At 43.7% G+C, this 288,358-nt stretch overlaps 2 protein-coding genes across 3 annotated transcripts; one reads left to right on the top strand and one right to left on the bottom strand.

Moving 5' to 3' along the window:
* Positions 1–95,532: 95,532 nt before the first annotated feature.
* MCFD2 (multiple coagulation factor deficiency 2, ER cargo receptor complex subunit) lies at positions 95,533–97,907 on the bottom strand. Its single transcript, XM_009954456.2, has 3 exons — positions 97,765–97,907; positions 96,887–97,046; positions 95,533–95,704 (listed from the first exon to the last, which is right to left on the bottom strand). Exons 1-3 carry the CDS (start codon positions 97,905–97,907, stop codon positions 95,573–95,575), a joined length of 435 nt encoding a protein of 144 aa, XP_009952758.2. The 3' UTR covers positions 95,533–95,572.
* A 1,817-nt stretch (positions 97,908–99,724) lies between these two features.
* TTC7A (tetratricopeptide repeat domain 7A) lies at positions 99,725–271,582 on the top strand. Of its 2 annotated transcripts, XM_086460562.1 has the most exons (21): positions 99,755–99,911; positions 102,687–102,850; positions 104,518–104,686; positions 120,674–120,804; positions 122,480–122,601; positions 129,761–129,839; positions 133,176–133,336; positions 133,777–133,840; positions 143,841–143,978; positions 144,453–144,536; positions 156,307–156,411; positions 167,126–167,243; positions 169,899–169,931; positions 172,482–172,539; positions 175,881–175,953; positions 182,487–182,647; positions 214,257–214,373; positions 218,271–218,368; positions 225,358–225,492; positions 236,883–237,085; positions 271,361–271,582. In XM_086460562.1, the coding sequence occupies exons 1-21, from the start codon at positions 99,755–99,757 to the stop codon at positions 271,580–271,582; spliced, it is 2,592 nt and encodes an 863-aa protein (XP_086316688.1). The 2 variants fall into 2 exon arrangements, with proteins under 2 accessions (XP_086316689.1, XP_086316688.1); XM_086460563.1 differs by lacking the exon at positions 169,899–169,931 and having other exon boundaries at positions 99,725–99,911.
* Positions 271,583–288,358: the final 16,776 nt, after the last annotated feature.

The following is a 288,358-nucleotide window of genomic DNA, read 5'->3' as shown; positions in this document are numbered from 1 at the left end:
CTAGAGATTCTCATATAAAAGGTTGTCTGGATTTATTTAATGTGTGCCAAGCAGTATATTTTTCCCTTAATAATATTCCTGGAAATGGCTGAACTGTTTTGGCTAAAGCAGATGCAAAACTCCTTGGAATCAAACCCTTTGTGCTAAAATTTGGCAAAGTTGAGTAACGTGCCATTTTCTGTTGTGGACACTGGGGAACGCTGAGCACGGTGGCACTAGGGAGGGGAGGTGGCACTGCCGGTTGGCAAACCAACTGCAGCCAGCAAGTGCTGCTTTTAAGAAACCGTCAGCTTGAAGCCAGCAAGGAACATCCCGGTGGCTGGGCGCCCAGTGCACTGTGTGGTTTATACCTTCATCTTTAGCAGTGAACACGGCAACCCAGAAGCATCAGTGCTGCTTCCAACTACCTTGAACTGCTTAAATCTGCCCTTTAAACCACTCCTCAGGCTCCCTCCTCCCCACCTTTATCATTCCTGAGCTTAAGGCTAGAGCTATATGTGGAATCTATAGGTATGTGTTGGAGTTTGGCCCGAAGTCATTTGTATTTTCACCTTGATGCTTGTTTCCCACCTTGGAAGTCCATCTGCAGAACCCCTCTGTGCCAAACAAGAGTGTCCCCCATGGATGTCTCACTGTATAGTTGGATCTTTTGGCTTAAAGCCTTACAGGGCTGTGATGGGAACTAGGACAAGGTTCCTTCCCTCTTCTCTCCTCTATGCCTTGGCTCCTTTCTCTCATTTTAGGACCTGAGGCACAGTGTCATAAAGCTCCTCTTCTCCTTCCTGGATATATATAATGCTTTGGTACATAACCAGACTGTGAAGTGCTCTGGCACCCCTTACCAGGTTGGCTTTGTCACAGACAATACTATTATTTTGGAGGTAGAGACAAAGTTCCCGTCTCTAGAATTACTTGGTATTTTAAAATGAAAATGAATTAATGAAAGACTGGACAAACAAAACCTGTTACACTCTCAAAAAATGGTGTGCTGGCGGACCTCAGCACCCCAAGCTGGATCTTCGTGCCCTTTCCAAGTTTGTGCTGTGCAAGTCCTTTCCATAACTTCACTTGCTACTCAGCAGTTTTCCCAAACGATACTGGTACCAGAGTGTGGGCCCAGCACTTTTATTCGCTGCAGAGCTGGGACTATCTCTTTTTATGGTTACAGCGTTCACATGCTGTGGCTTTGGGCGCAGGGTACGTCAGCGTTAGTGAGGGGCTAATAATAGCCTCTAAAGACAATTTCAGAAGTTGCTTACCTTTTCCCAGGGAACAGGACATGTCTCTGTATTTCCTACCTTCAGACATACAGCCTGCTCGTGGGCTTGACTGCCTAACAAATGCAGTGTGAGAGTCATCTTTGCTTATAGATAGTTTGGTTTTTTTTTTCCTCCTTTATGTTCTGCTTTGCCTACTCAGTTGTTTTCTGCCTGTTTCCTCCAAGGCTAGTGATTTCATGGCAAGTTATTGCTCATAACTGAAGTAAGGTAATGGGCAAGCAGCAACCGCTGTGCCAGCAGCCCAAACTGACCCTGCCACCGCTTTGGCAAGGCAAAGAAGCTGTTTCAGAAGAGCTCAGCTGTCCTGAGCGTGCCTCTGGGCTTTGTGCACACAAGGGCTGCTCAGAGGAGCCCCTTGACCCTGCGCCATCTCTGCGACCTCTGCCACTCTGACTGATAACAGTGAGTGCAGTTTGTGTTGGGCCTTTGTTCTCCACTCTACAGAGAGAAACATTAAACTGCAGAATGACTAAGTGCCTTTTCAGAGGCCACATAATGAATCAGTGAATGAACAACAACCCCCAGCAGCTCCAGGTCCCCTTCTCTCTGCAGAATAATGCCTCTTTCCCCGTATCAAGATGTGCACGTAGTATACATTGCATACAGGATTATGTATTTAAAAAGAAATTTGGATAATAATATCTATACTGTAGTGATGCCACTGTCCTCTGGGCTCTGCAAATAGCACCACAACAATGGGAATTATTCCTTTTATGCAAATCCCTGGCCAGTGAAATAGCTTGTCAATGCAAAATAAAATTGCTGCACAAAAAGTTTGACAGCTACATTCATTATATATGCCAATCAAAGGATCCTAAAGGCTTTATTGTCACTGTACAATGTCTGAACAATCTGCTAGTCCAATATGCTGCAAAGTTATTTTCTCACTACTCCTTTCATTTAAAAAATAGCCACCAATAACTTTTGTCGAACAGTCTGAGAAAACTGCAGGAACAGCAAAGAAATCTTAGATTTTCTTGGGTGCCTGTGGGCTGGAGGCATTCCAGGCTTAACCCGCTGCTCTGTGCTAACATATCACGGCGCTTGCATTAGATGAGATCTGATCAGAAACACGGGACACACCAATTGAATTACTGCACAAACCCCAGAGCAGGCTGAGGCGATGAGGGTGGAAAAGTTAGGATGAAGAGAAGTGAATTCAACCACTTCACCTGCTTTGTATCTGCTTTTGCCAGGTATCCGATATTCAGGCTCCTCTGCCCCAAATCTCCCCCAAGGTTCGGATTGGCCTTTTTGAATTGTCCCGAGTTCCGAAACACGGGGTTTGATAAGGTCTTGCTCTCAATAGACTAGCCTGCAACTTGGGGGGGGGAGTTTTCTGTTTGATTTTCTTTTACCAACATGCTCTGCTCGCTGAAAGGATCAAACCCCAGCCATCCCTTACCACTTAATTCCTTGTGACGATGGGCAGGGGGACGGACGAGAGCGGGGCTATTGCCCCGGGCGGCAGCACCAGCACCAGCACCAGCGGCGGGAGCTCCCGCAGCAGCGATGCTGCACCCCGGGCTGCCCCGCTGCCCTGCCAGAGGGAAACCCCGGGGCCGGGACTCTTGGGTTTGCCCAGTTTGGAGGGCACAAGATGCCAGCTCTGCGAGTCCCCTGCGCCTTGCCAGCAGAAGGGAGAGCAGCCGCCAGAGGGAGCTTGCACCGCTCCGGGAGTGAATCCCGGCTCCAGCTCCCGGCTCCCTCCCTCTCTGCTGGGGAATGCCCCAGCCAAGGGGCTCGGTGGGACAGTCCTGCTGCAGAGGGCGGGAGGAAAGTTGTCGTGGGGGTTCACCTGCCAGCGTCCTCCTGGCAGCTGAAGAGCAGCGTTCGTGGTCTTTGTGGCACGACAAGCCACATCAAATCCGATTTACGAGGGTGTTGTACCTTGACCAACTTTAATTTGCCCTGGGCTGGAGCCTAAATTGAGTTTCTCAATTCGAAATATTTTGGAGGGTGGTTGTTTCTTCCGAGCATTCAGCTCGGTTCTTTGTGTGGTGGTGCGGGGCTTTGCTTTCAGACCCTGGTCCTGCGACGGCAGCGGCAGCAAAACCTCAGGGGAGTGCTCCCTGCGCCGCTCGTGCCTCTGGCTGCACCCGTCTGGTGGCTGCTTTTGGGATGAGGGGCTGCTTTTGGCCTGGGCTAAATGACACTCTTCAGTTGCTGACTGAGAAGTGTTAGAAGTAGTCCTACCCTTACATTTGGGAGTGAACCGCGGGGATGCTCCGTGGGGACGCACGCAAAGGCGATGTTGCGACAGGAATGCTGGTCGTGACAGCTAGTGTTTTTTACTGAAAAAGCATGGTGAAGAAATGGAAAAGTGGAAACTTTTAAAGAATCATGGTGATAATCCGTATGCTGAGAGCTGTGCTGCCCACCCACCACCCCAAAAACGGTGTGACATTTCCCTGGGGTGCGCCGCTTGCTGCTGCATCACGGGCACGTGTTTGATCGCAGGCAAAATTAAACATGTTTTTGTAATCAACAGGCTCCACAAGTAACTTCACAGTACATGGGAGTAAAATACACAGACCAACACTCTGCCGTGTTGAAGTTTGTGGGTTTTGGTGTGTTCTTTCCCTTATACAGCCTTGCCGCCTTTTTGAGGTCCTGCGCAGAGCCCTTTTATTAATGTTTTAAATAATTACCACCGGTGTGCTGCAATTACTTTGTGGTGAGCAGTAAATGTCGTGTGGCAGAGTGTCTGTTACCTGTGACAGAGCTGATAACCAAAACAACAACTATCCTTCATTTCAGCTTTGCACGACTGAAATCAACTGAGCGTAATCAGGTGACACTGACAGGACGCAAAAGGCTTTCGGTGAGCAGAGTGGGCTGTGCTTTTCTCACTAGTCTACCTCTGGCCAAGGACAGGCTTTGTAGTGTGTGGGCACGATGATAAAGACATTGCAAATGCATCTCCTACTGTGGTAGGGCTGGGAGCTCCAGTTGCTAAGCTTGGAGCTGTACGCAGGAAAAAACCCTACCCAAGCCCGAAGCCTCAGCCTCGAGCATCGCTGCTTCAGTTTGTCCGTTCTGGCCCTGAAGGAAACCCCCCTGAAGGACCTGGGGGATGCATCAAAATGAGCAGTGAAGGCGTGGGGTACCCAGCCCCTCTGCTTCGCGGAGGTAGCAATGACATCCCGGGGGGATAAACCTGCCTGCGCACAGTGCTTGGCTTTCTTGCTTCGCCGCCTTGCGGGAAAACGTTACGACTCCCTCTGCTTGGGTGACTGCTCACACTTCTGCACCCCCAGACTCTGTCCGTAAACTCTTAGCAGAAAATACACAACGATGCTGGGACAGCTTTTGCCAGCTAGGAGCTGTTTTCCAGTGACACTCACTTTCAGTCGGCATGTGGAACCGCTGTGGTGTTTTCTCAATGTTTAATGTGACCTAATTGTGCACTTCCACTGTCTGGGAGGATCAGCTCTTCTGGTGTGACAGTTGCCATAAAATTGGTGGGGTTCAGGAGCCTCTCTGGCATTTGCAGTTGTGTGCAAGGCATAAGTTCCTTGATTTTGCTGTATCAGCCCAGAAAAGAGTGCATGGCTGTGTGTGCAGCCAAGTGCTTTACAGTATACCTGGTAATGGCTTGTCAGTGTAACCTCCAGCTGTCTAATTTGCTCTAGGGGAAAAAAAAAGTTCTCTAATAATCTTCATATTTACTTGGCACGTTTAGCTTGAAGCAGATGGAGGCGATGGATTGATCTACAGGACAAATGACAAAGCGAAAGGAGAAAAAGCATGTGAGTGGCTGCACCGTTAGAGGAGGATTTGGCATTTTTGACACTGGAGTCTCACTATTGGCCCTTTCTAGGGTTTTTTTTTGGTAAGTCAGCTTGCTGAAACTGCTGCCCATCAGCTTGCTCCTTTGTTTCCCTTGGGTACCCATCCTTACCTCTCCTATCACCTCCAGGGGAGGCGAAGGTGCAGAGCCCTAACTAATGAGGGAGGTGGGGGTGGCTGAGGCGATCAGCATCTCCAGCTCAGCCACGCTGTGCCTTCCTCACCCACCCCAATCTTGGGGAGCAAGAGCCTCCTCATTGCACTACCCACCTCCTCCCGCTGGCCACACCGGCGGGTCCCTGCGTCCTTTTGGCTGAGCTGGGAGATGGTTCTTCCAGAGCCGCTGCTGCAGGCACCGGCACTGAGCAGACCTGGGTCCTCCAGGCAGGCTGGCGCTGAGGCTTTGCCCTCCCTGCCAGGACCACGCGAGCCATTGCCCTGGCAGGCAGCTGGCAAGTTACAAAATATGGATCAGCATAATTTTTTTTTTGTTTATATATTAACTTGTGCAGCTGTCCTGGAAAGGGTTAGAAATCAGTTCTGGAAAAGGCTGCGGTTGTTTTTAGCGAAGAGTTCTGCTGTGTCCTTAATTATTTATAAGCATCAGGGTATAAGGACACTGCGTTCACCCTTCAGCAGTGAGGAAGACTGCAAATAATGTAATGTTACACGTGCAAACTTACACCTCGAGTAGGTTTGCTTGCAAGTTAGGAGACCTAAAAGTTACGAAATAGCAGAAATAAGGCTGCTGCTTAATATTTTATATGTTGGGCAGTTTCTTTGGTCAGACAGTTGGACTAGATGATCATGGTAAGGTCCCTTCAAATGAAATATTCTGTTCTATGTTCCTGATGGCGCAGCCTTCTCCTACAGGGTCACAGGTTAGCTTCCCACCTCCGCCCCAGTTGGTTCCCACTGCATTTTGCTGCTGCAGGTGTTGCTCAGAGCGTGAGTCAGAGGCAGGCTGCTGCCTGTGGGGCCCCTGCCTGATGGCCTCGGGGCCAGGCAGGGCTGCAGAAGCACAGCGGAGGGGGCACTGGGCTTTGGCAGCTGGATGGGGTCAGAAAAAGCAGGCTTCTCTCCCTGCCACGGGTTTCCAGAGGGCTGCCAAATAAGTCAGGGAAGCCAAATCAGGACTCCTTGGGCTCAGAAACCTCTATTGTACGAGATGTGCTAGAAGCAGCAGCCCTTGCCCAGGAGGGATTCGGAAGACACTCGCAGAAAATGTCATTTGCCACGTCCTCAGGGCAACGGGCCTTGTGGCAGTGCGCTGCACGCACACGGGTGGGGTGTTGTCAGACCACTGGCATGCGTCAGAGCACAGTGCACTGAATCACTGACACGTCCTTGGGACTCTTATGTCCTCCACAACTTAATCTACTGGCTTGCAGGAAAGCTTAGAGGCTTCAACAGATTTTTGACGTCCCATTGTGTCCTGCATCATATAAAAAAGGGTCTAATCCCCATTGCAGACTGACTCAAGCTAAACAAGCTGCTATTATGCTGTATCAAAGGATACTTAAATATGTTCCATCAGTCTCAAACTGAATTATGGAGTGCCAGCATGCATACAGAATGCAGTATTTGCGACGGTGAACATTGGTGATGCCCATGGTTTGACCTGGAGGTCTTGCAGTACTCAAAACACTGCTTCCACTTTAGCAAAAACGGGTTTGGAGCACTTCTCGCTGCGCTGAAACATCTCAGAAGAGGACTCTGGAGGTCACAGCTGGAGAGAGGGAGATCCCAGGGCGACATCAGCCCTGATGGACAGAGATCTCTGCTCTCCACCAGCTGCCAGCACTGCTGATGCACATGGGCTGGGCAGGGCAATGCCTCATTCTTCACGCAAGTCAGAAGAGCGGGGAGTGCTAATTGCCAAGTAAGGTCATTAAGTGTTTCATACTTAACTGAACCAAGAGGTATCAGCTCCAGACTTAGAGTGATAAAGTCAGAAGCTTCAAAGCCGAAAACTTGTGTTTTGTAATACCCGTCAGAAGAGAAGGGAGGATTAAAATAGAGATTAGTCCACGTCGTATCTTTGAAGCTGGATGCGTGCCCGTGGCTGTGATTCGGAATTGCTTCTCAAGCTGGAAGGCATGTGGATGGGAAATCTTGCAAAATATCAGATCTCATAGGATTTCTGCCACTTGAAATTAGTCACGTTGCAAGATTTGGGCGCCGTCAAGACCTAGTCCTGTTTTAAAGTGAAGGCTTACTTTTAAAGTGAGCTTAACTGTTAATTTGAATTGGGTCTTTAGCACCTCTTCCAGCTGCTGCAATAACACCTGGTGGTGCAGCTATAAGTAAGTAGCACCGAGTATTATTTAAAATGTGCAAAAGCAATGTGTATCCCCAGTACTGAGCCACAGCATTGTGTCTCCTGGCACTGCTTGTGCTTACGGGACCTGTGGAAGAATCTCTGATGTGGAGCAAGTGCCCGTTATGCAAACGTGAACTGTGGTCAGCATGGGCTGTCCCCACCTGTAGCTCCTTTGGCTGTTAAGGAAAAGAAAAAGGAAACTAATTTTTCTCTTTGTGGACTATTTATTACACTTATTTTATATTGCTTTTGGTTAAAATGCAAATATTTAGAGGAGCATTTCGGTGTCGTGGTGATTTTTTTTTTTTTTTTTTAAAAAAAAAGAAAAAACAACCCCAAACTTTTGGGTGAAGGCTTTGTAGGTGGCTTGATATCCTTCATGCCATGTCCTAATATAATCTAAAGAACTTGAAGATCAAGGAATTAAGCACCCAAGCCCTAGAGAATATCAGAATGAAAAGACTCAGGTTAAATCATGAGCTGTGTAAATTCAGTCCCTTGTGTTGTGCATGACAACAGAGCCTGTGGCTGTGCCGTATGCAGAGAAGAGCTGTGCAATGTGCCAGCGTGCAGCTGGATGTCAGAAGATTTAGCCCTGCGCCTTGAGACAATGGGCTCTTGGACCTGTGTGACCTGTGATTGCTTTTCACCAGCCTCATGGCCTGATCAGGTTTGAGGTAATGATTGTGCCAAAAAGAGCATTCCTCACCGTGGTAGTCTGTGCCAAACCCCGGTCCCAGACATCAATATTTTGGAAGCAATGGGACTTTTCAACACAATGAGTAAATCTGTGGAAAACTTCTGCCTGGGGAAAACAGTACATTTCAGAATCTTGTTTTGGTGATGACTGAGAGGCCTTCGTTGGTTGCGTCAGGCGTGGTATAAAAAAATTTGACTATATTTTGACAAAGTTATAAAGAGCTGAAAATAGGAGAATGTGATGGGGCTCACCAGGCAGCTTGTGATAACAGGTGGCCCTTCCACCACCTCAATAATTCTTCGATACAGTCAACTGGCTGAATGCTTAGCATCTCACCTCTCAATCTCTGTGAATATTTCAGTTGTTTAGTACTCAGAAGGTCACATACTAAGTGCATTTAGGGGTGCAGATTTGGTGGCTACAGCTTGCTCCCATCAGTTTTATAAGCTTTGCAGATCTTCAGCTTTGCATACCTTTGACTAAAATTAATTGGTCCTCTTCAAGAAATCTCTTAAACATAGACTGAAACTCTCCCGGATGTCTTTGGGAGTTACCCAGTTAAGTCTCTAAGTTAAACCTGTGTTTCCTTGCATTTGTCAATATATTTTAGCATGTACTTCCTAACTTTTCACAAGCGATAATATTAGAATGAAATGTGGAGTTCTACTGAATATGGACACTAGTTTGGCTGTTTTCTTATTTTAGGTATTACAGCTTCTTGGGCCATTTTGAAGTAGGTGTTGTACACAAAATGATGGTGTTCTGTACAATCTATTTCTGTAGGAAAAGGAACATATTTTCCTACCTATTATGGAGTGCTCTGATGCAGAGGACAGTTTATTTCTAGATGTGTTTTTTCTAGCCCTTTTTTTAGTGCTGTCAGTCTTGTCCTGTGTTATTAGGACAGTAGTTTTCAACACCGCCCACTCTTAGTTGTAGAGCAATGAGATCATTTAATTTTTCATTTTGTGGGGAGGTTTGAGATTTTGAATTTTTTCGTGATACAGGATGGAAAAAAACGCAGGAAACTTCATAAATTTTGTTAATCAAACAATGCATAGTGGATTTTACTGTATTTCATAGAACTAAAAAAGTGTTTTCAAAATTGAAAATGGATCATTCCGTTCCAGAAAGGTTGAAATAGTGCATTTAAAGTTTACTAAGCTCTCTGTTATCAACTTATAAACTGATTTTTTTCCCCAAAGCTTCCACGTTTCTCTTTCAGCTGCTCAGCATTTTCCAGCAACTTGCAACAACCGTATTTAGGTGCCATACAAGGTTTCCATGCAAATAAGCAAACCTGCAGGACTTCACAGACAACAAACTGCAACTGCTCTGCCTTAATCAGTCATTTCCATCTCGGTATGAGTGTTTTAGCTGATCTGTCTGTGTCCAAAACACGCTTCCTCACCGTGTCCTGGAGCAGGTGAACTCTTTTCCTATCCTTCCCACTTAAGGGGCCTGGCATGAAATCTTGCTCACGCTTATGTTGTGCCAGATGTGTAGAACACATCTGCCTCTCAACAAGCAGTTGTTTAGGGAAATAATGCCTTCTGGAAGTGAAAATTTAGGATTACAGATCCAGGAGTTTTCACCAGGTAATACATAGTTCGACAGAGCACAGGTCTTGTAAGCGCAGCACCCAAACAGCTGCAACTTTGAGGCTGCTCAGGAATGACGCACAGTATGGACACTGTAACTACTGATTCCCATGGGTGATCAAACTGGATTTCTTCTGTGCTCTGATCTTATCTTTGAATGATTTTATATAAATTCTTTACCATACCCTGTTATGCGTGCACATATTTTCAGAGTGAGATAGAAAGCCCAGAAATCATTGAAATAAAGAAGTGCCGTTAAAACCAGTCAAGACTGAGCATGTCCCTAGCAGCAGAGTTTTGTTTTACCACCCGTGCCTCCTTTCCAAGCATGTCTATCTTTTCCAGCCTTTGCACACTGAAGTCAAAGAGGACTTGGCATCATCAGAAGTGTGTTTGCATCTAGTTCGAGGATGTTCCTGTAAAATTGGAGATCTAGGTCTTCTAGGAATGTTTGTGTTTGACGGGGCCTTACTGCAACACCCCAACACAATGTTCTCACTACAGAGGAACCCAAAAATTGTATCTCAGATGCACACTCGTTGGCTTTACTAAGTGTCGTACCAACCAAGAGTGTTTTTCAGAGACCTTGGGTCTAACTCTAACCTGCATTCGTAGGATCCACGAGACACAGCGTTCACAAATCCTCTCAAGGGAGCCACTCAGATAGGGGAAAACAGTCTTTCTAGCTCTGTAACCTTAACAAAGATTGCAGTATTCCTTCAGAGCAAAATATGCGTGACATCTGGAAGCAATTATTCCTTTAAAAATCACTCTGTGAGTCAACATCGAAAACACACTCAGCACTGAAAATGAAAACTAATGAGCACCGAAGTTTCCAGTTATCCCACAGTTCGAGTGGCCTGCACTGGAACAAAGTCATTTCTAGAAAGCCTGAGCAAGGCGGACACAAAGCTGGTCTTGGGTCCCAAAGCCAGCCAAGCTGCACTGAGACAAAGAAGTAATGTTTGTATGAAATCAGATGGCCAGGAAGGTTTTCTTTCCGTTATGTTACGGGAATAGGAGGGAAGTACAAAGGACCAGGTCACAGTAGCTGACCTTGCCCATCAAAGAACTGGACGCAGCGTTTATGGATTTAGAGCCAAATTGTACTTTTTGGTGATATAACTCAGAGTTATCCAGTCCTTTTAAAACAATCCAATGTAGGATTGTCACAGGGCTGGAAAGCCTACAGTGAAAAACCAGTGTGACTGGGGTCTACTGGGCTAGTGAGGGATAACAGATGCTCTGCTGCACTTCGCTGGCAGAGTGAGTCTCGGGACATTTCTGGAAAGGGCGGATGCTGAAGCAGATCCTTATTGGTTTAGATCTCACCAGATGTTGCCTTTAACCTTTCCATAGTACTGTGGAGGATGGCTGGGAACTGGTTTCTCTTCCCTCAACAACATTAAGGTGTTCTCCAATATGTCAATTCCTAGATTAATTATTTTATTCAAAAGCCAGGGAAGACTATGGGTCCTCACCAGGCTGTTACCAGCACAGTTTCCCAAGGAAACATAGGTTTGGTTATGCCATGTCAGTCTCTCTTTTGGGCACTCTTAAGACAAAAGAAAAATACTCAGTTCCTTGAATTTTGTGAAAACAGGTGGCTGTGTGGAGGGGAGAGACCCAAGAGCTGGGGGAGTTCAGCAGCGCTCTTGAGCAGCAGAGGACTTGCCCCAGAAAAGGGGCTCTGGGGAGCCCCTGGACAAACCAGGGAGGCCCAGAGGCACAGGCAGAGCTGCAGAACATGCAGAGCCAGCAGCTCCCGGTAGCATTGCCTTGTTTTTAATGCAGCATTGCCCTCTGAACACCTCTCAGAAGTGAGACCTCCCCTCTCCTCCTCCTCCTCCTCCTGTGCGCAGAAGAGCAGTTTCAGCAGGGCACAGGCTGCCATGTCTGTGTGAAATCTCTCTGTCCCGGGGCCTTTCTGTCCCTTCCAATTCCCTCCAGCCTTTTGCACCCGCATAGTGCCCACTCAGTGCAGGCTTGCATTGCCATGAACACACTGGTCTGGGGAGGTCCCTTTCTCAACACAACTCGCTGCTGCAGCACGTCCCCAGTAACGTGCAGAGCTTGCTTAGGCAGAGGGGGGATGTCAGAGAGCGTGCACCGTACCTTTGTAATGATGCCCTGTTGCTATGTCTTCCAATAATGTCCATTTTGCTGCCTTTCTTCTACCCAGCACCAGGGGCTCAATGAAGTCCCAAACTGTTGCAAAGTTTGATGAAATACCAGTTGAAGTCAAAGGCTTTCAGTGCCTCACTTCCCATCTCGGATGGCGTCAAGGCAAAAAGCCCTGATGTTGCTCTGTCAAACAGTGTGATAGATGATTAAACACCCTTTCCTGTTTTACTTGAGAGGAATAATATTTATTATTGGGGCTGCAGGAAACTCAACTGCTTAATGGTCATGAAGATCCCAGAGTACCTACTGTTCTCCAGAAGGACTAGGTGGTAGTGCTGATGAACATATTTGTGCTGATAAACATTGTGCCCGATTTGCATGCCAGCTGGATCAGCTACTTACTTGCTATTCTTTTTGCAACCCTAATTTTTATCATAAATATTTTCCAGACGTACATCAGTAGCTCATACCGCTTGGCTGGCAAGTCTAAGACAAGTCTGTTTTGTACAAACAGTCTGGCTTACTAAAACAAGCTGACTCTGTACCCCAGAAAGTGGTCATTTCCTGATTCTTTTGAGTCTCTAAGCTCTTTCTCAATACCTATGGTACATCTGCAGGCAGATTATGGCAAGAATGTTGTAACTCCACAGGCATTAATGGAGGAAATGGCGTTTTGCTAGCTTGCATTATACCTCTTTCCAGTGAAATGCTATTTGTAAAATAACTTCAGGTTTGATTGGTGTTGGAGGAAGCTGTTAAGACCCCGGTTCTTAATCTTGGAACTGTAGTTTGCAGCTGCAGTAAAACGTGTCAGTGAAATGAAGTTGTCACCCCCTGTTGCACTTCCATGTGGAGAGGATCCAGCAGCGAGGGGTGATTCCTGTGACTACAGAACTGTGGCCTGTGCAGGCAAAGAGGGCAAAAAGCAAGATGGAGTATGGGAAGGGAGATAAAGGACAGACGGAGCTGCAAGGTGAGGAAGGCATGGTGGGGAGGGATGGAACTGATGTGCAGGAAAAGGAGAGGGAGCAGAGGAGTGGAAGGATGTTAAACCAGCAGAAGTAGTACAGGTTTGCATTGCAGCCCTCCAAGAGGCCAGCGCCAGGGCCCTGCTTGATAGAATCCAGGGACAGTCCAGGGCTGAAACTCGTGCTACAGCTGGTGAGGCACAGGGATGGCAAGGGGCAATGCTGCTCTCCCCTTCAGGGGAAGGCTGGGGATGAGACTGCACAGGGAAGGGCAGGGGAGGTGTCTTGCCGTCCTGTGGGATTGTCATGCTCCAAGTGACATCGGTAATCGGATCAGGATGCGACTTCCTCCTCACACCAGGGAGGCAGGCAGGGGTTTTTGTTGTTCTCAGCACCCTGGAGCAAGACTAGCTTCTGAGGGTCATCGAAGAATTTTCCCCTGGGATTTGTTATGAGCTCTTAAAGAGTGTGTGGTGGCTTGTGGTGACAGCAGGAGGCATAGGGTGGTTTTTGTTTTGGTTTGGTTGTGGGGTTTTTTGGTGCGTGGTGGTGGTGTTTTGTTTTGTCTTTCTTTTAATTCTCCTGCATTTTCTGTTTGATGGTTACCTGCAGTGGTCCCTGTGCAGAGGGTAGTGTGGGGCACCCTGAAGGACTGTGGTGGGTGAGTCTGGAGCAGTCCCTGGGCTGTGGTGGCTGACTGATGAATAATCAGGTAGTTTCATTTCAGCCTTACTAAGCAGTTGGTTCACTGGCATATCTGAGACACAAACTCCTAACCTGGGTTTTTTTCTTCCTTTAAGACTAAAAAAGTAGAAGAGTGGAAAAGTAGGAAGCATCCTGAAGTCCTTGCAGACTCCTGTCTGGTGGTCACTGGTCCAGACTTCATTGTGTTTCAGTATTTTGTTACTACTCTTAGAGGACTTCTCAGCATGTCTTTATAAGGGACAGACAGTCTGCTGACATGAGTGCAGAGGGTGGTCCTTCCTCTCACTGCCTTACTATCAATAGCGTGCAAGTCTAGAAGGCTCTTGGTCTCTAGATTTTTTTACTGCAGGTCTCAAATCCAAGCTCCACAGCTACTAGCGAAGGGATGAAGAATCAATCACAGAATGACAGGGATGGGAAGGTACCTCTGGAGATCATCTAGTCCAACCCCCCTGCAGGTTAGCCTAGAGCAGGTTGCACAGGACGGCGTCCAGGTGGGTTTTGAGTATCTGCAGGAAAGCAGACTCCACAACCTCCCTGGGCAGCCTGTTCCAGTGCTCTGAAGAAGATAATACTGTGTCAAGTACCTGCATTTTACCTTGACATTTGGAGGGAGCTCGGTGAACCGAGCTGCAGCAGACACGCTGTAGTCCCTGCAGGCAGCGCGGGGGCTGCAGACGTCTTTGGTGATCGTAGCGCCAGCATCTTCTCTTCCTGCTGCGGCCCACAGCTGCAGCTGGTGACGCGAGGGGTATGGCAGCCGGGTGAGACCGATGGGGTGACATTTCTGGTATCTTTGACTCAGAGGGCTGGAAGATGCTGGACAGGAATGCCTTCATCATTGAATTCCTTTCTTACACAGATGTCTGGTTAAGAAGAAAGAAAAGTGCTTGCAATCAAATGCTGTAACAGCCGTTTGTTTCTGGTGGGTAAATCCACTTTTTTTGGTATTTTCAGCCAAGAAGTGGGGCACGGGATGACTTTCCTTACTGCCCTAGCTAGAACTGGACAACCTGCAGTCATCTCTGCAGATGCTGCAGACCCTTTACGCTGCCAAAACCCACTGAGGCTCCCATTTTCGCATCTGCTCCATTTGTATTTCAACAGCTAAACAAAAGTCTGATTTTAAGCAGAGACTGGTCTCCACCCAGTTGTTCTCACCTTCGCATTGTGCTAAGGACAGCTAGTTTGGAGGCAAGATCTTTCCAAAAATCGTTCTGGTTTGGGGTCTGTGCTCTTCTGAAAATGATGGCAGCCTGCTGCACTGCTGCATGGTGGTGTGGCTGGGAGGTGGTATCTTAAAGAAGCTCTTCCTTCTTTCTGGCTCATGCTCTGTCTCAGTGCAGCAGGAAAAATTTGCTCCTCTGTTTATTGTCAGTCACTCCGAAATTCATCACTTACATCACTTTCACATACACTTTACTCTGGGTGGATAAGCAGTGATAAAAGAGCTTGTTTTATTTTGGTGCCTTGACCTGAGTGATTCACTCAAATAATCTGATGGCGCCTAGAAGGCACGATTGAATAGCTATGATTGATTAAACAGCAATGATGGCTCCAGCTCTGCATTGCGTGGACACTTCTTTGCACTTTTTAAATCCTGGCCCTGTTGATAGCTGGTGTATTATCTAAAGCCTCTTTCACAGGAGTTTGCCAAAGTGCATAAGAGTCCATCTGAGAAATGCTGTGCTTGGGTCATTTTTCTAGATCAGGGGTGCAGTGAAGAAACAGCTTGTCCAGGTCTAAATATACCGTCCTTGACAGACGTGAAATAAGCCCACTGATTAAAATAGCTGCCTAGTTCCCAGTTCAAGATCTTACTGTATAACATCAGCGTTTGGCTGCCCTTCTGATAAACTTGGAGAAGGACTGATTTCCATTTTCCTCCTTTCGAAAGGGAAGAGGTTGGAGGGTTGTCATGCAGCAGGAATGCACTGATTCTAAGAATTTCTAAACAAGACCCACTGCATCGCAAATGGCAGCGGGAGCCAGGATTTATGGGGAGATTACTTGGTTAAATGTAGCCTGAAGGAATGAGAAGTGAGCAGCCCGAAAAAGAAATTTGTTGAATATCTTGGCAGTGAAATGGAATGGCCTGGTCTGTGAGCAACACAGAATTATCCTTCTGCAAAGAGATTTCTGAGAGTGATTTTTCAACCTGTGGTCTTTGGAAGGGCAGCTCTTGGTGAGATGTATGGTTGTACCTGTTGCTTCTGAAACGTGGTGGGACAGGCTCTCTTTCTTTATACGGCTAGGTGGAGTGCTTGGTGGACCATCAGCCACTGTAACAGGGGTGCTCGTGCTTTCTTGCATTTGGGTCTTCCTCAGTGGGTGGCTGTAGAAGGTGGGAAGGAGGGCTGGCTGCAGGGGTGCAGAGGATCACATAGCATGTGTGTTATGTCATGCAGTGTCAGAGGGACAGTCTACCCCTCCGTGGCTGGTGGGGTGGCTCCCCCTCTAGGTGCCACCCCCAGTCACACACACATGGCTGGTGTAGCCTGGGACAGGTGACATGAGACCGCAGGGGTTACAGGTGGTGAGTCCCAGCCAACGTGTGTAAAGGTTCTGGATGAAACTACAGCTTCACTGGAGTCTCTAAGGCTTCTGCTATCGCCTTCAGTGGAAGTGCTGGTTTCTCCATGTGTCTGTGCACCGGCACACATGTATACGTGAATCCAAGATCCACACAGAGCTGCTTTCCATTGGCAAAACATCCCGTAGGTGCCAGTTCCTCTGAAATTTTCCATTCAGCTATCTGCACAAATTTGATACTGCTTGTGTCTCCAGGAGTCTTGTTTTTGCCCATGTGGAGTTAACTGTCTATAATGAAGTCATGAGTTATTTGACTAAAATAAGAACTGAGGCTTCAAAATAAGAAACCCAAAACCAAACCCACAGCTATTTTTTCAAGTTCTAAAAAAAATCGTATTTCCTCTTTATATGAATCTCTCACCACTTAGTATGAACTTGCAGTTCTGCAAGACACAGCGAGCTTTTTTTCAGCAGATGTTAAACCTGAAGTCAGTGAAAGTTCTAAGCAAGTGGTTAAAGGTGAGCGTGTGCTCAGGTGCTTACTGAATTGGGACAGAGCATTCAGTGTTTTCCTGAGTTGTATCTTGGGTTTCAAAGGAAGGACCTTTGTTTTGCCAAAGGGTTCTTTTCTATTTTGCTATGCGCTGAGAGCTCAGGATAATCCCATTTGGAGAGAAGCAGAGAGGAGGGAAGGTTACACTTGGGAAAAGCTATTTTCAGTAGCTCTGTTTTCTCTAACCCCATTTTCCTGACTCTGATCAGCTAATGCTGACAGACTGGTTCACAGAAATTAAACCCCATTATATGGTACAAACAAGTCAATGAGGCCTGGAGTCGGACCCTACTTTAACTTAAGTAAAATAAAGATCCCCTGTGGCTTTTAATTCCTTTTTATTTAGTTACTTAATTGAACCTGCACTGTTCTTCCTTTGTAATTGATTACCATGCAGAAAAGGTAATGAAACAGAAAACTTTATTTTCTCTGCAGTGATTTTTATGGTTATCATGGAAATGTTTTTACTGCTTCCTTTTGGGACATAAAAATTCTCAATATAGGCAAAGGGAAATCAATGTGAGTTAATTGAAGGCATTTACATGGTTGGAAGATTAAAAATTGTGGGGGTTTTGTTGTTGTTGTTGTTGTTTTTTAATTTTCCCTGTTGTGTTGTTTTTTTTTTTTTCCCTCTGGTAAATCAGCTCAGATTTTTCAGAATGAGAATTAATCTGGCATTTTATTGACCCTTACTTTTTTCAATGCTGAATCTACAGTTTGGGGACTTGGTCCAAAACCCACTGAAGCCAAATGGGAAACATTCCATCTAATTCAGTGGCTTTGGATCATGCTTTGGAAGCACATATTCAGGATGTATTTATATATGTATACACGCACAGAGATGCCTACCTGCTCTACATGCCATTTGTCGTAACGGGGATTAATCTCTGAGCAAGATAAGGAAGGAAAAATTTATATTTTTTTTTCTGGTTTTAAAGAAAAGCTGATGTTAATTCCCTTATTATTTCCTTTAAATCTCATTCCTCTCACTCTTACCTCTGTTTCTTTAATTTGTGAAGTCTGGCTTTCTTCATTCTGTACACGTTCCCCCTTCTCCTCTTCTCTCTTTTTATTTGCGTGTCTCAGCTACCTTTGGCAGGGCAAGGGTCTCGTGGACGTGGTTCACCCAGGACCCAGCACTGCACCCAGCTTCCCTACCCTTCGCGAAGCTACGGGTATTTCTTCGTGGTGCACAGAGCTGGCTGAGAGTTAAAGACCTCAAGTCTGAAAAGTCTAAAGGAGTTGCCAACTTTCCCCACCCCTTGCCTTTGTGCATACAGCTTTTTGCCTTGAAGCAATTTTAATAAAGACTGTGTAACAATGTGCTGTTGGCATAGCATGAGCAACATTATTCCATCTGTTTCTAGGGAAAATGTAAAAACATGTGTTAGTATAACATTAAGGTTCCAATTTTCAACAGTTAAAAATCAGGCAAGACTGAAGTTACAGACTGCTTTTCAAAGCTATGTGGTGATTTTTCGTTGCCTTTTGTTTTTTTGGAACTTGAGTTCAGACGCCTTTAAAAAATGCCTCTTGCTCAAAGAACTGTGAGCACCCATCCTTGGAAACTAAGGCTCTGATAGCTGTTTCAGTTTGGGCAGCCAAAATTATTTCTTTCTGTTGATAGTGCTGCAGAGCTGATATTTTAAAGAGCATTTACTCTCTCGCTGTAGAGATGAATGAGGGTTGTAAAATCGTATTTGCAAACATTCATCCTAACTTCTATGAGAACTAACCTTAAATTAGGCAGAGGGCTTGAGTACGCTAACTTTAATATTTTGCTGAACTCAGATTGGTATGAAAAAGAGCTTTAAAGGGAATGTTCAGTAATTTTCTGAATCTGGACCTTAGCACCTATTTTTTTATTTGATTTTCCGAGGGAATAATTATAAAGATGCATGAGGCAGGGTTTTTACTAAACATCACATTTTAAACAGTGATGATAGAATATCCTGTTAGTGCAACTGTGGTTATTTGTGCTAAAAGTCTCATTTTAAAAGTTATGCTGGTACAGTTAGGAAACAAAGCGATGCAACATGTGGCTTCCTGGCATTCGTACCTCGTGAGAACAGCTTTCATTGCCGACGCTGCAAACTCAAAACAGTGTTCACAGGGAGATACCCATCAACACAGAACAGCATTGAGCAAAGGTATGATCCTGTACAAACGGGTGATCAAGGAGTGAACAAGAAAAGGTGCTTTGCTGGACCTAATGTTATGAATAAGGAAGAACTGAGTGGAAGCATGAAAGTCTGAGGCAGCCTTGGCTGCAGTGACCATGACGTTGTGGAGTTGAAGACCCTAACAGGAGGAAGCAGGGCAAAAGGCAGGACCACAGCCCTGGTTTTCAGGAGAATAAAATGCAAACTCTTCAGAGATCTGCTTGGAAGAATCCTGTGGAAGACAGCCCCAGAGACAAGAGGGGTCCAGGAGAGATGGGTGCATAGGAAAGGACCATCCCAAAAAGTTAGGCAGTCAAGCAAAAGTGGCAGGAGGCCTGTACGGATGAGCAGGGAGTGCCAAACTGAATTCAGACATGCAAAGGAAGTGTATGACGTTGTAGGAGGCTATTAGGTTGATCAACATTTTCCCTTTGTGAATCCATGCTAACTGTTCCCAATCACATTCTTATCCTTCATGCATTTGGGAATGCTTTCCAGGGCAATTTTTTCCATCACCTTCCTAGGGACTAAGGTGAGGTTGACCAGCCTGTAGTTCCCCAGATTTTCCTTCTTGCCATACTTGAAGATGGAGGGATATTTGCTTTTCTCTAGTCATCAGCATAAGCTGTTTGTTTTCAAGAGGCTGACTCCCATACTTGAGGTTTTCTGTAATAGTTCAATACTTCAAGGCCTCTTTCACATTCGTCCTTGGAGTGTTGCTGTATTAAGTCCCTCCTAAACAAACAAACAAAAAATAATCTTTTCAATAGATATTACACAAAAGTAGTGGAGAAACAAATTTCTTTTGGAAATTATATTTATACTAGTTATGGATAACCCACTCAGCTTAGAGCAACTGCAAGTAAATGTTATCACGTCATTTGACGCGTGCAATACATTCAATACAGATTGTACTGCTTATCCAAAAGCTTCAGGTAGCACGAGGTTCTGACGTGGTTTTGATGGTGGTAGCAGCAGCCTGAGGGGATTGTTGTTTTTTTACATTTTTTATTTTCTTCTGGCTGTTAGATTAATTTACCGTGGATGCCATAGTAAACTGTAGTAAGAGAGAGAAAAATCATAATTTTACGATGGTTGCTGTGATGTCTGATGTGGTCACTTGTAAACAAGCCCAAGCACGTGCTGAGAAGCAGCCTCTCTGTTCCACCTCCCCTTTTTACAAACGTGGCTTCACTTGTGCTCCCTGACACAGAGTGCAGGTGAGCCAGCAACCTCCCCAGCAGCTCTGGACTGGTCTTCTGAGGTCAGGGTGGACCTGCTCCCCAGCCCTTGGCAGCGCTGCTCTGCGAGGGAGGCCCCTGGGGACCGTTCACATCCCCCTGACTGCTGGAACTGGCTGCTCTCAAGTCTGCTTTTTTTTAATTTTTTTTTTTTTTAATGAGGTGTGACTCATCAGAGTCATCAAGCTGCGACCTCGTAAAAGTGGCTTTTCTAGAGGCATAGAAACCACAAGATCCCATTACAAGCCATTTCATTTTCAGTAACTAAGAGCAGTAATCAGACAAGAGGAAATTCTTAACTCTTTCTCAGATTCCTTTTTCCTCTTTAGTAAAAACAAACCTCACCAGTGAATGAAATTCAGCTCAGATGGGTATTCTTTGTATGTGCTTTGCCAGTGCCCAGTTATTTGAGAGAGGACTGGCAAATGTCTGTTCAAGTTTCTCAATTTTTCTTCCTGCAAAAACTGTTTGCTTCTTGAAAGATATACTTCAGCTACTTCAAAGGTCTCAAAACAGCTTTTTTTTTCCCCTTTTCATTCCCATTTGTGATTTTATAGATCATATAAGTGAAAGTGGTAAGCAGCAAAGCACCAAGGTTGCAGACTGTATCCCTGAGCAGATAAGCAGACCTTCATGGCCAGGCAATAGAGCAAGCCAGCAAAGCCAGTGTAGCCCAGTCCTGCAGTCAAAATTGCAGAGCTGGGACTCAGGAGGTCTCAGTCATTAATTTTATTGTAGCAAATAAAGAAATTAAGAAGGCAAGAGAGCAAACAGACCCAGAAACACACTTTTGAGCCTGCAAAAAAAATTGAGCTGCTTGTGGTGTTGGCCCTATTAATGTAAGTGATTCAACATAGACCAACTTTCAGACCTATGCAGAGATCTTGTAAAATTAATGTGAGCAGCACGCTGAAAAATGTAGAGGCATGGGAATCATAAGCAAGGGCTGGGAACTAAGCTTATGGTTGGCAGGATGGGCAGTGCATGACTGGGAGGTGGTGGGCTGTGGAACATCATATGCACTTTAATTACCAAGTGCTTTTTAATGTCTGTTGGGGGTCTATTCGAGTCAGGACAATTATATACCTGTGCAAGAGTCTGTCGTGTAATGGGCTCTGCATTGTGCTTAATATTAAAGGAGGATGATTGGTAGGGTCAGAGACCTACCCAGCCAAAGCTTCGCTAAGTGACCCTGCAGTCAGCGTGAGCGTGTGTAATATTACACAAAGGATTGTGTGTCATATTTTTCTGCCTCTTTTCTCATATTGCTTTCTCCATATTGTTATATCTGTTTCAGCTCAGTGCAGGTGTGAGGGATAACGGCAGATGAGTCATGGACTGGACACCAGTGGCAACATTTATCCCATGTCTGTTTGCTACTGACGGAAATCAGTGGCTCTGCCTCAATTTGCAGCAGCAAAGCGTGTGGTCTTGCTTAGATCTACTTGAGAAATGGCACGAGGTCTTCTCCACTTTCTCACCTTGTGAAATCTCCAAGGGTGTGCCGAACCCACCCATGGCTTACCTTGCCCCCAGGGTGAACAGATTTAGGGAAGCTCTAAAAGCCCGGTTAAGTGGGGTGATTTTATTTTCTGAGTTCTTCATTTGCCTTTTCTATAGAAAACTTCTAAAAATGGCTTGTAATTGCAGGTGAGGGGATAACTGTTAGGGACAAATGAGCACCTGTGCAGTTCCTCCCAGACACAGTCTGGGGGAATTCAGGAAGCTGTGTAGCCACAGGGATGTTTCTTTCCTACCTCAAGTAGCTGGTGCCATTATAGGATTAATTTTCTGGAATTTGGCCAAAAATTCTTCTAAAAATTTTCTATACGGCAAAAGCAGCAAGGGTTTTAATTCCAACCTCTGAACCTTACAGGGTCTGAGGTGGGAGAGCCCCATAATTCAGAAAGAGACATGGTCTCCCCATTTGCCACTCTCTGGTCACCCGGAGAGGTCCTCACCAGCTAACGCCACATTGTTCCTAGGTCTGAGAACCAGGTCCCCCTTCTGAGCCCAGTGCCACGGCCAGCTGGGGTCATCAAACTGGTGAGGTCTTGTGGATACGGTGGGAAGGCTGTGAGTCACGAGCATCATTTCCTGTAGCATCCCTTTGTATGGATTCCCACCTCGCGCTGCGTAAAAGCAAAGGCTGTGCCATCTCCAAGGACACGTGTGATGAAACTCAGGGGCTACTTCTCAGGTGACTGTGTCCTGAAACAAGCCAATTAAATGAAAAGAGCATTATCAGAAGGCCTGAGTCCTTTGGAGGTCCAGCTCAGTTGTGCTGTTTAGTATCTGTGTACCTGCCACTTTGCTTTAGTTTCGAGTAAGAAAAGGTGATGAAAAACAAGAAAATGAGCTAGTGACTGCGTGCTGGAGAAATTGAACATAGTGCCAGACTAGAGGCAAGGGCAGGCTTCCCTGACTAGAGCAATATACAGCTGATGGATGTGATGATATACACAAATGCTTCTGTCCTATGGATTTTACTGGAGTTAAGATGTTTCCTGTCTGACAAGTGATGAGATTTTTTTTTTCGGGTTTCTTACTGTAAAAATCTTTCATAACGCAAATGCCTTCTGCAGGGTCCTCAGTACCAGCAAAATAGGTGTCTCTTAGAAGCTTTAGAGAGAACCATAAGAACATTTCAACAAAGTGATGACTAACACCATTCTCTTCCCTACTCGTTGTTATTGATCTTCTTAATGGCCCTCATTTATTGACTTGCTTTTTGCAGTACCAGGGGAGCATTGACTGGGTATTCCTTAATATTTTGGGTCTAGAGGTTATTTGGCTAGAGATGAATGTAGTTATACTTTCATTGGCTTGCTTCTGCTTTTTTTTTTTTTTTTTTTTCCACTTTTCACTGGTTGGGAATTTCCTATAAGAATTTCATCAAAGTAAATATTTCTGTCCCACGCTGTGGTGATGAGTCCCAATGAGAAAAGTAGACTGCGTCATTTTTAGTACAGAACAGAAAGACTTAATCTGGGGATGTCTAAAGACATGCCAGCCTGCACTAGAGGTAGAATTCATCCATTCAAACCCAAGAGTTAAAAGAGGCTTCAAGTTTTTGTGAAATGAAGCTTAGATACTGCAGTCAGCATTTTGTCTGGCTTTAGAAGTAGCTGCTGACAAAGTCAATGCAATGTGCTGTGCCATGAACCATGTATCACAGGATCCATTCAAATCCTAGTGCAAATACTGAGTATTTGAAGACTTGAAGTAATTGACATCCCGTCAGGAGCAGAAATGGGGACAGCATCAACACAAAGAATGTGAATTGGATCTTTTCCTGAGATGTTGATTTACAGGCTTCATATTGCAATATCAATAAAAGTAACCTAGAAATGGCCTCACAACGATGGAATATTTTTTGTTGGAACAAAGTTTATGTGTAAATAACACATATAGCAGCTGGTGGGAACATAATCAGATGAAAATATTGGTGTGAAGATCAGGTAAAAATCTAGCTTCTTGCCTAGCCATCTTGCACAAAGGAAACACAATAACTCAGAGGTTATTTGAAACAATGATTTCCTAAAATCCTACCTTTCCTTGGCCTTTTCAAACTTGCCATCAATGTAGAAATGTGGAAAGTTAACTCATTAGGATTCTGAATACCAGATTTTACCTTAGCCTTTCAGGTAGGTCATGCAGGAAAAGTGTACATGGCTTTAAGGACTACTGTAATAAAATATAACACAAGTCCAAAGTGAATATGTCATCTTTTGAGATATAAGATCTCGTGGGCTGCTATACATTGGCAGTCATCAGCTGGTACCTGAAGAGATGGTTTGTCAGGCATTTGCTTAAGATCCTGAGGTTATCCTAGACATAAGCACCAGACACAGGTGAACCAAAGCTGTCCTAGGATATTAAAGAAGCAAACCCATTAAAGACGGCAGGTGTGCTCTGTCCATCTGTGGCTTGGCAGAATGTATAACTCAACACCACCTGAAGCTGACACAGTGTAAGGGCTCGTTGGAAGGACTGGCACATATGAGGTCATTTTGGCTTTCCCTGCAAACACCTGTCATACAACATGCACAATGAACGGGACAGCTTTTTTAATCTTGTGAAGTGCAAAAAGACAACAGAGATAGAGATGTGCATGAGAAAGGTATTTTTCACTCTAAGTGAGAGTGTGTTAGGTAGGAAAGAACTTTAAAGCAATTGTTTATTGCGAAGTTTGCTGTATTTAAGTGGACGCTGAAAATCGTAAAATCACGCTTTCCTCTCCTTTTGAAAAATAATAACAAACAATAGTTTAGCTTCAGAAATTTTAGCAGTGATTTGGTACTGGGTATTGGCAGCATACTTCTGCACTGAATCACATGACCTCTGTGCACTGGACAAACTGGGAGTGTACTTTCTGCAGAGAAGGAGCATAATTTACTCTCCTGCTTTTTCTTGACTGGCCAACAGGTGAATTGAGAGTGAACAGGTCAGTTCAGACATAAGAGGGACCTGAAGAGATGATTTGTCAGGCATTACCAAAATAAAGGTAAGTATCACTGTTCACAAAGGGTTTTTTTTTTTTTTTTGTAAAAAGCAGCCTATGAACATTCCCAGTGCTCCTGGTTACTGAAAGTCCCATTTTGTAACCTGGCTGAAGTGGGCTTTAGGCTGTGCCCTTCCAGCCACAAACAGGTATCTCCTTTGGAAAGAACATACAGTTGTTCATGGGAACAATGTAGAATTTTTTCCTCACTCTTAACTTTATTTAGTGTGCAAAGTTTGGCCCTAAGCATTATGTTTAGAATGCAATTGGTTTAGCAATACATGGGGATTTGAATCCTGATGTAAGTCATTTAAACAGGTGCCACGTCACATTAATTGCAAACAAAAGGCTTGCTGCACCACCCATCTGGTTGCATTAGTCAAAGTTAATGAATTATTTATTTATTAAGACATGTCCTCCAGCATGTGCACATTCTGCTGGAAACTGTTCAGATGGTAGCGCAGGCTCTGCAACTCGGCAGAAGCATAAATCTGGCTGTCGCCAGTGGAGGTGGGAAGCACAGGAGAAGGGTGATGGGACAAGTTTTCTGTGCTGTTGTTTTTGCAGCTCTTCTAACAATTTCCCCCTGTGCTGGACTGCAGCACTATCTGATCAGTTTTCTGCACCCTTACGCTGTCATCTCCCCAGCAGTACATGGGTGTTTGCCTGTCTCTGGTCAACAGCTGGGGGCTTATTACCTTTCAGTCTTACCCACTGCCACCTATACACAACATATAATTTTTCTCTGTCTTACTGTGTGCTTCTCTTGTGTTTCTGCAAAGTTAACAAATTTGCGACCTTAGTTTTAAGCAAATGCTTAAATCTTGTGCTTTAGACTATGCTTGGAGACAGGGAAGAAGGATAGGTTAATGAATATGCCCTAATGCTTTTCTGAATTTGGCCAGCAATACTCTTCAAGCCTGAAGTTTTCTTTTCCAGGGTTTATTTACCATCAATATTAACACAGCAGGTAAATCTGTCCGGTTACATTGTGCTCTATAAAGCCTCTGCCATTTGTTGTTTTTCTTCAGCACGTAGCAGATTCCTGGATACCTTTTGCTATTTTCTGTCTTTTGTTTCTTCTTGCGTTCACCACAGCAGAGCCCTGGTGTCCTAAAGGATTTCTGCACCCTCACTGTGCAGGGGAAGAGAGGGGCTGGGGGAAGTATCTGGTGTGGAAGAAAGCAGGGTGGTGACACACAGAGGAAGAAATTGCATTGAAGGGGAGGCCCACAGGGTACTTGGTGCCCTTACTGCACCCACCTATGCTGTTCCACTCTCTACTCTGCTTTTCCTCATGAAGAATCTGCTACATAAAGACCAAGGTAAGTGGAGAAGAAGAAGAAACTCTTGATTGCATTAGAACAAACAGGGGCTAGCACTGGGCTTTACTGGGAAGACAGGGAAAGTCCGTGGTACAGAGGAGGAGGAGGTAAAGGCAGAGGATGTCCAGCTACTGCCCCACAGGACAGGAGACTCCTAAAGCTGCCAGTCCTACAATAAGGAAAAGTTCAGTGGTAGCAGAAGAGGGCCAAAGGCTTTTTTTTTTAAAAAATATGGATGTTCAGACTAAAATGGCCTTACAGCATATGTCCAGGCCTCTGTGAAGTTGATGACACACAGGGTGTGCAGCGCTAGGCAGGACCAAGCCAGTGCTGTATGCATCCTGGGTGAGAGACACTGTCATCTTCTTCTTGGTACTGGGCAGGGGGTAGTCCAGTCTGGGGTCTGTATCTGTCACAAATTCACTGATGGTACCGGCGTCTGATCAGGGATGCTGTATTTGTCAAAGCCTCCAGCAACGTGGTCTCTGCTTGGAAGAGAGAGCCAGAGATGTTTGCCAGGTGATCTCAGGGAGACTTTCAAGCAGGGTGTCTTGGGCCCTCCCTGAGTTGTCTCTTGCTGTGTTTTATGTCCTGTGTATGAGTGGGAAAGCTGTTGCATTTTATAACGGCTGTCTGTAATTTGGTCTGAGCTTTGGGAGAGAGATTTAGGCTCTGAGAGCTGAGCCGGGGCTCACAGCTCCTTTGCAGTGCTGCCCTGCAGGCTTGACAGAATGAGGAGCACCAAAACCAGCTTTTGTGACCAAAGTGAAAATGCCTCTTGGTGCATGTGTACAACCACGGCTATTCATACATAGTCCCGCATCAGACTGAAGCCGTCACTTTGCAGACTGATGGGTGGGATGGTACCACTGGATTGCTGTCTGTGTGCAGGTGCGAAGCTGTCACCCTGTTGGTGTGATACTGGTTTGCACGCTGTCAGCAGGTTCTTCCTGTCTCGCCATCATTCATTTCCGTGAAAACATGTGTGCGCTTAAAGACATACGTGGGTACAAATGTGTGTGTGCATGCCTGCCATCCACTGCTCATGTGGTGCAGAGCATCCTTTAAAAGGCAGGTCACACTTCAAAATGAATACTGAAAGTCTTTATTAGTAGGAAGTGCTTAGAAGCATTGTTCTGTGTAAATGCACGTTTATTCAGCAATTCACATCCTTAAAAGTGCTTAATTCCTTAAGACTCTGTTCCATTTTGGATTTTGTACTACCAGATACAAATGCAAACTTTCATTTTGCTGCATGGCCATTTACAGTCCTACGGTCTAACTTTTCTAGGCCTGCCCAGACAATTGTTTGTGGTACAAGGCAGTTGGACATGAGTGAACGAAGAAAAAGGGATGGAGGTAATATGCAGGTTAGCAACATTCCCTTGTCCAGGGCTCAGCCCTTGACAGGACTTGGGAGAGGCAAGCAAAGCTCTCCTAAGAGCAGATTGTTCAGTGTGATGACAGATGCTTTCATTTTCCAGCTCCAAACCACACCCTGTGTTGTCGTTTCACGTGGAAGAGGTGAGTCGGGCTGAAATAATACAAAATCACACAGCGTGCTTATCTTTTGTTGGAGCCCTTGGAAGTAGCCAATGTGCCTCATAAGTTGAAACAAATTAATTTTAGATCTTGTCTTTTGAGCTTCCTGACTTCAGAGGCAAGGAGAAGGCTTTTATGGCGTCTTTCACATTGGAGTGCTCTGGGACTTCATTTACTAGTGCTTTTAATAAGGTTTTGATCTTCAAGTGAAGAGCCCAATAGAAGGACATGTGACTGCAATTAGTAAAGCAAAATCATGTCTCATTTTAATGTTCAATTCTTTCATATACACGATCATAACAGCCAAGTTGTTCTCACTTTCCTCTACCGATACTTGGTTTCAGAGAAGGCTGCAGCCTGATGAGCAGTGCAGTGACTGCTTACTATTTGGTTTTTTCACAGAGATTGGATGTGGCAGCATCTTGTTGTCACGATCGTTGCCTGAACCAGCTAGGATGGTTCATAAATCATTATGATGATTTTGATACTTGCTCTGATCTCCTGCAGATTCATAATTGAAGACATCACAAAACAAAACAAACCTCCCCCAAACAATTGTGTGTGTCTAAATCGCCTACATATGTTTCTCGGACCCAGTTATGCATGGGTTTCTTTTTCATATAGCTCTTGGCACGACAGAAACCATGCTGGTGACATTATTGGTATTGTTGGCCTAGAATGTTTTCAATAACACCGAGTTTGTTGGGACAGAGCGTGAATTAGTTGTTAGTTCTTGAGAAGTAAAAATTTAATTGCTGATCAAATGTTTAAAATATGACTCGTATTAGCGATGGGTTTCCATATGAATTCTTTCTTGTGACCATTAGGCAAGAAGCCAAAGGCTGGCAGCACGGCAGCTCTGCTCAGCGGCCACAGTTTGGAAGTCAGCTCCAGGCTTCTATTGTGGACTGAATTCTGAATTTCTCATGTTTTTCAGATTTTTTTTTTTTTTTTTTTTCCATTTTGGCAGGAAAAACTGTAAATAAGTTTAGGCTAACCTGAAAGAAATCTTTCCCCCATTCTATTTTTCCAGGGCGGTTGTCAAGCTCACAAAACAGTTGTTACGCATGTCTATCTATTATACTTCATATAAACCTATAGTTCCTGCCAGACTGTTCTCCATCACTCCACCTTCTTTCATAGCCATCGTAAAATGAGCATGGAATCAAAGTATTTTTTGCAGTTGTCACTGCAAAAACCAGTGGACTTCTCCCTGTGAAATGATAGAAGAAACTAGAGTAAACCAGAGTAGAAATTTTTACTGAGTTCAGCTTCAGACATACTGTATTTTTACAGATGAATCTATCCTTCCTTTCTGTTTGTGTTGAGATTATCAACCCATCAGTACTGTTCTTCGCTTCTTCTGACTTGCACATGCCTCTCTTGAAAATGTGGTGTACAAACCAATTAGTCACACTCCACTAGAGTACTCTTAATCTAATAGATAGGTCACTGTTAGGTCAGGGAAGAGGGAGGAGAAAGAGATTTACTGTGGGAAGAGACAGTGGCGGTATACAGGAGTCCACTGGTGGAGTGGAGGGCAGTGATGCTTTCCACTTCATCAGCACACCAAGGTCAGAACTTTCCTTCTGCAGCTGTGGAGGGAAAAAAAAAAAAGTTAATCCAGGATTAATGATGTCAAATTCCCTTACGAGTTCAGGATAGATGTTCCCAGGATAGCAGAACAATTGAGTCATTTGTCGGTACTAGTATGGCAGTTCAAAGGTTCTTCAACCTCCTTGTCCGGGACCTTTTGCTTACTCTGAAAGAAACCTGCTTGCACCAGTTGTTGGCAAAGGTGCCTGACTTCTGGCCCCTGTAACCTCCCGCTTCTGTTCTCATCTTCTCGGCAGATTCCTAGCAGTGTCTGTTCGAAGGCATGCACCACAGTGGGTTGACCATTCATGGCCAACAGAGTCCTTCTCCAAGGCAAATTCCTATCTCCTTTTGCTGGCTAAATGCTCCTCTGTGCTCATTTCTTTACTTACACTGTCATGGGCTGGAATTTGCCTTCAGGTTAATCTCATCAGTTAATGTTCATACGACGTTTGAAAAGTCTGAAGTACTACTTCATTATTATTTGTTTCGTGTTCTTCCTGATATTGTCTCCAAGTCCAGATCGCACAGCACATGCATCTGCTTCTGTAGCCTCACAGCTGAACAACTGCTCCCTCTTTTCAGCTCCGTCGCTGCCTGTTTAACTCCCATGTTGCTGGAAATATGTTGTGGAACTAGGGAGAGTTAAACACTGTTAATTGTTTTATATTGTAGTCATGGTACTGGTTTAGTGTGCTTGTGCAACTCTTGAATACACACGTAGTGCATCTGTGGGGTGTGTGTGTAGCACAGTGTTGTCTTCTGATAAGCAAAATCTCTCCCTCTCTATTTCCTCCATTTCTACCTAGCTGTCTGTTGGCCACAGACACCCCCTCTCTGTGCTTTTCCATCAGAAAAAGCAGGAACATACCAAACAGGGAAGAAGTTTGAGGACATAAAATTGTGCTAGGAGCTTCCATGGAGCGTGTGTGAACTATTAAAGGAAAGTTTTGGTTTTGCGGTCTCTTCCCCCCGCCCTCAGCCCCAAGGCTCATCGTTAGGGGAATTTTTTCCATGAGTTTTTACTCTTTAGATGTAAAGGCTGTGTCAATGACAAATACCAGGTCCTTGCTACAGAGCATGTTGTTCAGAGTTGCTTGTGCAAGGATCTTATAAGCATAAAATCGCAAACAACAGCTTCTGCTTTGGAAACGGACCAACTAATTTGCTGACAATATTCCAAAAAATATTTCAGGCTGGACAGAGCCATTGGGGTCGATTCGAACCAAGTGGTTACAGCCTGGCAAAAGAAATAAAGTGAAAGCAGGGGCTGAGAGGAGGAAGCGCTGAGTACCAGGCTGAATAATGTTAGAGAAATCGTTTGCGACAGTGCTTATTCTGGAGTGCATGAAAACATCCAACAGTAAGAATCCAGCCAGGGCAAAAAAGCGAAAAGCCCCCACTGCTGTGTGGCAGTTCTGTTTCCTGAGGGACAGAACTATTTCCAGCGGTGATGAGTTCAAGTATACTGCTCTTGTGGTATCAGAGGTAATATTTTTAGTCGGCACAAATGAGCCTTGTGGCTGTGAACATAGCAGCTGCCCAAATGTTCTTTCCTGCGTTCATTGCAGCTGGCATTGGTGATGCTCCGTGTTAAGGGGGAAGACTCAGTGGAACACAGCATGGCATTGCTCGTTTTCTTCATCTTTTAATTTTCCAGGCTGATAAATGTGGTAGAGGAGATGCATGCAACAATTAATACTAAGGTTTGCGTCTGGAGCAGCTCAGCTACAGAATTTCCGTGCAACCATGAGTACCCAATTCAGCCAGAAAATCCCAAGGCAGCCTCTCTATTGGTCTTTGAATTGGCACAGGCCCACTGTGGGGAATGCTTCTCTCTGGTAGCGATGTGTCTTGGGATGATCCACCTCCAAATGCATGGTCACTGGTGTGGCTCTTGGACGTCAGGCCGCCATGCAGCACCTGTGAATCTTGCGAGGGCATGTCTCGGGGTGCTCTTGTTGTGTCCAACAGCCTGTGCTTCTTCTGCCTTCTTTTTTCTTCCACAAGAAAATAAAAGACCTTTCTTTTCTCTGACAATCATATTTCTTGCTTCTCTCTAAGCTATCAAACACCTGCATCTCACATTCCCCTCTTCGTCCCTCTCCATTTTAAATACGATGCTTGGATAGATCTGGAGTGAGGAGTCACATGATGGAGGTCGTTGACTTTATTTCAGGTAGTTTACTTGGCTCTCAGCCATCACTTTTCAAATCCCCGGCCACTCCTACCTCTGACTTCATTCGCAAACTTTCCTATTTTGCCCATGCTGTTTGCTTGCTGGGTTGCTTTGGCTGGGGAGAGGACCTGCTTGCACTAACACCCACTGGACAAGTTTGTTTTTTCTGGGACACTTGCCAGTTGTGGCTGAATTCTCTCAACCCCTGAGTTAAAAACCCATCAAAAACCTTTCGAAGTCAGTAACAACAATGGAATTATCCCACTCCCAGACTCTTTTGCACACATAGCACTTCAGCAAAACCTTCTCTGGTCAGACCAGCAATCCAGCCCGCCCATGTTTCTGTTCTGCAAACACGACCTGGGGCCTTTTTCCACGCTCAGGGTCACAGCCTGTGCGTGCTCCAGACCCTCTCCAGCAGGACCCTCCTGCCCTGCTGAATCTGCTCTCACCCATGGGATGGCAGCTGCTCAGAAATTCAAACTTCTGCTTTAACACAAATTTTGAGTTGTTTTCTGGTGGGGAACAAAAGCTCACCAAAGCTGCTCATTTCGGCTCAGTGACCCCTTTTTCCCCTAAGTGCAATATTGAACCTGAAGCACCTCCAGCAGTTAGAAGAGTGCTAGAAGCAGCAAGAAAATGCAGTGTGCACCCTGAAAGTGGCAGAAAAATGGATCAGACTGTTCTTAAAGTTCAAAGACTGACCAAAACACCCTGATGAGGCATGAAGGCACTAATGAGTCACACCCCAAGATGGGCTAAATAGAAAAAAGCTTCTTGTTTCAGTTCCCTGCTGGGGCCAGAAAGCTGATTCTTCACTAGTGACTGGTTTCTTTTCCATCTTCAGTGAGTTACTAGCTGCAATTTATGATGAAATAATTCCTTTGGGAAATTATTCCTTTTGGATAAGGGATTTTGAAAAGGAAAAGACATCCCCCCCCTCCCCATTCATCAAACCAGTAAGAATAGCATTCAGAAAATTCTGAGAGCATGAGCCAGGCTGGCCTTTGCTTCCAATTTTGTTTGGCTGATTATTGTGAAAATGGATTGAGCAGCACCGTTGAGTCTTTTTCTTCCTTTCCCACTGCACATTAGCAAGAAAGGAAATTTTTTTTTTTTTACTATGAAAAACAGCCTACGTTTCACAGGTGACCTTTTGTCTTTGGCAATAAGATTTTTGCCACATCTTTTTGAGAAGGCAGCTTTGCGTTATTTATGATAAGCAGTTTACCAGGACAACTCTAGTTTAAATCAAATTCAAGCAAAAATGTCCAGCTTCTGTGACCTGAATTCAATGCTGTCATGGATGGATATGCCTCAGCCAGGGCAAAGGATCAGGATTTTGGAGCAAAATGTACCAAAAGTTGAGGTCAGGACAGAGTTCTGGCATCCACAATCATGGTCGTCTACATTTCAAGCAGTGCTGGGAGGAACTTGTTTGTTCCTAACGCTATTGTGACTGTGTTTGTGGTGTAGTAGGCATGTCAAGGGCAGACTTAAAGCTCTGTGGGTGAGCACTTTTACCAAACAGCCTTTAGGAAAAATATACAGCTGCAACTATATAACCCTGCTGGGATTAAGGTTTCTTGGTAGGTAGGAATGTATTTGTGACTGTCATTAATTGGATCAGCAATGAGTTCAGTGTGCCTGCAAGATAAATTAGATGTCCTCCTCCATCATGAGCGTTACGGGAAGCTGTTTTGCTGATGCAATGCAGAGAATGGAAACTTGGCTAACTTTGGGTCCAAGGGCCCAGGCTGAAGAGTCTGATTAGCAGTCCTGCAACCGTCATGCTATAGTATGGTATTAGGGAAGAAGAATGATGGCTGTGTTTGGGCAGATTATTTCCATAACTTAAGAGAGAAGAAATCAGCTCATTGTTGATCCAGATTTTGTCATAAGTAATTTGAAAGTTCTCTGTGCGTTCAGCTGAAAGGCATTTGGAGTGAAGGAGAAAATGCAAGTTGATGTACATTGGGTTTTGCTGAGTATCTTCTTGAGAAAGCAGTGTTTTATGATTATCCTGGCCCCATGGGCTCACCTAATACAATGGTTCACAATTAATTTGCAAGCTTGGGGAGAGTTCAATCGCTCTTTTCTAGCTCATTTAAAAAAACCCAAACTACGATATAATTAAACATGCAGCAATATACTTCAGTCCAAGAGACTCCTTGAATGCCGTTAGGAGACGTATCGTATCCAAATGCTGCCAATGTTAGCTAAAACTTCAGAACCCTGAGCCAAACTGAGACACGCAGTTTTCCCTTCCTTCTTCCTTCTATTTTTCACTCTTTTCCTCATCACTGCAACTAAAAATAATGTACCCTGCTTGCCTCATTTGCAACTAAAACATGTATACCTGCTTGTTAAGCTGTAATTTTAGCTTCACTTTGATTGATAGCTCAAGTAGGAAAGGTTTGAATTTTTGTCTTGTACAGACACATTCAAATTGCTTGGCAAGGCTGTTAGGTGCATTGCCTTTGTAGTCATTATGCAGACTGGAGCTTCCCCAGTGACCGAAAAAAGTTCAAATTAATATAATGAATTTTGGGTTCTTTCTCTCTTTTTTCCCCTGCTTTTTTTTTTTTTTTTTTTTTTTTTAAGTTAGTGCTTTAATAAAGCACTGAATGATGTTTTGGAATGGTGAATGGATGCCTTCTGAGTGAAGTGCAGCCAGAGCTACAGCTGCAGCTCTCTTCCTATACGTGTTGCTCAATAGGCTTGTGGGAACCGATGGAGCAGACTGCTGGGACTGCCAGGTGGGACGGCTCTGCTGTTGTTACTGGCTTGGGCCCAGTTTAGTACCTGGTGTGTAGCTGAATGTAGGAGAGATGTTGAGGAGGTGCTACTAAAAAAATGCTGCTTTAAAATGGGACCCCTAAAACCCATAATTATGTTAATGTTTGTTCTAATTGTACACTCTGGAGCATCATGTTAATATCTGAGGAAGCAGAGACATTTTATTTTTCATGGCTTCATGCCTATTTGCAGCCAGTGGGTCAAGTGCTTTGCCTGTCTACTAGTCCATAAAGGGTCTGGACCCTTTGCCAACCATGTACACCACTGTCTGTTGTGGGCTGGTGTATCAGGCATGGAAAGTACTTGTGTGACTTCTAATGAAGTACTAACAGTGCTGTGACTGATGGCGTTTCTCCTTTGGTAGAAGTGGCAGGGGCTGGTTTTTGGAGCAGAGTTGCCTTGAGTCAAATTCAGCTTGGATAGGTGTGGGGAACTGCTTGGGTATGAATTCTTCCTTTGTAAGAAGACTAGAAAAAAGCAGAGAGAGAGAGAAAAGGAAAAAGCCGAGTGGTCCAGACTAGTCTGAAGCCAGTATTCACTTGCTGGTGCTTCTCAAAAACTAACGCAAAGCAACTCTGGCAGGACGAAAACGGCCCTGCTGGGTCAGGGTAATGCCCTATAGGTGACTGTGGCTAGCAGCAAATGCTTAAAGAAGCAGCATCAATGTACATCTTTTCAGCAGTCAGAGGCTCTGACCTCAGCATCTGGTCGTCATGGTCCAGCAAACAACGGATCTACCCTCCATCAATGTATTTAATCTCTGGAACTCAATGTAAACTTCTTACCACCACAACATTTTGTGGCAATGAGCTCCAGGACTCCTTAGTCAGAAAGAGGAATGAGTTGCACATTTTAATAGTTTATTGTACGAAAAATTGTTTTCTTTGGCTTTTTTTTTTTTTAGAATTGCAGCCAGAGAGTGTTACCAGACACTCAGTGTTTGTTTTACTAGTGGGATAATTTTTGAAAATCAGTTTCTCTATTGGAGGCAGACATCCACTCAGCTCTGCTGATGAGAACTCTCATTCCACTTGGTATAAAATTAGCTGGGAGATTGCAACCTCTTGTTAGTAACGTGGGTAGTAATATCCTCAGATGTTAAAACCAGATTTGGAAGAGAACATCTGCCCAAGCCTCATACCATGAAAACCAGCTTTTAAAATGAAAAAAGCTTTGAATGACTTTTGCTGAACTGGGCCAGTTGAACCAGAGAGAGCATCTCTGGCTAGCAAGACTAATCTGTTGCATCTGTTTTTTGGATTTGGTTGGGTTTTGTCCTCTTTGGGTGTGCTTCTTTTTTCTTTGGGTACACTTTGATCCTCTCTGGGTACACAGCTGATGTCTCCTGGCGTGCGTCTTTAAATGCAACAGTCATTCAAGTAAATAAATCCTGGTAATACGTGGGTGAAATCACAAGTCAGTTCATTTCCCTGCCCCCATTTCTTTGTAATCAGAAGATAAAATCACTCCAGAAAATGCAGAGGAGGCTCTGCTATCCGTGGCATGCCATGCCTACAGTTAGCATGCATTTTAAATCACAGTTCTAGAGCTTATTTATACAGCTAAATGTCATATGTTTAAAAATAATGAGTTTTTTTCAGAAAGAAAAATTCTCCCCAAAGTGATTAATTAATGGAAGGAGACTCATTCCCAGTGTAACAGCCAGCTAGAATTATTCCAGGCCTTCTCTTGAAGTCAATTACCTGTCGGAAAATCTGTTCGCTCCACCAAGTCGGTCCAAGTTCAACAGCTAGAAATAATGAAGCAATGGTATATAGCAAGAAACAGTGAATTTTTCATAATTGCTTGTGCGTCTCACTGTAACGTGTCAATCATATTCTAAGACAACAAGCTGGTTTGGGAGTTTAAACTTAAAAATAATAGTGTTTAGGCAAACAGTGGCTTAGATGTTTTTCATAGTGAAACAGTTTGCTTTTTGCTGATGTGTATAAGCCTTCCTGAAAAAGCAAGTGACAGTGACTTTCTTAAAACCACATGTAGGGCTTAACACTCGGTATCAGAGTTGCTGACTCTTCAGTGTGTTACCTCAGATCGAATTTAACATGAAAGAAAACGGCTGTGCCGTAGCGCACTGTCACAAAATTGCAGTTGCTGCTCTCACCTCAGCTTACAGGCAGGCACACATGGGCGCTCTGGTCTCCCAAGAAACCTTCCTTATCGCTTCTTGTCTGGTCTTTCAGCTGATGCGTCTGCCTAGACCCCAAATGAGCAGGATCAGGTGGACTACAACCACGGCGAACTGCTTTGCTGGACTGTGACTACTGCTTAGTACCCCTCCCGAGTTAGTTTTGCTCTGTGCTCCCAACTTCCAAAGTTTCATAATGCAGTTATAAAAACACATTTCACACTGAAACTTGGCAAAGTGACAGGCACGAAATGATTTTCCCTGGTAATTTAAAATGCATCAATACAGTCACTGTTAAGATATTCTAAGAAACAGAGGATGGGGGAATAACAGTATTTAAAAAGCTTGATGTCTCATGTTGATGCTGATGGGGAGATGTCATTTGTCTTTTGTTCATGAAAAGATCTGAGATCCAATAATTTCAAAATATTAATGGCATGCTACATAAGCATCAAATGAATATATTGACTAGGGCTGGGACTGCTCTTTTCCAGTGGATTCGTAACATGTCTTGTCTAGTAAAAAGAAAAAAACCTATTTGCAGGAATTTATGCACTTGACAGACCAGAAGGACTCTGGTGAAGTTACTCTTGTCTCTGAAGTAAATGAAATGCATCTTGTAAAACTTTTTAATTACAAACTTACCCAAGGAACTGTCAGATCTTCAGGGTAAGTACTACAAGATTTATAGGATATGTGCTGAAAGGGTTTTTTTTGGGCTGTTTGGGGTTGTTTGGTGGGGTTTTTTGTTTGCTTTTTTGTTTACATAAGTCCTGAATTTCTGACACAAGCTACCAACAGTTCAGCCAGGAATTTCAAAGCTACACTTGACTGTGTCTTGTCAGCTCATTGTCATGGTCTGTCTTTCCCCTTAAAAAAAGTAAAAGCCATGTCACACATACAGTAACTTAAAATTGCATGGGAGGGTTTCTTTAGATTGTACCGTCAGGGTATTTGAAAGATGGTTTTGGATATTAATTTTGGGGGCAGGAGCAAATAGACCAATTACATTTTCTAGCTTTCCTTTGGAGGAGAGAGGTCCTGTAGTTACCTAACATCAAGTAACGATCTCTCTAATTGAGAACACGCGTATGGCCAGGGAAAATGAAGTGAAAAATGCCAGAGAAGAGGTGGTAGCTGAGAGGCAGCTGTTTGGGAGAGCACCAAGTGGGAGCCAGTGAGGCCTGGGCTGGTGGTGGGCAATGCAGGGAAGAGATGGATGCCGAGGGAGATTCATACATTTTTAATATCTTCAGAGGACCAAAATCCTCAGTTCTGCTAGGGGATGTACAGAATAATCTCCTCTTCTGTGGAACTATTCCTGCTTCAAACTTTTCCGAAGATCAGACTCCAGCCCTGTGTGACAAAGAAGTTTGGTTTTAGATACTTTTAACTTGTGAAAAAAAATGAGTTAAAAAAAAAAATAAAAAAAATAAAAAAAAATTGATGCCATTTTTTGTTTCCTGGCTGTGCCTGTAAGGTTGGAAGAACCCTACTGATTCACACTGCAGTGATGCACAGCAGCATTTGTATTCTGAGGAGGGGGAAGAAAACAGTTCAGAGGAAAATGTACTTAATGAATCCACATGCATTAATTTGCAACCAATAGAGATCCTTAGTAACAAAATGGATCATTACTCACGCGAAGATGATGACTGAAACCCATAAAATGCATGTTCTCCGCAGTAAGCGTCACGTGAGTCAATGTCATGCAGGTTCCTGTGATTTATGGTGCCCCATTTTATTGTCTTCTAGGCTTGTACCTGATGAGAAAGGGAAGACCCAAGAGATGGCAAATACCTCCTTCTGTTTTATCTGCCCAATTTTTTGGTGTTGTTCGAAAGAAAATTTCTTGGGCAGACGTTATCTGTTTTGCAACCATGTCATTCTTAAAATATACAAGAAATACTCAATGAAGACCAGCAGTGAAAAAAAGAAAATAAAACAAAACAAAACTGCAGAACATGCTTGAATATGCAACTTATTATTTTTAACAGTTTTTCCAAAAGGATTATACTTTTAATAATAGTCTGCTTTTGTAAAGCGTCTCTCAGATGCAGACTTCAAAATGTGGTAGACAAATTGTCTCAACATGTCTGTGGGCTACGTAAGTACTATTAATCCCCTTTTACAGAGGGAGAAACCTGAACATCAGAGAGCCGAGAACACTGTTTTCCAGCTTTGGTGTTACAAAAGGACTGTCAGGGCTGAGAGTATCGTGTTAAATTCCAATCCTTAAGTCCAAATTAGCCTTTTGCCTTTCCAGCAGAAGGTTGGTTATAATTTCATCTTTTCTGGTCACAGAGTATAAAATGGGCAAAGGCAGGGGTGGGTGTGAGAGATGGTCAGTCATTCCCGAGATGTACAACGTGTATCTGAAGTTAATTGTAAGCTCCTAAGTTAAACATTTCATAAATACGTCGGAATGGATGTAGATTTTCTTGAAGTTCCTCAGCCTGAAACTGTTTAACTTACTACCATGTCACTCGTCTAAGTTCACAGAGTATGGGCAAACTCCCCGAGAACGTACTGCCCTGTAATGTTAGTGGGGTCTTTTATATAACACAGGCGTGCTGGGTATCGATTCATGGGTGCGTGTCATCAGCAACCTTACTTCATCTGGTTTCTCCAAAAGATACTTAAAAAAATGCAAGGGGATAATAAGGAAGTTAAGGTCATGATGAAACGAGAAACCTAAAACCACAGAAGTCTGTGAATGCTAAAAGTCCAAAAGCAGTTTTCAGCCCTCAGAATAAATGCTCTTCCTGCTGGAAGAGGATATATATTGAGGTAGACTTGCTTAAGGGGTTGGAAATACACCTTGATTAACGTTTCTTAGATCCTCTTTTGCTCGAAAAAGACAAAAGCTGCTGTTCTGTACACCTCAGGCACCAGTGAGAATGCATGCAGCTGGGTTTACCTCGGAGCGTGGTGTCTGCTGTGGCAGTGAGGGCGTTGTGCCTAAATCCAGCCAGACTGCAAGGCTGCTGCTTCTCTTCTGTCCCAAAGGCACGTTTTGCTCTTGGGTGCTCTGTTAATGCCTGTCAGGATAAAACCAGCCCATTCTTCGCTGTATTTGTGATAGTTTACCCCTGGCTGACTTCAGACCTGCAGACCCACTCACCGGTGGCAGCGGCTGTTGATAATGGGAGCGTGGAGTCTGCCCTGGCACGGAGAGTTGTGCCCTCTTTTTTGGCAGGAACACCTCTCAAACAAGAAGACCTGACAGAGGTGCCCCAACTGCATCAGCGAAGGGCAGGAGCGGGCAGCCACACTTGCAAGGCAGCAGATCACGCTGCCGTTCCCAGCTTGGCGCTGCCTCCAGGGCGCTGCCAGGTGCCCTGGGGCAGGCAGAGCCTGCGGGAAACACCCCCGGCCTTTGCAACAAGAGCATTGTGCCTAGCGGCGGTGATAAAGCTCGCCTGAGCAGAAGGCAAAGCTTTCTCAGGCTTGTCTGGAGCCATGGGAAACAAAAAAAAAATCCCTGTAGGACCTCGGTTCTTTCTTGGGCTGATCTGCAAGTTGTATGCAAGGGCTTGCCTTTGCCCTGCCCATGCTAATGCAAACCACACCACTCAGCAAGGTTATTCATATAATAACTGTCCCACACGCAGCCCGTCCGGGGATAAGGTGCTCACTGTGCTCTGGGATGCTACCAAACACTGCGCGCGGTTGGGGTAAGCTGTAAGGATGCAAGCAGAGCGGGTTCGAATTAATAAATGCCACGTCGTCTAAAGCACAGGGTAAGTTGTGGGCCAAGGAGAAGGGCTGGAAGTGTCACTTCTTGTTTCAGCAGCGTGTGAGACCCAGTCGCAGTGCTGGTAAAAATGGGAAATATCGCACCGTGCCTTGCACTGAGCTTGAGCTCCTAAGTTCAAGGCTTTTAAAGAAGCCAAATAGTGCAGGTGACAGCAGTGCAGTTTTCTGAAGGAATCTGATTTTTGGAAATAGGCCTGTTGAGAGTATTTGAAATCCCATTAGTTGTCTTTTCAGTGTACTTTAGGACACCAGCAATCTCCCACTGAGGATCTTCATGAAGTTTGCATAGCCCATAGGAGCTGGACATAGAGGAGAACGTGGAGTTGGCTACAGGAGAGCTCACACTGGTGTGTGTCCTTCTGCTGGTTGATAGGGTGCGTGGTGGGACCCTCTAATCCTGGCCCGTGAGGACATATGAGCTTTTGCATGCCCCAGCTGAAAGAAAAAGAGAGTAGGGTGAAAAGCATCCATTAAAAACATAAGCATTGGTAAAGGTAGAGAAGGTGGTAAAAATATTGCCTGGTACAGGGCTAGATGAAGGTGAAGAAGAGAGCCATCCTGTGTATTTTATATATCCAAGATTTTTGAGGTAAAAGTAAAAAATAAACTGGAAAAGTGGAAGCAGTCCACAGAGCTGCCAACGGAAAGAAACCAAAGATACCTGTTCACGTGTTGTTTGGGCTGACCTCTCCACTTTCACACCAATACCACAGCCTATATGCAGGTGTGGAAAAGCAAGAATTGAAGAGCATGAGCATGTCTTCAGGCAACTTCTTCAACAGTTACGCTTCAATGAGGGGCACAATTAGGGAAAAAGAGAAGACCCCCTTCTCTCTCCCATCTGTTTTTCTTTTTCCTCATTTAGCATACGCAAACAAAAACCTGGGAATAGTCTCTCTTTGGAGTCAGGTTTTACTTTCACGATAGCTAGTAGCTCTTAGTCCTTGTATAAAATTTGCTATATTAATAATTATTGTCTTTCCCCACACATCACTCTTCATCTCAACAGAAGAGTGAATTGTGGGCAACAGGACATGGTAGTTTTGAGTGTTTGTTCCTCAATACCTGATGTCTGAAAAGGAAACTCAACATGTTGCAAGGTAGTAGGAGGAGTTGCCTTGTCTTCAGGGGTCATCAAAGAAGCTCTTAAGGAGGCAAAGAAGGAATATGTTGATTTCAAGTGTGTAATCTTTTTCATGACTAGTTTAGGTCTCTCTAACACTTTTTAGGAGCTGTGTAGTTCTTTCCAAAGTACACTAATTCGAAAGTGCCAGAAATATGAAGGTGAGCCATTAGCTCATTAATGCTGCCAGGAGAAAATAAAAGAATCAGCAAACTCTGTGATGGGCAGCCACAGCCAAACCAAATGCCACCTCTGTGGAATTAGATGTGCTGCAGGCACCAAGAGCCTATGACCTTTAAAAATCCATACGTTTCATAAATGGAAAAATGAACTAAAGAAGCTGCTGGTGAAGCTTTTGAGAAGCTGGACTGCTAATTTACACATGAACATCGCACAAACTTTGCCAGCTGAGCCAGAAGGCAGAGCTGACAGGGGCTCCACATTTTCCTTTTTATCTAGACCTGCACAAAAGCTGGTAGCCATGGGGAGAGCCCGCTGGAGGACATGATGAATAAATCTTCCTAGTGCTTGTCAAAATTGGTTTTTACAGTATTACATTGCCTTTGGTGCCAGCCCCGACCATCAGAGGTGGGTCTGGTCGCAACACCAGTATTTGCCACCACAGGGTGTGGGAATGGGTGGAAAAGCCCAACCAGGGGAACAGAGCTGTGCCCCTGGAAAACGGGCAGCAGGATGGGAGAGCAGACCACGGGCCTTTGCTGCAGAGAGGGTCATCTTAAGAAGGCACGTCTCACCAAAGCAGGTAAGCAAGAGAATAGAGGCAAAGCACAGGTCGCGGGGTTTGGGGAAGGGGGAAATGAGCAGCGTGGCAACATGCAATAATCAATGTGTGGCTTTGCTGTGCTCGCCTGCGAGTCCAGGGGCTTTTCACGCCGGAGCAGGGGCTGGGAAAGCAGCGGCTGCAATGTCACTCTGACAAGCCGTAATAAATGCCAGCTTTGTTAGTGTGTGTGGCAAGTTACCAGGAGCTCGGTGAATTCCTGCGCTTGGAGAGCCTCACGCTGGGAAGGAAAAATGAACTGTGAAGTAATAATGATAATAACAGGATTCAATGAGGCAGATGTAATCCACATTTCTTCATCTGATCCTGGCTTGCAGCACCAATGCTGCTTGGCAGAATTGTAGGGGATCTTTTGAAAAGTTTGTTTTGACACTCGAGCTATGGTGTGGCTCAGGCTGATCTAGAACTAAAATACAGCATTGTTTTTCTCAAAAGTCATATTTACAGGGTTCTTAAGTGAGGCAAGTACCTCAAAACAATTGTCCACGAGAATTAGTAGTTTGGGGAGAGGTTTCCCATTCATTTATAAAACCTCTGAGTACATTTTTGCTCTTCTGGCTTACTGTCAAGAAACCTTGGTAGTGCTGAGCTTCATGCAAATATGTATTTGTGGCAAGCACATAGGAGCCAGAGAATAGCAAATATTGACCCTCTTGTGTCAACAGAAAAGCAAGTGCAAAACTGGGTGTGGGCAGATCAAATTTCATTTTCAAAATAAACATTCGGTGTATTCTTTCTGCTTTCAGTTCAACTCAATGTGTTGATGCTAAGAGGCTGAAATCCCTCCTGCTGCAGCTTGCCCCTGTGTAAGATGTTGGCATGTCAAATTCTCTGGGATGCTCGGGGACCAGACAGACACCATGTGCATTTCTTCTTCTGACCCCTAATGGCATCTCTCACAGTTTCACGCAACTTCTTCAGGGGACATTCCTGTACCCTTTGGATACTCTGGAAAACACCCTACAATGGCACTTCTGAAGGTGATCTAGAGCTACACTTTGCTACACCTTTTGGACAAGAAGTGCCTCTAAGCTACTGTGAAATCACTGTTATTTCGGTAAGGCTAAAGTGAAATGCAAGCAGGAGTATTTAATTACAGCATACGCAGTAGGCAAAGCAAGCACAGATATTCAAGTAAGACTTAAATGGAAAAAAATGCACGTGTGCTTGGACCTTTGAGACTCAACCTCAATGTGGTGCCTGGCTGTGCTCTCCTGACTCGCCCCTCACTGGGGGCTTTGCCTGCCTTCCCCAGCTGTGGCCACAGCTCTCCAACAAGCATTAGCTGTCACCACAAGGAGCAATCCTACCACTTTCCCTCCCCTACCCACAGAGTCCCACCCTGCCACCTCCTCCATGGTGGCCTTGGACATGCTGGTGGTGTCATGCAGTGGTGGGGGTTAGATCACCCATCCATGCCGAGACTTACCTTTATTTTTTGTCGTTGTAAGGTTGTCTTTCACTGACTCACTTATTTCACCCTGTGGACTGTGAAGCTGGAGGAATACTTGGGACAACACCAACAAAAGGGCAGGTGAGGAGCAGGAACGAGTGGTGGCTGCTGGGCTGGGGAGGAGACCGCTGGCACATCCTGGCTTAAAGTCTCTCTGAAACTGTGGCCTCACTGTGAGTGTTTCTGCCTGAAGCATCTCCTTGTTTCGAGCCAAATATTTGGTCTCTATCTATCAACAGAGATACTTGATGCAGTTGTCTAAATGAGTTAGATGTGTGTAATCCCTGACTGGCTCTTGACTGAGACCAGATGTGACAGTGATTAGCCACTTTGGGACAGCTTCCTGTCCGAGGAAAGATGGATATGATACCGTACATGGAAATCTCAGAGGTGTGGGAGCCAGCTGCAGGGCGAGGTTCAAACTAAACATGCGGCTTGAACTCTCTGCCTACCCCAGAGACATTCCCCTCCAAATAAATGTGAAGGTCATTGGCAGCTGCCACACATAAAGCTCGCAGTGAGTTATACTGCTGTGTACTGAGCAGTACATGTACAAACACAAGTATAAAATCCTTGCAAGATATAAGCAACACTCCACGGCATATAATTTAATTGCCAGCCGCTAACCAGCACATCTTTAAGTGCTCACTTTGTTTTCTCACTGGACAAAAACAATGCATTGTTTTGTGCTATGTAATTATAAAAGGCCAAGCCAGGTTATTTTTCTAGATCATCTTTCCACAGGTAGCTGAAGTTATATGATTTCCTAAATCCTGTTCTTGGGAAAATCTGGTAAATCTGTTTTAGTTCTTGCCATCTAGACGGTACCCACCAACGTCATAGTCAAGATTTGCCCGTGAAGCCTAGGGAACTATGGTGTGGACCGCAATCTTCTTTTCTCCTGTGAAAACATGAGTCCTTTGAACCTAAAAGATGAAAAAAATACTGAGAGTAGTGTGAAGATGATAATTTCATCTAATTACCCATAAAATGATTGACCACAATAAGGTTTGGTCAGAAACAGGGGTGCCTTAGCATTTTGTTTCAAATGTGTTGGATTCACAGAGCCCGGTAGGAAGGACTTGGGGAGGAGTTTTGCAGGAATCGCAGCCCCCAGGAGGCTTGTTCAGGTTCACAGCAAATTAGCAGATGCAAACGTCTGCTTGGTTTCCTCAAGTCAGGCAAGCTAGGCAGCTAGTGGGGTGATGGCTGTGTATACGGCAATGCGAGTCAGAGGTCTAAACTAGCAATAACCTCTCAAACAACACAACTTGCACAGGAAGACAAGTACATCTCGGTGACATATATGTTGTTGGGGCTTTGGCAAATAAATATGACGTGCCTGGAGCATGTGAAATGGAAGAAGATGTTCCAACAGAAACAATTTCCCCTGAAAATGTGTCGCCTGGCAGCTGAAAACCCAAGTCAGTTCAGTGGCATGAGGTTGCTGCTCTATAAAATAAATACGAAAAAATAGGGAAGTCATAGGGAATTAAATCAAAATTCTGGGGAAGCCATAACCCGTGTTGGTATAACAGAGAAAACTGAGACCTGGACGTTTGTTGAAAACCCCCCACTTATTTAATTCGTTCTTTGCAAAGGTTTGGCTAACAAGTGAATCAGCCTTATCTACGAAAAGTCTGGATGGGGCACAATAAATGTGAACCACTACAACAAATTTTCAGTTTTCCCTTGGGACTCTTCCCTACAGGATCTTTGTATTGGGAAAAGGAAAGGGATAGGGAAAGAGTTGCACTAAAATTCACATAACTATAAATATGGATGAGATTATGCAACTGCAACGAAATGTCATGTGTCTCCCTTTGCAAAAACATGTGGTAAGAGCACATATAAGGCAGCCTTCACAGGAGAAGCGAAGTGTAAGACTATGGTAAAAAAAAGACCAGAAATACTATAGACATGAGATTTGTGAAGATATGACGACTAGACAGAGAATTTCATTGCTTCAGCCTTTTGGAAAATGACCGATTCTGCAGTTGTTCAGTGTACGAAGCGCACAGAGATCAGGCATGTTTGGGGATGTTGTTCCCCAGGCGGGCAGACATTTGCTGAGTAACCTTTGCAACTCTGCTGGAACGGCCACCCATGTCTGAAAGCTGGGTAGTAAAAGTAATGCTCCCAACCCAGGCGTATTCAGGATAGATGCTGAATTTATACTGCTTTTGAAGCTTGTTTGGAGGGTGACAACCCTCTTGTTTCTTTTGTTGTAGTGTTCTCTCAGTTTTCCTTTCCCTTCCAGTCCCCACATTTGGGACTTGGAATGTCCCTTTATATTGGAAAATAATCATAAAATGGCTTGGGCCACAGCTGAGGCATTCTCTAAAGCTCATTGCTAAAGCAAAAAATAAAAACAAAAACCCACCCACCAAAAAAACTCAACCAACCAACCAAAAAACCCAACAAGGAAGGGACCTTTAGGGTCTTTCCTGACTGTCCAGCTAACACAAATCTGTTCTCCTTGAATTGGGTGATTCCCATTTAGTTTAACATGAAACATATTTAATGAATAAATAATGTGACTTTTATGCCTCAAAGCTGATGCCGAGTTTTGCTTGTTTTCTACTAAAAAGCAGTCTCCTAGGGCCAAATGGCTGGTGCATTTGTCTTTGCCCACATCACATATTAAGAATGATGGTCTCCTTCTTCCAGGAGAGCTGACTGCGCTCCTACTGAGCACTTCTCAGGATCAGTCCTGCCAGGACTCTGCACGAAACACCTCAAACTAAAATTCCTTGTCAGAAAACAGCTCTGGAAAGGCAATATCAAATCCATACATTATGAAGATAAACACCTGGCAACAAAATTAGGGAGGAGAGGGTAGCAGTCAAATGGGAAGCGCCATTCAGAGGATCCTGGAGCAGACTTCACTCTTGGTTTTCCTTTGTTTGCTAACTCTGAAGAGCAAATGAAAATGTAAAATGAAGTTCCTAGAAAGAAGTTCAAATTCCAGATGGCTGACACCACCCAGGCACCAGCTGTGAAGAGGTAATAAACTGATTTTATGAAGAAATAGGCAGTGCCAAGCTGCTATTGCTGCACTTCAGGGTTTTGTGTCTGCTGAGTTTAGCTGGTTTTAAGGGTCACACACATCCAGGGTCTGCACAGTCCCTGGTGTGAGCATCCTCCTTCTGATTGCCATCAGACTACGTAGCATGCACCAAAAGAAATGCTATTTTGGTAGGAGTGAGTCTTTTGTCAAGCAATACCGAGGAGCGGACAAAAGTCATTTGGGCACTGGAGGTGTTTTCCCTGGAGGAAAGTCTTCAAGAGAATCCACGGCAGTCTCTACAAGGTGAGAGATTGTTTTATCCAAATGTTGCCTCGTTTTAAACAACTGCAATTGTTGCTTTTTTATATTGACAAAATGCGTTGATCATGAGGTATAGGCACATCCTGCACACTGGGTGTTAGTCGATGGGGGCAAGGAGCAGGGACGGAGGGGACTGGGGAGAAGGCAGGAGGTGTTTTTGCAGAAGCATCTGGCCGTGGCCCAAGGAGGTGCACGGGGAGGGAGGGCAGATGGGTACGGTGAACCGCGGTGGCTGTGGTGCAAGGGAGAGGAGGCAGCAGAAGCCGAGAGCTGGACTGGGAATGGCTGCAATTTCAACAGCTGAACTTTTCAAAGGCCTCCTCGCTCAGAAGGAGCACCTCTGGCTGTCAGGTGTCGGGTGAAAGAGCCGGGCGTTCAGGTCCCCCCCAGCTGATAAAAGGGCTTGGATAGCCTTTAGCTCACCGTGGACATAACAGTCTATTTCCGATGCTGCTGAACCGTAAGGATTCTGTGGTTTAGTGTTGGTTGGATCCGTACCTCCAGGTGACTTAGTCTAGAGACTGAGCCCCACAGTCAGTGCCAGCCGCACACCGCTGTGCCAAGGCTCCTACGTCCTGTGGCCGCACTCGGAGCGGGGTGTGCAAGTACCTGGTGACACAACTGGTGATGCAGCACATAAATGCGACAGCTAAGGACGCACACTCCGGCGCAATTGCACACGGATGGGTCTGTCTCTTGCGTCTTTATCAACCACAGCTCAGCTGTGGGAAGCCAGATTTCTCTCAGAGTTCCTAGATTTGCTAATGTTAGGTTGCTATTAGATTATTTCGTGCTGCAAAGGCATCAAAGGCACAGGACAGACTCTGAAAGCAGAGTAGCTGAGGTGAATGAGATTGTGAGGTTCCTTTGCTGCTGCTGCTGTGGCCACAAACAGTACAAACTAGCTACTGCTTGAAAAGACACATTTCTCCCCCCTGACCGGGTCATAATGAGTCTAAAAAAGTGAGGTTTTGAAGAATTACACATCACATAGACTAGAACTTGCCTTGTTGTTCTTTAAAAAAAGTTTTCTTTGTTGTTCCCTAAATGAAATAATTAGTTTCAGTATTTTTGAAACAAAATTTTGCCTTTCCATTTTGACACAGTACTGTTAAGCATGAAGATTCATGTCATGTGTCCCTGCCCCCCATTTGTTGGGCTTTTTTTTTTGGAAGAAAAGTTAGAAGCATTTCTAAGTCTAACCCTTTTCATTTTAATTTGAACTAAATGTTTCAGGCTGAGCCAAAATAATGTCTCATTTTCCTTTTTGCATTGTTTAGAAAAAGTATTTTTTGTTCAGCTCCCCTCTGCCTCTGGTTGGAAACTTAAAGCTAAAAGTAATTGCCAGCTTTAAGTGAAAATGCGTAAATATCCCTTAGTCGTTGGGTGAGATTTCTAGCTGGCTTTGAGCATTATAAACCTACTGAAGTCAAAGGAATCAGACTGATTTATACCAGGCGGTTATCTGGACCTCCAAGGGGAATGAAATCAGTATCATGGATTAAAATTACCATTAATACAAGAAGATCTGTTTGCATTAGCAAGATTACATCTGTGCTTCCTCGTAGACAAATTTTTTCCAAGTCTCCACCACCGATATTGTCGTCTTCATGCTGCAGATTGTGGTTCGAAATAGCAATAGAAGCCCGGGAGGTTTTGCTGGAGCAATAATTCAGCATTTGGGCCCAAGGTTTGCGCTGGTCTTCATGTGACCCTGGATTTTAAGTGGTTTGTTATCATCTGTTCATTTTATGTGTTTGTGCTAGAAATGTGTTTGAAGAACAGAATGAACAAAATGAATGGGAAGATAATTGTCTCAGTTGTTTTTTTTGGGTTTTTTTTTTTTTTGAAGGATGGACACACTAGTGAAAGGAGGGACACACTTGCCAAAGTTTATATAACACAAATACTTTTTATGGCCACCAGAATGACCACTGGTATGAACAAACTGGTGAGGAAAGACTTCCTGAGGTATTGCACTCTCATGAGCAGGGAAACTGTTGCAGCTTGGGGAATGAAACCTGCGATTTATGAGCACAAAGTGCTAGAAGTCAATATCGTTCTCCTTAGTTATTCGGTAATGACTTTGACAGTTCCTCTGGGTTTGAGGAGACACAGATTTTCAGGCTGGCAGGATGTAATGGACTAGCTGATTTCCAAAGCTGTCACTGATCTTTGATTTATATCTGCTATATTTTGCTTTTTTTGGACTAGTTAATACCGTGAAGCTCTTGCCTGCCTTGGCTCAGTATGCAGCAGCCTGTCTCCAGGGTAATTCCAGGATGGCTTGTCCTACCTCATCTAGAAGAGGCTGCAGCCTGGCTGCTGCCATGCCCTGCTATGAATGAGTTTTAAAGCCTAGAAGGACATTAGAGCTGTGTCTGGACTGTGTGCTGGGGCACATGTTGAGCCCCATGCACTCTTCCTAAACTTCTGTTAAATCTGTTTGTAGCAGATGAGGCACTGAATTTGTGTTACTTTGAGTTGGTGGTACTGGTGAGGATAGTTCTTGCCTGTTTGAGTAGCGTGAGCCTTTCTTTCACTGCAGCATCCGTCCCTTTTCTGAATCCATGTCAGTTATTTACGTGCCTTAAATGATTTAAAATGACAAGCACAGTGGAAACTGTCTAGGATGTATAATTTGCTGTGAATTATTTCAAATTAGAGAAGAAAGTGAAGAGTGAGGACTCTTGGCTGTAGTATCAGCATGATCTCCATATGTCTGTGTGAATTTCATGGACAAATCCCTTCAAAAAGACAAAGTCCCATGCTGCACCAAGGTTCCCTTATTGCTTCCCCTCCGAGGAGCACAGTAGAAGTCCTTTTAGTAGGGTCACATGGAAGCAACCTGGTGGTTTAAGGCATCCATGAAACAAGTGTGATCACGTTTGCCTGTCTTCCAGGGAGATCCTCTTGAGAAAACAACCAACTGTAGCATAGTTACAGCATATAGCTTTATAGTTGACAGAGCAACGTGGGTGAATAGTTTTGGGGCAGATTTTATTTGAACATTTTGGAGCTCTGTTTGTTAAAGACAATGACAACTTTGCAGCAAAAGCAAGAAGGATTTGGGGTCTTGTTGTTGCTGTTGCTGGAGTGCTGCTTCTTCCTTATTCCCAAGGAATGACAGGGGTTTTTTCTGTTTTATTTTTTTCCCATTTCCTCATTTTGCTATGCCATCCACCTACATTGTGCAAACTGAGTAATGAGACTTTACCAAGGCAAACGAGAGAGTGAAAGGCAGTTCTGCAGGCTTTGGGATTATTTAGCGTTAAGCTGTTATCAGGGTACATTTTTTTTACAAAGAATATTTTTCTAACAGGCCTGATACATAAAGAATTTCTGGCTGAATCTGTAAATTTCTGCAGGGAGATGTTGATCCTTTGTGTAATGTTTGTTTTATCTGCTCCCTACCAGAGCATATTGCTGGTATGCGAGTAGATTGCTGTCATATGACCCCAGACAGTTGCTTCATAGAGGAGTTCTACAGCTCCTTGAGAAGGAAATCATATTTATTTGTTTCTAATAATATCCATGCTCCTTGGAATTTCTTTGGGGAAGATTATTTTACCTGTAAAGCTACTTACACAGGTACTATTTTTTTCACCTGCCAAATTCTTCAATTATATTAACAGTATGAAGGGAGCCAAACTTTCCCATATTCTCTCACTTCTCCTAGGTAAAGCACTTGCTGAGATAAAGGAAACACTGATGCAAATCTGGAGTAACTGGGGATTTTTTTCATAGTAACGTGAATTTTGAGAAATGGATACTAAGAATGCAATATTACTCTGCCTTCTTCTTCACCTTGTCTAAAAGTCAGCAAGAAGACCATAAGATGAGGGAACACTGCTTCCAGTGGGATGGGGAGCAGAAGTTTTCCTGTGGGGGTGATAACTCTGGGTCTGTAGCACTAGGATAAATATTGGACGAAACTGAATTTTATTCAGCCTTGTAAATACTCTCAGTATTCCTGCAACCCACATGGGGTCCTGACCCTCAATTTAGGAATGGCTGGGCCAGTGCTCGGTACCTGGGGAATGGAAGTGCCTCACGCCATCCTGGGCCAGCCCTTCCAGCGACTTGAAGATGACCTGGCAAAAGTCACTGGGGCTTTTCAATGCGATACAGACAGGGCTAGAAAACTTCTGCTGCTCTCTTCACAGAGCTACAAACCTTAACTGGCCTGAGAAAGCAGACAGCGTGAGTGAAGGTGCTGTTCCTGACGCAGACGGCCCTTTGATTTTAGAAACTGCTGCTCAATGCTACTTGTGGTCAAGAGCATTCTCTGGAGCACGTAGAATAACCAATGCTTTCCTTAACTTCACCATTTTACCAGCTGTGCTTGTGTTACGGTGCCCCCCTGGGAAGGGCAGAGTGTCCCCAGAGGACTGGCATATCTGTACCTCCTAAAGGAGAATTTTGGGCAAGTGATGGTGGCATGCACTCCGGCCTCATGGCCTCTCCTCCTTGAAAAAATCTTCAGGCACTAATTTTCAGGTAAAAGACCTCCCTGTGCGGTTTGTGCTGAACCAGGCTTCAAGTAGGAAACATCAGAATTATACTTCTACAGCGAGAGTGGCAAAAAGACAAAAGACACTCTATAAACAGCCTGTGAAATTGTCTGGTGGGGGCAAGGTGATTCTGGCTTGATATAAATGTAATATTTTGCTAATTTTGCTATGCCACTTCTCTTCCTGCTGCCTCCCTGGGTCCCAGGGGAAGCCACAACCATTACAGGAGTTCCCTCAATGCCTGGACCTGGGGCTGATCCTGCTCCGTGGGGTGAGGGGAGCAGAAGGGTGTTGCAAGGTGGGCTCAGTCCTGCTGAGGTCAGAGGAAATTATGTCCATGGCAGGAAGAATGGATCTTAATGTGTTTCAGAGGGGGTATCTTGTACAATTATTTCCTTACGGAAATTCTGGCCTCGTTCAGGGCTCTGCTGTGTGTGTGCCTGTTAAACTAAGGTTTGCTTTTGATGGAGCATGCTTGCTTGTACAAGTCCCACTACCTTTCTGCTCTAAATGGCTAATTTCACAGAGGAGAGCTTTTTAAGCATTAATAGCATTTTTTAAGATCTTGACAAAGAAAGAGGGGTCCCTTAAATATCTGCCTTCCCAGCATCCTGCAGTAATGAGGACACAACCTTGGGAGTTATTTAAAGTAATATATTTTTAATTGCATCTTCTAGCTAAAAGAGGCACTGGGATCTTCGGTACAATTCCTTTCAAGGTGACCTCTGCACAGTTGTGTTGTCTGGACAAGCCATGGTGTCACTGTTAATAAAGGCACTCACTGGAAAAATAGCATCACCCATGTTAGGTCTGCTGGCATCCTATAAAACTGCAGTGGCTGGGAAGGTGTTAGTATAGCTGTGCAATGGAACTCTGCTCCCATGGAAGGCACTGGTAAAGTTCCTACTGTGCTTAAATTAACCAGGGCTTCCTCCTTTCATCTTTGGTTGAGGAACATGAGATGAACAGCACAAGTGGGGGGCAACAGTTCTTCCCCTGCATCGTGCAATTTAAATACTGTGCTTGTTAATGCCCTGTTGTCTGCGACTGGAAAATCACCTACAAAGTTCTTGGGCATTAAAGTAATATGTTTGTTGCTCCAGAGTCTATCGTGCAAGCTTAGACTGATATGGAGGCAGAGCTGGTCTTCTCTATTGACTGATTTTATGTACTAAAACTACCTCAGTGTACCAGGTGGGGAGCCTGGTTTTCCTCAGCTGCTGTTTTTGGCAAACTGTTTACAGCTAGGAAAGGCCAGAGTCTTTGGAGAGGTAACAAATAGTACCTTCCCATGCTTTGTACTCCCATTGACAGAAAAAAAAGTCAGTATTGGGAAAAGTTTTTGACCCACGGGTTCCTGGCTCTTCTCCCAACGTGATTGCCAGCTGATGGCTGCTTCAGGAGCCACTGCGAAATGAATCGGTGATTATAGTTCGGTTCCTGTTGACAGGCATCTACCTTACAACCTCCGCAGCTGGCAGCCTTGGTGGCAGGCACAGCAGAGAAGTCCAGGGCTGAAGGAGCAGGAAAAATAAACAGTGCTCTCATCACAGGATGTGACTGCCCTGCTTCCATGATTCATACCCTGAACAACATCCCCTGGACCGGTACAGCCCAGCGACCAGGTCCTTGGCCCACTGGTTTCTCTTTGAGGTCCAGGAGACTTTCTGATATTCCTGATATTTACAAGGAAACTGCTTTTGGCCTGGTTTTTTTTCAGGATCTCCTGCTCCTGGCTGTCCTGTGAGATGAAGATTTCTCCCTGGGTGAGGCCTCTCAAAGGGGCTTTGTAGTGCTGCTGGCATTACTGCGGATTTTGATGTAAAAGTCGTTTAAATGCCTCATCTTACAGCATTTCCTGTAGAGCTGGTCTGACATTCATCAAGGAGAAATGTGGTGAGAATTCTGGTGAATGTTTATCCAGTGTCCACTTGAACGTGGTGCAAATACCTCCCTTCCCCTGCGCCAACTTCTCCCTCAGCTTTTCAGTCAGCTTTAGCATTTTCCGTCTGATGAATAATTACGGAGCTTTGTTAGGGTGCTTTTGGGATGGCACACCTCTTGGAGCACCAGGCTGCCCTCTACCCCACTGGCACCTCTTGCTTTCCTTCTCAACATCTGGGTGCCTTCTAGGTAGACTTAGGTTCCTCCTGAACAACCAGAAAGTTTCCAGCTGCTGCTACACAAACTTTCGTGCCATCTCCATGCTCTTCCTGACTATTCACAATCCAGGGAACATGCTGAGAAAGAGAAAGGTGGAAGATACTTACTTGTAATTGATGGCTGTGGAAAATTAGCGTTTATGGTATCCTCACAGTGTCAGAAAAAAGCAACGTTCTCTGGTGCATAACTACTCAAATACAAGCTCTGAAAACATGCCGCTGTCTTCTTCGCAGGTCTCTGCAACCTGGAAAACTGAGGATTCTTTCATTTCCCTGAACATAAATAATATTATGGCTATTATTCTAATTGCTTGCACTTCTCATTTTAGAATGACCAAACCTTTGCAGCTCCCAAGAGGTTCCTCTGCACCTGACAACAGTTTTTATAGCCTGTTTCCTTTTCCATAGCTAAGTTTAGCTCTTGATTTTCCTTCATCTCATCCCCCCAGGCAGATTTCACAAGTAGTTAAGCTGTTTGTGCTTTCTTCTTGCCTGCATCAAGAAGTTTATGGAAATAAAGTGCAAGTTTTTATATCAGATTGGTGGGAAAAATATCACAAGATAAGAGAAAAACAAAAGTCCTTTCTGAAACTATCATGCCATTGAAATACTCACAGCAGAAGGTGGCTTTGCTGAGGTTGAATTTACTCTTCATCACAGAAATCTCTGCAAGAACTTGAATTTCCCACATATCATGTGAACTCTCTTTCCAACCAGTCCCATGTCACTGACTTGGCTGCTGACCTGTATTCATGTCGTTGTAGTGTCTGTGCACGTTGAAGATCTGCAGACAGCCAACAAGAAGACAGGCCTGCCTTCACAATTTCACAGTCCCAATGTACGACAAGGTGTAGCAGTCAATGAAACAAACAGCAGTGGAAAGGCTAAACTGACTATAACAGAGCAAGAATGAGCAAGAGAGGAGAAATTAAAGCTGTTGACTGTCAATCATGGTTGACCTTGACATCTACCCAGACCCCTGGGGAAGGCTAGGGCCCTTGTAAGGTGATTACATCTGCAAAACTGAATAAAGGGACAAATTTTAGGTTCACAAAGAGTTCAAGAGCTCCTCGGTGTGATTGCAGTGCATGAGTTGAAATAAAGCCTGCCTGGAGCAGAGCAGCAGATCAAAAAAGAGTTGAGCTCTCCCAGCAGTATCCTATCTCAGATAATCTTTTTCTATGACATTAATTTCCTTGGGCAGAAGATTAAGCACTTTTAAATGAATTATAGTGATTTTAGTTTCTGCTGTCCTTGCAGATTACTGCAATTCCCAGTGCAATCTCTTAGTTGCCCTACTGCCATCACAGAGACAAAAAGGTTAATAATAGTTCAACTAAAAGTTGCTAGATCTGTGTATGTGTGCGATATGTTAGTATCTCAGAGCACCTTTGATATTTAGATGGAATGAATATCATACCCCTGTCCAAACAAGGTCTGGTCACCACTTAGCAAGGACATTTCAAGGTGAATTTTAGATGGAACTCGTACCGTCTTTTTCTGTTGGGTAAATTCAACTTCACTTGGACAGGTTCCTCTAGTGGGTCATTTAATAGTCAAGGGAGTTTCTTAAAAGTTGTGTCGAATTACTGAAAGAAAATGTATCTCGTCTGTGGTCAAGCTGTTAAAAATCCAAGGCAGCATTCAGAAAGGCATCCTAGCTACTGCCTAGACTGAATGGATAAACCCAGGAACTTTAATCCCAAAAGCAGAGATTGAGCAAAGGAGGATTTGTATTAATTTTTGTGATATTAGCACGTACACCCTTTTTAGACTGTATCCCTTGAAAGCAGGGGTACCAGAGTCTACAGTAGTGCTAGAAACAGCCCTAAGAGCAATATTACTGGAGGGCTTCCTTCAGGTTAGTATTCCTGCAAGTCATTGTATTGTGCTGCATGGATCTTACTCTGCCTGGCTCCAGCACACAAAGGGTGGCCCAACTGAGCTGCCTGGAGGACCTCAGTCACATGAGATGCTCTGACACTTTCTCACCAAGAGTTTCGAAGCCCTACTAACTGACACTCCAAACTGAATGAATTTAATGAGAGTCTTTCCACTGACATCATGGCTTTGATTTATACCCTTAATACATAACGCATTGTTTCACATATGAGTCTTGATATCCTTATCCAGTCTGCAGCTCTTCCAAGTTAAATACGAATAAAGAGAAAGAAGGAATAAAACCCACAAGACAAGTTTAAGAGATTTCTGTGTGTCTGTTAGAGGCAACTCTTGACTAATGCCAAGAAGCAGCGGGAAAGGGTGTCTTTTGCCTAGGAATTCAGAGTCTGTGGGACTCATCGCAGCCAGAATGTTGTGCCACTGAGTTATTTTTCTATCAGAAAATGCAACCGAACCTCTCATGCAATAGTTAGACCAGTAAGAAGGTTAATGGACTAAAACCCTTGTACATTTCTGTTAATTAAATCTGTCAGTCACTGTATTTTTCTTCTATTTTTAGTCTGGTTTTCTAAGGAAATGAGGCTTATACAGTCACAGTGGCTGTCTGTCCATCTGTTGCCCCCCCCCCCCCCCCCCCACTCCTCCCTATAACTTTCAAACTGTCAGCAAGTTTCAGCCAATCTGGAAAGAAAGGGAAGCATCTCAAAGACATTACCATTTTTATGAATTTCATGAAGACTGGTGGAAATTTTCCAAAGGCTTGATTAATGTCCCCTCAAGGTAAAGCTGTGATCCTTCAGCCATTGCCCTTTCTGTTTGTCCCGACGTGCAAAACCCATCTGCCCTGTCGTCGTGTGAATGGCTTTAAACCAGCTACAGCACGGGCTGTTTATTGCTTGCCCCAAAACAATGGAAAAGTAAAGGTTTTGTGGGAGCTAGAGGTGTCACTGGAGTCTTGCAAGGGATTGGAGGGGAACTGAAGGGCGTCAGATGGGAAACAGAAATAAGTGAAACCACCATGGTGAATAGGTGACACAAACAACGGAGGGATGCCTAGAAGGTATCATGCACTGATGGTTTTTCAGGGACGTGACTGTTTTTGAAGGATGAGCAGACATCAGAAAACCTGAGAATATTGTGGCGGGTAGGAGGAAATCCATAGGAAACTGAAATCCATAGGAAACGAAATCAGCTCAGCTACTCACAGAAGAACTTGTTTTATCAGGCACTTTGTTGGCAAGGTTAGACTAGGGAACGACTGAAGTTATTCAGAAAAAATGCTCTCATGACTTCTTTGGGACTTTGCAGTTGTACTGATAGAGATAGCAGCTCTTTTTCACTACAAACTATGGCCAGAAAGCATACCTACCCTCTGCCACCTGCATTCCTCGCAGCACCCACTGGGTTTCTTCGACTCCAGGACTTAGCTTTTCTTAAAAGGATGATTGTTTTGCTCTGCCTACGCCACTAAGATGGAGCTGCACTGATTAAATAAAGCCTTTGTGAGCAGTTCCTTGGACTGTGTGAGGGTCCTTCTTTACAGCACTGTGAAAGCTTATACTTACTTGGATGGCAATCAACATGCCTTGGTAGATGAAGCATTGGCCGCCTGTGTATCATTAAGGAGCTCGAAGAGTCAATTCAGTCCAGACAGTAAACAATGAATTGCTGACACTTTCAGCTCTGCTAGGGCTCAAAAATACCAGCGTACACATCTGAGCTGTATCAGTGGAAACACACAAGGATTAGATTCTTTTGGTGATGGCTGCATTTTTGTTGTGAATAATCTGATGGGAGCCTGATGGTGTCCAACACATCCATTCTTGTCTTGTGATTCTTTTGCCATCTGAAATGTTGTTAGTTTTAATGACATAATTATCCTTTATATATTCAGTTAGATGTGTGGGTTGGTTTTTTCCTTTTTTTTTTTTTTTTTTTTTAGTTATAATTAGTTTCCCTGAGAGGCAGCAGCTTTAATGCTTGGGTAGTTTTCTGAGAAGCTGGGACTGAAAGAAGCTTTTGGGAAATGACAATTATATGTCCATGGTTTTTATTTGGTATGCTTTATTTTAGTCTTTGTCTAGGCTGAAAGCTCTTGTTGACTGGCAGAAGATGGATTGAATCAGTGAAATTAGGCAATTTCAGTCTCCCTCCCCAAACAAAAACATACAAAAAGCTTGTATATTGACTGAAAGTAACGTGCAGTTGTTTCACTGAATTTATACAAGTACTGGTAGGAAAAAATGAATACCCTACACCTCCCCCTCTCAGGGCATTGATTCAATTCACATAAAATTTTTTGCTGAACTTATCTAGGAGTTCATCTCAACAGAAAATTTGTAATAGAGGTTAGAATTACCTTGATACCAACAAGGTGAGACTATCTAGTCAGTGTATCTTGGAAACAACAAAAAATGGCTATTGGCTTTTCAATGACCTTGTAACCTTCTTCCGTATTCCCCTTTCTGCAGTCAGCCCAAGGGGGCCCATGTCTGTCTTGGGGACCTTGTGGTACCCCATGAAATTCCCCCAGGGACTACTACACCTACAGATGCATAAGGACTCTGTAGTGGGTTTAAGCGTTAGTAAAAGAAAACATCTATGGGAACTTGTCAGAAATCATACCTTTTGAAGCTTGATACGTGCAGTTAGTTATTGATTGCGTTATGCCCTGGCTTCACACCATCATTAGGAAATAGAAAAAGAGAACAACTTTCCCAGGGTATGTAAAGCTCTGGTGGGGGTGCATCGAGGTCAGGGCTCCCCCAGCACCAACAGAAATACCTGTGGGTTTGCCTCCAGTTTATGGTGCCATTCTGCAGCCACACACCTGAGGAAGAAGCTTTGAGAGGTCTGAAAAATCTTGTATGTTCTGCCTGAGAGGTAAGTTTCATTATTATACTGAAATGATTACGAAAAGCATTTGCTTTCTCAGACAGGGTGGGGGGCACATCTCCCCCCATCCTCTCGCAGTGCAGGGAGGAGCACTGACTCCTGCCATGCTGGAGTAAGGAAGGTTCCCTCCCTCGACTGGAGCAGGCTTCTCGCTTGCCCACTGTGCTCCTTACAAGAGAAACGAGGGAGATGACGTGCAGCTTTGCTTCTCCCCAGCAGCTGGTGCAGCCACTGCGGGACCCCCATGGGGAGACAAGCACTGCCCTCCCACTCTGCTCCCCTCACTGCCCTCCCCGCCTGGCCCTGGCTGCTGCGAGCAGCAGAGGGGCCCTGCCAGGCAGTTGAGGGAGCATCTTACACGAAACAAGAGGGGAGAGGAATCAGTACTACTTGTAAGTTATTTCACCCATCCAGTTTCTCCCAGCTTCAAGCTATGCCAGGGCAAAGCCAGGGTTTCCATCACTTCTGGGAGACAGCAACTGGTTTCTCTCCAAGAGAGCTCATAGCAGTAGAAATAGAAAAGCTATCGTAGGTTACTTAGTCTCTCACTCTTACTTTCTATCTTTTTTTTTTTTCAGTGTATTTGAGAATGGTGTGTCCGTACTAGTTTTGCTTGTCTTTTGCAAAGGGCTTCCAATCCCTTATTTTAAATGAAATATTATTCCCAGATGGAAAAGCTCATCTACTGGCAAAGCCAGTGACATAATTTGTTTATATAGATTCAGTGCGACTAAAAGGGGAAAAAAGAAAAAAAAAAAAAAAAGGAGGGAGAAGAAAATTCTTTCACCATCTTGTACTTGTTACTTGTCAAGTTGTGTATGCTGTCAGTAAAGCTGTGCTCTTGAACGGTCAGGGATGGTGTGGCCCCAAAAGGCTATTGGTAGGGAAGAGGAGACAGGGTGTCTGTCACTCTGGCTTGGAGGGGGTGTGCTACATAGTTTTCATTTTCTGCATGCATGATTAAAATTAAAGGAAAAAGAAAACGGTCTTGGCTCTAGCAGTGGGAACCACACAGATGTGAACTGAATGGCAAGCTGATTTTAGTTTGCCTGTATGTCACCACTTCCTGTGACCCGAAGGATAGATTTGTCTCAGTGTGTTCTGCAGCACAGGCAAAGACAATTGCCCTTTTCAGAAATAATGGAAGAAAAGTATCATGTTCACTGTCTTATGGTGTGCTTTCTCTGCTTTAATTTAGGTCTTGTCTAGCAGCTTTCCAAAAGCTTCCAAAATCCCTGCTGGAGATTTTCTCCCTTCCTTCCTTTGAAGCTGAGGATCCTAAGCACTTTCCCAAACTGATCTACACAGTCTTTCACAAAACCAGGTAAGGCACACACACAGACCATGAGCATCGTGTGTCACGTGGAGAAAAGAAGCATGTATGAATCACGTGTGCATTTATGTACCCCATTTGGTGATGAGATTCATGCACGCCATCTTCCTCCCCAGTCAGGGGACTCCATACACATATGTGTATAGCCAGAGGTATTTCTGGTTTGTGCTCAACCACACATCAGCTATCCATATACTTCCTGGGGAGGGATCCTCCTAGGGACCCAAAGGCCCTGCAGCCTGTGGTGGGTGCCCCAGGGGGCATACCCTTGCCGCAGAGCACTGCGAGCAGACAGCTACGCCTGCCAGAGGGTGTTTCCATACCTGTCCGTGCCTCCTTAGCTTACAGCCTCCTCTGGGGGGGGGGGGCTCCTACTCTATTCACATTACCTCCATTTTCACCCTCACACACCATACAGGTATCAGCTTGCTGCTAATTGTCTCCTTCAGAGACCTCCCAGGTCCTCCACGTGGGTGCCGTCCATGGTGCAGTTCTCCATCCACAGGCACAGAAAGTCTCAGCCTGAAAAGCCAGGCACTTCACACGCTGCTTGAACGCGAGGTTACCGGGGTGAGTAGACTAGAGTTTCACTTCCAAAGAGCTAAGTTCAAATTTTGGTTTCAGTCGCAGAGGGAATTATGTTTAAAGATCTTTTAATCCCTTGGGAAGCTTTCCAGTCCCTGGGGATATCGGTGCTTAATCATACCCTCAACCCAGTGCCGGGTCATTCTCTTTCAAGATAGGGCTTGTTTAGGGACTTTTATGGATTTTTGTTTGCTTTCTTGCTTTTTAAGTGGGACTACTTTCCAATTTAATTTGGGGTTGTTTGTGCAAAGTGTCTGCTTTCAGAAGGTTACTGAGAGTTTTTTGGTGTAGAAAAAGTTGAACATCCTTCCTTCTGGTTAGAAGGTACACGGCACCAGAAAATGCAACAGGGGGAAGGAATAAGGTGTGCAAAGGAGAATGGGGAGTATATGGGGAGCATGAGCAGGCTAAACCCTGGTCGTCATTAGACATTCAGAGGCATTTCCAGATTGAAATTTTTTTGATTTTGCTTTTTACATGAAGTATCACATTTTTGCTAGTGGACGGAGGGAGGAAAGTATCTGGCAGTGTGGACCAGAGCTGACAGAGCTACCTCTTTTCTTGCTTTTGCGTATCTCCCACACTCAGAAGTATGATTGGGCTTTGAAAGAGGAGTTCAACCAGAAATGTAAGGAATGAGAAATGCATCAGCCCCTGCCTGCACCTTTACATTTCAGTTCTGGACTCAGCAGTCCCCCATTTATGATACAACAGGAACATATTTTGTTCTGCTCCAGCAGCAGCACTCAATGAATGTTAGTGGCTCGTTAGGAAATTAGATGATTTGTCTAAAGCTTTAAGCGAGGGACACAATTTTTAAACAAGTATGGAGTGTTCGAATGATGCCAGTAATAACAATCTGTAAATTACACATGAGATGCACTGAGCAAGCAGTGTGTTATCTCTCTGAATGTTTAAATTATTGCACATTTTGGCAACTTCTTTAAAGAAGGCGAGAGCTGGACTGTCAGCACTGATTTTAGTTTTGCAGTGCTATGGCTTTCTATTTATAATGGACATGAAAGAGGTCCTGAAGGCAGCATTTCTTGTCAGTGAATTAAAAATTCCTTCATATCTGCAGTGTTTGCTTTAATTTAAATATTTGTCATGGTTAGTGAAAGACAGCCTGAGAAAGAGGGAGCAAAGCAAGTTTCCCAGGTCCCATCAGTTTACTTGTGTCTTTTCCCTATTTGTGGTCAAAAATCCAGCCCTCTATGAATGGCTGTGATGCTCTATGGATGGCAAAGTGGCTAGCAGTCCATCACTAAGTGGATTTCACTTTGTGTGGTTATCTAGAAGCCTTGGAAGTTAATGTAGAGCGTCTAGCCTGTCTTGTTCATAGCAACTGATCCAATGTAAAGTGCCTACCTGAATGCTCTGGTTCTGTGCTGAGGCTGTCTCCTGATGCCATCCTTAAGTGGAGGGAGAGACGTGCCCAGCATGCAGAAAGATGCAGGGCAGAGCTCTGGCCGTGCTTCCAGCTGCAGAACTGCCCACTGCTCCCTGGTGCAGGAGCTGTGTTTTTCCAAATAAAAAACAGGCAAGCTCAAATCATGTAATAAGCATTATAGGCTCCTCTTATTTAGTTCACAATGTATACCTTTGGGCAATATTCAGACACTTCAGTGCCTGCTAATTAATTTGTTTTCTTACACTTTACTGAGATTTCGATTGGCACCAAAGCCCAAAAGGGAAGAATCTAGCTGTCAAAAATTGAATGTGTATAATGAGCGTGAGGTGTGGATGGAAACCACATAGTTGTCACACAGCAGCTATGACATAAAAGATGCTATTGCTTCCATACTGTTTCCCATAAGGGATAGAGATATTCTGGGAGGGCATGATGTGATTACGGGAGACAGCTACATGGAAACTGTCATTGAATGCTCCCCGCACTGAAATGGAGTAGTGTGCAGGAACAAGGCTGTTAGAAATATTTTAATAAATATTAAGTTCACGGATGAATAACAAAAATATGTAAGCATGAATTAAACATGGTTGACTAGCTTGTGCAGCATTGTCCAGTTGAGGAACACAGGGTTCAGAATGGGAAGCTGAGGTTTTCCTCCTGGCCCCGAAACTAGTTTTCTCTAAAATCTCAGCAAGTCGTATTTTCTACCGATTTCGCACACTTTGGACCAGCAATATGTGCTGCAGTTGCCTCATCTCTAAAATGCTCTTATTTGCTAACATAATCCCCAAACCGTTGTCAGATATAGATTATAAATTATATCAGGACCCCGGAGTGAATAGCCGTGGAAGTCTGACATATTAATCATCACCGGTTTTAGGCTCCCGGCTCTTCACTGCACGACGGCAGACTTTGTGGTCCTGTAAGAGCCCTGTATAGAGACCGGGCTTCCCTTTCTGTGTCTGAGATTTCTCCTGCCAGCCTCAGACAAACCCTGGTGCTCAGGGCTTGCCTGCCTGCTGCGGTGCCACCCTGGCTGTTATCCCACTGCTCCCAGGCAAGCGCTCCTGCCTGCGCACTCATGACTAGTGCCAGGCTCCCACAGGCAGTATCAGCTGTCGAAACGGCTTGGTGATGAACCCTAGGGCAGCCACACTGTAATAAATTAATCTTCATGCAGTCTGATGACCATAAAGAGTAATCCTAATGTGTAGCATCTCTGCCCTTAACAGCACAGCACCACGGGTGCCTGTATCTCAGGAACCCTTCATGCTCCCTGTGGTCAGCACATATGGTGAGCTCTACCCGGTGGCTCTTGTGACATCCTGTTTTCCCCGTGATGCTTCAGGGAATCTGTGACATCTTCAGGCGTGCCCTTGAAAAGGTTCAAGAGAAGTAAGTAAATCTGTGCTTTAAACAGGTAGCGTTACTGAAAATGACTTGAATGATGAAGCAAAAGACAAGAATGTGCAGGTGACTAGCAGACAACAAAAAACAGGAGGCCGTTCAGCACCTCTGAGTCCTCCAGCTGTGTTGAGCCCTGTGAACCCCAGCGAAGCAGGCGCAGAAACCAACACCTCAAACCTCCTCGCAACCAGTGAAGTCGCAAGGATGTGGTGATGGTCATTTGCGTGACTGATTCTTCCAGAAATAGCAAGCTGTAGTCTCCAGGCCCGCGCTGGAAATACAGAGACAGCCCTTCCCTGGGATGCAGTGGGAGGTGTGGGGGCTGCCTCCTGCTCCTTTTTAGCAAGAGAACATCTCTACAGCTCCCCATACCACCTTCTGCAGAATGACAACCAACATATGAGTTGGGTTTGAAATCCTTGCAGCTGATGGAAAAACAATTAAGATCTCATTAAAATTCTATGTAGAGAGCCAAGAAAAGGAAGATAATGTCAGAGGAAAGGTGATACGTAGGACAGTACAGAGAATTCTCTTAAGTTAAGCCTGTCATTAGGCGGGAGCACAGAAGGTGCTAATTGTACAGTGCATTTCATTCATCCCACAAAGAATAATTAACACTTTCCCTTCTGCCTTCCCCTTCGCTGAAATGAATGGATCCAATACACATGCTCTCTTGTTAAGGCAGGAGTTGTCATATCCTGGATCCTTATGTGCAGAAGAATTTTACTGCTGGGTTTCTTCACCTGCTGACAGTTGAACAGGAATCATTGTTAGTCATGTGAGGGAGTGCTGAGTTCATTAATCTCTTTGTGTGTCTTCATCTGTTGCTGTTACACAAATTATTGAGATGGGAAGCATTGGAACTGGCTTTCAGGTAGGCAAGTGCTTAAATATTGCCCTAAATAGGGAAGGACTGACCAGAGGGGTCTCCTACCTTGAGAGTGTGCATAGATGCACAGTGCAAACAAGCACTACTTGGTCCCCTGTGGGCTGCCAGCAGCCTGGCAGGGTGCTCAGGACTTTTTGTTAAGATTTATTTGCAGGCTGATCCAGCCATTGACAGCGAAACCAAAGCCCTCGCAATGCGTGGACTCTGACCTGCCTTGCTGCCCTGATCACTAGCAGTCCTGAGCAATATCATTGTGACGGAGCGACAGCTGCTTTGCAAAGCAAATCTTAGTGTCGCCAAGTCCAGTTTGAGTGTTTGCACACAGCTTCCTGGCCTCCCACACTCCTCGTGAAATCGAACCAGAGGTGATAGTCTTCATTTCCTTTTAAACTGGAGAAGATAGCATTGCTTGTTGCTACACAGCTGATGCTCTCTACTCCAGTGGTGACCACACTTCAAGGCTGGGGTGGAGTGATATATGTCCATGTGGCGTTTCTATTTCACAGAAATAATTCAGATTAATTAGTTAAAGATTACAAAGCACTCTGACAGCCCTGGCTGAAAATGCTACCTCTAAGAATAACAATAATGATACTTTACACCCACTGATACTTTTGCAGGAGCCTCTGTAAGGGAAGCTATGTGTGAAGTTCATCCCAATTGATGCCAGAGACAGCCCAAAGAACCACTCTTCCCTTCTCCCTCAGTCTAGGCATCTTCAAAGTTTTGGGAAGTTTGCCTTGGGACACCATGCTCTTGATGCCTACCAACAGCATCAGTAGGCAGCTGGCTCTGAGGCTCGCTGCAACTGTGGTGTGAATGAGGGAGCTGCACAGTTACACAGCCGCTCCGCTGCCCTGCTGCCCCGCTGTTTGCATTACACCAGTGTGGCTAAAGAGGGTCCTGTCATCCCCACAGTATATTTGCATCTTGTTGGCGCTTTGGGCACACGAGAGTAGGCGGCCGCAAAGTGCCGGCTTATTTTCATAGCATGCGGGCTCTGAAAGTGCTGAGCCAAATTCTTTCCAAAAGTTTGCATGGGCTCTTGAGACTAAGGTGTAAGATGCCTTTGCGTCTTTGTCCTTTGACACAACCTCAGACAGCAGCATCCTGTCCTCAGTCCCACCATTTCCACCGAGGTGCAAGCGACCTTAGCTGCTGGCAGCCAGGAAACATCTGTACATCCGCACCTCGCCTGGCTTGTCCAGTCCTTGGTTCACCTCTTAGCCCCACAACTAATTTGTGGGGCTTACGTTGTTTCCATATGGTCCCTTCCGACCCACTATTCCATCCAGTCCAGGCTGGCACATGAGTAATCTCTGACTGAAATTGGGCTTGAGGGAGAAATAAAAGAGTTCCGGGGGTTTAAAAAGGGATATGTCAGAAACAAGCTCTCACATTTCTTAAAGCACTGAGACTATTCCCCACCTAAGCACAACGAGCTGTACATGAAATCACTTAGGAAGGGTTTTCTTTGGGCCACCAAAGACTTCTCACCACCCATCTATGAAGTTTATGTTCCTCTGAATAAACCAGAAAGCTAAAAGGTAACCAAATGTGATATTCAGGCAGGGGGAAGTGGGGAAGGAGATTCCTTTGGTGCTTTGCTGAAAGCTAAAATGGATATGATTGCTGATGGTGAGAGTAATTGGTGTACCAGTAGGTCCAGAGGGTTTGTGTGATGTGTGAGCAGGTGGGATGTTCTGGGGTAAAAGCATGCAGGCTGCCACGGTAGGAGACACTCTCTGTCCAGCAACGAAGAAATCCCGTCTTGCTGGAGTCAGGGAGCTGTTGGCTTAGGGGATCAGGAAAGCCTGCAGATATAGATCATCATCTTATAGGTCTCCAGACACTCCGTGAGGCAGAAACAGTTAGAGAAGTTTCTAGGAGCAATTACCCATCCCAATGCCTCCAACTGGCTGAAAAGCCTCTCTTGGTTTCATTCCTTTGTAAATTGACACAGCAGATAAAATCAATGAAACCAAAACCTGCAGGTTAATGATACCAAAACCAGCCATTCCCCTCCCGCTGGAAAGGTAGGTCATAGCATGACGAAAAGCTATTGTGATTTTTTAACACAATTCCTGCGTGGCAACCAAGAGGCGTTTCTGTAAGAGTTGTGAATGCCACTCAGTTGCCAGCTAGGCGACGAAGGATCTCTGTTCATTTAGGGACAGGAGACCACCAGCTTCCAAAGTTTTGGAAGTTTCACTGGTTTATGCATGCCTAACAGAAAAAAATTCTCATACTGGGCACCGGAATCCAGAGGCTGCTTTTCAACCTTGTTTTGTTTTTTCTGGTTGAAGCAGAAAAAAACTTTTCTAACATGCAGTCCATTCTTACAGGCACATTGACTTGAAAGTTAATCATAGTTCTGGCCCCAGATCGTTACAGTGCATCTGCTTCTCCATCTGTGGGAGTCTTAAAGGATACTTGATAGCTGTCCAAGTGCGTGCTTAAAAATTGTATCATACAAAGGCAAAATAACAAGATAGCATCATCCAGAATGATCCCAAAGGAAACAGAGGTGGAATAGGTGTTTCAAGCCCTCAGCTGTGCCCTATAGATTTCGCCTGAAATACAAATTATTGTATGGCATGCGTGAGGTGTTACTCATAGTAGAAGTGCACTGAAGATGTACCTACCTATTTTCATCAGGAAAATGCTGTAGAAATATACTTCCTGCTTACAATTAGGTAACATGTAAACAAAAGTGAGCAAGACATTTTTCAGCCGTATTATATTGTATTATACTGTGTTGAAACTTGGTGTGGCTGTCTGTAAGTAAGCCTGTTTTGCAAATTGGTTTCGAAACAGCCAGCACTCTTTTCCATACCAGAAGCCCTTGATAAGTCAAGAAGAATGGTGCAAACTATTTACAGTCTCCTTCTGTCCTCCTTGTAATCCCAGGCAAGATAAGTATAGAAATCTCTAGGGCTGAGATGTGAGATGCAGTATTGATGAGCAAATGTGGAACAGACCTCACTCAAAACATCATTAGATCAACTGGTGAATTAAGATGGAGATGGAGCTAATTGAAATCCTGTTTGGTGGGGGGGCTGCTGGGTCCCTTGCAGGCTTGTAGAGAGGCCAATAACATTGAGGTCTGAGACCATGGGAAGTTTCAAGTGATATGAAGCTTGATCCAAAGCTCAGTGAAGCTGAAGAAAATCCCCCACGGTGCGTGAATATTGCATGTGTTATGGGACTTTCCTTTTTTTAAAGTACAATTATCTCAAACGCAGGACACAAGAATTCCGCTAAACCTCAGTCTTGTTCTGCATGAGGGTTACGATGGGTAAGAGGGAGGAAGGAGTTGCTTTTCCTCTCAAGGTGAATATGATGATAAGGTTAATTTCTGGATCATTCCCCAGAGTCATATCCAAGGGGACAGAGAAGTTGGTAAGGCTCTGTACATTGAGTTTGGAGAGATGAAGAAGACAGGAAGCCAGCACGCCATACCTGCCATGAGCAAGCAGAGAAAGAATAGAGGGAAACAGGCAGGAAGCCTTGCCTCATCCTCACCACATCTGCTCAGGAGAAGCAAGCCATCTGGAACAAGCTGTGAGCACAAAGTGTTGCGGTGTAAGTAGAACCTTTAATGAAGGTTGAGCTTTGTAACTCCACATATTAACGCACTACAATAATAGTTTACAAACAGAAATCATGTGATTTGCTTTGTTGTAATAATAGTCAGTGGTACCTGGGAGCTGTTCTACCATCACAGAAAGTCACTGCTGCAGCCTGGAAAACCCTTTCTTTCTGACAAGACTCAAAGAAGGGCTGCTAACCGTGTCTGTGATCACTGGGCAAATGATGTGACAGAAGTCCATTGAGCAATAGGCCAAGTAGGTACACGGAAATCGTCGAGTAGTAATATACTACCCTGGTATGCGACAGCACGGGGGATAAATTGTTAGCGCAAAATGTGTATATAATACTGTGAGCAACCCTAAGGGATAAGCATCTGTATTTACAGCACTCCTTGCAATTACTAATGCCACACTCAGCAATTCTGTATTAAAATTGGTATTTGTTGTTTAACACATGGCTGAGGACTGATTTACGATTTGATTCCAACTCCTAAATGAATTGCAATTATTCTGGCAGCTATTAATTGTGTAAATTGATGTGCAGGAGTTTATCTCACACTATCCAATCTGGTTTTTATGGCTGCTATTTTATTGCTCCATGATTGCACTAGGATGGGCTTTGCTTGCCAATACTTACAAGTTAAAAACAAGTTTTAATATCTTTGTTGGCTTGAATGTAAGATTGGGGGCAGGGGTTGTTTCATTTGTGATTTAGGGATTTTTCCTCTTCGTCTTACTGAGTTTTTTCTATGAATTTATAATCCAGCTGCTCCAAGTCTGTGGTATATTGATCTGTTTCATATAAAAGGAATAATAGCAATTTTCCCTGAATAAGCAAAAAAACTTGGGGATGCATCTTCTATTTAGGCAAGAAGGAAGAATCCAAGCAGGAACAGTGCTCGCCAGGGAGAAGGAGAAGCAACAGCAGTGCAACCTCATAGTGCTGCTATGAGTATCTCAGCCTAATGGGGTTGGGGGACTGGAAGACCTCGGCCTTTGCTAACACTGTGTATCCTCCTCCCTCAAATCTTTTTTCCTGGAGGGATGCCTCCACTGGGGATGGCAGCAGCCAGAATCAATATCAGGGATCAAGAAAACCACAAGAAAAGCGGTGTTTCTAGTCCACCTCCAGCAGGGTGAGAAGATAGGGATTAGCTGCCTCAGTCAAGGTCAGACGCTCTCTAAGAGAACATTAGAGGCATAATCTGTGGGGAGGAAAAAGACCTGTTTAAGCAAAGGGCATACAAACCAACGGAATACATTCACAGTAGCAATTAGAAAGTTTCTAATTGTCAAAGCAGTAACAATCTAGAGCCAGTAAGAGAAACAGGAGGATGAAAGCTACATGGTTTTAAAGTGGAGCTGGAGCAGGTATTCTCAAATCTTTCTGGGTGCTCCAATAGAGCGTGGACTCAATAGTTTGCTCACACCGCTAGGTGAAAGCTCCCCTGCAGCATGATGAGGTCCTGGCACTTTTTTCAGTTTTCCACCATCCTGCCTGGTCTTGTGGTGACTCCCAACAAAGAGGAAGTCAGGCAAAAACGCCAGGAGGCCTGCATGGATGAACAGGGAACTCCTGGGCAAACTCAAACACAAAAAGGAAGCCTAGAGAGGGTGGGAGTGAGGAGAGGTAGCCTGAGGGGACTACAGAGAAATTGTCCAAGCAGCCAGGGATCAGGTTAGGAAAGCCAAAGCCCTGACAGAGTTAAATCTGGACAGGGACATCAAGGGCAACAAGAAAAGCTTCTATAGGTATATTGGTGATGAAAGGAAGACTAGGGAAAATGTAGGCCCTCTCTGGAAGGAAACGGGAGACCTGGTTACCCGGGATGTGGAGAAGGCTGAGGTACTCAATGACTTTTTTGCCTCAGTCTTCATGGGCCAGTGCTCCAGCCATACTACCAAGTTGCAAAGGGGAAAGTCAGGGACTGGAAGAATGAAGAACCACCCACTGTAGGAGAATCATAGAATGTATTGGGTTGGAAGGGATCTCTAGAGGTCATCTAGTCCAAGGTGCACAAGTCCACAGGACCTGATGAGATGCATTTGCTGCTCCTGAGGGAACTAGTGGATGAAGTGGCTAAGCTACTACCCATCATATTTGTGAAGTTGTTGCAATCCAGCAAAGTTCCCGCTGACTAGAAAAGGGGAAACATTTTTAAAAAGAGAAAAAAGAGGCCTGGGGAGCTACAGGCCAATCAGTCTGGAAAATAAGGTGATTGATGACAGTGAACATGGCTTCACTAAGGGCAAATCATGCCTGACAAATTTGGTGGCCTTCTGTTGGTGGGCTTACAGCGTTGGTGGATAAGGCAAGAGCAACCGAGGTAATCTACCTGGACTCGTGCAAAGCATTTGACCCTGTTGTGCATTACATCCTTGTCTCTAAATTGTAGAGATATGGATTTGATGGATGCACCACTGTGGATAAGGAATTGGCTGGATGGTTGCACTCAAAGAGTTGTGGTCAACAGCTCGACGCCCAAGTGAAGAGCAGTGACGAGTGGTGTTCCTCAGGAATCAGTGTTGGGACCAGCACCATTTAACATCTTTGGCAACATGGACCATGGGATCGAGTGCACCCTCAGCAAATTTGCCGATGACACCAAGCTGTGTGGTGTGGTCGACATGCTGAAGGGAAGAGATGCCATCCAGAGGAATGTTGACAGGCTGGAGAGATGGTCCTGTGCAAACCTCATGAAGTTCCACAAGGCCAAGTTGTCTTGGTTTGAAAGACAAGTGTCTGCGGAGGAAGGCAGGAGCCTCCCTTGAAATGGAAAGTGCAACCCCCTTCCCTCCAAATTATTATAATTTTGAAATTAACAGGCCTTCAGGCAAAGATATGGGGAATAGGAATACTTATATATATATATATATATATATATATATATATATATATATATATATATATATATAACACAAGGCAGGGAAAAAACAAACAACCCACTGGTTTACACTGACAGAGTCAGAAATACAACCTGACCCCCTGTTAGGGTGGCAGTAGCAGTCCGATAAGATGCTGGCTGCAGTCCTCCTGAAGCGATGGGTGTAGTTCTGTGGAAGCAGCGATCAGGTAAAAGAGTCTGGTCTTCCTCCGAAGGTCCAGTGGTAGGTAGGTAGCTCTTGTCCTCTGGAACTCCAGTGGGGGGAAAAACTCCTCTGGGAATCCAGTGGAAGAAGGCTGCTAGGGTGTTCGAGATCTCATGTTTTATTTGGCATGGACTGCTTGGCTCCTTCCCCCCGGGCGGAGCATCTCACAATGGGATGGGGAGTCGTGAGGCAGTTCCTTGATGGGCCATTAACAGGAGATAGCCCAGGAGCGAGTTATCGATGGGTCAGGCGATAAGGCATTGTTGTGCCCATGAACAGGAGATAGTCCAGAGGGGGGAGGCAGGGAGCACCGCCCCGCCTGGTCTCAACAGCTCCTGAAGATGGTAATAGAATATATTTTTTTTCCTTTGGCACATTTTACACTGTAACCTAGGACACAAGTGCAAGGTCCTGCACCTGGGTTGGGGCCATCCCAAGTACAAATACAGGCTGGTCAATGAGTGGATTGAGAGCAGCCCTGTGGAGAAGGACTTGAGGGTGTTGGCTAACAAGAAGTTCAACATTAACTGGCAATGTGCCCTCACAGCCCAGAAAGCCAACAGTATCCTGGGCTGCATCAAAAGATGTGGCCAGCAGGTCGAGGGGCGTGATTCTCCCCCTCTACTCCATTCTTGTGAGACCCCACTTGGCATACAGCGTTCAGCTCTTGGGCTGCCAGCACAAGAGGGACATGGACTTGTTGCAGTGAGTCCAGAGGAGAGCCGTGAAGATGATCAGGGGTCTGGAGCACATCTCCTATGAGAACAGGCTGAGAGAGTTGGGGTTGTTCAGCCTGGAGAAGGGAAGGCTCTGGGGAGGCCCTCTAGCAGCCTTCCAGTACCTAAAAGGGGCCTACAAGAAATCTGGAGAGGGACTTTCTACAAGGGCATGTAGTGATAGGACAAGGGGTAATGGCTTCAAACTGAAAGACAGTAGATTTGGATTAGATACAACGAGGAAGTTTTTCACCCTGAGGGTGGTGAGACACTGGAAGAGGTTGTCCAGAGAAGCTGTGCGTGCCCCCTCCATGGAAGAAGTGTTCAAGACCAGGTTGGATGGGGCTTTGAGCAACCTGGTGTAGTGGAAAGTGTCTCTGCCCTGGCAGTGAGGTTAGAACTAGATGATCTTTAAGGTCCCTTCCAACCCAAACCATTCTGTGATTCTATGACAATGTCTGCCAGAAAGGGTTACCCAGATCCTAACTTGCAAGGATCTCGGGCCTTTCCAGATGGCTCTGACATGTCCTGGTCAAGAACACATTGAATTTCTCAGCTGAGGCTGAGAAAATCTGGCTGTCACACACTGGAGATCGTCAGCTTCAAAGCACCCTTGGGAGTACTCTAACAGGTAGAACATAGACAGAGCCTGTGATCCCCAAGCCTTTGTGAGCTTTGCAGTGGTTAGTTACAGTGAGCTGATGTTTTGGGTCCTGCTGGTTTCCATGTACTTTCCAGTCTAAAGACTCTGAACTCAGAGTTCAGCAAAGCAGACAAATGCCCTTGGGTTTTGCTGAAGTGTGAAAAACTTCAGATGAGATTTCTGCAATTCTGTATGAGCATTGCTTTACCCCTGTGCCTCCATCTAGCCACCAGCCAAAAATTCAGTGGGAAATGGAATCTTGATGTCAGCCTAGAGTGTTGGGTGATTCCCGTATGATTTGGGGTGACCTCAGGTTTTGATCATGAAACCTCAAAGACTGGGACTATGAGGAGAAAGAAGGAGAACATGCAATGTTCTTTCAAAAGATTGCAAAGCTTCCTTAATACCTGTTACTTGGAGCCATGTGGAAATCTTACTAAACCGCACAAATGCTTTCTAGAGCTTTTGCTGCACAGAAGCTTCCTCAAGGCTATAATGCAGATTTTGGTTTATAGCCAAAACTGTTATTTCCAATAATAATGAGCTGATTGATTACTGCCATCAATTCCTAGCTGCTAGAAATTACGAATAAAAATATTTCAATTGTTTTTCTAATGACAGGATAGGAAATAAATAAGCTCTGCCATTCTGGGACCAAAATAGGTCAGGCTACTCCTGAAAAACAGCAAGTGGAAAATTCAACTTTCAGATACTGAAAAATTATTTTAAAAATATGAAGTTGCTGTGTAAAATTTGATAGAGTAAGTGAACATAATCTTAGTGGCTCAGATACAGAACAAGCCTATGATATAATGACTACTAGCAGCCCTTTGGTTAGGTATTGCTAATCTCACAGTATATTGATGTCTCCACTAGGCCTGAACTTGTTAGACATGACACTTCAATCTCAGAGATAACTGCAGTAGCTTTTTACCTCAGGGCATACAAAGTCCATCCTACTAACTTCACCACAGATGAATTTTGTTGATACATATGAATTCCCTATTGTGTACATCAAAAACTGATCATGACTGGAATCTCAATAAGCAGAATGTGAGAATGTTTTTTAATTCTTTCACCCTGCTGGGCATGCTTTTCTTTCCTCACATTTATATATATTTTTTATAAGGGGAGGAAATAGGTAAGAGTCTCGTATTATGCTGAAAGATAAGAAGACGTGAGAATATTTGTACTTTTTCATCTAATGTGGTGCAGAATAGCCTTTCAGCCTTGAATAGGGCCATACTCTTTTGCCTTGAGCTGAGGCAGACTTGACAAAGGAACGTTGGCATTGCAGAAATTATTCCCACCAGCATGAGCTGCCTAGGAAACACAGGCTGAGGAAGAGTTTACGTAGAAAAGAGTAAATGCCTGGAGGGAAAAGTATCAAGAAAACAATATTCTCTCTTCTGCTAAAGGCTTAATCAAGTTTGGCCTGAGCCTTCCAGCTTGGGGATCTTTGGATCCTGCTACCCAAATGGCTGTTCATGCGCATTTGTTTCAGAAAAGCTTGCCTAGTTGTAGAGCACTGCTGATTGCCTGGCTTCTTTAAAAAAAGAGCGAAGACTCTGTTTCAGCATTGAACTCATTCACTGGTCAAGGTAATGAAGTCAGTGTGGCTCCAATGAGGGATGAAGGAAGACTGCAAATCATGAATGAAGATGGTAGCAAGGAGGAACCTGGTCATCTTCACTGGGTGATTTAGAGAGAGTAGTTTGTCTGCAGACAGAGCATGTGAGAAGACTTGGAGGCAGGAAGAAAAACTAGCCCATGTATAAGTCTGAATCCAGATTCTTCTGAGAAGAACACAGTGACAGGACAAGAGGCACCAAGCTCAGGCTGCAATGTGGGAAACTCTCATTTGTTATCAGGATTTGTTTTCTCACTGGGAGGGTGGTGCAGCACTGGAATTAATGCCCAGAGGGTCTGTAGGTTCTTCAACCTTGGAGATACCTTCATCTTGACTGGATGAGGCCTTGAACAAACATGACCTCAGCAGGCCCTACTCTGGGCAAGTGATTGTCCCAGGTAACTACAGGTCCCTTCCAGCCTGAATTATTCTGTGATTCTGAGTCAGATCCTACAGCTGGCAATGGAAGGACCGTAGCTATCATGCTTGAGGATGGGGCAGCGTGCATCTCTGACTTATGACTAGGCTGGAGTCACTGATTAACTCAGTGTATTTCATGACTGTATGTCAAATTTTATGGGGAGCTTGACAGCTACAAGCCTTTTGACTCTGTAAGGGAAGAAATTATTTGCTGACTCATATAACTAATAAATGTTGGTATTTATCCTGTCCAGCACTGGCAGCTGATCCCTTTGAACTTTTTATGATGCTTTGGACCAGGACAGGAGATTAGTTCCCTTGAAAATGCTTTTTCCATGCATGCTCTGACCCAGAGTTTCAAAGCCCCCAGTTCCCCAGCTGAAAATTTGTCTACAGGGAAAAAGCTTCAAGCAAATGGCAGCTGGATGGATCAAAGCGAAAGCTCTGGGCTACACCCTGCTCTTGAGGGATACTCTGGGGACAAAGCTGTCTGTTGGTTCTTCATCGCAACAGTAATGCTCTAGGTTGCAGTGGATGAGTTGATGGATCGCTGTTTACATCAATATTCTCTGCTGGAAAGCAAAATTCAAGGGACAGCTCTGATATTTTATCTGCTTTATGTGGGAACATGGTCACTGATGCCCATAATTCATACTGTGGTATGACTGGGGCTCTGGTATGCCACACGGTGTTTCAAAATTGAGAGTGACAACTTCAAGTATTAAACTTAGTGGTAGGTGTGTTTTGTTAACCGTATGATGTACCTATAACAGCTTTTTATAACTTAAGAATAAGAAGTGGACTTCTCATTATCCAGCCAGAAAAGCACCACTAACAAAGGGGCAGATGGACTTTAATTTGGACAAAAATTCCTATTTCAGTTATATTCAAAATAGAGAATTTCATAGAGATGTGTTTTCCTCTGCATTTCCATAGAGTAGAAAAGAGGGTGGAGGAACTAACAACAGTACCTCAGATAGCTGCAGCAGCTGCTTGTATGTTTGTGCTCCCAAAACATTTTCTTGTCTTGGCATGAACAAGTGCATGTGTGCGCACTGTGTGCAGACTGTTTGATCACTCCTGTCATGCATAGCCTGGCAGTGACGTGGTGTTTCTTGCACAAACTGCCATCTCTTCCCAGCTCACCAGTGAAAGGCTAAACATTAAGCAGAGACTAACAAGATTCCAGTTCTGCAGCACATTTTAATTTTCAGCAGTTTGTATTCTGCCATATCCCAAACAGTCTCTCCTAAGGGAAAAAAGCAACATAATTAACAAGGGATAGATTTTGCTCAGCGCACTCTGTTTCCTTCCATTATTGTATTCGTCAGAGGAACTATTTAGAGAGAAAGCTTTTTGCAGCATTGTGTATGGTCCAAGTTTTTGTAGCTGGTCAGGGGATTTTTTTTGTTTGGTTTTTATTTGTTTGTAAGAAAGCACTGGTTTAGAGGTTACATTTTCAGAAGCCGTTGCATTTCAGCCATTTCAGATAGATAGTGAGAATGGAGGGCACAATAAGAACTAAAAAATATTATTATTTTTCCCATTACCAGCAGGAACATCCTCATCTGAGTCCCATTAGAGAGGTAACTGCCCACGTTAATAAAATAAACCAATATATAATCACTACCAGTCTTAATGCTGGGGCTGAATGACCTAATTTAGTAACTCATTTATGCTGTGTTTTAGTAGTGTGGCCTCTCTCGTGTTAGCTCAGTAAATAGAACAGATGCAGATACTTGCCAGAGGTTCAGAGTCTCATAAACTTGTCTCTACGGACTAGCTTGAATATGCCTTATAAATTCACTGGTCTTCACTTACTGGACTCAAGCTTCAAAGCAACCATGAAAGCTAGACATGCAATATTTATACTTACAGATCCAGTTGTTGTAACTTAGATCAGTCAAACAGCAAGAATGAGCTAGAGAGAGAAACAAGAGTAGCACATAAAGCACCTCTTTTATTAATAATTTTCCACTGGCTTTGCCGAACCTGTCTTCCTTCAGTGTCTGAGACATGTTGAAGAGAGTTATCTTGCTATCTTTGTAGAGGCATTTTCAATCTCTTACAGATCTAATTACCCAACTGAAGGACAACTAGTTGAGAGAAGAACAGGACTTTTGCTCTGTGGTTTGTGCTTCTTTCTGTAGTTCCTTCTCAGATTTCTGTGTTTTTTTCTGTATGGGGGAATCCATCTCCAGTGAAAGGCGCCTGTGTGCTTTGGAGTGCATTTGCTAAGGATGATAAGCAATAGCTGCTGTGTGTCAATAGTTGTAAATAAAAGCAAATCCAGGAGAGAATCCAGTACCTAATCCAGTTCTTCAAAAACAACTGATGGAAGTAAATAAGGCAAAGCTTGTCACCCTTCAGCCCCTGCACCAGGAGGGTTCTCAGGGTAAGGCAGCTAGCGTTTGTGTCTGGAGCAAGTCCTGGAGCATGCCGATGGCTGGTCCAGTCTCACAGTGAAGCAACTGGGCACAGGCAACCAGCAACTGGAAGGACAGCATAGCACCTGTGTGAAAGGCAGCCGGGATGCTGGGGGAGGCAGAGACACCACAGCATCCTTGTCTGCTCCACAGCAGTCACAAAACTTGCCAGGGGAGTGGGACCCACCAAGGGTGACTGCCATCATCACTGCTCAGCACCAGCTCTTTGCCAGTGGAAGAAATGATGACATCTGTCTCAAGACTTGTCTTTTTAACACCAGCAATGTAAATTCTTCCTCTTCCAGAATGGATTCCTTTGAAGCCCTAACTTTCAGCTGGTTTTCCATGAGCATATTAATTTTTTGAGACTGAACTCAGTTTTTCCAGTTGCCTTCTTCATTAGTCTAATGGATTTTCCTCCTTCTGTTCCCATCATCAAATACACTTTCCCAGATGATGGGGAGGTTCATCTCTGGAGGAAAGGTTCTTCTCTGACACGGAAAAGGTTTTAAATGAAGATTTTAAAAGTGCCTAGTGATTTAGGGGTCCTTGATATTTCTCTATCATTCTATGAAATACTGTGAAGTGACAGCAGATGCTGGGTACCTGCTCTCTGATCCCTTTTGCTATTATTTGAGGTATCCTAAATTGGCATACAAGATCATCGCTCATTGTTGGCCCAAAACATACCTCAGATGTTCAGAAATCCCATTCCCAAACTACTACTTCTGCCCCAGATCAGAGGGTTGGCTGGAAGTTGCAAAGTATGAAGTTTAAAACAAACAAACAAATAAATACTTGGGTCTTCTTAACAGCTTCCTGAATGTTCATGGTATGTGTTTTCAATCTAATTCTTTCTGGCTTTTGGAGATGGAAGATTTCCTTCCTGCCTTGCTTTCTAACTAACTAACTAGCTAGGCTAAGGAGTTAAAAATAATTGCACAGCTGAAGAAACTTTCCTAAATAGGATATATCTGCCTACAGCCCAGGCCTGAGCACAGAGCCTCAATCCTATACTCACCTCGACTCTCTACAGCCAAGCTAACACCAACTAGTCACTGTACAGGCACGTTGGCAGAACTTCATCTATACTTCCTTAATGCAAATCTCCTCCCTGTCTTTCTGCACAGCATCTCCTGTGATCCCGCGTGAGACCCTGGCGTGCCCAGCTGCTGCTTTTTGCCCAGCCATCCTGCAGGGCTCCATCGTCTGTCTTGGCATCCCGTGGTAAAAGGACGGGGGGAGGTAACTGCCATGCTTCACACACCGGGTACCAACCGCGTTACATTTTACCTGTCCCGCTTAACACAATTCACATATTTCCATTTTTTAGAAGTATTATTTATTCTTGCTAGAAACTGAGGATGTCGATGCAGACTTCCTCACTCCCTAGACCTGAACACCCAAAGGTATGGTGAGTTTTTACCAAGTGTTCCTTAAAGAACAACTCAATAGGAGAAATCCTCCTACAAATCCCACATGAATCCATGTAATCAGCCCTGCCAATCCACTGCAGACTGCAAACAGCCATAGACAGGATTCCACACAGTTAATTTCAAATAGCTCATTTTCTCTCATCTCCGCGCAAATTCCTGTCATGTTGCGTTACATGTAAACAACTGAGAAACTTAATGACATGCCTTTCAGTCAAAAACCAGTATGGCTTTTCAGTCTAAGCAGATTAATTACAGTTTGTAACAATATAAAGTGATGCAGTCTGATTATAGTTTCTATTGTTCTCTGGGGTAAAATATTTCATGTGAATGCAAAGCCAAGTTTTCTGCTGGCACAACTTTATTGACTTCTGTGGAAAAATAAAATACTCATGTAAAATCCATAGTACATCACTGTTCATGTGCTGTTATAGCAAATAAATTTTATAAGGTTTTGTAAATTAGATGTGCAAGATCAGAATCCAGACCCTATGGAAATGGCATTGTCAATGAAGTGAGGCAATAGGAATATTTTGCTCTGGAGGAGACACTTATGAATTAATCTTTTAGCACTTTATGATTTTGAAGGTGTTTCCTACTTCAGTTTTTTTCACTACCCCCGTCTTCTTCCTGGTACGTTGTTCTTAAAACCTGCTTGCCATTTTCTTTAGTTTCATTCCTATGTAGTCTAGAGTTGTTTTTCTATTCTTCCTACAGCCATTGCTCTGGCATGTTGTAGCAATCCTGTAGACCCAGGCCCAGAAGCCCTGCAACACAAGTTCTGCTAGCTGCCAACAGGATTAATGTGAGGAACTTCCATGAAACCTCTCCAAATACATCCCTCACTGAGTGATATGTCCCTCAACACTTTAAGATGGGATTTTCCTCTTCCTTATTTTTATCTCCAACTCCTCTCCTCTCATTTTTTAAAGCAAAACATTGCAGAAAAGACATTCAAGTGGATAATTAATGCATGGTTCGCTTGAGGGTTTTTTTGAGGAGGGGTGGGAAATCTCTGTGAGACAGATATACTAATGCATAGCTGCTTGGCTCAGTCTCTTCCTGTGAAACATTTTTGGTTTGTTTGTCAGTTGTTTTGTATAAAACCAGCTTTCTTTAGTTTAGATGTCTTTGTTTTTCCAGTTTGCCGAATGCCATGATTGGGGGTGATCACTGATTAGAGAGGTCAGAAGTTGTTTGTGGTGTTTTGAATCCCATGTAACTGCACCGTGGGGGCTGAAATTTTTTTTGACAAGTATGTGGGCTTGCCAATGCAATTCCACCCTGTCCGTGCTGCTGAACTAAAAATCAAGGTCACAAATACTCCACAGAAACTGGCGATGTCTGATTGTTTTGCCTCCTGTTGAGTTATGAAGATTCCAACAGGGTTTCAATTCTACAGGACTAGCAGGGACATTTTTAATGTAAAATTTGCAATATTACATTTCACTATTACAATACTGCCTGACACTGGGGACCAAAGCAAGAGTACTAGATGAAAAAGTACAAGCTGCTGCACTTTGAACTAAAGCTGTGCATCTTGGCATGGGGGAGCATGTAGTTCACATCACCGGTAGGAAACGTTGTGTATAGATCACATTAAACTGCAAAATTGGAGAGGTTTAAATCAGCATTGTAAAACCCTGAAAAAGTGTAAAAGTGAGGGAAAAAATTTATATTATCAAAATATTGAGTCATTACTTTGATATGTGTAGAAATCCTTTCTATAGAAATAGATTCTTTATCCCTGTCCTCTTCTGTAAGGCATCCTCTTTATTTTATATACCCACTCTGAGTGGGTAGAAGCTTTTAGTTTTTGATGAGAGGGGTTTTGAAAGAAGCTATTTTCACACTGCATGTAACAGCATGGTTGGAAGGACAATTACTGCAAATTCTTCCATTTCTGGGTGTGAAGATCCCCAAAGGCATTAGGAACCGCTATTGCTACCCATGTGGTTTGTCACTTGAGGGTTGGGGTTTTTTATTTTATTTATGCAGCCTATCTGCTGTAAGCCATCACTCCTTAGGCAAGTACATGGAGTTTTGGTCTCAGATTGCACGTTTGCACATAGTTTTTCCTTACTATGAACAACCTCAGATGATATATTACTTAATTGTTTAATAATTGTATGCAATTTTAGGACCAATTAATTCCTCTTTGGGTGACTTTAATTACTTTGATGAATATTGAGGCATGGTACAATGTGTTCCTCTCATAAGAGTGTTTAGCTGTTCTTAAGTCAGAGGCTGCTGGGAAAAAACAAAGCATCTGACAGAATCAGATTTTCAAAAAAAAAAAAAAAACCAAACCCACCCCTCATAAAGACTTTTTTCAAGGGAAAATTCAGTGTCAGTTTAACATTACTGGTAATTTGCACAGCTGGATAAACACCATTCTTTTACAACTGTGGTAGGCAGAGCATGAGGGTACTGGAAAAAATGTGGCTTTCTATTGAATTTTCCTTAACTGAGCTTTCTCAAAGCAACTTGGGTTAACAGGTCATGAGGTGACCACATGGGGCAAAAAAGATATATAGTAGAGAATGACAGAAATCAACTAAGAGGGATGGGTTTTTTCAGACCCACTGTGGTCATCTCCAAACCTTGCTAGTCAAGGGCTGTTCACTGCAGTACAGGCCAGATTTAACCAGGACATTTATCTGTGGCAATCAGTAACTGTAAGCATCAGTAACTCTGAAAACAAGGGATTATATTTTTTTCTTTCTTCAGATTCTGTTTTGTCTGCTGAATGGGGAGTGGATCATTAGCAGAGCACAAATACCTCCACCTCTGGCTTACCCATGGCCTCTACCAGCAGTGACCAAAAGCTGTGGTCACCTAACCACTGTCTGAAGTCCCACATGAAGCACACACGAGTGCACGTCTGCAGTGTTAGAACCCTGATGGTGGGCAGCACTCAGAGCTGTCATCAGCAATCGGTCCTTCAGGACTTCTTCAGGCAAGTGCTGCAAGCACGGTGAGGATGGGCACCCTTTCCCTGCCTGTGCTGTAAAAGTAATGCAGATACGTGGCTGAGTTCAGTTACCCCGCATTTCAGGCCAACACCTTTCACGAGCAATTCAGGATCAGCTGCAAAGGCATGCAATTCAGAATAATGAGAAGATGTGTAGAGGTGGTCAAACTGGAAAAATCAGGCTATTACTTTTTTGGTTTGGTTTCGGTTTTGTTTTTTTCATCAGATATTTTTCTTTAGAATAGACAACAAATTTTTTTGTAAGAAACCTGGGAATTATTGCTTAAAATTAAGCAATAATATCTAATATTTTTAAGCCTCAGTAGAAGTTATCTGTTGGCCATGTTAATATATTTATCTCATTCTAGCACAGTAAAACATGGAGTTGCAATTCCAATGAGCATGAGAAGGGCCTATCTGGAGCAGTTGGGTTTATACCTTCAAGGGAGAAGTTGAAGAAAAGAAAGGGAAAAAAAAGGAAAGAGTACGTGACTGTTTCTGTACTGATTCACAGATCTGTTTGCCATGAAATCTAGCATTGTGGTTGTGACATGGACTTGTTACAGCTACGAGCAAAGAATGCAGAAAGTAAGGGAGTTTGACCCTAAAGCTTGAAATACTCAAAGGTTTAGTGTTTTGAGTAAGGCAATGATCCAAAGCCTAAAAAGGCAGAAGAAAAACAGCCTTTGCATTGCATCAGGCCTTCTGATGACTAGCAATCATCAAACTTCGTTCTGTGTAATTCTGTATGAAAGAAGTGTTAGTTCTCCAGTGTACAGTCAGCTGAGAAGGAATAAGATGCTCTGTGTCTGTGCAACTTACCCTTCTGGTCAGCAGACATCCCCGTCACTGAAGGCAATGGAGATGTTCTTGCACAACTGATGGAAAGGCATCTAGCTGTGCTTTGCAACTGCTGCTTCCCGTTAAGCCATCACCAGAGAGAGAATTAGCAGAGACTCCATTGTCACATGCCCCAGATCTGAACCCTGGGTTATATTTAAACGAGCAAGGAAAGAGTTCAAAGACTGTATGACCCCAGTGAATCGGGGGATTGGTTTTTCTAAACTGGAAGGCAAATGTCGGAAGATCAGTTTACAAGTGTCTACCCGCATGTTTTCACTGTGTGGTGGGTCAGCTGGAGTTCAGGCTCTGCAAATACCAAGGAGATGGTTCCAGAGCAGTAAGCACTTCAGCAATTCCTAGCACCGGTGGTCTCAACTTGGGAAGGATTTCATAACATGTCTGAAAGCCAAAAGCTTCTTTAACTGCTAATTTAATAAAGAAGAGTGAACCACTGGGTAAGTCCCTGGAAGATAGACTAAATCAAGCTAATTTGTTATATAATCCCTTTTTAATGTGGAGAATTAAGGTGACGGCAAGAGGACTACGTGTGTAATTCTCCAAGTAATTACTGGCGGGTATTGACATTAAAGATGGGAGAAAGCAAGTTAATTTCTGCTTGTTGTTTTCAACACGTGCCAAACTCTTACTTCACACCAGTGAGGAAAGGCTGGAAGTTGTGTGTTTCATATGCATGAAGTAACACTTGGCACAAATCGCTGAGGGGAGAAAAATAAAAAACACTAAAGCCCAGCAACCCAAACTGTCACTTGCTGACAATTTTTCAACTCTTTCTGTTGGAAAAAAAAATAGCAAATGAAGGTTTCATGCAGAGAATTCCACCTGAGTAAACCCAGGTGTCTGGTCCTCCTTCAGGCAAATAACGTGCTGAGAAGGCAGCTTGTCTTCCCCCTTGGGAAGCGCTGTCATGTGCAGTCCCAGAGTGGGATGAGAGAGGAGCAAGGGAGGATGACAGCACCTGATTCAAGTTGGTCCTTTCTTCTACTGAGATTCTCGGCCATGAAAAACCTGCTCTTCCCCATTGCTAGGAATGAAGGTGCTGGGGCTCTTCACGTCTAACAGCCTCTGCCCTGCTTGGGGCAATTCCACCGTGTGGATCGGGATAATGGAGTTTACATCCTCCCTTTACCAGCACTGCTGGATTTGCCCTGAAACAGCTGGAGATAGCTACGTCTGCACAACCTGCCTCTACCTAATGCATCTTCACACAGGCCTGGGATATCTTCGGTATTTGGGCCGTGGCTACCAGGGCTCTGGAGGCACTAAGGAGCCCTAATGTCCCTGCTTAGCCTCCTGCTCACCCTGCCCAAGGCCCAGGAGCCCACGCCAGCCCACTGAGCCCATCAGTCCTTGCCCCAGAGATGCTGCAGCAGGGCCAGGCTCCAGCTCTCACAGTCCTGCCTGCCATGGGCCCCACGGAGCCAGGCCCACATCACATCCCATCCCCACATCCCAAGTGGCGCCCTAGCAATAGCCATGGGTTACATGAGTTTTCTCACAGGTTTTCTGTTTGAGATGATGTCCTGTGCTCACAGGACTCAATGACCATCTAAGCCTTCCCTGTTACTTAAGTGAAAATGTGAGTAAATATATTTATTGAGAGTCAAAACATGTGTGATATGTAGGATATAACATACAGAAGTATTATGTATTGTTCCTTTATGATTTCCTCCCACCTCACTGTCCTGTGATCTCCCCTTCTCCTCCTTGTTCTCTCTAGCAGAATGTCTACAGGGAAGAAGAGTTGAGGATGAAGTCATGCAGCCTGGAAAGCAAGGGATGACACTGGGCAAATTCGTATCAAGAGTTAATTTCAGCATGTTTCCTATCCAGTCACTCAGGAATCACACAAATATATACTTTCTTCCTATTTTGTTGATGGCTAGAATATTACTTGTGAGATAAATCTTGCTTGTTTAAATCACTCCCTTAGTTTATTTTTAAGGAAAGAAACTGGTTTTTGCAGTTTGATGTGTTTCTTGTTTTCAGACCGTGTTGATTTTCTATGTGGTTCACTCTAGACTTCCTACAACAGAGAGCTGATTATCTCGCCATATGAAAATCACGCATGGCTTCTGGGAACCGTCTGTCAAGAGGAGAGAACACATTGAGAAGCTGGTACCTTTTCTCTAATTATCCGGGTTGATGGTTGTTCAATGAACCCATTAACTGCCTGAAGTGACCTGAGTCTTTACAGGTACGGTACTGCATGGTCTTTCTCTGCAATGTTTAAAAGGCAGATGCTACCCCTGTGTAGTGTCCCAATCTAACCACCTCTGGTCTGATGGTTCCCAAATGTAGCTGGCTTCACTCATGTTGGACAGTAGACCCCTTCCTGTGCCTTCAGAAGCAGCGGCTGTAGGTGAAGGTTCCCTCCTCCCCTCATCTCCCATCCTCTGACAACCGGCTCAGTTCAAGGTTTATGCCTTTCAGTGAAGCACTTAAGCACACACTTAGCTCTAAGCAATTTATTCTTGTCATTTCATTGAACAGGGTTGGATTTAAGTGCCTACTTGTAGTGCGTGGCTTGCCAGCACTTCAACAGTTTCTTTTGCAGTGGCTGGGTAAGATAAAAGTTAGAAGCCAGCCCTGACAGCCCTGCACCTGGGGCAATGGTTTTTTTTCTGGTAGTGATGGACACCACCATTCAAACCTTCATGATACTCCAAAGCAGAGATTGGTAGGGCCCTAGTCCAGCTGTTCACGGAGGATGGAGGAAAGGTGCTCTCCAGAAGCCTAGGTCTGACCTGCAGGAAAATAGGAGAGGGAAAGATTCCCCCATTTTCTCTGGTTCTGACCCACTAGTAGCACTACACCCCAGCAGCACAGCAGGGAGTCAAGGCTTCATGCTATGGCCGTAATATCTCATTTCCCTAGCACAGATCTGGTAGAGGTAGCTGTGCCCTATCCCTTCCAAATCCTATACCACCATCCCCAGTCACCCACACAGATCTCTTCTCTGCTGTGCATCCTCCCAGGATCATCTCACCCTTCAGAGTCAAGGCTGTGTATGTTTAAGGGAAGCTCAGGAAGTGAGAGAGGAAAAACATCGTTCATGTTGTTTAGGGTCTGACTGAGCTAACAAAGTCTGAGCACGTAGTAATGTACCTCAAACTGAGACTTCTCGGAGAGATTTTGCTGGCATTTGGAAATATGCTTGGAAGCTTCACAATCATCTCATTTTGCTCGAATTGGTGTGCATTAGCATTTTTATCTATGGCAATGAAGAAGTTTGGCTTAGGACTAGTTGTCACTGGCTTCTGAAGGATTAGAAAAGCCAAGCTAACAAATGACCTTGACCAGATGGTAAACCTCATTCTTGCCCCCCTGTGGCTCTGTTCCACAGGGGATGATATCCAGCCAGTTTCCAGCCCAGGCTGTTGCTGGGGAAGAGTGGACCACTCTGTCCACCAAAGCTTGGCAGAGTGGTAACCAGCTTTATTTAAAGGCTTTTTTTGAACGTATGATAGATCATACTCTGCTCTCAGTTATACCAGGTAAAACATGATACGAGTTGCTGGCCCTGTTCTGGTCCTTTTGTGCTGCTGCAGCAACAAAAGGAGTCAGAAAACTGCACTCACCAGTAAAGTGTGGGGAAGTCATTCTGCAAAGGAGTCACTTGGCTTGGACAGCCCTGTACCCCTGCTCTGCTCCCTGTGCTGCCAGCATAGCTGAGTGCCTCTGGCAGTGTGGTCACCCACAACCTCTGGGGTGCCAGCAGGGCTCTGGCAGGTCTGAGTGGCACGGCTCTGCAGAGAAGCCCTGTGGCTGCGCTACCTTGTGCTGGCAGCCATGGACAAGCTGCATTTGTAATTGACACCCTGATTGTAAGTGTGGCCACCAGGGATGGCTAAAACGGAGGGAAAAACTGGGCAACTTTGTTGGCATGGGGCTTTTAAGTTGGGTAGGTAAAGATGGACAGGTTAAATTGGGGAGGAAGGACACTAGTCATCTGCCTTGGGACTCCCTCTTTTTGAATGTGGATGGTCTTTTTGTGGCACTGCTTTGGACAGCCATGTTGCTCAAACTCGTTAGAGATCCAGTGGGCTATCAGACAAAAAATAAACCCCACATTGTATGTCACTCTGGGTAAAGTACTTGCTGTGAATGAATACAAAGACCTATTCATCACTCCTAGTGCTCACATAACTGACAGATTAAATCACTCTGGCCGTGAAGATGACAGTGGCCCAATAGCTAATGCTTTCTAACAGTTTCCATTAGAAGGCCTTGTTTCTGATTGTTGATAATTTTGCCAGGCTTCAGCTGCTTGAGCTGGAATTTCCAATGCTGTATGTCACCAGAAACTGAAGTTTTGTGTGTGGAAGGGCCCAGATGAATAGTCATGGCATTTCCAAGCTCATGCATCACTGAAAAGTCACTTGAACACAAATTTTCAGAGAGTAACTGTACGTTTCTCTGTTCTTGAGGGAGCAGGAAAAACATCTGGAGTTAGATGCTCCCCAGCGGTTGCTCCGGCTGAAGTTGGAGTCGCAGATAAACAGCCTAAGTGCAAGAGGTTCCATGTCCAAGACTCTCAACTTGGTAGACATTCTTGACAGTTTTAACCTTTTCCAAAATGACCAATGTTTTCTGAGTCCGTACTTTGGCCCACTGACATACATAGTCCCATATTGTACCTCATGTTGTTGACAGAAGTTGTTTTAAGCAGACTGAGATTATGCTACCAGGGAGGACAATTTCGGAAGATGGCATGTAATAGCTTCAGTTTGAGCACATCTCAGGCTTGGATATGTATGACAACTTTATAGCTCTCCTCTGCTCACCCTTTACCTTCTGCACTGCTGTCCAGTTGTATTTCTAATTGATATTCCTTGTTAAAAAGGATCAGGACCTGGTTTTCAGATCTCATTGCTAGTCTGATCACCAGGCTGAAGTTGCTAGTTCCTGGAACTGAGAACTGACAGTTCTCAGTTGTTTGGCAGCTTTCAGAATGACTTTAATTTGGTCCACTGAATAATTTTTTTTTCCCCTCTGCATTTCCAAACAATACTGGAGAAGTCAACAGGGAGAGTTTTCAGGCTGAACTGAGTTGCCCCCAGGTGAGGTAGTTGTGTTAGGAGGCCATTTGGTGACCAGAAATAAGTGGCATGGGTGCTGGCTCAGGAGAAGGATGGGGTTTAGTGGACCTAAAGTAACTCTGAGGATGATACGCCGTTTCTGGGAGTAGTATCCACAGATGACAACTCAATTCATGTTGCGTGGAAATGTGCTCTCTGATCTGCAGCCTATATAACCCTTTCCCTACAGATATTTTTATTCAAGTGAGCTTTACAAGGCCCTAGAAAGGACCTCTAACTGCCACAGGAATCCGGGAAGGCTTATGTAAGGTCTCTAGAGGAGTTTTTCCTTAACCATTGTACAACGCAGAAAATTTCCAGCAAAATGTCTGTGTGCGCTATGTTTTCCCAAATTGGGCATCAATGTGAATTGTAGGACCTATTGGCTAGGAACTGTCTAGAGGCAGACTTTATAATCACGCAGAATATTTTCGTTTAACTACCCACACTACTGTACCTTCAGATGATTCAGAGCTCTGACAAACCTGGATTCCCATTCAACCAGATAGCTTGGGTCCAGTTAATAACATTATCCCGGGAAGACAGTGTTCAGGATGGCCTGCAAAAAATATCCACCCATTTACTCTACTCTGCTTTTACAGTGGGTTTTTCAGTTGTGCTGTATTCTGTCATGACATTGCCATGGTGCTAGCAATACCTTAGTTGGCCAATTTAAAGCTAGTTGAGTATGTCAATGCCACGCTGCAATTTTAATAAGGTCTGTGGTAGAGACGCAACTGCAGTCAGAAATTGTCACCATTCTGCACTGCCAACATGGTGTAATACTCCGCACAGATCGTCAAGCCAGACCTTAGCAAATCAATCTGGATCCTATAAATATTTTAGTGGGGGGAAGCAAAAATACTTGCATGACCTGCCAAGTCTTTTTGTCTCACAGGTAGGACTTTATATGGAGGAAGCAGTCTTTTCCCTTGGTGGTAATAAAAGCGCTTTATATTTTTGCTACAATGGAAAGATCATGCATTCTATAGATCACACTGAACAGTATTCAGCAAACTGCAGATGTCCTTGAGTTTCCATTATAAGCTTGATTTTATTCCTGTTCTCACTTTGCCAAAATTAGCCCTATACACCTACAACTTCACAGGCATAATCTTATTCTGGGACATATTTTTTGGAAAAGTTGAAGGAAACCGGTCAAGGTGTTTAAGAGAGATGATGGCTAAAAATAATGAGATCATCTGCTTGGACAGTTTCCTAAAGACTTTTTGGCTTGTCATATCCTGAAAATTCATTTACCTAGAGATTCAAAAAATATTTCAAATCTGTTGGTCTTGGCTAGAAATGGTGCCTTTGAATAGTTTCAGGCTGTCTGGTGACAGAATTATTTGGTTACTCAAAGTGGTTCCTGCCTCAGTGTGTGTATGTATATGTGTTCTGCGTTCTTTGGAGATCTTAACTCAACTAGTCAGTGCCAATGTACTCATAAATTTATGGTGGCATATGCAGGGTTTCTAAAGAACTCTGCATGTATCCTAAACAGACATGTTCTTTCTCAGAGACTAGTCCTATCTGCATGTACCCCTGTCTAAAATCCTCACTGTGTTTCCTGACTCCCACTGCAATCCGTGCTGAAGCTAACAGCATGGCTTTACAGTCCTTTCTGCACAGTCCCTGGAGACCTCTTCCAAAGGCAACAGCATTCAAATCTCATTCTACTCATCCCAGTGTTCTTTCCTGGGTCAAAAAATTCATACCTGCCATGATTTGTGCCAATATGTCAGTCTCTGATGGCTGTGAGCCACACATGATGAGACTTAAGTCAATGTTAGTTTTCAGCGTATATGTTTTGTGGCTTATTTCTGGATTTACGACAAATTAAGTTCTGAGGCATAACGTTCTATTCTTAAAGAGGATTTATTTCAAAATATGTCCTTCAAAATATGCTTCCCATAACTGGGTCATTTTTAAAGACAGGTCTTGAAGTGTGCCCAAAACCAGAGGCAAACCGATTCATTAGACAATTTTCAGCGTCTCATTTTAAGTAAGAAGAAGATGACATCTGGAAACAGTATAGTTGTGCTATACCACTGCATTAATGTGGTCTCCTGGGATCACTACTTACCCACTGCATCATCCCCTTAGCTTGTACTGAAGGTTAGAGCGTAGCAATGTCAACAGTAAAGCCTGCCCAGCATGTACCGTTGACCATGGGACATTGCCCATGTCTCATGAGACCTTGTTTTTAGTTAATAATGTTGCCAGACTGTAACACTTAAACATTCATCTTTCTGAGCTCCTGACTTTAGTTGGTTTTGTTGTTGTTGAAGTCAAGTCCCTGACCTACAAATTACTGGAACCTGCGTGTGTATTTGGGAGAAGTATGACACCATGCTTTCTCTGTTTATTATTCCATCGGCATCTGTTCTCGGCCACTGTTTGCAGCAAGCTCTTGGGCTAGACGGACCTTTGTTTTGACTCGGTGTGGATGCTTTTACACTATATTCTCAGTATCAACAAAAATAGTTGACTATCTCCTGAAAACAAACTCAGGGCTAGGAATTCACTTTGTCATTTTAAAGGCTTCTAACGGTTTTTTTATTGTTGTTCTTTTTTTGTGAAGAAGCTTTGGTATCTCTGTACTCCAGAGCTAGGAACTGAATCCTAAGTGAAGCATTATCTTGGATTCAGGGATATGCTTTTTTCCCTCATTCTGGTTCAAAGCGTTCACTTCTGGCTCTCGACAATCACATTTTGAATGTGCTCAGTAGAAACTTGGTAGGGTTTTGCACTTAGATGCTGTTGACAGTGAGCATACCATGACAGGACTGAGCAGGACACTGCTGGTTGCAGACTGCTCTGCCACGCAGCACAGGAACTGAGTGCAGCAGGACTCTCCAAATGGCCATTGTCTTCTGGGACTGAAGAACTGCCTGACTGGAAGGCAGAAGTGACAAACAAGTTTTCAGGGGCTTTCATTGAAGATTGAAAATGGGTTATGCTGGTAAGAAGATGAGATGCAAAAGTAACATCTAGATGGCTTAGGGGAAGACTGGAATATGGCTAGCTCAGTAAGAGTCTACAGAGATGATAAGGAGAAGAGGAAAGGCTTACAGCAGGGAGAGAGGAGGATGGTCTGTGACCTTGGAGACAACTTCTCAGAGACCTGGAGCTGACCACAGGTTTCCTGTGTTCAGTTCCCATGTTCAGCTCTCGGCTGTGGAACCCACTGTAAGGAACTTCTCCTCCTGATACAAGTCCACACAGATGTTGACAGTCATAGACTCACTGAGAGAGATAGGCTTTCATCGGAGGGGATCTGGAGAAGTTATTAACTCCACCTTTCGATGCCAAGAACAAGTTACGATCATGTCATCCCAAGCTACAGTATCTTATGGTTGATATTGAAGTTTTATACAATGTCTAATCTAAATTTCCCAAGCTGTTTGGTTTATGCCTTTTTATGTTTTGTTTTTCCCAATCTTCCCACCAAGAACGTATTATTTCCCTATTCTTTGCAACAGCTTTTTAGTTGAAGACTATTACCCTTCCTTCTTCTCAGTTGTTACTTCTTTAGGAAAAAACCTCCACATTTCTTGCAATCTCCCTTCACGTTTTCTGGACCTCTGTCCATTTCTGTTGATCTCCTCTGGCCTCTTGCCTACTAGTTCGTATCTATCTTTAAGTGCAGTGCACTAAACAGGGCATGATCTTCCACATGAATCCTTAACAGTGGAGATCAGCCCACGCGGATGCTTTCAGTAGTCTTTAAGACCCTTTAGACATCCCAACGTGAGGGCTTTGCCATTCATGTTCAGCTTGTTCCACTATAGTCTCTGGATTTTTCTCTCGTGAACTGGTACCTAGACAGCTTCTGTGTAAGCACGGCATTTTGCACTATTGCATTCCATCCCTTTAAATGACTTCTCTAAACATATCAAGATAATTTTAAATTCTGATCTTTTAGCATCTATAACATCTGGAGTCCTTCCTTGCTCCATCTGCAGGTTTAATAATCATACTTCATATTCCATCTTCTATGCCTTCAATGAAAACATGAAATAAAAGTCGGTATGGGACCGAGGCCAACAGAATTCCTTGCAAAACACACGTATTTTGATAGGTTACAATGGAATGACCCCGTGGATGCAATTATCCAACCAGACTTGACCTCCTGCCTCCTCCCACAGCAGTTTTATATAAATTGCAGTTCACTAGCCTGTTCATGAGGATATTATAGAAAGTACTGCTAAAGGCCTTGCAAAAAAATAAATTAAATAAATAAATTAAAGCTATATGTCATCTGCAGCCATTACTTCACCATCCCTTGAAGACTCCCAGAGTTAAGTCGATTAAGCTCAGGCAACTGGAAAACATCTAACTTAACTGGTTATGCTCCAAGCAGGTTTTTGCACATATTAGGCTGAAATTTTACCCCTTTTTCCTGGTAGTAATTGCACTGTCTGCTTGCTATTGACCCTTTTTAGTAAAGACTGACGAAAAAGGGAGTAAAAAACCCCTTTTTGTCTTAACGTCCTCTGCTGATAGCACTCCCCATCTTTGAGTAGTGGCCCAAACTTCCCTTTGTTTTTCTCTTACAACCTTACCTGTAAAATTTCTTTTACTTTTGGTAAGTTTTGCTAGTTGCATCTTGTGCATTTTGTCTTTACTAACTGTATATACAGCCCCCCTCCAACCCCCCATGAATATTGTGCTGGGTTCTCAACCAGATGACCTAGTTTCTACTTTACAGATGTATTGCTCTCTTATGCTTGTGGTCAATTAAAAGGTTGCAAATTAGCTGAGTTCTGCTAAATTTCCTTACTTTCCTCTAAAATAGCATAGGTTACACTGGTTTCTTATTAGCATTTCTTGAAGGAACTGACAGCTCTCCATAATTTGTTTTTCCCTTAGATTTGCCTCTTATGAGCTCTTCCCTACCCATTCTCTGAGTTTATTGACATCTGCCTTCTTGAAATCTAATGCTGTCTGTCACTCAGTTGGATCAAGTGGCAGAAGTTGACACTACGTTCGCTGTAGTACTGATTTCTTGTAAAATGTCATATCTGGCAGTAGACTTTGAGTCATATGTTACACTGCCCTCTACCTACGTGTAAAACTGCTGCTCATCTGAGGAAGGTAGTGACAATTACAGTATGTATTAGCCCTTAAGATTTAGGCTGCTGTTCAGAATTTAGCACGAAAAAGGGGAAGAAAAATGTAACTTCAGTGAAACCTTCTGTAAGGCATTAATAACTGCCCTTATAAGGGATCTCATTCCACGTGGGCAGCGGGTCTGTGCTAATGAAACATTTACAAGACAAATTCCTTGCGATATTAAATAATCCAGACTAAGGTATGCAACGATCCTTGCCCTAATTTGTTTACTAAAAACTTAGAATATCATTATGCAGCTATCTCATGGTGCAATGAGCAGACAGTGAGACCATAATGGGAGAGAGGAAGAAAAAAAGCAGTAAGCTTCACCTTAAGCAAAAACGGCTGATCAGACCACACTGGACCTATCCCTTGTGAGAACAGTGACAGACGCTCTTACTGACATCTAATGCAAAACCAGTAAGACTTCAGGTCCTACTAAAACCCTCTAATATTCTGTAATGTTGGTTGAGACCACTGTAGATACCTGATGGATCCTCTTAGGTCAACCAGAGATGGTCAAGGAGTTAGGCCAAGCCTGGTGCTGATATTAGAAAGCCTTCCTATTATAGTTATTTTTACTGATAATATTGCAATGCAAGTTTACTCTCACTTCAAGTCGATTTGGATTCCCTAAACAATGAAAATTAATTACCAGTAACCTGTCCCAGATACGGTCAATTTTTATGACGGGTGTAAACTAATAAAGATGCGGGCATCGTACTGGCAACGTGGTGTTGGACGATAGAGAAGCCTTGCCTATAATCAGAGTAGTGGTGACGGTTTAGAGAAACCCAGGCTGTTGAACCACTCCAAGTTACACACCGCAGGGCATGAATGTGTGGTGTCAATACGCTATCTAGTGGCTGTATCGATGATGACATTATTCCTGAATTGCTGTTCTGCTTGTGAACTGGAGCATTAAAAAAATACTTCAGATGAAATCAGGATTTCTAAGTCTGTAACCATTCCTTAATGAACCTAAGACCTTTAGAGGTTACAGGTGATTAATAATAATAAAAAAAGTAGCAAAGTCTGCATGAATACGCAGACAAAACTGTTGCTGGGAAGTTCTAGGCAGTCATTCTTGTCATTAACGGTATTCTGATGGGAACCGGACAAGCAGTTAAAAGATTTTTCTCCTTCATATACTGACTATGTTCTAGATCAACTAAAGAAAAACCCGCTCAGTTTAGGAGTGCTTTAAGAACAAGTTTAAGGATTTTCTTTAGCTGCCAGGTTATGCAGTATTTTGTGGGGTAAGAGCAGCTAACCTAGATACTTTAAAGCAGGCGCATAGCATACAGAAGCAAGGCCAGATGTGTTCTCCTCTAACTGGGAAAACTAATCCCCATTCCTCAAGATCATAGACTAGGAAGAGATGAAGACCACGCACAAAAACATCCTTCTGATTTTCTGTTTCTGCCAGGGATGTGATTGGCCTTCAGTAAATCATACACCCCTTCTGCTTTATTTCTCTGTGAAACAGAGATAGTACTGTTCTACAGAACTGAAAATAGCTTTATAGTTGATGAGGACTTCTGTTGTAAAGGCCATATTTTACATATATATATATATATACGAAATAGAAAATACTGTATGTATATATGACCTGTGCCAGCGTATTTAGGGTTCCGCATGAGCTACAACTAGCACACAAATTAGTTACGTTATTAAAATCTGACTCACCATTGCTCTCAGCAATTTTGTACTTTTCTACTTAATAACTGAGAAAGCTCTCTAGACAGCTGTTAAACCATTTATCTCTAACTGCACTCAGTTAAGTGCCTGTATTTGTTTTAGGAGGCTGAGTAAAGACGTGATGATACAGGTTTCAGCCGGGGTAGCATTTCTTGAACTGTTCTTTCGAGGAAAGCAGAAATTTTGTCTTGATTTTTCTTCATGCATCACAAAATCAAAGGCACCAATTTTGTTATCCATTTTCAGTAAATAATGTTTCTATTTATACATACTTCTGAGCCCTTAAAAGCAAGTTTAAAATAGTTGGTAAACAATGCTCACATTGCCTGTGTTTATTGTAACTATTTCTGATATAAAGCTTCTCTGGTGCATGTCCTTTGCCACGTACAATAGCAGTTATTAAGTGTGTATGTACATGTGCCACACAGGTGGTTCCTGGCCTAAGTTTACAGACTGTGCTTGATAAGAAAACCATGATTTTTTAAGAGCAGTGCATAAAAGTCAGTTCCTTGGTCTTGCTCTTTCATCCCAAATAAATCCAAACCTCGGAAGCTTATGCAATAAGCATGTAAGAGTTGTCAGGTCTACAGACAACCTGCTTAAGTGCTCAAAGCTGAGGAGCTTAACCTCTTCTTCCCTCCTACCCACAAGCATCTGCTATACTTTCTTCCGATTCAACATTCAATCCAGATGAATTGCCCTCAAAAGAGATATTTTAAAAGTGCTTTAACCGAAAGAAGAAATTTCTTTTGACTGCTAGTAACAGAGGCTGGCTTACAAATGCACCAGAAATTCAGTACATCTTTCACCAGGACTTCCAGCCTTGTCTGTCTAGCTCCAGAGTGCACAAACCCCAACTTTTTTTTACAACCAGCACAACCCTGGCCACAAAGGCATCAAAATAAATAATTACTACAAGAAAAAAGTCCGACACTCAGGATTCATTGCACAAATGTTTAAACAGAGGAAATAATTTCTTTTAGAAATGTGTTTCTCTTGTATAAGAATAATTTTGTACAGAAAATAGCTCTTTATACATTTTACAGAAATACGCTAACATTTAGATTCTCTATTAATGGATAATGATTGAATGCAATTTAAGATTTCAGTTATGTTTTAGAGTCACCAAATATCAATAACACAGCAATACATCACTTCTCTAATATCCTTAAACCGCTTGACTTACCAAGCATTGAGTCAAGACAGTGGAAAGATTCCTAGAACCATGTTAATTTGCAAACACTCAAGTATCTTGCAACTGTTAGTTACGAAATACCTCCTGAAAGTAATACCGTAATTTAAGTGTCAAGGAATATGAACTTAAACCTTAACAAGGCAGCATTACTCGCTCACTTAGATTATCCTGCTGGCTAATACTGTAAAAACCAAATTGAACAGAAGCTTTTATATTAAACTGGTTTACTGCTAATATGACCTTCAAAATGAGATAGCAGAAGCTACTCTAGTAAATGCTATAACAGCATTAATATAACATATAAATGTAATAAAAATACTTTAATTTTCTTAAGAAAACACCACGGAAGGTAGAGAAAAAAAAATCAGTAAATTAAGATATAAAAAGTAAATCTGTGAAGGATGAGAAGAAATTGAAAACACGTGTATATATATTGATATGTAAAATGTACGGGTATGCTAGGAAGTACATATATTTAAAAATACTCAGTTTCTTCAAAGACTGTTAAAAGTCCATACGGTATCACGTGGACCTCAAACACACACCTCATTCAAACGCTTTTCCTCTACAATTGCTGTTTCAAGCACCTGTGCTTACACGTAGGTTTCCTTTGAAATTAGTGGAACTTTATCCTTGAATTACAATTCTATGCAGTAATCTTTTCTTGCTTTCTAGCTGTTTTTTAAGTTTAAATAGAAGATGTAAGGAAACAAGTACTATATAGCCCAATGACAGAAAAACTGAAATTTAGATTGTATATGATCTATTTAGTATTCATACACAGCTTCTTCAGAGCTTGCCAGCTGTACCCTACGTGAGTACTACTGACCCTTCCAAGCTTCAAGATTCAAACATGTAGCTACGTTTAGTCAAACACGGCTCTTCCTCCGAGTTCGCCAGTCTTAACACAAATACCTTTCAAATAATTTCAGCTGGAACTGGTACACCTCTCCTTCTCACAGCACAGAGGTCGGTATGAGACAGTAATGAATCACATTAGACTGGTTCACGTTTCCATGTAGTTAGAAGGAGAAACAAGCCCCCTGCAAAAGCTTATTCCAGTGATTTTGCAAATTCTGCATAGTCAATATATCCGTCATTGTTCTTATCATCATCTCGTAAGACATCATCTATTAGATTAATCAGCTCTTCTTCTTTCATTGCCTGGGTATGCTCCCCACCTTCCTACAAAAACAAAAACACATTGAAGAGTTTAGCAGCGTTTCCCATCTAGTGGCACACGAGACAGATTACCAGCAACTAATTTTTCGTTAAGCTATTCGTGTTTGGTGCCTAATTTGGCACTAAGCTTTATGTAATTGTCTATACCAATACAAGAAACTTTTATCAGGTGCAAGCTATGAAGTCCAAGTTCTCTGGACTTCAGAACAAGCACTCTGTATCCAGCTAATATTCTGAGCCAGAAGTTCTAAGAGCTGAATAGCACAGTGTATGATGTCGGATAATAATCTAACAGATGTATTTTTAATTTGGATCTTGATGTAGTATAGACACTGTAGTTTCTACACAGTACAGGAACATCCTCCTGTGTGTCAGAACTTGCAAAATGCAGAGCTTGGCAGTAACACAGTGAAAAAAATCCAGCACTGTAGCTTAAAGTCAGCAAAATTCTGAGTAACACCCCTTACGAGCAAAGGGGAATACAAAGAGGTGCCTTTGCCCACGGAACAGCAAGTCATTATTCTGCTCTTGGCCAGGTGTTTTTTGCCACAGGTGTAGGCAGGAAGTTGTGCTATTCCGAACTGGAACTTCCAAAAGGTCAGTACGAGATAGTATGTTAGTACTGTCTTCCTAATGATTGTATCTTCCTACTTTGCCCTTAAACGTTCCCAGCTGGAAAGGGAATTTGTGTCCAGAAAAAGGCAGACCATGACTGGTTCTTCTCATACAAATTCTGTGAAAGTTTGGGTATCCACGGCAGTAGCAGCTTGGAGTTGAAAACAGCAGCCTTAGAACCTCGAACAGCATCATATCACATGCTGTTTCTATAAACCCTCATAAACATGATCCCATTTTGGATAATTTCCCTTTCTCCCCATCCCTACCCACCAAAGTATCCCCTCTGTCAAATCATTTTCACTCTACAGTCCTTCCTCGCTCTAACGTTTAACCTACAATAGAGACTTCTTGAAAACTGCAATGTGACATGAAAAGACAGGTGGTAAAGCCAGCACGTTTACAAATCAAACCAAAGCTATCGGGGGCGGGGAGGGGAGAACCAATCTCATTTTCAGGCAAAACTGTAACGGCACTGCAGATCTGTTGTACCTGTTCTGTTCTATTGGAAGCTGCCTCCGTAGTCAGAACTGTTCCCAAACACACGCAGTGTTATGAAATTTCACCTACCTCTTTGTGGACGTGGGATATAGCAGTAGCAAGCTCTAACCCATCTAACAAATTATTGCCATCGTAATCATGCATTTTGAAGTAATGAAGCTGCAACTCTTGTGGAGACATCTCAGATTCCGGTTTCTCAATAACACCCTCCAAATGTTCCATGATGTGGCTAAAAAAAAATTAAATAAACAAAGCCCACGACATTATCTGTCAGCTAATATTTAATGCTTTGTTTACAACAAATGTAGCCTTTGATCAGACAGTCAAGTACACAGGAAATATTGTATCTATAAAAGCAACCAGGACAACCGAAAGCTACAGTTTTATGTGAAGACAAAGGGGACAGAAAGGCTGTTTGTTGCAGGTGCTGTAGTGGCCTCTAACACCTTAGATAGCTATTTCAGTTTTTTCTAGCCTGCTACCAGGTTATCAAAACAACTGAAGCAGCGCTCAAAATCTTTTTGGCTGTCTTCCAAAGCATAGGAAGTGGACAAAGATCTTTCCCAGTCAAACATGAAGTATTCTAGGGAGTTTTATTTGCTGCTACCACTGTTCTGTCTGTATGAAAAAGCAAATGAGAAAAAACCTCTCACTCTACCTGTTTGGAATATGATTTTGTCTAAAGCGTGTTGGTCTAGGTAAGCAGGATTCCTGTATAAAATTCTTTATAGTATGAGTAGGGCTAAAGGCTCCAGAGAGACCTTTCTAGGCCTAGTATCTCTACAAACCTATCAAGCAACGTGTCTCATATCAGACTCTAGCTAGTCGTACAACATGCTGAGAAAAGAGGGTGCCCTAGGCTTAAGCCCAACTCACGTAACACGACTTAAGAGATAAGCAAGTCATTAAGAAGTAAAGTTTACATCTGTAGAACACGGAACACATACTCTTTATCTTGTACCAAGTTCTTATCAAGGCGAATATTTGCATGTTGACTCTCTCCTACGTGTTCCTCAGCTAGGGCAGAGATGAAGAATGCAGCCAGAAAGCTGAACAGCAATCGTATTCTAAAAATCCTTTGGGCCATCATGATCTCCTACAAAAAGGAAAACAGATGGAAAAACACAATCTACTTTCAGCAGATTTACAGAGTGCTCAGAAATGACCCCACTAACTTCTAGAAGAACTTCCTTCATTTCATAGAATCATTAAGGTTGGAAAAGACCTCTAAGATCATCAAGTCCAACCGTCAACCCAACACCACCATGCCCACTCAATCATGTCCCGAAGCACCACATCTACATGTTTGTTGGAACACCTCCAGGAACGGTGACTCCAAGCACTCAGCAAGCACAAAACCAGAGTGCTCCAATTAAGAATTTCTATGAGGGTGCCTATTTCAAGGCAGTATGCTGTAATTTTTGGAGAACGACTCTTTTTTTCATGCGGCAAATGTGCGCTCTTTAGTCTTGGCCTTCGTACCGCTTCCAGACAACCCACCCTGCCAGCGTCACGCGGGCCGGCCCCACGGCCACGGGAGCGAAGGTCGCTCCCGCTATCAAACGCAACGGCCCCCGCAGCGCTCACGGCACCGGGAGGAGAAACGCTGGAGCCCCTCAGCGGGGAGCGCAGGAACCGACCGCTGCGTTCGGCTTCTCTGCTTTCCTCGCAGCGCCCGCTGAAGCCACCCCCGGTCTGCAGCCGGTCCGGCCGGCGGCCCTGACAGCGGGCACCCGCCTCCCACCGCCGGCTACCCCCCGCCCCGGCAGGGCCCCCGGGGAAAGCTCCGCCGCCGCGGGAGGGGGCTGGGCCCGCCGCCCTCCGCCCGGGCCGCAGCACACCCCGCCCCAGCCTCGGCTGCCGGGGCGGGCGGAGAGGCCCCGCCGCTGCCGCGCTACGCACCGTCCGGCGATGGCCGCCGTCCCTCCCGCGGGCTCCGGGTGACGGGCAGGTGGAGCCGAGCTCCGGGCAGGCCGGCCACCATCCCCGGCCTCACCTCTGACCCGGCGCACGCGCCGCTCTCCCGCCCCGCCCCCTCTTCCCGCCCATTGGCTGCACCTTTCCGCCGAGCGGGGTCTGCGTCACCGCTCCTGGAATTCCACGTGGAGCCTTCGCAGGACGGACAGGTGGAGCGCCCCGCCCACCGCGGGGCGGGGCCGTCAGCGCGGCCGTGGAGGTGGGCGTGGGCGTTGCGGCGGCGCCCGCGCCCGTCACCTCCCGGTCCCGCGGCTTCAGCCGGCCCCGCACCTCCCGCCGCCCGGCGAGAGCCCCTCACCGGCCTTCGGTGAGGAGACCCTCCCCCCCCCTTCCAAAGGGCGCGCCGTGAGGATCCAACCGGCGGTGACCCGGCAAGGGGTAGCGCCAGCGCCAGCGCCATCCCGACGCGTGCCCGCGCACAGGGCTCGCCGCAGCCGCCCCCGCTCCGCCCGTTTCTCCGCGGCTTCTTCTACAGACAACGGGCTGCGCCTCCCCCGCCCCGCTGCCCTTGTGGGAAGGCGCAGCGCCCTGTCGCCGTTACCCTCCGTGGTTCATAAACTGTTCGTTCCCTCGCTTCCCCCTCTCGCCAAATGGCGGGGCAGCAAACACAGCGGCGGTGCTAGCGTTCCCCCCAGGCCCCCTACGTCTGGCCGGCCGAGGGCCGTCGGGGTAGGCGCAGTGCCGATGCCAGGACAGCGGCCGCATCGCTCTCTGGCCCGGGCGTCAAGTGAGGGACGGCCGTGAAGGAGCCGCCGTCCCCCGGTCGCAGGCCTGGGGCAGGGAATCGTCCCGCCCGCTCACGCCCCGCCGGGCACCTGGCGGCGGGCGGGGCCGGGGCCGCCCGCCCGGAGCCGGGGCCAAGCACACGCTGTCGGCGCCTCCCGGGCGCTGCTGGCGGGGACTCCCCGCCGGGCGAGCGAGCGGGCGGGCGGGGCAGGGCGGGCCGGGCCCGGCGCTAAGATGGCGGCTAAGGTCTCTCACTCACACGTGAAGCTGGAGGGGGAGATCGAGCGGTGCCGGGCGGAGGGGCAGTGGGGGCAGCTCCGGCACCTGGCCCAGCAGCTGCTGCCGCCGGCACGGCCCCCGCGCAAGGCGGCGGGGGGCGCGCAGGACGCGGGTAAGCAGCGGCGGCGGGGGGCGGGCAGGGTGGGGCAGCGCGGCGGGGCGGCCGCCGTTCCCGCAGCGCCCGGGCGTGGGGCGGTAGCGGCGGTGGCGGGGCCGGCTTGTCGCTCCGTGCCGCCGCCCGGGGCTCGGCAGACGCCCCCCCCCCCCCCCCCCCCCAGCCCCGTGGGCTGACGTGGGCGGGAGCTGCGGGTGTCCCGGGGTTGCGGGAGGCGGCTGTGGAGCGCCGGGGTGCCGGCGGAGGGAGGGAGCGGGGTGCCGCTTGGTGTCCCCGGTAGGCGCCCCTGCCCCGCGACGGCGGGAGCTCGGGAAACGGCGGTGAGGAAGATATCTCGGTGCTTTCTCTTCGTGTCCGCGCTGCCGAGCCCGTGGGGGGCTGCCGGTGGGCGTAAGGGGCAGCAGCGCCTGCTCGGTGGCTTCTCGGCGTTTGGGGTGGTGCTCTCCCCTCGACGGGCCCCTTGGGATGGTGCCTTCCCCTCGACGGGCGTCTGGGCGCAGGCGGCGGGTGCTGCCCTCGGTGCCCGCCTCTGGTCCGACAAGCTCGGCGGGGCTGCGGCCAGGCTACCGGCCACAGTGTTCCGTGTTTGGAAATGTCTCTTCAGCTTCTCGATACGTACGATGCCGATTCCCTCTGGCCCCCACCCCACCCTGTTCTGAATGCCCTTATCTCCCTCCATTTCTGAACAGGACTGCTTCATTTAAAGGCTTGGGCTCACCCAAGCATCCATTCACCTGTAAGACAGGTTTAGCAAATGTATTCTTATTTTTTAATTATTTTTTTTTTTGCTGTTGCAGCACACTGCTTTGCTTCTCTTTAAAGGAAATAGCTTGTAAGAGGTGAGGCAGCCTAAGTTAGAAACATCAAATTTTGTGCCTGCAGCTGACAGCAGTAAGTTGTGGAAAGGACCCGATCCTGGCCACCGCGCTGGTGACAAGAGATGCTGCGGTTGAAGTCAGAGGAGCTATTCCTATGAATAATCCCGCTTCTTTCAAGGGGTGTTTCTAGGATGTGGCCCTCGAGTTAACTGAACCTTGCTGGGATGCAGTAAACTTCACAGTGGGGAAGCTCGGTGGGGGGGTGGGAGATGTTGGGGGCTTAATATGTGTTTGTTTATGAGGCTTTCTGAGTGTATACGTGATGCAGCTCAAACCCTGTGTGGCGAACCCCAGGGCCAACCTTTGAACTTTAGTCAGGTTTCAGCAGCGCTTCCCAGGAGCAGAGATCGTCATGCAGTTTGGGGGCATTAATAGTTGAAGAGTTCATACTAGAATGTTCCCTTGTAATTAAGAGGCATAACAACCGTATGATTGCTGTAAAAACATTAGTTGTTAATTTGCTGTCATGTCATCATAACTTGCGAGTTATGAAAGACTAATGCTTTGTTATTGCTACAGAACTTTTTGTCCAGCAAGAGACTAGCTACAGTTTTGTGTTTCTAAAAATAATAGTGTGTCTGGATGGGATTTTTTAATAGTAGTATTTTCTCTTGAGAGATTGGGTATATTTATTTCTTAATTGTATATGATCTTATGGAATTCCTTGAGTTTGGTTAAGAGGTTGGTGACTACCTGGAAGCTCTTCAATGTTGTGTAGAAATGATTGCATGTGAGGTTGGGAGGGAAAATACACTTGAACATTTACACTTCCCATTTTATGTACCTGTACTTTGTTTATTCAAGTTAGTTGTAGACCTGCAGTTGAGCAGGAAGATCTATGGTTATAATTTGACATGACTTAAGCCACAACAACAAGAAAATCAAAACAACAAAAAACCTACCAATGAACCAACCAAAAACCCCACAAATTGATTATTGATGCTGTATGTAATGTATAGGTAGTAAGTGGGGATCAGTTGCCCCATGGACTGAAAATACACTGTTGTGTTTCCTGCATTCCTGAATTTCAGACTTTGAAATGTGAAGTGTGTATGAAACTTAGGGCTTGGCTCTTTGAGTTACAAAGATTTTCTTAACCGGCTTGACCCACTAGTCAGCTGATTGAGGTACTACTTTATGAATAAATGAGCTGCAGAACCAGCCTCGCCATGCAAGAACTGCAAGAACATTGGCAGATGAAACTTTTTTTTTTTTTTTTTTTGTGCATGATTGCAACATCGCGTAATGCTTCATCCATGTCTGGTGCTACTACCTATGTCAGTGTTTCTCTTCTGTGGAGCTGTGAACAAGAATGGCTTTTAGTGTGGAAATAATTTTATGTGGCATGTTAATGATGTCAATGGATCAAGCCTTGTGTGTCTTTAGTAATGGATGTGTAGAATGTGTCTAAACTATTTTAATTTTTTTGGTGAACTTTCAGGAAAATCTTTACAAGTTTCTGATGTCATTACTGTTCTGCAGTGAAATTCATAGCTTATCTGTAGTCCGAAGCATGCGTTTCATGCTTGTACATTTGTAAATCTGAAGCATGCACTTAAATGTTTGGTTTTATACTTTTGAAAGTGAGTTTTGTGATGAAAATTCTTAACTGTTATATTAATGACAACACAGGAATGAATTGTGCTGTCAAAGGATTCATTAGGAAAAGTCTTCAAGTTAAAAGGAAATGTTGTTTCATTTTTTTCATAAGAAGTGTACTGTTTCCAGTAGCTAGAAGTTAATGGAACTCTTTTTCTGTCTGCTAGCTCTTCCTTACCCCTTGTTTGAGTTACTGTTTGTGTGTCTCAAAGGTGTGCTGTTTTGGTTTTGTAGTGCTGTTTATCAGCAGCGTGGTACTAAGCGATGTTTCTTGTTGGTTGGTGTGTGCTTTCAGAGGACTACGGGAGTATGCTGCTTGCAGAGGCTCTGCTGGAAGAATGTTTGAAGGAGAACTTTGCCAAACTGAAGGACTCCGTTCCACTGACAGAGAAGAACGAGCCAAAACTGATTGAAGCTAAACAGTATCTGACCAATATCTTAAGCAGAGGAAAGCTACGAGTAAGTGTGGTCTGTCGTCGTAATTCCTGCCAACTGGATGCTTCTTTCATGTGATTTTTAGTCTGACACAAGGTGTTGATGTTGCCTGTTCATGTCCCTGTATGTACAGTGCTGTGTTACTGATGGACTGGTAATTCAGTACCCCTTTGCAGTGTCTTCTGTTGGGAGGTTTGCTTTTTCATACAAAGGAATTATGTGCTACAAGTGTATATCCTGTTTAATTTATTTATTAGGAAGAATCAGGGTAGGTACTGAGGCATTCTGTGGGGTGCTGGGGCATGGCCACGTAATGGTACTGTCAGGCTGGCCCAGTTGAGTGACCTGCTGCTGCTCCTGGTCTGAGGGACTTGTGTACATCTCGTCAGCTCCAGATCAGAGGTAAAATGTGCTGCAAGCTGCTGTCAGTCACTTAAGGTTGTGGTGTGAGTCCAGGATTATAGCCTTGTATTGCTTTTGGTTTCTGCCACAGCAGATATGTCGAAGTTTGCTTTTGTTCTGTGGTCTGGGTGTATGGCTGGTAGCTGCCTGTCAACTCAGCTGAAGAGCTTCTGGAGTGTTTTAGGACTTTGCCTTGGTGGCTGCTGCTGTGTTGGTGTCCTTGGACACACAGTTGCATAACTGGCTTTAAAAAGATGATGAACTACAACAGCCTGTTCTAGACTTGTATTGCTTTTTGTGCTGAAACTTCCAGGCTAGTTAGCTTTGAAGTTTATGTTACACTTTTACTACGTTAGTTTCCAGGGAGCAAGTACGCAGCAGCTTTTCTGGGAGAGTTCCTTGTTCTCAGCTTCTTGAAAGTCAGCATGTTTAAAAAGTAAGCAGGGGGTGGCGGGAGGAAGAGGAGTCCATCCAACCCTCTTTCTTTACAGTTTAGCCCAGTGACAGCCAGAACCACTGAATTCTTCCAGGTCTTGCTGTTCAGTTTGGCTGCGTGAATTGCCATTGCTATTTCTTTGTTAGTGGTGACCTGGCTACTCATGCAGCATTGACCCTGTGTTGACTGTGTGTGTTAAAAAAATGAGTATGAAGGCTTAGGAACGTTGTCATGCTTTCCAAAGCATGAAAAGGGTCTGAATGGCTGTGTTTTACTGAGGTTTTGTGTTGGGTTTTTTTGCTTGTTTGTTTTTGTTACACGGGTTTGTAGGTGTGTTTTCAATCCTTAAGGAACCAAACAAATCTTAGAAATAGCAGGCATGCCTCCTGTTTTTCTACTGTTTCATGAAAATTCTTTGATAACTTAAGATAATTTGGGAGCTTTCTTGCTCTTGAAATATACAGAGGAGAGGGGAGCACTTGACTAAAAAGTGGTGCTTTCTGCTTAGTTTAAAAGTTGGAGATTTTCTTGGTGTATATGTAGGTAGTTCTGACCACTCCAGGTTTTTGTGTGCTGTCTGTGGCTGGTGAGTCAATAGAGTAGGTCAGCTGAAACCAAAGAGGTGGCTTGTAAGCTCTGTGTTTCCAAACGGAGCCCCAAAGTAGCTGCCTAACCTTTGTTGCCTGCTGCTCTCATGAGCGTAGCCCTAGACACTTCCTACTATGGCCTGTGGGGCTAGCAGTGTTGAGAGGAAAGCATTAGGTATCTGCTTAATTTGTTCTGAAGGACCTCATTCTTGCTGTCTGGTGTTTTACCGTGTAAACACTGTTTTCCTCTCCCTGCTCCATTTCAGCCTAAGTATATGACAGAAGCTATGCTGATCCTAGGAAAGCTTCATTATGTGGAGGGATCCTACAGAGATGCCATTAGCATGTATGCAAAAGCAGGAATCGATGACCTCTCAACAAAAGATGAACCTCTGTACGTGCTGCGTTTGGTAACTGAAGCCTTCGTTATTAAAGGTAAAGGACCACGTATGCATATGTGGAGTATGCTGTGTTTAGGTTGAAGTTGAAGGTATTTCTCCAAGTGATTTGGTTGGAGCAGAGTTAGGGCAATGTTGTACACTCTAGAAAATCCTACTGAGTATGATCTGTGTAGTTTAAACTTAAAGGCATTATGGAGTCTTAGTCCATGGTTTCTAAACTTGGCTTTCAAAGAAAGGCTTGAAATTGGAAGTCTTGTGGTAACTGTTGGCTGTAAGTCAGCAACACACTTGAGCTTGTGTATCTGTTTTGGGAAAATCTAAATCAAGCACTCAGCTGAATTGGGGCCTATGCTTTCTTTTAGAAAGAGTTCATCTACTTGTAAATTTTAATGATTTCCGTGAATTAAACAAGGACGACGTTTCCAAGTTTTAAACTCTGGACTAACAGAATATGTGCTTTCAAAGCAGATAGTATATTTTTGCAATGCATGTCACACAGTATCAGACCTTATGTACAAAGAGGAATCTCTCCTTCCCCTTGTAATTCTACAGCCATTGCACTGTTTGAGAGATCCTGATAAAAACTGCCTCTACGGGTAGTGAAATTGCATTTCCTTTTTGAGTGGGGGAAAGGAAGACCCTAGTCAGTTTTTGACTTGGGGGGAAAAAAAAAGATCAGTAGTCTTCTCCTTCATTTGCTTTCAGTTCCTTTATAAATGTTGCTCAAGTACTGCTACCTATCTACTGCTTTCTACTCTTTTCAGCATGTCCACCAGCTAATTAGGTGAATGAGAACTCTGATGATCAGATACCTTCAACTGGTATGTAAAAGAGCGAAACCAAATCAACCCAAAATACTGTTTGACTGGGCTGCTAGTATTACTGATAATAATTTGGGTGTTTCATGATCTCACACAGTCATTCAGCTTTTTTGAAAACCTGTTAGTGCTGCTTTGCTTGCTTTGATTTTGTTTTCTGTGGCACTGGTTGAATCTGCTTCATTAATGAGCTTTTGTGGAGCTGGACTAATTTACTTGTAACTCACACTAACACTTGCATGGCATAGAGGAGTGAGTAACTGCCACTGCATTCATAGGAGTGTATTTGAGAGCAACTAACTGGTGCACTCCAGGAGTCTGAAGAAGATGCACTGTCCTCACTGGAAACTGGATGAAGCCCTTGGTGAGGTGTGAGTGTAGTGATAAGGTCTGCATGAACACTGGTGGCCTGTAAGGCTGCTTCTATGGTATTGACTACCTCACTTGCATATTAAGATATTGGGAGTGGAGATTAAGATATTGCCGCAGAGGATCAGGCCGTAATTCTTTTTTCCTGTCTGGTTTAGCGTGTGACAGAAATGTTGTGTTTGTGTATAAACTGTAAGGACCCTCTGCCATTGCAGAGCAAACGCTGTGCTGTTACTGTTCCACAGGTTTTTTTATCCTCCATGATGATTATTTTCAGGTTAGCCAAGGTATCAAGGGCATAGTAAGTCACTCAGTATTCTACCAAAGTTTGTGACAGAGAAAAGTCCAGCAGCTTGTCCAGCTGAGTTTGGAGAGGGCACTCACTGCTAGGATCACTGTTCCTCCATGCCATGTGCTCAACCTCACAGTCTTAGGGAAATAGGCCCTTAAATGTTAGAGACTTATACAGGGTAACTATGGCAATAGCAGTGTGGATTTAGGTTTTCATTTCAAAACCTGTCTGTCCAGGCTGACTCTGCAGGGCAAGTAACAGCATGGAGTTGAAATACTTAAAATTATTTTACACTTTTTGCTAAAGGTTTTTCTTATTCCCCTTTTTCATTTGGTATCTCTGCAGAAATTCTGTTGATCCGTACCGTATTATTGCCTTTGGTTGAACTACTGGTTGCTTATGCAAGCTGAAACCTTCTTTAAAGATGCTCTTGAACATTGCTGGTAGTAAAATTTTTGCAGGGATCATTTAGGCACCAATCCAGAAAAGCCACAGCCCTGTCTTTATTTCAGGGCAGAACTTAGGTTCTCTGCTTAATTTCTTACTCAGATTTTCAGTAATGGGAGAAAGTAGCTGGTTTAATAGAATATCCCTGTTCATCCAGCATTAGCAAAACACCAGAACTTCTTACCACTTCTTAGTATGAACCTTGTTCTGTGTAGCTAATGCTGCTGGTTGTGCCTGTATGCAGATTGGCAATGTAGTTTCTCAAGCACTCGGGATTATGCTGGAAAGGTCATGGAAGAAAGAAAAGTCAAATCAAAGGCACTCACACTTTGCCTTTTGCTGTTAGAAACGAACAAAAATGTAATGAGGAAGATATGGGATACACTGGGAGAAGCTGCAGAGATGAAGTCAGTGGTAGAAATGAAATGTGAACCAGCAAAACTGAATTTGCTTATTTTAGAGCACCTTTTGAGCTCCGCAGCACTGAAGGTTGGACAATGACCTAAATCTCTGGGGTCTTCCTCTGAAGGTCCATAGCATGTAGTAGGTTAATGTTATGGTAAGAAGCAATATGAATTTGCACTGCAAATTTGTACTGCAGAAGTTGAACAGGGAAAAAGTTTCTTGCTTGCCTTGCTCAGTAGACTTCCACCCAAGGTGAGTATCAAGCAGTCAATGTTGAAGTTCTTTATAAATGCAGGGACTTGAGCAGTTGACAAGTCACAGGAGAAATGGCAGAGAGGGCAAGACTCTTCCAGTTTCTCATCTGACTGCTTCTGCTTGTCCTGTTTCTAAATCCCAGCGTTGTAAGGAGAGAAGTACTGTGGGTGCTGTGAGTGGGGCTCTGACAACAGTTTGGTTTTTGACTATGACTAATTTTAACCTCTATGGTTAGTTAATAGGTGGTTGGTCTGGACTTGTCTCCTTCCTCCCCATCCTCGGTGAAGTTAATTCCTCATTAAAACTTCTGCTCAGTTCACAGTGCTGCAGGTCATCTCTGATGCAAGCAGTTCTGTCTGTTGCATAAAACAGGATTGAGTAAGCAAACTTGCTCTCGTTTTGCTTGTAATTCACTTGGGACATTTGTGGTTTCATTACCTGATGTTGTCCATTTGAAACAAGCAAGCAGAAAAGAGTTCAAAACAATGCGTGTAACTGACGGAGCCCGTTGGTTTCCCTGTGTCTGTGGTTTTGCAGAAAACCTGCAAAGATGTCTGCTGCCCGTGGATAAATCTTCCTGTTAGTAGGTTAGGTCACAACCTAACCCTTACAAAGCACAGTATAGCTTTAGCCAGGACTTCAGCATACCGAAATTCCAAGTTTGTAGAAAGGCTCCTGTGTTGCTGCGATGTTTGGTGCGCAGCCTTTCTTGCTGCCCTGTGTGAGAGCACGCCAAGAGCTGCGTTAACTGGAGGAGGCTGTTGCCAGTCGGAGTGATGAAGGCTCAGGTGAGGCTGACGCGGCGGGTGGGTCCTGTCTTTGTACTGACTGAGAGGGTCTTTGGCTTGGGGTCAGGATGCGTAGCATGCTGCTGCAGGGATGAGTCAGACCTGTGCGGAGGGGCTCCCCATGTCCACCAGATCAGCTGTCAGGCCAGGCACTGGACTTCTTCCACCTGGAGTGGGTTAGCCTGGAGACAGGTAGCTGTCTAAATCTGTGCAGCGATGACATAGGTTTGCAAATGGTGTCTAGCTGGTTTTCTAGTGAGCTAAAGTCCCACTGCCTCTTTTTCTCCCAGTCCATCCTGCAGTAATTTTTGTGTTATTATTGGCCATTTTCAGCTCAGGGTGGGTTTGATTTGTGCAGTTCCAGTCTGTGCAGTCAGAAGCTGGCAGTTCTGAGGCGATTCATCACCTCTTCAAATGGTGTCTGACACAGATGAAGTGCATGGTATTGTACAGTACAGCCTCCTCTTTGGCGACTGTGAGGGGAGGCTGTGGACTAACTTGTTTGTGGGTGTGCAAAGATGGGTGAGGTGAATCCCATGTAAATTTGTTTCTAAAGGTGTTTGTTGTTTTTTTTTTTTTTTAAAAAAAAAACTTTAGAAAAGAGATCCATTGTATCAAAACGCTGCAGTGTGAGCTCAGCCTTTTTAGATCTTAGAAAAATCCGTGTGGAAGAGAACAAGGTGATACTGTGTCTGTAAGAAGCCTTGATCATAGTCTGCATTGTGTTATTAAAAGTCCAACCACAAGTTACACGTACAAGGAAGTGAGACTTCGTTAGCTCAGTGGCTCGGAGCAATCTTTATTTTGTTCTTGAACCCATTTAAGTCTTTTAGGATGTTTAAAATCTGTAGTGTGACACTTCTGAAAAACCGTAGTATCACGAGACAGACTCTGCTGGACTGAGCCACTGGTCTTCAGAGCCCTGTTAAGAGCTGTGAATGCTATTGCTGAAAGCAATACCCTTAATCCACCATGTGAGGTTTTTTCCTGAGCTTGGTAATGATAAACAGTATAGAGCTTGCATCCGGCGTTCTGGGTTTAGACCAGCTTGTTGTGGGTTTTTAGGAGGGTTTTTTTGGTTCATTTTTAGGACAAATTGCTGAGCTTACATGTTTTCCTGTTTCTCTTATGGTTGTATCTTTTAAACTTTAAGGAGGTCAGTGTTGCTTAGAAATATATTGTTCTGCTTTCTCCCCATGTGAAATCTTTGTCTTGGGTTTGTAATACTGGAAGTGGTTGTTTGGAGGTTATGGTGGTATCCTGAAAAGAAAATGGTGATATCACACAGAGATAATAAACAGAAAACCTGACCTTTTACTCATCTGGTTTGAAAACTGCCTGCTTGTTTTTAATCACGATTTTAAATGGACCAACTGAAGCCTCAAAATTTGAACAATCTATTTTAAACTTCCTTTCTGCTTGTGCTGCTTAATTAATTTCTTATTTTGTTGGTTTGCGGAACTGTTAAAAACATGGAGGTTTGCATTCAGTAAATATAACTCTGGTATTGAAATTGTTCATTCTAGTTAATCAAAGGACGTATCACCACTTGTTCATACACTTCACTGTAGTCTTTAATTTTGACATTTGCTTATGTGTCATTCATTTTGTAATATGGTTTTCTACAGGATGAATAATTTCCTAGATGAGGTTTGTGTTCAGCTGCATTTGTTTGGAAATTGAAATGAAATTTGCAGTTAAAGATAGCTTTATTGCAAAGCTAAGTTCTGATAAATCTACTTTTTCCTCCTCTCTTCGAAGAATTTGATTAAGAAAATATTTTCAGTTAAACAAACGAGTTTCGCTTGCTGCAGACAGTGTTTTAACTCGGTGTTGTTGGTGTTAAAACTGTTAAATTTCTTGTCATGTGCATTTTTTTATTTTGTAGATGAAAATGGGAAAGATAAGCTTTCCTGTTTCATTTTATTTACTCAAAGTTTTGTTGTTTCATCAGCTTTGAAAAGCTAATCATTGAACTAAATTAGTGGAGAGTACTGAAAGGGAGAAAGAAAGGCAGGGCTTTTTTCTTGGTATGTTTTGGTTTTGGGTGGGTTTTTTTTTGTCCTCCCTGGAAGAGAGCACCTCTATTTTAAAGACTCACTTCAGTACTTGATCAAACTCTTATTTCAGATCCAAAGCCATTAACTTCTCCAGTTCAATTTTTTGTTTTGTTTTGTTTTTACTAAATGCTACTGATCCCATAGTACAAGGATATATTCCATTCAAATAATGTTAATGGGTTATTGTGTGTTATGGGTTTAGCTTAAGCAGCCTTACTTTTAAATAGAGTCCTTCTGAAAGCAGAGTTTCCATTTAGCTTCTCTGGGATGAGATTTTTGTCTGCTTAATTTTTGATAAGTGAGATGGCAATACAGAGCTATTGAGTGTCCCAGAATACAGACTGTGTGGAATGATTGAGTGCCAGTAGTTTGAACAATTTCAAATACAGGTAAACTGAGTTTGGAAACATTATGTAGCTTTGTAGGGTCATAATTTATTTCATAATCTTTAAAAGTGAATTTACATTTCTAACTTCTTTTTGCAGGAAGCATTTTTAATTCAGGTCATGTTTTATAAACCTGCTAACAGGCTATATGTGCACTTTCTGAGCCTGCTTCTCGTTTCAGAGGGCATTACATTTTGCAAGGTGCATTCTCCTTTTTCCAGATGAGTGCTTGGAATACTATTCTGCCTCTTGGATGCCAAAAAAACCCATTCCTTGTGGTCATGCATACTTTTGTGCTTGGGATCTTTTCTACAGGCTGATTTTTAAAAGGTCTTGAAGTTCTCCAAGAAAAGCTTCCGTATAACACCTTAAAAGAAATAGTGTGTGGAGATCTTAGTATGTAACGACATACCTTGTGTTGTCAACTGAGGCAAGTGTAGGAAATGGATTAATGGAAGGTTGATGGCATTTTTTCCATGTTTAAATGACTATCTTTAAGTCCTCTCTGGGCACTAATGGGGGAAAGTAAAAGCATGTTGTAATTGCAGAGGTGAAGATAACCACGATCCATTTCTGTATTATTGTTCAGTAGCCACATGACTGCAAGGAAAATATTCACATCTGCTAGTGGCAAAAAAAAGGGGAACCCAGCGCTTCCTCCCCTCCTTCCAGCACAACCGACACCACCCTGTCCCCCCCAAAAAAGCTGAGTTTTCATCCTGCCTGCATTGCTGCTGCTGACTGACATGGGGGCAACATGCTGTTATGTACCCGTTTAGCAGAAATAGGTAGTAGGTTGTAAGGGGCAGGGAAAATCCGAAGAGCCTGAATCCTCTCCCTACCTCTCCCCGTTAATTTTGGTGTCAGTTATGATGTTGTTTAGGCACTGTGGACATCCTGGCATGCTTACTGTAGGCTTTTACTTGAAAGTCTGAATCTTCTCTACCTTAATCATCCTGTTTAAAGTAACAACCCTCCTGGCTTAAAGTTCTCTCTGGAACCTGCCCACCTTGGAAGTGGCCATGCTGGCTGAGGTGCTTGAATTCCTTGTAGTGTGCAGGAGGACAGCTAAGACTTTTCTTAAAGACAACACCAGTGCTCCTTGTAGTCTTTAGGAAAGCGTTTTGATTGTGAAGAGACAGAATTCGGAATTATACTGGGCATAAAGTTAAGAGAAAGTTATAGGTTTGGGTAAAAGTTGAGGGAACAATTATTTTAAACTTGGTTTTCACTTTTTTTTCATCCAAATACGTGGCTCTTGGGTAATAATGGGCTTCATGAGGATGATGGACACTTGGCAGTATGCAGCTGTGTTAACCCATATGTTGCTTTTGAGATATATATTGGCTTGAAGTAGTGTCCTATTCCTTAACTGCTGTTTCTTCTACTGGCAGCTACTCAGTGAGGTTGCTTTCATCAGTATTTTCAGCTGCTGCTGTGACTAAGTAGAACTGCAATGGAAGAAAAATTTGTTTTCTTTTCTTTTTTTTTTTTTTAGAAAGGGTCTGTCAGGGGCAGGGCACAAATTCCTTTGTTGGAATCCTTCTCTGACTGAAAAGGGATGAGATTCATCTCTCTGAGCATTGAGATTGGTAGGGAGATGAGTTCCTTTAAACAGAGCCTGAATGATAAAACTAGTTTTCTTGCCTGGCCGTTAGAAGAACTGATTCCCAGCCACAAGGGTGTGTGATGCAATACAACATTAAAAACTGAGTAACTGAGGGTAAAGCATTTTGTTGGCAGAACTTGTTTTCACTTTTGCTTGACAAAAGCTACATCTCTTAAATGTTGATCCCCCTCAGAGAGAGAGACTTTGTTCTATAGCTGGTACGCACTTCAAAGTGCTAGTTTTCACAATTCTGACAGCTAGACGGGAAACATGCTGTTTATTCGTGTTGGCATCAGAGTAGCTGTCTGATAGGCAAAAGGCCCCAGTTTGTAGATGCTGATGTCTTGATAAAAGGGCCTAGTATTAGTACATCTTATTTGGGTTTTTAGAATAGAAATTTAAGTTTGGAGTTGCTCTTATGTTGTGACAGTGGTGACTTTGAAGCTGTTGCATGTTGGTGAATTGTGTGCCTCGGTGCCGCTGCTTTCCAGCTGGGATGTTAAAAGGGTTGCCAAGCCCAGCCTTGGTGTTCTTGGTGCACTTAGGCTTTGCTGTTGCAATCCATGAGCTCTTCTCTGCTGTTGGATAGGATAGTTTACTTTTTTTCCTGTTTGCATTTTAGAAGCAGTTTGTTTAGCACAGTCTGCTAGGCACAAATGCAGTGTGGGTGTGACTTTAGACTTCTGAGGAGAGTTAACTGCAGGCCACTAAATTCAAATACCCGAAGTCTGGAAAGCGCAAAAAGAAGATAACTTCTTGTTCCTTTTGTTAATGTGATTTGGTTTCTCTGACGGTAAAGTTTTGTTAGTCAACCAGCACCTGCAATTTTGTGTTGAAAAGGGAGTGGAAGGACACAGACATGAAACCTTCTCCACCGTCTGCACTATGATTTAGTTCTCTAAAGCAGTGGGGTCAGCAGCATTGGGAGATACAAGAATATTTGCACATGCTTTTCTGAGGAAACAGAACAAGGAATGCACAGTGTTTGTGTGGTAACATGAAACAACATGGTACGCTCATTTTCAGTGAAAGAAGACAAATGCAAATGTACCCTCAGATGGCCTGAGATAGAGGTAGCTTTTGGATGGCTGTGGTGCTGTCCCCATGCTGGGGCTGCGTTGTGTGGCGTGGTACGTGTCCAGTGGCTATGGGAAGATTTCCATGTGCTGGTTTACCCTGGAGTAAGCTCCGGATGTCTTTGACCATCGTTTAAGTGACAGGACAACAAGCCTGTTAGTCCTTGCAGGCTATGTCTGTTCTAACAAATTTTAAGCAGAATTGGCTCGAGTGCTTGATATGAATCAGCATAGTAAAATCTGAATTACCCTTCCCTTTTCTCCCTCCTGCTCCCTAAGCAGACAGGAAGGTGGGGCAAGTCTGGTTCAGTGACTCTGACTGCAGCTAGAAGAGAACTTTCTCAGTGGCGATGCTGCTTGGCTGTGATGCAGATGAGCTCAAGCTGAATAAATGCCAATACCTGGTCATCAGCACCATCTCTCTCCCTTGTGCCCCATCCGCTTTTCATTTTTTAAATGCCAATACTTGGTCATCAGCACCATCTCTCTCCCTTGTGCCCCATCCGCTTTTAATTTTTTCTCTTCTCCTTCTGTCTGTTTTGTTTAGATCAGGGAAAAAATGTAATTCCTGCAGCGTGCTGTGAAAGGTTATAGATGTGGATGGTGTGGACAAAGCCCTTCAGATGTGGGGCTGTAAGAGATTGCTGTTCTCCCCCGTGTTCCCCATGTTTGCTGTGCCCCAGAACATTGCTCCAGCAGAGGTATCTCCTTAACTGCTCTCAGATATGTCATGGAATGGAGGTGGCCTCTTGTACCAGGACAATTAATACGTTATAGCAGTGTCCCCAAAGTGGGGGTGCATGTGCCCCAGGGGGTGTACCAGATAATCCACAGGGGTGCAGGAGAAAAATACTAGAACTTCTGGGGTTTTTTTCTTTAAAAAACCCCAAACCATTAAAATTAAGCGTTACTGATATATTGGATTGTCAGCAGTGCCCTCACCCAGTCTGTATGTCAGAGGGTCCCATGTCATGGACAGCCCATGAAGTGTCTTGTGAAAGGGTTCCACAACGTGGAGGGGCTCATAGGGGCCCCCCTCGCTTGTTTGTTCACTTCCAGTGTATTGCAGTCCATGTGTGCCTGTTGAGTGGATTTATGTATTATATCTAATTTTAACTAAACTGACCCTTGTGAAATAGACAAGTAGCTTAAAGGTTCCCTCAAAGAAGCTGCTGATTGCAGGTAGTGCTAATTGCACAAGCACAGTAAGAAAATGGTAGAGCTGACACTATTCCTAGCATGAGCTCTTCGTCAGGTAAAAGCAATGACAGTCTAATCGGATCTAATCAGTGATGTTTAAAGTCCAATGATACTCAATTCAGTACTTGAAAAAATGTTATTGAACTTAAATTTTTAGAAGCCTCTTTTGAGGTTTCTTACGTGGGAGCGAAGGATGAAAAAACCACATACCATTGGGGAAACACTTGTTTTTCCTGCTGTGGCAAAATGACTGAAGTAATATGCAGAAAACATCACTGCAACAAAATAAAATGTATTCCTTTGGAAGACACATAGAAAACATTGACAAAGACGTGAAGGAGCAAGTATTAGAACAAATTACATGGCGTGGAAGGTTCACTATGCAGTTGCAGGACAGTACATATGTTTCTGACACGTTTTACCTTAAGGAGTTTGCTACATTCTGATTCAACAATGAAATACAGTAAGAACTACTTAGCAGTAAAGTGGGACCCAGAAATGCGTGAAGTGCTGTAGGACATCGTCAATGGGGTTAAGTTTATAAACATGAGACCTTTAAATAGACTCTTTATGATACTTTGTAAGGAGATGGGGAGTGACCGTGAAAATCCTTTGTACCACACCAAAGCTCGCTGGTTGTCTCATGGCAAAATGCCTAAAAGAGTTGTCAAACTTAAGGATGAATTATGCCATTTTACTTTTACAAAAAGTAAAAGCAGGTCTTGATGTGCTCAAGGAAATTGGCATCTTTGGATTAAGGTTACTGATTTCTGCTGTGCAGTAAGATATGCAGGGTGATGCAGAGGTAGGTGGCTGAGGTTCCATCTCAGAGGAGTGCTTGCTACCTTCTGGCTTCACAGCCACTCAATCAAAAAGCTGTCCTAGCTTTGACAGTCAGCTTTAGCTGTAATTATTTAGCTGTAATTACAAGTCTAACTTCAAGACTTCATTTCAAAATAATTGGAGTAACATTGTTAGCATTGGTTTATTGCATTTAGTGGGAAGGCTGGGAGTAGGGGTCTTGAGTTCTGCTTTGGTGCAACCAAGCAGCCTTGCATAGGTTACTTAAATTTTCAGCCTTCATTCCCAACTTATGGACAAAGTGGTCTTCAGATAATTTTGTTTGGGGTTACTGGAATTTTCTGCCTTTGAGGCTTTTACATGAAAAATACCTGAAGATTATAATGGATTGCTGTGAATATATAGTAATCCTGTATAATGGGAAGCAATGGTGAAAGAAGTTTGTGTAGCTTTCTTGGGAAACAAAACTTCTGTCCTCCTCCCTACCTTTTGAACACATATGAATGTGTTCAAAACCAAGGGCTTCTAGGCCTTTCTTCCCCCTCCTCTGTTTGCATTGCAAATAAATCCTGCTGAAAAATCGTAGTGTAATTGCTGGGGAGATGAGTGTCATGACCTATGATGTGAATTATTTAAACTGCTGTGAATTGTAGCAGAAATAATGCATACTGCTGGCTCTTGCCTATGTCAACCTAATCCCAGCTGCTGCTTTGGCTTGTGGAGGTTCAGGCTATTTTGCTTTCCAAAACACTGTAATGTAACAGTTTGAGAGCTGTGTTCTGAAGTTCAAACCTGCTGGTGGTGCAGGCTGGTCATAATAGCATCTCTCAAATGGTTTGGTCATGCCTTTGAATTTTGTCTTTGAAAAGTGTTTAGTGTTCTGCTGAACTTTGATTAGTCAGTGTGCGTGTATATGTGTTTGAAGAGCTTGTCTTAAAAATAGTCTTGTTTCAATGCTAATTGATTTTCTAAAGCCCCACTTCTGAAGCAGGCTGAAGGCCATGTGCTAGAAATGAAGTGCACCCTCTCCCTGGGGACAGCTACCCAGAATGACCTGGCGCTCACCACCGAGTGAGAACGTGCACACCACCAGCTTCCTTGCAGCAGTTGCCGTGCAATATGTTCACACCAGGCTTACCTCAAGACGAATGACTTACTTTCCTGTTGCTAGAGTAAAACTTGCATGCGCTTAGCTTAGCAGCACTCTGGCTTCTGGCCAGGATGGCCTGTCTGTGTGGCACAGGAGCATAGGTACTCTAACCTTGCTCTGCAGACTGGGGCTGATGCTGTTGGCAAGGCTGTTAAGTTCCACCCTAAGCCCTCTTTTGCCTCAAGTTGCCATAGCTGTGTTCAACACGAGTGTAGCACCAGGACATAAGAGGTAGGTTTTACACTCTGTGTGTGCTATTGTGTTTCTTTGAGTCCTTCCTTAGATTGCCAGGTAGCTCCGATGCTCCTGGGCTGCGGGGTTTTAGCAGCCGCAAGCTAACGCTGTTGGTGACAGTAGTATGCCACCGCTGACCCTGAATTCTTGTGCCTACGAACCCACCGTTCCCCAGTTGTAGCAATTCATCCAAATACAGGAGGTTGGAAGTCTGTGTAAAAAGGAAAATGAAAAGAACCTATGAGTGGATTGGTGTATATTCCTCTTACTCAGAAGGAGAAATGCTGCTATTTGGTGAACTAGTTTATGAACTTGAGGAAAAGAAGAAAGTCACCTTAGACTCCTCTTTTCCCTAGTGGTTGTGCAGTCTCCATCTATGCACTGAGGCTTTCAAGACCAGGCTGGATAATGCCCTGGGCTGGCCCTGCTCTGAGCAGGAAGCTGGACCATGACCTCCTGGGATCCCTTCCAGCATGAATTGTTGTCTCATTTATATTACTGAGAATCTGATACTGCATGTCCATGTGCACATGTATGTTCCAGTTCTGGTGATAACATCACCTCAGAGCATTGGAGCTACATGATATGCTGTCTCCCCGTGGCAAGGACTGAGTGAGATGAAAGTGGAAATAAGCCTTCATAAAATCTCACCTCTCAGATTTCCATAAATGAAAGCAGTGCATTTCAGCTCTAGGAAGAAATTAGTTCAGTGACACTTACTTACAAACCTTATGGGTTTGGGGTTTTTTGTGACATAAATGCAGATTAGCTTTAGGAAGGGGAGAAGAAGGGGCAAAGACTGTGGAGAGATCATGAGCCAGAGATGAATCTTTGGGAGAACTAGAGGAGGTGGATGGAAGGCTTATCTTTATGCGGGAAAGAAAAGCAGTGTTTCTATACACAGAAAGTTACTGCCTCTGTGGTGGGTAGAAAGAGTTATTTTAAAAAGGATAATCTGGAAGCACGTCTGTCTTTAGTGAGCTTGGGCCATAGTCTATTAGAAATCTCTATCTTCACTATATAAAATGTTCTTATAGCATATATGTATGTATATATTTAAATTTGGGCACCCGATTCATATGAGAAGAATCTTAGCATAGATAAATTATAAGTTGGTATTACCTTACCATAACTGGTTGTGAAAAATACCCAAGTCCCTTTGCCTTAACCATGCTTTACTCAGAAGCTAATTCTGTCTTAGCAAGAGCTATGCTTTTCTTGCGAAATCCAGCATGGAAGCAGCATGGAGTTTTGTAGCTCTCTGACACTTTTTTAGGAACTGAGTTAAATTCAAAATGTATGTTGTGCTGCAGTTTTTCTTCTGTGCTGGTAACTGGGATATGGAGAAGAGTTAGTAGAATCTGTGCTCTCAGGACTGGAGGGCTTGTAAACAGTCTTGTCCAACTGCACCTTGAGCAAATCTGTAATTGTCGGGGCTTTGCAGTGTGAGAACTGTCTTGGTGGCTGCAACCGTAGGGAACTTCTGTTGTTACTCTTCTGTTTGTCTACTGGATTTGCAGTCTGCTTGCTGTAATTTTTCTTTTCATTGCATTTCTATGGTTGGGAAGAATAGCCCTGTTCGGATTCTGTAGAAGGTTTTATACTCTGATGACATGAGGTCAGTGCCTATGGTATGAGGAGAAAGAACCATGACTAATGTCACATCATGTGGGTCATTTTTCCTTCTTGCCCTTTACAAGTAGGAAAATGTGTGCAATGTATCATAGGATCTGTTTTAATATGCTGTATATTGATCTGTACTTACTATGGCAAGAAACCTTTCAGGAGATGTTCGTTCGTTCCCCTGTCTCTGATCAGCCCCAGCTCTGTTTTTCTGACTGCATGGATGGGCATGTTTATTGCCAGTACTTGGTGCTGGCAAAGGCCTCTTGCTTTCCTCCCCCACGTCGGAGCTTAGAGATAGTAACTCCTTGCAGTGGGCTGTGGCATGTATGTAAATGGCTTTTATCAGCCTGTTCTCGCTGTGTGACATCTCCCACGGTAACCGCCCCCGTACAGACTGTGCTAGGATGGCTCTTGCAGTCTGATTAAATGCTGCATGTGTATGAATGTCAGTGGATTGTACTAGATTTCTGTCAGGGCCCTTAGCTCTGCTTTGCACTTAAGGGAATGGGAAATGCACCACTCCTTATAATTTATTTTTTGTTAAGGGGGATAATTAGAAATTCAGAGGTAGATATAACTGTGACAGATCTAAGAAGAATATTTGTAGGCTGATTGTTCTAGCTTCAGCACTGGATGGTTTGTTTTTCTGTATAGAGTTAACATCCTCTTTTCCCCTTCATTACATAGCAACAGGGTTAAGAAATAGAGGCTTTGAAATAATGGGAAAACAACCATGATATAAAGCCAGAGGTTTCATAGGTGGACTAAAAGACAAAATCTGTTAGTGTTGGATGTTGTACAAGGTGTGTGTTGGTAGAACAGAGAGAACATGGAATGGGCGTTAGTTAAAAGCAGCAAAAGGATGGTTATCCCTGTCCCCCCCCCACACTGTCAGTTTGAAGTAAATCCACTCCCCCTGCTCTGCTCTGGTCAGGAGTTTCAAAGGTGAAAGGTGCTAACGTGAGTTCCTCCAAGATACAGGTCCTTGAGGGAACGTGCTGCGCACTTCTGAGTTGGGAGAGGGCAGGAGGAGCGGGGAGCCACCTCCCGAGCTTGCACCAGTGTGGCATCTTCTCTTCTCAACCCGCTGATCCAACTGCTCAAGTCTGGCTCAAATACAGGACATAAGATAGGGAAACTCATAGCAGAGTAACCAAGGGGACAAAACAGAAACATTGAACATGAGAAGTAAACAAAGTCCAGCCTGCCTAGGAACCTCAGGCTCCTTCACCGTGAGCGCTTGTACCACATCATTCATCATGGGGAAACCTGGTTCCCCATTGCTGCCTCGCAGCAGTTTGTTACCAGACACTCTTGAAATGAGCTGTGCTGAGGTGCCGTGCCTCCTGGGATTGCGGAGGCCCAGGAGAGCGTGGCTCCTGGTACATGTGGTGCTCTCACGTGGAGCAGAATCCTTTGCCGTATGCTGCAGCAGTCTAAATCGCTTCCCTGGAAAGGCAGTCCAGACAGCTAAACTCTTTCTTCTTTAGTCACCTCTGTGGATCTGTGTCAAGAACACTAGGATTTGGTGTTACATCTTACCCATTTTTCGTTGGTATTAGGGAGTGTTGTTATACATAAAATTTATTGGGAAGCATGTGCTGAACTTTTTACAACCTGTGTTGGGCTGCTGGCATCAGTGCAGTTGTGTTTAGTGTAGAAGATCTACGTTTCCAAGCAGTGGTGTATTGTAGAGATCCAGTGTGGCATAAAAACCTACACTAAGACTAAAATTGGTATATGGATGTGTAGCCTCTCCAAGTAAATTTAGAGATATAAAGGGTGTCATAGTGGGATGCCAGACAAGGATCTGATAATAAAGGTTTTTCATGTATGGGCAAGAGCTGTGGGTCTTCATTAAGAAGCTCTTTGTTTGTAAGTGCAGTTGGATGATGATACAAGAAAGACTTTTAGTAGTACAAAACCCAGGGATTTTTCCTTTCTTTGGAAAAGAGGGTGATCTTGTGGTTAAGAGTCTCTTGTGCCTTGCCAAGAGCTTGCTGTGTGTCCGTGTGCAATTTGCATGTGCTCACATTTTCCAAGAGAGGCCTCCGATTTTCCAGCTTTGTTTTGGTGTAGTTTTCCAGGGTTTTTTCCCCTCAAAACTGCTGCTCATTGAAAGCTTCACTTGGAATAGTGGATGCTTAGAAATTACAAAATCCAGTGCCAGAGCGATTCTGAAACAGCACCCAAAATCTATAGCTGTTTTTGGAAATACAGGTCTTAATTTCTCTGCTTGCTCATCCCTACCTTTGTCCTTTCTTCAAAAAGTGTTTGAGAGGCACTGTAGAAGTGGGCAGTGGCACTGTGTGTTAGAGCAGCATGACAAAAATGCCTTGCATGTGTAGGAACTACGTTTTCCTGTGGGTTTTTTTCCTGAAAGTCACTAAAACAAGGGGTAACCCACCTATGGAAAAAATTTCCTGTCAGCTGGTAAATGAAGGAATAACATAGCCATGCTGCTGTTGGTGGGCTCCAGTTAAAGAAGATGTTGCCATTTTGCAGGTCTGTCACTGGAGCGCTCAACCAACTCAGTTGCCTCACGTGCTCGACTGTGTGAAAGGGAGGAGGAAGTCATGGCTTGTTTTGAGACAGCGTGTGTCATTGCCCAGGTGTACTTGCAGGAGCTTGAAAAGGTAAGAAGAAATGTGCTCTGGGTGTTACCTGGTGGCCTGGGTGCAATTTCCAGGGTTTTGCTGGCAAAAATGATGGGGAAATGCCAAGTGATCATAGACGATAAGGAGTATGAGAACTGAATTGGAAGGAGTGAGATTTCTCAGTATAAACTGTTGCAGAGCAGCAGTTTATCTGGTCTCTGCCCTTTTCCTCTGTGAATGAGGTCTGGAAACCAGTTTTGCCTGTGGTAAAGCACTGAATACTTCAGATATGCTCAGGTTGTATCTGAAGTTTAGCTCTTACTAAAGAGGGACTACAAACTTTGCATAGCAAGTGCCAGCATGAAGGAACTAAAGACATTTTACAGAGATACCGTGTAAATGGCACACAGTAGCGGATACTGAGATCCTTAACAAGCTCAGAGTAACCGTTTTGGGTCAGCTGTAGCAGTTTAACTGCCAGCACTTCACCTTTTCCAAGTGAAACTGGAGGAACCTAGTTCATTAGTAGTGAGTAACCGCTTAGTCAGTTGGCTAGGATGCTGAGTAAGATGAGTACTGTGGGCCCTCCACTGAGCTGTAAATACTTGCCACTGGTTTGCTGGGCACATGCTTAATGGTCTCTGGCACACCACGTGCTCCCACCCGCCCTTTGCCACACATTACGCTTCTCACCAGCAGCACTGATAGCAATGCATATTACCTGTTCCTCTGTAACTTAACGGCCTTTGACCTTCTGACAAGGTATTTCTGCTCTTCTCAGCAGCAAAGGTGTGCGTCTGTTCCAGGTTTTGGTTTTACTTGCATTACAACAAGGAAAAATGACCTTAGTGCATATATAAAAATTCATTAAGCAAGCCAGCTAAAAAGTTGTCTGGTCTGTTTCCTTGTAGGAAAAAGCTGAATGGCCTTTTTATTTAAAGTTAAGTACTGTCCTTCCCTTGCAGAAGGATGAGTTCCTGCCAGTATTGGGCATGTAAATGTTTTTACTGACAGCTTGGGTCTGCGAAGAAGGGAAAGAGTTTGAACTGTCATTCATTCATCTTCTGGACACAGAGACAAGGATGCAGGATTACTGATAGCTGTACCAAAAGTCTGTAGGCCTTCTCCAGTCCTGGATGTAAAACCCTGCTTTGGACAGTCCAGTCATGGCAACTTTCAGCAATGTAAGCTGTTTGTTACCAGTAAGGAAGCAAAAGCAAGAAGGGTTTGATAGAAGAAACAGAGGAAGGGCTAAGATTCTTCCATCAGGACTCCTGGTAGCTTACTAACTCTTAACAAATGTTTATGTTACATTAAGCTAGACATACCTACTCAAACATTGCTTTAATATTTCTGTGCAAGATGCTGGATCTGTGTGGTTGGAGTAGTAGTACTTCTGAAGCCCTTGGTCTTAATGTGTAGCTTTCCAACTTTTAATGAAGTAAGTAGAAAGTTAGAAGGTATGGTGTTTCAAACCTCATATTGCATGCAGAATATTTCATGGAAGTCACTGTATAGTTTATTTAAAAGTTGACTTTGAGAGATTTTTGAATAGCTAATGATAGTGGATAATAGTATGTTTTCAAGTAGGCTGAGGAGCAATTTGATGGCAGAAAGGTAACATTTTATTGTTGGAGATGTCTCAGGCTCATGGGGAACTGGGTAGTTCAAACAGTCGTCTGTAATCCCGGATATTTCTTTCCTTCCCTCACAGACCTTAAACAACACACATTCAAGGAGTATCAAGGGCAGCAATGTGACTTACTCTGAGTTTGAACTTTCCTACTTCCTGGAAGCAGCTCTGCAGAGTGCCTATGTGACTCATTTAAAGAAGGGGTAGGTGGATGCAGATGTTGATAAAAATAGATAACGTTGCATGTTTTATCTCAGAACAGATGAAGGCTTATTTCTTTGTATGTGCTCGTGACGTTGTTGCTGCTGGCTCACCTCAAGTCCCCTCAGTGTCCTTCCCTCCCTCCTGTTTGTCTCTCTCTTTCTTAAGAGTCCTAAGCTTCGTTTTTCCAGACCCAGAAGTAGGGTGGAGTAGGACAGTTTTGTTGTCTTGACTCAGCTCTATTCCCTGTGGAGATGAGGGGAGTTTGGCTGTAAAGAGACAGTGGAATTTACGCTGCTGTGTGCTCTTAAAATGTCCAGCCACAGGGCCTGGTTTAGAGCTCAGTGAGGTCTTAAGGGTAGTTTCTTTTGGTTTTTTTTTTTCGTTTGTTTATTTAAGATCTTGCATGTCCTGATCAATACCCTAAGTCTGTGTGGTTTTGCTAGAGAGAATGCATGTGGGAACAGTGCTGCCTCAGGGTATTTATTACTCCTCTGAAATACAGCTCCCAGTGAAACTTGGAAGGGCAAGAGGACTTGGTATCTACAAGCCTACAGTGAATTTCACCTGAGGAAAACCCTCTCAGGAACAATGAAAGAGATGTTGTAAATGCCCACTTCCAAAGACCACTGGTGAGAGCATGCTGTTCCTAAACCAGGCAGTGTCTTCAAAAAGATGATCAACTCTATTTAGCTGATGGAGAGGTTGCCACGTAGGGAGAATCTTTTCAGCATGTGTAAACAGTACTTGTAGGAATCCATCCTTCCCTAGTCCTGTTCTTGCACCATATGATCCCATTTGTTCTCAAGAAATCAGATACAGAATTTCTCACTGCTCTGTGCAATATTATTGGTCGAAGTTTTATAAACTGTTTTAGGCAAACCATCTTTGAAAGTGTTTGAGTTTTGGCTGTTTTTTTTCACCTTCACCCCCAGTCAGAGATATTTTCTCTCATTTTCTTTGCTTCTCCTCCTTTTCCTGCTGAGTGAATTGGAGAAGAAAGCGAAAATTGAGGGAAGATTGAAAGGAAGAAAACTTCAAAGAAAATGAAAAAATCCCAGCAAAAAACGCTTTAAAATCTTGTGTAGAAAATTGATACCAGCTTTTTCAATCTGTTGAGGAGATGTTGCTTCTTGTTTAGGGCTTTTTTACTAGTTTTTTTTTATCCCCCAATAATTACTTTAAATGCAACTGTGAGTAGCCTTTATGTTCCTCATTCTCTAATTAAAAGCCTGCATGTACAGTGAAGCTGTACTCATAAGCATATCCATGAGAGGTGCCTTCAGGTAGGCCTTGTTTAATCCAAAGATTTACAAATACACGAAGCCCAAATGTTGTGAAATGACACCTTTAGTCAGGGGGGTACGAGTTTATGTGTAAAGAAAGTAAGGACTTCTAAGTATAAGGCACAGTCTCAATATCACCTTGGCAGTAGAGGACAGGTATATGGTTTTCCTGGGTGAATTTGTGGTTGACCAGCTGTGGCACAACATGTGCTTTCCTAGCCTTTTGCTATTCTCGTGGCAAAGAAAAAGCTTAGCTCTTGCCAGTAAACCCATTAACTATATAATAAAATGAAATCTCATTTAAAACATATGGCACTCATGTCCTCTAGGCATCTGTCCATCTAGCACCTTCTGAATATCAAACTCACTCATATTCATTTTATTCAGTGATGTTTTAAATACAGTCTTCATCAGTTCAATATATCCAGTGGGTTGTTTTAGCTTTTACTGTGGGCCCTGATTGCTCCTGTACTGTGTTATTTTTGTGACAGCCTTGAAAAACGAAACAAAACCCACGACCAACAAAAAAACTAACAAAAAAAACCCACACAAAAAAACTCCCAAACAAAACCAAAATACACCCAAAAACAACCCACAAAAATACCCTACAGGAAGACAATTTGGAATCAAAATACATGTGTGAATTAAGCAGCGCTTTGATTATAAACTGAATTGCTGCAATAGCAGCAAAATGTTCTCTCTAGCTGTCACCTGATGAAAGAGCATCCCAGTTGGTACAATGGAGCTCCCGTGGATGGGACTGGAGCAGAGCCCCACACGCTCCTCGCCTCCTCCAGTGCAAGCGAGAAACACCAGCCAGGGAAATGAAAGGTCCCGTGGGGGCGAAAGGAGCCCGGTGGGACTCCTCAGCTTGTCTGTGTGCCCCCAGCTCGTATTAATGTGTGGTTTCTGCCACGAGAGGGCATAAGCAGCATTGGGATATATTAAGGAAGGATGCGGGAAGTAGGAAGAAGCTCTTGAGGATGCTTCGTGTGTATAATACATTTCTCCACCTGATATTGAACAGCTCAAAGAAATGCTTTTGTTCTCCTTGTTGCTTCCAGGGCGTTCAGGTAGGAAATAAGCCTTGGATGACGAACGCTCAGGCTGGCAGAGGGGTAGGTCCTACCAGAGGGGATTTCCTTCCCCAGCAGCACATGCGTAGAAAAGCAATAACAAGTGCTTTATTCTTGTCTTGCCAGGCAGAAGAGCTGAAGGATATGAGTGGTGGTGTTGTGCTCTTGTTTCTGCTGCCAGTAACAGGCACGGTCCTTTCAGAGCATGGTCAGGGCCGCCCTTTTCTGTTGCAGTATGCAGTGGGAAGAAGGCACCAGTACAAAGCAAAGGTCTGGTCTCCCTTTCAGATGTTGAGCCACCGGCTGTAAGGACCAGCAAGTCTTGCAGCTGTGGAAGTCCAAGAAGCTTTTAATAAGATGTTTACTTAAAAATATTGTGTTGCTGAAGACACATTTCCTGCAGTTGATTGCCTTGCTGCATCCCAAGAAAGCTTTCTTTTATTCTTCCAGTGAGCAATGTTGTTGTTGGGGATGCAGAATATAGGCAGGCAGGTGCTGTCGTACTGTAGGAGGCAGCCAGATTTCTTTCATGTTAGCATCTGCTCTGGGTTTTGTTTTGTTGTTGTTTTGGGGGGTTTTTTGGGTTGTGGTTTTTTTTTGTTTTTTTGTTTTTTTTTTTGTGGCTGTGTGAAGATTAGGCTCACTTCTTACTGCCTTTCCTTTCAGGGTGTTGAACAGGTGTTGCTACTTTATACTGTTATGGAGGCTTTGGTCAAGATGCTTACAGTATTTTCTTAAGGCAAACAGGCTTCGCCTGCGTGAAGTAATGGTTATGTATGTGCTGCCCCCTTAGTGGCCCTTGAAGTACGTGTGGAGTTTCACAGGCCGGACAAAGTCAGAGCTTTCTAAAGGATGTGGTTGGTTTTAGAAGCTCTGTGTGGGACATTTTTGAAGAAAATTAATTTCTGAAAAATAAATATTAAGCACTTATTAGAAATCAGATTTCCTTATGATCCCTCAAGTTAGAACCTAAATTACTTTGGAAAACCTTGATGAAAACGCCCAGTAGGGAAAGCTTACACAATTCTTTCTCTTCCTGTCTCCTGTCAGTTTTCTAGAATGCTCAGTTCCCTTTTTGAAATTTTGTAGGCTTCAGTTGCAAGCATTTTGAAAGACTAGCTTCGTGTATGTGTTATTTTACAGTAGATTCTAACGTACAGTGGCAGGCAGGACAGTCTCTGTCAGTCTACTCCTATCTTCTGAGGAATTTATGTGGGCTTTCTTGTCATTTATTTCCTCTTCAGTCCTCACAATCTAGCACCTTATCCAGGCCACCAAGACACTGCAGCTGGTAGTTTGGGAGTCAGTCTTGCTGCCTACTGGATGGATCTAGCTAAGTGCTAAGCTTTTGTTTTGTATTATTTTTGTTTTGAGGTTGTTTTTTTTTTTTTTGAGAGCCCCACTTCTGTTAGACAGGCTGCCATTAGGAAACTCGAATGTGCTTTGTTGTAGTTATTTCTCTAACTTCATTCATAGGAATCTGAGAATCTGAGGCTTGCTTCTTCAGGTATGTTTTGTGCCTATGCATGAACAACTGTTTAAGGAGAGATTGTGAATTTTTAGAAACCTGGGTGAGATGCAAAGATACAAAAGGAGCTGGGCAGAGGCAATGGTTGTTGCTCTTTGTGCTTAAGGTGCTGCTTTTCCCAGGAGAGGTAGCTCTGCAGACTGCCATGTAGTCATTCAAGATGGTCTCTTCCATCTGTTAGTGGCTGTTTTAACAGTTAACGAGTGGAGACAAGAACATGATCTTTGCAGACCTCTGCGTCCATGGTCCACTCTGGTTCGTATCAGTATTTTCCCCAGCAATTTGCATAGAAAATAATGAATTTCTTTATTTTCATGTACCTCAAAATTTTGTGTAGTGTTAACCACAATATGACACAAATGTGATAGAACTGCTTTGATTCATGGACTCATAATTAATTACTGTGGTTTAACAGGGTACTTGGCATGAAAATCTTTTTTGTTTTGTACAAGCTGGACTGGCTGGGTTCAAGGTGCTCTTTGTCACAGTTTGTGCCCATGATTTTCTGTGTTCCTCTTTATTAGATTAGCTGTAATTGAATCCTAAACTGCATTTCATCATGGTTTGTTTTTTTTTTAATGCCTCTCTGGCTAAAACCAAGGCAGTTCAATGACCATGTGATTTTTCCCTTCCTGTTCTTCCTCGTTTCTTTTCCTGGCATCTTAGCAGTGCAATAGGGGCCCATGGACTCTTCCAATTCATCTAATTTCCATGATCTGATGTTCACTTACGATGCCATGGCTTGAGGCAACAGAACCTGGGATTTCCAGATAGTCTTCTATCCAAGTCCTGCAGATTGCTCTCAAGATTGCTTAGTTGATCTAGGCAAGATCAAATGGGTTCACCATGGATTGCCAGAGGCTTTATGTTTGCATCCTTATCCACTTATCTACATACATACTTTTCTTTTTGTTAACTTCTTCAGGTCCTAGTTTAAAAAAAAAAAAAAAATTCTCTTCAAGTGCATGGTTTGTATACGAAGGACATCTGTTAATGGAACAGTAAGTTCCTTATTGTTATGAGTAGAGCAATTCATGTGCTTAAAATGCAATGTGTGCTTGGATGGCCTCCTGGCTTGGAGCAGTAGAGCGGAAAGACAGACTCTTGTAGTGAGGTATGTTTGCAGACTGCTGGCAGGTGTGCTCTGTTCGCTGTCATGGCTCAATAAAGTTCAAAATGTGAAAGCTGCCAAACCAAATCTTCAGTCCTGTAGAACTGGTATCGTTGTCAGATGCTTTGCATGTGTCAGAGTTGAGCGCTCAGAGTGCGGAGCAGGGGCTCTCGGGGAGAACTTGACCACACAAGCACCTGTCTGGGAGGTGGTGAGTGCTGCGTGTTCCTCCTGTGCTCCTATTTTGCACTCCTGCCTTCTGTTGAAGGTGTTCCTGACATTTGTCCTACGGTTCATGGTTTCAACCCTAACTACTTGCGGACGGGCAGCTATTTGCCGTTAATTCTTTCATTCACTTCAGTGTGTCAATAGTCCTTCCTTTTCCTCTCTCCCCCAGAGCAAGGTGTTTCTGCCATGAAGCTTAACCTGGTTTATGGCCTTGTCTAAAAAGTGGATCTGAAATGGTGCCGCAGTTCTCTGAGAACAGAATTGTCGCTTTTTAGCACATTCTCTAGGTTTTTCATCTCTTAAGTATGTGCCAAATGTGGAATTAATTGACTTTGCAAGTGGTCACTCGTCTTCTTTCTGATGCTAGTTAATGGAATTCATTGACACTTTATTAAGACAGATACCATTATCCTAACAAGAAGTCTAAACATAGGCATTTTTGAAAATCTTGTAGAACTGTTATACACTGTAACTCTTCTGTGGAGCCTCTTAAGGAGCCCAAGGAAGCACAGTAAATGCCAGTAGTTTTCAGTAACGAAGGAGAGCGGTCAGGCAGGTGCGTTTTGTTTAGCTCGAGGAATTTACTGATTTTTGACTTATCTGGTAATAAATGGCGTGTGAACAATTCTGTTGGATTTGGTGTGACTAGTCATGTGCACAAATATCACCACGTGCTTTATTGCTTTCCTCAGTTTAAGGTCCAGAACTGCATCTTTGTGGGTACAGTCTTTGCTAGACCCACAGAAAAGCACCTGATGTCTTGGCCCTGTAATTGAGGAACTTGCTGAAGCATTAAAGCCCAACTTACATAAACTTTGTTGAACTTGTTTCCCTTGATAAATTCAAAGCATGTCATTTATTTAAGAGGAAGTGAAGGAAAAAAAGAAAGAGTGTATCTGACTTGTTCCACAGGGACAAGTCACCAGTGTTTTTGCTTGTGCCTTACTCTGTTGCTTGTCTGTAGATTGCTCACAATTAGGTAATCTACAGACTACCTCGGAGTTTAAAATTTTGAGATGAGTATTGTTTGGAAATAAGGCCACATGCGTTCACAATCTGTGACTTGGTGACCATAAGCTTGAGGGTTTGGTTTTATGTAGCCAATATTAATGGCAAATGTGTTTCTCTGAGTAGCTTCCACCCTCCAATGAAAGTGACCTGAACCATTTTGTAGTTACTGTGGTGGTAGGGCCGTGTCTTTAGCCTTGAAGAGCCTGCGGGCTGCAAGTGTGTTAACTAGTATATCTAGTGTTTAATCTTTCCTTCTAGCATCTCTCTTAGTGCTCAGACATGTGATTAAGATACCATTTGGCAACTAGTCTGCTTTATTTGCTCACGGTGTATGCAGAGTAATGTGATTGATTTTTTTTTTTAGCCTAACCCTTGTTTATTGCAGGTTAAGCTGTGATTGCAGACAGTTACCACAACTTAGCTGCCTGATAATAAACTGTTTAAACCATTGTAATTTCATCGTGTGTCTGGACCATCAGACACAAGGCGTTTAAGCACCACCTAAATGGAATCGTCATTTAAAAGCATCACGTAAGCTCAATATAATTCAAACAAGTACAGTCTGTGTGTATGAAGAGGAGATGTGGATGCTTTTAAGAAGAAGCATCTGCTTTATAAATACGAGCTATGAAAGGCTTCCAAATGTCCCCTCTGTTCGTCAAATGTGAATGTGATCTTCTCCTCGGCAGCCATCTGGAGTAGGCATGCTACAGTCGCTGCCTCGCTCGGTGCCATTGTCCTATCTGTGCCTCAGAGTGACTTGTCTCGCTGCTGCATACAGCAGTAGTGATTGTTTCATGGGTTGGTTTGAATGTCAAGTTTGTTGCCAAGCTTTGGCACATCATAAAAGTATTTTTTCTTCAGTGTGCTGGTTTTGTGTTGGCTTTTTTATGATGGTTTTTTTTTCTGCCTTCCCCATAGAAATATTGTGAAAGGAATGAGGAGTCTGCGAGAAATACTACGGAGTGTGGAAACAAAAGCTACTCAGACCTTCAAAATGGTAAGGAAAGTGGGAGATGGGAAGGTGAGGTAATCTGCTATGCAGGAATTCTCTGTCTTTATTAACCAGTGCAGTAGGATGAAAATGTATTTGTCCTCACCTGACCGATTGCCTTTTTTTTTTTTTCTTTCTTTCTTTTTTTATTTTTTTAAAACTTTTGGAAGTGATGGTTCAAATGATGCACTTAATTCAAAGACCTGCCCAACTGAAACTCTCAAGCCTTCAGAGCTGGGCATGTGGTTTACTTTCGGGGTGTTTTTCAGTGTGCTTTCTAGCCCCGGTAGAAATAGGGATGTATTTAGTTTGACAGTGCTGTCCTCAGGTGATAATATCTTGTTTTCTTTCTTGCTTTTCAGTGTGTGCATGCACACCTTTTCGCATTTTCGTGTGGAAGCACTAAGTACTTCTGGCTTTTGCAACAAGCAGTGCTTTTTTTAGACTCAAGTGCTTCAGGTTCTTCCCGTACAACTCCCTTCAGTACAGTACAGAGCAATTTTAATTTTTTTAATTATTTTTTTTGTTGGTGTTGGCGTTCAGCATCCTGTTATCCCGAGTGCCTCTGGTAAAGAACTCATGGAGAAAGTTATTTATGTGCCTGTTTAACTTGTTAGATCTTTAACTGGTTCTTCCCTGTTTCCTCTTTTAAGAAATCTTGTCCTGAAGTTACTCAGGAGGTGACAAGGTCAACAGCATGGAGAGTAGCAATCTTGAGAATATGAATGAAAACTTTGCAGCCCTAAAAGCATTGATGTCGATACAACTAAACTCGTTTTGTGCTTGGTTCAGCTTTGTGTTTTGTGTAATTCCAGAGTAGTTTGGCGAGGGAGGTGGGCATGGGTTTGCACAGCATTTTGGAGATGGAGAGTTCCAGGTTCCAATGGGTGGACTGGCTGTGTCTAGCTCACGTGTAAATGCAGAGCTAAAATGAAGGTGCCAGCAGAAAGGCTTTCGTGGGGGCTTTTGTGCCTAGATTCCTCACACCTGTATATTTTGGAACTTCTTTCTGGAAATGAGTTGTCTCATTGCCTTGGGATCACCTTATGTGCCCAATTGAGAATACAGATGCGTGTGGAAGTTTGTGCAGGGAATTAGAGGAGGTGATTTAAATAATTGTCACATTCAAATGGTTGCATCCTTTTCCACATTGAGATCAGGGTTCAGGGGATTTTTCTTGCTTGCTCGTTTTATCATTTTGCTGAAGTGAGTCTAACCATCTGCTGTTCCTATACCATTACAGAACCTGGCACTCAAATGCTCCTGTCCCTGTGCAACTGGGGAGAGCTGTACAACACCCCTGGGGGATTTATCCCTAAGGGGAAATCTGAGGGTGTTTATCCAATAGTTTTTCTGGGATTTCCATTTTACTGGAAGTTGCATTTTGATTTACTTATTTTTAAGGAGCTGTCAAGAGGGCAAAGGGAGGAACGTGGTTAATTAAACAAGTTTTTCAAGCATGAAAGTGAAATGTGTGATTTTGTTGGTTTGTTTTTTTTTTTTTTTCCCTAATTTGTGGGATCACAGTGTTCTTCAAGCATAATGATGCTTTTTTTAGCCAAAGGCAGTAATAACATAAATCAGAGTCTTGGCCTGTTCTGGTTTGTTTGGTCTTATTCAAAACAAGAGTGAAGCTGATTTACACAGCTACTGTACTGTGTGTTAAAATCAAAGACACTAAAAGTATTTGGTGCTAGCCTTTTGAAAGGCTTATCACAAACTGTACTCCTACTTCTGTGTGAACCAGTAGGGATCTTTCTGTTGCTGGCATATTATTTTTCCCTCCCCTGTAAGACTGTAGGAAAAAACATAGGAGACTTGGCTCCTCAGGGTAAAACTGACTAAATAATTGCACACTGAGACTATAAAATGATACTGGGTAATGTTGCAGAGCCCTAGGCCATCTTGCTCATGGTTACTTGCTATAAAAAGCATAGAAAAGCCTAGTTTGAAACAGAAGGCTTTCTGTAACATGTCAGTAGGCGTGCATGGAAGGTCTTGGGGTTTCCAGCGAGTTGTACGTGACAATATTTCTTTGAGGCACCGTCATACATTCAGATCACTTTGCCGTTTGCTCGGTACATCTATGAAACTTCCCTTTCTGGTGTTTAAGAAACAGTGCACACTACTGTGGTTGCATTTTAGACTAATTCAGTGAATTCATGTGTGGTGACATGGATGACAATAAAGAACTTTGCATCAAAAGAAGTTATTTTACTGAATCTGATAAACTTTAACCTTAGTATGATTTATTTGGTCCTGTAGAAGTCATACCTCAAGTGGGGTAATGCTTCAGTTTATCAGTCATACCTATCCTGGTATTTAAAAGAAAGTGACTCTTGGTGGTCTCTTAACACATCTCAAAGTGTAAATTGCGTATGAAATACATAGGCAATAGTCAGAGATGTTCCAAAATAGTATTTATGACTATTAGGACAGAAGGGCTGAAGTTCCAGCCTGTCTCTGTTCTGTGCAGTATTTACTTGACAGCTTAGAGTGCTGCGCTGCTTAGAATTCACAGAAGATGTTACCCATTTTTATGTCTCTGTGCTTGCTTGCATGTTCATATGTTTACAGTGCAAAAAATTAGAGATTTGTTGGGTGGGGACAAGGACAAATGCCAAAGATAGTTTTATAAAGTCAACTTAACTTGCCCCCTTTTGGGCCCAGCTTGCCAGATATGCGTGTGAACCAGAAAGCAAGTATTTAAGGATCCTCGGACAATTGATGGTCAAAAAAATACATGTGATGTTGCCATCTCAAGTTCCTAACCCTCTTCTCTCCTCTCTCTGTTATTACAGCAAAAAAAGAGAGAAGCAGTACTGAGATGAAGCTGTAAAAGGCTGCAGGAAGAGTGATATTAACAGAGAAAGGGTTGATTTTTTTTTATTATTTTTTTTTTTTTTTTAGAAAACCCTCATACAAAAGTAGCCTCTGAGCTGAGATTTGCATACGGAATTCTGAGGCTGAGAAGACAGTGGAGTGCCATCATAGTCTAATATAGTAACATTTGTGAGATTTGCTCAGTGGTCCGTGTGGCAATCGGTTGTCTTCCTTCACCAAAATGTCTCTGGCTCTCAGGCCTTCTTGATACTTTTTTCCTAGAGCTTTGCAACAAGACCATCTGAACACAGAAGGCTGGCCTTTTCAGAGGAGGGAATAAACTGCCACTGCTGTAGATGTTTTAGCAGCTGTTTTAGCAGCTCTGGCTTTCAGAAGAGTGGTACTGACATGGTGTTGGTACATCTTCTTCCCAAGCTGGAACATGGGGAGGGGTGAATCTGTTGTATTGGAGAAAGCTTCGCTGATATGTCTCTTTTTGTGCTGTTCACTCATCTCCAGACTGCAGCCAGACAGCTAGCCCAAGTACTTCTCCATTCCCTCAGTGAAGACTGTTACTGGAGCCCTTTATCTGATCCGCTTCCTGAGTTCATGAACAAGGAAGATCAGTCTTATGTTAGCAATCTTCTTTGTCGGAGGCCCGAGCTGTACGCAGAAGAGAAGTAAGCGTTCTTTTTCGTTTCAGTTTACTAGCAGGAGGAAGAAGAGTGTTTGAACATTATTTGGTACTGCTAATTATGTCACTGATTCACGTAGTAGTTGCGTGTTCTTGTTTTTAACTTCCCATCAAAAGGCCTGCTGGAAAAATAAAACATTAATCCTTGAGTGTTTGATTTTCTTCCTAGGGAAAAAAAAAAAAAAAAGAAAATCCAACCAAATAACTGTCTTTTGCTGTGAAATGGAGATAATCTATTTATGGTTCAGTGTAGCTCATCTAGGATATATTGCAGAGCTTTTAATGTGTGAACCTGCAAAAGGAGGTATTGCCTAGCAAATGAATTATGTATGAGATGTTTCAAGTTACTGCTCCTCTTGTGAAATGAGAAAGAGGCTGACAGGATAACTCTTGACCTTCCTCAGAAAAATGTGTTCTATCTTTCAGTGCATACTGCCCTCAAGACAACGTAGAAGAGGCTCTTCTTCTCCTCTTAATCAGTGAATCCATGGTAAGCCAAAAATGAGTTTGTAATACTAATAGCACAAAGGAATATCTGGCGTTTCCATGTCAAGTCTTCTGGTTGGTTCTGTTTACAGAATCTTCCCTGGATAACCAGAAGCAAGGATTCGGCTCCTGAACAGGAAATGCTATTTATTCCTTTATTCGTGACACCACTTTTATTAAGTGGAACGTCAGTGAAAGGTTTTGGGAATTGTCAAGAAGGTGAAGTGACTGTATTCACCATAGCTGCTTGCAGGTTCTGACATCCAGATACGTTGTCAGTAGACAGATGTTTCAGTTCAAAACATCTGTGTGGATTTATGGATCAAGAATGAGAGGAAGGGAGCGTTGCCTAAAGCTAGGCATGATGGTAGTACCCAGTGTTTAGCATTTGCAGGATACAATATCCTGCTTGCATTCCTTAGTCTGCAGGGATAGTATTTTAGCTGTTTCAGTCCTGAGTGATCTTTGGCAGTTTCCGATGCTACTGATGATACAGGGAGTTTTGTCACATGCAGAAACATCCATAATGAACAACAGTGAAGTAATTAGATTTCTATTTCTAACATCAGTTGCTTTAAAAAATCTCTTTAAGAGGAAGGGAAAAAGGTGGAGAAAAACACCTGCGTGGTAGCTTTTGAGTATTTTCATGTTTTGAGAAGAGGCAAACGTACAGAAAATGTGTAAGGAATGTTGTACTGAGCGGTCACTTGTAGCTCAAAGTGATATTTGAAAACCTTGGAGCATCAATGTCCCTCTTAAGAACTTTTGAACAGCTTTCAGACAAATTGAAAAGAGATACCGTGGAAACTTTGTTTTGGTTTGTTTTTTTTCTTCCTTCAGCTTTTCTTTGTCTTTTTTTTCTGGCTCAAGTTTTTCCCCTTTCCTGCAAACTTCTCCAGAACATGGCAATTTAATATTGTTTGCTTTTAAAATTTGGGAAAAAATTGAAGAGGTAAAACCACCCCGAAATATTAAATTGACATTAAAAAATCACGTACATCTGAGTGTTACAGTAGTTTGTGCTTTTTAATGCTTTCTAGATTAAGCCTCTGCAGTGCATGTGCTTTGTGTTTTCAGGGTTTTTTTCTGCAGTTAGAAGGGCTTTTTGTAATTGGAAGTGGAGACTCCAGGAACGAGGGCTTGTAGAACACCACATGCACTCCTATTGAAATCAGAAGAACTCATGTCAGCATGGCTTGTCAGAGTTGGTCCAAGTGGGAGGAAGATAAGAGGTCTGGAACTGTGACAGTACTGGCTACTCCAGTCCTTTCTGGGACTGGGCTTGCAGTCAGAAAGGTCTTGTGGGACCTTGAACTCTGTAATCTTGTTCTGCTGAGGGGAATGAAAGTTATCTCTGTTTTACCCAAAGTGTGTAAAATGGCAAACTGGTCCTGTAACCAAGTTATGGATGAAACAGTGTGAAGGTGCTATTGACAGCAACTGGACTGCTGTGCTGGCTTCGTGGTTAAATAAGTGTGCTTGTGCTTAAGTGCGGCCTTCTATATATAGGAGCTTTCTGGAGGTAGATGCAAGGCATTTTGATCTCCTGCATATAAAGCACTTAAATAATCGAAGATCCTGTAGTGGAGCGCTGCAGGAACCATAACCATCTTTCTGTTTTTTGGGAAATGGAACATCTGAACCTTCCTCTTGCATTAGCAATAGGCTTGCCATGAGTTTATTGTTATAACAAAAGTACAGGGCGAGTGTATAGAAATACAGCTGTGTATAGAAATACACTTAGGAACCACAGGAATGTGCTTCCTAAGTGAAGGAACAGAGGGAGCAATCTGATTCTTACATATGTTTGCAATCCATAAATATTTTCCTGTAGTTTTATGGTTGCAGTACTAAGAAGGGGAAATTTTGTTTAATTTATGATATGAGACATCTTTTCCTTGACAGCTGCTTTGTAGGCTAGTGAGTTTCTCATGGACAGGTTTGTTGTTTGTTTGAAACTTTTTGTTTTCTTTTTTAAAACTTGCTGAAGCTCATGGAAAACGATTTAACAAGAAGCAGATTTCCAGTTGAGGTCTCCCTAATGATATAATGTTAACAACTGAATAGAACATATTTTCCTTCCTGGAGAGAGTGTCAGTGGCAAGTGATTATTGCAATATGTTTCTGTAGGCCAGTAAGCAACGTAGTTGGTGTTCCTGGATTTTGGCTGGATTAGGCATTCTTTCAGTCTTTACAGTTATGAACCCCTTAAAACAAAACAGAAGTATACAATTAGGTTGGCTTGCTGGGAGCTCTCCAGCTTCTCTGATGCTTTGATTGCTCTGTCAGAGCAGAACTCTTCAGAAAGGTACTTTTCCGGTCTGATTTTTAAAGACACAAAAGAGCAACGATCCCATTATAACTCTTTTGCAGGACCATAAAGCCAAACAGCTGCTTCCCATGCCTGCTCTGACTTTTGCCACTCCAAAATGAGCTCAAAGGGGACAAAACTGGGGGAGGAGGGACACGAGAATTGTCAGATTTGGAGGGGACACAGAGCAAAGATGTACTGGGGGGGAACATACATCATCAGAGAACCTCGAAGTAAATATGTGATAAATTTGATGAAAAGGAGACATGGCAGCTCTTTCAAGACACATACATCTGGAACACCTTCCACTCCCCCACCCCCCAAGCACATACAGGTGCTAGGTAGTTTGCTGCTGAAATTCACTCTATTTTTCTGTTTGTCTTGCTTTCTTAAGGTGAAGCTACTGTCTACTTCACTAGGATCTGTGTGACTCCCCGGAAGATGTTACGGGGGTTACAAGAACTGAGGGGAAAGGGAGAAAAGAAATTGCCTTTAAGGTGTTGTGAGCCAGACCCTACATGCCAGGAAGCCTTTCTAAGCTCTTAGTGGTGCTGGGTTCTGGCTTGTGATGCTTCCCCAGCTTTTTTTCTTACCCCTTTACCTTGCACTGGAAGGGAGCCACTTTGCATGCTCTGGTGGGATGAAACGAGAATATCTTCTGAAGGGGTAACAAAGAGTTCCTTCAGTATTTGACTCACTCTGCCTTCGAGTGTAAGTATGTAAAAGTTTTTCAGATGGCCGAATAACATGGTAGCCTCTTTCATAGCTTTGAAGATGCTTCTGTGGGTATATTAACACTTACAGGGAAAGCTGGGGGCTTCTTTCCTCCTGGCACTCTCCTGAGTTCCCTCCTGTATTCTTTCTGCCCCATTGAAAATGGGAAACTATTTTCATGGCCTAAGGCATCTCAGTAAACAATGAAAAGCATCCCGGTTGTTGAGTTTGGCAAGTGTTCCTCCGTTGTGCCAGCTGTTACTTAGTCACGGTGGTTGGCTGTAGAGTTCTCATGAAGGAATCCAGTGAAACAAATCAGGCAGCCTGAAGATTACCACAGTCAGGGCTGTGTTTAGGGGTGTTTGTCGCCTCCTGGCTAAATTCTCATTCCTTATGCATAGCCTGAGTTATGGTATGGATGGGCTGCGTTTGTGAGAGGAGGAAAATGCCCTCCTTGAGACCAAGGAGAAGGCCAGCTGGTGACAGCCTTTACAAGCTCGGGCTGGTAGAATGATGTGTTCCTATCACATGTTGGAAAAAATGGTCTGGCCTATTTTTAAACCGCTAGTTCTCTTTCTTCCTGCGTTTAACCCATCAAAACCAGTGGCACTGTGTTTGTGGGGAGAACCGAGGGCATATTGTGACTTGCTGCAGCGTGGTTTCTCTGCGTCATGCCACCAGCGGGAACGGCACTGGTTCCACCATCAGGGACTCTGGTGCTTTGTGCTGCAAGGCGTAGGCACGGGAGGTTTGGCAGGACTAACCCTTAGCTGCAGCTTTGTTTATTTTAATAACCACTCTCAGGAGTATTTTGAGTTGACTGCACTGCCCCTTAGAGTTAGCCAGAAGTTTCTCAGAGCCAGGAATGGAACGCTTTCTATTACTTTTTGTGTTTACTTTTGAGGTAAAAAAGAAAGAAAAAAAAGAAAAAGTTCTTTGTTTGCACTTAGAAACCCTCCCTTCTTGAATCTGAGGGCCAACGTACAGTGTAAAACCCCTTTATTCGGGCCTGGCAATCTGGCTGTTGCATCTGGGGATTCTGACTGATGTGGTCCACCGAACATACCAGGTAACATGGATTATTTTTTTTGGCTCTACGTTCATTCATACTGGAAATGAAGCTCCTTGTATCCAAAACTAATAAATTCTGTGCCTCTAACAAAGATTAGAAATGTCATCCCCATCTTATCTCTGATTTGAATCCCTAAAGGCGATTTGACCTTGGGGAGCCTGAGAGCACAGAACAGATGGTGAGGGGGGGAAGTAAGATACTGGGACTTGTCCTGTTCTTCTTACTGGTGACAGCAAACTGATGGCAGTGAGCATGCCTTTAACAGAATAAGATTAAACCCATGTATTTTTAAGCACAGAAATAATTAAAACCTGTTAGCTCAGCAGTTCCTAGCTTTATAAAATAATGCTGTCCAACGAACAGATTGGCAAAGAAGAATCTCTTGTTGCTTTTGTAGGATTTTATTTGGTTTTTTTAAATGACACCAAGCCCAGTGATGATACAACAGCAGGTTGACCATCATAAGTATTTTCTTGAGGGCGGTTGGACTATGGCAGCTGAAAGAGACAACTGGGAACGGGATTGCCTGCTGTGTTGGTTCCTGCCAAATCGCGTTCGTGCATTTACAATAGCAAATCTGACTTTTTAAGTGATCTGCAAGGCAAAGCTATGTGTTTGGGACCTGCAAAGATGGATTGCAGGATGTTTCTAGTGGGAAATACACCACCTCTGCTAATTGCCTCTTGAATAAATAGTTCTAATGTGAGTGGCTGGAGACAGAGTAGAGAGCTTTTTTCTTCTCCTTTGCACTAGAAAGTCTTGTTTCCAAACACACAAAATGTGAATTCTTGGAAGACAGCTTTCTAAACTCAGATTGCTGATAGCAAATATATTACTTTGTTACGCAAGTCAGTATCCATAAACAAACTTTATTGCTTTCTCCCTCTCTTTTCTTTTTGTGTAGGGTTGTTGGACTGTTTTGGCTGGGGTGGGGTATGTCTGTCTTGCTTTCAGTGATGTTTCCAGGATTAGTTCTGCTACAGTAAAAGACATTAAAATATACCTGGTGAGAGATAACATATATCTGTATGTTCATATTTGATAGCCAATAATAATGGGCTCTTTTGCTGACACATCCGAATGGGGTACCAGTAATTTGTGATCTGTTGCTTACCAGAAATGACACAGTTGCCACGTAGTTCACAAGGTGGTAAGTTTTTATTCACTGTGCTTCTGGTCTGGAGCGGAGCAAGTTGTGGTATCTCTGTAAGAGGAGTTTTGGGAGTGGCTGGGGTATGGTATTTCCTCCTTGTTCCACTTGTTTCCCATTTTCACAGCAGCTTTGCAGTCAAGCCTGAGTATTTTCTTTGTGTATGTTAGCGAGGGGAACCTCCAAGTGCTGTGTAGAGATCGTCAGTAACTTAGGTGAAAAGTCCGTAGCCTCTGCCATGTGAATGAGTCCTTGCCATTGCGAAGAATTAATTCATTTTGTTGGCAGTAGAGGCAACACAGCTAGAATGGAGACCCAGAGGATATGGGCTAAATATTTCCCAGCTTGTAGCAGTAGAGGCATCAATTGCATGATTTCTAAGGCTTGTTGTCAATCTTGCACACATAGCATTTGTTTTTCTCTCTTAATGCTAGTATTGAATCACACCAATTACATTATTACAGTACACTGTGTAAAACATGCTGCTGTTCTATATGGATGGGTTGCAGTGGATCTGGCAATTATGTCTATTATGAAGAGACACAAGTTGAACATTAGAATGCCCATGAATTAGGGGGCAGGCAGCAGGCACTCATTAAAGATTTTAATTGCTTTCTTTTTCTTCTTTGAAAAAAAGCAGGGGGAGCCATGTTTCAAAGTGAGCAATTAAAGGATCCTTCATAGCTAATTGCTGTGAGAAGGGGCTGCTACGTGGAATATGCTCTATTGTAATTCGTAAGATTGCTTGACGTTTTATTAAGAAGCACATCTTTGTTCTGTGGTGAAATTTAATTTTCTGCAGCGTAACTGCATGCGTAATAACTGCTGAAGTAATGGCTGTTTGGATTTGCTGTGGCTCTTTTCCTTTCTACATGTCATAAACATGCCATAAATAAGCTGTAATTATCGGGGTCATTGATGTACAGCAGATCCTCTGTGGATAGGTGGCTTATCTCGTTTGCAGGTAAGTATATTGTACATGTGGACAGGAAGGCGCAAGCTGTCTGTAGCTCAGCAGATCCCCAGAAAGGCAGATCTTTTCCCTGCTGGCAGGGCCAGCATGGGTCTGGAAGTCCCCTACTGTTGTACTGCTGTGGTTTGGAGCAAAACCCTGCTGAACCCTAGCTGGTTCGGTGCCCCGTCAGGTCGAACAGCTGAGTGGGACTGCAGGCATCGCAGCGGCTGGGTGCTGGGTCAGCTCAGGGGTATCTGCCTGTGCTGGAGCATTTTGGGTTGGGGGGTGCAGGAAGGGAGGGCTGAAGGTGCTCGGGCTGGGCTGACTAGAGAGTGTGTCTTACTTCCCCAAATCGCATTAGTGCCAGGTCTGAGCCACCTACATGCACAGCTGATGGTGTGTAATGCATGCCAAAATACGTAGATGTGATGCATCTCTGGGTTGCTCCATTACATAGGAGAACCTCAAATAAAGGGGCACTGACTGTGTATTTTTGCTCTGTATGCAAGTTATGCTGACTCCTGATGGCCACGCTCCTGTTGGTGGTAGTATCAGTGACCTGCTCCATCCCACACAACAGCCTCGGACAGAGGTTCTCTTCTTTTAATGGTGTGACTCACCATCTCCATCCTGCTTGTGTGCTGTGAGGCATGGCTGTATGACAGTGGGAACAGCTTAAAGGGAAGAGTCATGCTGGGGGTGTTGAAAATGTATTTGTAGCTATGTTTTACTGCTGCCTATAGTGGAGGAGGAGGAAGTAATGCGGTAGGACAAATTGGGAACCGCTGCTTATGTTACTGATATGCTGGAGATCAGTGTTCTACAAATACCCCTTTTTCTGTTTGTGTTCAGGAAAATTAGTGGTCTGAAACAACAGAAACACGGGTCTTGAAAAAATGTTGGTGTAAATGGCTTAGAATTGATGCATTCTCAAATGCAAAATGAGATTTCTCTCTCTGTATACATTTCAGTAAGTAAAATTCCCCATCCAACAGCATCGGTGTATGCCATGTTGCGGTAACTCTACAGCTACTTTGCACCTGTACTTACCAGCCACTGTCAGGATTTCTCACTGCCAAACTGAAGTTTACAAAAACATAAACAAAAGTAAAGACAAAAAAATTGGCTAATGCTGATCTGAGGCAGGCCGCAGAATCACACCTATTTCCTTCAGTGAGTTTCAAGAAACAGTGATTCACGTTCCGTTCTGTGCCCTCCTGTGTGTCACACTGCAGTAGTAAATAATATCCTGAGCCTTGGGGTGATGATTTGTGTTACTGTGTTAGGCACACTCCATGTTCTCGCTACCGTTCAGTAGCTTGTTATGAGGTTTGCACTTTTTGGTTTTGGGTTTGGTTTCTTTTCTTCTATCTCCGTGATAATGCGGGAACTTCTTGGGGTGTTTTTGTTTGTTTGTTTTGTGTTGTTTGTTTTTTTTTTTTTTTCTTCTGAGCAGCTGGAATTAGCAATTGGAACTAGATTCAGTATTAAAATAATTGTTGGAATAGAAGCGATGATGCGTTTGCTCAGTGGCAACTTTTATACATGCAAGTGTAGAAGGTGATAGATTGCAGAGACCTTCTATGGCTTTGAGTTTCGAAAGCTTGAACAAAATAAGCAGGTTTATGACCTCCTTAAAGAGAATATTAGTCATGCCTATGCATATGTTGTTTTTAACTGCTGTCTGCTTAGGTAAAGTACAATATGTACAATATGTTCAGCATGACTGCAATTTTAGAGTGTTGCATCCTTGTAATAAGTCTCGTATTCGTGCTTATTGCAGGATTTGGGCTTGTTCTTCCCTCTAGTACCCATATCTGTTAGCAGGTATTAATGGGCACTCATCAGTTCTGATTAATTTTCTGTCTGTGCTAATGCATCAACTTAAAAATCATAGCTTTGTACTAGATGGATACCCAAAAAAAGCATCAAGCTATTGCTGACTCCAATGGGAGGTTGATGATGAGACCACAGAGCACGAGGGTGCTATCTCAGTAGCTATTTTCTACAAACAATTGTCATAATAATGTAACCGGTGCAGAAAAAATTGTTAATGCTGTTGTATATAAGTGGGAGTATTCACTTGGCAGTAAGAATCGCTCTGTGTATGCCTTTGTCTTTAACTCTCTGAAACAACAATCTCAGAATCATTATATATATGCCTGTAACTCTTATTTCCCTTTTAAAGTAGCAGTCTTGGGTTAAATCCAAACAGAGCTAAACCATCTATTTTTTTTTTCTTATTTGTTTAGTTCTGCTAATAAAGGTAGATGAGCTATTCCTCTGTGCTCTGCTTGCAGGATTTTCTCTTTGAAGTTGATTTCAGTCTCTCAGGCAACTTACTGTTCTGAACTATTTTTTTAAATCAAAAATTATGCTTTTCGCAGGAACAGGAAAAATATTTTTGTGGCTACGACAGTCAGTGTAAGTTTATTTGTGCAAACACTAGACTGAGTCTGACCTGTCAGTTTGCCTTTAACTGCAGTCACATTCAGCTCTTGGTTGTGATTGTGTTAGTTGTCGGTAATTTTGTTTGCTGTCTCGGCTGGAGGCTGCGATGAAGAGTGCTTGGAACTGAGGCATTGCACAGATAACATCATGATGAAACAGCTGCAGCTTAATCATAAGGAAATACGCCTGGGCTTTAAGGGCTGCATATTCTGGAAATTTTTATTACACTTAATTCCTATGTTTAACCTTTTTAGGAAAAAAAAAATCTCCCTGCAATTAGAAAGAAATAGATGTAAGATTATAGTAATAAGTATTATAAAATAGATCTCATAACCTTCTTGCTTCAGGGAGGGAACATTTTGTTTGTCTTTGCCCCAGGTGAAACTGCTGGCAATCTTCTTATTTTTTCTGCTCTTTTGGATGTCTAGACCTGAATGTCTGATGTTGCACTCCTTTCGGCTGAGGAGCTCAGGGCAGGGTACCTGTGCTATCAGTCAGTGCTGGTGCTCAGTGCCACCCAGCACTGCCTCTCTAAGGTTAGGCAGTCTGGGTGAAGTCCTCTGCGTTTGGGAATCAGAGGGACTTTTCCGTTTACTCTGGGATTGAAATCTCTATCTTTGTGCTCAGAAAATGGAGAGGCTGAGGTCCTGAGGTAGATCTGAGTCTGTGGCATCTGGTATTTTGGGACGTCCTCGCAAACTGCTAGACTGATCATTTTTCTGTCAAAAGTAATGTTTCTTTTTGATCTAGGCTGAGCAAAGCACTGATAGATTATGCAAAATTAACACTTGTAAGTTTTGGGGGTTTTAAAATTATTTGGTGATCCGTTGCACAGACCTCTAAACGTGTTAAATTGATGACAGGCAAATCCGATTATTAAGGCAACCTGCTCAAATTAAAAAATAAAAAGTGAGCAGCAGAAAAGGACAACAAGAACACATGCCATTGGGAAGAAATCACGTGCGGACGCAGAAGGTAAAATATCAGCCACGGTAGCAGTTATCACCGTTGCAGGCGATTGAAGTAGTAAGGCATGTGGTTTAAGGATGAATTTCTAGTTATTGAGGCGGTGGGATCTGGTAGGTCTGTTTCCTAATGCTCTAATTCGGAAAGAAATCCAGATGAGGTACTCCTGGCAGCTCCGTTCTGTCCCTACAGCTGTCCTCTTGAGTTTGCTTGGTGCAGATACAGGGTAATTCCGTGGCAACGCCTGCCTTATGTTGGGAGGAGTTAAAATACCTTGAAATGATTTTAAACGAAGTGCTACAGATGGTGGGTGGGACTTCCTATGGAGGGTTCGCTTCTCTCTTACTCTTTTGAGGTCTGATGCTTCATTTGTGTCTATGCCCAGGCAAACCGGGATGCAGTGATCAGCCGGGCCCCGGACCAGCAGGATGACCGAGCTGTCAGCCTCCGGGATGCTTCTGCAGTCTACGACCTCCTCAGCATCACGCTGGGCAGAAGAGGGCAGTATGTCATGCTTTCCGAGGTACCTCCTCCCGGCTGCTGCCGAAACTTCCACTGCAAACGTGCAAGTAAAGCCCCTTTCTGCAGCAACTTGTCGGGGAAGGTGAAAATGAAGCAGCTAGGTGGCAATTAGTAGAAACAGCTACAGACCTATGGCAGCACAGGCCAGAAATGTACACAGAACGGTTTGAGACATTAAAGTAGTTTTTCTAGAGGCGCTTGAACAAAGTGGCCCTCATTTGAAGCCATGGGGTATGCAAGCAAGCCCTATTAACTAAGGAGAGGAAAATGATGTCATAAGAAAAAAAAAAAATCATCTGAGCTACAACAGATTGTTTCCTCTAATTTGAATGTCAAGACTGCTGCTTGTCTCAGTAAAAGATATTAATAAAAAAAACAAACACCAAAACAAAACCACACAAAAAGAAAAAAAAAAATAAAAAAGAAAACAAACGACCAAAATACACTGATATTTCTCCTAACATTTATTTCTCAGTGCTTGGAGAGAGCCATGAAGTTTGCATTTGATGAATTTCACCTCTGGTACCAGCTTGCCCTGTCAATGGTGGCTTGTGGAAAGGTAATGTTCAAACCAAAGGGCTTAGAAAGGGCATGTTTTCCTCTGGCAGAATGTACCTAGCTTACTTGTTTGAATGTGCACAGTCATGTATTTTGTGGGGGTAGGCACTGTCTGACAGCTGTGTGGAAGAGCAGTGCTCTCCTTTTAGACTCTAATAGCACTTTGTGATCAGGTGTGTGCATTTGGTAAGGAGTGCTGTTCTTTCCGTGTAGGGTTTGCTTCTCATTATCAAGGAGAAACTAGATTTTGTGCATAGCTCTGGGTTTAAAAGCATTATGCAGCTGTCCATTCTCTGCGGGTTCAACCGAAATGTGCTTAGTGTAAGAAAGATACCGATGTCCAAAACTGTCATCAGCTCACTCTGTGTCTTTGGGCAGTTGGCTTAACTGCTCTTCAAGCTGTGGTTTCCCCATCTGATCAAGGAAATGTTAATGCTTTTTTCATAGACAGCTTGCAAGGATTAATATTTTTTTAAGTGCTTGGTGCAAAAGATACTGTAGAAAAAGAAATGATGTGTGAATGTTAGCATGGACATGTGTTTTAGCATAAGTGATTTGTTGGGGTTTTTTTTTAATTAGTTTAGTATTTGTCCAAGTTACCAGTTAACCACTGAGAGGGCTGAAGTCTGGTTGTGAAAGGTAGATAGAGGCAGCAGGAGCTTTTCTTTATCCGTCTTAAAAGAGTAGGCTTCCTGGAGGAAATGTGAATGGTACAAAATTTATCCTGTTTGTTCTGAAGGTGCCCACTGACGCTTTCAGGAGGTGTAAGCAAATTAGTGCTGTGCATTAGCAGACCACTTAATATGGTCCTATATTCCGTGCCCGTGGAGCGTAGGGGAATCCATGTGGAACTGGGCAGAGACCACCAACTAGCAGTCATCTGCCAAGTGATAACTGCTACTGGCCTTTTATGGCTATAAGTTGAGTAGGAAACAGTGGCTTTGGTGTGGAAATGGGAGGTGAATATACACTGGCATGCTTTTGCAAAGTTGTCATCATCTTGTGATGTATAAGTGGCAGCAAAGCTTCGAAGAAGTCTGAAGGGATTCCTTCACTTCTGTGAGCATAGGCAAGGCCTTATCTTGCAGGGCTGTCTGTTGTTATGCATTATACTTCAAGAAAATGGCAGAGCAACAAGAGAAAGTCTGATAAAGAGCATGAAGAACGGCTAAGGGTGCAGTAAGCAGGACTGGAAGGATTGAAAGAATTGAATTTTTTTACCTTAAAGGGGAGAAAAAAGTCCAAGAGAGAAACAGCCTTCAAGAGCTCTTAGAAGAAGGGGTTAATCCTGTCTGTGGTGGGTAGGACAAGACGTGATGGCTTTCAATTGCAGCCACACAAGTTCCTGTTTCCTATTAAGAGGCAAAAAAATAAGGATAGTGGTACACTAGAAAAAGATTGCCTGTGGAAGTTGTGTGGAGCCTGCGTCACTGGTGATCTGTGAACGCTCTAGGCAAGTACCGCTCAGTAGTGGCCCCGCTATGGGGCGCCAGGAGTGTACTTGGTGGGACCTTGCAAACTCTGACCCTGTTCTGGGACTCCACAGTTATCTCCTAAATTGGCGAGATCTGTTATAATCAGAAGGAGACATCAAAACTTTGTCAAAGCACATTAGATCAGCAAGGGATCAGAAGGGAGATGTTTAGTGAGAAGGAGGCTCACAGATTCCTATAGGAGTTCAGTACAAGCATTTCAAAATCCGATTCCAAGTATGAAAGTGATGGCTAGACTCAATCATGTATGGGGAAACCCAAAGCTCTGGTGGAATACTTAAACAATGAGCTTGGTGCCATGGTGCTAATACCTTGCGCTGGCCTATGTCAGGTGGAGGGTTTACAAGTCAGGTCCAGCTCCCCTTGGCATTCAGCTGGAGTTAGCACTTGCTGCCCTCTGTGCCTTTGCAAATCCTCTGGATACCTTACCTCTTGATACTGAGGACAACAATGACTGGATGTGCTGTGATGGAAAGGCACAGTATCTTCCCATAAACACAGGACTTGTCTGGGAGCTTTATCGGCTTTACAGGTGTTGTGTGACCTGTTTCTCAACAGCAGACAATGCTGTAGCTCTAGTAATTTGGCAGAAAGCAAACCTAGATTTTAACTGCTGATGGTTGAGAGGGTGAGCGTACCCAGAGAGTAATTCTCATGCAATCTTGAGTTAGTTTGGAGGAGAGAAATGGGGCCTGATCTTTAGCTTCTACCAGTTTGCATGAGAACTCTGTCCTTGTCCTTGTCCTTGTCCTTGTGTGTTTGCATACCTGTTCACCTTCTCTAGAAGTTACTGAATATTTGGTACTTAAGGGAAAAAGAGGAACACAAGTATCTGTATCTCTAGAACTGTCCTATATTTCCAGCTTTTCAATTATGTCATGTCTTTTTGCCTGTACTTTAAATATTTACCAGGTAAAATGGCCTGATCTTGCCCATTGATGTAAAAGCTCTAAATGTTCTGAGCCCTGTATGGGGCAGAGGGAATTCCCTTACACGACAATCCTGTCTGTGCAGTATTTCACTTCTAATCCCAAAGTATTCCCTGAGGATTCCTGTCGTATACTCTGCAATGCGTCATCTTCCTAATGGGAGATGTAGCATACGTTGTTGTATTGCTTCACAGCTTGATAGCAGGACAGAGTTCATTTAAAAGTAAGTGCTCCAGTGTAGCAGAAAGACCTGATGAGAAAAGAGTGTGGTCTGTCTGGACTGCAGAATGCAGAGTACACTTGAGCTTTTATAGGTAAAAGATCTGTTTACACCTGTCTCAGTCACAGCCAATTCCTGATCTCATTTCTTGGTAATGAAATCTCACATCCTGCAGCGTTACTTGTTCTGCAATACAGCAAATCATGCTCATAAATCCTGGGTACGACAGGAACAGTTTTATCAACTTGTAAATGCTGGAAACTTTGGTCTTTTTTTTTTTTTTTTTAAACACTTTTTAGGATTTGCAAACTCTGACCTTCTTAGAAGTGCTGTAAAATCCTGTCTTGCCCTCTGTTCTATACTGCGTTTGACTACTGTTACTTTTATTTTGTATATTAATCTTCTTCAGGTTAAGTCAATCAAGTTAAATTTTGAACTATTTTCTTCCTCTGCCAGCCAAAGAATTGCCAAATGATGACTGTCATTTTTCACAAGTGATCAGTCTGAATGTCAAGCCAGCCACCTAGGCTCATTACTGTATGTAGGCTTGAGTTTACACATTATTCTTAAAAGCATGCGTCTTAACAGAAATAGGCACATCACTTCAGTAAGTTCTTACAGAGCAAGCGAGGTCTTAGGGCTTCATAAAACAGTGAATGAAAAAGCTCAGAGAAGCATAACCTTCCTGACTGTCTTCTATCCACTTAAACAGTGGAAATAATGGAGTGACAGCAATTTCCCTTCCCTGTGCTTCTCAACAACTTGCATAATGAGAAAGATGATGTGGTCTGGTTGTTTTCTAACCCATTCTTGGGAGTGCATGTATACTGAGCTGTACGTTTTCTGAACAAAAGGAACATGTTTATTCAAATGATTAAAATCCATCATGAAATTTGAAAGGCTTTCGTAGGCAATTTTAGATGAAATGCTGGGAAAGCCTAGACCGTGGCAAAGACATAGTGAGAGATGTCCTGTGTCACCAAGTGCAGCTCTGGCTAGGCAAGAGAAAGATTTAAATCAGTCTAGTGCAGCACCCCTGTTCTTTCTGAACTGCTGCTGGAAAACTGAATGCTGGACTCTTCACAGCTGCTTTAGGTTGCTTCTGCTGGTAATAACCTTCACGATGTGGTAATATGACAGCCAGAGGCTGAGTGGGCATAGCAGCTCGCTGGCTCTGCTGCCGTGCATCGACAGGCTGGAGTCTGAGTGGCAAGCGGTATGATAGCCGGATGCCATCTGGCAGAGTCCTCGGGCAATGAGATGAGCCGCCGTCCTGCTGCCAAAGTAAAACGAGTGCAGCAGGTTGCATCTGCCTGTCTCAGGACTTTGAAAAAGTGACCTGTGTTCAGCAGAATGGGGAAAAGAAGGACCAAACTCTTATTTACAGAGTAGGGAAGACTTTGTAGTCTTCACAGTAGTGAAGAGAGAGACAGCTGTTTGGGGCAGACTTCTCTGCTGCTGCTGCTTTTCAACTAAACAGTTTCCACTGGAGGTCGTGGAGATTACCAGCACACAGCTCTCCTAGGGTAGCTCTACTGATGTATCTGAAGTTGGCAAAATTGTCATAGTGTCTAGATGATGTATTACAAGCACAAGGGATGTGAAATAGGGCCCCTGTGCACTTGCAAGCATTTCCCTGGCCTCGGACCAGTTGGATCAGTTATACGTTCCCTTGTTCAGATTTCTGTCCCCTTCCACACCCAACAGCCTCAGGCAGAACCCAGCCTAGGTGTCCCGAAGTGTCACTGGAGCAGTCTGGGAGTGGAGACTCAGAAGGGCATTGTGGGGTTGGGCTTTACCTTAAATTGACAGTACCTCAGAAATTCTTCCAGATCTGCATCACACATGTCTTTTTTTACATGTCACACTGCTTAAAGGAAAGATAAACTGATAAAATGTGTGCCTTGAACAATGCGAGGCAACATTGATGCCTCTCTTCTACCTACCAACCAAAGAGACAAGATTTGTGTTTAGTGACTGTGATGTGGCATTTTCCTAAGGGTGGTGAGGGAGGGATTCTTCAAGGATAGCTGTGAAATTATTCTGTGAACACTGAGTCTACTTAGTCTAAAAGAGCTGGCTACCCTAATTGAGCCATTTAACTCTCAGCAGTGTCACGCTGATCTCTCACGTCCAGTGGATGTTTATTATTAGCATACACAGTGCATAAAACCATTTTCATGGTCATATTTAATGTTTCTGCCAAACAAACCTCCACAACACAACTTGGTTATTGAATTAAAAGCTTTAGGATGTGTATTTTTTGAGAGGAGGGGTGGGGAGTGATACAGTCTCGGGCCAGCTGAGTGGAGTCTGGAGCATCTGCTAGGAGAGGATAATCTGCTCTTACCCCTCACCCTGTATACTTATTTAGGGGATGAGGTGCAGCAAGAAGTGTGCAAATGAAGAGCGCAGGAGCACTTGAAGGGGCTGTGGAGAAGGTTGGCTGTGAAAGCCCAGTGAAGCTGGAAGCAGTTACTTGGAGATGAGGGTTATGCTCAGCAGGCCTTGTGCTGGGGCTGCTGCTGGTGGTTATGTGTTCCTGGGGTGCCTGGCACACAGCTGTCCAGCCCCTCTTGTCCAGTGTTGACAGAACACCCATTAGCCCAGTGCTTGCCCTTAGGACAGCAATTGCATGACTTGAGAAACAACTGCATTTGCTGATCCTCCCCTAGCCCCTGCTAGCCCGTCCTGAGGACACCACAGGGACAATGGTCACCACAGGGACGATGGTCAGCATTACTGTGTAGATAAGAGAGGCTGGCAGTATGGGGATTGAAGCTCCAAGCATGGTACCTTGTAAAACCAGGCAGATAAAGCTGCTTTCAGCTACGCAAAATGCTCCTCTCTGCTCTTATCCCTTCTGTTTGTTCATTTTTAAGACAAAGAGGAAGAAAGTCAGGTTTGTCTACCTGAATGATGTTTTTTTTTTTTTTAATAACAACGCTTCAGGGGGTGTCTGGTGTTACACAAAGGGAAATCATCACATCTCTCGGCATCTGTCATTCAGCTGTTTTTTCTCGGGGAGTAGGCTCCAGCTGTTCCCAGAGCCAATCTTGCAGTGTCACTGTGCTCCCCTTGGCTCCTCAGCGGCTGGAGATACTGCAGCCCTGCCCAGAACTTGTGCTGGCAGCATTTTTAGGGTTTTGAAACCAGTCTTACACAGACACGAACTCTGATTTAGGAGCCCTTTGCAAGTTGCTGATGCATACTGGTCATAGCCAAATAACGACAAGCTAATGTGTGAGCTGCTCATATCTGTGTTGTACCCAAAAAAAAAAGGAATTCTGCCCCTTATTTAAACAGTGCAGCAAAAGCAGATGTCTCTAACAGCTTTGAGGAGCTTCCAGTTTGACTCAGCCATGCCTGTACTGCCAACATACAGCTTTCCAGAAGGTTAGAAGGAAAGTTATAAATATATTTGATACATAATTCTGCAGCAACAGCAGATGAATTTTATGATTTAGGCTGTTCCTTCTGTTGGTGTCCTTGCAAAAGCTTAGGCTGGTTGCTAGGCAACTGGCATTAAAAAAAAAAAAAAAAAAAGTACATTTCTCTTTGCATTGCAGGCAGGAACCTTGGGAGCAGCAGAGGCCTCGAATGGCTCCTTAAATAGCATTGCTGGGGAATGAAAGTTAAAATATTGAGCATTCATTGGTTAAAGATCCTGTTACAAAGGTCAGCTATCTAGGGGATATTCAATGGTTTGGTTTCCTTTGGCGCAAAAGAAGGATTAGAAGGGGGTGTGCCTGTGGGCCTTGGATAGTACAAAAAACGGAAATTTCCAAAGATGCCTGACTGTCGAGCAGAATACCTAGATGGGCTATATCATGGCCTTCAGGGTTGACTCTCTTCTTAACAGAAAGTGTGAAGTGGGGTGGTTGTCACATTAGCAAGGACAAATCTATGCTTATTGATCTTAAAATTCAAGAGGTACTTTTAAAAGTGAATATTTGAAGCTGCTTAACGGAATGCTCTCGTTTGCTAAGCACAAGGTAAAAGAAAAGGGGGAGAATTGGTACCTGTGTTGAGAGAAGTTGAGTGTCTTAAGGGAATAATGTTCATGCTGAGGGATTCACAGAAATCTAGAAATTCAGTGGAAAGCCAACACCAAAACAAATAATTCCAGAGTTCTCAATTACTGGTTCACTCTGTCATCTTCCTGTGTTGGTTCAAGGTCATTTATAGCTATATGGCTGTGAATCCCAGGACACAGGGAATGCTAATTCGTGCATAATGATGAAAGATTTCCCTCCCTTCCCCACAATCTCTTTGAAAAGGTGCAGTTTTTAAAATCGGACAGGGTGAGGCTAGAGATAAAGCAGTACTAGTTGTGGAGATTCAACTGTGTGTTAAACTGCCAGGTGAATTAGGAGTGAGGCTGTCTACAAAAACCACCACCTTGAGGAACATTTTTTCCTTCTGGCTGGAAAATATTACCAAAGAAGCAAAAAAGTAGAAAGGTTTTCTGGAACCTTTGCAAGAGAAGAGCAACTGTTTATGGTGTGTCAAGTCTGCCTGGCATGATTTACTGTCTGGAAGTTGTTCTTCCTTTTACTTGCATTTATGGTTTCTTTATCGTCTAAGTACGAAATGGATCTCTGACATCCTTCTGTTGCTTTGGTGTGGTGGAAGAGAAGAGGAGGGGAAAGAATGAGAAATGTGTTTGAGTGAGCTAGGAAAACCAGCACTGGGGCAGCATCTATGTGTTTACCCTAAGTGATGGCAAGATCTCTTGAGCCTTTTGGAAAAGTAAGAGACTGTTCTTCATTCTGTACTGCTCGTGTGCAGGCATCTTTGAGGAGTGTGCTTGCATGCTTCATTCTCTAATTAGTGAATGGGGAATGTGAGTTGTATTTTGTATTGGGATACAAGTTTTTCCTTTACATTTTACTCCCTTATAGGATTCAAACCCATGGCTGCTGTAAGTACTTAGGGGGAGGTGTCCTCATAGCTTCCTTGTGATTTCTTGCTGCAGATGAAGAAGGGCACCCCCCACCCCCGCCATTGGATGTGGCACATAGAGCTCTTTCAGAAGTCTGTGTCAGCCATTTGTCAGTATTGTTTACTACTTCCCAGAAACTGCATTTCCTAATTTTCTTTTCATAAATTATTGTGGAGCGTGTTCGTGATGTCTGCAGAAGAAAAATATTGTATGAAGGTAGATTAGGTGAGGGAAAAATTGGCAGAGAAAACCAGCTTCCTATAGATACTGGATTTAAATGTGGAACACTAGTGCCATGTCCTTCCCTGTCTCCATTGCACACAAAGTTGTTGGTATGTGAAGGATGGAGGTGCCCAACTCAGGTAACTAAAGTTTTTAAGTCCCTTACACAGTTTATTTTTATTTTTTGTTGGGGATTTTTTGTTCATTTGTTTGGGGTTTTTTTGATGGCTGAACGTTCCCATTAAAGCAGCGTTTTCACCCCATAACCTGATTTGAGCTCTGTGCTCTGTTGGTCATAACGAAGGGAGGATGGTCATGAATCTGCTTAAATCTGATGAGGATCCCAAGGCTGAGGACTCCCAACATTAGACCTCCCATAAACTGAAGCTGAAACCCCCATGAGGCAGCTGTTGGTAAGCTTGCCATTTCTTTAAACCGTGCCTGTTCAGTGGGTTTGTGTGTGTTTGGGGGGACTTAAGAGCCTTTTTCCCAGAGAGAGGCCAAATGAGACCCAGAAGCAAATCCCCAGTTTTCTGAAATCCTTGGGAACTGGTTCCAGTGCAGTTGTTACAGTCCAGCAATTAGCGAGCTAAACAGAAAGAATTTAAACCCTGCCTTGAATTTTGATGTGAGCCTCTCTGAAGCTCAGAATTATGAGTAGGAAGCATGCACTCACTTGGAGTTCAAGCTCTGCTCTTCTCAAAACATGCCTCGCCGATAAATCTAGTTATTATTGCCTTGCAGTGAATCTCACAAACAATGCGCTTGACTGCCTGATCCACCCACACTAAGTGAAAGAATATGTACGTTTTAATTATCAGATTATTTCAATGTTACACAAACAGTTTCCTATTAAATATTTTTACAATCCAATGACATCTGTATTCAATACTGAGTGAATGATATTTGTTCCCTGCCTATTAATGTCTGTATTTAATATCTCTAAAACACCTTGGTATTATTAGATGTCACTCCAGTCCCTTCTAAGTAAGATCACTGTGGGAGTGGGATATTCTTTCTGCCATCATCCCTCAGTTAACATTTTCGTCATCTATATATAATTTCTGCTGAGTAAAGTTTTAAGGTGAAATTATATAGATCTGTTGAATTTTTAAAATGCAGCTGGGGAGGAAGGCTTCATGTCACCCTGTTTCTAAAACTACTTCTGCTCAGTATGTTTAATTGCAAATTTTATAAACTTCTTTAAAGTGTCATAACTTTGAAAGTGCTTTAGAAGTAGCGTGGAAACTGTGGCTTTGACTCTGTACATCCACGTTCAGAAGCTCCTGAGTGCATGTGATAAAGTGACTCCACATGTGAGGTATTTGGGGCTAGGCACAGGGTGGGACTTTCTGCTTTGCAGCATTCAGGAGTCGCTGTTTTGGAGTTGCCTCCTGAACAGACTCAGGACAGACATGAGAAGCGCTCTGTGGTTTGAGACTGTTGCAGGGTTGGCTTGTCCCGAGGACCAGCCTTACGCAACGGACAGCTTGCAGACAGGGAGGGAGCAGAGTTCGAGAGGAACTGGCAAGGAGCTGGGTTGTATCACTTCTCTTCTGGTGTAGACCCTGGAAGGTCCTACAGCGGTGGCCCAAATTAGGACACTCACTGCTTTGGTTTGTGCTAGTGCTGGCTGTGCTGGCCCACAGGGCTGCTGTCACCAGCTCCCGGGTGCCTCCTGCTTTCCCTGCAGTCGTGCTAAAGATGGGGAGCTGAGAAACCACCACCAGGTTCAGTTCGTGTTTGTTTCTGAAAGCCTTGGCCCAGGACAGTGTACGGTCTTTTACATACCTGGCCTTTTCAGTTTACTTTTCCATGGTGAGATGATGAGGTTTGGGGAGGAGGTTCAGCTGTAGATCCACCAGCTGGCAAGGTGCATATTGTCCTGCTCTACTCTTTGGGTTTCTCTTGTCTGGAAACACCTTTGGGACTGGAATATAGGCGGGAGGGCAAGAAGATATTGTGCCACGCTAGGACCCTGGGGTTATGCTTGCATTTCTAACGTGTCCAGCAGTGCTGCTGGGCATACCAGCTGCCTGCAGTGCGGGTAGCTTTCTGTGAGAGAGAGGAATAAGATGCCATTAAAACCTGAGACAGTACTTGTCTGAACAAATAGGTGTCAGGGAGGTTCATTCTGAGGGATGCTAGTCACCTCGTGACATTAGAGTGCAACGGCGTGTTTCTTCCTGTACATCAGGGTTGAATTACTCAAGTCTTTGTTACTGATAGGGGTGAGGTAACAGTTTAAGCTCTAGGACAAAGTTTATTGATTCCCATCTTTGCTCTGAGACAAGCTTCCTTCTGGCTTTAGGCAAACTGTGCGTTTGGAATTGGAAAATAGCAAATATTTCCTTACTTTTATTGATGCTCTAGGTAGGTAGGAGCAGCCTGGAGAACGTAGGGCATGCTGTTGCTCTTCTTCAGACCACACAGCAGGTACCCAAGCTTTTCAAGCAGGAGGGTTTGCTCTCCACTGCTACAGAGCTCATGTCTTTGGTTACGAAACCTATCTTTGTCTTAGCATAGGCAGGGCTGCTCTACATCTGTGTTTCCCTTTTCCCAGGGTCCCTTCCAAGTACATTCCTATCCAAGCTTTTAAATCCCATAGCAAGAAGTGAACCTTCAGTTCTGTGGAGAAGGGAAGTGGCAGGCAAAGCCCACTTCGGTGTGGTGGGAAGGAGGGGAAGCGCCGACGGCTGGTGGGAGCACGAAGGTGCAGTGTGGGGCTGCAGGGGATGGGAGCAGACACCAGCCCCACCTGCCTGTGCTGGTCAGAACTCTGGGGGGAGAGCCCCTAGGGGTCAGGGTGAGGAGGAGATGCCCAGGACCTGATAGGAATTAGTGGTTAGTTTGACTCTGCAAGCTTCTGTTGCTGCTCTCCTGTAATATGGAAAGGCCATGACTATTTAATGTGCCTCTGAGAAGGAACACTGAGAGAGGCCTTTGTGTGTGTTGGGACTGTGTAGAAGAGTTTGGGAGGAATGGAGCATATAAGGAGAAATTGAGGGAAGAAACCTTCCCCGTGAGCTCAAGGATGAGAGGATTTGGGGGGATCACAGGTCAGTAGCGAGGAGGGTTGGAAATGTGAAAGAAACTATGGTCCAGGTGGGGTGGGTGGGAAACCCAAGGCAACTTCTGCCACCTCCTCACCAGCATCTCAGACCAGAGCTTTCCTCATTCCCCTTTAAATCCTCCGAAATGTGGCAGCCATGAATGTGGCAGTGCTATAAAAAGCAAAGTTTGTAGAGCACATTGAATCAAAAGGGCTATGTAACTTCTAATTTTAATAAACATTCATAGTCATCGTTCATTAATGGTAACCTAGCACCAGAGAGACAGCAAGAGTTTTATGGGCTTTCTTTCCAACACATGCTACTCGGACCACCCGCTAAACAGTGTATTGCTGTGCAGTTGCTTGCTCCACCCTTTGTATGGTGGGATCCCAGTTGTATTCTTGTATGTTCTGGGACTGCAGAAGATGCTAAAACAACCTACAGAGCAGATTACTTTAGCGGCACAAGCCTCTCTCTGAGTAGAGCTGCCCAAAATGTTAACATTCTGGAGGGTAAGCTCTTTGTGATCTTTTCTGGCTTACTGGAAGATGGTTGTGTGCAAGGAAAACTATAGCAGAATTCTTGTGAATTGGGAGGGCAAGAGCTAAAATAACCGGTGTGTTAACAGCCAAGGGAGACTGTTTCATGTAAAGTGAACAGGGCCCGTTCTCTGGCCTGTTTCCCCCGAGTGTGGGAAGAGTGTGTGTATGTGTGCATGGGCGCACACATGTGTCTGTGCGTGTGGAGGTGGGAATGAAGTTGCTAACTTGTTGCTGAGATGTGATTCTTAACTTCATAGCACTTCTTTGTACGTTTCACTGAAATACCTCACTTGGACTCTCTAACAGCATTGTCTAATCAGCCTTTTTTATTTCCTCCTCCTCCTCTCTCCCCCTCCTCCTCCTCCAGTCAGCATATGCTGTGTCAGTGCTCAGAGAGTGTGCTAAACTGCGACCTACAGATCCCACCGTTCCTCTTCTGGCTGCCAAGGTCTGCATTGGGTCGCTGCACTGGGTAAGCAAGCTGATGCAATTCCTCTTATGTCGTGGATCAGGTGCTGCAGTGACAGTGCCACAGTGTAGTTGCAGGGGGGAGAAAGGGAATCCCTGTTAAAAATCACATGCATGCCTCTCAAAAAAGACATTAAAAACCCAGCAAAAAATTATGTGGTGAGTCACTGAAATACATTTTGCTGGCACATGAAACAAAGGAGGAAGGGGCAAAGCCCTAACAGCCGTTCTGTAGACTGCTGCTTCAGCTGAGTGTTGCGTTGGATTGGCCACTCTTGTAGCCCCTGGAAGAGAAAAGTTAATAATTGTAAGTGGACTGTTAGACAGTTCAGGTCTGCTGAATGACTCAGTCCTTTGTTCTTGAAGTTGCTGTGTCAGTGTTTTCTGTTCAGGATGCGTTAATGTATGTCCCAGAAGCAGAGTGGGAGTGGAAATCTGTGCCTGTGAAATTCTGATTATCCCAAGGAGCAGAAACATCTGTCAGTCTTTTGCTGCTTGGTTTAATTAATTGAATGGCAGCCTGCTGTTTTCACCTGTCCTCACCACGAGGTGTCCCTGCAGTCAGTGAAGGATTATAATTGCTAATATAAGTAAAACAAAGATGCAAGAAAGCGTGAAAGAAAATACCAGAAAAATCTGCCCAGATTGTTGTAGGTACTAGATTTGCTCTGGTTGCGTCCCCCGACCCCTCACCTCCCCATCCTCTGCATCCCTATCTGGTGAATGTTGGTATTCAGCTAAACTTCATTGAGTTGTATCAGTTTACACCGCTGTCACCGAGGAGATCTCGTTATTTATGTTTTTGAATGAACTATACTGTTCAAACTATAATAGTTAAACTTATATGTGAGTCAGCAAAAACTGGGAAGTGTCTTGTTTTAGGAAAAAATCTTTCAGGTCTGGAGGCCTTGAGGGAATCCTTGTTGAACTACCCAACCTACCTCTGTTCTCTGTGTAAAGCAATTTAACTCTCTTGTACCCTTAGCCCAGTATCTAAATTTTGAGGGCTGAAAGTCATTCAGTGATATGAAACAACATTCACCGTGAATGTTATTTTTTTTAATAAAGCACATAAATGTTTTTTTCTGATTCTTAGACATGTTAAAACAATATGAAAGCCAGACCTTACAACGGTTTTGAACACTTATTAGTATCTCTGACGAAGTTTTCAAGGCAAGATCAACTTGTTATTAGTCTAAAACATCAGCAAGTATATTGATCATTTTTTACACTGTAGGCTCTGAATCTAGAGGAACCTCATGGGCTAAATTCCTGCATTCACTTGGAGCCATAGTGGGGGACTGCAAGACCCTGACAGCTTCCCGTGGCAATTCTGCTGTCTCAATGATTGCCAGGAGGCAAAAAAAACTTAAAACCCAGCAGAATAGTTGTGTTAAATGTGACGAAAATCTTTCTATGAGATCGAGCTAGTTTTTGCCTAGGAGCCTGCACTTTAGTAGAAGAGACAAACTTGGGATCTCCGTATTGCAATTAAATCCTTTACTCTTCTGCCTTCCTGCTCTGTGAACGTGAATCTGACAAGGGGAAGGCACTGGAGCCATGAAGCCAATGAGGGAAGATGTTCTGTTGGATCTAATACTTACAAACAGAGAACTGGTTGGCAGTGTGAAGTTTGGGGGCAGCCTTGACTGCACTGTGAGGTGGTGAGGTTCAGGATCCTGAGAGAAGGCAAATAGCAGCAGAATGGTCCGTTCAGTTGTGCTTTGACTGACTTTGTCCACTTCTAAACGGAAATAGTGACTTTAGGAAGGCTGTAGTCTCTTGATACTTGCTAAACATGTCCTCTGCCATAACTAGCCTTTGGACAAAACTGAAATAACAGTGAATGCATCTTGTGAGACTCCATGCTAAAATCAAGATCCCTGGGATGTTCTTATGTTTAGCAGGAGCAATAAAGTTAAACACTCAGTCATTGATGTGTGTTGAGGTGAAAGGACAAGGTTTCTGTACTGTGAGAAGACAAATGGCATAAAATCCCTCTTCTTTTATATGTTACCCTGGGTTTTATGCAGCTGTCATTATGGAGGACTAAATTTCAAATGATGGCACTAAAGTCTGCTGACTGTGATGGATAAGGTGCGGAACATGAAATTATGAGCTCAAATTGAAGATGCTGCTGTGCCAGAAAATGGGCAGAGTCAGGATTTGTCCTTCTCATTGGTGCTTCTCCCCAAAATCTCTGCATCTGCTAGCACAGCTAGCACATAAAAAATACCTTGTTATAGAGACACTTAGAAAAGGCAATGAGACTATAATTCAGTTCCAACCCTGTCTTCAAGCAATCCAGTATCTCCAGACTTCTCCTACGTGGCGGCTGATAAAGCAACAGTCTAACCTTAGAAAATGAGGAGAAAGAACGGAAAAATTATCTGGTTTTGATTATCATGAAATAATAAGGTTTTTTCCCTCAATCTACTGCCTTTTCATTGTGTGAAACACCTTTCAGTGTTATTCAGTCAGACCCTGGCTCAGAACTGGGGTGCAGTATGAAATACAAACGTGATTTCACAAGAGGGTGATTTTACTGCAGTTATCTGGAGTGCAACCTTACAAACTCAAACCAAAAACCTAATTAAAAATATTCCTCTTCCCTCTTCCTTTCAGTCAGTGGCCTATGCTCTACCCTGATACCAAACTTGATGATGGTATAGAAGAGTTTTAATTAAGGGAAGTCACAGGGAAATCAAAGCAAGCATCTTTTAAAAGAACTGATTCCCACATCTCATAGTCAAAGTGATGTTTCTGATATTACTGGCAAACTCCTGTGCCTAATAAAGACCTTCCTGCTTAGCAGAGCTGTTTTTCTAAATGTCATCCTTACAGTAATTATTTGCATTTAAATTACATGGCAATCAAATCAGAATTGAATCATTTAAACTGGAAGTGAACAAGCTGATCAATGCCAGTATAAATAGAAAGGAGGATAGACATGGCACAGGCACAGTCTAATGGACAAATATTAACGCTTACAAATACTCAAATATATCTTGCTTTTCAGAACATATAAAATATGATTAATTTCTCGATTAGGAAATATATCTACGTACTTGATTGCTGGTTAGGCAGGAAAAGGGTGAAATCAGATCACCATTTATCCAAATGAAACAGCTAATTTATATATCCTGCATCTGTCTACTATGTGCTTTTTGTGCAGTATTGTACTCAAGTTTGTTTATGGTCCATGGACAAGCAGTACTTTAGTCTTATTTCAGTTACTAGCAATAAAAAAACCCACCAAAATTCGTGCAGCTGGATAATTACAGAATGGCATGAGGAGCACAGAACAGTTTATTCCCTGGTAAATCTAGTGGTCACTTAACTTGTTTTGCTGGCTTTGTTGATGGGGTCTCAGCACACTTTAAGAACCAGGGAGAAAAAAAAATTGAGATGTACCATAGTGATTTACAACATTGAGGATGCTCAGATCACATCTGTGAAATCATCTTGCTGTGCAGAACAAATCAAAGTAAAAACATGCATACGTTTATACTGTGCCATGCAAATCAATATATGATGCCTGATATGGAAAAGATCTAAATGCTCCCAGCTTCTGTTGTGACAGAATAACCAGATTATTAGCTGATGTAAGTTGGCACTACTTCACTGGCATAGTACTGGCACCGTGCTGGCTTACATCAGCAGATCTACCCCTTCAACCACTAGCTTTCGGGATTTGGCCTGCAGTAAACAGAGGAGAGATATAACCAATGTTTTGGTTACATTTTTCAGAATTACAGGTTTTCATAAATTACAAAAATAAAAAATGCAGAGTGAACAGTAAATCGATACTTGATGAATTCTAAAGCTTATGCCACTTGTCTTGGAGGACCAGAAAAGCTCCAAAGCTAGTGCATCTATATAGACTACGCTTGTCTGGTCAGGATGCAGTTGGACCTGTACTTAATAAAGCTCATGAAATATAAAATTTCTCAGCAAAGTTGGAACTTTTATACTGTATCTAGCCGGTTAAACAGGTGTTTTAAATGTCTTTGCATTTGGCCTAGAACTACTTTTGAGGCATCGTGCTGCCTAGCCTTACGGTTTGCTGGGGTTTCAGCACAACAGTTTGCTGAACTCGCACGTGAATGATTCTAGAAAGTAAACACAAAGCCCATTTCTGTTTGGCCAGCTGTCTTTTAGCTTTCCAGAATGCACTGTGAGGTTTTTGACCATTGAAGTTCAGAGAATTGTTTTAAAACTTTTCATAGGGAAGTTGATGTAGCTTGCAGTGGAATATGTCCATACTGAGGTTGGTCTGCTTTGATCCACTATAAATTCAGAGTTCCGCTTGCTAAAAGGCTTGCTGCAATTTCCTCTTTTGCTCAGCCTTCCCTGGCACGGCCTCAGCTGAATGCTTACTTGCCTATTTTGGCAGTAACTTTGAGTTGCAGCATGAATTCCTGGTTTTAATATTTTAATAGTACAGTACTGTTAATTTCACTGCTAGCTTAGGTTCTTCAGGACCGTGTTATGGCAGGTGTTGTGCAAATACTAAACACAGAACTTCTGCCTACAGGCAAGCGTTAAATACTGCATTTCTCCATTTTAGGATTACTGTGATGCTTTCTTATGCCTTTTTACTCCGTTGATTTCAATGGAGGCCCATTGAAAACCTTGTAAATACACATAGAGACAAATGGACTATAGGTCTAGGATAGTCTTGAATCTTCTAGAACTCTGGTCTGACAGAGTAGGAAGACGTGAGGCATGTTGTTGAAATTTTCACTGCCCCACAGTTGATACAACAGAAATAGGGTTTTTGTGCTAAACATGTGTAGCACCAAATGGTGCCAGTATTATCAGCTAGTATGAGCCTTTGGAGGGGCTTCACCCCATGGTAAAAGCTGCAGCACAAGATGGTGCTGTGCCTCTCAGGCATTTCCCTCATTTCTTTTAACGCACTGATCCTAGTGTGCGTAGTGAAGTGCTCTGCTCCAGCACTTCGCTGGGAAGACAGGGATCATGCCATCAGTCAGGGAAAGGGAGAATAGAGTGGGGTCAGGCCGGGCCAGACCATGCATGGAGTCATAAAAAGTGAGTAAGACATACCATGAGGTCAATACATCATGGTGGGGGTGTGGGGGGAGGTTGGCAGGATGTAGATTTAGAGCTGCATACTTCTGAGGTAACAGCTTATCATTCATTACTTTCACAGACCACTTAATCCGAGAGTGCTTCTCTCTCCTTCTGTCCGTTGTTGACCCTGTCACTATAGATAATAAATGCTGTGCCATGTGCTTGCACCCAGTCGCCTAGGAGCCCTGGAGTCGCGTGGAAATGCTTAGGTCTTACTGCAGTATGAATAATATTGAAAGATCAAATCTAGTCTCGTTATTGGAGTTTTTCTGCCTGCTGAGCCGACAGTCTAGAGGACCGACATCGCTAGGGCGAGAGGCTACTGAAAGAGCAGTGAATGGTAAGGAGCTACTAGAGATTTCTTCCATCTTTTAAAAGACATTCTTGCTTACATCACAGCTACTGTTATTGGGGCAACCCTGGAGGTTTTAGACATCAAAAATGACCAAAAATTTTGCCTTCTATACATCTCCCTTGTGACCAAACCACTCTTGCTACAGTGGAGGAATGGCCCACGTATTCCTAAATGCTGGGGGCTGAGCTTATGTGCAAAGTAAGTTGGTGGGCTTAGCACTGGTGACACACAGAGAAGACGCTGACTAGACCAACAATAGAAAGCACAGGAGTTTTTTTCCTGACATATGCAACATGACTCACTTTGTATGCTGTAAACAGCTGTGGAACAAAACCTTTCCGTTATAATATATCTTATTGGCCACTTTCTTCCTGTGTATTTTTCTTCTCATTCTCTTTTCCCAATATTTAATTTATCTTCTCTTTGAATTAGTCTTTATACCTGCAACCCAGTATAATAAAAATTATAAGAAGAGTTCAATCCAACTAAATATCATGTGTAACTTTGCGTAGATACCCTTTCCGTAGGATTTGGGTGTCGTGTTTGGGTATCACTCAGTCTTACTGGTGTCCAGACTCCCCTGCTTCACTAACCTTGTCTGCTCTTCTAAGTCCAGTGTCACTTCATGTGTTCCTGCCTCCTCCCTTGTGCATTTTTCTTTTTCGGCGCAGTAAGTTGCCATTTCCGTGCTGCTGTATATCATCAATTTGCTTGTCCTCAATTGTCCTAAATCCATGCTGGTGAAAACTGCAGCTCCTGCTTACAGTCCTGCAGGGTGTTGATTCAGTGAGGTAGGGCTTGAGCTTTTCTAAAAACAAGCTGGGTGACAGTTGGAAACAAGCTGGGTGGCGATAGGCCAGTGGGCAGCACCTGCTGTTCCCCACTCCCTTGTCAGTATGCCCCTGGGCTTGGCTCGAGCACACACCAAAACCTGCACTCAAATAACAAGGGTGGCTAGAACAGCCACTCTCTGTTTCAGAGAAAACATCCCTCGGGGTTACACAGCTAACAACTGTTCCTTTTCCATCAAAGATGATGGAGGGGGTGTAAAGGGAGAAAAAAAACCCCACCAACCCCACAGTATTACAGTCTTACTGGTGTCAGCTCACAGTTTCGCAATCTGTCTTTCTCCAGGTGCCAGGTGTGTGCTTGTTTATGGTGTGGTGGAGAGGTTGCTTAGCTAGTGCTTCTAGGTGCCTCCTGACAGTTTATTCAACTTGAGTTTAAAATACAAGAAGTTCCTTTTAGGTTGGTTTTCCCCCACATCTGTTTTCTGAGCTTTCTTCCATGCAGGTCTCGGAGGCAGGGAACCTCCCCCTGCAACCTGTGGTGCTGCCCTTCTCTTCAATAGCTATTTGTGTAAACTATGCAGAAGAGTGTAAGAACAGCCAGGGCCAAATCGGAGGTATATCTGCGTGGCTTTGAGATGTTATTTTTTGGTTGCTTCTGAGAGAGTAACAAGTAGTGATTCTAAGGAAACTGAATTCAAGCTGTTACCAAAGAAATATCTTTTAGATGCTGTTGGGAGCTGCCGTTGGTGCTGCTAGTGACCAGGTAACAGCAGTACACTGTGTATTTCCTAGTCACGAAGTGATGCTGCACCATGCCTCCCCTAAGGGGAGGACTTGTGGCATCCTATGGCTTAGAGCTGACTAGCAAAGGCCTGTAAGTTGCAACAAGAAATTTTGGTCCGTGTCCTTGCCTTCCCAATGCAGTGTTGTGTCGAGACTGGAGTCCTCCTCTGAAGTGAACGAACCATTTAGGTTTCCTTCATGTTGAGGCTAGCCCCTGGCTGTGCAGTAGGAGTAGGAATGGACATCTTGATTCTCCTGATAAGCTCTCTGCCACTTAGCTCACTTCTGCATACTTCAAGCTCACAGCTTCTGGGAGTCCCACAGGGTAAGACTTCACATACCTGGCGCCACATGGGGAGAGGAGAAAGGGGGAGCAGCTCCTGCTGCTTCAGGTCACGTGGCAGCATGCATGATCTGCAGCTGGGAATGGCTGTATCTGGTGGGACAGAGGGATTGATGCCTCATTTGGAGGTCTTCCCCTCCTCCCTTTCCCATCACTCCAGCACAGAGTGGAGACATCTCATATGCTTAAGGACCCCCCTGGACAACTTTACTGGCAGATCACAGCTCAGGCTCACTACTGGTCACTTATTCAGGTGTATGGGGAGGGCAATCTGGTAGTCCTTTAGTTGGTAGCCCCAAGTATGCCCCAAGGGGGCTAATCCTGTATAAGTTAGTAGTTTCTATAGTCATAGTTGACTAGGCAGTCAGCAGACTGATGCACTGAAGAGTTGAAACCTCACAGTGGGTGACATGAGTTAAAGATTTGGCTTTTCACGCTTGCCCAGAGTGATTGAAGAGTAGGAGAATGGGATAAGAGGGGGCAGATGGCAGCCACAGCAGGGCTAGCAGGCAAAGTGGTCAAGGGCTGTAAGAAAGAAAAGTAAATGCTTTCATAAACAGAACCAGCTGTGCTGGAGTTTGCAGAACCACGCGTTTTCAAAGGAGCCTTCAGCTGACCCAAGTTTGCATTCGTGAGGATCTTTGTGGCTGGTCAAAGTGCCATTAATGTTTATATGAATAAATGTTTACAAGAATGTTTGTGCTAGAAGTGTTTTTTCAGCCATTCTGAAAAGTTATGTTTTTAATTACTCATAAAATATTCATCTGACACTCACAGGTGGTCCTGAATAACTGGCAGGCAAGAAAGCTGAATGGTGTGCTGCTGATTTATACAGCATAGGCCATCAGTCAGAGACTCGAAGCACCATCAGGTGACCATTCAGCAAAACAATGGAGCAAAATCTCTCCAATTTTAAATGTCTCCACTTCAGCTCCAAACCTTTCATTTAATCTTTTTTCCTACACTCTACCTACCTCTACCCTTGTTCACTAGTCATTAGAATTCCTTGTGTAGCTCTTTTCTTGATCTAATGGAGACTTCTTGGACAAAAGTGTGTGTGGGGAGAAGAGGAGAAACAATGAAGAAAAAGAGTGAGAATATAGCTGTTTGTGGTGGCAAAAGAGGTGCATAATTAATTTTCTGGCTGCAGAGTTTTCATGTCTTGCTTAAAAGTTCCTGAGAGCTGAAGAATTCAGTTATTGTTTCATGGGAAGGGTTTTTTTGTTGGGGTGGGGTTTTTTTGTGTGAGGCAAGTCATGGGACATTTTTTTCTCCATTGTCCTAGGCTCTGGTGCAGAACACACTTCAGCGTGTGGCAGGAAAGTTGGTAGGGCTACTGACAGGATTAAGAAATATCCTGGAACAAAACTCAGTCTTCCTGATATGATCAGAGTTTAAAGGCTCTCATGTGAGCATCACTGAAGTCAGTAGGACTGTTTCCAGTGTTTTTAGTAGACTTTGGATTATGGCATTAAAGCCAGTCCTTGCAATTTGGTTGGTAGCCCCAAGTATGCCCCAGGGGGGTATTCCTGTTTCAGTTTGTACTTTCCAGATTCATAGTTGACTAGGCAATCAGCAAGACTGTAATGCTTTCATAGTGCTTTCAGGGAAGAGTTTGATGATAAAGTAGAAGTTGGTCATTGGGCTGACTGATCTGAGGTTTCAGAAATTTGGGAACTATTGGCCTACATCTGGTTTGAATCGTGCGGCCTCAGGGAGCTGTACAAGTGACGAAAAGACCCAAGCAGTGGAGATTGCTTCTTCACTTGCTCTTTTCAGCCTTTCTTCATGCTTACATTAACAGTATTTTTTTTTCCTGTGTTTGATATAATCTAATGAATACCAGCTCCTTTGTTTATGAAGCTGTTAGCTAATGTTGTCACCTGAATGTCTTCGAGTGACATAACTAGGAGACACACTGACAGGATGGTATATCAAGTCAAGTAGGTTCTGTTCGTAGGTAGCATATTAACAGATCACTGCAGAAGGGGAGTTTCTGGTCTGCTGGTATGTTTTGATTCCATTTCATTACGGGTAACTCCTTTTAAGGAGCTATGAGGTGCTGAGGTCTTGACGGAGCCAAATATTAAGAAAGTGCATTTCAGTTACGTCTGTAGTACTTGAGTCTAAACCAGTTGGTATTCAAAGAAAAATATATTTCCTCAAAATTAAACAACCTCATCCCAGAAAGTCATGTAATAAAAGTTTCCAAAAGGAGGATTTTTCAGATAGTGTAATGGTGTCTGGTTCTTGGTTAGGGGTGACTGATGATGGTTGACAGGATCTGCAGACTATCTTGAACAGAAATGAGGTCTTCCTGTAGGCTCTGTGTCTTTCAACCTTTACTTTTGGCTTTTGCCTGTACCTCTCCAACCTACACCTTTCCAGATGTGTACAGTCTACACATCTTAGTCTTTCCTACTTACAATGGGTGAGTGACGTTAATGACAGTTTAAGGTTAGAAATGAGGAACACTCTATTCTGTAATAATTTTAAACAAAAAATAATTTGAATATTTTTTCATTAACTCAGATTTTAAAGAGACTAAAGCTTTATGTTTTCATTAGACTTGGATCTGTGTGATCAGCTGGAAAGGAAGGTTTGGGGGAGCAGTCTGTACTATAGTAGAAAAGACCAACTTACATATTTCACCATTTTGGAGGCTGATCTAAGACGTCATGACTGCTTTCTCTTCCCATTACAATCTGTAATATAAAATGCGTTTTCAAGGAAATCGTGTCTTTGCAAAAGATGCAAAATGTGGCTAATGCAGCATGAGCTGCTGAGGTAGTGTGGTGTTTCAGATCAAAATTCGTGTCCTGAATTTGCTGCTGTCTTCTTGTGGCAGCAGAACTGCGAGCAGCAGCTGAACTCAGATTGCAGTGAAGGGCTTTTTTGGTTTACTCTCCTAATGTTTCAAAAGGAAGTAAAATTTGCTAAGGTTTAAAAACATTGTACAGCAAAACTAGGTGGCCTTTCTTTGAAGGAAGAAACTTGTTAGACCTTTCGGTGTACTGCTAGGATATAAGTAGTCAGTTGGTCCAATGTTTGTATTTAAGGTTGTGTGATTGAAGCACGCCTGAAGGGAAATATAAAAATAAGTTAGTGTCCTTCTTTAACCTTGAGGTGGATGCTTAAAGCAAACCCAAAACTTCTCAAAACTGTGCACGTGTACCAATGTCTGCTAATCTGAGCTCTTATATCCTCCTTTCTATGAGTGTTTGCTATGATCACTGAAAGCCCTTGTGTGAATGGCTCTCAGATCGCTTACAGGTAAGTCTAATGCAATAATCCTGTTGAAGCAAGTATAGAGGAAATGGCTGAAAGTCTTAACCTGCCTCTTTTGCAGCTGGAAGAAGGAGAACACTTTGCTAAAATGGTGATAGACCTGGGTGAGGATGCTGGAGAGTCCCTAGCAAAGGGTTACCTGGCACTGGGTCTGACATACAGTCTTCAAGCTACTGATGGTGAGTTATGCTGTTTGTCAAGTGTGTTGTATGGAGAGCATCTGTTCAAAGTCTTCAGTGTAAACAATGGAAATGTATTAGAAACTCCGCTTTTAGCGTAACTGGATATGAAAAACAATCAGATTGCAAGACAAATGGGGACTGTTTGCTTGCTCAGTGAACTGTCTTCTGTGGTAATAAAAGTGAAGTTTTTAGGCAAAGGAAGAAATGCAAATCATTGTTTACAAGGTGATAATCTGACTGTAGCCAGCAATGCATGGTGTGCTTTACTTGAATATTTGTAATGCATTTCTTTCACTTATTTACACAACAAAAAGTCAAACTTTCCATCTATTTTCATACTTTTGTCACCCACTTGTAAAGAAATACAGTCCAAGAACTGGAGTCAGAAATGCCTGACTTCAATTCCTGGTGTGATACTGATTCCCCACAGAGATTCAGCCTCTCTGTGATGTAGTTTCTTTCTCTGCTTAGAAGTAAACAAGACAAAAATATCTATCTCACTGGCTTGTGTGGATGTTGACAGAGACCACTGAATGTAAGAAGTATTTTATTTTAATGCTGCTGCTTGCGTTTTGAAGGACTAGACGATGGGCTTCTGCAGATTTGGCGCTAGGTAGCCAGAAGGGCTTCAGATCCCAGTGTTTGGGAGAATTCTAGCTCTGACCTTCCTCAGGCTTGCAGGTGGGAACAGTCTTTGTTTCTTCTACAACTTCTAACGTAGGTAGGCGGCCTTCTAACATAGTTTCTTTGAATAATGGCTGAGCTAGTGTGTCTCCTAATCAGTTTGGCAGTCCTGCCCACATGCAAGCAATGGCTTTTCTGTCAGATGAGTCTCATAGAAACAAACCAACTTCTTCCAGCAAATGAACCTGAAACAAAGCTAAAATGATTGTATGGTGTCATGGATGTATGCTGCCCTTGCAAGTTACACTAGAGTTCTGCAAGGCATGTGTATGAGGAAGTGGCTTGTGCTCTTCAATAGTGGAAATTGGTGTGTTTTTTCAGCAGCCGTATCTGATGAGCTGCTCTGAGAACTGCTTTCCAACATGGAGGCTGACAGGCACTGTAGCTTACTTCAGTTCTCTGTTTCTCTGCCTCAGAATAGTTCGCCCTAGAAAGTTTGTGTCAAGAAACGCATGTCCTTCCTAGTCTGAACTTTCTCATATATATATATATTTTATTTTTTTTAAGTTTATTAAACCTTAAGTTCTGCTTAACAGCCTAGCTTTTCAGGTCATTTTGCCTACATTTTGTTTAAACTGTCCCTATAGCTATAAAGCTATACAAGATCCCAGAGACTATTTTCAGAGATAGAAGGCTTTCTGTGTTAGATCTACTTGTTAGCCTCAGTATGGAAAGAAGGTGGTTTCTAAAGAATGGAGTTGCAGAGGCTTGTGCTGTACTCTGGTTCTAAAAATACTTTGGTGCAGCAAAATGTGAGTTGGAAATTTTTCTTCTGGAAGAGAAGTCTTCTCTGAGTTTTCAAGAGATTAGCTCAGATGTTGTAGTAAGTGTCCTTTTTAATGTAAAAGAAACAATCTTTACAACAATTGCCTTGGATATTTTTTTCCAGATTATCATCTGATTTATGTTGTGAAACAGTGGAACATCTGCCTTCTCCTCGTATCTCTAGCCTTTAAGTCAATAGGGCCAGTCACTCAGTTATTTAGGGAAATGAAGAGTATGTTTCCATCTTTCAGGTTATATTTTAATAAAATAGATTAAGTCCTTCAAAAGCATACTTATGGTGATCATGAATATGGAAGAGCATTTTACTAGAAGATGTCAAATTTGCAGTAACAAGACATTTTTCATTAGCATCGTTAAAAAATAGCTTATCACAGTGAGGAAGCAAGAGTAGACATGCTGAAAGGAAGATAGCAACTCCCCTAAGTAATCCTACCTCATACTGTTAATCTTGTTTATCATTTTGTTTATACCAGTTCACAGTGACATATGCAGACACACAGCCAAACATCTATATATGATTTCCATAACTTTCCGCTTGAGCTGACTTTCAGTGAGTCAGCATTTTCGAGGCTAGCTAAGTGTTTCAGAAACATTTGATCAATTGCCTTATAAAGCTTACAGCATTATATCAAGATGCCTTCCATCCAAGGTTAGACTTTGTTATTTAATATATCCTTTTAGCAAATATTTCTCCTCTTGTGTGACAAAGGCACTGAGGAATTGAATTAAAGGCATTTCTTTGTGACCTGCAACAAGCACTTGCTGAGAAGCGGAGTCAGAAGAGAGAATCCTACTGAATGACAATTCGAAGAACTTGTGGGAGCATTTGATTAAAAAGTCACTCTACAACTATCAGATTTACTCCTGGATGAAATAAGACTTCCTGAAACTTACACTGCGTAGCAGTATATGTAGCTTCCTTGTTCTTAATGTCTAATTACATGTTTCTTGAAGTAAGTGTCATTGAAGTAGCTGAAAGATGTGTGCTCAGAGGAAGTCATTGCCACTTTTGCCTCACTCTTAGAAGCACAGATCTCTTGTTCATACAGAATGTCCATCTGTTGCTATGCTAAATTTTCTGCAGATCTGTTCCCAATGGGTCAATGTCAACAGCAAACCTTTCTTTTCCTCTCGTAGTTCCAGTTTTGGCATAAGATGTATTGTCAACTCTGTCTCCCTTAGGTTTGGTGAAGAATCTACTGCAGACAGGGGAAGGTGAGATGAATTTAACAAAGGCTAAAGAGGAAAGACCAGGTTGAGAATGCATTGTGAAATAAAAGTGCTGCTATTCTCTAATATCACCACCTCACATCTTGTGAAATCTTTGTAGGTTTAACAGACCCTCGCTCTTTAAGAGTCGAAAGAGTGTGCTCTATCTCTGTTTTCTTTTAGAATTTTGGTAAAAGGCCGCAGATCAGGGATTGAATGGGGAAACTTTTTCCTGTCAGCCTTTGTGGATGTTATAAATAATCAGTATATTGACAGCACTGGTTAATGTTTAAAATAAAAAGTTAGATATTGCTTTTTAGTGAACAAACCCTTTGCTTCTGGAGATAATAGTCAACACATGCAATCTTTAATTGTAATTCTGGTGCTAAAACTGTACACTTTGCTGTATTAGGTTTCTTAACACAAGGGAATATTTTTTTTTTTTACCCCATTGATACTTGCGAAAGGGTGCGTGTGCCGTTGATGTTTTAGTTTGCATCAGAAACATATTTTTGAAGTCCATCTCTCTCTCATCTCCACTACTTATGTTGTGATTCATATAATGGAACAGTTTTGCACAATACAAACTGAATTCTTTCGCATAACTAATGTGCTACATAAATAGACCTGATTATGCTGCAGCTGCTAATGGGTGTTCAGTCTGTGGGACAAGACTGGAACTAGGCCACTGTGCCCGTGTGTGTTGTGTTGATGCTGATCCTCAGCATTAAGTGTTTCACTCCATGCATTCATACCTATTGTGCTGTACCTGGTTGCTGATACAGAACTTGCCCTCCTCTGTTCTCAAATGTGACTTTAGAGTTTCGTATTTAGGTACCAAGATGTTGTTGAAGATCCTGTTGACTTTTGGTAAGGCTTAAGCTCCTTTAAAAACCCAGAGTGCTTTAGAAAATAAATCTTGGGGTCCTGAGTTGGCATTTGCAAAAGTACTGTGTCTTACAGGAATAACTCTGAAGTTTCGGAAACTTAAAACTCCCCTGTGCTCTCTGCCTTACTGTGGTCAGACTGCTTTGCAGGTTGTAGTAACCTAAGTGTAAGTGTAATGGGTTCGTGTGGCAAGGTTTTGGTGGTGGAGGGACTTAGAGGGGTGGCTTCTGTGAGAAGCTGCTAGACGTTTCCCCTATGTCCGATACAGCCAGTGCCAGCTGGCTCCAAGATGGACCCACTGATGGCCCAGGCCGAGCCCGTCAGCGACAGTGGTAGTGCCTCTGTGAGAGGAAAAGGAAAGCTATCGGGCAGGAGCAATTGCATCCAGAGAGAGGAGTGAGGATGTGGGAGAGAAACAACTCTGCAGACGCCAAGGTCAGTGAAGAAGGAGGGGGAGCGGGTCCTCCAGGCGCCAGGGCAGAGATTCCCCTGCAAGCTGTGGAGAAGGCCATGGTGAGGTGGACTGTCCCTGTGCAGCCTTTGGAAGTTAATGGTGGAGCAGATATCTGCCTACACTGCAAAGAGGACCCCACGCCACAGTAGGTGGATGCCAGAAGGCGGCCATGGCCCTGTGAGAAGCCCATGCTGGAGTAGGCTTCTGCCAGGACCTGCAGACCCACGGAGTCAGAGGACTCCCATACTGGAGCAGGTTTGCTGACAGGGCTTGTGACCACACGGGAGACCCACTGTTCCTGAAGGACTGCACCCCGTGGAGAACCCCACGCCAGAGCAGATGGATGCCTGAAGGGGGCTGTAGCCCCAAAAGAATCCCCCAGTGGAGCAGTGTCCTACCAGGACCTGTGGAGAGAGAGGAGTCCACGCTGGGAGCAGGTTTGCTGGCAGGACTTGTGACCCCACGGGGGACCTAAGCTGGAGCAGCCTGTTGCACCCCGTGGAAGGGAGCCACGCTGGAGCAGTTCAGGAAGAACTGTAGCCTGTGGGAAGGACTCACGTTGGAGAAGTCGTGACTGAGGTCGTGAAGGTCCCCACGGGAGGGACCCCACGCTGGAGCAGGGGAAGAGTCAAGTAATTAGAGGCACCGAGGAGAGCATTAGCGGCTAATGCCACACCTGAAGTAGCCTAAAACTCTGCTGTGGTCTCAGGGGAGGTGGTGTGGTGTCAAAGGTTTTGTCACAGAGCTGTAAACTTGGCTCCTGGTGTTCTGTGTTCAACCTGCAACACCTTCCTACATGAATACGGTGGTGGAGACAGTCTGTATCCGAGTCAGAATATGCTTCTAGTTACTGCTTTTAGCATATACACCAACCTGGCAGAGGGCCTGTTATGCTCTTAGTATCTAGTTAGCATATGTCCCTTCTCCTCCCAGACCCCTTCAGTGGCGTATGTCAATAAAAAGTGCTTCAGCATTTCAGAAAATGGAGTTGGAAGAGTTTTAATAAGGACGAAATTGAGAATTCAGGTTAAAATAATGGGTTTGTGCTGTCCTGTAAAAACAAAATGGCATGTTTTCCAGGTATGAACGCACACACCACCGGATTTCCATAGTTTTTATGCTCCCAGTTTGAAATACTCTGTGCATGTGTAACTATTTATTTAACCTGAAATGCTGAATTCAACTCTTAAATGGTACTGTATCTTGTCCTACAGCTACTCTGAAGGGCACTCAGGACGAATTGAACAAGAAAGCGCTTCAGACTTTGGAGAGGTGAGTAGGAATCTTGCGGATGCTTGCATTGTGTGTTTCTTTGGATGAATTCAGAATAAATGTTGGTTTTAATGTTTTTGGTTTTCTTCTGCGTAAGGTTTCCTTGCCTGAAAGTTTAAAAAACAGTTCAGCAATAGTCTATCAAAACCATTCCTGTGATGATGGCTAAATGCAGTGATCATTTGGTTGAATATCCAAGGTGAGAGCACCTGTTCTGCCACTAAACAGAAATAACCTTAGCCCTAAATTAGCTGCAGTGAAATCCACAGTGCTGGGAGATGCAGCTTGCTCATGTGATGCCAGCAGGCAAATGTGGAAAGCTAGTTTTGTCTCCGTGCCCGTGTGAAGCAGGCTTAAACTCCTGTTTTCCCTCATGGTGGGAAGGTACCTTCACACCAGGTGTAGGCTGCTGTGGAGTGACCTGGCATCAGTGCACTTACCAGGGAGGGGAGAACTGCTGCCCTAATGAGTGTTTACTTGAGCTGTTGTATGAAAAGGGCGCTACGGAGCTCGCGGCAAAAAGCAGTCACCGCTCGCCTGTTCTTCACCGCTGTATTTTGCAGGGGAGTCTGATCCAATGGCTCTGCCCTCAAATTGTGAATTGAACTGCTCTGCAGCTACAGTTACCTCAAGTCAAACTGCTTGTGTTAGAAACCCTTTTTGTCAGTTCTGTTGCGATGGAGAGGTGAGGTGTGAGCTTCCTGACTCTAGCCCTAAGTTACATCACCCAAAATAACACTAGGCGATGTTTGGGCAGTTAACATTGTAAATGTAGACGCCTGCTGACTTTGGATGGCAACTAAATGGAAGCTTATGTGGTCTAAGTCTTGGGCTGAAGTATCTAATTCTGGGTTTGGTGTGGTCGTAAATACATTACAAAAGTGAAGAAAATTTGAGTTCTCTGATATCTCAAAGTACAGGTGTAGCAGGTTGAACATGTTACTGGATCTTAGCTGTTTTTCTGATGCTGAGCAAGGAGGAGTCTAGCATGTTTGTCTTGCACGGGTTTTGCACTGGTTGCAAGAGCATGTAGTAAGCTGAAACCACAGATGTAATTCTGGATATTTACCCTACAGAGATCTGAAAGAAAAATTTTTAAAAGCCATTTATTTGGTCACTTTTTAGATCAGAAGTCTGCTTTTAAGTTGCACTAGTTCCTGGACTCCAATGTAATACTTTCACTGCTGCCCAATTTTGATGTAATTGCAGTGCTTCAGTGCTTTTAAACTGCATTTGTTTTTATCCTTTGACCTTTCCCACTGGCTGTGGCTTGTTTTCATGGTATCTTAACTATAGCTAGGAAGCAGGCAAGCTTCTAGCCAAACATTAGGTACTCAAACTTCAGGCAATAGGGATGTTGTGATAGTGAGCTGGTTACTAGCGCCTTGCTAAATGCTTGAGTTTGGTTTCTTTCCTTTTTCTCTCTTTCACCTGTTTTTAAAGTATATGTCGGATCTCTTAGGCCATGGTTTGGCATGCAGCCATCTTTATAAGTGGCCTTTTCAGCTGGAAGATTGGATCAAATGTTTTCATAATACTTTTTGAGGAAACCGAACAGTAAAGTAACAACCCTTGTTTCTTTCCAAAGGCACTGTTCATTTCTTCTTCCATACACCCATGTGAAATTTCCCCTGTTATTTATTGTTGGAGAGGGTACTGAAGGTTCCACAGGAGCTGCTTGTTAAAGAGGCAGCTCACCCTGCTCCAACAGCTTAGGGCAAAGCTGGGTTCTATCTGTAGAGTCTTGATGTTTAGTTTGGGGTTGGATTTCTTGGGTTTTGTTGTTGGTTTTTGGTTGGTTGTTTGGTTTTTTAAGTGGGGGGAGAAATTAGTAACTTGCCCGTACTAACTGCACCTTGATGTCTTTGGCATTGCTTCAGAATCCTTGAGTGCTACCTTGACTTGCAGAGCTACATGACCCATTCAGTTCATACTAATTAATTTGTTCTAGAGCCATTAATTGTAAAAATCTGCTCCAAGAGCTGCTTGTTCACAGGCCAAGATGGCATTAGAGAGGTGGCTGCCATTAAAAGTGTGTGGTTTGTTTCCTGCAGTAATTATTTGATTTTTGTTTGTTTGTTTATTATTAGCAAATGAATAGTTTTGGCAGGGTTTTCAAACACCGGCCTTGTCAGCCTGTTGTTTCTCCCTCGTAAGAACATTAATCATGTTCACTTTGGGCAGGGCAATGCAGGTACAGGCTTCCCCGGTGTCCTGGAACGCAGCCCGGAAAGAGGTCAAGAACGTTGGTTGGCTATGAGGGCCCTTCCTCCTCCCCATCTCTCCCATGTGAAATGACTTCCCTGTGCCACAGAGCTAGGAGTGAGCTCTGTGGGTCAGGAACGTGATAATCCACTGGTCCCTGGGCTGGGCTGCCAGCATGGCATGAGCCAGTGCTCCACGTTGCTCCTAGGTTAGGTTCCCAAAACACTTACCTTCACGTTGCCTTGGTTAATGGCTTCCCCACAGGCCAGCAAGCTCAGACTGCAGTTTCATGCTTAGCATAGTCTGGGAGGGGCAGCTCTGCCCTGGTTGTCCATCCCTGTTCCCTGCCTTGCACAAGCCTGTGTGAAGGGCCTCTATATCTGGTTCTAGAGACCCTGCAGCCTTCACTAGCCAAGGGATCACCACACTGTTGCCTGCTGTGGACTATAAGGTGATATCTAAGATGCCCAAGCTTGAAAAGTAAGGGCCTTGGTTTTGGTCCAAGCTCAGCTCCTGCCATCAAATCCTCATTCTTCCCCCAGTGTCTTTCCTTTCCAAATTAGGAGTCTACTGTCAGCGATTAGGCTAGGAGCTGCAGGGTGGACGATGTTTTGTGTGTTTGAGCACCAGCTCACGTCATGGGCTCCTGATGTTTAGTCCTCTACATGCTCATAGTCATAATAATAGCAGAAACAATTACTACTTTTTCAGTGCTTACCTAACTCTCTCCTATTGTCAGAAAAGTGGCAATATAGGAACAAGTTGGACAGCTATCTCCCTTACTTAAATTACCTAAAATAATGCTTTAATGAGTTTGTCATGAGTTCCAAGCTACTTTCTCCATATCGGTTATCCAAGTTGCAAAACATTAAGTGGCCTTTAATGAAGGAGCATGTAAGTTGTATAACATCCTGGCAGGTGTTTCTCATATTTGTTCCTGTGAGCCTGACTTAGCCCAGCCAGGATTGATCTGCTTTTAGTTTAGTTTCAGTGTGCTCCCCCCATTGCTGGAGTAGTTTTCTGCAGGAGAGGGCTGGGTTTTGTTTTGTGCTTGTGGGTGACTCGTGGTGAAGGAGTTCTGCAAAGTACAATCTAACAGTCACTTTTCTTTTTGTATTGTGTGGTCATCCTTAAAGAGCACGTGACTTGGCCCCAGAAGATCATCAGATCATCCTCTACCTATCACTGCAGCTGGCTCTTGTCAGACAGGTATGTGCGATAATTGTCAACCACTGAGTCAGGAGAAGGTGGGAGAAGGACAATCCAACTGGACAAAACCCAGACTTGCTAAACAGGGATTCTTCCTTCCTACATTGTAATTGATAACAAGCAGTCAGAATATGTTCAAGGTATTTTTTGATTATTATTTTCTAAATAGTAATTCTGTAGTGCGTGGAATGACCTTCCCTAGGGCATGCCTTCGGCTCTAACTCCTGAGCAGTGCTGTTCCCACTGGGAGCAACCTTGTCCGTGTAGGACGAGTGGGGTGTGTTTATTCCTGTTCCCTGGGTATCATGCTGTGTCCTGCTGCAGGCTGCTCCAACGGCTCTCTCGTTACTGCCTGGTTCTGTATCATGACAGATCGCACGCTCTCTGTGCTGGGGATTGCTTTATTCCATACTTGGGCACATTCGGCGTTAGGCTTTGACGGGTGCTGGAGCTCTGCAGCAAGTGGGATTAGTTGGCATTTGAATGCTGCTGCAGGTGTTAACTCATAAAAATTAAGCTGATCAGAAAATACACTGCACTACCTTTCAGAAAAAACATTTGGACTGTGCTTTATTTTTCTGTCCCTTCTTTTTATAGTCGGGATGTGTTTTATTCCTTTGTCCCTTCTTTTTAAAAGCCGAAGTCTTTATTGGAGCAGCCCCTGTTTTTTAAATGCTTCTCTAGCTAGATTTGAAATTTCATCATCATAATTTTCTTCTTTGGCAGGCTTTCTGCTTGCTGCAGTTTCCTCTCCTTAGTCTTCACTACAACTCTAACAGTTGGATTCTTCTTACTTTCCCGAGCTAATTAGGGGAGCTGTGTGTTCGTTAGGTTAAACTAATTGTTCCAAGAGAGCACACTGTTGATAATGTCACTTTTGTAACCCTTTCATAATGAGAGCAGTGTGTAGTGAGGAAGCCTGCAATAAGAAATTATAATTAAAATGGCTTATTTAACTTTCTCATCTGCCTGCTGGCTGCTTTATGACGCAGTTTGCTCAGGGTCTTTCATTAAAAAATATCCAGCTACCCTTCTTTCTCTTGCAGCTTTTGCCTCGTAGGGAGGTTGTCTGATCTGCTGCCTCTTCTGCTTCTTGCCATGAGTAAAAGCGTTACAGCTTTTCAGCTGCTATCCTTAAAAATAAAACCAAGATTTTTGTGGTCATTGGTTCTTTGTTATTTTTACTGTTACTGGTCCACTGCATTTTAACTCATTACCCTTTTTCTTTTCTGCAGTTGTAGCCTGTCTTTACAGTGTTGTTTCATTTAATCATTTCCCTTCCTTCCTGTTCTTTCCATTCAGTCTCTTACCCTCATGCTCACTTTCTCTTTTGTCTACCTCACCTGTGTATTTTCATCCTTAATTTTCTGCCAGTTGCCCCTGCTACCATAGACGTGTGATCTAAGTGTGTTATGTAGTGTCAGCCTAACCCCTGTGATGCTGCTCCTCCTCTTCTCCATCTAGTGAGATATAAATCTTTAACGCGTGCTTGGAGAGAGAGGAGATACCTGAGACATCTTTATTTTTAGACTGCTGTAAAATATCCTACTCTACTTTTGCCAGTTTACTTAATGATAAACATTTGGTAATGCATTTTTAATATCCTTAATTATTTAAAGTATCTAATATATTCTCTTTCTGATTAACTGAAGGATAAATTATAGCTTTTTTTGATAGATTGCAATAGCTATGGAACGTGACATTTAGGGCTTTCATCAAGTGATGCTACAGTACCAACAAATCCTACGCAGTAGGTTATAATATAATACCTGAATGTTATTCTCAACAAATAGGCTTTTTTATTTCCATAGTCAAGGTCAATAAATGAGGTAACCTTACCCAACACTGAAAATTCTAGGTATCCGCTTGCACAGATAAGAGAGCGTTTTCATGGAACAAAGCAAGAGAGGCAACTGACTGGTAGAGTGCCAAGCAAAGGTAGAGCAATTCATTTTCCTTGGAAGACTCCGTAAACTATTTCCAATAGCAGTTGTCTCTGTCAGCACTGGGAAAGGGAAATGGGAAACGGAAGAGCATAAGCTTCACTCTGACATGTCGTGAGGATGCATTATAAAAGTTTTCTGCAAAGTTGGCAGTTCAAAACCACCAGCAACCAAAATGAAAGATGATGATGATGATGATGATGTGCTTTGTGCTTGTGTTTGTGGCTTTGTGTCTTAAAGACCACTGGAGCTGCTGGGAGGACTCCAGTGACTCCTGGAGGGTCTAGATCAGCCCCACAGCATTTCAAAATACAAGTAGGATACCCCCCCTTCTGTAAGGAGGGTCTCAGTCTGGTTTTCCCCCAAAGTTGAAGTGCCACGAGGCCATGGGCAGCATTTGCTGTGGAGGTTGTCTCCACCTGCAGCGCCTGGCTGGCAGCCGGCCGAGCTGATCAACAAATGAGACTTGTAACTCCCGACTCCTCACGGCTGGTTCGGCTGCTTCTGCTGTTTCTGTGGTAACAGCATTTGGATCAGCAAAACCAAGGTAGAATGAACATTTGAAAGCTCACTGATTTTTAATGCCTTGCCTTGCTTTTTAGTAGGCCAGTTTCTATGGAAATGACTCTCTAGAGTCAGCGCTCTTGTTAATTTTAAGTGCTGGTTCCCTTCCCGTTTTGGGTGGTGGTGTTGTTTTTGACCATGAATGCCATGTAAGTCAGTATCGGGTACATAAAAACAACATATGGGGGTTTCATGCCATTTTAATACTTGATTTTATTTGACCTTTCTTTGCATGAAAATAGGAAGGGAAAGACAGCCAGGGGCCAGCAGCTGAGAATTAGGTCTCACTTATCAGTTTCATCTGTGGGCTGCCAACAGACCTGAAGTTTCAAGTGGCAATAGCCAAAAACCACCTACAGCCTTCCAAAGTGTCTGGATGTAAAAATAAGATAAACATTGGTTAAGATACCAGAGAAAATATTTCAGCTGTTTTCTCCACAGTTTTTATTCTGGTTTCAAGAAGGCAAGACTGCTGCCTTTTCCTTGCTGCAGGAGGGGAGCTCTGTTTTAGTAGGTATCGAGAGCTGCTTCTTTCAGCGACTGCTGGATGTGGGTAGTTCTGGTCTGTGTTTCTCCCAGACCAGCTAGTGCCTCTTCTGCTGAACAGCAACATGCTGCTTTTCTGTCTAGGTCTTGGCTTAGATTTTTCTGGTGATCAAAACCAGCTTGTAGTAAGAATTAAGCAATAACTTAACTCACAGATATGTCCGCGCATGCTTTCCTGAACTTCTGGTGGATTGGAAGCTCTGCCTATCAATAAAGCTTTCTCCTTTCTGTTATCCCCATGCTATAAAAAGGGATGGAGAGGATAGTTTTAATGGTTAGTTAACTGTAACTCACAACTGATGTGAGTTACTGATGTAAGGCCTGAAAACTCCTCTTTATAAGAACCTGTTTTATTTACCATTCTAAATAGGCAAGTGCATTCTGCTGTCGGGAATTACTTTTAACACTCATACTGTTTTCCTTCTTATACCTACAATTGTAACATCCTAAAATTGTTTTTAAGGAAGCATATAGCATTATTGAAATGGATCCTATTACATAAGAGGCAGCCTAAACAATCCATATTGTGGCATTATTTTGGTAGTGCTGCAAGATGCTATTTCTGGCTTACTGCAGTATCTTTGCTTCCTCATGTGATCTGAATGTACCTGTGTGCCATGCAGAACATGTGTAGTATATTTATTAGCAGAAAGATGAATCAGAGGAGGGTAGTACCTCCTGATTGCAGGCCCCACTCAGACTTGCAGTCCAGCTGAAATAAGATTGCTTTAAAGCGCAGCACTTGCAGGGAATTTAAACTGGCAGCCTACTTCTGATACAGCCCTGAAGTTTCAGGGTGCCATCTGGGCTGCCAGCTTCCATCTTTCTCATATTACGTAGTTACTTAAATAAATAAGCTGTGGCATCTGTCAATAGATTGATGAGCTCTGCTTTTCAAAAGAAGTTTGTGTTGACTGCTGCCAAATATCTTGCTTTTATTGTTCTAGAAATTTATTTTATATTTCATTGCATCTGGTCTGTTGCAGGTTGTTGTTTGTTTTGTATAATGCTTCCCGTAAAGAAACAGAGTCTCTTCATATTATTAAAAGTTATTTTTTCTTACCTGTGTTTTGCCCACTGTTTCTAATTATGCAGCAGTACTGCATACTGCGTAGGCTACTAATGGTGTTACAGCACTAAGGAATCTTTTTGGGCTCAAGTTAATCAAGTGTCAGGGAAGCATGATTAACTTCCAAAACCAGCCATTGCCTGTGACTCTGATGGTACTAGAGGGAAGCACTGCAATGAGATGTGACCATTGCAAGCCTTGTGCTACGGAACAGGGGAAAATTATTTTAGATTGTGTCTGTTTCAGCAGTATGTTCGGCAGGCACAGGTTTGCAGGAGTGACCACAGCTGGCTTTTGTGCTGCTTTATTTTGTGTATGTTGCAACAGTCAGAGAGCTGCTTTGATAGCTGGCCTCTGTTAGGGGTATGGACTTGCAGTTGTGTGATCGTTGGGCGTTTGCACGTGTAAAGCGAAGTCTCAGTGACATAGTTTGCACATAAAGCACAAAGATGCTAGTTGCAAGCATTATTCTTTGTCTGATTCATACTAGCAAATTAGGATCACCTTCCCAAGTCTTTGAATAGAATCATAGACTAGTTAAGTTTGGAGGGGACCTCAGTTCATCAGTAGATCACCAGTTCAATCCCTGCTCAAAGCAAGGTCAGCTGGAACAGGCTGCTCAAAGCTCCCTCCAGTTATTTGGTTTACAGATTGTCTTTTTCTTCTAATGAACTTGTTTTTCCCTGAACTTGGAATTTCTTTATGAGAACTTGTGCAGGTCTGAGACAGAGGAATAGAAAAAATATGAGGTGTTTTTAGTCTTGAGTGTAAGAAGAGTCTTGATAGAAGCTTTTTTTTTTTTTTTAGCAAGTCAGTTTTATATACCTCTGGTATACCTACTGAAGAACTTTGTGGAAGGACAGATCTGGGCCTACCACAGTCTCATGTCTGTTGTCCTGGTTCCAAGTTGTCTTGTCATTGATAGTGTTTTTACATTGTAGGAAAATGCGTCCTAGTAAGCTGCTGAGGGAACATTGGTGATTTAAGCCAATGTGTTTAGCTTTGCAGTAGGCTGTAACAACACGTGTGGTTAAAGTAGCTCCCCTGACAAGCAGTAATTCATTACAGCTGAGCACTCAGTCATATATCCCAACCTGAATCTAAGCCAGGACATTCAGCAGTTTTGAAGTTGTTGGGACAGATGCCAGTTTGGGGTTATGTCTGTGGAGCAGTCACACTGATCTCCAGACTTGCATGGAGTCACCAGTGATAGAGTAGTTAAGTACTTTGGCTTGCATATGCAGTAAGAGTGAAATGTCACTTGGACATTAGGATGAAGTTGTCCCGTGAATGGAATATGTACTAGGTTCACAGAAGTATACCTGGGATCTAGATAATCAGCAACCTCTGTGGTAACTGCAGGCAGCGTAATTGTTGCTTTCCTTAGTTAGGTATTACCTGTTTTTCTGAGTGATCTGTGGAGGTGGTGGGAATTTCACAGTGGTGGTATGCCAAGGCAGGAGAATGTCTGCAAAGCTTTAAGTGGGAAGTTCTTGTAGTAGGAGAGAAAGAACTATGTTCTCCACCACTTAAGGGAGGGAGAGGGAAAGTATATAGGAGGAAAAGAAAACTATACATTTTTCCACTTTGTCTTTCTGCAGGCTTCCAGGCCCAAACACAGATCTGGAATAATTTAAGTAACAGTAATTTCAGACACCAGAGAATCTTAAAGAAAATTCTCCGTATAAAACTTACTGGTGGCCAAGGGAAAGAAAATCTACTAAGTTCCCTTTTGAATACATAGCCTAAAATAGAGTATTGGATCACAAAGAGCGTGTGATATACTTGCATTCATTATAGATGTTAAGTTTTCTGCCAAGTGAGACTTGATTCTAATGACATGCTGGTGCTATGATTGTCAGGACTGCTTTTTACATCACTGCTTGCAAAGATACTTCTTTTTGTGACAGCATTTTGAATCTTGACTCTTTTACCCTTGAACATTCAAACTTAATTTTTATGTTCTTGATCCAAATCATGAAAGGCCTTGTACAGCCATCACAAGGGACAAAATGCAGCAGAGGTGTGTAATGCCCTCCCCCAGGTGAAGAGCCAGCCACCCATCCTAGAAAATTGGGCCTCTGTGGTGGATCTGTTTACAGCACAGAAGCAGCATGCCAAAGTAAGAGGGGGTTGATTGGATCAGGTCTGCTGCTCCTCTTTATAAGCAGTGATTTAGTATTGCTGCAGACTCCTTTCTCCAGAATGTGTGCTTTTTTTTTTTTTTTTCCCAAGCAGTGCAGTCTGTTAATTTTGGCAAACTGTTCAGATAGTAGAAGTCTTTCTCATAGGTGCCGAAGTAGGATTTCTTCAGATTTTCTAATTACTGTATTTGTTCTTACCTTTGGGATATAATGTAGGACTGGAGGAGAAACGTCTTCTCATTTTATTTCTACCCCATCTCCTTCCAGATTTCTGATGCTATAGAACATCTTCAAGAAGCACTGCAACTGTGCAAAGATGACATGAATTCACTTCATCTACTAGCCCTCCTCTTTTCAGCTCAGAAGCACTATCAGCACGCACTGGATATTATCAACATGGCTGTTGTTGAATACCCAGAAAGCTTTAGGTAAGAGTTACTGCATGATGCAATACATCCAGTCAGGAATGATCTGCTCACTAGCTCTATTGTTCTCAAATATCCACAAGGAAAGTGTTAAATCAGGTGTGCTCCTGGTGTGTCACTCTCCTCCTGGGTGTGCTGTGAAGCTAAAACATGTGAGGCTTAGGGTATTTTTTTGATTTTCTGTCTTCATGGTCTTTCTGTTTTTAAAACTAATCCTTACGCTTATTTGCTTTTCCAGTATTTGACTTTCCATATTGTGCTGATGGTGTTTTCTCCCATGTATCTCCCTTTACTTTTTTCGTATGTCACTTTGCACATGGAGAAATGGGTGTGAGACAACTATGATGATGTCTGTCAGCATCACAAATACTTTTATATTTGGTAAAGATCCTGGTTAAAGACAAGCAAATTCTTCATGACCATTCTTTTGGTGCTCATGTGTGACAGAGTTTGCTGCAGTAGCACAGCTGGGGAAAAAGCTCAGCTGAAAATCAGAGGCTGTAATAGTGTATAGCTGAAAGCGTGGTTTGGCTGCCAAAGAGCAGGTTTGAACCAGCACAGACTTCTCGGAGGCATAGGTTTCCAGTGTTCTGTGCTTGACTCAGTCCTTCATCCAAGGGAGGTAAATCAAGTTCCTTGCGATTTACTGTCATGACTTTTCAAAACAATGAACTTGTCTGTTCTGTGCAAAAATTAAAGCTACTGTAATACTTTCTGGTGATAGCACACTATCTGAGTTTCTCTGCCAAACTGCAGAAAATCCTGTTGCATTGCTGGAAGACCAACTCATTCCATTTAGAATTGCCTGTATTGAAACGGATGTTTTAAGCCCATGCAGCGCTGTCTTTAGACAGCCTGCTTTCTCAGTGGATAGAGGGAGCAGCCTCCACAGGTGTAGGCCTGTTGTCCCTCTGAGTGGGACATTGTCTAAACCAGAGCAAAGGAAGGTCACAAGTGAGATTGAGGCTATCCAAGGGCAAACTTGAATGCTTTAGTATCTTTTAGAACTATGGTACTGTATCAGTATATCAAGCTTTTCATTGTAAGCTGCATGTTGCCATTTAAAATAGCTCTGCTGCCAGTATTTTTGAGGTTATTTTGTGTATGTGAGGAGCGAAGACTGTCAGTGCATGTCTTTGAGAATGAAGTGAAAATTAGTAATGGAAAAGCTCTTAAAATGATGCCAACATCTCTTCAAGTTTGTGAACATGGGTATTATTGAAACAGCAAATACTCCAGTGATTGCTAAATTGTGGTTTGAAAGTAATAGGCATAGTAAAAAAACTATGTCATACAGTCAAAGGTCAGATGTTCGTTGATGACTACAGACACTCAACGATAGATAAGACACAGAGGTGGAAGAGGAAGAAGAAACTTTGTTTATGTGAGGAACAGACTATTTGCCATATCAGATCAACCAACTGGTCCGTCACATCCTGGATCTTTCCTCCGGGACTTACTGATAATTTACATTTCAGGGGAGGACAAAACAAAGAAACAAAGTGGTGTGCAAAGTAGCTTGGAGGGCTGCTGGATGGGTTCCTTTGTACTGTCTGGTAATCTGATTTCCCCAAAGTGAGAAAGAATGTTATCTCCTATGCTTCTATCAGTGCCAATCTTCATGTGCAGAAAGACCTTGCAAGGAGTAGCAGAATAGGTTGTTTCTGATAGAAATGATTAATATTGGTAGCGAAAGCCTCAGGTTCACGCTCACTCCTAGACACAGACTTGCTAGAGTGTGTGCTCTTGGGAGAACCCCTGTTTGCTCCCTGCGTGCGCTGTGGTAGGTAACACGGTTGGCAGCGAGACGCGTTCACAGGTACGCGTGCCTGCGGGAGGAGGGGCTGGCTTCTTGCCTCTACTGCTGTGACAAGGCTGTCTCACCGTGGGTCTTTCTCGAAACCAGCCAGCAAATAACTCCTGAGTGAGGGAATGGAGAAAGAGTATCAGTGTTGCAAGACAGGGGGGGAAAAAAAAGAAAAATTAAAAAGCATTTCTGCAAAAAAAGATCAGGAATACAATGAGGGGGGGAAGACAAAGAGTAACAGAATAAATCCAATAGTTTGTACCAAATCTGAAACTGTTCCAGGCTTTCTAGAGGTCTAAAGTACAGTTTATGCTAGGAGGGCTTTACTGCTTTGTAAAACCGCTTTGAAGGGAGCAAGACCTGATGCTATTGTGTATCTCCAGTTGTTATTGCCTTATAGAAAAATTGTAGTAGATTTTACTACTGCATGGAATGACTACAGGATACTTCATGTAAATAGGATAGGCAAGTCCAACTGCATGATTTTAAAGCTGCATTTAAAAGTGGTTGATTATTTTTCCCAATTCACATTGATATGAACCAGGCAACTGTGTAATGTGGTGCCTGGAGGCTCCCTTCCTAATGACAGCTCTCTTCAGAAGCATAGTTTGATGGTATGTATCAAGAAAAGATGAAAGCTGCATTAAGTGACCTTAGGGCTCTGTAGATGGCAAAACCCGTAAGCATTACCTGGATACATATCCTAAACAAAAGAAAGAACGATACATAAAAAAGTAAGGTCTTAGCTGACCCAAACTACAGACTTCTCGTACTGTATTATTGGTTGCTGGCTGTGTGTAATTAAGATGACTTAGTTCCTGCTTTTTTTAATTTTCATATTAAATTCTTTCGTTATATATTCTAAAGTAGTAATCGTTCAGGATGTCACGTAGTTGGTTAGTGGCTGAAGCAACTGGAAAAAATACACTGCATTGCTCAGCTAACACACAACAACCTTTGACATGAACCCCATAATACTGACCCAAATGTGTCTAGAAATGCCCCTTATTGGAATATTTAAACTGAAACATTTACTTCACGTTTCAGTGGTTGGTATGGTGCACAGGGAGTAGGGATGTGAAAGCTAGACACTGAATATAGTGAGAGATGAACTGGAATGTTTTGGATCGAGCTGTTGGAGAAGAATGTTGAAGAACAGCTGGATATCCAAAAGCGCACACTGTTCAGAAAAATGAATTTGGGAAGATCACTTCTCCTTTAAAGGTGGCACATAGTAAGAAACGCGTTCCATTACAGTCAGTGAATGACCGAATTTGAGCACTTGGATGTACTGTCAAGTAATGACAGAGCAAGACTGGGTAGAGGAAGAATTAGAGCTAGCTCTGCTGGACATACTGCAAGATGGGGTGATCCAGAAGAAATACACTGCCTTGCCATGACTATAAAAGATGGAGATCATATCAGCCTTTACAGGGGAACTATCGCCTGAAAAACTGCTGACTCCTGTGGAGGCAGACTGACCAGGATAAAACTTAGTGTTTTTACGTCCTGTCCATGTTGGTATGCTTTTAAAGGTTAATAAATTCAGTACCACCTGTTGGTTTTGGTATGTATTTCAAAGCACGATCTCCAGCACATTTGGGAGAGAAGACTCCTGATAGCATCAGATATCTCCCCTCCAGGTCAATGAATGCTGATCATAAGCCTTTCTTAAGATGGATTCCTTCCATTTTTTTTCCAACTCAAAGGCCAGCCTTTTGGGCACTGTCCTGCCTGGGACTGACTGTGATTACTTCCCCAGGCTTGTTTCATGGGTAGATCTTTTACCTAGAAGAAAAAATATTAGTGAGCACCCCTCTTGCCCTCCAGGTGATCTTCTTAAAACAATGCATTGTTTATTTAGAAAGACGGTATTTCCTTTTTTATAGCCTGTATTCACGACTCTCAGTGGTCCATCCAGAAGTCCCACAGGTCTGGCAGCCTGCAGGACCCACCACAGAGGCTGACTGACGTGGTCCTTTCTCTCCAGCTGGTAGTATTTCCTCCTTCCTCTTTTGCTTGTGTAAAACTCACTTTGTCCTTACTCGCCCACTCTTCCAGAGACTGTTTTGCTCTCTGGTCATCTTTCAGCTCTAATTGGTTAGCTCCCAGCATTGGAAAAAAAATTAAGGTCTGTACCTAGCCTGAGGTTGGAAATGGATTATCAATTTTATGGATACTCTGTTGCTTTATAATTGCTCCCAGACTGCTTATCAAAAACTATTCTGTTGCTTGCCAGCTTGTTTTTTGTCTCCGGGACAGCTCCGCGTTAAGTTGGAACAATACATTCTTCTGGCATAACGTACAAGAACTTCTAAACACTGCCCAATGTGATGGTGAATGTTTTGTTAAATCATCTCATCTTTGTATCTGTAGCAATTCTGCAGGTGGCACAGGAGTCGTAACTCTCTTAAATGAATAGTTGCTAATATTCCTTTTCTTTCTAAGCTGTAAGTCACTATTTTGTTGCTTTCAGAGTCTCAAAACTAGTTTTAAAGAGAAATAACAGAAAACTGTTGGCAAGTGCTGCTATTCTACACATAAAGACTCAAAAAGAAGCATGTGGGGTTGGTGTTTCAGAGCAATGCAGCTGTCAAATGCAGATGCTTTTGTACTACCCAGATACTTGCTATCAGAAAAGTAACTACTGTAAATATAGTGCAAAAAAGCTGAGAAGGCCAAGAAATACTAAATGCCTATCTTGGAGATTGTCAGTAAAAAAGGGATTAAATTTTGCATGGGGAATTGTGTGTGTTGTTTTTGTGGTGTTTTAGCAGAAAGGTTTTTTTGCTACAGCCAGCCCTCAAAATACAAAGTCCTTTTCCAGGTTAGAAGAGGTTTACTGACAGCAAATGTCCTTGACTTCATCACTACTACGTTAATTTCATTAAGGACGTGTGAAGTAGTCGTCTGGCAAGACTTATTTGTCATAGTCTGGTGCAGACCTACTGTGGGAGAGCTATTCTGTGGTATATAAGCCATGTCATTTACCGAGTGCTTCCACTTGATACAGAAAAAAAACCCAAACCCAATGTAAAATCAGGATCTCAAAACGCATGATTAAACTGGCATTTCCAGTTTGAATTCTTTTTCCATTACTTGCCAGGCTGTTTCTTGTATGTTGAAAATAAACAACTCATGTCTTCTTTGGGCACTATCTTCACGGGCACTAGTGGAATACTGCAATATTGTTGACAGCCATAAAGAACTGTCTTCTTGCTTGTAATCTTCAGGGGGAGTAAGTTGTCAGTCTCAGTCAATGGTTTGCAAACCTTTGTGTTATGCCTAGTCTATACCACAATTTTCTGTCAAGATAGTGGTACCTCCCCCCTCACCCCCAGCTAATACGATTGTGTATGCTCTGGAACGTTTTTACCGCTTTTCTCACGAAAGTGGTGGTGACCTCACTTAGCTTTAGAAGTATGGCTTTAGAGAGTCAGATCAGCCTGTTTATAGGATTCCAGTTCATCATTAGGCAAGGAAGCCTGCTACATCTTGTGAGCAGACATGGTGATAAAACAGCTTGTTAGTATACTGTTTTGTTTGAATCCTCAAGGGTGCAGGATCTGAGGATCTGAAGCAGGGATAGATGAGTATTTTGGCTGTAGCATTTGATCATGCTAGACAACTTTTATAAGTAGGATATTCAAAACTCTTAAGGGTGGAGGTTTTCTAAGTTGACTTCCTGTAGTCGTGTATTCACGTCCTGGCTGGTGAGCGTGACCCACAAATGTTTTTGTCTTTGTATTGATGCCCCAGACAGTCATACAAAGGAAGAAAAGATGGAAGCATGTACTTGGATAATATGACAGTACTGTGCTACAAGAATACAAAACATATATTAGGCTTCTGTGATTCACTTGGACAAAAGAGATGTATTGTGTGGAGTTAGAAGGGTTGAGCTGGGTTTTTTTGCTATAGTAACTACGAGTGTTTGCTTTTGTTGGTATGTTATGATCCCTTGTTGTTTTTATAAAATTAGCCTAAAAAAACCTTGGTGATATATTCTAATAATCAGGACTATACCCTGTGGAACTAGTAATGATACTGAGTATTTGTATGCCAAATATATGAAGGGAAAGCTTTACGCTAGTCTTCTGACTCTTATTAATGATAACACAGATACTTAAAGCTAAAAAAAATTTAGAAATCTAAGGAATGTTTTCTGGTTTGGATTTATTTCCACACTTTTCTTTTTTTCTTTTTTTCTTTTAATATTTTTATTTTTAATTTTTTCTCTTTTTTCTTTTTTTCCTTTCTTTTTTCTTTCTTTTTTCTTTTGTCTTTTTTTTTTTTTTCTCTTTTTTCTTTCTTTTTTTTTATGTTTTGTTTTTCCTTTGTTTTCCTTGGGTTGTTTTCCTCAGGTTTTTTTCCTCCTTTTTTCTCCTCTTTTTTTTCTATGATGAGGAAACAGTATGAATTCGCAGGTTACAATATCCACGATTGGATTTCCATTTTGGCAGGTTCAAACAGATATATGCACGCCTTTCTAAGGGTCACAGTTTGATCTAAAACAAAAAAAAAAACAGCAGATGAGCATGACAGCCTTCTATCCACCATCTTAATACAGTGGGAAAGAACATCCCCCTAGATGGTTCATTTCTGTTTGTGCCCGGAATGGATTTGCGTTACTGTACATATCAAGTCACCTTAAAATTATTTCGATGGATTCATTGGTACCTGGGGAGAATTCCATTCCCTCATAGCAGAGGGTTCAGGATATCAATAAAAGGAGTTAAACAGAGCTTAGAGAGGAAACCTACTGCAGACTTATTTTCTTAGTATGGTGTGAAAAGAAGAAACAGCTATGCAGTTTTCCAGCCTTAGCAGCAGTGGTTCGACTCTTTCCTCTGGATGAAAAATCAATTTTATTTCACAATAACTTATTTATTTTCTGCCATCTAAGTAAATGGCTACTGCTTCCATTCATTTTTAGTGAGCAGCAGTGCTTCTAGATGCTGGTTTTGGCATTGGAGAAGTAACACAATTTCTGCAAATACATAGGCTTCACTTTAGAAATTTAAGAATAAATTCCAAAATGCAGGAATAGCATGGCTGATTTGAGATGAGAAAGTTACCACCCACGGGTTCTGTACTTCAGAGCAGTTTATTTGTGTAAAAGTGGGAAGTTCCATAAGGGAATGTCAGTAACTTTGTGTTTGAGACTTCAAGCTCAGATTTTGCAGGTTTTCCTGTAGATAACTTGCTGTGTGTTTGTTGGGGCTGCTACCTTGTTTTTGACATGACATTTAAGGCTTAGTGGCTACTGGTAAGCCAGAGGAAAATGAAACATGCAAACCCCTTTGTGGTAGTAATAATTGGCTAGTTACTTGTTGATCTTTAAGATTTGTGTTTCTTTAAAATTTGTGATGGGTCAGGCCTTAATAGAGTAAACTGACTGTTCAGCGTAGCTGCTTTTTGAAACAGCAAAATGTCAATTTTGTATTCTTCTACTCGCATTTATCTTCTGCAATTAACTTCTTGCCAGTACATTCTTACCTGGATGGAGAAATGGATGGTTCTGGGTTGCTGCTGGTTCACTTCATATATATGTGTATATATATGCCATATAATATGTATATTAGTCCCCCCCAAACACACTTTTCTCCTGGCTAAGTGCCATTTTCTTTTGAAGAGCTGCAGGGTGTTCTGCTTTCTATTCAAAGGAAGTGTTCAGGTTGCCCTGACTGTCTGTATTGACTGACGAAATATATTGAAGAATAGCACGTGGGTATTGTCTGGGCAGCAGAGTCAAGTTGCCAGTAGGAGCTCCACAGGCTGGAGTGTAGCTGCAGGGTGTGCATGTAGGTGTTAGCCAAGGTGAGGAGGGACTTGATGGTTAGGATCCTTGTGTTTCCACCAGGCAGTTTTGTGAACTCCAAAGGCAGACCTGGGTCATGGAGATCAGAAGGAGGACCCGAGGCATGCTTGCTGCCTGGAAATCAAGGAAATCAAAAAGAGAACCAAGGGGGAAAGGTGGTGTCAGTGTGGGAAGCCCAGCTCTGAACTTTCCTATCCTGCTATGGGGCTGCATGTGTGTACAGGGTGGCTGCACAGAGTGCCACCATTTATTAGCAGCTTCAGACATCAGTTCTACTGGAACACATGTTTAGGACCTTCTTGAACTGAACTCCTCAAAGGCTCTTTCATTATAGGGGTAAAGGAGGAAAGAAAATGCCCTGCTTGTCTGTTTTTCATCTCTGTACATCTAGTGAAGGTGGAGGCTGTAGAAAGTCTGCTGTCGAATGTACAGATCAAATAATCTGAAATTGTTTCCTGAGGCTCTTGGAAGCTGATCACCAAAGGAGTACAGGAAGATATTTTGGGTTGTGGGGGGTTTTTTTGTTTGTTTGTGTTTTTCTTAAGAGGCATTCCTGGATTTTCTGAGACATTTTAAAAGCCTCAAATGCAAGGATGATCAAGAGTCTTGTATTTTGATTAGGAATCTTTTTTAGAATGAAAAATATCAGCTTTATTAGCATTCACTGAGAATTACTGTTGATAATCATTGCTGGAAAGCACAGGTCCTGAAACACAAAGAGGCATGGATGTTATGCTTAGGAAATTGTTTTTCAATGCGGTAAATGACTTTCCAAGAAGTTTGCAGGGTGGTCAAGCCATATTGTCTCTCAGATGAGTATAATGCTCTGATCACTCATCCACTTTTTTTCATCTGTAGCTGGAAATTTCAGACTTGAGTGACTTCTACTCTAAGGTCCTAGGAGTATTTATCTAATGAGAAGACCACAAATGTTTTTATTTTTATTATTATTATTTTCTTCTTCAAAAGGAAGAAGGAGGGGAGTATATTCATACTTTCTGACAAACTTACCAGGGAGCAGAAACTGAGTATGGTAATTTTTCTGCCATGCGTGTGGTTTTTTCACCTTGTGAAAGCAGGGAAAGCCCTTGCTCGTTAGTCTCTGAAACACTGGTAATAATGTCTGCAGAACCAAGTATGTAAGCAGGCACAGTCGTACTATTTGATATTAGTCAGTATTCATGTTACTTAATATTTTTCGTCTCTGCTAGTAAGAAGAATGATGAATGGAGATGTTATAATTGAAAGAGAGATTGTAACGGAGAAGTTCTGCATTACCAACATGTCTTCAAAAATGTCCAGATGTGTTTCTCAATAAGCTAACATTTTACAACAGAGAACAGATAATGTGAATAATTTTACTCTTTCTTTTATTCATTTTTACCTTGGCTTGAAGCTTTCTGTTATGTATATATATGTAGTTCAGCTTTAAGTTTGTTATAAGACTGTATCTAGGAGGAAGGGTGAACACGAGAATGGAGAGCTAAATGGTCTAATCGAGTGTGGCAGTCATTATCGGAGTTCTTCCTACACACACCAACAGAAAATTCAGCCCAGAACTACATAAGTATGATGAATTGTGGTTTTCAGTGCTGTGGCTGAAAATGTGAACTGCTGGAGATGTAGCAGGTTAGGAAATGAATGCAGTGACCTCTACTCCATATGTCTCTCTCAGCTGGAGAAGTGGCTGGAGGCTGACAACTAGCACCTCAAATGAAGATCATACCAGTAAACAGTTGCACTGAAATTCATAGTGAAAAGACTCTTAGGCATCCCTTTTTTTTTTTTTTTTTTTCATCTTTTTTTTTCTCCTGGAATCTGGCCATTTGCATCTACTGTCTGAGCACTTGCGATGACTTGAGATTGTTCTGTAGTTTTTCTTGTGTTTGCTCAGGACAAGGTCAATGTCCTTCCATTGTTGGTAGACTGTGTAGCACAGTGGGGCTCTGAACCAAGCTGAGAACAGAGCATGCCACTGCAGTCTGTGTAACGAACAGGCTAGATGGCCAGTGGGAAAGGGAGCTGCAAGGAGCTGTGCTGAGTAAAGGAGGAAGCCATGCCTCCCACCCCACAAGTTTCAGCAACCAGCCATTTTGTCCGATTCTTCAAAAATTAGGCACTTGCTGTGTTGGAGGGGAAAGGAAAAAACCCTTCCACTTGGCTTAATAAATTTCAGTATTGTTTAAGCGTGCAGGATAGCAAACTGGGAGTGACGCAACTCAGCATGAAACAAAGGGATACAATACAGAGAATCGTCTTTAGATTCTTCTCCAGCCCTCCCCAGACCATCGCAGTGGAAGTGCTTGGAGAGGCCGCTGTGATGCAGCGTCACAAAAAATGGCACTTGAGGGGAGGAATGTGCAGCATCTGCCTGCCCCAGGTGTGTGTGCATGCCAGCGGCCACGGCCCCACCAGCAGGGGTGGCTCTCCCTGCCAAATAAGGATGCAGAACTGATAAGGCACCGGCTGGTAGACCATCCTCACCGGGAGCAAGAAACAGCTGGTGCCTACAAGGGAGCACCAGTTGCAAAGGGTATGTCTGCCCTGCCAGGGCTGCTCCTTGCAGGGACGTGGCTGGGCTGGCTTCAGCCCAGCTCCTTGGGCTGCTGCTGACAGAGTCTCCATAGAGACGTGGCTCTGTGTGGGCGAGCTGCCCGGCTGCTCGCGCTCGCGTTCTTGAGCCTGGTGGACCCCGTGGGCTGCCTTGAACTGCGCAGCAGCTCTCGAGCTCGCCGTCCGCTAGCCTGAATGCATCCGGCTGCAGCAACCGCCAGCAGGGCGGGCAAAGCGTCGGTGGTGACTAGCACTTAGGTAGCAGACAGAGACTCTGAGAGCAAAAAGGTCAGGGATTTTTCCTGGCTTGCGCGAACCAAGCACGTGCTAAGGCACAGAACAGTCCCCAGGGCTTGGGTGTCCTGTGTACTGGGTTTAAACAAAGCTACCAGTAACGTGCACCTCAGGAAGCCACTGGTAAGTGGCGTGGGGCCAGTGTTCCTTTGGGGTGGTTCATGCCGCTGCCAGCCAGCTGCGCTGGTCTCAGCCCTGGGGGATTTTTAATCTACCTGGGGTTGCTTTAATCTGTGTTCTTTCTACACCTCCAGAAGGAATGGCTTCTGAGGGGGGAGAGCAAGAGCCTTCCTCTGCCTTCCTGAGCCGCCACGATAGTGCTGTGCTGTAGAAAGACTTGTTCAGAGCTATGCACAGTAGTAGTGGGAGTTTATTATTTGGAGGCGGTTTTTTGCATCCAAGTGCTTGAGCGAATTAATGCTTTTTCTTACACAATTGCATCTAGGAGTCAGGATACATATACTAAATTATCTTTCTAAGAAAAACATTCTTCTGAAACTAAACTGGATGGTATATTTTCTTGTTTATTGCTCTAGTGTTACAGCAGGTGGAAGTGCTTGGGGTCTCCTTTGTTGCCAGGGGTATAAACTATGTTACATCTTAATCAAGAGGCTGCACATTGTCAGTTTGGAAATGCCAACTGGAAAAAAGCTGGGATTTTTATTTTATTTTTCAAGTCCACTTTAAAAGAGAAGAAGAAAAAAAAGATTCAATATATATGCCCTCTTTGGAGCCTTCATACCAGATGATTTTCAAATATAATAGTCGTTGAAGTCTGCTCTACCAGCAATTCTTGGATTATGTTGCTTCTTCCTCAGTGGCAACCAGCAACTGCTTGCTGCTTCCCTGGCCACCTGCAAATGTCAAGGGTTTGCATAGCAGGGGCATAGTCCTGTGCAAAATGTCTGTGGGGAAGAGGAGGGAAGATCCTGTAGGATAATGGTGTCCAAGTGTGTGTGAGTGGTGCGCACTATCTGTGGTTTTGCAGGGCAGGAAAACTTGCATCTGAAAGCCTATGGTCTTTGGTGTTATTTCTCTTCTCTCTGAGCTGCCTCAGACAGTGGGTATTTCTTAGTTTTGGTAACTATATTTTGTCCCCCATATGTAAGACTGCTTTTGAGCAAAGCCCCATTAGATTTCTTACAATCAAAAAAAAAAAAGTCTTTGCAGAGGCAAAATACATCTGAATCAAACCATCGTTTTAAAAAGGATTGACTCATATATATAGAAAGGAAGAGAGCAAAGCAAGCCTGACTGAAGACTTCTCTTTCAGTTAAATTTTTGAGGGCTGTAGAAAAAAATGCATGTTAAACTTCTGCAATATTAGTTTATTGTTTAAGCCCTATGATGATATTGTGAAGGACAGTATCTAAATAAGCTGCTGCAGGGGTATTTTATTTAGCTTATTAGCTGGGATAGTAGCATTCTAAAGCATGTAGAGAATTCTAATACAGATTTTTGATGTTCTAGAGGTCAAACTGGTCTTAAAAGAATGAAATAACTTCTTCAGATGCCTTACCAGCACAGAACATACCTAATCCTTGCAATGATTTTTTCATTAGATGTGCTTCAGGTATTAATTTAGACTTTGTGCATTTCTCTGTCTAGATGTCCTGCAAACTTCCAGTGCAAAGACTATATTTTAGATATGGCAATATCCACCCCTAATATCATCTAATTGGCCCCTGTGCATGGCAGAGCCAGTGTCTTATTTTACAGGTTATAGCAATATGTGCCCTGAATCTGGGAATTCTGGATGTAAGCAGTATCATAGCTGAACAATAATTTATTTTTTCTCTAGCACAGTGTAAGCAATGGTACGGTGTAAATGGAAAGCTAGAAGCAGCACTCACAAATTATGTATTCCAGCAGGTACTCATTATTTGCCTGCATAGACTAGGCCATTAGTCTGGGATTAGTTGCAAGACGTGGGAGAGACAAGAAATCATGTTTTTAGGTGTCACTGTGAGCACTGTTATTACAGGGAAGAACAGATGAAGCAATTCTGTATCCAAACAGCACCTTAAGGAAATCATGTTTCTTACAGGGTAGGGCAGATTTGCTCTTCAGCACTTAGGAGGCTGTAATAAGCTGCAAGACTGGTTGCAAATAATGTCACAGCTAAAAAAAAATGCGTTGTGCTCTCATTAAGGACCAAGCCATATACAGGTTCTCACGAATGAATGAATAAATTCTAAATGCTTCCTCTGATGTGTGAACTCCGAAATTAACACCACTCATTTCTGCACGCTAAGAATAGTACTGGGTGTCAGCACCAGGGGAGGAAGGGAAAAAGAAAGATACCCTTCCAGTCTTCTGTAGTGTTCAAATTGCTTAAAGCTTAAGCTGGGTAGCATAAATGGCCACACCTGCCATTTGAGAAGTTAACTAAATAGCCCTGTATCAGCACAGTAGTAGAAAAATCTCCAGTCATTGGCTTGGCCCCAACCTGAGGGATGCTTACACCAGGAAAACAAATGTACGAACAGATGTGTTTTCTGACCTTGGCACTTGTAAGTGCTTACCATCACTTGTGAGCAGGTTCTGTTTGGGCTGTTGGCCTTTAAAGAAAAAGCTTAGAGTCTAGATTTCAAGCTGAAGAGAAGGAAAGCCACACTGTTTTACCTTATCCAAGTAGGGGAAAAAATACAGCTGAGAATGGTGCAGATAGCATGAGTTGGACTGGAATATCAGCATCATATGACTACCTTAAAAAGTGAGGTCCTGTCATCTCCCTGTTTTCACTGGGGATCTCAGAAGCCACTCTTCCAAGTTTATGCATTATAGCAGTTTGTCTGACTAAAAATATCCCCCAGAAGAACAAGAAAAAAATTATGTGAAACCAGCATACATTAAAGGCCAAGGAAGACAGGGTATTTTTTTTTTTTCTTACTGATGTTAAACTTTTATCAAACTAAGCTGATAAAAATCTAACGAAACAAAAAATCACAGTGCTGCAGGATATGTGTTTTCAACCCAGTGCTCTTCTAACTGGCTGCAAGCATTTTTTTCCATCAAATTCAACAGCCTCTCAGCAAATTTTATTAAACTCCATTGCTGGTTTCTCTTGTACATGACGGCCACTGCTAACAGTGTAATTGTCCGGGGAGGAAGCCACTGCTCGTCTTGCTCAGTGCACAGTCCACCGAATTTCCTTCACAGTTTTAGTGTATATTGTAGACAATGTTGATTATGTTTTCAACACTTAAATAATGCCATTAAACTGCTGCTCAAGAGTACGCCCTAACCAGTGTGAAAGCATTTTAAGTTTGGGCTAGGAATAGAATTTGCAAGCGGGACTGAGCGTAGAGCTGGTACTTTCTGAAGTTTAAGGCTGCAGTTGTGTCGAGGTTTTATATAACAAATACCTCATGCCTTAGTCGGGGCCACTTGTAGTGAGAGTAACTATAGTAACAAAACAAAGTTTCTAGCTAGTGAAGGAATATTTCCAATGAGCAGGACATCAGTCTCTGATCCAGCCCCTGAAATATGCTTATTTATCAGTTTTGTGTGCAATGCTGGTTTAGTAGCTACTACTGTATTTTCAAAGCTATTTAAAATTTTTCATTTGTTCGCTTTTGGTGTGGGTTGGGTTTTGGGTTGGCTTTTTTCCTTGCCTAAAACCTATGGAGGGCCTTGCCCCTTTTGCCTTCAAATGGAAATGTTCTAATTATATTCCTGCTTTTTTAACTTGTTTTCCTAAAGAAATGGGGATTATGCAGTTGGACTTTTTATACCTTGAGCACTTTTGAAAATATTGTCTGACTTAAGACAAGTTTGAACAGTGTCTGAGGAGTCCCGGAGATAATTAAGTTGCTGCAAGTTTCCTAAAAGCAGCTGGGTTGAGGCCAGAGTGGGCAGGCAGAGCCGAGCCGTGCTGTGCTGGGGTTGGCAGCCGCCGGCGGGACGGCAAGCACACATGCAGAGGGTACGTACGACACGGCGGGGACATGGCAGCCCCACCACCACGAGGGCGGTGGCTCTGGGCGAAGGGCTGGCAGGGGGAAACAGAGACAGATTGCAATGGGGGACGGGGGCAGAGGATGCAAAACTGTGGGAAGCTGCATACCACCTGGGAAGGGACAGTTTGTGGCATTTAAGTGGCGAGTATATAAATACATACTGTTTGTTTCTGTGTCTTACACGCTCATTTGCATGTGTAACGAGTGATAGCAAAATCAGTAAGGAAGGTAATGAGGGATGCTGCAAGTGGTAATCAGCAGAGCTTAAGCAAATCTGCACGTATTGGAGGTGCAGTAAAAGGCTGGAGTCTCAGCGTGGCGCATAGGAATCGGCCTCCCCGAGGGAATCGCACCTCTTTTATGTTTTCACAGAAATCATAACCTAAAAGTGACAACCTGGTTAAATAACGGCAGAAAGAATTATTATTCCATTAATAAAAAGGTCTCGTAAAACTTCAGTGGAGAGCTTTTCTGTTGCCAAACCCAAGTTTTATGAGAAGCAGGAAGACATTTTTAAAGGAAGCATGGCATTTGCTGAAGCAAGCTGAAAGCACAGTACTGGCCCCAAAGCTGTGACTGGACAGTCTACGTGCGAGTTTCCTTATCCCAGCTTCATAAACCAAAAAAGCACCAGTTTTTAAAGAGATCCCTGACCCCTCTCTTCTATTGTCTGTGAATGTCTTCTCTAAAGTTCAGTAACTTCTGTTCAAATGGGTGAGACATAAATTCACATTATGAGCCTCCAGTTAAAACTAAATGCATTACTGCACTGGAGTGGATTCTCCTATTCCATATATTTTTCTCTTTCAAGCAACAGCTTCTTGCTCCTACTAATTCTTTAGCCATTTGGTGGTGGAGTATTTGGAGCACCAGGCAAAGAAATGGAGGTGTGGGAAACAGAAGGGAAAACAGAGTGAGAGAAAGCCAAAATCTGTTCTTTCGACTTGAGGGAAGGTAGAAAATCCACCTGAAGCTTTTACATAGTTTTATGGGGCTGTTCCTGCAAATCAGAACATCTAGTAATTCACCTCTTCTGCATAGTCAGATGCTGTTTGTCCACCTGTAGACAGGAGGCAAAAGGCAGTTCTTTTGCAAAAGCGTGTTTCTTAGATGGTGTATAACAGTAAACCATTTCAGCCTCGGACTCCTTGCAATGATATTCTGTTTGAGCTTCCCGGCAGCCCTGCGATGCATCAGAAGTTTTGTAATCACTTTGTACACCGGTGAAATGCAGCTGTGACTGGGGAAGAGCAGAACAGCTGTTTAACGGGGTCTAACAATAACATGTGTCCGATTCGGCTGGGAAGTTGGAAAGAATAATCCACCAGTTGAAGTTGGCAAGATGGTTGCAGAGAGGCAGAATGTAGAGACCAGAGCTGGAGTTTTACCGTATCGTATGAGCTAACACCTGTGTCTGTGTGAAAATATGACTTGGGCACCTTAATATCTTCAGTTAGGTTTCACACTTCATTTAAAATGAATTAATAATCCTAACAAGGGATGGGATGAGTATTAAAAAGGATAAATCTTAAGGGGACAAATGTAATCTCAAAAGACACAAATAAAAGCAGTTTAGTTCAACATGTTAAGGTAAGCAGGCCAGATATAACCAAATCCATCTCTTTAATTTGGTGGTTGGAAAGGTCTTTTTCTTACTCCCCCTAAATGAGCTGCAGCACTAAATCCCATAATAGAAATGTTCTAAAATTAGTAGAACTGGCTGGGTTTTCCGTCTTTGCTGCACAGTTCTGGTTAGGATTATTAATTAAAAACTCAACTTTTGCCTTTCTCTCTGTTTTAATAAATTAATAATAGGATGAGTTAATGTAGGCAGTAAGTTTCAGGCTTCATGTCGGTTTGTGTTGTTTTCCCAAGAGCTTTTAACTTTGTGGTGCTGCATAGCGGCTGTAAGAGTACAGCACTTTCTGCATGGTGTCTCCTGCATAACTGTGCTCGTGATCTGTGGTCCACAAACTAATGCTTGTGGATTGGACAGGTTCATCCCTTGGATTCTCATGAACAAAATTCGCCAAACTGTAGATCACAGTTTCCTACAGGATAGCAGTAGCGTTCAAAGGTTGCAGTACAGCAGCCAGCATAGCTCAGTTCTGTGGACACAGGGGCCTGAGATACATCTGTAATTGCTGCTACTAAGGTGTCCTTCCTTCTTCTGCCAGTCCACCGTGCTCATAAAAAGTAGTCACAGGTGCTTTGGGGACTGCTCTGCACTCTAAAACTTACGAAAAATTGGCTGAGGACCCAAGTGGAGACACAACTTAGAGCAGTCATAGTATTTTTTTCACTCTTGTAATTTAGACCTGCTTCCTGAGTAGCAATAATAAACCGTGGAGTGACTCATTTGACAAGGTAAGTTGCAGTTTAACTTTTATTTATGGCAGCAAAAGAAAAATTTGTCACAAAGATGTGTCCCGAGGCACAGCCGATGGGAGAGGAGAGCGAGGGATGAGTCCAGTGCTCTGGCTGTGGTTTTTTTTGGTTACACAGAGAGTCTCACACAGTTTAGGCAGGGAGAGGGCTGGTATATCTGAACAGAGCCTCTCCTGTCTGCTGCTGCAGATGCTGCCCCCAGTGAAGCGTGGTATCTTAAGCCAGGATGGAGTGGTTCACAGTGGTGCAGAGCTGTACCAAGCCACACCAGGCTGCCCCATCAATGCGATTAGCTGGTTTAACAAGAGGGACCACACAGCTTACATGGAGAGCTGAAATGTTTCAGTAGTTTAATCCATTTCCCAGGGTAGTCTTTGCCGGGTTAGCTCCGACAGAACTGTATTATGGAGCAAACCAAGTAGATGATGTGTTCTACAACTTAAGTAGTGTCTAGATGACAGCTTGTACGGACTTGGGAATTTATGCGCTGTGGTTGTGATGCAGTGGCTTGCAAAAGTGGTATTTTTGTACTTGAGGCTTCAGTTGGTTGTAGTCCTGAATATAAATATCAGAATTTGTATCAATTGGACACAGCAAACTGCCTAGAAGAGATGGCAATCTGGAATACACAGACCTGCAGGGTTTACTGAAGCAGACTTCACCAAATTTGAGTGACTCAAGCAGATTACGTTATTATTTACAGTTTTCAGTGGAGAAATGAAACTGTTTGGGTAACTGGAATCACACTAAAAATTCTGCATTGAGGTTGACTGAATGGCAAGTATCACCTGAAAAATAAATTTTTACCTGGAGAGACCTGACAGATAGAGCTGTGATCTTGGCATAGAGTAGGAGGAGAAGGGGATTGGGGAAAATTTCATGGAAAGGCCTGTATCTATGTCAAATCTGCCAAATGTAGCTACTGCAGAACCTCATTATAAATAAGGAACAAAGTGGAAGAAAACACAGGGGAAAACAAACCAGTCATGCCATAAGCAATCACAAATCTGATGCATTAAGAAATCTGTCAGCTTCCAGCAGAGCTGATGTGTCTCCAGATTAATTCATTCTGTCTCATTCATGCTAAAAGTGCACTGCAGCTCACATGTCTGTGCTTATACTAACTTCTCTAGGGCCTCCAGGAAAAAGATGCCCAAGAAGTTGAATACTTCTGAATACTCTTTACAGTATTCTGTAAATCTGAATACTGTAATCTGGATGCTCTTTACAGGAATTGACCTTAAGGATGCAGTCAGCATGTTGGATTTTATGTTGCCATTTCTGTTGGAGAGAATCATTTGTGCAAGCTGATGCAGGATTTCCTTGAGCACTGGGTAGCAAACGCTATAGTTATCCTGAGTAAGGATGTAGTTGCGATGTCCTGGAATTGCCCAAGTGAAATATTCATACGTGCCTCCTGGGGCGGGGTAGCTGTAAGCTGTGCCAGCTCTTTGTCAGACGCGGACTTTCCCTTTTCTACAAGCTTATTTCCCTGGGTAGCCACACAGAGCAGCTCATGGCTGAGTCAAAACCACAGGCTATGTGTGTGAAAGCATCAACTCACTGCTGTAGCTTTGCAGAGCTACCTCACCCAGTCAGCATCCCTACCCACCCTCACTACTTTTTTTTTTCCCCTCCAAAGTCCCTTTTACATGTTAGATGGACTTCACGTGCTCTTGCCTTTCCCTCGCAGTGATGGACTTGATACTTTCACATACTCTTGCCCTTCCCTCGCAGTTCTAATTTTAGCATAATTCAGGCCTGTGACTTGACAAACGCCTGCAAAGCGCTTTCATCACCATTCAGCTTGGTATGTATATATACTGAGGCTTTCATAGCTGGTCTCTCCATTTCTCTTGTGCTTGGAATCGTCTTGTGCTGAAGCCTGATGAACAGGGTAATTATTTGAAAAAGGATTACAGCTCTGAATCTTTTCCACTAAGGCTGAAGGAAGCTATTACTTCATCTTACATTAAATGGCACATGGTAATTTTAAACACCTTCTGGATTTCTAATGAATTAAATCAAATCTGTTCAAGAACAAAGAACACTGATTTTTATCTGTATGTTTTAACAGTTTTTAAACCAATTTCTTTGTGACAGGATTTAGCTTATGCCGTGTATCTACAGTCAAGGAAAATAAAATGTCAGATCTTCCATGGATGCATCTTGGTGTTGGGAATCTGATTCAAAATGTCAAATTTCAGGTGCATGCTGTGTGTTTGAACCGTGCTTCCTCTGGATGTCATTCCCTGAGGGAATTAATTATGGTAGGATATATCACATACATAATAATAGGCTCTGTTAAGCTTTCCGGAGGCAAAACTAGCAATCAGGTCAGCAGAGTGCCTGAGTGCTTTCAGTTGCCTTGGAGTAAGGAGTTCTGCACAGTGACTTGGATATCCTTACAGCAAGGTACTTCAGGAGAGGTGTGGACGTAATAACGCAAATACAGTGCCTTCAGTGTGATGGGGATGGAGAAGAATGCTCTACCTGTGTTTTGGCTGTATTGGTTTAGCCAGGAAAGGAAACAGGAATTAGATTGTGCGTTCTGAATTACAGCTGACTTGCACAGTGGCCTTTGAAGAGGGAAAGTAGAGGCACACATAAATGCAAAGCGTTTTTTATGCCTAATGGTAAAACACGGGACAGTTATAATACTCTTATGCTTTCAGGTTGACATCTGTTCCTCCCCTTCAGACTTATTTCAAGGAAAAACTGGTACATGCTGCTAACTTATCAGAAGGCAGAGATTATAAATATACACTTCTGATTTATCCTAGTGTGCTCTGATGTCTTACTCTGCAGAGAACTCTGTACCGAGTTAACAGGATACGTGGAACAGAATAAACACGGGGATTTCATTGTGTTCTGTCAGCAGGAGCGGGCGTGAAGGAGTTCGGTCCAGCCTCTTTCTGGCCCCCTTCCTGGCTGAGCTGTAGAGATGCAGGGTCTGACCTCGGGCACCTTGCAGCTCTGCTGCAGGGCTGCTCTGCCAGTCGCCGCCGGCAGCCCCACAAAAACCAGGCGTTTCCACACGGGTTTCTCTCCACAAAGGAGAAGGGAAAGTATAAACCTTTTCCCTGGGAAAGGCTGAGGCTCGCTGTTCATCATCGCTTCTGTTCATTTCTTTTTTTTTTAGCTGCAGCAGCCTTATGGAAGAATGGAACAGTGTGGGGTTTGGGGTTTTTTTTTTTTGTAAGTCACTGGGAATGTTTGAAGCAACTTCTTTTTTTTGTTTTTGTTTTTTTTTAAAAAATTTGCAGGCTAGAATTCTGCAGTGAATGGGTTATTTAAAGGGATAAAGTAGGAAGTCAGCTGGTACAAGCTGATCAAACCGCAGTGACCCCGCGCTTCATTTCTGTGTTTATCTGATGTATGCTCATTTTTAGGGAGTTGAAGGCAGCCTGGCTGAGCTTTTCTGACTTGAAGCTTGAGTGCCAGATCCCCAGCTAGTTTAAAAAGATGAAAATCTATTCATTTCAGTTGAACAGAGCTGATTTCCTTCAGCTGACTGTCTGGCCCTGAATGTTAGTTCCTTTTACCTGTTTCATCGCAGCTAATAGCTCTAAATTGTGGAACAGAGTTCAGTTTTATAAAGCACTGTGGCGTTAAAAATATGTAAAGGTCAGTGGTTGCTAAGTGCTGGATTGTTTCTCAAAGGAAAGGGAAAAAAAAAAAAGCTTTCCAGTAATCCATGGGTGAAGAACCCAAAAGTAAATCCAAAACCACTAATCCTATTGCCTGCACGGTACTGTACTACTGTATAAATGAGACCTGTTTTTCAACAGTCAAGCCTGTTTTATTCTAGCCAGCATTTAAATTGTATTTGCAGTTTTACACTGAGGTGTGTTTTCAGGCTATTATTGAAAGAAGGCCAAATATTGCTATTTTTGAACAAGTAAAACGTAATAACTATGCATATTTTCCCAAAGGATTTTCTTTAATCACACATGCAGTGCTTGGGATCTATAATATTGTGCCATCTTTTTTCAGCACATCTGGAAGATCTGTCACGTTGGGGTGTAACAGATATTGCAGAAAAATAATCCATTAATCTGATTTTAGGCTCAGTCTGCTATGGATTCTCTTTTTACCTTTGTTTTCTTAACCATGAGTGTATTTCTCACCTTTCTCTTGAGGCTTTTAGGTTTTGTTGGCAGTTCTAATTGAAATTTGTTAGGTATTTCTGACAGGTTGAGAGACTGCTGATTTTTCTTTGTTACTCATGAGCAGTGACTCAGCTGATTTCTAAGGCGCACCTGCTGGAGTCTTGTGTGCAACAGTGAAGCTACAATTTCCAGCAAGGCTGAGAAACGAGGCTCACATTTACAATACAGCCTGCAAGATCCTGGACTATATTCGTGTTCAGCTGAACTGGGTACAGCTCTCTGCTAGGAAAACCTTGTGCTGAAGTAGTAGTCAAGGATGCAAGCTGTGGCACTGTAAGCAGGCAGTATCCAGTCAATTGGACTGTACTTCCAGTGGGTGTTTAAATCGTGGCGACCCCTTTCAATATGACTCTAAACATAACAGAGCTGTTCACTGCTCTGTCCTGAGTCTGATTTTTGTCTAAGAATTAGGAGCATTAAGGAGAGCTATCACGGTACCAGTTCAGCCAGCTGGCCTGAGATCTGTGGGGAACCCGTACCGTGTGGAAGGGTAACAACATGACAAAAAGTGCCAGCGCTGCCAAAGCCAGCCTGCGTGGTGTCAAACCTGACACGGATTAAGGGCTACAAGCCCTAACCCTGCCATTAGTTTTGTACAGGATGCAAAGGAACTATAAAGGAATTTTATAAGGAAACGTAGTGCATCTCCAAAAACACTGTCTGTGATGAAAAAGCAACCCAGCGCTACCATGAATACAATTTTGTCTGCCTGATTTTTGTAAGTCGGTGTGCTGTGTCAAGCCACGTGCTAAGCACGGGTTTTGTTAGGTGAACTGAATTGTGCTAGTACAGGACTGAGTGAAACTGCAGTCGCACGATCTTCAGCACATCTGTTCTTGAAGTGCAGACCCAAGTCTGCACACCCGATTACTCACTCTGCGTTAAAGGTCATGCTCCTGTCTTTTCCTGCTGCTGGTACTGCGCTGTGTTCAGCTGGCGCTGGTGCTAACACAGCCTGCAATGACATCATGGTTTTGTTTTGCAGGCTTAGACAAATGTGTTTCCTGCTGGTAGCAAAATATCCATTTCTTTCTCTAGGATTTTCTTTGGTGAAGCCAGCAGTTTTCTGTTTACTTATCACAACACAGGTTTGTTCTAGATTGTGTGGTTTGGATTTTTTTCTGAAATGAAGGAACTTTGTCTGTCTTCACTTCTTTCACCTTTTAAGCATGCCTTTCCCCATCTTTTTTTCAGGCTGGCACAGAAACCTTGTCCTCTGTATCTTACTGAACAAGCTCATCTTATAAAAAGCAGTTGCTGAACTGTCATAAGTATATGGTGGGTTGTCTTTGCCAGAACATAGGTTGAAATGTGCCCACGCGCACCCCAGAACCAGTATCCTGTAGCGAAATTCAGTGGTGTTTGGCAGATTGATTTCCATCTCTTTCACCTCCGCTGAGACAGGCAGACTCTGGCCCTTCTTGTGTTACTCATGTTTACACTTTGTCCTCTGCAAAGTTAAGCAGTCAGGAGAGACTGGATCTACCATGCTTCTTAAGCGCGCGCTTAGCTTTAAGGAGGGGAATAACTGAATTCCTGTTGACTTCAACAGGACTACTCTCATATGCTTAAAGCTGAAGACCTTTTATAAGTGCTTTGCTGGAGTAGTGCCAAAATGGCATAAATTATATTGCCCCAAAATAAAATGATAGAAAGAGTGAGGTCTGTTTAACAACATTGCGTAATGCATTTTGAAAAAGAAAAGCTTATTTTACACTAAGCCTGTTGTTTTTATAGCAAAGCCAAATTTTATGTTGTTCTATTTTACTAATACAGCGGGGGTGTGATGCATTTTCAGAGTGTTGGCTCCAAGTATCAGTAACACACAAGATTTCATAAATGTGTCAAGTTGGGTAGAAATGTTGTATTAATCTTATGGGAGTGTTCTGCTTTACTGTATTTTGTTGCATAATTTATACAACCATAATATGAGTATGCTATCACGTTTTATTACCTTGACACGAGGTTAATTAGGAGTTATCTCGCTCTGTTTTAAATACATGAATCAGGATTCTGACGTACCTTTCCAAACAGAAGGTGTGTTCTTGTTTGCAGATGGAGGTGACTTGGAGGTTGATGTCGAATGTTACTTTATTAGCCGGGGTCCTGGTATCCTTTCCTCTAAAAGCTGCTTAAACAGCACATCCTAGAAGCTTTTCTCAAAAACACAAGTTTAGAAGTGTAAGTGAAGCATCCAGTTCTGCAGTCTTTGGGGACAGGAAGTATTGGCAGCTTATTAATCACTTCAGCTTAGTCCTGTTAATGCTCTTTTCTTGTCTGGCAGGATCTCAGCTCAGCAATTAGAGACCGTAGGCCTGGTTTCCTTTTCCATTTCTGTAAATCAAGAGTTATTCCAGTGGTTGTGACAGCATGATAGTTCTCAGTTCTGCCCTTCCAAATGAATTCGTATTTAATCAAGGCTAGCTGGATTTACCCAGGGCCACATCTGATGAAATTCTGAAGAATCAGGCCCAACAGATGAGAAAATGTTTTAAAAGTCATGTCAGTTATCCCGTCCACAAATAACTCTTGAAGTTGAGAGCACCAGTATTAAGAGATTAAATGTAAAGGATATGGGGAAGGTGATGATGAAGAACCTAGTTCTCCAAATGCTTTGCAAAGGTCATTCCCGTTATCTGCCCTGCAGTTAGAAGAATTGAAACACAGGGAGCTGAACTGACTTGACCAAGACTGGCCGAGAAGCCTTGCGAGAGCAAGAAACGGAGCATGGGTCTCCCATGTCCCCAGCCCAAGCTATGGGATATTGGCCACGCTGCCACCACGGGCGAAATACAGCAGACCACGGTTTCCAGTACACCTCTGAGATGGCACTGACCTTTGCACATTGCCATGTAGGTGTCCATCTCCACCCACAAATGAGATGCTGCACCACAGAATCACTTTAAATTAAGTTCCAGGGCTTGGATCTGCTGGAGAAGCTGTGCATTGAACTGCTTCTGAATCCAGGAATGAATGCCCTTAAATAGGAGGTAGGCTTCTAAGCCCTGATTTTCGAATGTGCTCGCGCGGTGTCCAGTGCAGTGGGGAGTCCTGTAGTTGGAGCCTGGCAGAGAGAAAACAATTCACAGAACACCGTGGGGGGCACGTTCGCAAATTAAACCTCCGTTTAACATCTTCTGAAGTGTTGCAAGGGAAAGTCTAATACACTGTCCTTACAGAGGGAAATTGCGTATAAAATGTTGATGTAAACGCTCTGCATAAGAAAACAAACTTTTATCTTCCCAGGTGTTGCTGTAAAACTTACAATTGTCAAAATCAGTTTTGTGGTTTTTTTAGGCAAGATATAGACTCAAATATGTATGATTTGTGATGGCACAAAATAATTTTGATGCTAGTTCCTCATCAGAGCGAAAGGAAGATAAAAACTCTTTTTAGGTGTATCACCCAAAGGGTTCTACGTAACATAGGATGAGAGAAGAGTTTTTATCAGCTTTGCTAACAGTTTGCTTGCTTCCTACATTCTTAAAAAGCAAAATACCACTAAGTCTGAGGTTCAAAATGAATGATCTAACTAAAAGGAAAGGAGACGATAATCCTGATTACCCTTTTTTTGTGCCGCCTTTTCTTGGGTATGACTAGATAGGGCTTGATTCTGGGAAAAAAAAAAAAAAAGGTGAAGACAAGGAAGACTTCCAGTGCCTTTTTGTTTTTCCCAGCAAATCAGAGTGCTTTTCATTTCGTCAGACTATTGGTTAATTGTTTTTCCTTCAGGTGACAACCTGCCTGGGTTTACCAGATAAAGGGGGTTTGTTACAAGACCTCCTTCCAATGAAAGTGACTGTTTCTAGATGGCCCACATCAACGTTGATTCATATTTGCCTTCTGTATCACAAGGGAATCTGATGGACCTGAACGCTGACATAGGTGCATGAGGCTGCTGGACTGGCTGCAGACATGTTTGTCATGGGAAGTGACATTGGGGTCCATGCAGAGATACACAACGTAGTCCATTGGCAGGACCTTCACCTGACTGACAGGAGGCCCTTCTGCTTGCAGGAGGAGGCAGTCCAAGAAAAAGAAACACCCTGAGCTTGAGCTGAGCCAGTGGCTGCTCCTTGGTGTTTGCTGTGCAGTCTCTGACAGGTGGGGCTGCAATCTTAACTTTTCTGATCACCTCTTCTCCTGTTTCCCTCCTACTCGATGAGCAAGAGCCTTCTGGGTGCCTCGTGTCATGAGGCTAAACCTAGCAAATTGTCTTCATCATGTAAACTTTTAAAAAGCCTAGAATCTACCTCCCTGGAAGCGGTTCTCACCCTGAGCTGTGCTGTTGCAGTCGTAGTTCATGGAGCAACATTAGCTGAATTCTGTTGTCATGCAAGACTGAGGCTCTGAGCAGGATGTTCTTCTGAAGGAGATGTCAGCTCTGAGTCTGCTAGTTTTCCTGGGTGGGAAGATAAAGTCAACAGCTCTTTGGACATGCTACTGGGCTTCTTGTTTTTATTTTTTGTTCATATTGGGGGGTAAATGGGCAGAGAGCCATAAAAAAAAAAAAGGACTGTGTGTCTGTAAAAGTATATGATCAATTTATTTTTGTAGGGAAAGTGATAGATAACATGGCACAGCATGGAGTTATAAAAGGAGGTTGCAGTCAGCGTTGCTGGCATTAATTTAACTAGAGAATGTGCCCTTAAATGTCAGGAGACTGCAAGAAGCACTGAGTTATTTGAGAAGACAGCAACTTTGATGTTGATTTTATCAACAAAAATGCAGGAGATTAAAAGCAGCTTTCCAATTTTGCCAACTTTTTTCTGACTGATAATGTGACTGGGGCTTTAGCAGGTGCTCTAGGAAGGTTAATGAAACCATAATGGTTATGGTGAAAGAGTATACATTAACTAATTGGCTTGTATAGGTGACTCACCACCGAGGCTAAACTCGGCAACTGATGAACTGAGCAGCTAATTTACTGTGAAGACACTACAGTTCCAGATACACTGTCCTCATACTGGCAGATAAAACAAGACCAGACAATCTGGGTTATAAAAAGAACATGGGCTACAATCATATTTCTCCTGTATAAAAATGTAAGAGTGGCCATTCTTGATCAAACTAAGAGCTTGTCTGGCTTCAGCAGGGCATCTGGTGAGTGCACAGGGAAAAGCGTGTAGAAAGGTGGCAGTACAATGGTCCTACCCCTTATGTACCATCACCGCTTCTGTCAGCTGAGTGGTTCAGGGGCTTTCGGAGCCAGAGGTTGCGTTGGGTTGTTTAATGTCCCTGATGGGCCTGTGATCCATGCTTTTAATCCCTTTTTGAACCTATTTATGTGTCTGCTTCAGAACGTCCTGTAGCAATGGGGTTTTGCACTTTACTTTTGCGTTGTATGAAAAAGCACTTCATTTGCTGGTTTTAAATGCACTGCTTGATTGCTTTGTTGCATATTCCTTACTTCTTTCATTGAAGCAACACACACGGCTTTGATTTCCTGATCATCTTCGTGCTATTAATGATTTTATAAGTCTGTCATCTCTTCTCTCAGCCTCTTTTCCAGCCTGAGAAGTCTGTTGACTATCTCCATATATCAAAAGTGTTCAAAAACTTTGATCACTCTTCTTGTTATCCTCCATCCTCTTTCCAGCTCTGTTACATCAGTCCGTGTCCTGTATCCACCTATATCCTCCTTTTGCATCCATTACCTTAAAGGGGAAGAAACTAATTCAAGAGTTTAGTGATCAGAGTGTTGGGGGTTTGAATCCATGCCTCCCAGTTCCTCAGAGAGCATCCTCAGCCATCTACCCATCCAGGTTGTGACATTCCCCTGCTTTTCATTGGAGCTGGTTTGGAATATTTATCTGGGCTTCAAAGAAGTAGGAGGGTGAGCTGGTCTCTGCCGTGCAGTGGCACTTGGATGCTGCTCCAACACCCCATCAATCAGTCATTGGATAAAGTACATTTGCTGCCCTCGGAGCTGTGACTAGGATTCTGGTTTCTCTCTCCAGGCAAATGTCTGTAAACATGCACAAACAAACAGGCACACACATCCTGTCATTTAATGAAAGGAAGAAACAAAGTACAAATAGTAGTTGCAGAAGTTCAGTATCTTCGTGCTAATGTGCACAGTTGTCTCTGTGAATTGGGACGCATTGCTGCTGGGTTTGGTGGTTTGCTTTGCTTCCTTTTGTATTCAAAATAGAGAATAACCCAGCAGCTGTGTGTGTAGGTAGACAAATCCAGGTAAATAACGGAAGACTTTGGGGAATGATGGCTCTGAGCTGGTAAAGCTTGAAGACATGTAGATCTTTGAGCAGCTGCTGACAAGCTCTGAAAAACCATAGGGGTTATAAGCAGCCAGTGAATGGCAAAATATATAGATAAATGACTATGTAATACTCATTATTCCTAATTTAGTGTCTCAACCTTGAAACGAGTAGAATGTGGTGGTGTTTTTTAGAGTACTAGTGTTATTTATTGCTTGTCAGATAATAGAGCACAGAGATCCTATTGTGATGCTGTATAAATGTGTAAAGGGCTACATTTGATACTGAAAACTCCATTTTAAAGCAGCTTTAAAAAGTCCTGATAATTAACTGATTAATAAATCTTGATATAATCCTAGAGCATCTATAAAGTAGTCAATAGGTTATTGCTAAACATAGCACCTTACAACTTCTCCCACAAATGTGCTCATAAGCATTTATAGTAATACCATATGCAGATGTGAAACCTTCTGATAAATAAGTATTAACTATTAAACCTCAGTAATTAGATTGTCAATGATAGGAAAGAACTGCTTCTTTTCTTCCTGGGTAATATTGAAGAACTGAAAGGCTGAGCATTTTGTCATGTAGGATTAGAAGACTCTCAGGAGAGCTAGGTAGGTGTATTTGGCCAGGCCTTGAGACATGGTGAGTGTCAGCAGCTGAAATCAGCCTTTATGAAGACAAATGTTGAATACCTCCTGAAGTCAAGCAAAGTAGCTTGCTGCTGAAAATTTTCACAACGCCTTCCAGTATTCCAGTCCCTACTTTTTTGTCAATGCATGGCATTTCATAGTGATATTTATGTCATTTATACTACTGAAATGTTGATACTTGGGAAACTTAATTTTGAATTTTTAGAGCTTCATATCTCAGCAAAGTCAACTGTATACAGATTTTAATTTGCCAAAGTTAATGTTACTGTGATAGATGTGTATGTTTGCTTGTGGCAGTAACCTGATGTTACATCAAGGAATAGAAGCTGTTGCATACTGTCCACATACACAATAAAAGAAAACCTCTTTTGAGAGGCAGCTTAGAGTCTAGTTTCAAGAGTAAGCACTGGTTATTTTCCATTGTTACTGTCCCTGGAATTATACACATTACAGGAATGATTTGTGGATTTTTTGCTCTCTTTTTTTTATACATATGTAGTAGCAATTTATATGTTTGCTTTAGCCCAAATCTGTTTTCATTTTCAGAGGCTAACAGAATTACCAATGACTGTACTGATAATCTTGGGGTTATTTTTATACTTGAATCTCTTTAAGAGTCTGCTCTGCTTAATACTACAAGCATCGTACAAAAGTACAGTAAAATGATATTAAGAAAATATAATAAGGTGAGATCTGTGTATAAATAATTTTTATTTATGCCCCTGAGAGTTGTGCGCAGACACTGATATGACACAATACTCATTAGAATTACTTGTAGCAAGTGTTATCTCAGTAATAAAATTATAAGCTCGAGATAAGTGGTACTTCAATGTTTTCCCTATATTTTTATTTATCTGTTTTTGCTGTTATAAAACTCATTAGAAGCTGGGAAATACAAACAGCATATAGCACACACAGCCTAATGTCCTGATTGTATTTCCACCTTTTAATTATCATGTTTAGTTGCATTGTTTACTACTGCTGTGGTTTGAATCCTTTTGCCACTTACATTCTTCCCATTTGCCTTTTGGTTTGGTTCATTATGTTATTACATGATGACGTGAGTAGCAGTATTCCAAAATTGAATTACCACAACAGCTAACAGCATGTGGAATCTCCAAGGTCTGGTAGTGTTGCACTGCAGAGAGTTGCTAAGGTTGCCTGATTTTCTTTTTTCTTTTTAACTGTTGTGTTCCCGTGCCGTATGACTGGTGATAATATTGTGCTGAGACTTCATTACGGTTTATGTTCATTACGTGAGAGATTTGCTTTTTTCCTGTGTTTCACTAGTTGTTCTCTCTCCTGAGGTAGAACATTGCATCTTCATCCAAAGAAGCTGACATATACTCACTGCAAGCAGTAAACAACAGTGATGGAGAGAAGAACTTGATGTGTTTGGCTTTTTAATGTTTAACTGCAACATTTAAATATACTATATAGTGATTTTAATTGCCTGCTGATAACTAAGCCATACCCCTACTAGTGTGAAAGGGAGAAGGAACCCTTAATATAACCCTCCTGTATAGTAGTTTAAGTGTTAATAGATTCTTTTTTCCTATATTCTTCTGTTTCATTAAGAGTGGTATCTTACAGAGTTCAAAAGCATGGAGTTACTCAGGGATGTAGTATGACTGTTCTCTAGGCCTTCAGGCTCCTTGACCACCGCTCTTCTGCTGCCAGGAGGGTCACACCGGGCTTTAGGAGGTCTTTCATTCTGAAAGTTGTTAGTATTGTACAGAATTTACTGTGCACACAAGGTAGTTGGTGCAAAGATTATTTTCTTTGATAGTTATGTGTCTGCATTTATTTACAAATCTCCATTTGACTAGTCTCAGTTTCCAACAAATCCTTGGATTTTCTGATACCTTTTCTTTTAGATTAAAGACTCACAATAACATACTCCTCCGTGTAGGTGGTTGCAGGCTGGGGCAAAGTAATTTCTTTGCTGCTTCTCGATTAAACCAAATAAACTGAGCTTCTTAAGCCCCCGATGAAATACATTTTTCTAGCCCTCAGATCACTTGCATAACCTTTTTCTGAACCTCATCCCATTTTTAGTCTTCTTTTGGAGTTAAAGAGCAAGAACTAGTCTTGCTGATGCTGTGAACAGGAATGGAATAACCACATCTTCCAGCTCCTACTTAGTTGTGCTTCCGTATATGGATGCTAAGGGTTGCTTGACCTCTTAACTGCGTTGTTGTTCAGGAACTTCATGTTCATGAAGCTATCTTTTATAATACCATCGCACTCCAGGCTATAACCTCCCACCCTAGTGATTCTATATCCTGTTGTATTAAAATAAGCTTTGCTTTTTTGAGCCCGGTTAACTAAGGGATACAGAGCAGCATGCATCGCTGGCCAGTTGCCATTGCTAACCACTCCTTTGAATTCAGTCTCATTTTTATTAAGAGTGTGTCCACTGCTATGTTCTTTGTCCCAGCAAAATTTTTGATCAGTCTGTGGATTTAGCCCAAATACAACGACCTGAATCATAATAAGGACCAGGTAGGGGGTCAGCATCTCTAAGAGCAGGGGATGTTTTTATTAATATTTGTTTTGCTCAGACCAGTAACAAAAAAAATCCAAAACTGTAACGTTTGTTAGTGCAGAATAGGACTGCCATTTTAGCGCATTACTGTAGATATGCACCACAGAGTCTTGGCTGCAGATTTCTAATTACTGTAAGTCAAGGATCTCTTGTTCAGCTGCAAAGTCTTCTCTTAACATCACCTATGCAGTTGCTATTGTCTCTTTCTGAAGTTGTTTGGATTCCCCAGGAGCCTGCAGGTCACATTCACAAAACTGCTTTTAGGATTTTTAACATTCAGCTGTTAATGTTGTATATGTGTATGTACATTTAAGTACATCCAGTGGATTAATCACTAGCCCTATCAAGCTAGTTCAAAATGTGTAGATCTTAGACTTTATGAAAACATTTAAAACAGAGAAGTAAATTTACAATAGGAAATAAATTCAATCATCTTGACAATTAAAAAAAAAAAAAGGGGGTGTTGTGGAGGATGGTGTTAAAAGCCATGCTAGCAGCAAGTGGTAGGTTGTGTCATTGCTGAATCTGTCTTCTAACCTCTACTTGACCTCATTCTGCTCGATGCCAGTGGTCTGTGCAAGTACATATTCTCTAGGTGTAAGAGTAGTAGCAGCAATTACACTACCTAAACCAAGAATGTACAAGGGCTATCAGCTGTCTTGCCTAGGGGTGTGAGATGATCGCCAGCTGGGGTTAAGAAAAAGAAAAGGAGTTTCCCTCCTGTGAGGCGTTACATAATTGTCTGCATATATTAAGGGTGTCAGGGGGTTTTGTCTGAAATTTATGTAAGCCGGAGCTATAAGAAGATGCCAGGCTAACAAAACAATCTGACATGTGTATTATGGCAGTTCCTTTTTATTCTGTTTTTAATGCTGTTGTTGTGGTCCAAAATAAAGTGAGATTCACTGTGTGTTTCACCTTGTTAGCTTTGCAGTGCATTGCTTTTAACGCTGTCCTGCCAGCGTTGTGATGCAAATTTGACTGCAGCGGAGGAATATTGTTAATCCTCTCACCTCCTTGTGGGGAATCAAAGTTGAGCCAAATGAAATGTTTTGTGCTACGGTGTCTTCTTTTATTGCTGCACATACAAAACAAGTAAAAATGCAGGCTGCCAGGATCTCGCTAGGGTGATACTGATTCTCCGCGTTTATGAGATGCCGATAAACCAGAAGTTGTTCTTTTTCATCTTGCAGCTTACTCTTCACCAAAGTAAAACTGGAATGGATACATAAAGGACCTGAAGTGGCGCTGGTGACATGCAGACATATGTTGCAGATGTGGCAGATGGTCTATAATGTTTTACAGCACAGGTAGGCTTTCTCCTCTGTCTTAACAAAATCAGACTTCATAATGGACACGGCAGTTTTCTTCTTTAATTGTCTAGATACTAAAGTTATTTTGCAAAAAGCCTAATAAACAGGACTGTTTAAAAAGACACGTAAGTAATGTTAAAAAACCAGCAAGATTTTAATAGCCATGATATAAACAAACAGAGAACAACAAAACCAAACCTTGAGATTTTAAGACTGAAGAAGCAGTTTGAACCAAGCATTACTGATCTGAATGTCTAAACCTTTCTATCCACTTTCAGATGTCCAGGATGGAGGGCAGATTTTTTTTTTTTTCCAGTAATGCTGAGCATCCATCAGCTATTGTTCAGTCTGCAGCAGTTGGCACTACCCAGGAATGTGTGGGGGTGACAGAGTCCTGAACTGAGTTAAGCCAAGGAAAGGCATGCAGCCAAGACTCTATCATATGCTGTGGTTGCATGCTGGTTGCACAGCCTGGTGCTAACTGGGAAATGAAAGGAATGAAGGATGTAGCATCTTTCTCCCTTCCCTTGTCCTAGTAAATCCGCATGTAATCAGTGCTAGGTTTCCTGTTTGTCCCCTCCTCATGTGCTTCCCCTCTTATAAGGAAAAGTTTAGAAAGTGTGAAAGTTGGGTTTTCTTCCTTGCCATACCCTTTGGATATTGTCCCAGTCATTCCCAACTGTCTTGAGAATGTTATCCCAAGACTACTTATCTCTCACCTGTAATGTCCATAGAGGTTGTGTTTGGGAAGGACAGCGTGCTTGATGGCAACAGTCACGACAGCAGACTGATGAAGCTTCTATTGTTCCCCAATTTCTGTATGTATTTACATAAGCTTTATAAACACCAGAAGTATATGTACAGAATGATCCATGTCTATATACAAGTTTTCCTTGAGGGATATTAGTAATTCCTTGTTGGTTTAGCTAATGAGCAGCAGACCAAACACAAAAATCTAGATATTTAAGTAGCAGCAGAGAACTGGTCTCTTACAGGCTGAAATCATTGATTTCCTTAGTCCATGATCTCTTTAGCTAAGGATTCAATCATGTACCTCTCACGTGAATAATCTTTATACCCATGAGTAGTCCTCATGAAGCTGATCAAATCCACACTGAACAGTTATGACTAAGATTTAGTCTTGCAAGGGGGGGTTGCAAGCCTGAGACTGAAGAGAGTATACTGGAAAACAAACAAATAAATAGTTCATCCATTTGGACTGCATTTGGATTCCAAGCTGTGCTTTGGCTGTTATGCTTAAAAACCCAAGATGTGATAGCTTTAGAGGCTTTTGATAATCTTTAGCCATAGAAGCCTAAACAAAACAAATTGCTTTGCTTTTGCTTTTAGCAAGCAATGTGTATTTCACTGCTGTTCCCAGTGGGACTTTTTGGCTTTCTCAAAAAATATGTCATAAAGCATTTTTTATTGGGAAGTACTGCTTGAAAGGTAACAAGAATGAACTTGGTACCTGCAGTTTTAGACTGGATTCAGTGACCCAGGAAGCCCCTTGTATTAAGCAAATTGCAGCTGTATCAGCTAACAAAAATGTAAAATATTCCAGGTTGGGCTGGCAAAGGAACTTAAGGGGAATTCTTATCAGTGAGACTTGGACCCAGACATGTTTTAGGGACTCTTGGAAAAGAAAAGGCTGTATTTACCTAGAGTTGAGGGCTGTTGCACCCGATGCTCTTTACTAGTTCAATCAGCAGCTAATCGCCTATACGATTAAATTGCACTTTAGTTACATTTGGTTGCATTTGTCTGGCCTAAGTTTCCTGGCTTTGCAATCTTACTATGGCTCTAAGAGTCTTTCAGGGTCCAGTATTTACTCCCCAGGCGGCTATTCATATGCCATGCTCAAGTCCCCTCTTGTCTTCTGTCTGATAAACTGGTGCCCCTGCAGTCTTTCACAATCAAGTGTTTCCTTCAGCAGGTTTTGTCACCATTTTACCCACTGTCTCAGCTACCTTTTAAAAACACGGGCAGTGGAGTGGCAACGTGTCCCACTGTCAGCCTTTCCAGCGCTGTATGCGGGAGGCAAATCATCTGGTTACTGTCCCTTCTGTTATGCATGGAAAAGCTTTCTTGGCTGAAGGCCTTGTACTGCAGCTTTGAAGGAGTAGTTCATTTTCAGCCCTTCTCCAGGGTAATGAATAAAGCCGTTGGGAGTGGCTGTTCTGCACAATGCAGTCCACTTGGTTTGCAGGCTGGGATTTCAGTCTGTTTTCCTGGTTAAAAGGCCATGCTGTTGACATTTTGCTAACTGCAGCCATCTCATCAAGCCACCTCTGGATGCTGCTCTCCTGTGGTCAGTTTTTACTGTGGCCGAACTTATGCCATCTACCGGTCTCCTCACTTGTCCTTTGCGTAGGAGTATGGTGTATAAGCCAGTGTTCAGCTGTGTGCCTGAACAATGACTTCGTGATGATGGCTGCTGCATCAAAACAGCACTTACCTCATGGCAGTAGTATTTTGAAGTGCAGCTGCTGTGTTCCAGCATACACAATGCACCAGTAAGACAGAAATGTTCCTACAGTTCCACCAGCAGCCCCCAGCCAGGGCCCTTACGCTTGGGTTAATCCTGGCTAGGCAAGGCTGAGGCACAGGACAGAGAATTTAATTTTCACTTGTATCTATCACCGTCTGATAGTCTGAAATGGGGTACCAGAGTGGAAACCAGTATGGAAGACAGGGAGGCCAGTCAAGACTGGGGATTTGTGCAAACGGTCGTATGCCCAGGAATTCAGGGTCCATTAACAGAAACCGTAATGTTTGATCCCAAAGCCCAAGTAGAAGGTTAATTAGCTATTGTAAATGTGATTACCACTATGATGAAAGACAGTAAGTGGCTTTCAGTCCTAGATTGTTAGCTGGGAAGGACAAGGCTTGGTTTATCTTTTGCTGTTGTTTTCTGTGATAACAGAATAATCATGTTTAAAACCAGATAGCAGTCCCAAGCTAATTCTTCTGCTAGATCAATGCAAATTCAAGGGAATCCTGTGCAATCCCTACCAAAGGACTGATCAGACTGGAAGACGGGGCATCCACAGCAATAATGACTGTGACAGCTTGTTTCCTGGAAGGAATATTGTCCCGAGGCTGAGCTGCAGGCTTGGAAGTGTGCCAGAAAAAGTAGCCAGGGCAGTCAGTTTTCCTTTTGATATTTTGTCCCTTAATGGATGATGAGAGGAGATATCATCACCATCTGATCCTGGGGGGATGGCAGACTATGTGGTGACAGGAAGGCTCAGGAGATCTGTGTTAAGTGATTTTTTCATTAGGCACGTGATTGGGGTTTTATTTGGAGTTTCCCTTTGGAAGATATGAGGATGAAAGTCTAGTAGAAGAGCAGACCAGATAGTCCTCCTTTCATAAATAAAGCAGTGCTGTGTGGTAGCTTTTATCTTCTTCCTCTGTTTGAACAGAAAAAAGGTGGAAGAGGAGAAAATAATCCCTTTGAAATGAAGAAATTAGCACCTGGGTGGAAGGTGGTAATTGGTCTGTTTCTAAAGGATCAGCACAGCAGACCTGCGAACGAATCCTTCTGCAGACAAGCCCAAGGGCTGGTGGTTTTTCCTGGGCATGGGGCTGCTGGTTGGCCTCCTCTGGTCTGGCTACTAGCTGCCAACATGCTCCTCACCCAGTGGTTCGCAAAGACTCCCAGCAGCCAAATAAACTGATACCGTTGTGTGCCCTTGCCTGTCTCTGAGCTTCCTCTCCATTGGCAGCATGGGGGTGTTAAACAAGACGTTCAGGAAGCTGATTGCCTGCAACTGGAAGGCTTGAGTTTTCAGTTCCAGTGGCAGCTAGACGAGACTATCGCCTGCTTTGAGGGGAACATTGTCTCTCTGCTGAAAGGCAGACAAGTCACACGGTTTTGTTTCTTTACAGTGGCTCTGAGAAAGGAAGTAGTGTGACCGAAACACCAGTGATCAAAAAGCATAACGGACTGCATCTCACGCTCCCGGATGCCCATGATACTGATTCTGGTGAGGAAACAAGATTTGTGCTTTGCCATCCTAGGTGCATGCTTTTGTGAGAGGAATGGTTTGTTTTCTGCGGTGAGGGCGAGGTGGGGTGGTGGTGGAGCTGCACCTGCTGCTGAGTTGGTGGTCAGGAGGTCCAGATTTGTCTCCAGGGCCATCTCTGCTGCAGAATGTGTCACTGGGTTGTCTGTACGTTGGCTTCCCCATGCATAAAACAGAGAGATGAGTTCCTGCTTTCTTTTACAAAGCTCCCCGAGATAAGCATGAAAGGGATTAGATGAGAGTTCACTATACTTCTGCAAGAAGTCCTTTCCCCTTCCACCCCTTCTTTCCCCATACCCCCACCCCCCAAATTTAATCCTTTTTAGATGTTGTGATCAAGCCAGCTGTTATTGCAGTTTTGGAAAGCTGAGTGAGAGTGTCAGTTCCTATTAGAGGGTGATTTGCTTTGGGATTTGTACCTAAACCTTGTGATGCTTTATTATATGGTAAATACACCTTCACAGTAACAGATACTCAGATGGAAATAACTGAAACATCAAAGCTAATCTTGGCAGGAAAGGGAAAGGAAGCGTTCAGCAAGTGCTGCTGACTTGTGATTTTATCAGAAGTCTCGTGATACTTGGTGCTTCCTTTAAAACCCTAACTCAATCAGATGACTAGGTGAGAAACTTGCCTTTTAACTTGGAGGGTTTTTAAGGATTTTGAGGCCAAATTGTCACCAGTAGAGCCTATATAAAATATTTTGATGTGCTGGTGTGCCACCCTTCTAAGACCTCACTCCTGCCTCATGCTTGCTCCTCTGCTGCAGACCTAAAGCACCTCCTCCAGAGTCATGGCAAAGCTCAGGCACTTTTGGTCGCTATAATGCCCTCCTCAAAAAGCACCTGAGTTGGCTACCTGTTCCAGCCTGCTTTTAGCCCAGTTCTAGCAGCCAGCATGCAGTGGAGCAGCTGTACTTCAGCAGAAGGTGCTGTATGCCATGGTACTGCCTGCCAGAAAAAGCAAATTACTGTAAAGTACAAGCTTTAAACCAGCTTTTCATGCACATAAAGTGATTTGCACCGAATGGATGTTTAGTTTTAGCCAAGAAATTTATTCCTCCTCCGGTTCAAGAATCTAGGTTTCCATGCTAACGTGGTTGCACCCACAATGGATGTAAGGATGGGGCTCGTACTGAAATTACACCATCTGCCTTAGCAGGGGACTAGCACTGGCTGATTTCAGCCAGGGTCTGTGGCTTGCTGCTCTGCAGGCTGTAGGTGCTGCTGTTCTCCATCTGCAGAAAAGAGGCAGCTGGGTCTGTTGTCCTGGTTGGGAGCCTCTTTGAAGACAGGAGGAGGTGGGAGTGGAGACTACAGCTCTAGCCCCTCTTGCCCTTGTGCTTCCCCAGAGCTGCAGCTGTGGCTGGCTGCTTGAAGGAAGGAGGAGGTCTGTTTTATTTATTTTTTTTCTTCGTCATTCTGTAACAGGCTGTGGTTTCCATCATGAAATCCCCTGGGAGCGTGCGGCAGTATCACTGTAACGCACAGGCGCTCTGTGATCTCTGGGCTCGTCACTGAAGGGGGAATTACTGCGGACGGATTTGACACTGGCCTTTCCTTCAGTTAGACCACAATGAGATTATTTGCTGTGCCAGAATTTTAGGTTTGCTGCCAGGAAGATTAATTCCTCTTTATTTTCTTCATCTTCTCCTAACTGAAGCAGTTTTCCTCACTAAATTCACCAATATCAGTCAGCTGCCTTGCTGTTTCATTCTTTTTCTGATTTAGTCTTATCTTATAATGTTCTTGCCTGAAGTGATTTAGGCTAGGGAATTCTCTGTTTCTTATAAGCCTAGTAAATCTACTGAGGTTCACTTCTATTTTGATAGCAGTTTTTTCATAGATGCAAAATATTAAACTTGATCCTTCTTGGTCTTATAACAACCCTGGAACGGTGCTTTAAAATTATTTAGATATATTTTGTATGGCTGCTATGCAGAGCTCATAATGACAAAACCAATTTTGTTATTTTTATGATTTCTTTCCAAAATGTGTGGAGGGCTTTATTGTAAAATGTGAAGTTTATATTCTGTCTAGTGGAGCTGTTAAAAAGAGAAAGAGACTGCACTAAAATAACAAATTGATGTGATATCTTCTTATGCCAACATTTGCATGTATTTTGAGGCATGACATTAAAGTTCTGTGAGACAGGTTTTGTGGGGTTTTTTAGCATATAAAGATCTACATTTCTTTAGGAAGAGATATTTTATAATGAGACATTCAGAGACTTTTTTTTTTAACGTTGCTTGAAGGTTCTTCTGGCTCCCCCTGCCACCCTGAGGTCAGAGTGATACCGCTATGATACATGCCTACCTCCTGTCTCGGGAGACAGCATGTGTTTGAGCTATAATCTCTTCTGGCTCCAGTAGCCTTTAGCCCACCCACAGGGTCACCATATTGCTTGCCTGAGATTCAGAGATGTGTCTGAGCCCCTTTCAATCCAGAAGGGCCAGGCTGGCAAGCACCTTCTCTTACAGAGTTTTTTTGGGGGCAGACATGCTTTAAGGTGTGTTCCTGTGAGGGTCCAGCAGAGTTGGGTAAGAACAGCAGCAGCAAATATGCGGGTGTGGACTGGGATGGAGAGAGCCTTTTCACCTGGGGGGTGTGTGTGTGTGTGTGTCCAGAACAAGGAGTGTATCTGTGTCTGAGGCCAGGCAGGGATGGGAAGGGATCAGATGGTCTCTGCCTAGTGTGGTTTGCTTCCTTGTGTAGGCTAAAATGGAAAAGAAAATAAACATCAAAGGACGGGAATGCCAAAGGCTGTTAAAAGCAAAGAGCCTGTGCTGTAAATTGCTAGGTGACTTGGGTTCCCGTTTTATGGCTGTGCAGATTGAAGCTCACAGCACTGGGCAAGATCAGTCTCAAATCACAAGCTTTTCCCCGTTGGCAACTGCCCGGCTAATGAAGAGAAGGAGAAGAGGAGCGGCTAACTTGTGTTCCTTTGAGTGCAGCTAGCTCATAGTAATATTCCTGTAAAGCCTGCTTTGTGAGGGAAGGATGCTTTAGTAGATCCTAAGTGGCTGTTCAGCTGTTCACAGTGCTTAGCAGCATGCAAACCTCTCCAAAATGCACAGAGGTGCCTTACGGTGACATAGGCTCCTTGGATTGACTTGCAAGGAAAAGAGGATTTCCCTGAGCTCTGTGAGGATGTGAATAAAACACCAGCCCATCTGCCCACCTAATGCAATCAGACCAGCATTGCATACGGGTGCTTTCAAGAATCCCAGCTCCAGAAAGCCTGTCTGAAAGAGGGCAGTCTTGGCAGAGACACGTAATACTGAAAGTTGCTTTCAAAGCATGCTAACATGATCAGGAGGGCTAATATAAGAATCTGGTTAGGCTGACTGCAAAATCCCCAAAACCCGTGTCATTTTTTTCCAAGTTTGCCAATCTGGAAGGCAAGAGATTGGCCCTAACTTCAAAGTGCTCCAAATAACACCGCTGGCTTTTCACGTGGCCATTTTCTTGTTGCCTCTGAATGGCTGGCAGTGAGGGCCTGGTAGTTTTCCCCGTGTGAAACAACCCTTGTCTGACTTGAATGCTTGGGAGTTTTGGTGAAATTTCTCCCAGGTGGAGGTAGGGACGAGGGAGAGGAGTATGAGTGGGCAGGGCAGGGGGAGGAATCCCATGCAGTGAAACAGGCTAAAGATGGATCTGCTAAATAAACTGTTAAATATAATGATTTCTCTGCGCAAAGCAGAACGGCTTTTACCGTACCATTAAAGCCGTAATTGCTACATTACTGCACTGTCATCTCTTGGAACATTAGATCAGGAATGTCTTTGAAAATATGTAGGAATTTAAGAAATGCATCTAGGAAGAGCACATTTGCACTTTCCGAGGAGGCAGCCGTGGGAGGCGCCTGCGCTGCAGGGCTGTTTTGAAGTCCTCCTGCTTAAAATGAATTATATTAGTTAGCGGTGAGAGAAGGGGGCAAACATTTCCCATAACAGTTTTAGGCTTCCAGTTGCACTTGCAGCCTCTCCCTAGCCATGATGCTTTCAGGGGGGCAGGCAGAGCTGCCTCGGGTTAGGTAAAAGCTGCTGGCCGTGTCCTGCCCTGTGCCACGCAGGTGTCTTTGCGAAGGAGCGTGGGTGGAAATGTCCCTCTCCTCCCGTCTGGCAGAAGGCTGGGTCCCTGCTCAGTGTTCAGAGAGGACCACGGCCGGGGGACCACACTGCTCTGCCAGCTGGTGCCCTGGCCCCAGGTGATGGTCTGCTGGTGAGGCAGTGTGGTTTTGGCAACCCTCTCTTCAGCATGCTCCAGCTGGAAAAGCATGCTGTCCCTCTCAGAGACCATTGAATGCATATGCCCTGTGACAGGTTTTTTGCCCTTCTGTCCCTTCTTTCGCCTAGAGCCATCCTTGCTTCTCCAAGTGCCTGTTCCTAGGCTCTGCTGCTCCATCAGGATGGCTGCAGTGAGAGAAAGTGGGATTTTAACTCCAGGATCTTGTGGTCTACAAGGTCAGCCTGTAAGGATAGATTGAAGAATAACGCTGATCAGTGCAAGTGCTTCAGTCACAGCAGTTCTGCAGAGAAAGAGCTTGTCAACCCTAAAGTCACATTAAACCTATATATATTAAAATATTTATTTTACAGAATCATAGAAGAGAATCATAAAATCTTTTAGGTTGGAAAAGACCTTTAAGATCATCGAGTGCAACCATTAACCTAACACTGCCAAGTCCACCACTAAACCATGTCGCTAAGTGTCACATCTACACATCTTTTAAATACCTTCAGGGATGGTGACTGAACCACTTCCCTGGGCAGCCTGTTCCAATGCTTCACAATCCTTTTGGTGAAGAATTTTTTTCTAATGTCCAGTCTAAACCTCCCCTGGTGCAACTTGAGCCTATTTCCTCTCATCCTCCGAGTTATTACTTGGGAGAAGAGACCGACCCCCACCTCACTACAACCTTCTTTCAGGTGATTGTAAAGAGCAATAAGGTCTCCCCTCAGCCTCCTCTTCTCCAGGCTAAACAATCCCAGTTCCCTCAGCTGCTCCTCATAAGACCTCTTCTCTAGACCCTTCACCAGCTTCATTGCCCTTCTCTGGACACGCTCCAGCACCTCAATGCCCTTTTTACAGTGAGGGGCCCAAAACTGCACACGGTATTCAAAGTGTGACCTCACCAGTACCGAGTACAGGGGCACGATCACCTCCCTGCTCCTGCTGGCCACACCATTTCTGATACAGGCCCAGATGCTCTTGGCTGCCTTGGCCACCTGGGCACACTGCTGGCTCGTATTCATCTGGTTGTTGACCAACACCCCCAGGTCCTTTTCTGCCAGGCAGCTTTCCAGCCACTCTTCCCCAAGCCTGTAGCGCTGCACGGGGTTGTTGTGACCCAAGTGGAGGACCTGGCGCTTGGCCTTGTAGAACTTCATACACTTGGCCCCAGCCCATCAATCTAGGCTGTCCAGATCCCTCTGCAGAGCCTTTCTACCCTCAAGTTCAACACTCCCACTCAGCTTGGCATTGTCTGCAAACTTACTGAGGCTGCACTCGATTCCCTGGTCCAGATCATTGATAAAGCTATTAAACAGACCTTGCCCTGTACTGAGCCCTGGGGAACACCACTTGTGACCAACCTCCAGCTGGATTTAACTCCATTCACCACCATTCTTTGGGCTTGGCCATCCAGCCAGTTTTTTACCCAGTGAAGAGTACGCCCGCCCAAGCCATGAACACCCAGTTTCTCCAAGAGAATGCTGTGGGAAATGGTGTCAAAGGCTTTACTAAAGTCTAGGTAGATGACTTCTACAGCCTTTCCTTCATCCACTAAGTGGGTCACCTTGTCATAGGAGGTAAGGTTAGTCAAGTGGGATCTGTCTTACATAAACCCATGCTGACTGGGCCTGATCACCTGGTTGTCGTTGTACATGCCACATGATGGCACTCAAGATGATCTGCTCCATAACCTTCCCTGGTACCAATGTCAGACTGACAGGCCTGTAGTTCCCTGGATCCTCGTTTTGTCCCTTCTTGTAGATGGGCATCACATTTTTTAACTTGCAGTCAACAGGGACTGCCCCAGTTAGCCAGGACTGCTGGTAAATGATTGAAAGTGGCTTGGTGAGCACCCCTGCCCGCTCCCTCAGTATCCTTGGGTGAATCCCATCTGGCCCCATAGACTTGTGTGTGTGTCTAAGTGGTGTAGCAAAGCTTTACAAAGCCAACTTTGAAATCTCATTTTGTAGCTTCTTATTTTGTTACCGTCCTCTTAGTACCCCTCTCAGGGGTCGGCTCACCGGTATAATCCCACTTGCTGTACTGGAGAACATGGTCTCTGCCCATGCATTTTTCTTGGGCATAGCTTTTGATGTGGTGTTTTGTCCCAGAGACGTGGGTGTCAACTTTATTCTTGCGTAAATGTTACAGCACGTACTAAAGGTTAATATAGTCAAAGCACTGAGCTCTCCGCTCCCCGAGGTTAAATGAAAAACCACGTTGCCTCTAAACCAGTAGAACAATATTGATGTCACTTGAAATGTGTGTGCTGTGTGAATGGTGCCAAGCTACTCTGTAATGCTGTACTAAGATTTTATATTAGTGGGCCATATTTTGTAATTGTATGGTGATAGTGTGCTTATAAAACAGGTTAGTAATAAGTATTTGTGGGAAATAGTTGATGGTAGAGTTCTGCTTTCCAAAAGAGCAAAATACGCTTGCTTCCTTGATGAATGTTATGCAGACCTTTATAAAATTACTGTCTGTCTCTTAATTCACTTGTTTGAGCTGCAGCCCTTGGGTAATTTAGTGAGTTTTTTTCAGTAAATTAACCTTTTATAAAACATGGTTCTCCAGTTGATCATGCCAGAATTCAGTAGAGTTCTTATTATTGCAGTGAGTGGAGAATCAGACCTGCTGCCTTAGTGAATCAAAGAAATATCCCAAAGAAGTATAAAATGCATTATTTATTGTTCTTGTTTGTTTGGTCCATAGGGTCACAGCGAGCCTCTTCCCTTGCTGCATCAAGACTGGAACAGGCCATGTCTGAAATAACTATGCAGAGCAGCGCAATGAAGCAAGGACCTATGCAGCTGTGGACAGCCCTTGAACAAATTTGGCTACAAGCTGGTAAGTCCTGGACCACTTGGAGTTGTCCTTCCCCTCCAGTGGTGAATGAGATGACATAAGTATTAATGGAGTAGTTGAAATCAGTAGTTGAAAATCACTTTATTCCGGCAGAAAATCTGCCTGTCTATCCCAGATGGTTTTTGAAATACTATTTGATTCAGTGTACTAAAAACTAAAAAATACTGGAGTAGCGCAATTTTTCAGCTCACCTCTGTTTTTCTATAAAACACAGAAAACTTCAGTCATCACTAAAATATGCTTTTAAAAGAAGCAGATAGGTAGTTCTTCATTAAGAAATGGTAGTTGGTAGGGACAATTATTTTCATTCTCCCTTTCCTATGTGCTTCCCTGTAATAAGACTGGGCAAACCATGTATTAAATGTTATTTAGACTGGGGACTTTCCAATTTTTGCTGAGGTTTAAGTGAAAATTATTAAAACCAGCAAGTCCTCCGCTCATTTTATCCTTGACTTTGAATCTCCCAAGGACTTGGGGATTGCATGTCAGTTTGTGATACTCATGCAAGAGGTGCTACAGCAAAGCACATAAAGGGGAAAGAACAGGGAGAAGGAACCCGGAGGCGATCTCCAAAATCGTGAAGGGGTTTTATATAGGACACCTGGTGAGGAACAGAGTTGCCCAGCATGTTCTGCCATTTGCATTCCAGCATTTCAGGGCTGATAGAAAGAGTTCTGACCCTACAGTTTTGCTCTGAAGAGACGCAGCTTTTCTTCCACAACTGGGCCCACAGTTGAGTGCCTGAAATTACATTTGAGTGCTGTGATTACTTAGATGTTTCTGCTACCATTTGCAACAACAATAAAAAAGCAGAGCCCACTCGAACTTTGCTGATAATTTGCTATTCTGTGTGCAGGAGAACCTTTCAAATTCTCATTTAGCTGATTGTGCGATTGGCAATTCTCACATGAAACCTGACAGTCTCACCCTACTTCTCAGGAAAGATTTTTATAGCTGGTTTTGTGGGCCGTTTCCTATCAATTAGACTGCAGTTCTGTTACAAAATATGTGACATTCTTTTTGTTACAATTTGACTAACTATTGAAGAACAAAGAAGTTACCTTATGGAATGCGTCATCCTTTAAGTTAATCTCGTGTGTTCACTTAATGGCTTGTGTGTAGGTAAATTTCAATGATGTGCTGAGGGCTTCAAAATCACTAGCAAGATTTTGCTTTATTCAGTTCATACTCCTGATTTAAGGCTGCAGAGGGGGCTGCTGGGGAGCGAAAAAACGAGTTTATTGTGATGAGAAGTCAGGTGTCTATTGTCCATCATCCTGCAGATAGCTCTAGGCAGTTTACATTTTTGCTGCTATGTGAAAAGACAAAAGCAATAAAGACCTAGTGCTTACTGTGACCTACTGCGAATTGCTATGATTACTTTTCAGTGTAAATCAAGTGCCTTTCTCAAAGGTGTTAATTAAATCTTTTAGATAGAATTTATTTTTATAAGCTGCAACTTTTCTGACCTATTCTATAATTTTTTTTAATCGTTGTTTTGTTTCATGCCTGCTTTTAACCGGACTTGAGTCAGGACTGATAGTCTGAAAATACATGCTGTGACTGCTTTGTAATTTTGTTACTGAGGTCAGTTATTGTTATGGATGCAGCTTAATGAGCTCCTGCTGAGGTACTGCCCATTCTCTTCTCACAGTAGCGTGGAAGTCACTGTATTCTGGTATCCTGAGGAATAAGGAAGAGCTGCAGGTATTTTGGGGTAGTCTTTACTCTCTGTGGAGAAGGGCACAGCACCTAAATAATTAGAGGACTTCTTTGAAGTGGGTTGGATCTTACACTGGGCTTAGTGAGTGGAATAGTCCAAAATGGCATCACTGACCCTCTGTACTAGGATCTTTCCCATCTGGAAGGAGGGGAAAGGAGGAACAGGAATACACAGAAGAAGTTAATAACTTCCAAAATAGAGATATTTCATAAACAACAAATGAAACAGAAATGCGGGGTTAAAAACAGTTGAGGTAGTCACATGCTTTTGAGTTACAGCTCACCCCAAAATGAAGAGCTGTGGAAAGCAACAGGCGATTAGCATAACATTCTGATGCCTGCATCCAGAGTCCCTTCGTATTCATGAATAAGAGCTGTACCAGTATGCTGTAGATTTCTATCAGGTTTAGCTTGGACTTGTCCTTTTTCAGTCAATGACTCATCCTGCGACTCTAGGCGAGTTGCCTGCCTTTTTCATACCTCGGTGTCCTATCTCTAAAGGGAAAAAATGTAAATCTGCCTTTGGGAAATGACTCGTGTATTGTTGTTTTCGTTGTCATTAGCACTTTAACCTTTTTAGCATTAATCATAAATCTTTAGAGAGAATTATTAAAATTTCCTAACCTCATACTCCAGTAAATTTATAACAAAGCATCCGTCCCTTTATAGACACTAACAGGATGCAGCTGGCCATGTCTCTGTCTGTGGGTATGGATTTAGAGCACCAGGCTGCAATCGTGTCTGGGTTCCATTAGGGCCATTACAGTTCCTGTGCCTCTTCATATCCCAAGGCATGAAAACTAATGGTACCGACAGACTGATCCAGTTAGAGCTTTCTGCACTTAGACTGGAAAGAGGTATACAAAGCCAGCTATCCCACAGCTATGTGAGGCTGTTCTTACAGCCCTCCAGCAGCCAGGCCAGGCCACAAAGCCAGCACATACACTTGCCAAAGGGACCGTTGGTGGGTGGTAGCTATCAGATGGTGCTTAGTAGGGAAATCCTTACTGTCTCACCCTCCAGCTGCAGCTGCAATAGGAGTCCCTGCCTTGTGCAGAAGCATCCTCAGTGCCTCAGAGCTGGAGAGCCCTTGTGGTGCTCCTAAGGGTCGGTTTCCCAATTAGCACATAAGAATATAGGCATTCCTTGAACAGTGGCTGAAGGCAAGGCTGTGAACCCCGTGCAAATAGTTAATCTCTTTTGTGCTGTGATAAAGATACTTACCTCATGCATAAGAGGGCATAGACTTAGTGGTTTTATTGGTAACTTTTTGGAGTTTATGACCAGCGTGGTTATGTAGGGAAGGTAATAAAGCAGCAGCTTTGGAAGTGCAGCTGCTAAGTCCAAATGTGCTGCGCTGTAATGGATGCTGCACCTTGTCTTTCCCTGCAGCAATGCTTAGTGACCTTTGGCAAGCTAATTTTTGTAGCTTCCTGTAAGCGACCAAAGAGCTACTTGTTGGATCTGTAGTCTGTAGAAAAGAGTCCTTGTCTTCTCTTTCACACATCCAAATAAAACTGTGAATCCTCACTGTTAATCTTATGTCCAGCCGTCTTTTGTAGGACCAGCTGGGAGTACAGTCATCTGCAGCAGGGAACTTAGCACATTGCTTCAGTGGGCTTCCATATCTTCCTGTTTTCTCTGCAGGTAGTCACAATTAGCTTTCGAAGAGTACGAGGTCTGCTGTCCCCAAAGACAAGGGAGGTTGTCCACTCCCTGCAGCAGGCATGATTGGAATACTAATAGGCATCCTCTGTTCTCAAGGATTCTGCAGCAAAGACTGTTAACACACACACACACTCCTTTTGAAATGTAATGGCTTCTTAAAAGGAGCAAGTCAGCTCATTAGGCTTTAACATTAATAAACATAAACATTATTGTTGGCCCCAAGTCTGAGAAACAGCTCATTTCAGGCAGTACTCAGGAAGGGTGCTGCAGTGCATGTGCTGCAGTGGTACAGCTCCAGGAGAGGTGATCTTTATGGGATCCACATGCTTGTTTCTCCTCTTTGTTCTACTGTTCATGACTGAGATCTTGAATCCAACTTTGAGAGGAGAGAAGGAATTTCCGTGGCATTGGTAAAGCTTGTTAACTCCTACCTCTTGTTGCAGGAAGAGCTGCAAGGGGAATCCTAGAGAGTACTGGTGATAATACTGCTTGTGTTACCAAGGGAAATGTCTGACCTAGGAACTATTTCTGCCCCTTATTTCCTTTTTAAAATCATGCCAGTGCTCCTCCTTTCTGTTTAGAAAATACAGTCATGCTGTTTGGCTAAGGAAGATGTACTTTAAATGGTTCAAATTTCTGACTAAAATTTACCTTCATTCAACACTTTGTGAGATAACTTTTGACCCGGAGAGCAAAGCATGTCAGTAGTGAAAATAAATAGTTTTAATAGTTTTAAGCTCTTTCGGGTAACTGGAGTGGTTTCGTACCTGAAGTATGTGTGATTATATTTCCAGGCAGTAAAAACCGTGTACTCTATTAATATGGAGCATTTTAGAATGCTGCAAGCCAGTTTTAATAGGAGTTCTAATATTCCAGCTCCTGTTGCTATATTATTTTAAGCTTTACTTTTAACTACAATGTCCACTTTGTTTGTCTTTACTAGGACTTTGTATCTGACAATTTAGCTTCTTGACTAACCCAATACTTTACCAAATATGGCCACTCACAGCAAAGTAGGTCTGGTAATTTGATCTAAGATTGGCTAAATGCCTGCTAAGCACAGTCTGCAAACCTCACCAGGTAGACCTAAGGCTAATTTAAAGGAGAATTCAAAGAAAAATGACTAGAATAACTATGCCATGTACTCACAGTGGGGCTGGAGTGGGCTACCTGCTGTCTCAGTAACGTGCTGAAGTTTACCCTGTGAAAAAATATTATAATGAGCATGCCATGAACAAGAAATGTAAAGAGAGCCAGTGTAGCAGAGAACAGTGAGCTAATGGAAAAACATCTGCTCCCCGGAGTTATGTACAGCAGGAACTTTTTTCTTCCCCTTCACAAAACGCTTGCGACTTATTTATTTTATTCCATATGGGCCAATTCCTGGGAAAAAGCTGTGTTAGAGGAGATGGGCTTTGTTCCACGAGAGCGTGTCCTCGGGGCCAGTGGGCTGGAATCTTCAACCCCGGCTGGCCCGCAGCCACACAGCCGCACAGCAGACGCCCCAGCAGCGGCCAAGGGCAGAGCCAGGCCCTCCCCTGCTGCCCCTCAGCTCACCCAGCACAGCTTGGCTTTGCACAGCTTGCACACGGGTATTTAAATGCACTTCCTGAAGCTTTTAGCGATCCTGAGCCCCCTCGGCTTATTAGCTCTGATATTAAAGGTGGTGATCAGGTTTGGGAGACACCTTTACTGGCATTGCCAGCATAGCTGGGATCAGATGCTGTGCCATGATGCAGCACTGATTGTTGAAGCAATGCTCTTTTTTTTTTTTTTTTTTTTTTTTTAAGTGCTTTCAAATTTTAGAATTTCTAATTTAGAACTTCCCCGTTCACTGCTTGAGTTCTTGAGCTCCATAAGCGCTGCTGATTTTTGTGGCTCTTTACAGTGACACAAAGCGGTATGAAAAGCTGGAGCCTGGCGAGGGGAAGCAGGAGGGAGTCCTTCACTACACAGCGATTACTGACTGCGAAGGTGGCTGCCCTGCAGTGTTTACTTACTAGGAGGGATTAGGGACGCTTCACACTGGAGATAGAAATGGTAAAGTGAGCTGGATTGGTCGCCTTTGAAATGTACTAGTGAAGTTAAGAAGCCAGCAGTGGTTCTGCTAAGCCCTCCTGGTTTAGCAAGCTCTGTCCTAGGCTTTTCTGGTGCAGGCTAAGGATCACCAAATTCCCCATTTCTCTTCATCTGATTGTCCTCAGAGGAATGCTAGCTTTTGATCTACACTCTCCAGCTTTGTTTATTTTATTTTCAATCGACGATGAATTGAAAAAGTCGAAAGGAGTCTTGGCCTTATATCAGCACTGGGCATTTTGGATTGCCTCCCCCATTCCTGAGGCTTCTGGATATTTCTCGTTGCTGGAGCAGGACACGAAACTTTGTGGACTGATAATCCATTGGCATGGGTGATCTTCAAAGAGCACATGCCATTTCTCAAAATCTGGGACATGCAAACAGGCATGTGTGTGTTGAACACTCGTTGTGAAGGCAGTGGGCAGCAGCTAGCAATGGTTTTTGTTAGGCAGCCTGCAGATCTTTTGCCAGGAGATGGAGAGAAACCTGTTGCACTGCTAGTGGTACCGAGAGAAAGACAGAGGGTACCAAGTACTGGCGTTTCCTCAGCTGCTCAGTAAGTTTTGGGCAAGTGGTAAAGTATACACAGTCATGAAGAAGGAAGCAGGACATTTATTCATACCAGAGACAGAAAATAGGAATTCATACTTGACTGGGCTGGAATATGAAGACTTAGAAGTCCTTTCTTTGACTATGGCCGGTAATACATGTTTTGAGAGAGGGTACAAGAAAAAGCAAAAGGTGCCCTTCCAACAGAAGCATTTTTATGTCACCCTTAACAGTGGTGGCCTTATTGCCTAAAAGATGGTGGCTTGCTTCTCCCAGCTGGGAAAGAGCTGTTTCCTTACCAGTGAGCAGGGCCCCGTTTCGCATAAAGGAATCAGCTATCTTGTAGTATTTCAAATAATATTTTGACTGTGCCATTTAGTATAGAAGGTAGCTCATGGTAATTCTGTGTGGCTTCCAGAAACTTTCACTCTAATGCTGCATTTGTAAATAAAGAAGCTTAGTGGCCATTTCAGCCCCTGTGAGACCCAAAGCTTGGAAATTTAAAGCGGTTCCCTGGACTCCAGTTAGCTACCAGTTTGCAGAGACAGCCTTTGAGGGTGTAAATCTGTTGTCTCATTTGAAAGAGCAAGTCACTGAGCTCATGTGGATAGGAACACATGGCAGTTTCTGTTCTTCATTTCTGTATCAAAGGTTTGCATCAAATGAAATTACTGCAGTCAGGATACGGCTTGAGGAATCTTCCAGCTAATCCGCCTGCGAATTGTCGAGTTACTGTATGCAGGGTGGTGTCATAGCATGGAACGATGACTAAACGTCACCTGCCAGAAAGCAAGGGCAGTGGGGGAACCCTTTGTCACAGTAGTAGCTCTGTATTCACTGCCGAAGGCCGAGCTGTCTCAGAGGAGTGGGCCTTTCCAGCTGACTAAGGGCTACTGCAGTGAGAAGCATTAATAGCTCCTGAAGGCAGATGATGTGGAACAGAAATAACCTCCCTATACATCTTCACAGGTGCTCTCTCCTTCTTCAAGTGTGAAGGGCTGCTCCCCACTGTACCGTCCTGCTGGGGATCTGGCTGCATGGCGCTGGCCGTGTCACTGTGCAGCAGCATTTTTGGGGTGGACGAGAGCAGACAAGTGCTTTAGATCTGGCAGGCACACACAACCGAGTGATGTGGAGCAGTCTACTTGTGGGAGTTAAGTGCTGTGTCTTGGATAACACCAAACATGATTCACAAGGAATGAAATTTTAACTCTTGGGTTGCTCACATTGCAGAAATACTTTTCAAATCCGTTTTATTTTTTTTTTTTTTGGCTAGAATTACAGTTGTTGCCGCTTCTGTGGTGACAGGCACAATCACTCTTGACACTGCTTTGAAACACTTAAGAAATGGGTAATAGAGTCAGCGTTCAAGGTGATGGCAAGCGACTCTGTTCCTCAAGACTAGCACTGTGATGCAGACGTGACTAGATTACATTGTTGTTACTCCTCTGATGGGCTCCCTAACAGAGCTCTGTCAAATAAGTTATCTTGGAGACAAAAAAAAGGAGCCTGACTGTCGGAGACCAGGCTTTGTCAGTGTTCTGGGAAGTGCTCTTGGTCTGTGCATTTGTTACTGGTCTTTGGAGAGTGAGTAGATGATACGCTTCCGGCAATTCTCACTTGATTAAGGATCTTTACTGTAGACGAGCTTAAATGATAACAGAAACAGCTGGAAGAACTAGGAGCTCATATTAGGAGCTAATGATAATCTGAGTGGAGATGTGCGCCGCTCTCAGGGACTGGGCCCAGCATTAAGACTGGTGCGTCTAGTTGCAAGTCAAGACAAAGGAGGCCGTAGCCACAAGAGGAGACAATAGTTGTTTGGAAGAACGTCAGAGTAGGCTGGACAGTACCGCAAGAGAGCAGAGGTGGTAAGCATAAGGTGAATATGAGAAAGAAATGAATCATGCTAGGCTGGACCTTGGAGTCAGCTAGATAGCTGCTCGTGGTCTTAGTGTGTGCAGGCTCAGGCTTCAATTAGTGAATGAAAGGAGACAGTGCACAATTCATCCTGTCTTTGCCCATCCATGCAGTGTACTGTCTCAGCCCATACCTGTAGATAAAAATGCTGAAATATTTCCTAATAATCATTCACACTCAGAGTTTCTAGCATTATTAAAGAGAGGCTAATAGAGGAGGTGGTACATCCAGGATGATCATCTCTCAGTAGCTGTAGCATTCAGAGAGCCTTTGGTGGTACCTAGTTCAAAACCAAATAAATGAAGATGGTGTTAAGTGAGAGAGAGCAAGGACGCTTGCAAACATGGCCTTTAGATTCCAAGCTGTGAAGAATGTCAGTACCAAGAACGATGTAGTCCAACAGTTACAGGTTCATAAATAGTTTCCCACTGAACCTTTCACAGGGTAGGAATTGCAGATCTTCTGTACCTGTGTCAGCCTGAGGAGATGCTCTCTGCTTCCCGGTGGAACTGTGTGCCATGTCTCTGTACCAGAACTTCCCCACGAGGGCTGCTGACTTGGTTAGATGTTTATTTACAGCACGATTAGGTGATATAAGCAGATAACGCTGAATAATCCAGTGGACAGGAAGCTGCTAACCAGGTAATGCGAAGGCAGGTGTTTCAGTACTTTCAGAACCATTGAGGAGGCAGTCGTGTTACCATGATAAATTTAATGAGTCCTTGCTTTTTGGGTTTGAGTTCTGCCTCTAGCTGTGTTTTTATTCCGCGTTGCATAAGTGCATCTTGTTAATCTGTAAATAAAATGAGTAGGTAATAGAAGTGAAAAATGACTTTACAGAAAACACATTTTAATGCAGGCTTAAACAATCTTCCTTAATGTCTATTTTTAGCTGGGTGGGTGCACCCCTTCCCTTTCGTAACCCAAAGGCACCTCTCATTCTGTTTTTTATGCAAGTTAGGCCTCCCACACCATTAAATCATTTTTTATTGACTATTGAGCCTGCAAAAAAATGGACTGAACTTTAATATGCTACATTACCATACCATAAAATGCAATTTGTAGATCTTATTTAGATTCTGTGTTGCTGCACTTGCTCTAAATAATTGTTATTACTGAAGAAGATTTACAGGCACCGTTGAAAGAAAAAAATAAGTACTCTTCATCTTGTATGCATTGAAACACCGGCTGTGCATGATTTCACTTCTAAACCCTCTTGCTCCCGATTCTTTTCTGAAAAGAAACAAGTTACATTATGCTGTTAGTTGCTAATAGAGCTTTTAAGATGGCAGTATCGAGAACTTCTGCTGACTTCAAACAGTGCCAGGATTTCGCCCCTTCTTTTGTGCCGCTAAGTTTGTGCTAACTTTGCAAATGGAGTGTTTATCTTCAGGCTGTGATTGCACATCCCCATCCTCATTATTGTCACGTGCACAGCGTCAGCTGCTATGCAGCACTTGGCAGGAAAATGCTCTTTTCCTTGGGAAGTGGAAGTAAAACACTGTCCTCCCACAAACTTTTGACTAAGGCTGCGCACATACTCATCTTGACAAGGTACACGGCCTTGCTTTCTGTTGTTATAGATAGCTGCAGCCTCTTGGAGCGAAGTGAAGGGATGCATGCTGAGATTTTATGATTAACCAGAGAGAAATGTATATGAGTCACTCTTAAAGTGTATAGCTCTTTCCAAGGAACTAATGTTTTGCTCATCTTGACAGCCTTGTAGAATGACACTTATCTGTAGCACAACCTAGGGATGGCTAAGAAATATTCGAGCATTTTCTCAACAGTGTCTCGCCCTTCTTCTAGAAGGGCCACTTCAGAAGTGGAAGGGTGTTCAGCCATGCTGTCATTTCAGTACACCATCGTTTTCAGTGTGCCGCTAGAAGTGCTATCTGTGGTCCCAGTCCCATGTCAGGCCAAGGAGGAGCCTTTCCGTGGTCAGGCAGGACTGCCTTTGAGAAGCTCTCCTGCTCCCCTCTGCCCAGTGAGCTCCACGTCAGCGTGCCAAGTCCCCACAGTCATCTGGGTCTCCCAGCGTTTTGAAACTGGCAGAGTTTCAAAGGTATTTAAGAGGAATTTTCAGGATAATTTCCCCCCTCACGGAGACTTGCTGAGAATATTCACTACCTTTAAAAGTCAAGGCATTTAAGGTTGTGTCTAATTTCAGAATTATTTATCTAAATCTGGAGCCTGAATTAGTCATTTCGAATTGGACTCTTGAACTGTCAGTGCTTCCTGCATTACCACATCAGTTTAAAAAAAAAATAAAAATAAGAGACTTTGAGCTTTTGCAGTGATAACATGTAGAACACAAACAGGTTATGGACCAAAGAGCAATGGCTGCTGTATGAAGAAAAGATTATCTTATATGCATACATGCACACATACATACCTGCATATATATATCTAAAACCAGTTTCCCTTTTCAATTACCTGTGGCAGTGAATATTATTTATCACTTTTGAAACCTTTTGCAGGGATTTCATACATAATAAATCTAGAATTAGAATAGACTATTTCAGTTGGGAGGGACCTACAGCGATTGTCTTGTCCGACAAAACAATCATCTAGTCCAACGAAGATCTAGTCCAAATCCTGAGAAATGTTGGTTTAACCATGAGATATGTTATGAAATTAATGTTTAACGTAGGACATTATTTGATTAACAAATTGAGTCAAGCACATTAATATGCCTGTTACTTTTTTTTTTTCCCCCCCTAAAAAAACCACTAAGTTGATGATAGTTGAAGAAGGTAAATGGCTGAACAGTCTCTTCCAAGAGCTCCCTTTTGTTTTTCTGTAGAGTAAGAGGAAGTAAATGTGTGAATACACAGTATAAATGTCTCTATGATAAAAGCCTTTTGATTTTAATAGTCTCTAAAAAGTTAAGAGACTGCTATCTCATAAACTAGACAAGCAGAGAGAAACATCTTTTAAAATGTGGAAATAATCTTTTAAATAAGTTATCTAAAGTCCAGCTCAGTCAGATGTGTCCTATTACTCTGACATGTTTAAAGTTCTCAGTAGACAGTGACGGCTTATTCTGTTCTTTTTTTTCCCCCAGATTATTTGGAAATACATATGATGGCTCCAAGTGGCTATCAGCCCTGCTTCCTTAGGGCTCGGTTCAGCACTGTTTACATTCCTGACTGAGGAATCCTTAAGGCCGTCCTCTGTCAGGACAACACCTAAAGATGTCCATGAACATCTGTACAGAGCCCTTAACATTAAAAAAAGATCCATTCAGTGAAGTTGTGATAGTAAGCACTAGTAGTAGTAAGCACTGTGCAGGATCATGGCCTCATGTTTTAATGTGATTAAGGGAGATGATATGTAATTCATGTGAAGAAAGATCTCTGACTTTTTTCAACGAATGGTAGCGTGTTTTTTGGGTTTTGATTTGTTGTGTTTGGTGTTTTGTTTTTTTTTTTTAGCTGAACTCTTCATGGAACAACAGCACCTCAAAGAAGCACACTTTTGTATCCAGGAGGCAGCTAGTCTTTTCCCCACATCTCATGCTGTACTGTACATGCGTGGGAGGCTTGCAGAGATGAAAGGCAATTTGGAGGAGGCTAGGCAATTGTATGATGAAGCGCTCACAGTGAATCCAGCTGGAGTGGAAATTATGCACAGCCTGGTGAGTTTGCAGGGGCTCAGCTCCATTATAGTATTTATGTTCCTGATTAACTGTAATAAGAGGGAAGAGGGCTCGTGCTTGCTCTGGATGCCATTGTCTTCCTAATCCTGAGAGCAAGTGACTGTTCCAAGAATAAATTGGGTAGCTTGAACCTCTATTTTAAGACTGGATTGAATGTTTTTAACTAATTAAGACTTGTATCAAAAATAAATACTTTAATTGACAAAGGCTGATAGTTTTGGAAGTCAGTTCACTGCTTTGTCTTTGCTGTTTTTCCTACTGACTGTTATGCATTTTAAGTAAGCAGTACACTGAGGTTTGAAAGATCTGAACTAAATAACTGTAGAATATAGGTACATACAGGGTTTGTAAACCTTGGGTTGGAGTCTTGTGTCTACTCAAGTCAAGATAAACTATGAGTTCATGATAAAATTCATCTGTTATTGTCTTAAGCTGTGGCTTAGCTCGCACCTTGTATAGTGGCAGTGATTTCCACATTTGTGGGGTTTCTTTACTAATACTTCTATCTAGCAAGAATTTTTTTCCGCTGCACCATTCCCAAAACAGCCTTATTGACAACCACAGGGCCTAGAGCTTAAAAAAAAAAAAAAAAAAGAAAGAAAATAAAAATAATAATACAGGGAGCTTTGTGGAAGACCAAAATCCACTTCTCTTACGAAATCAGAACAGTTAGTCATATTTCATCAATGATGTGTCTTGTTAACTGTAGCCCTTACTAGGTGTGTCTGATATTTTAGAAGTCTTTCTTGACTAATTTAATTTTTACAGGGATTCTGTATCTAATGTGACCGCTTTGTGTCTTTGCTAGCAGATTTATATTTCCTGGCATAAATTTGGTCCTGATGAGGTTTGCGGGCAACTCCAAAACTGAAGGGGTATCAGTGCACAAGAGGAGAAGCATAAAGTTATAACTAAGAGAAAACAGTAGAACCTACAGGCCAGGGATGAGGTATTTGGTAATAATGACTGTTCAGTGCAAAACCAGCAAATGAATAGCTGGTGCCTATGTCAGGAGAAGGTTACAGAACAGCTACGCACTTATCAGGCTTTTTGGGGCAATAGTATTACTTTGTTGCTGTGATCCAGCCTTTACAAAATCAGTTGGTAAAAAGCTGGCAAGATAGAATGATGTTCTTTGCTCAGTTAGTGTCATGTTTTCAGACAAGTCGCTGATATGGGAGCAGCCATCGTGTTAGATGCCAACGTGATACTAATAACTTTCATTTTTGTCTTATTTTATGGGCAGAACCACCGTGTCTTCCCATTTCAGTTGCTTGCAGTTTTCTCTAGTCATTTGGACTAAAAATTTCTGAGATGCACATCTGCTTTAGCCCAGTTTACTTTGGAAAAATGTCACCCAACATGGTTTGACTGTTTCTGAAAATGAGGCTAAAGAAGAGACCTTAAAGATTTCTTTACTGTGCTTTAGTGTCTCAAGGTTTTGTCAGGAATATGTAGTCTTTGTAACATATTAAGGTGCTTTTTACCATCCCTAAGAAAATCCCTCCTAGGTTATCCAAGTTATAACCTTTAAAAACCACATTTTATATGTGCTTAGTAGATACGTATTTCTGAAACTTCTAAGGAGTCTGTGAATGTTCATTCCCCTCAAAGCCCAGAAAGTTCCATTGTTTCTTCGTCCAGGGATGGAAGTAAAATTTAGGAGAGGTGAAAAAGACAGTGAGATGGGGAACCCGGGGACAGAGACTCAGTCCATAAACAAGTAGGGAAGAGGAAAGATAATAACAAAGAGACATAAGGATAGACAGAAAATAAGATAAGATAGGTGACACTGTGTAAGACTGGATATATAAGAAAAATGAGACTTGGTTAAGGAACCAGACCAACACACATGGGTTGAGGAGTGGGCATGTTGGAAAGTTGGAATTAAAGGGGTCAGTCTTAGGAGAGAGACAAAGGAGCATGAACCTGTAAGAGCCCTTCCACTCCATAGCCTTCAGTCTCCTTAAAATTCTGAATCTTCCCATGCTGGTGCCAGCAAGTATCAGTGAAAATCACTTGCTTAAATATGTGCCTCATGCCCGTCAGCTTGGCCTGTGGTTTATATGTGTTAGCTAACATAGCAGAGGTCTGGTCTGTCGCTGCTGATATGAATCATTGCAGTAGTATAGGATGCCACATAATGGCATTCATTTGTATGCTTTTCCAAAAGCTAGGAGATTGCACGTAACAAGTTAGAAGCATCTGATGAGCACTATAGAAAAGCCTGTAAAGAAATTAATCATTCTGCCTTCAGGGCTGGAATAATGTGCAGTAAACAAGGTTTTTAGGGCTATGCATCAAACAAAAAGGGCAAAAATGAAATACCGAATGGCTGCTAGCAAAGTGATTTTGTCCTGTGTACTGAATGGGACAGTGTCCCCACGGAGAACTTAAGACTGGGTTTATGTAATTGAGGATATAATGTAGCAAGTGGTAAATTCTGCATCTCCTCGAGGCCATCAGAAGACGACTGGATGCCTTTCTGAAATGTATGTATTAGCCAAGTACTAGCTGTACTGTTATTAAAAATGCAAGTTCTTGAGCACAGTATGTTCAGTCCCCTAGCAGAGGGAAATCTATGTCTTGGATTATGCAAGGGGCCGAACTAGATTATCAGCTAGTTCCAAGTGGCTTGCAATTATGCAAGACACGTACACAGGCAGCTGAAATTAAATTCACACATGCTGTTTCTGTCCTGGTCTCCCCAAACATTTGAGTACATAGTTTTCCCACTGTAGTAATACTGTTGTGGATATGAAATAATTTAGGGAAAGAGGGTCTGGTTGTGAGAATTACTGTTTGTCTTAGTGCAATTGCCTTCTGACTGACCTAGTCCACTTTAAGGGAAAACTCTGCTGTAGACAGTGACGATTCTCCCTGGTGTATCAGCATCAATTAGCAAAGTAGTCATGTCTCTTCCCCTGGGCTCTCAGAACTGGGTTATCAAAGCTATATTTGGAAAATAACAACCTGAAGAGCATTGCTGGCTTTAAATGAAGGGCACAGATCTAGCAATGAATGAGTCCATCAGGTGTCTATAACTTCACTTTTACACAGGGTAGAGTCACCACCACAATAAACACAAGCTCTCGGCGTAGCTGAAAATGGCTGTGTTCTACTGTGACTGTAGGGTGTTGAGAAGAGCTGTCAAATCAGCGTGCTCTCCGTATAAAGTATGGTGCCGCATGGAAGAGCAGCACCGTACAGCAGGCCTGCAGTGCTGAGTGCACCTGATGAGGTGGGGAGCACACTCTGCTCCATCACGGGGGCTGTTGGCTCTTGGTGTCCGACCCTGTGGTTAGGAAACTACAGGCACGTTGAAAATACCACATAGTTGTGCTGCTTCTGGCTAGCAATTGCAGTGTGTAAGTGATGCCACAGGATCCTTAAGCCTGTATTAAAAGGCCACCCATGGCCTTTACAAAGTAAATACTGGCTAATACCTAATCTAAGGAAGCACACTTGTTAAAGGGTTCTGGGGTTTTTTTGGAAAAAAAACCCAACAAACCACATAGAATCAGGTTTGGGGGCTATTGTGAGCATACTTACATACCAAAGTCCTCCTGGTGAGGTGTGGAGCTGCTCCTTTGGTTGAACAACTGTTTGCTGTCCGAAACAATTACCTTGGCTTGGTCCTTAGAAACTGTACATATTATAAGACCACAGCTCTCTTTAGGAAATACAACTTGCTAGGATTTTTTTCCACATATCTCCGCATCCTGTCTCACTCGTTTCTGTCTTCCCTCCCTTTACTAGAACAGCCCTGTTCTTTTCTTCTTTTTCCCTTTCATAGGCTCCTTCTGGGGCCTGCTTGCAAAGATCATAGAGCACTTCTTCCTCCCAAGGGGGGCTGATGAAGTTTCCACTGAGTAGGTATCTTCACTGGTCCAGAAACAAGAGCTTAGCCCATATCCCCTTGTCTTACACTGTGACTAGTCAGCCATGCCAGATGCTAATCTCTGACAGCACATTTCTAAACCAGATAACTATGGCTTATTTCTTCCAGTATGTACCAAATTTGCTTATATAACATCATGATATACACAGCTTTGGAATGGTGATAACAAAACTGACATATGCCCAACCAAGTCAGAAAATATAACATAAGCTGGGGCAGATGACACCTCCTTGTAAAGCAATACACAAATCCACCTACCTGTATGTCACTAGAGAAAGACATTGAAATTTGCTAGTTCCCAGCCACAGTGCATTCAGTACCATTCTCTCTTTTGATTCAGAGGAGGAGAAAATCAATGCCAGCATGTTGAATTTGAGTCCTAAAGCTCCATACGTCATATTGTAAGATAAACTAAAAACATACCGAGATACTCAGAAGACTCCTGCCCACCATACATCTCACATAGCACTTTGTTGAGCAATTCTCAACATGTTTTAGTCCAGGGAAGAAGAGAATCGTGTATTTAAAAGGGGAGGAAATAGGCACCTTGATCTCCGTCACTGTGCCGGATTTAAGGAAAACAGCAAAAAAAATCCTCAAAACAAAGGAAAAAAAAAATTGCTTGACTCATACTTGAGTCTTATTGATTGCAGTGGAAGATTGTAATGATTCCTCGCTTCTCTAGAAGGCTGGGGCAAGGATGATAAGGTTGTTACCAGAATGCCACATAGCTGTCTGCGCTGCCTCATCCCTATGCTTAATAGTGAAACAAAGTGAAATATATATTGGGTTTTGTTTGGTGAGTTTTTGTGAAGGTTAAAATGGAAACCAGTCTTCATAGTGTATTTCTGTGTTCTGTTGTGAGCACATAAATAGGTGGAAGACATAATCTAGTGAAAATGTATTTGATTTGTTCCATAATCAAGTCAAATAGAATGTACAGGCAACATTGGTTGTGCTAATCATGAGAGTTCTGCTTTTTCGTAGAGAGACTGTTGTCTGCACCACAAAACCTAAGATGGGCAGCCATGCAGAACAGCTTTACAGTCATATAGTACTCTCCATCTGAAGCTGGAAAAACAAGCTGCCCACTCACCTGAGTTTGTCACCTAAGCTGGACCAACAAATTGGCCGTAGGCTGTTTTGTGACCCTTGTTTTCTGAGATTAGTGTAGATTTTGGCCTTTCCCGAGGAAGGCCTGGTTATTTTTTGGAGGAGTTCCTATGGTAAATGTGGTTTGGGAGGTATCAGCCACATAGCAGAATCAGGAATAGTTGGGGTTGGAAGGGATCTTGGGAGATCATGTAGTCCAACCCTCTGCTCAAGCACGTTCAGCTAGAGCAGGCTGCCAGGACCATGTCCAGCTGGGGTTTGAATATCTCCAAGGATGGAGACTCCGTAGCCTCTGTGGGCAACCTGTTCCAGTGTTTGATCACCCTTAAAATACACAAAGCTTTTTCTCATGTTTAAATGGAATTTCTTGTGTTTCAGTTTGTGCCCATCTAGTCACTGGATACCACTGAGAAGAGTCTGGTTCCATCTTCTTTACTCCTTACCATCAGATATTTAATTATATCGATAAGGTCCCACCTGAGACTTCTCTTCTACAGGCTGAACAGTCACAGCTCTCTGTGCTTCTCCTTGTATGACAGATGATCCGGTTCCTTAATGATCTCAGTGGCCCTTTGCTGGACTCTCTCCAGTATGTCCATGTCTCTCTTTTACTGGGGAGCCCAGAACTGGACACCACACTCCAGGTGTGGCCTCACCATCAGAGTGGAGGGGAAGGATCATCTCTCTCAGCCCTGGCAACACTCCTCCTGATGCAGCCCAGTATACAGTCAGCTGCCTTTGCTGCAAGGGCACATCACTGGCTCATGGCCAGCTTCTTGTCCACCAGGTCCTTTCTGCAAAGCTGCTTTCCATCCAGTCATGCGCCTGCAGTGAATCTGAAGCTAATACCGGGAATTTTTTCTGCAAGTGGATACTAAACATAACATTGGCGTGACTGTACTGGGTCAGACCAGAGGTTCAACTAGTCCTTCTCTCCAACAGCAGCATAAGGAAGTGCCTAGGAAAGGAGGAGATCAGGCAGGCATACATGGTACTTCTGCATAGCTTAGGGACATCCCGAAGTAGACATAGATTCTGCTTGCTCAGTAATTCACAGTGGGTTTCTCCTTGGTGAACTTGTCTTTAAGCCTGTGTTAGCTTTCAGCGTTCACAGTACCCTTCGGCAAGGAGACCCGCAGATCTGCTTGCTGCTGTACAAAGGGCTGCCAGGTTTTGTGTGTGTGTTCTTGATGCAGTTCTTCCTAGCCATACTGATGCACCTTGTTCTTATTTTGGAAGACATAACTAACCACTGATTCTTATTCATTCCCCCCCCCTCCCGTTACTGATAGATAACAGATATCCATCACTGAACCAGTCCCATTCCTTTCATTATTGCCGTTGCCTCTCTCTGAACTTCTTAAAGTTCTTTTTAAGATGAGAAGGCTAGACCAAATAATGCACTTACAAAAAATCAGCTTTGCTTCAAAGGCAGTGCTGTAGACTCAGTGTTAAACTGTCCTGTGGTCTTCTACTCATATAGTTATTACCTGTATACATTTTCATCCGAATACTACCTTCTGTTTCAAATGTTCTGTGTTAAACCTGGTCTCGTTATCACAGCTCTGTTTCCATTTCCTCGTGCCTGTAGGGGCGAGATTTTTTTCTGAACGGTCAGCAGCTCTAATGGATGCATGGTGATTTATAATAGCAGTGAGCTGTGTAATGGTGTGTTGTCTTGGGTCCTTGCAGAGATGTCAGTGTCCCAGTCCGTGAATACAACGCAGCCAGTAAGCATGCAGTTCTAACCTTTGATATATATTCTTCATTCTGCTTGCCAGAGACACCCTTTTAGCTGGCAGAACACAAATTTCTCACTGCTGGTAATGGTAGAAGCTGAAGAGCTTGACTGAGAGCAGGTTTTTGTATAGATTATTTTCCTTTTGCCTAAGATAAGTACATTGCTTTTGGTTAGATTTGAGCGTTTAAAAACTATATGATGCTTTGTTTAAATCTTCTGCTCTTAATTGTTCAGTTGGATGCAAGGGCTGCATAAAAAGAAAGAGCCTTTACAAAGAATCTCAGACTATTTGGCCTTCATTGTGTACTTAGGATGCAATTTCATGTTCATTTTAGTAGAAGAGTCAACCTATTGTCTCCAGACTCGCATCTGGTAGCATCAGGATAATTTGAAGACTACAGTTTCCACTGATTAGAACATGGAAATGAATGATTTCTGTTCATTTATTTCATTTTACCTCACAGTATGGTGCATGCATCCTTGTTTTCAAAGGCATCCATTCACATAATAAAAACATGGCTTGATTGCTTAATATTTTCAAGGATGACATGCATAACTTCCTTGGGGATTTGTTTCATGCTGCCATGAAGTAATCATATAAATCATGGGGCAGATTCTCAGCATGGGTAAATTATCATAGCTCCATCATACCAAGGTCTGTATGTCTTGTAAGGTAGCTAGGACCCTAATTAAAAGCATTTTTACCTTGAAAGCTGAAGTTAGAATGGTTTCTGTGCTTAAATGTGGGAACAAAAGAGCATAGTTTTCACATTAATAGAGTTATTTATCATCTAAGGAGCTGCTTTATGTCCGTAGTTTATCCAATTTGTTCGCTATTTTGTAGAGAAGTATGCTGTGGTCTGTTTGCATTTTCTAGTGACTTTTCTTGCTCAGTTTTTTATATTTGTGCACAGAGAATTGAACGTCACCATTAAAGCGCATCCCTCTGTAGTTAGGACAACTGTGCATTTGTCCTAAGTGTAATTAGGTGGATAATTGTATCTAGAGACACAATGAGCAACCTGGCTTTATCTGTTCTGGAGAGACTTCTTCCTAGCTGCATTTGATGCTCCACTTGCTCTTGTTTTGGCAAAGGTGGTAAGCAGAGCTAGGGACTGGGTAATTGTGATTAAGTGGATAGTTGTCCTACTTTTGTGATACTGAGGATATTTTTTGTTATCACAACTACTACTTAAATACTTAAAGGGAATCTTTGAGAAATTGCAGTCATAAGAACTTGAATTTCAGTAGATCATGACAGCAAAGTTAATTTCTGACTGTCCTTTGACATACAAAACAATTGAAGCTCTACTAGTAACACTATTTTTAAAGGTTTTTTTTTCTTCAATACATATATACATTGAGTTCATTACTTTCAATATTTTTGCATGGTATCGGAGGTGTTTATTATTTATATTTATTATCCAGAATTTCTGTATGTAAAACCTGCTTCAAAAGAGGGTTATTTTAAGATTTTGATGTGTGTATGGACTCTAGTTTTTAATTACATTGTGTCTGTGTGATCCTAGGGCAGTGTGGCTTCCGAGTTATAATTTAGCCAAATGCATAGAAATAGAAAAATAAAAACCAACATCGCAGATTAAAGTACTTCAGATACTACGTGTGCCACGTCCTTCAAACCTGAGAAGCCACAAGCCATGTTGTTCGGACTGGGGGTGGGGGGCTGTGCCAATGCAAAGACAATTTCTTGGCGTTTTAGAAAGAGCGAGACAGAGCACCCGAAGCAAATGTACGAGAGCTAGCGAGCGCCTGGTTGCTCTTCCCAAACTAAGCACCGTTCCGTGGTATTTATCAAAACACTTCAGGCTCGGGCTTTGCTGCTGTTGTGCAACAGGGTGGGTCCTTCCTCTTCCAGAGAGCAAAGAACTGCAACTCAGTCATTTTCCATTGAAGGCAATTCACTGAAGAGGGCTGGAGAGGAGGTGGAGCCCTGGCTCTCGCCATCCCTGGCAAGGCTGGCTCTGCTGCGCTTTCCGCTGTGATTATGTGTCACACTTTATTCTAAACCTCTGTAAAACGGGGATGAAGCTGCTAATCTACTTCATCTGGGGTTTGTGGAGCTTAATTAATATCTGCGCATACTTTCAGATGGCAGGCACTCTGTAAGCGCAAAATCTTATTTATTCTAATTATATGTCTTGATTCCTATGGTGCTTTATTCATTTGGGCTTTTGGACCACAAATTATTTTGGGCAAAGTACTGCGACTGTTAAGCACAAATGATGTGCTTTACAGCTCTGAGTACCCTTATGTCCCTAAATGTAAGTAGTGATGAAAACATTATTGCCGTGGGAGTGGGATTTAGGAGGCAGATCTGCAAACTACTTGTTCCTCTTGCAAGGATTTGTTTTCATTAGAGGAGTCTGCCTTGCCTGTGTGCTGTGCCTTGCCCTCCGTTGTATTGATAAATTGTTACAGCAGTGCTGTGAAGGACAGAGTAAAACAGAAGCAAATGTGAATCTGACGACTTTCTAGCACAGCCCTCTTCTCTTCCTGGGGATAAGATATGACAACGCCTGCAAAAAATAGCTTTTTGCAGCGGGGGAGGGAGGGTGCTTCCTTTCTCTGGCAGTGAATGTATCCTTCTGCTCTACAAATTCAGTGCAAGCAGAACATCTTCGTACCAGTGCAGTTCTGCACTTTCCCCTGGTGAGAAGGGGGTTGGATTTTTAAGAGAGAGATGACAGACCGAAAGGTAGAAAAAGGATTCAAATAGATAGTCATTACAAGCCTCTCCAAAAATGGAGCAACCTTGAACAAAGTGCCTTTTTTTTTTTTTTTTTTTCCTTTCTTAATTAAGTAAGTAATAGTGACAGTCAACAGGAGATTCTAGCAACCCAAAGGAAGACCAGTGACGTCTTCTGTGATGCAGCTTGGAGAGCTGCAGACTCTGGGACTCTTAGGTCTACCTAATATGGAGTGTACAAGAAAACACTGGAAGGGTGAATTTGCTACGTCCTAGCCTCCGGCAGGATATTTTTGGACTACTCAATAGTACAAAACATGTAAACACTTTAGCCCACCCCATAAGATTTCCCTTGTTATGGGGAAATCCTTATATGCTCTTAACAATTTTTCTCACATTTTTTTTTCTGTTCAATGCACTGTGTTTCTCCAGGACATTTGGAGAACAGGCAAATGGTGATACATAGTTGTATAAGAGAGAACGGGAGGAAAAAAGCATTGGAAGGGACATAGAAGAGAAAGCAAAAAGCATAGACTGCTGCTTACTTTAAAATACCAAGGTAAAGCATTGACCACTCAGTTAAAATCACTTCTTTTCTCTTCCATTCGCCGCTCAACAGATCGTTTCTTCCTTTTCTGTCCCTCTCTGCCGTGTAGATTTCTGCAGGAGATGAACCCAACCTTGATTTGCCCCAGAAGGCTCCTTCAGTGCTATTTATTTGCTATTTTATCCAAAAAAAGTAAAATTCGCTACAAACATCTGAAAGTGCACTTAGGTCAGAAGCTTGCTGCAGTTGTGTTGAAGGGAGTGTCTGAAAACAACAGAACAAACAATCCAGTACCAAGAAATGGGGGGAAACTCCTCAGCTCTTTGGAAAATTCAACTCCTGAGGCAGGAACTTAATACAGGTTTCCTGTTTGTTCTTTGTGACATCTAAATTTATGTGGGTTTTACGTGTTGAAAACACTCCTCTTGCGCCTTTCCTCTCGTCCTTCCTTATGCTTCTGTAAAGCACCAGTCTATCAATGAGCTGCTGTTTAATATTGATAATGGCACTTTTGCCTTTGTTCTTGCAAAAGTGCTCGAGAGAGAAGCCCCAGCTGGAAAAAGAGCCAGAAAAAAGAAACCACACTACTTGTGGTGATCAGGGATGGGCAAGGGAGAGCTTGACTTGTCAGGGCAGCAAAACAAAGACTGGGAAGGGCTACGTTTCTGCTCAGTGAATGCTGGGGGGAGAGAAAAGCTGCATCGACTAAAGGATGCAGCTTTATCTGCTATACGTTGGTGCTGGAGATGGAAGAGAGTCCCTGGTCATCAGTGCAGAGAGGTTCTGGAGTAGCCTTCCAGGACAAGATGTGGGACGAACAGTCTGACCCCTCTGATACTGGAGCTTGATCAATTTATGAGGGAGGGAGGAGGAAGCTCTGAAGGTCCCTGTCAGTAGGACTTAACCAAACCCAAAACAGTGCTGCCCAGTTAGGCCTGCAGGCTGCCCTGCCCAGACTGCTGGTGACTGAATTCATACTGTCCTCACATGTGACCTGAAACCCAGAGTGTCCAGCTAAAAATGTCTTGCAAGGCCCACCTGCTGCCCTGCCTTTCCTTTTTTCTGTTGAAGAACTTCTATTCCTAGAAGTGTTTTGTGATTATTTTGAGTTTTGTTATTTTTTAAATTAGAGGTGGAGTTTGAATGTTCGTAGGGCTTCTCTGGAACACAGCCCTGATCTCCAATTTTATAAATATATTTTTAATGAGTTGTCAAGTGACTTGTGTGTATCATGGAGTGGAATGATGGATGTAGCTTGACTCAGGAGAGTTGCATTGAAATTCCCTTCAAAATTACCAGCATTGTGGCAGCTTGGCTCTGTTGACAATAACATGAAGTCAGGTTTAATAGTGTAGTTCCTTATTGAATGAATCCACCCTGTGGGAAACAGTATGACCTTCCTGTGTGTGCGCAAGACAAAAGAACCAATGTTAATCTCTTGGGAGGAAAAATATAAGATTAGTCAAACAGTTGAGTGAGTCTAATGAGGATCAGATGGCAAGAATGTTAATTTGGAGAGAGATACTCATATAAGCTGTCTGAAGGTATAACACGGTAGTTGCCATATATCACCAAATGCCATGTATTCTCCTTAGATACATATCTGCAAGATGTAATTTAATGGATTTGCAACTCTTCTGGATGGTTTCCTGACAGAACAACAGGGAATTTTCAAGCTAATCACCTCTCAGCGGGGAAATTTATGACCAGTGTGGTTAGCTGAGCCTTTCCTCCATCAGGAAGGGCACGGACTGGAGACAGTCGTTCGGCGCAGCATACCAGCTGGGAACTGCTTAATCAGAAACAGGCTTGAGCACCTCTGTCGTGCGGTTGCTGCCTGGAGTCATGCAGTCTTGGCATGGTCAGATATAAGGGTTGCCTAAATCGGTCCTCATTACTGGTATTTTTGGAAGTTGGGTGGGTAGTGATTTTTCTGTTGTGCTTTACTTAATATCCATCAGCCTTGTAAGAAATAAAGAGAACAGTGGGCTTTGTGCTTCCTCTTTGCTTCTGCGAGTCTGAGGTGGGCAATTCCATTTCAAGTCATAGGTGAAAATTCACGTTGCCTACTTCTTAGCCTTTAGCTTAGGTAGATGAGTTGGTCACTCTCTCCACCCATTGCCCAGAGGGACTTCTCCAAGGTTGGTGCAGAGCCCCTTCTGTTAGGCTCCTGCTCTGCTTTGCCTTGTGGAAGAGCCTACCTCTGTTCTTCCCCTGAAGACAGAGGCAGACTGGGCAATTAAAGTGGGTGCCTATATTGGTATAGATCACATACCTCTTTAAATTAGTCAGATGAGGTAATTGAGTATCTCCTTACATGGCCTAAGGCAGGAAATGAGGTGAAATTACATGGACTTGTTCCAGAGAAATTACTGCATCAACATTTTCGTATTTAGCCCGGTTCTCTCATTGCTTGTGTTCACCTGTTCAGCATTCATTTTAATACAAAGAGTAGGCTCATAAAAACATCAGTTTTACAGTTCCATCATTTACCGGGCTGTATCTGCTTTCCAAATTTGTCACCAGCATAAGAGACTGCAAATAAAAATCACCTAGAACACAAATGGCAGCATCTCAGTAGAGCCAGGCTGTGCAGTGGAGGTTATTTGTTTATGCTTTTATTTGCCAGCACTGACTAAACAAAGATAAGAACATAAATGCTGTAGCAGAGCTTCCCAAACAGGATTACAGGGGTGATGGGAGCTAGCACTTGGCATTACAATAATAGATGCCAATGTGGGAGAGACATCACTGCCCACTGCTCCTCTTACATCCTAAGGTAGTAGAGCAATAAAGAAGAGACGGTCTGTGGAGCTCTGTGTGAGGTTTGCTGCTTTATTCAGGAACATTGGTATTTTAGGGTTTGATTCATTAGGTTTGTACTGTGTGAGCTTTGCTTTGATTCCCCCAGAGCCCGAATTGTGGTTGATGTGACTCTGAAGGAGGGCCTTACTTTGTGAGCCTCTGTGAGTTTTACAACAAACCAGGCAAGCTCAATACAAGCTCTGAATTGAGCGGGGAACAGGCCTCCAGGTCAGCTAATTTTGAATGTCAACATGCATGGTGCAAGGCTAATTGAGATACACAGATAGTGCCATGTGCCTTTTTAATTGCGTTTAGACAAGATGTGCAGTATTTGAGTCAGCTTGGCAGTGTTCCAGCTGATGAAAGTGTTGATGGTACCTGACACCAGTGATGATATATTAAGTGCACTTAATATCTCAGCACACATGTCCTGAGGTACGTACGAATCATCAAAGAATTTAGGTGAGAAAGGACCTTTCCTCTGGAGGTCATCTGGTCCCACCTCCTGCTCACAGCAGGGCAACTTCAAATATACAGCACGTTCCTCAGGGCCATGTCCAGCTCAGCTTTGAGTAATTCCAGGAATGGTTATTCCATCACCCCCCTGGGCCCATGTTCTGATGCTGTGCCACTCCTTATGAAGCATTTTTTTCTTGATAGTTAATCAACCAGAATTTTCGTTGCTGCACCTTAATCTGTTGCAACTGAGCACCTCTGAGAAAAGATTAGCCCCATCTTTTTTCCAGTCACCTGTTAGGTAGCTGAAGATGGCAATCAGATACCTCTGTAGCCTGGAGAGGTAAAGGCTGCATAGGTGGTCCTCTCTCAGACTCTTTGGACTATTATGGTCCTCCAGCCTTCTCAGTGGCCCTCCACCTGCCCTTCTCCAGTTTGTCATTGTCTTTCTGGTACCAGGGAACCCAAAACTCATGACAGCATTCCAGGCCTGTGCCAAATAGAATGACGTCATTACTTCAGTCTGCTGTGCTGCACTACCTAATGCAGCCCAGTATGCAGTTAGCCTTCAGCGCTGCGTGGGTGCTGACTCGTGCTCAGTTGTTGTCCGCCAGGATCCCCAAGTCCTTTTCTGCAGAGCTGCTTCTCCCCAGTTGGCATCCAGCCTGAAGTGTTGCATGGGGTTATTCCATCCCAGCTGCAAGATGTCACTGTTCAGCAAATGCAGTTCCTTTTAAAGCTCCAGGGAGACAGGGACAATGAAATGACAAGCACGACCTGCACCGTTAAGGGCTGGAGGTGAATCGCACGTAATGATCACTTACAGCAGGTAAGACTTCCACACTCAGAATAAGTAAAAGATTAAGTTTGGTCAATGCTTAAATAAAATATAGATCCGCCAGCTCTGAGTTATACTGAGATTTTGGTATAAACACTGAATTTTTCAGTAGCCCACAGTGGCCTTTGTACAGAAAGCCACACAGTGCTGAGGATGTTTTTCTGCATTGTAAACAGTAAGGCAGCACGAACAAAAGCACAGAACTGTGATAAAGTTAGGCCTGTTGGGAAATCAGTAGTCATTTGGAAAGCTGTTGGAGTAAGACAGCTTTGGTAGGAGCGACCCTGATGTGACCTCGTGATTTTGTGCTTTCAGTCTGTGTTTGTAACAGGCAAGCTGCTGGAATGGTTCTGGCATCTTCTGTGGCCTACAGCAGGGAAGTAAATGCTCACGTATGTGTGTACACGCACATGTTTGTGTGCCTCGGAGCTACAAGACATGTCATGTCAGCTGGTTTAACAAGCTCAAATTTGATTATGAAACCCTAGATGGAAGGAGCTTCTCCTGCATCCCTTGAGCAATCTCTTCTGATTGGGGTCTGGTGCTTTGGAAAGGGGACAAGTCCCCAACGCCATTTGGTGAGTGGGCTGTGCCGCAGGGTACAACGGAGTAAGAAAATGAAGAGCCAGATTCTCACGAGGACTTCTCTGACAGAACTAGGCAGGCCAGGGCAGGAGTCATCTAATTTGTTGGAAGAGTGAAGCCCAGTTCGTAAGCGGTTAGTGATCCTGAAGCGAGTAGAGCGGGAAGCTGAGTGAGGGCAATGCTGGCTACCTGAAATAGAGACCCACTGGGAAAACACTACCCGTGCTTTGGCTCTCATGTATCTGGGGCTGTTAACCCTGGGGGTCATGAAAAGCTGTTACTCCATTTATTAGCACGGCAAACGCCGTTGACATTCAGTGGTAAACTTCTCCTGGTGTCTCCGTCTCTCCTTGTGTTACAAGCAACAGCTTCCCCTTACTTCTCTGCAACCTGTCAAGCCAATCTGTGTATTGCAGACCTGAACACCTGCATTGAACATGACATGAACCAGCACTAAAGAGGCAGCGTACAACTGAAATATAGCACTTGTTCAGCACGTTCACGCGTAACGTACCAACCCGGCCAAACCTAATCGGTAGCGAAGGATGAACTATGAATTGCATTTAAAGTAAATTCTCAAGCAGCTCTGAGATAGTGATTGGTTTTTTTTAAACAAGGAGAAAGGTTAGCTTCATCCTTCTCTAAATATTCCCCAGGGCAATGTTCCCTGAAGCAGCTAATGGTGAGGAAGTTTGGCACTTCTGTGGGATTGTATGGTTTTTAATAAGAAAGCAGTATTATTCCCTTGCATCTAAACAAAATCTCTAGGTTTTCTGACTTCTACTTATAGTAAATTTTGTGCCAGATTGGCAGGCAGTGATATTTTTTTCTTTGAGGCTGTCACTTGCAGCTCGGCAGAGCACAGGAGTGACTAATACTGACAAACGAAGCTAAAATTAAATAAATGATACAGTAAAGCATTTCTAAAGTCATGTATGATCCCGTACTGCATTGTGAGGCTCAAAGCTTGATGTTGTAGGAGATTGTGTAGACTTGTTAACATGCAGCCAGACCCCACAGCTTTTAGACCTTTTCTGAACTGAGATTATGTACGTGAAAGTAGTTCAGGACAGGCTTCTGCAGGTACAAGCAGATATAAGTTCTCCTTGTGGCTTCAGTGAGGGTAAGAGATTCTACACATATTTCATACAAGTAAAGAGCAAAATTGCCTGCAGTATCTTCGACACCGGGTTCATGGACCATTTGGTAGCCCATTTGCCTGAAAAGTGTCTTGCCTTGAGAGCAAGAAAAGTAAATAAATGTAGAGAGAGACTGATAAAATCCACAAGCCTGGAGATTTCCAGGCTTCAGGAGCAGAAACCCTCACTGTAGGATACCTTGCTATTGTTCCTAGAGTACCACAAGTAAGTCAAACAAGCAACCTTGAAAGCTTAGAACTGCTTTTCACTAATGATAAATGCTGGTGCAAGTGTTTGAGATCAGTGCTAATTTCACATTTCTCCAGCTTTAAATTATTTTTCTTTGAATATAACCATAGTCACCAGTGGTTAGAAGACTTTCTCAGCTTGTAGATTTTGCATTCTCCGAGAAATTCTTTGTTATTTATTGTTTGCTGGCTGACACAGCAGATCGGGGAGACTGGAAGCATATACCATTTTTAACTAATCTCTTACTTTGAATAGTGAATGAAGAACAATCAAAGGAAATGGTTTGGAAGTAACCCATTGTTTGAAAGCAACTTTCCCAAACCAGCAAATATAAAATAGCAGCATCAAAAATAGCAGCATCACCAAGTAAAAATGGCGTATATGTGAGATCCTTGAGCCGAAAGGCAGCCTGTTTTTTATAAATTTATTTTTAGCTTGGTCAGCTGTACCAAGTGATTTTATCAATGTAGCTAGTCTCTGAAATAAGAACGCTCACATAATGTAGTGTCAATGCAGGCAGCTATGACAAGTCATGATGTATACATGTAGTGCAAATCCTTTCAAATCAAATTCATACAACTGAAATTCTGGAAATGGATTAAATCTTGATAGTCTTGCCCTACTCAATTTCACTCTCGCAAGCTGGCATCAAACAGGGACAGAAGAGCAGCCTTGTTAGAAATGCAGCCCTGCTATTTTTGCGTACTTTGAACTAGACGACTTGCAAACTTTTTCCATCTCAGTGGTCATAGAGCCTGTCACAGCTTGAGAAGAAGCAGAGGGACTGCTTCTCTGCATCTCCTGTTAGAAGAGAGCTCCCTTTAGAAGAGACTTCACTTGCTCAGAGCTGATGGTGAAAGGTGAAACTTTTCAAATTAAAAGGAATTATGGTGGCTTTTAGGTATCTATGGCATCATATCCCAGTGCTTGGGGCAAGGAAGGAAAACCTCTACTGTGCCTTTAACACTACCTAGGCTTGAGATGTTAGGGTTTGCTGTTCTCAAGGAAGGGGGTTAGGGAAACAGTGGTGTGGTTGTGGGTGCCACCCCTTTCCCCAGGTCACTAGCACTGCTACATACAGCTTTGAGCAGCCTAAGTAACCACGCTTGAACATTACTGACCCTCGCTTACTGCACACAAGAACCTGGTGCTTCCACAACTCCTCCAGAGTGTTGGGAAATCAGCACTTCAAGAGGTAAAACAGGGAAGAGATCAAAGCAACTATCCCAAACAAAGCCGCTGTGCTTCCATTAATCCCCATCCAAAGGAGAGGAGGCAAAGTCGGCCTTGAAAGCAGTTGGCTTTCTGCGATACTGTACATCTTCAGTGCTGCTGCTAGTGGTCTTACGCCACAAGTAACCAACTAACAGCAGTTGTGGTCAGCAGCCCTGGCCTCACAGCAAAGGATGGGATGATCAAGGTTAACAAGGACAAAGTGTTTGACAAACAACAAGTCTAAAGCCTTAAAGAGGGTGAGGGAGGGCCATGGGTGGATTTTTTTAGGTATTACTGTCCAAAAACTTGAGGATGGTTTCAACACCCAGCCAGCATACAGACTTAGGAGCAAACAAACTTCAACTGCAGTGAAGTAGGTGGGCAGTGCATAGCAGGTATGAAGTTAAATTGAAAATAAAAGAGAGATTTTTTTTTTAAAAATGGAATGAAACTGTGCAGCAGGTACAGTCTGAACGTGACCTGCTGTTGGCTTCCTTCCTACGAGCAGGGTTTTGTATTCAACATTATCCCTGTTATCCTCCATACCCCCAGCACCCCTAAATCAATACTTGCATCCTATGTTTGGCACAAGCATCTTAGGCTAGTTCTGTCTGGAGTTACTTTGTCTTGCAAGTGATCTTGTGAATGAGTTTGCCCAGCCTTTAAAAACCAAACTGTCAAGTATACCTTTGCAGGGTGGTTTTCAGCTTGAGCAAAGCTCGTGCCTAAGCAGGAGCGAAGAAGAAGAAGAAGAAGAAAAAAAGCCTATTTTCAGACTTTTCCGAAGTACAGCAGTGTCACATAGATTTCTCCCTCAGAAACTCCTGCAGCTGTCCATCAGAGCTAGCCAGCAGCAAAGGCTGGAAGCAGAATGGGGACTGGGGGAGGGATTTCATTCTCGTGCTGGGCCAGATCCTCTGAACAATAAGCCAAGTGGGTAAAAGCAAAAGACATGTTAACTGAAGCGAGCTGAACTGTTCCTTTGTCAGTGCCTGAGGCTCTCTCGGTTTATACTACGTTTAATTCTGTCATTTTGGGCCCCAATCCTGCGCTGATGATAGGAGGGTGACTTTCTCCACCCGTACCTTAGTCCATCAAAAAACCCAGACTTTAACGTTCCGCTACTCTGAATTTTTGGTTAAACCAAGCCTGAGCAAAGGTGTTGCTATTTAACTTGAAACTCCAGTTTAAATGATAATGAAAATCCAGCATTGCACATGATAAGCTCTAGACCCTAGTTAAGCTATACCCTAATAACCACAAAATGGAGGTGATGCTGAAAATCCTCAACCAGCCTCATCCCATAAAAGCTACTGAAGTTTTGCCAACATGTCCTCACCGGAGCTGTAGCCAAGGATTTAAGAGGTCCATGTTTGTTTAAAATTGTCTCCAGACTACCTGATACTAGAGGCCCAGGATCTCTGCAGAGCCATTGGGCATTGTTTTTATTTGTTTTCATCTGTGCATGAATTTCTTTTAAAATACCCAGCAGAGCAATAAGAAGGGATTGTTTTTAATCTTTAGAGATGATAGCATGCTGTTATGCATCAAGGACACTCAAAACCAAAGCATCAGATAAACTGTACCAGGAGATTTTTTTTTATTTTTTTTTTTTTTACCTCCGGGCTTTTCTGAAAATAAAACGCATTCTGCATGGAGCTTGCTGTTGATGAGACATCTATAGGTTGGGTTTGGCATCCCAGAAGCATTAACACCACCGTGTTCAGACAATTTACGTGTGTGTGTGTGTGTGTGCGCGTGTGAAAATGCAGCTGGATTCTGCCCGTGCTCAGCACCCTGAGGGAGGGCGTTCATTATCAGTACAGGGACAGCTGGGACCTGGCCTTGAGCCAAGGCCTTGCTTAATGCAATGAGAAGATTTCAGTGATACAGAGCGGATTTTGCATCCCCTTCTCTGGGAGAGGGTAGCTGAAGTCAAGAGTTTTATGCCCTGCTGCTGCCCGAGTTTAAAGCGAGGCTGTGTGGGTTTTGTGTTGCGCTGGGCAGCACGGTGGACAGAAGAGTGCCTTCTGCCATCCAGGTTTCAAATCGTATTAACAACAACTACTTACGTGGCTGCAAAGACATCATTTCTCTTGTTTGAGATCCCTTCAGCAGTATCCTTCTCTGCCTGAATGAACGAGGTTATAAAAGACGGTAATTACAAATCTCATTGACTGCCTTGCATGCAAGGGCGTGTTCCCCCCGAGCATTGCTGTGAAGGGTGTTACCCAGGAGACTGTCCTGTACAATCCAAAACAGAATTATTCTGACCCAGTGAGCTTGTTGGAGGGGAGAACATTTGGGATGCTGACCTGCTGCCGCAGCACAGTTAAATGCATTTTTCTCATTTCACAGCAGGGCAACGCCGCAGTACAGCAAGGCCAATACACTCAAGTATTCTTTTGAGGCATGACTTACATCTCACTGACAAGTGCTAGCTCCCTAAAGATGCAGAAAGGGAGCCTAGGACAGCAATCACAAACCAGAAGTCATGCTGGCTGTCCACATAATTTCAGCAGCTTTCTCTGAAGGTTTGGTTGTCTTAGACCTTTCTGGGCAAAACCATAAATACCTCAGACAATATAATGCTGTATCAATAAAACCCTTTCTTAAAATGCTCAAGTCAGGCTGTGCTTGTAAGACAGGCTAAAAAGTGTTAAATAAGTGACAGCTGGCTGTTCTGCCTTGCACTACGAACCATAGCAGGTTTCAATACCGTCCTTTCCCCATCAGTCTCATCATAGTCAGGATCTGTATGGGTACTTTCCTGAGTCCTGAGGGTTTATTATTGGCATCAATCATGATGCCCTACAGTCGGGAAACTACACAAAGCCCTGTCAATCACTCGGTCTCGCAAAGGGCTGTAAAACCTGAGCAGTCTTATGCTCTGGGGGGAGAAGAAAAAAAAAAAAAAAAAAAAAGATAAAAGAAAGCGCTTCCTAGAACAGTAGCAAACAAAACCCACGGCTGTTGCCATCCATTTTCTCAATTACTGTCAGTGCACAAAAGGAACAAAAGGAACACAGAACTATGCGGTAGCCGAGGCAGTTGCATCCTCTTCGTGCTGAAGTTCGGAGAGGGAGATGAGGTGCAGAGCAGTCACTCCCAGCAGGTGTGCAAACCAATTGAGTTTAATTAGAAACATCCTGCTGAAAATGTAAATGTTTTACAAGTACATCATCCCCATCAGAGGCTGCTGCTGGAGCCTGTGTTTTGTTGAGGCTCTGACACAGCACCGACAGCAACTGAAGATGCCCTTCTCCCTCACTTGCTGTCTCCAGTGCTCCCCAGACGCCTGAGCACTGGACTCTTGTCATGCTGCTTACACGGTGGGTGTCTTCCACGTTGCTGCCTCGCTGGGCGCCTCAGAGATGCGGGCTGGCTCGTTTAATGTACCTATGCCCGTTCCTCCTGGCACAAAGGCAGACCAGCCTCATTACCGTGAAAGGGCTTTGCTAGACTTGGGAATGGATGCAACGCTAGGGGTTGTACTGCTCCGTAAATGTCCTCTTCATCCTGTCATATGGATTGAAAAGACTTCACAATGTTTGTGATTTTTTTTTTTTTTTTTTTTGCTTATGTCCGTGGGCAGCACTAAAATTTATCTTACATGTATGTTTCTGGTGATTGCAGGAGTTAGCCTGTTCATTATATTTAGGCACTTGAGTTTTTTCACTGGTTTGTTGAAAATCATGACAGACTGATTTTACCCTCTTTCCCGATGATCCGATATTTCTCCTGTGGCAGTTCTCAAGAAAATTCATTTTTCCCTCCTCCAAATACCATATCTGTCGTTACACTACTGCCAAACTATGTAACCAGCAACATGACTGGTCTGTAGTGCCGGCAGCTCTGGTGCCATCTAAATAAGAGATACTCTACAGAAGTTTTTGGTCAATTCAAACCTGGTTCAGGTTACTAGTCATTAGAAGTCATCCCCATACCTGTTGTCTCTGGAGAGGTTGCAACTATTTTTCCCCGTTCTCTTCAATTAAGTGATGGGCTGATAAGCCCACACCTGCAAAGGAGGCACACAGATGCTTTAGGAAATCAAGTGTGTGGTTTCTATAGATGGCAGGCTGTCTAGAGTGAATCCTTTCATAAAAAGAGAATTAGCTGTTCCTCCCCACACGTGGTTTCAGACAGCGCTGTGCTGCTTTAACATTGTTCCGAGCTCATGCAGAGCCATGTACCTGCCAAACTGACAGCTCCTATGGCGCTTCTGTAGGAGCAAGGGCTTCTCTGAATGGTGAAGTGCAACTAGATAGTTCTGCTACTGAAACAATTCTCCACAAATCCCGTGTGCTTGTATTTATGTGAGAATATCAGCACCTTTTCTCAGTAGACCTACATTGTTTCTAAATCTAAAATGCAAATAGTAGCGTGTAAAGCTAAATGCCTTCATCATATGCCAACAAAAACAACTACCGACTGCTGTATTTTGGCTAAATATTTTGATCTCAAGTATCCATCTCTAAGAGAATCATAGCACTTTGAAGTGAAATGCAGCTAGATCAGGACAAAATATGTGTGGTGCTTGGATAAATAACAGGATTTTTCATGCTTGACTTCCAGAAAGATGACTGCTATGGAAGTGTCTAGTGTGGTTATTACGTGACAATTAGCAGTTGTTTCTCTGCTGACAGATGTCCCCATCAAAAAGCACTGATTGTCTCTTTTGTTTGCAGTTTTAGATATACCATAATCAAGTAGCTTAGACCATCTCTGAGAGATACTGTCCTTTGCACCAAAAGCGCAGCCTCATTGCCTAGGTTCATGCTGGGGGAAGTCAGGCTGTGAAATATTACAGCAGATGATTTATGTGGAAGTTTAAGCCTTTTCTCCCAGTACAGAATTAAAAGTTGCAGTTATTTCTGTGCATGGATCTCTTATCTGGGATGGATGAGCAAGCTGTATTTCACATTTTGTTTACCAATGCACTGTTTCAACAATGAGGCAGCATAGAGTGTGCACACATCACATCACAGGGGTGGCGTCGCTCATCTGGGACCCCTAAGAAGCAAGAGGAGGGAAAGGAAGCATTTGTAAAGAAGGGAAGAATGACTTCACGTGAACACGTTCTGGTGAACAAGGTTCACAAATTCTTTTACTGCACAGCTATAGCATGGAACATGTCTCAAAAGAAAGCTTCTTAAAATGTCACAGACAAAATAGTATTATTCAGATAATTCAGGGGGAAAAGAGCTGGTTTACATTAGCGCTGAAAAGAATGCAGTGCAAACCATGACCTAAATGAATATTTCTGCCTGTAATTCAGAGGCCTGTCCTCTAGCCTTTCCCTCCTGCAGCCCACTGAAGTTAAAAGGAGTCCTTGCATGAGGGTCTTTGCCTGAGGTAGGATTGCAGAATGATGTGCTGTGCCCGGCGGTGTGATCTTGAAGCACTTGCTAACAGGCAAAGGTCTGTGGGAGCAGACATGAGACTGGCAGGTGGGATTTAATAGCAGAGATTTTGTGCAGCTGCCAAAAAATCACAACCCAGATGCTGGAGCTGAACACACGCTGCCTGATAGGAATGATGTTCTGGGGAAAAGAGCAAGCCAGCAAGTGTCTGTCAGAGAGAAGAATTTGATTCTGAGTCCAGCACTGCCTTACCTCGTCCTTCTCCTGGGGTCAGACAAGTCACAGCACTGTCTGTGCATCAGTAACTGGCTGGGCATGGAGATGCACTGCATTTTTTCATCATGCTGCACCCAAGAAGTGCCTCACCAAGTCAGACGACTCTCTGCCTTTCCAGAAGCTTATTTAAATCCCCTATTTACCGTCTGCTTTTCCTTCTCTCTTTCTGTCTCTCTCTTTCTTCTCTGCATGAGCTATCTTCTCTGAGCTCCCTATTCCCCTCACACATTCATTCTGCAAGGTACATTTTTATTGCTGGTCCTCAGAGCCCGTATTCTTCCCAAGACATTGATCTTCCTTACTTTTTTCTCCATCCCTGCTCTGTTGGAGGTCAGTTCCCTCTCTGAAAAGCACCAGCGAAGAGAGAGAGCAAGCAAGCATACATTGAAACAAAGAAAAGCACAGCAGCAGAGCAGCCGTCTTCTACCCTTCCACAACCACCCTGATCAATAGGCAACGGGGACTAGCACTGTATCCAGGCACTAAGGGCATCCACGGACCGACTGGTGGCTAACACGCTCCCACACTCTAGTAGGAAAGATCTGGGCAAAGCCAGCAGCCTGCAAACCAGGTCAAGCACTTCACCCTTTCTGCCCAAAGGAGGAATTTCCTAAAAATACATGTCCTGACATACCACTGAGCCACATGGCACAGTTGAGTGCAATCCTATTTTCAGCCTGCTCTGCAGGGTGACATAGCTCGTTACACCTCCTCCCAAAAATGGCATGTCAGCAGGACCACTTGCCTCCTGTGGGATGGTGCTCTCCGCTGGAATTCCCCGACAAAGGCTCGCGCGCTCGTCGCGCGTAAGGCGGTGGTTGCAGGAAGCGTCCCCAGTTGCGCTGAGCGTAATCAGGGCAGCTGCTTTCTGCCCGTCGGTGCCGCAGTGGTGCTCTGCGAGTTTCAGATGGTGGGTTATGGGCTGGGGAGGAGAAAGCAATCAAAATTAATCCTAATCTGACCCTAAGAGAAGCTCTTCCAATGGATGTTATGCTTGTCCGGCACATACCATTTGCAGCTCCACCAAGGAGGATAAGGGTAAAGTAACATCTGGCTTTTGGAGGTGATTGGTAGCCTCCTTCCAAACCATGGCTGGTTAGCAGATTCTGTTTTCCCAACTCCGAGGCTTATTTCAGAATCCCAGGAATGTTCCTGAGCTTCAGATATCCCAAAATAACTGCTCTAAGCTGTCCTTGGGGAAAAGCAATCCTTAGAGCAGCCTCTTAACTCAAATTTTTTGTGTTGAAGCAGCTGAGCTTGAAGGAGAGAACTTGTCTTTGCCTCTAGTCACTGGCTCTCACAGGAGAAACGAGCATTTTGGATGCTCATATTAATAAGTTTATGTGTAAGGAAGGAATTGCAAAGGCTTTGTTCTCCTTTCTGTTTGCAGCAGACACCCCCCCCCCCTCCCCCTCTGCTGTCCTCCCTGCAAATCCACTCGTTAGCTGGCAGCTTCAGTAGCCCAGCCATCGGAGCAAATCCCTGGCTGTGCGGTAGGATCACGGCTCCTGAGCACCAGTGAGGAGCTGACAGAGTTGTTTTGCAGGTTTGTTGCCTGCTCTCTTCCTCTGCTGTTGCCAGGCTTCCTTCCTCCATCCAGAGGAGACAGTGGAGCCACCACAAAGAAGGTGATAAGTGATTCTCTGACACCGAAGCCATCACTTAGACACTGTGAATGGCTGTTTCCTCTCCTGGGGGAACTGCGCATTTCCCTCATCAGCGAGAGACCAGACCTGCTGGGGTGTCTGGGGTCGTTGGAAGGAGCAAATCTCTCGCACAGCGCAGAGATTCCACTCCATTAGCAGGAGGACCGCTGCTCTGCTTCTCAGAGGTGGATTATCCCAGTTTCCAGGGAATCTGTAGCTCCCGTTTATCTGTGCCAAGCACTTGCGGTCCTCTGTTGTGGTAAGTTATTCTCCATGTCCCTGAGGTGCTCATTACCACATTATTCAGGCTCTGTTTACGTAACTTTAGAAACCAAAATAAATTCCTGAAAGACAAAACACCCCAGCTCATCTCTGATCCTTCCTCTGAAGTGTTTGTAACACCTTACAAGAGAAGAAGCCGATACGTTTCTTAAACCCCTTGAGTTCCTGGGGTGGTTCAGTCGTCTCTGGAGAATAAAACTTGCATCCAGGCCTAAAGACATTACATTGTCTTTGGTCTGATCTCTCCCTGCAGCAGATGCCTCTCCACTGAGCTCCAACCTGATCTTCCAGAAGATTACTAGCTTTAGTTATGGTTTCCCATCCACAGCCCTCGAGATGATACCACTGCAGCTCTACTAATCAGTGTTGTCCTCATGCTGTGCTTTGCTCTGGGATCAAATTAAAGCCCAGAAATTGTAGTAAAGTTGGTCTACAGCTGAATTCATAAATGGTATTTCAGAAAGCGCTCAGGGAACTGTCAGAGGGGAGGAGGAGTGGAACGACTATCCTCTTTGTCCATTTTCAAACACTTTCCACAAACAAGGAAACCAGTTATAGTTAGTTTAAATTCCACGCTATTTAGGCTGCCTGTTACCTCACCAAAGACAGGACAGAGTGATAGACTATGGGAAGAGAATATGTTATAATATGTTAGAATAACAGAATATGTTGCCCCTGGTACATAAGACACAGCTGCACAAACAGGGGTGGGAACTGGCAAGACTTCCAGGTTTTCAGCAAGATATCCTGATACACTGAGCTGGCCACAGTCACGAGAAGGAAGCATAAGTCCCATCTTGCCAAATAAATGGGAAAGATGAAAACATCCCAGCTTTCCAGTGTCACTGGAGCTTCCATTTACACTAATGTTATGTGCAGTATTTATCAAAAGCCTTTAATTATTTATCTCCTCAATGACTTTCTTCATTCATTCTCGTTTGAGCGTGTAAGAGAAAATGCTGTCTGTAATTCAGCAATATCTCTTTGTGCATGGAGGTCCGTGATTTATGAGAGATGTTATGTTAAGAGACGGTGAGGAAACATGCTCCTTGCAGAACCAGAGGCACCAGAGCAGAAGCCAGAGGCACTGGCTGGACCACAGCAGTGCATTCCTGCCCGGCTCGCTCTGTGTTTCCCAGCAGCTCAGGTGCGCTGCTGCACTCTGAGGCTCCCGCTGTAGTTGTGCGGAGGACGTCATGAACAACATGCTATCCCAGAGACTGCCAGGGGTGGAAAACTCAGCAAATGAAGATTTTTCAAATATCTCGGCTCTCCTTTCGGAAGACATCTGCTGCAAGCTACGCTGGCATGCTGCGTGCTTCTGTCAGCGGTGTCTTCGCTGCGCTCCACCCATCCTCGGAGACACGCGAAACGCAGCGCTTCCTCCGGCGATTAGTTCCGTGGGACTGAGGTTCACAGAGACCCTCGGCAGAGCTGAAGCTGTCATCTAGGAGAACCTGCGCATGGCTCGTGCATTCAGACAAGATTTACTCTGTACAGAGAGGGGAAGGTAGCACGCAGGGGAAATGTGCCCACCAGCCCCTCCTTTGTTGCAAAGCAGCGCATTAAAAACTGGGGAAAGATCCAGCGTTGGCACTGGAGGAGCCCTAAGCAGACAGAAATTCCCTGTTCAGTAGCCACAGCACACTGTGGGTGCTCAGATGAATTCAGTGTCCAAGGCTTAAGCCTAGACATTCCCCAGCTATATGCAGCAACATCTTGCTCTGTGCAACAGAACATAGGCACCTGCTTACTATCAAAATAGTGGCAGAGCTGTTTCCCCTCCTGGGGGCAACGGGGTGCTTAACTGCTGCCCAGACTTTTTAAAATATTTCCTAGAAGTTCGCATGCAGCCCCTGGGCACAAGAGAGGCAAGTTCTGAGCCGTCTTCAGCCTGAGAACACTTAAACCCAGGAATTCTGCCTCCCAAAGCTTGTCCATTGACACTGTCGCGGCTCTCTGGATTGTTCCTGAGCAATGGCAGATTATTCGGTGTGAAATGCAGTAGCAGCCAAGGAAGCACAGCAGCTGCTTTCTAGTCAAGTCCTTTAGCCAGCAGGTTACCTGCTGCTCTTCAGCATCCTTTTTTTGCATGCCTTTTCTCTTGTTGCTGATCAGTCTTGATTCTGCACATATTTCGAAATACTGGGATATATACAGGCTGAATCTCACTGATTTCAACAAGGCTTTCTGCCAGGGAGGCAGGCACAGTGCATAACAGAATTGGGACCTTAAATTATAAATTATGTATTCTAAATTAGTATTTATTATTAGTTTGGGACTGTCTCTTAGTGCATGTTTGTACAGACAACACCATGAGCTTGACTCCTAGTTGAAGCTACTGTGCACTCTACTGCAACATTGCTATGACAACTGCGAAGATCAGGGCTGGGAGAAATTTTGCCTTCCCTAGGAAAAGAGAGTGCGAAACAAATACTGCATTTAGTTAGTCTTGAACATGTGGTCGAGGCATCCTGTTCGGTTTCCTTGCTTGCTGCTTCATCTCCATGTAGGTCTCGGCAAAGGAAGAACTGTCTAGAGAATATTCAGCATGCAGCAAACAATTCTGCTTTGAATGAAGCTCAAGTGACGACAATCCAACAAGGCAGAAAAACTCCTCGTTCTCCCTAGGCTTGTATGAGCTTCCCTATGAAGAGATCAGAGCCTCCTGGTTTGAAATGCTGCCTTAGGGTTTGCTTTTTATGTCAATAAATGTTTTATCACATTTAAGCTTCAAACACGGTACCAACATCCCTGCTAACATTTGATGAACTCAAATAGAGACGGCAAGCCTGGGCAGAGGGCAATGTGCAGGACAGCAGCGCTTCCCTTCTGCAGGGGGGGCTTGTCTTGGCCTCCCGGGGCAGGGGGGGACACACCTGGGCGAGGTGGTACCTTTGCAGTTACACACAGCCTTGAAAAACACATTGACAAGCTAAGGAAGGCGATGTTGCTCTTCTCGGGTCTTCATCGCTTCTGATCTTTTCTTTCTCTTACTTTTTTCTTCTCTCCCTGCCAAAGCTGCCTTGGTGTGGTTGGTAAAGCACACCCGTGCGCCCAGGTCTGCGGTGGGCTTCAGACATCTCCGTCTGCACCCTCAGCTAGTCTGTCTCTCCTGATTCCTCCTTGCAGTCTCGTTTCTCCTCTTACCTCACACTCATCTGTAGCACAAGAAGATGCTGCAGTGAAATTTAAGCAGCAATCTGCTGCCGGGCTGCCTTTGGTGCCTGCAGCACCAGAGCTGAAATCTCCGGGTTGAACCTGCTGAGCTGAAACCCACAGGCAAGTGTGCAAGTGCGACAGATCGGGATGCAAACTCGCGGTTTTGCTTTTCCCAGCACTTGCCAGTTCCCCCGCCCCCACCCCGGTGCTGTTCCTTCGTTCTCCCTCTCCACACGCTGTGTTTTGCAGTGGCCTTGCCTGCCTTCCCTCCCTTCTCCTTCCCCTCCTCTGCTTCATCAAATGCAGCACTTCAGCGTCACTGCCTGACAGGGGATGCAGCAGCTTCGGTGGAGGAGATGGAGAGGGGGAAGGAAGAGAAGGAAAAGCTGCTCTTGACGAAAGAGGCAGCAGAAACGCTGAAAGACAAGCTTTCCTCCAGAAGTGGGTCCCAGTCGCGCTTTGGTAGGACAGCAAATGAAGATGGGGTCTCTAATTCAGTGTGTTTGGCGAGGGGACCCTGACTGCTCCGTGTATTCCTACAGTGTATTGTCAGAGAACAAAGCTCAGATGTGTAGCTCAGATTCTCCTGGACTGAATCAGCAAAATGGATGATTAGCTCCCCCACACACTGCCAGCCGCTGCGTGGCTAAGTGACAGCACAACAAAAACTCACTTCATTGCTCACAGCTTAAAAAAAATCCTGGCTCCTCAGAAATGCAAAGGTCGTGAATATAGGGGGAAAGAATCACAGAGCACTTGGGTAGCTACACGCCTGTCTTTATTCTAGGAGAATTAGAATTTCCAGGGTTAATCTTTGCCATTTTCCAAAAGGACTCTCTGATATTTCATGGTTTATGCAACAGATTTTGCTTACAACTTACTCTGATTGCTAAATAATTACAGAAGCGTATGTTGCCCTGTAGCAGTGCGGATTTTTGTGTTACATGAGACTTATCACCAAGTGCCAAATGCATCTTGAAAGGCTTTTTGTAGGCTTCTGCTGAATAAGCACACTTTGGAACAAGCACTTTTCTGCAGTGTGCCCTGGTCTTGCCAACTGCTGATTACCCTCCTACTAACCGCTAGTGACATGTCCCTGTTACAGATTGGAGTAGACAGTACGGATACCCCACTTACCTTGAAATTAATTAAATAACGCGCTAGCAGAAGCCCAACAGCAAAGTCTAATTTATTCTGGAAACTTCTTAGGGCAATAATGGGTGAAAACGCTCTGCTTAGTTGGGAAAAGCATCAGAGACAACCTCACTTTGGAATTTGAGCCTCACGCAAAGAAAGAGAGATCTTGCATGTAAAGTACTTACTAAAATCAGTTTGTAAATGGTAAACATAGGGTCTCGTCCACCTATACAGGTTCTCCAAGAATGAGATGACAGTGCAAAAAGCAGTTTTCTGGGAATGGAGTAAAATGTTTTTCTGGGCATCTCTTTCGAGTGCAAGCCCCAAAGGAAAGAACAAGTAAATCTGTGCCACCTTAGTGGAAGGAGACAAGGATGTGAAGGCTCAGGATAACTCCCTGCAGCTCATCAGGTGTTTGAACTAAACATTTGCAAAGGAAGTTTTCAGTTTCATTCCTAAAAATAAACTCCAGCTTGTACGTGAGGCTTATTTTGTAGTCTTCCATAATGTCTTTTCTGCAGTATTTTCTGGGAATTTTATGAGCTAACAAGTTTTAAGGAGGTTTTGTCAAACTCTAAGGAAGTAAAGGCACAGATCAGAAATTTCATGGCTTTCTGAAGTGGGACTTCAAGTGGGGCTTATGCTCGCTTTCTTTATTAGTGCCAATTGAAAACAACCCACTTTTTTTGCTCATCTAACTTAAATTGAAATACGGCTCTCCTCTTCTAAAACAAAAATAGCCACCCTCAAGTATCAATTACGAAGTATCACGTCACTGAAGGCAAGGGAGTCCAACCCAGTGTCACCATAGAAGTGGTTTAGGTTTTGTTTGTTTTGCAAGTGGACAAGGTCAAAAATACCTTTGAAAAAGCTTCCCGTATGCACCCTCCGTCCCCTGCAACCGAAAACAATAAATCCAGGAGTTCAGCTGCCAGCATAAGGCACCCTAAATCAGCAAACCAAATTTGCTATCTCCCCTCTGCCTCCACACACGGCTACACTCTACCAGCCTCGCTGTGCTGCAGCCCTTCACCTCAAGTGAATTTCTTCCAGTGCTTTCAGCGCCGTATTTTACAGTCTGGCTTGAAAGTGCAACCCTCATTGCTTTGCCTCTGTTTACAAGACCTGAAGTACGTCTTCAGACCTGAAGAAGAAAATGAAATTAATCTGCACAAGTTACCCTCAGACCTCCTTGAGTGAGTGAGTTGGCCTCCAAGCGCTACGCGGCTGCATTAGCACAAGCAGCCCGTGAAGTGCCAGCGTGTGGCTAGCAGAGGCCTGTGGGAGCCCTAGCCACGTGCTGCCCGCAGGAGCTCGAAAGCAAAAGGATTCCCACACGCCCTTTGGTTTGGGGTATTTTACTCTTTGTAGTAGGCTTGAGTGGAAAAAGAAGCCTCTCCTCATTGCTCCTTAGGGCCTGACTCTGCACCAACACCACTGACTAAGACCATATTTAGAGGTACTCACCCTCTTTGGGAGGAAAATAACCAGGCAAAACCAGAAGTGCCCGTGCTAGCCAGGAGGTGGCAGAGGAGTGAGGCTACCTTGTACACCGGTTTCTGTGTTAGTTTGGAAAAAATACAAATACAAACCAAGGAAAGACAGCAAAACCCAGCCCCACCCTCCATCTTGAGGAATAAGAGGATGAAACCCTTAATCACATTCCTGCTTGCATTTATACTAATTGCTCATCTTCCTGAGATCTGACTTTATGAAATTATGCATGCACACCAAGCAGATGAGTTTCCATAGAAACTCAGGAACTGAACTTTCATTAGAAAAATCTTTTAAAAAAAAATAATCTTCCAGATAAAAATGCAAATTGCCTGTCAGTGGGTGGCTTTCTGAATTTTTTTTTTTTTTTTCTTCTGCACTGTAGGCAGATTCCAGCTGGACCTACATAGCAACAACATGCAGGCATTGTTTATAGCAAGCCAGACTCCATGGGGAAATAAGAAATTCAGTAGCAAGGAGAAGCTCTCAAGTGCAAATACCTCGGGGAAACAAAAAAACTGAAGTGCTCAGTTCTGCATCTTCGTGAGGTTTGGGGATTGTGCAGCCTCCAGCTCTCAGAAAATGCTTGTGGTTTGCAAGGAGCAGGGTGGGGAGGAAGGGAGAGAGGAAACTCAAAGCAAGAAACTCTCCTGCATGCAGAATTAATGATGTTCAACCTGTCCTTTAAACATCCAGCAGCATATTTCTGCCGGTTCAGTTAAGCCTCACTGGAAAGGCTGACACCATCTGTCGGAGCTCACTGTGGGTGAAGGAGTAGGTCTCTGGGCTGGGATTTGGGAACGTTGGCAGGGCCTGGCTTGGAGAGCGGGTTGGCCACACCTCGACCTCCGCTTGGGCTGAGGCCTGAAGTCCAGCGTCTTTTGCCCACACCACGTGGAAATCCAGGCGTGGGGGCGAGAAGGGGACATGTTCCTGGTCAGAACAAGAGGGAATCAGGATGGTGGGGGAAGGGCCACGGACCTGGGCAGCCTTTGGCACTAACAGTCGTGCATGTAAGCAAGGAGGAGGCAGGAAACCTTCACCTCCTTCAGCAAATGTTTTCTCCTGTGTTTCTTCCCAAAAACACATAGCAGTTTTTCACTCATGCAGTTACACTGCGGCATCAACAGGAGGCTTTCCCCTGGCTTTGGGGGAGCCTGAGGTCACCCGTTCTGAGGGTTCACAGGTGTTTTTTCAGCTAAACTGACGTGCTCGAAAGCACTGAATACTGACAAGCAAACATTCACTGCACGTACTGGTCGGCATCAGCTTCAGCATCTCCCCTGGGGTGACGTACCCCCCCCCCCCCAGTACCTGGGCTTCGCGTACAGCCTCCTCCCAGTGCTGCAGAACGGCTGCAGGGACCTCAAGCCCAGGCGAAAGAAACGCAGCGGCTCCACCCTGGGGAGCCGTAGCGGGGAAGCCATGCCAGCCCCTGGGCCTTGACCGGCGAGGCTGCTGGGGCAGACAAGGGAGCTGGGCCGCACGAGCGGTTTACGATGAGGTGGATTTCACTGCGGCATTGTTGAGAGGCGCGAGATGTCAGCCGGGGAGGGAATTCCCCTCCTCGTTGGCGAGGGATGACAGGCAGCAGCTGCACGGGCTCGCTGGCCCCTGTGCCTCCGGGGCCAGCAGCCCTTTGGGAGCGTCGAGAGGTTTGATGCCGCGTCGTGTCAGGGTGAGGGCAGCGGTGGGTCCCCGGCCACCAGAGAGCACAATCGGCTCTGCTGGGTCAGCGCAACAGGAAGCGTTTTTAGGAAGAGTGGTTTTGTGGTTGAGGACAAACTTGAGCTGCGATAGCTCCCATCTATTCTTGGCTCAGCAGCAGATTTGCTGTGGCCACACTACTTGCCCTTTCTATGCCTCATTATCCCTGTCAAGGGGGTGACTCAAATTATAATTGCACAAATTCCTTCCAGTCTGTCATTATGTGCCTGCGGTCGTCTCCGGGCAGCTACCTCCAAAGGAACCAGCCTCTCCCATGGGGGTACCTCTGTGCCACCTGTGCTTGCTCGCAAGGGGACGGTAAGATTAGGCCCCATCGCCTTGCCGTTTCCCAACAGAGAGAGAAACCTAAAGAAAAAGCATCCCCACTGCATTTCTGAATTGCCAGGTTTGATACTGAGGTGATTGTTCAGGTCAAAGTTATGGGCAAGAAAGAGGCAATGAAACTTTTCACAATACCACCAATGCTTGATTAAATAGGTGTTTCTTAATTTTTCTCTCAGGCAAAGTAATGGGTTTCTGTATGTATTAGTACTATCACTGGCTACAGGGTCTTAGTCATTCTGATGCACCTGCGTCTAATGGCACTTTTGGAAAAGCAAACAAGACAAAGGAAAAATCTCCACTACTTCCTAAAGCACCACCGTGCTTTTATCAGGAATTTACTTGGGTTGTATCTGCGAGAGATTTCAGGTTTCTTATGCCTTTTCATATCAACTAAAGGCAATTGGACACGTTAAGCTAATGCTTTTCTTTATACAGATGCATCCACATACCACGCAGTCCCAGGAGAAGCGTGAAGTCAGGCAGTCATCTCACCTGCCGGCCTTTCCGCAGGGGAATGCAGGCAGAGGCCATGCAGAGCTTGGCAGGTGACGTGGAAGCGTTGGCTGCTTCGTCCACAGGCCACGCCTGGATGAAGCTGGTGGGACGTTCACCTTGGTGTGTGGACCTTCAGGAGGAAGCAGGAAAATGCCACTAATGCGTTATGGCCCGCGAAGCCCGTGCGGTCATCTGGGCTCGGTGTGGTTGACCGCTGCGTCATTAAAAGGGACCCTGGCTCATCAGGTGCCTTGTGGGTTCAGACACATCCCTGTGAGCCCTATAGGAAAGCATGTTCTTCCTACCATTTCTTTCATCCTCCCCCTCCTGTTCCTTCCAGATGGTAACACCCACTTGTGTCTTTTCTTACCCTAAGGACAGCTTTTTAAACAAGGTTCTTCCATCCTTCTCCTCCCCCACGCTCCTTTAGGACCTACATTGGAGTGCAGGAGGACAGAGGGCCCCGTGCTGTTCCGTGCAGCCTGCCCCTAGAAGGCTGGGAGAGGGCTGCGTCCCTCTAGCCCCATTTGTTAAGAGGGAAGATCTTTCTGTGTGGTCAGGACGTAGGAGCTGAGAGACGGCCTCAGCCTCAGCTGTGTGTTCCAGATGTGCAAGAGTTAATTTAGATACTGGGTGTCATTGAACCTGTGTCTGTTTTCCTGGGGATTAGAAGCCAGCGTGACCTACTGAAGGACAGAGGGATGCTTAAAGGGCCTGTAACCTTTCCTCTATATAGCACCAGTACACGCTCTCCCAGTAACACACAGCAGGAGCACTTGGCAGAGCTGCATCAATCTCTGCTTAAAAAAAATGACTTTCACAATTGTTTTTTTAAATTACACATCACAATCAAGAAAAAAAAAAAAAAAAAAAAAGCAGAGCTTAACACGTGATTGCTTTTCATCTCCAGAAATAGGTGGAGATCCCCTCCCGTAGGACTCCTGAGCCTGCACTCGTACATCTGCCCAGCTTGCTGGGAGCTCGGGGCGCTCCGTTTCTTCCTTTGTTTTGTGCCATTTTTAACTGCTCATCACTTCTTTGTTGACAGGGCCTGGTGCTGAGCAGACTTGGGCGGAGGGACCTGGCCCAGAAGGTCCTCAGAGATGCCATCCGTCTCCAGACCACCAGTCACAGGGCCTGGAACAGCCTTGGAGAGGTCTTGCAAGCCCAGGGGAGAAACGAAGCAGCCCTCGAATGCTTCCTCACCGCTCTGGACCTTGAATCCAGCAGTCCTGTCATCCCATTCACCATCATACCCAGGGAGCTCTGAAGCTTTGCCCCGCACCTAAGCACCTTAATTCTGTGGACAGACACCAAAACCAAACAAATAAACAAAGAAAAAGCCCAACAGAAAAGTGCCATTGTAACCTGGAACTGGGCAAAATAATGCCAGGGCAAGGCTCAGGTCTATGTGTTTAGCTGAGACAGGCCTAATTGTAGAAGAATTTGCAACAGGCAGCAATAGAGCATGCCTTTTTCTTCACAGGTGCCTGGCTAACCTCCTGTTCAAGGCTTATTCCAAAGTGTTGGTTCAAGGGGATTGTGTGTAGAAAGATCATGCTACAGCACAGCTGTTCAAAGCACTTGCACCTTTCAATTTTTGTTAGAGATAAAAACCCCAAGCCCTGAATTAAAGTGCAGACCTGCTGTAAACAGGAGTAAATGCACCAACTAACTTAACCAAGTTGTGCTTAAGCGTGTAGCTTCCTCCACACAGATCTACCAGGACAGGAATGATAATCGAATCATGTAGACATGCAGTATATGCTGGTTACAGAATTCTTTCAGCTTTTCCTGCCTTGCTGTTATATACTGCGTATGCTCACTGTATTTAGTGTGGTGCTTGCCTAGACCAATTTAAATTAAAAAGACTTTTTTAAAAAAAAAAAAAGCTGCTATTGCAGTATGAATCACAAAAGCAGAAAGACCAAAGACCAAATCAGTCCGCGCTAGGATTAACAACATATATGTATCTCCAATTACATATTTCTTGAAAAGCCTTCCATGAAGTAGCTAAATATAAACTCTGAGCTTCATTCTTGTTAATCACCTATTGCATCACTTTTAGTGAGGAATAGAGTGGTTACCAGTCCATAGTGACCGAACTCTGTGCTCTACTGCATTACCATTCCTGGCACAAAGCATTTTCATATCCATCTTTTCATGGTACAAAAGATGGCAGCAGTCTTTTAAGGGAAAGAATGCTGCAGGCAGTATGTGTATATATGAATTACTCCTTTCTTAAAACCAAATCTTTGGATTGTTTGTAGAAATCTCACGTTAGAGGTACGGAGCTGAGCCTTCAGCAGAGCGGGGTCACTTTACATATCGTATCCGATGTAACAGCGAAGAGCTCCTCATCCGCGCAGCCCCCCCACGGCTGGCACAGCTGGGGCGGGGGACGGGCTGGCGGACCCCTTGCTAAGCTGCTTGTCCTCCCCGGGGGCTCGGCAGCGAGGCAGAGCTGTACCGTGCTCTTCCACCGCACACAAAAGCCAGCCTCGTCCAGCCCAGTCCCAAGATGAAGATGATGCAGGAATGAGCTGCGGGCACTTTCCTGCTACAGAAAGCTGGGGCTCTGCACCCGTTTCTGTCCAAACAAGATTTGTGACTATTTCGTAAGTAGGTTTGCACTAAAACACACTTTCTACTATGATTCTGCCCAGTATTGTGACCTGCAACTAGTTCATTTCGGAAATAATCATATCCTCAGGCAATAAATGAGTAGGGGTTATTTCTTAAAGAGCCTGAGGCTCTGGCAGCAGACTTGAAGTCAGCGTTGTTTACAATTATTTGGAAATCTGCAGGATTTCCAAATAATGGAGAGGTGGGCCCCTCACGCTGCTCCCAGACCGCACCATCGCAGAGCTCCTGCCCCCAGACTCCCCTCCAGGCGCCCACACCAAGGGAAGTGTGTGGCCGTCAGGATTTTCTCAGCAGCCTGTTGCAGTCCCAGGCCAAGATATTATTTATTATCCATTAAATCTTGCGAGTGCAATAGCCCAGCTTATTCCTCTGTTCACCGAGGGATCTGGAGTGAAAGCTGCGCAGCCATGAAAGGTGCTCAGCCCAGGTCGTCTCCTGCTTTCCAGTGCCACACAAGCACCGAAAAGGGCTTTTTAGGCCAGAGGAGGGTTTCCAAGGAGACAGTGTTACCCGCCCACGTTTCTCATTTGCAGCAGCACCATCAGCAGAGGAGGAAGTGGGTATTAAAGTACCAGAATTAAACGAGTTTCATGAAGACAAGAAGATGCAGCAGAGACTCATTTTGCTGTGAAGGATGCTATGAAGTCGGCTTGCTCCGCACTGCAGGTGGGAAAGGAGAAGGGGAGAGATGTTGTTGTTGACAAGACACCTAAATTGTTACCCAGGTGTTTTAAACCCAGTTCCACGGTCAGATGCAATCTGACAATAAACGTACATAGATATATAGAGATATTATATTCCCATATTTGTTCTGCTCCACAGTTCCCAGGGAGGGAGCGAGCCTTCTGTGTAAGACACGAAAAGAGTCGCTGTGGTCCGACATCGCCGCTTTCTTTTGCAACGTCTGCCTGTAAAGTGCTGCCATAGCAACTTCTGCCCACCGGCCGGCTATTTGAGCCCAAGCTGTGCATCCACCTCTGCAGCTGAGGAACTGCTTTAAGAGGTCTGTAACGTAGCTGGTCTGGGGCCGGGCGGCAGGGTGCCTGTTCCCCAGCAGCAGCTGGAAAGCAAACACTCGCAGACCCATTGACTCCTGCACGTGTAGCTCGTAAACAGCCACCAGCCCGTCACATTTGGTGCTGTCGGGCGAACTTGGACTTGGCAATAATCAGCCTTGCCCCAGCGGTCGTCTTCCTAGGAGAGGTGCAAACGTGCAGGAGTACTTTGAGCACCTCAACCAGTCGGATGTTGCCAGGGTGGTCCCGTAGTTGTCGTGTGCTGGCAAGCGTTGGAATTGCGGTGCCACGAGCCTCTGCTCCAGGTGTGGCAAGGAGGACGCACACGAGTAAAAGCCATCAGCATCAATAGGAATTAAATGGGTGAGGTACCCTCTAGCAGCACAGCACACCACAGACCCTACATGGATTGCAGACGAAGCGCATACTGGACTCAATCCTGAGATTTGCCGCGTGCTTCCCAGAGGATACGAAGCACCTGTTGGCTGGAGGGGTGTTCTAGTGGCCTGAAATGCTCTGTGCAGTGCAGGAAAGAGGGCGGTTTTCTCAGACTTGCAAGTATTTTGGGGGTAAATCCTCTAGCTACAGTCGTTATTAGTGCCCACCAAAACAGAAGCCTTCCCAGGCTTACATGCCACCTCTGTTCTTCAGCATGGATTTTGTTCATACTTCCAGGTACGGAAAAACAAAGGCAACTACTTCAGACAAGCCTATGTATTGCAGTATTTATTTAGATTTCAACACTGATAACTCTAATAGACCTGCTTCCCTGAGCTCAGTAAGTAATACTTCTTTGTGTAGCAGGGAGCTTGGCATGCTTAAAGCTCAGGGTTTGAGACTAAGAATATAAGATTTACATCCCATCCCTCATGTGATTATTACAGATGATCGTAAGTAATAGGAGTTTGGGGATCAATAAGTGAAATACCAATTCTGCGAGTTTTAGCATCGACTTGAGTCCAACAGAGTTTTCTCATTAGTTTAGAAAGATGAAAAAAGGCGTCGTTGCCTAAAGGATCCAGGTAGACACCCAGGTTGCTCTTGTTCCACCACAAAGTTATTTTCCTTTGTGTTGGCAGGGTGCATACAAAAGAAAAATAATTAGCTTCTATTTTTCTGTTGTGCAGTAAAGGAGTAGTATTTGCTGTTGCCTTTGACCAACAAGAATATATTGTATATTGTAACAAAACCGACTTTGCCTCCAGGATAACGGAAAGAGAAGCCCAACAGGCCAGGGAACAACTCCCCTCCCTGCCTTACCCCATGTAAACTGCCGTTAGCTCCGCTGGAGTTGCTGGTAGGTAGGAGCATTTCCTCCAGCTGAGGATCTGCCCACTGGTGTACTCATTCTGTACAGGGAGTACAGCGGAGCTGCCATATTCCTGCGCTGCACGAGTACCCCAGTCCGTTTCTATTGGTAACAGTTCATGCTACTGATTATCACAATGCTTCAGAAGTGCTAATTATCTTTTCTTGGTAATGACTAATAAATCCAAATGGAGAACAGTCCTGGAGGGTGTTTACTTTAAAATTCACTGGCTGGGTACCAAGGTAGGCACAGCACTGACTGCTGCAGTTTGAATTACAGTTATTTTATCCAAACAAATGTTCCATTTTCAGAGAGTCTTGGTGAAGAGACAGAGTTTGGCTAGTTTATATTTTGGTTTAATAACAGCAGAGTGGGAAACAATCCTTTTTAGTGAAGAGACATCGCTGCCATGATCTTTTTTCAGCCAAACCAACGGAGATTTGATAGTTGCAGTTCGGCCTAGGAGAGGGAGGCTTCCCAGAGCAACCGCACTGCAGCGATAATTGCCTCGGACGGAATTGTATTACAGGCGTGTTTGACAATTATGCAACGAGCATGTGTAGCTGAGACGTCTCTCCCTCCCCCACTGAAACATCCATCAGCGCAGCGATGGTGGCAGGAGGGGAGGTAACGGGTGACCCAGCAGCTGCCAAGATGGTTCCTCCGACTTTGCCTGTAATGAACTGGCTCGTGCCTTCAACTCCAGCAAACCAAGGCAGGTTCCCAAGTAGCTGGATGCTAAAAAAATCCAGCCCATTTCCCCACAGAAACACGTGCCGGTCTGTAGCTAAAACCGCCGATAGGGACACAACACGGCACCGTTGCGGCGCGGCCCGTGACGATACCAGTAAGAACCTCCCCGAGCCGGTGCACACAGAGGCGCTCAGCTTTCACACGTACGACTGTTCCCTGCCCACCGCTTGAATACTGTTAACAACGGGTGTCGGAATCAGTTTTTCCGTGTAACTTTTAACTTTTTTTTGTCATTGTAAGACGTTTTCACCAGATAAATAAAATTGACCCTGTGGAAAACAAAAAATGCTCCTCGTATTTCTTGCCAGTTTCAGGACTTTTAATGTATTCATGCCACAGATAATTCAAGCATTATGAAACAGCCGTTTGTTATATTAACTGGAACCTAGTGTGCCTAGCAAGTTACCAGTCGCAAAGGGTATTTTGGCCTACACCCTGTAGTTCATGGGAAAAACGAGAGTGAGCATGCAAGCGGCGTGCTTTCGGAGAGGAACAGAGCCAGGAAAAAGGAGTAATGTAGCTTCAGATGTTTGGATTTATGGAGATTTAAGCGAGTATCATGCTTTTCCTGTACTTCTTCCAGTAAAAATAAACAAAGGTAGTGTGAGAAACTCTTAACATTGAGGTAATATGCAAATACTGTGCCATCAAGTTTAGGGACTCACCTTATTTTGGCCACAATGCCATTAATCGTCTTTTTGCTACAAACAGTTACTCCTGTGTTTATTTGGAAATAAAATGCCTCAATTCAAGAGCTTCCAGAGCATTCTTCGCATTTACACATTAATCTTTCGGGCAAGCTTCACGCGGGCCTTCTTAAAAAGCCAGCCCCTTAATTTACTCAAATGAGATTAAGGACAGGGATTTTGAAGAGCATTTCTTCATAACTTGGCTACTTTGGTTTGCAAGTGTATTCAGTATAACTCAAGCAGAACGAGGTTCCTCTGCAGCAATAACAGAATTAAGTCCTTCGGGTTTATAGTACAAAGTCTTAAAAACTGGAAATCGAAGTGAACTAAATACTAGCTCTGACTTATTCCCCCACTTTCCCATGATATTGGTATATGGTATATGGGGGAGCAAACCAGTGGTATGGGGTTTCGGGGGGGGGCAGAGGGAGGGAGAAGGCTGCCACGGCCCCTCCAAGCAGGAGCCCCGCTGGAGGCGTACAACTGAACCCCAACAAATACTGGAGAATTTCATTGTTCGGTCCCGTCTGAGGGAGACCACTTGTCTTTGCTTCCATCCTAACACTGGTACATTGCCTGTTACCCTCTCTGCATCACACAGATGTTTAATATTCCCTTTCTGTTTAAATGGGAAGAAAATAAACCTTTTTGCCCCTCATTTTTGCTGGGAGGAGCTTCAGATGATTTGAGTGCTCTCCTCCCTTAACTCAGAATGACTTCTTCCCTTGCAGAGAACCAGGTTATATTTCAGTGGTAATATTGACACGATACTCTTGAAGGGTTATTAAGAATAATTTAATATTTTCTAATAATTTAATATATATATTGTATAGGTTTTAATAATTGATTAATACCACCGCTTCTATCCTTCTGCTGCAGAACGAGTGAAACCAACTCAGATACATGCAGTATATTCCTGCCTCGTGTGAAGCCCAGATATTTCACAGTCCCCTAAAGAGCAAGGGAAGAGATGAGAAGTGTCGCTGCTGCCCAGATACTCGCTTCCATGACAGTCTCGGGCTGTCAGGTTTTTGTGGAGTCACCAAAGCAGCAGCGGCATCGACTTTGTCTGTGTTCAACCACATCCCTCAGGAGATGTCACATCCCACTCAGATGTGCCTGAACCAGTCTTTGGAACAAAGAAAAAAATATACACATAACCTACTGATCTTTAGAGGCTGGTGTTAGAGAAAGTAGACCTTGTTATCGCTTCCTTATTCTGCTGCCATTAGCAGCCACTACCGCATTTAACTGAGTTGTGGCTGTCAAGGCAGTTTCCTCTGCTGTGTTGTCTCCAAAACGAAGAGCAACAGCTCACAGCCAAAAACATCCCCGCAGGTCCGCCAACTGAAGAACAAGATCCAAAGGTTTTCTCAGCGCCCCAGTTTAACCAAGTGTTGAATGATGGAGGGGAAAAACCTGACAGGTCATTGCCCTGAATGTGCAGAGCTGCCGTTTTCAGACCTGATCCCACGTAGAACTGATGTAGCCGCTCTGATCATCTGGCTGATGGGGGAAGAGAAGCAGGTAGACAGAACATCTGAATTTTATACAGCAAAAATGGCAAGCATTGTAACATGTCCTAAAAGAGAAAAAAAAAAGCAATGGAAACTGTAAAACAGGAGACATTTTCCTTGCTGAAAAGCTCTCACAGAGGTAAAGTCCAGCTTCACTGGCTTTTCTGACAGAAACACACAAAAACCCCAGACTGTGAGAGTAATAGCAAATGGAAAGCAGCCCCTCACCAGCCTCCTGACTGCAAAGGCCTATCTGAACCTTACAGTTCCTTACAATATTGTCATTAGATCTGGAAACAGGGATGTTTGTAAATTAATCAGCAATGAGTGTTTCTGTATTTTGTTGTCCTGTGCAAGGAGTCGACGTACGCAGGCTGAGTTTGCCATGCCGGGTGCTGTTGCAGAAGGATGGGAGTTCAAGACCGTAACGATTTTCTGGTCAGCGGAGGTTAGGCGTGATTTTTGTGCTCAGCGTAAATGGCACGGTCTGGCAGAGACAATTAGCAAATGAAGCGCTGCCTCACCAGAGGCTTTGCAGCCTTGGAGTCTCTTCTTCTCGGCTGACAACAAACAGAAATTTGAGATGGTTGTCTTGGGTTTCCAAAACAGGAAGCTGCTAAATCCAGCAAGCGAGCAATTCATTTCCTAGTTATAATGATGCTGCTCGTACAGCTCCTTGGAGGATACTGAAGTGTTTTCCGAAGGGCAGCAAGGGAGGTATTTCATCCCCATTTTTCACCAGATGGAAAACCAAGTCTGGCAGGAGTCGAGCCAAGAGAGGGGTGTTTTTTCTGTGCAGAACTGGTTAAATTACTATGACTCAGGTTTTGTTCCTTTCTGCAGTCTGCCTCCCACCCGTGACTACCATGCCCTAGTCACAGCGTGGCGCGGTCCTCCTTCAAACCCCTTTTTTTTTTCAGGTTTCTTCAGTGGAGGGAGACCCAAGGGAAATTTCCACTCCCCTTTTATATTAATGCAGTTTATATGACTTCTTCTATACATCAGCAGAGCGGCCCACATGAGACACGTGGTGGTGCAATTGCAAGGTACAGAAAGGTAGAGGTGGCTCTCCACGAGTGGCACAGGTCTGGCCTTGGAGTGCTGCTGTGTCAAGGGGGTGACTTATCGCAACAAAACCTTGTATTTATTAATTTCTTGTTTTCCCATCGTCCCTTCTCGGGTACTTGCAAAGCACTTTCAGTTCAGCCAGCTAACTGAGAAGTAATAAGCTGAAAAAAAAAAAAAATTTGTTTCAAGCTACATTCCAAAGGAAAACTTCAGAGAAATTCAACTAAATTAACAGCTTAAAAAACTTCCAATTAAACAAAACATTGTTCCGACAGGAGTCCTCAAGTGTATCTTCAATAACTCAGATTTATATGACCAGAAGTTTTGAGAGAATTGCCAGAAGGGAGAGCATTTTGAAACAAAAATTCAAGATGTTTAATCCTGAAACAATCTACACAGAACATTTAAATTTTCCTTTTTGTCTTCCAGCCAAGAACTATTTACCAAAGTTTTCTCAAGTTTATACGTGGCTCCAGTGTTCTAGAACTTTGGTTTTCAGCAAATACCACACTTGAAATACTTTAGAAGCATTTTCCAGCCCTAGCTTGTTCTCATACATGGCTAATGCTGGAGTTCTCGGTGTGAAAACATTCTCAAGTGCTTCTGTACAGCGTCGCATCCGCAGCCCAGCAAGCACAAGTTCTTTGCTGGAGAAAGTACAAGCTGCTGAGTAAACATCAACATACAGGGCTCTGCAGACACGTGCACACACAAGGTGGGATTGTCCCCACTGAAATAAATTCACACCAGTTCCAAGTACTTTTGGAACTCCCACCCATGTACACATCTGCAGTTCAGGTGATGGTGATCAAAGTCTGTGGCTGGCTCAAACACACTCTGGGTAAAAAAATCAGTTCTTACAGATTTTGGGGTCTTGCTACCAACAAGGGCACTTTTACGTATAACAAAGCACTAGTGAAGCGCAGCAGCGCTGGCAGAGCTGCTCTGCGCTGCGGCAGCGCTGGAGCTGGCTGTGAGCTGGGCTGAGCACCTTACCCGGGCTGTGGTTAGAGCTTCGCACCCAGACGTTTCTGTGTGCGCCTGCTTCCAACTCACCGCTCTCTCGGTCACTACCCGCTGCTCAACAGCAGCCCACTACAGAGCTTTCCAACTTTTTGTGATCCCTAGGAATTTTCCATGGGATATCAACATCTGTAAGATTTACTTACGCAAGCAAGAATATGACCTTTCCAAAAAGGACATGTTCAGGCTACCGTACGAGTTGGCCATAGACACCCCTGGGATCCGTAGCTCATAGCCTGAAGTCTGGGGACTTAGAAGTTTTCTCCGAGATTCTATTAGAGCTTCTTAATTAAAAGACCTCTTTGGGGACCTGAATTGAATTGGAAACCATGGTGATCACTGAGGTCAATCACGCACAGAGATGATTGTGTTTGGGAGAGCGAGGTGGAAGTGAGAATGTGCGCATGTTGAAGAGCCTGAAGGGGAAAAAACCAAAACAAAACACAAAAACAGAAAACGCCAAACATCTGTAAAAACAAGGAGCACGCATGTTTTGCAAAAGAGCAGTTAGAGGATTCATCGTGTAGGGCTCACCATTCGCTATTGAATTAGAGACTAACAGCTGTCTTACAGCGTCAAAAAATATCCTCAACTTTCATCTCTCTGAACATTTGATCAGTGGATGTGACAGGCTGTCCGCTTTCTCTAATCCGTGTGTGCCCATTTTCACTCATGTTGATAACTATACCAGGAAAACCAAAATGCTAGTGAAGCAGCTGTGCTTCCACTCATCCTACATGAAAGAAAGGTGTTGTTGCCAACATCCTATGAAAACAGAAATGTTCACATACAGTGGCTCCTGTAACTTTATTATGCAAAACCTAAAATATAAAGAGATGCTCGGTATCCAGGAAGCATTTTTGTTCAAAAGAGTTGAATTCCACTGTTACAGTTGGGAAATACTCATTTGTGATTGGATAATGCTGGTAAGATATACAAAGTTAGGCTTTAGTTTCAATTTACAAATCATTGTAGTCTAGCTCCAGGACGGTGAACTCAGTTTCAAAATTGGCGCTGTTTTAGTTTCACTAGAAAGAACAGTTCTAAAATTCATTGTTTTTTTCTTACAGAAAAGGATGACATACCACTAATCTACTTTAGCATCATCTTCTTCTCCCTTTCCTCTTGTAAGAGAAAAATCTAAATAGTTACAAGGTGTGTTCTTCTTGTAAGTCTCCACCAGAAAGAAGTAACCTTGCTTCACTCACCTTTGCAAATTACAGCGTTTGGATCAGGAGCTTTTACGGATGGGACACTTCAGTTGTTCAGCCCATGTGTGAAACACTTTGTATTGCTCCTGAGAAATCTCACAGTCCCAGTACGCTGGGTTAACCTGTTATAACCTCCAGCAATAAACAAGACTGTTTATGTAACTCTTAGGAGACTCTCGTCTGTTGATCCATAACCTACCTAAGGTAGCCTGTTCTTACAAGCTGCTTCCTTTTCTGAGGAAACACCAGAGCACAGAGGTTGCAGGAATTCAGACCTTCTTCTCTCCATCACATTGATTCCTGCCCCTGCCCTCTTCCAGGTCTTACACTTACTTTACGGGCAGTATCTGCAACACCCTCCCACCCAACCCTCCTTCCCCTGCCGGCAACTATTCCATGCCGAATTCATAACATGCAAAGGATAAAGCGGTAGATGATGCTGATGTGCGGAAGCAGCAAAAATTGGATTTTTTTTTTTCTTCTTACTCTACAGTTAAGTAATTGCAAGACTCAGATATGCTGCCAGCCAGAGCATGCTCGGCCTCGGGCCCACCACCCCAACCTGATGCCAGCCTTTTCAGTCAGCGCCAGGGCTTAGGCCCTGTAAGCAGGCTGCAGTTTCGGTCAGGTTAATATTGCTTGTCGATTCATTTCAGGATGACATGGCTTGTACAATAGGTTTCATTACTCCAAGTAGCCTTTTGCTGAAGCTTTCCCCTCAAGGCCAAAGTTTTATTCCATTTTTATTCATATCACCTGGAACATATCAGTGGAAGTCATAACCTTTGCTCTCTACTGACTTACTCTGCAGGGCTATAATTACAGCTGTACAAGATACAAGCATGACGTAGCATGCATACGATGACGGATATTTTTCCAGCAAAGTTAGAAGCAACTCCGTGCCACAGAAGCAGTGTCAAACCCCGCGAATCCCAAATACAATGGATGCGAGGAACGTCGGTCCGCTCCAATACACATCAGAGTCACTGCCTGCTCTCATTTCCATTAGTATGTCCCTCACATAAGGCTACAGACTTAAAACCTACTGAACAAAGTTTTTACATTGCCTTCATTGCGCAGTCCCATGTGTCCACGCAGTCAGCAGCATGATGGCAAGTGCTGAGGGCCCCCTGATAAGCACCTGCACCCGCCCCTCCTCAGCTACCCAGGTCACAGCTCTCCCAACAAACAGGACAGGCCGCGATCTTGTCACAGAATGAGACACAAGTCAGGTCACTTGGAATTCTCCCTGACTATTCACAGCTTTCGTTATCACAAAAATACTGTATAAAGCCTCAGTGATGCTTTGCCACTGAAAATATCTACTGGTGCAGGTCTCTGCACACACACCGCTTCCTGCGGCGGCGCGTTTCTGTGTGGGTTACTCTGTACCAAGCTTGCTATTCCCGATGCATCCTGTTTTTTACTACTTGCAAAATTACAAGAGTTGCTGTATCCCTGCTAGCAGTCTTCCTGACAGAAGCATGTACATGTTGAGCCTTGTTTTTCTAACTGAACCAGACCTTTTGCCAAAAAGTTAGCCTGCTATTTTTCCCTCATTTCCATCCGCTGTTGGAGAAATATTTTTCAGAGCAAACCGTTAGCCACTGAGCCCTGCGGATAGATCCTGACAAAGGCTATTCAGTGACGCTTTCCGCTTGTAATCAACGTTTGCCCATGGAAACCAAAGCCCTTTCTTTTTTTTTTTTTTTTTTCCTTCTTTTCCTCCTCCAAAGGAGCTTAGCCCTGTATCGTTTGGCTCTGGTTTTGACCGTCTTTGCGCTAGGGGACAGGTCCGTACTCTTTTATACCCAGGTGCGTGAGAGCAGAACGAGAGCTCAGTTTTTGGTTTCTATATAATTAGCATGTGCAGAGGAAACCTTAATGCTCTGTGTTAATTTTCAAAGCGGGAGCATGTTTTCAGGTAACACAGAGATATTACTTCAAAACAAAGCAAAGGCATTAATAAACACAGTACCAGGAAATCCACAAAGGTTAAGTGGTTTTCTACAGAGTAATTCATTCTCCTAATGAGTTTGCTGCAGACAATGCTCTCTGCAAGCAGTTATTACCTATGTGTCCTTAATTTGTGTGTTTATATAATTCATCCTAGTGCAAAATAAATTTCTGTGTAAAGCGTCCTAATAGGTGAAGTGAGGCTATAATATCCTTCCAGAGCTTGTTCATTACAATATGCACTGGCGTGGAGTCCAGAGGGAGAGGAAGCCGTTAAACATTAAGCAAAACAATTGCTGTCATCCTCTGGAGGGACCAGCTTTGTAAATGCTGATGTTAACACTCTACAAAGACTTCAGTATTTGGGTAAAATTAGAATGATAAAGGGAGGCAAGCACCTCATCCTCAATTTCATCAGATTTGGTTGGATAACGAATGGTATTTGGATCTTCGTCCTAGAAGAAGAGAGTTCATCCTCTCCCCGCCGCAGACTGGGCACCCCTGAGAGCTAATTGTCACCAGCAAATGGAAAAGACGGAACAAAAAAAAAAAAACGCTTCCAGTGTTTTCTATCCACAAAGCTGAAACGCTCCCCTGTGTGTGTTTTCAATTTAACTAAAATAGATCACTGTGTGTAAACAGCCACTCTATCTGCATCATTCATATTTGATGGACTAGTCAGTACAACAGATACTTTTATCCGTCCCGTAAGTGATGAGAAACTAGACACTTCAGTGTCTTGTGCTCCTCTCAGTTAACATGAGCAGCAGCAGCTGTTATTCGAGGCTCCTTGACATGTAACATTTGATGTAGAGACAGGAAAATTGGAGATATATTTAGTGGAATTGGGTATAACAAAAGTAATTTCCATCATCAAACCCTCCCAGGAGAATATGCAGGAAAGGTCTCCCCATGTTTGTTAACAGCAGCGCAAGTATTTGTGTTCTTGGGCTTCAGAGGCTGCATGATAATAATAATAATATTCTTATCAGGTTAAAAAGTAACTTGCAGAAAAAGGTAGGGCACGATCTCAGGATGCCTTCGTTCACGTTGGCAGGTGCAAAGGTGGTCCAGAACACTGTCACCAGAGACTGTAAAGTACATACTAAGTAGACGAGCTTGTGTTTCAAATTAGGTTTTGCACATATGACTTCACACACCTGTAAAACACATGTAAGCAGACTTTTAAATCTGTTGGAAGCCAAGAGGAGATATTGCCGCTTCCTTCTGCTTGGAAGAGACGAAAGTAGCTGGTTGATGTGGGAACAGATGTAGCATCCCAGAAACAGCACACCAAGGAAGGCAATCCTTCCTTCTCTGAGCAGAAACCTGAAGGCAGGAACGCCTGGCCTGGATCAGATGAGGGTATGTGGGTGGTGGTAGTGAAATACCAGAAATTCCATTTAAACGTTAAACCAAACTTCTTTCAGTGAGGGTGTTCAAGCATAGGAATGGATTCCTCAGCGAGGCTGTGGGGTGAACACTCTTGGAAATAGACAAAATCCCGTCAAAGCTGCAACCTGCTCTGGTTGACCCTGCTTGGAGAAGGGAGTTGGACTAGGTCGTTTCCAGAGGCGCCTTCAAACCTCAACCACACTGTGATTCTATGAAAGGGAAGCTCTCAACGCAAGGCCACAGGCAGAAAACTATGTCGCCGGTGTTTGGCAGCAGACTTTGGAGGAACCGTGTGGGTATACCAGAAGAAAAGAGCTTCTTTCCCTTCTTTCCAGTCCCTCCCACCCCAACACACACCTTCTGTGCTAGCACGTAGGGAGGGAGGGAGGAGAAGGCAATCCCATGGCCAGAGCTTCTGAGCTCTCAGCCCTGGAAAGAGCAGGTGAGAGGGAAGACCCCCTCAGCCTGCTTTAGGACATACTCCAGGGAAGCTCACTAGACCTCTAGCCAGCTGGCATTTTAGTGACCCGCCCTGCAGACTAAGGGGTTAACATCTCCTGACCTAAAATGCATTTGCTTTGTTTGTGACCTCACTAGAGGCTGCAGCCCAGTTTTTAAGCCTCTGCTCTGAAGCAAGAGCCGATAGAAAGAAAACTGTAACTTCTGTCTTCTCCTCTGGGAAGAAGCTGGAGAAGGTTTGTGCGAAGGTCATTTTAATATTAAGCCAAAGGTCCAAGAAGCACCAGACAAACTGTTCTGTTTATCCAAATAAAGAGTTAGTAACTACATGGATATAAAACTTTCTCCTCTCATTTTAGCCAGGCTGGTCCTTCTTTATTCCTGAGGGAACACAGTCATTTCTTGGGCATGTTTTTATACATGCCACTGAGAGCCAGGAACAGGAGACAGCATGTGCTCGCTCACGGGTTTACGGCACAGGGCCCTTGCAAACCCAGGCTCTGAGGTCTTCTGGAGCCAGCACTACTTCTGACAGCCTCTTCAGTGGGCATTGTAACAGGCCTACAGCTAAGGTGGGAAGATCACTTCTCTCTGTTACTAAGAATATAGTCAGGGAAACATTACCCTGCAAATCGCTTTAATATGCATCACGCTGCCACATATACTTTATGACTCTATTTGCACCCTGTGTGTCAGTTCAGCTCAAGCCCACCGCTGCTGCCAAGCTCCTGCAGCTTCTACCTTTTCCTTCACACGCCCTGGAGAAACGGGGAGAGCAGTAGACAAGGTGGCTTTCCATCAGGCTTCTGCTGAGACGCAGGGATGGGGCTTGCCTGCCGCCCCCGCAGCATTGCTTGGACCCACCGATAGCAGGCTGTAAACCAGGGAAAACGACTGCTCAGGGGGCACAAGTAGAAATGTCAAGCTATGGGGCCCGTGGAGAATGCAGAAGCAGGTTCAATTTTAGATCAAATCAGCCCAAGCTTGCGATGTGAGCGCCGTTGGAGGGTTCCCCTTTGCTTATGAAGTGACTCACCGGCTGATGGGCTGAAGGCAACGTGGGTGACGGGCGTGCTGCTGAGGTCACCTCTAGCTACGAGGGCCACACGGGTGTCTCGCACAGGAGCAGAAGGAGGGATAAGAAGTGAAAGGCTCCAGCTCCTTTCCCGCCATCTCCCTGTGCAAAAGTCTGCCATAAATAAAGGCACGGGTAGAAGGAGTTGTCCTTTTTCTGCACCTTGTCACCTCAGATGGGGATTAGAGCTGGTTACTCATCCGACCTGCTTATTCTGCTGCGCACTGCATCTGGCTGCAGGAGGGGAAACGTACTGCAGATCCTTACAATTTAATGCTGTTCCCAGGCTAACAAAGATTAACATTTCTGTTGGGTGCTCTGGACAAAAGCAGGATGCTGCTATACCTCTCTCCTATGAGTGCCTAAAGCCCTAAAAATTGAGCATTCAGGGATTTGTATGTATTGCTTATCTTACACTATTGCTTAGCAACAGACTTTAACCAAGGACATGTTTGTGAAACTGCCAGGCACATCTATATCTGCTAAGTGCAAAGCAATAAACACACCTTTCCAGATTATCTCTGCTAGGATCACATATGTAGCAGATGATCAAACTGAGCAGAAGGTTATCAGCTGTATAGGCTCTTACCGTTTTTGCAATGCTAATAAAGTGATCTCGACCTGGATGAATCAAAGCCTTTTCACTGCAGAAAAGGTATCTTTGCATACCAAGTAGGTTGCAGAGGGATGAGCACCCAGCAGGACTCAGTGTGATGCAGTTCTGTGGCTGCTCCTCCCACGTGGAGAGGAGCGATGTCCATGTTTATCTAGCAAGCGTTAGGTGTTCCCCTGACGCACTGCTGCATGTGCGCATACGAATGCAGAGCACTGTTTTGGAAAAAGAACCCCACGCTGCCTCAAACATGACTTTAGATACCATCTTGGTATCTACCAACCCAGCTATTCTATCAAGTAGTTAATAGGGCAAAGCTTAACACCAGCAATGTGCCTCAAACTGGATTCCAGCTGCCAATCCAAGGTTATACTGCTCAGTTACCTCACAGAGGAATTTTTTTCTCTTCCAGTCACCAAACTGTACTTTACCACTGTAAGCCACAATGTAAATGTAACACACATCTGTATGATAATAGGGCCTGGAAAGATGGGCGAGCACACGGGCCCTCGTCACCTCCTTGTATCCTCGAGCCCCAGTCACTGGTGACCTTGCTTCGCAAGGGATGTCCCGTGGAGAGCTCACAGCGGCTTTCTGCAGCTAAAGGAGCTTCTGCTTTGGAGAGTTTCTTTCACGAAACAGGAAGAAGAGATGAATTTCACTTCATGTCTGGGCTCAGGGGAGGAGAACCACTCTCCTGCCTAGAGCAGGGGTGAGATGCATTGGCTAAAGGAGGGGGTAGCAGCTGCGAAACACCCAGTTTTGGTGTGCAGGGAGGCAGGTAAGGAGGTTGTAGCCCCTCTTCTCGCATGCTTTAAGAACACGTGGCTGCACACATGGCGTATCACAGCACAGCAACATGCACGTCGCTGTGCTTCTCTCCGCTGCACACACCCTGTCCCCTCTGCACCAGCACCACAGCACCTTGCAAAAGGAGAAGAGTTTGAGAAACAGAGAGGCAGGTTGTTCAGCTTAGGGGTTCTCCCCCTGAATTGTATTTTACAATGTTATAAGAGCTTACATTGTCACTCCGAGGGCTTGGGGAGGCAGCCGGCAACCCTACATGATCCTTATCTTTGTTAGCCCATAGCCTGTAACACCGTCATTGACACAAAGGCCAGGCACAGCGATGCTCAGGCTGCACTGGGCACTTCCAAAGACACACTAAGACTCTTCATGCCCCGTTGGAGCTACAGCAAAGGAAGAGAAGACCTTCAGACTGGAGGAACCATGAAGCACTAACCAGTAATGGTCAGACAGCATGCTAGGGCAGTTCCTGTTGGTATCACCTCAGTGCTGACTTACAACTGAAGAGT

This window comes from Leptosomus discolor, chromosome 2 (assembly GCF_034619465.1).
Source record: "Leptosomus discolor isolate bLepDis1 chromosome 2, bLepDis1.hap2, whole genome shotgun sequence".
Classification (NCBI taxonomy): Eukaryota; Metazoa; Chordata; class Aves; order Leptosomiformes; family Leptosomidae; genus Leptosomus; species Leptosomus discolor.
The sequence above is the reverse complement of the archived record's forward strand: the minus strand, read 5'-3'. Positions and strand labels throughout refer to the sequence as shown.

Bases quoted from the DNA above. Each gene is read 5' to 3' on its own strand.
- TTC7A (XM_086460562.1), top strand. From the start codon at position 99,755: ATGGCGGCTAAGGTCTCTCACTCACACGTGAAGCTGGAGGGGGAGATC. The intron at 143,979-144,452 runs GTACCTCCTCCC...TTTATTTCTCAG, and splicing joins AGTATGTCATGCTTTCCGAG to TGCTTGGAGAGAGCCATGAA. The intron at 218,369-225,357 runs GTGAGGAAACAA...TTTGGTCCATAG, and splicing joins TGCCCATGATACTGATTCTG to GGTCACAGCGAGCCTCTTCC.
- MCFD2 (XM_009954456.2), bottom strand. From the start codon at position 97,907: ATGATGGCCCAAAGGATTTTTAGAATACGATTGCTGTTCAGCTTTCTG. The intron at 97,047-97,764 runs GTATGTGTTCCG...ATTTTTTTTTAG, and splicing joins AACTTGGTACAAGATAAAGA to CCACATCATGGAACATTTGG. The intron at 95,705-96,886 runs GTAGGTGAAATT...TTGTTTTTGTAG, and splicing joins TATCCCACGTCCACAAAGAG to GAAGGTGGGGAGCATACCCA.